Raw genomic sequence first — 256,785 nt, forward strand, 5'->3', positions numbered from 1 at the left:
ATTGCTTCCCTTTATTGAATAGAGCTCCTATGTTTTATCGCCCCCAACGCTTTCAAAGGATCAAGGGACCTATACGGATTGACCATGCCTCCACAACCAAAGTTCTATTGTTTGCATGCCCTGCGAAAGGAATCAGTATGCGAAATAGGTGCTTGGAGTTTGTCTGCACCAGTAATGCTAGCTTGGTGTGCAACGACCGGTGGTGGTGATTATAACCAGAGATATTGGACTATAATGACCTCTCTGGTATAATTTAGCTAACGACATTAGATAATGTTATTGCTGGTTATGTTGGTAGCTATCTTGTGATAAAGCGAGGCAGGCTAGCTAATGTTAACTAGCAAGGCAGCCTAGCTAAAGTTTTAGCTAACATTACCTACTAGCTAGCTAGCTACTTCATTATAACTTAGTTAGGTCATAGCTCATACAAGTTTATTGTGTATTGTCTAGATACTGCTGGTTATGTAACGTAATCATCTGATAATGCTTGCAGGGCAGGCTAGCTGGTTACAGGCTAACTAATGTTAGATAACTAGCTAACGTTAGCCTACAAGTTGGATTTGCAAGTTAGTTCATAGCTCATACAAGTGTATTCTGTATTGTCTATGGCAAAACTAAATAATGAGTCTGAGTTGTATAGTGAACTAAGAGCAACAAACCATAACGGCTTCAACGGCCTGAATCTAATCCAATCTGGAGCTAATGTACAGTCATCTGCAAAGCATAGAATTAGGGTTTCCATTAGTTACCAAAGTCACAAAGTCAAAATTGGCTATATCGTAAACGTTTAAAGTCCCAGTCGAAATTTTGGACACACCTACTCATTCAAGGGTTTTTCTTTATTTTTACTATTTCTACATTGTAGAATAATAGTGAAGACATAAATGATGAAATAACACATATGGAATCATGTGGTAAACAAGTGTTTAACACATCAAAATATATTTGAGATTCTTCAAAGTAGCCACTCTTTTCCATGATGACAGCTTTGCACACTCTTGGCATTCTCTCAACCAGCTTCATGAGGTAGTCATCTGGAATGCATTTCAATTAACAGGTGTACCTTGTTAAAAGTTAATTTGTGGAATTTCTTTCCTTCTTAATGCGTTTGAGCATTTGAGCGTTTGAGCCAAGGTAGGGGTGGTATACAGAAGATAGCCCTATTTGGTAAAAGACCAAGTCCATATTATGGCAAGAACAGCTCAAATAAGACATTTTAAGACATGAAGGTCAGTCAATCTGGAAAATGTAAAAAAAATTGAAAATTTCTTCAAGTGCTGTTGCAAAAAATATCAACATTTACATTTTACATTTACGTCATTTAGCAGACGCTCTTATCCAGAGCGACTTACAGTAGTGAATGCATACATTTCAATTCATTTCATCCCTTTTTATTTTTTTCCTCGTACTGCCCCCCCCGTGGGAATCGAACCCACAACCCTGGCGTTGCAAACACCATGCTCTACCAACTGAGCCACAGGGAGGCCATCAACCATCACACGCTATGATGAAACTAGGACTCATGAGGACCGCCACAGGAAAGGAAGACTCAGAGTTACCTCTGCTGCAGAGGATAAGTTCATTCGAGTTACCAGCCTCAGAAATTGCAGCCCAAATAAATGCTTCACAGAGTTCAAATAACAGACACATCTCAACATCAACTGTTCAGAGGAGATGTCGTGAATCAGGCCTTCATGGTTGAATTTCTGCAAAGAAACCACTACTCAAGGACACCAATAAGAGAGACTTGCTTGGGCCAAGAAACACGAGCAATGAACATTAGACCGGTGGAAATATGTCCTTTTGGTCCAAATTTGAGTTTTTTGGTTCCAACCGCTGGGTTTTTGTGAGACGCAGTGTAGGTGATGATCTCCGCATATGTGGTTCCCACGGTGAAGTATGGAGGAGGAGGTGTGATGGTGTGGGGGTGCTTTGCTGATGACACTGTCTGTAATTTATTTAGAATTCAAGGTACACTTAACCAGCATGGCTACCACAGCATTATGCCATCCCATCTGGTGTGTGCTTAGTGGGACTATCATTTGTTTTTCAACAGGACAATGACGCAACACACCTCCAGGCTGTGTAAGGGCTATTTGACCAAGAAGGAGAGTGATGGAGTGCTGCATCAGATGACCTGGCCTCCACAATCACCCCTCAACCCAATTGAGATGGTTTGGGATGAGTTGGATGGCAGAGTGAAGGAAAAGCATCCAACAAGTGCTCAGCACTCCTTCAAGACTGTTGGAAAAGCATTCCAAGTGAAGCTGGTTGAGAGAATGCCAAGCCTGTGCAAAGCTGTCATCAAGGCAAAGGGTGGCTACTTTGAAGAATCTAAAATATATTTTGTTGTTTAAAACGGTTTGGTTACTACATGATTCCATAAGTGTTATTTCATAGTTTTGATGTCTTCACTATTATTTTACAATGTACAAAATTTACAAAAAAATTAAAAACTACAATGAGTAGCTGTGTCCAAACTTTTGACTGGTACAGTATGAAAACAAAAATTAGCTTTTTGGACCTAATTTAAGGTTAGGCATAAGGTTAGCAGAGTGGTGGTTAAGGTTAGGTTTAAAATAAGATTTTAATAAGATTTTAGAAATAGGCGGGCTTTATGACTTTGTGGCTGTGGTAATTAGTGAGGACCTTGAATTAGCTTGACCCAAGTTACTGCCATGTTATGTGGAAAGTTGTATGAAACAATACCCTGTTTGATAAACTAGTCGGTTAATTACCCAGCCAAGCAGATAGATACAAGTAGTAGTCATTTTGGTTGTGAAGTGCATTATAAAAAAGCTTTGTCCTTTCTTCATAACAAAATGCAATTTACCACTTGGCTGTCTATTGCCCTCGCTGTGAGCATTCGTATAAATGGAAAAGGGAGGGCACTTGAATCAAGATGATGACATTTGACCTGAGCAGTTTCGAGATTAGTCCCAATTCACCTACATAACTAGCCTGATCTATGGGTTTACCATTCTATTTCACTTCACATATCATGATATATGAAGTGAAATAGAAAGGTGAATGCAGCGATCAGGTTGGTTCCACCATGCTAATCATAACCACCATTGATAATGTAATCAGTGCTCTGTGTGTGTGTTTGTGTGACCGACCAGTAACTTTGAGGGGCAAGGAGCTGATCAATGCTGCTATGCCCATCAGTGGGGCTCTGGCAAAGACCTCACCTCCAGTTTCACCTCTTGCCTGCTCACCAACGGTCATCAATGGGGAGACCAGAATTAGGTAGGTTTAGTCTGACCTGTTCAAACTTCAACGTAGTATATGTTTGTTTGTCAAGTATCACCTATCCTAACTGCCATTGGTAATAGAACAGTGACTGTGTAAGTGTTCACAGATGCAACTATGGAGCCAGCACTTGGAGACTTGCAAGATGATGTGATGGAGTCCTGACTGACAGGCAGGCTTGATACTGACGTCTCTGAATGGAGAGAGACCTGGCACTCGGCATAACATTTTTACTAGACACAACTTTTACTTGTATTGTCTTTTTTTACTATTGAATTGAATTAGTATCTGTCAATATGGGGAGAGAGAATCCCTGTTTATTCTGCACTAGGATCAGGGAACTCTTGTTGTATACAGGACACCACACAAGAAAGTACAGAATGACCACTCTGTTTGCCAATGTAGCCCCATTACCAGCAGACAGAATGTTGATAGGCACAGTATCTGTATCGGCTGTGAATGACAATGAAAGGTGAAAGGTGCACATTGTTATATTAGCAGAACACTACTTCTATGGTATTATGTAAAGTTTGGCTTCTGTCATGGCTACCAGCATTTCTGGAGGCGCAAGGCAAAAACCAAGGCCAAGTCAGCGGGTGAGGTTCCTTTTTAAACGCTGGCCTTCATAGGCTGAAGGGAATTTAACATAGAACAACAGGTAAAATAAAAAGTATGTCTATACTCTTTTTTTTGTGAAAAGGACACCTGCAATGATTCAAGTTTATTTTTGCACTTTCTCTTTGTGGTTGAACACTGATGATGAGATGTAACTCCACCTGGCTCCACCTTGGTTAGGCTGCCCTCTGTTGGCACCAATTGGACTGTACATGACATTCACCAGTGCTGAATTCCTAAAAAAAACCTGGCCTAGACCCTTGTTCCTAGTCATTCCTGTAGATTTGAGAGGATTGGATGGGAGTGTACAAAACGGCAACTTTTTCACCCAGCTAATCAAAAGCAAGATGAAGATATTACCATATTGTTTATATGTATCCTATTAATCCAGTCTACAGGAATTCCCACTTAGCAGACACTTATTCAAAGCAAAGCAATTTACAGTACAGGAGCAAGTTCATAATATGTACGTGTACTTGATCCCTGTGAGAATGAAACCATGACCTTGGCATTGTGTTCTTACCAACTGAGCCACACACATCATTTGTGAAACCTTTGCCTTAAAATCATATTTTCTTTATTCAGATGGAGCAGACTGAATAGTAGAAATAAACTGAGGTTATGTTGGTGTGGCAAACTGTAATACTAAATCTGGACCACTACATGTCACCAGAGTCTGAGTTTAGTGTAGTCAGAGTCCTACACATCAGCTACATGTTGTGCAGGGTTCATTTCCAGTCCTTCATTAACACGCCAAATTACACCAACCAGTTTCTCATCAGGACTGTGATGAGTTGCATCAAGTGTGTTAGTGTAGGGCTGGAACAAAAGCGTGCACACTGTAGCTATCTGGGACCAGGCTTGGTCACCTAAATGTAAGTGTATTGTTCTTTTTTTATTATTTTTTTTTTCACCTTTTTTTAACCAGGCAGCAGAGATTTAATATTTGTTTCAGATGGTTTCTCTCACTCCCACTGTCTCCGCTCTTCTCACTCCCTCTCTCTTTCTCCTGTTCTCCTTCCTCTGTCTCTCACCTCTAACCTCCTCTCATGTTGTTGTACTCCTGTCCTCCTGAGCTGCTCTAGTCCTGGATTATAATCTACAGATTCCAACCCGTTTTTTTGTTTGTGTCAGGCCTTAAAAGTAGACTCAGCGATATGAGATATAAATTAGTATTAGCAAAGAGAAACAAACAAAGACAGTGCAACGTGAAGAGAATTTCCTCAGCAGTAGTTGTCATGCAGCAATCACATTAGAGAAGTGTGAATCGAACTGATGTGTATTTGCACAGAGGCTCTGTGTGGGTGCCTCACAATATCTTTGGTTCACACTGTTGCTTGTGGTCACATCCAGTGGTGTGGTGGAGGGTTAACAGATGTAGCCTAAACAGTGTTTACACAAAAAAATGTAGACATCTGTTGGCATACAGAAGATAGCCCTATTTGGTAAAAGACCAAGTTCATATTATGTCAAGAACAGCTCAAATAAGTAAAGAGAAATGTCAGTCCATCATTACTTTAAGAAACAAAGGTCAGTCAATATGGAAAATGTCAAGAACTTTTAAAGTTTCTTCAAGTGCAGTCGCAAAAACCATCAAGCGCTATGATGAAACTAGGACTCATGAGGACCGCCACAGGAAAGGAAGACCCCGAGTTACCTCTGCTGCAGAGGATAAGTTCATTAGAGTTACCAGCCTCAGAAATTGTTTAACTTGGGTCAAACATTTTGGGTAGCCTTCCACAAGCTTCCCACAATAAGTTGGGTGAATTTTGGCCCATTCCTCCTGACAGAGCTGGTGTAACTAAGTCAGTTTTGTAGGCCTCCTTGCTCGCACATGCTTTTTCAGTTCTGCCCACAAATTTTCTATAGGATTGAGGTCAGGGCTTTGTGATGGCCACTCCAATACCTTGACTTTGTTGTCCTTAAGTCATTTTCCCACAACTTTGGAAGTATGTTTGGGGTCATTATCCATTTGGAAGACCCATTTGCGACCAAGCTTTAACTTCCTGACTGATGTCTTGAGATGTTGCTTCAATATATCCAAATAATTTCCCTTCCTCATGATACCATCTATTTTGTGAAGTGCACCAGTCCCTCCTGCAGCAAAGCACCCCCATACATGATGCTGCCACCCCTGTGCTTCACGGTTGGGATGGTGTTCTTCGGCTTGCAAGCATTCCCCTTTTTCCCCCAAACATAACGTTGGTCATTATGGCCAAACAGTTCTATTTTTGTTTCATCAGACCAGAGAACATTTCTCCAAAAAGTATGATCTTTGTCCCCATGTGCAGTTGCAAACCGTAGTCTGGATTTTTTATGGAGGTTTTGGAGCAGTTATGTCGATATAGGACTCGTTTTACTGCGGATATAGACACTTTGTACCTGATTCCTCCAGCATCTTCACAACGTCCTTTGCTGTTGTTCTGGGATTGATTTGCACTTTTCACACCAAAGTACGTTCATCTGTAGGAGACAGAACTCATCTCCTTCCTGAGTGGTATTGTCACGTCCTGGCCAGTATAAGGTCAATTGGTATTGTAGTTTGGTCAGGACGTGGCAGAGGGTATTTGTTTTATGTGGTTCGGGGTGGTGTTTTGGAAAATAGGGTGTTTGATTTAGTATTTCCGGGTTTTTGGGTTATGGTCTGTGTTTATGTATTTCTATGTGTTATCTAGTTAGTTGTATGTCTATGTTTGGTTAATTGGGGTGGACTTCCAATTGAAGGCAGCTGTGTGGTGTTGCCTTTGATTGGAAGTCCTATATTAGTTGGGTGTGTTTGTTTGTCTAATTGTGGGAGATTGTTTTTGCATTGCGTGTTTTGTAGCCTGTCAAACTGTTGCACTATCGTTGTTTATTGTTTTTTGTATCGTGTTCACGTTAGAGATTTATTAAATTCAAAGATGAACACGACCTCTGCTGCGTATTGGTCTACCTTTTCTGACGAGGAATTTTCAATATCGTCAGAAGACGAAGATAAGTGTGACAGAATCTCCCACCACTCCAGGACCAAGCAGCAGAGGAAGGAGCAGAGGGACTTCGAGTTGGACTGGTGGGAGAAGTGGACCTGGGAGGAAGTGCTGGACGGGGCCGGACCTTGGCACCAGGCTGGGGATTATCGCCGCCCGCAGTGGGAAATTGAGGCAGCCAAGGCAGAGAGGCGGAGGTACGAGGCCATGGACGCGCTGAAGGAGAAGCACGAGAGGCACCCCCAATAAAACATTTTTTGGGGGGGCACACGGGTAGTTTGGCTAGGCCTAGGAAGAGCTGGAAGCCAGCTACCCGTGGTTATATGGAGGAGCATATGGGGTGGAGAGCACCATGTTTCGCTGAGGAGCGCACTATCTCACCCATACGCACGCACAGTCCGGTGCGCGCTATTCCAGCCCCTCGCAGGTGCCGTGCTAGAGCGGGCATCCAGCCTGGTAGGAGGATGCCTGCGCAGCGCATCTGGTCGCCGGTACGCCTCCAAGGACCAGGCTACCTAACTCCCGCTCTACGCACGGCTACCATCAGGCCCCTGCACAGCCCAGTCTGCCCTGTACAAGCACCCCGCTCGTACAGGGCTACTAGTTCCATCCAGCCAAGACGGGTTGTGCAGGAGGTAAGATCAAGACAGACTGTGCGCCTCCATAGCCCTGGGTTTCCAGCTCCTGTCTCTCGTGCGGACCCGGAAGTGCGTCAACCCAGTCCGACTCGTCCTGTTCCCGCTCCCCGCACTAGCCTTCAAGTGCGTAAACCCAGCCACGCCAGTCAACAGTCGTCGGAGCTGCCCGCCAGTCAACAGTCGTCGGAGCTGCCCACCAGTCAACAGTCGTCGGAACTGCCGGAGTGGCCAGACTGCCCTGAACTGCCGGAGTGGCCAGACTGCCCTGAACTGCCGGAGTGGCCAGACTGCCCTGAACTGCCGGAGTGGCCAGACTGCCCAGACTGTCCCGAGTTGCCAGACTGCCCAGACTGTCCCGAGTTGCCAGACTGCCCCGAGCTGCCAGACTGCCCAGACTGTCCCGAGCTGCCAGACTGCCCCGACAGCCTGGAACGGCCAGAGCCGGAGCCACCTCCAGAGATAGGTGGGTTGGGGAGGGGGGGTGTAGCACGGCAGCCACCCTCCCTTCCCTCCCTTTAGTAGGGGGGAATTTTTCTTTTTTGGTGTTGCTTGGGTTTATTTTTGTTAAGGTGCTTCCGGGGTTAGCACCTTTAAGGGGGGGGGGGGGGGGTACTGTCACGTCCTGGCCAGTATAAGGTCAATTGGTATTGTAGTTTGGTCAGGACGTGGCAGAGGGTATTTGTTTTATGTGGTTCGGGGTGGTGTTTTGGAAAATAGGGTGTTTGATTTAGTATTTCCGGGTTTTTGGGTTATGGTCTGTGGTTATGTATTTCTATGTGTTATCTAGTTAGTTGTATGTCTATGTTTGGTTAATTGGGGTGGACTTCCAATTGAAGGCAGCTGTGTGGTGTTGCCTTTGATTGGAAGTCCTATATTAGTTGGGTGTGTTTGTTTGTCTAATTGTGGGAGATTGTTTTTGCATTGCGTGTTTTGTAGCCTGTCAAACTGTTGCACTATCGTTGTTTATTGTTTTTTTGTATCGTGTTCACATTAGAAATTTATTAAATTCAAAGATGAACACGACCTCTGCTGCGTATTGGTCTACCTTTTCTGACGAGGACTTTTCAATATCGTCAGAAGCCGAAGATAAGTGTGACAGGTATGACAGCTGCGTGGTCCCATGGTGTTTATACTTGCGTACTATTGTTTGTACAGATGAACGTGGTACCTTCAGGCGTTTGGAAATTGCTCCCAAGGATGAACCAGACTTGTGGGTGTCTACAATTTGTTTTCTGAGGTCTTGGCTGATTTCTTTAGATTTTTCCATGATGTCAAGCAAAGAGGCACTGAGTTTGAAGGTCGGCCTGGAATTACATCCACAGGTACACCTCCAATTGACTCAAATGATGTCAATTAGCCATTTTCTGGAATTGTCCAAGCTGTTTAAAGGCACAATCAACTTAGTGTATGTAAACTTCTGACCCACTGGAATTGTGATACAGTGAATTATAAGTGAAATAATCTGTCTGTAAACAGTTGTTGGAAAAATTACTTGTGTCATGCACAAAGTAGATGTCCTAAACAACTTGTCAACTATAGTTTGTTAGCAAGAAATGTGTGGAGTGATTGAAAAACGAGTTTTAATGACTCCAACCTAAGTGTATGTAAACTTCCAACTTCAACTTAAATATATATATATATATATTGCCTTTGGAAAGTATTCAGACCCTTGAGTTTTTCTACATTTTGTCAGGTTACAGCCATATTCTAAAATTGGTTTGTTTTTAACGTTTCATCAATCTACAGACAATAACCCATAATGACAAAGCAAAAACAGGTTTTTAATTAAAAAATATATATATATTTGAAATGACACATTTACATGTATTCAGACTCTTTACTTAGTACTTTGGTAAAGCACCTTTGAGCCTTGAGTCTTCTTGGATATGACGCTACAAGCTTGGCACACCTATATTTGGGGAGTTTCTCCCATTCTTCTCTGCAGATCCTCTGCAGACTTAGCCCGAAGCCACTCCTGCGTTGTCTTGGCTGTGTGCTTAGGGTCGTTATCCTGTTGGAAGGTGAACCTTTGCCCCAGTCTGAGGTCCTGAGCGCTCTGGAGCAGGCTTTCATCAAGGATCTCTCTGTACTTTGCTCCGTTCATCATTGCCTCAATCCTGACTAGTCTCCCAGTCACTGTTGCTGAAAAACATCCCCACAGCATGATGCTGCCACCACAATGCTTCACCGTAGGGGTGGTGCCAGGTTTCCTCCAAACATGACCCTTGGCATTCGGGGCAAAGAGTTCAATCTTTGTTTCATCAGACCTGAGAATCTTGTTTCTCATGGTCATAGAGTCATTTAGGTGCCTTTTGGCAATCTCCAAGTGGCTTCTGTCTGGCGACTCTACCATAAAGGCCAGATTGGTGAAATGCTACAGAGATGGTTGTCCTTCTGTAAGGTTCTCCCATCTCCACAGAGGAACTCTGGAGCTCTGTCAAAGAGACCATCGGGTTCTTGGTCACCTCCCTGACCAAGGCCCTTCTTTCCCGATTGCTCAGTTCTAGGAAAAGTCTTGGTGGTTCCAAACTTCTTCCATTTAAGAATTATGGAGGCCACTGTGTTCTTGCGGACGTTCAATGCTGCAGAAATGTCTTGGTTTGCTTTCCCAGATCTGTGCCTCGACACAATCCTGTCTCGGAGCTCTGACATGCACTGTCAACTGTGGGACATTATATAAATAGGTGTGTGCCTTTCCAAAGCATGTCCAATCAATTGAATTTACGGCAGGGGAACTCCAATGAAATTGTAGAAACATCTAAATGATGATTAATGGTAAATGGATGCACGTGAAATAAATTGACCTTCATAGCAAAGGTTCTGAATATTTATGTAAATAAGGTATTTATGTTTTTTTATGTTTTATAAATTTGCAAACCATTCTAAAACCCTTTTTTCACTTTGTCATTATGGGGTATTGTGTGAAGATCAATGAGAAAGACAAATATTTAATCAATTTTAGAATAAGGCTGTAACCTAACAAAATGTGGAAAAAGGGAATCAGTCTGAATACTTTCCGAATGCACTGTATGTATATAACCTAGCAAGCAACATTAGATGGATAATTAAACAAAAGCCTTAATTGGAAAATAGTTAGCTAGCTTGCTGGCTGGCTATAGCTTGCTTGAACGTTGTCGCTTGTGTCACTCACTCCATTTCGGGCCGAGCACTCTGTCCCGACTGTAAAACTCATGTTTAGGTTATTCAAACCTGGTCTGTTATTGATCTTAACTAGCTGTCTCATGTCTTTGAATTGCACACATAGTGGTGATGTTGTTTGATCAACAATATACTGTATCTGATTTATGCTGATGAAGAGTCCCACTGCTTCTATCTAGTCTAGAAATAGCTGTTGCTATCTATATGTATGCTGTACATGACATGCATGACACTTGATAAAAGTTCCTCTTTGAAGTTTATTTCAAATAAACTACAGAGATTCAAATGTGCCTCATCAATATTTGCTAATATTTGTACTTAACAGTCAATTCCATGCCTGGCTGGCTATACAAACAACTAATGTCCACATGTTAAACGCCCTGAGGGCTCTGCTTACCTCAGCTACCCATGACAGAGAGACATGACAGATCTGTCTGGGTGTCTCAACCACTTCAACCTCTAGATGGGAGATGGCATCATTCTGTTTTGTGTCCTTTCACTCTGAATTGTGCACTCGATCACTCCCCCTCATAACAGGATACATTGGTAATCAGCCCTGGTTAGCCCTGGCGCTTTTCATCCTTTCAGTTCCTGAACCCTGTCCCTGACCCCTAACCTCTATATGACCCCAGAACTATATGGTGTTTGCGTTCAAGTTAAAGCTTTACTACCAAAGATGAAAGTGTGTGTGGGTGTGTTCGTGTGCCTGTGTGCATGCTTGTCCAACATTAGTCAGCATAGTTCTCTGACACAAGCACTTCCACCTGGTGCCTCCCTCTTTCCATCTCTCTGTTTCTCTCTCTCGCTCCCTCCATCGTTGAAATGAGTGTTGAGTGTGTCATACCAGCTGGTGCTTTTGCATGCCACGTGAATAGGTTGTATGTATGTGTGTGCGTGTCATATCACAGATGTTCTCTGGCTCCTCATCTCATGCACAAAGAGATTTATTCTACTTTCTAAACATATTTGTATTACCTTTTCTGCTCTCTTCCCTTTTCTGTGCATTCAATTCAGTTCTCTTCTGCTCTCTCTTATTCTGTCTTTCTCTTTCTCTCTCTCTGACACTTACCCTCACCCCCTCCTCTCTCTGTTTTCTCTGCCATCAGTGAGTAATCACGCCCTGTGATGAGAAAAGGAATGAATAAACTGTTCAAAGTAGGACATATTTGACTCAGTTTATCAGAAGGGCAGATTGTTTGCATTCGTTTGTGACTGTGTGCTATGGAGACAGACCAGGGTTGGAATTCAAGGAAAAGATGACATTACTAACTCACGATTATAGATGCGGTAAATATATCAAAGGAACTCGACCAAAGCAATGGAAATGCCATGGCAACACCAATCACGCTTTCCCGTCAGGGAAAGATTCAAAATCTCCTCATTGCCCCCCATCAAAATAAGCCTACATTTAGGCTATTGTTTATATGTCTATTTCACACTATTTGGGGGTAAAAAAAAATCAGAGTAGAATGCTTATATGGAAGTTAACCCTAATACTGCACTACGTTTAAAAACAGCTTCAAGTACCACCACCGATTTCTATATGGCTAGATTAACTACCAGCTTGAATGAACGGCAATTAGCATTTACTGTAGCAGACATTTTTTCTAACTGAAAATAGTCATTTTCAGGTTAGAAAAAACAGCAAAATATATCCATAGCCAGATATGAGTAACCACATTGTGGATAATTTAGAACACAAAAATCGTGATGAACGCAAAACGCTACAGAGAGTGGCCCAATACAGTACTTAGGCCGAGCTCCCTGCCATCCAGGACCTCAATATCAGGCGGCTGTCAAAGGAAGGCCCGAAAAATTGCCAAAGACTTCAGCTACCGAAGCCATACACTGTTCACTCTGCTACCGCCCGGCGAATGCTACCGTAACATTGGTTCTCGGACCAACAGGCTCCGAGAAAGCTTCCACCTCCAAGCGATAAGACTGCTAAATAGTCAATGAAATGGTTACCCAGACTATCTGCGTTGACCCTATCTTGCACTGACTCTATCCACACTTACGAGACTATATACAGTGCATTCAGTATTCAGACCCTTTGACTTGAAAAATGTATGTTAATTACAGCCTTATTCTAAAATGGTTAAATAGTTGTTTTTCCCCTCATCAATCTATTCGCAATACCCCATAATGACAAAGCAAACACAGGTTTTTAGGAACTGTTGTACATTTTTGACTAATAAAAGTATGAATTATCACATTTACATAAGTATTCAGACCCTTTACTCAGTACTTTGTTGAAGCACCTTTGTCATTGATTACTGCCTCGAGTCTTCTTGGGTATGGCGCTACAAGCTTGGCACACCTGTATTTGGGGAGTTTCTCCCATTCTTCTCTGCAGATCCTCTCAAGCTCTGTCAGGTGGAATGGGGAGCGTTGCTACCCAGCTATTTTCAGGTCTCCAGAGATGTTCGATCGGGTTCAAGTCCAGGCTCTGGCTGGGCCATCAAGGACATTCAGAGACTTGTCCCGAAGCCACTCCTGCGTTGTCTTGACTGTGTGCTTAAGGTCGTTGTCCTGTTGGAAGGTGAACCTTCATCCCAGTCTGAGGTCCTGAGTGCTCTGGAGCAGGTTTTCATCAAGGATCTCTTTGTACTTTGCTCCATTCATCTTTCCCTCGATCCGGACCAGTGGCGATTTTATCACATAAATCTTGGTGGGGCAAAAAAAATAAAAGTGGGATGCATGCCAGCAAAGTCACTACACAACACAACACTAAACAATACATGAATTGCACTATAACGGTGTCAAACAATGCCGACAAACTATTAGGGCCTGCATAAAGCTGTCCCAACACCCGCTACACCTGGCTATCAGCGGAGCCTTATCTGGCAGCGAAACAGTTCATTCAGCCTCATTTACAGCCTTTTAAAAAAACATAGCTGATATGGCTGACTTGCTTAAACAAATGTGGTTTCTACTGACAATTGAGATGTACAAACTATGGCATAAGGGGACGACAAGCGGATAAGAGGCAATCCGTAATTTCAATTAAGACATTAATGAACGAGCCAGGATGGACGTAGTCAATATAACTATTTGTTCAGCACTTTTGAAATGTACAGCGACAGAATTCAGAGCATGGGCCGTTCTTACAGTGTTTTCCCTGTACACCAAGTCAGAATGGTAGGCTAAATAAAGGGGGCATATAAGCAGACAAGGAAAGTTCTTACAATATTTGATGATTACATTTCTCAAAAACAGGTTATAGGCTGCATGTGCACCACCGAGTCAGAACAGTAACGTTAATCGAAATAACGAGGTAAAAATAGACCAAATTATTAGGGTGAGGCACATGGGATACTAACAACTTACTACACAACATACACTTAGTATTACTTTCTTAGCTACAGTATACATATCTCCCTGGCATATTACATCATTTATGCAGCAGCATACAATACATTTTTTGGACTCACCTTGTTGTGATGTGCTCACTTGAACAGGAAGGTGGTGCGGCGATCCTTCGTGGGCAAATTTTGTCATCAAAGAAAGAGAAAGAGGTCGGATTTACAATTCCGAGTTGGATTTGGATGACCATTCAAAACGTATTTTCCCAGTCTGGGCTCGTTTATGCCTGACTTTCAAGTTGCAATGCTTGCAGTTCGCCACTGTCACCGATTCCTTCCAAACCACTCATTGTTGAATTTGCGATTTCCAACTTGTTGCGTGACATTTATGTCCAGTGGCTGATGAGCATCTATACGTTTTATCTATAATTTCTCTTCATTATTTCTCTTCATAATGACAAGGATTAAAAATGATTTGCCAGTAGATTGTCGAAATGATTTATGATGATGACTGCTAGCTAAGATTTTGAAAGTAAGATGTTTACATGATCAAACCAATCAAAGCTACTGTACATATAACGAGATTTGACGTCATTTTATCTGTGGCCAATGACCTTGAGCTTTCTTGGAAGGGCACTACTAATGTAATTCTATGGCAGGAGCCAAAGGGCTTGAATTTTCGATGTCTACCTTTACTGCTTGGCCGTGACGTAGTGTCCCCATGAGTGACAGAACACTGAGCCAATCACGGCGCAACGCTCCTATTTTCTGCTGACTGAGCTAGGCTGAAACACCTGCATTTTGGAGCTGCCTTACATGTTTGTATGTGGCTTTATTAACTCAATGATATACAGTGAGGGAAAAAAGTATTTGATCCCCTGCTGATTTTGTACGTTTGCCCACTGACAAAGAAATGATCAGTCTATAATTTTAATGGTAGGTTTATTTGAACAGTGAGAGACAGAATAACAACAAATTGATTTGCATTTTAATGAGGGAAATAAGTATTTGACCCCCTCTCAATCAGAAAGATTTCTGTTTCCCAGCTGTCTTTTATACAGGAAACAAACTGAGATTAGGAGCACACTCTTAAAGGGAGTGCTCCTAATCTCAGCTTGTTGCCTGTATAAAAGACACCTGTCCACAGAAGCAATCAATCAATCAGATTCCAAACTCTCCACCATGGCCAAGACCAAGGCGCTCTCCAAGGATGTCAGAGACAAGATTGTAGACCTACACAATGCTGGAATGGGCTACAAGACCATCGCCAAGCAGCTTGGTGAGAAGGTGACAACAGTTGGTGCGATTATTCGCAAATGGAAGAAACACAAAAGAACTGTCAATCTCCCTCGGCCTGGGGCTCCATGCAAGAAATTCTGACATTTGACTGTGAGAGCTTGTTGGTACATAAAGGCAGGGTAAATTGACTGACTAGGCATCAGGATAGATAATCATGAGAGTAAGAATAAAGAACGGAGTAGCAGCAGCATATGATGAGTGTGAAAGTGTGTGTATGTATGTGTGCGTAGTGTCTATATGTGTGTGTTTTGTGTGTGTAGTGTATGGGAATGTGTGTGGGTCTTGTGCGAAAATGCCAGTGTAGTGTGTGTGTGTGTGTGTGTGTGTGTGTGTGTGTGTGAGTAAGTATATAGTGTGTATACAGCGCATTCGGATAGTATTCAGATCCCTTGCCTTTTCCCACATTTTGTTACGGTACAGCTACAGTCGTGGCCAAAAGTTCTGAGATTGACACAAATATTAATTTTCACAAAGTCTGCTGCCTCAGTTTGTATGATGCCAATTTCCATATACTCCAGAATGTTATGAAGAGTGATCAGATGAATTGCAATTAATTGCAAAGTCCCTCTTTGCCATGCAATTGAATGGAATCGCAAAAACACATTTCCACTGTATTTCAGCCCTGCCACAAAAGGACCAGCTGACATCATGTCAGTGATTCTCTCGTTAACACAGGTGTGAGTGTTGATGAGAACAAGGCTGGAGATCGCTCTGTCATGCTGATTGAGTTCGAATAACAGACTGGAAGCTTCAAAAGGAGGGTGGTGCTTGGAATCATTGTTCTTCCTCTGTCAGCCATGGTTACCTGGAAGGAAACACGTGTCGTCATCATTGCTTAGCACAAAAAAGTGCTTCACTGGCAAGGATATTGCTGCCAGTAAGATTGTACCTAAATCAACCATTTATCGGATCATCAAGAACTTCAAGGAGAGCGGTTCAATTGTTCTGAAGAAGGATTCAGGGTGCCCAAGAAAGTCCATCAAGCGCCAGGACCGTCTCCTAAAGTTGATTCAGCTGCGGGATTGGGGCACCACCAGTACAGAGCTTGCTCAGGAATGGCATCAGGCAGGTGTGAGTGCATCTGCACGCACAGTGAGGCGAAGACTTTTGGAGGATGGCCTGGTGTCAAGGAGGGCAGCAAACAAGCCACGTCTCTCCAGGAAAAACATCAGGGACAGACTGATATTCTGCAAAAGGTATGGCTATTTAACAGTTTAACAGCCTTGAGATAGAAGCTTGGCTGGATGATGTCCTTGATTATCTTTTTGGCTTTCTGGTGCCATTGGGTGCAGTAGGTGTCCTGGAGGGCAGGCAGTGTGCCCTCGGTGATGCATTGAGCAGACCGCACCACGCTCTGGAGAGCCCTGTGGTTGCAGGCTGTGCAGTTGCCGTACCAGGGGGTGATACAGCCTGACAGGATGCTCTCAATTGTGCATCTGTAAATGTTTGTGAGGGTCTTAGGGGCCAAGACACATTTTTTCAGCCTTCTGAGGTTGAAGAGGCACTGTTGCGCCTTCTGCAGCACACTGTCTGTGTGTTTGGACCATTTTAGATAGTCAGTGATGTGTACGCCAAGGAACTTGAAGCTTTTCACCTTCTGCACTGCGGTCCCATTGGCATGGATAGGGGCGTGCTCCCTCTGCTGTTTCCTGAAGTCCACGATCACCTCCTTTGTTTTGCTGACTTGAGGAAGAGGTTATTTTCCTGGCACCACTCCGCCAGGGCCCTCACCTCCTCCCTGTAGGCTGTCTCGTCATTGTTGGTAATCAGGCCTACAACTGTTGTGACGTCTGCAAACTTGACGATTAAGTTGGAGGCGTGTCTGGCCACTGACTTGTGTCACCGGTGACCTGCCTCATGTACATATCTACCTCAAATACCTTCTATCTGTTACTGGTACTCCCTGTATATAACTTCATTCTTGTGTATTTATTCCTCTTGTCTTACTATTTTTATGTTTTATGATTTATTTATTTTACTCTCCATCATTGGGAAGGGCTCGTAAGCAAGCATTTCATGGTAAAGTCCACCCCTTGAATTCGGCGCACGTGACAAATACAATTTGATTTCGAAGAGAACTGGAGGAAAGGATAGATTATTACCATGTCTGTTGGTTATGGCCATGTGTTCAGGTTTGTGTGTGTGTGCGCGGGGGGGCGGGGGGTCCCTGGGGGGGTCTGTGAGTTCTTCTTGTTCTCTCTATTTAGGCAAAACCTGTCTCAATATGCCTCTCACCCTGTAAGTCTTTGTGGTGACTCACACACTGCGCAGACTGAGAGCTGGCCGCTGTGTTTTGGCTCGTCTCCTGTACATGTGTCACACAGTTAGAAGAAAAACACCTCCAGGCCCCCCACAAACATACCTCTCGGTCCCCACACACACCACATGTTGGTTCTCACTCCTATCTTCCTGCACAGATTTTGTCAAACCTTTGTCGGTGTGTTTGACTCTGTGTCTATGTCTGTACTGGTGGTTATTAACTAATTGAAAAGCAGTTGAAGCTTCACCTGGGACAATCACTCTCCACTAACCTGAGGTCGGATGTTGGCATTCTGATTCAGTCACTGTCTGTTGTTCTGAGAGAGCGAGAGAGAGAGAGAGAGATGAATGCTGGGTAGTCCTTTCACTCTCTCCTGGATTTGCCTCAGGGCATAGCAGAGTCCATCAAATATTAACTACCTACATTATCATCAGATCATACTCTGACGCTGTATGTGTGCTTGCATACGTGTGTGTTTGCATGCTTGTGTGAATTAAAGTTGTACTAAGATAGAAAGAGTGAGTGCATACATCAGAGTTTTCAATAGTCAGCATTGATCAACATCATCTCAGTCGCTCTTCTAGCAAAAGTTGGCAAAGCTTTTTGGGGGGAAATCTGTGGTTGCCTTGGCAACCATAATCAGCTCTAATTCAGCTGAGAGAGAATGTTTTATGGTCACATACGCCAGATAGGTGCAGTGAAATGTGTTGCTTTACAGGGTCAGCCATAGTACTACAGCGGACCTGGAGCAAATTAGGGTTAAGTGCCTTGCTCAAGGGCACACTTGTCGGCTTGGGTATTCAAACCAGCGACCTTTTGGTTACTGGCCCAACGGAATATCCTCTAGTCTACCTAACTAGATAGACAGAGAGAGATAAAATGAGAGGTGAAAGCAGGGTCTACTAGAATGCGAGGGAGACTTCAACTGAGTTCTGTTTTTTTCCACTGTACTGACTGAGTGATGGGTCAGGGACTGAGAGGACAGGAGCGAAAGAGTAAGAGAGAAAGGAGAAGAGAAGACAGATGTGTGACAGAGAAAGAGAACGGGAGCAAGAGAGATGGCGGTCTTTAGAGGATTAGAACCCTAGTCCTCTCGTCTGACAGACTGATACTAGTATATCTCTCATTATTTTTCTCCATCAACTGGCATTACTATTACAAGTGGAAAAACGTATTCCCCCTCTCCTTCTCCTCCACTCCTCTCTCTACTGGGGTTTCCGCTACTGTACTACTTGTAGAGGGAGAACTCACTCCCCGTCTTCCTCTCCTCCTTTGGCCCTACTGGGCTTTGGACCTATCATTCATCTACCGCTCAATGCATCGGAGAGAAGAAAAAAAATTAAAGAAGGAACTCATTGGCCAGATTCTCCTCCTTCTCCCTCCCTCCCTCATTCTCTTCCCTCTGGTCCATACTAGAGTTTAGGGTACAGATTTAGGATCTTAATTTGATCACTCTTTTGTTGCTGAGAAGGTTCCTGCACAGCAGGAAATGCTAACTTGTACTGTATTCAAGGTTTAAAAAGGCTTCTAAAGTTTGTAATTTCCACTTTAAAATGTCAGACTTGATTTGCCTTAGCAAAAAATTTATCAACCCCTACAAAAATGTAATTTAATTATAATCCACATAATATTGTCCTGTTACTGCGGGATTATTTTCCTGCTGTAGCAAACTGGCTCAAGTTAAGATGATAAATCTGTACACCAGGAGAGAAGAAGAGAAGAGAGGAGATGAATAAGATAGATAGAGAGAGAGAGCAAGAGAGAAATATGCGAGAGGGAGGAAGGAGAGGAGAGTGGTGCGTGGCGCTAATTGCCGTGTTTGCTTTGTTTCTCCCCGTCGCATTACTTACCCTCCCTCTGGCACAAATACACACACACACACAAACACAACAGGCAGGCACACTTACTCTCCTGCTGGCTCGCACCAAAACAAACCTCCCAGGCAGTGTTTGTTTCTTTGAAAGCAGCAAGTAAAGGGAAACAATAGGAGAAAGACGAGAAGGAGAAAATAAAAAGTAACTGGAGGAACAAGAGAAGAGAAGAAAAGAGAAAGAGTAGAGGAGAGAAAATAGGAGAGGAAAACAACCTGTCACTCAAGAGTAGTTGTGTAGTACAAGTCAGTTGGTCCGGAATTTTCTACCACTCTCCTCCCAGCCAATCAGATTGAGTGAGGGGATTCTCAAAGGATAAAGGGGAGGAGACAGAACACTGTTGTTGATTAACAGTCTATAGTCCTACAGGTGGAGCCACGAATAAACGGAGAGAGAGGAGGAGAGAGAGAGCGAGAGAGAGAGCGAGCGAGCGAGAGAGGAGCAGCAAGCAGCTACACTTTACGCCCCCTTTACTTCCTTTCCTCTTTTCACTTGTTTTCTGCCTAGTCGATACCCCCCAACACTCGCGTTTACCCCAACATTTGTGACTATCGTTAGCCACTACAGAGTCAAGATGAGCCATTGCAGGAAGAGATGCAAGCGACAGCTGACCAAAGTCTTTCGATTTTTCTACCGCTTCCTCACAGGGACACTCGAGAAAGGTAGGCAGTCTCTCCACTCTAACCTCCCTTACCTCCAGCTCCTAAACCCCCTATACTTCTAATCTAGACCCCTGCACCGGGCTCACCTCCACAGGTAAGGTGGGAGCAGAGCTCTGGGTCTGGAGCTGCTCCTGGTTCTTGCTTCAATCTACGATTGTTTGGGTCTAGGAGCTGGAGTGATCTAGCCCAATGGTTCTATCTATGTGGTTCCAGCTTTGTCATTCTAGGTCTAGGAGTTGGAGTGTTTTAGCTATGTGGTACTGCTGGTATCTGATATTTTATATCTCTTGGTTCTGTGTGGTTTTCTATATTAGCTGTGTGTGTGTGTGTGTGTGTGTGTGTGTGTGTGTGTGTGTGTGTGTGTGTGTGTGTGTGTGTGTGTGTGTGTGTGTGTGTGTGGTGTGTGTGTGTGTGTGTGTGCGTGTGTGTGAGAGCGTGTGTGCGTGTGTGTGAGAGCGTGTGTGTGTGAGCGTGTGTGTGTGTGAGATAGAGATACTGTGTGAGACATTGTACTCTCCGTAATGTTTTCACATGTGAAATAGCTGTTTTCACATGTTGAGCTTCAATTTCACACTTGAAACCATATTTTTCCATGTATTAAATGTAGACTTCACATATTAACACCACCTTTTCACATGTAAGGAGAATAACATATTTTTACTTCACATGTGAACTTGCAATTCCACATTTGAAAGTGAAAGTCAAATTAGCAGTTTCACAAGTTCACATGTGAAAAACAATCATGTGAAAATCAAATTTGCAGATTCACATGTGGGGTTGAAATAATGTTATTCTCTTCACATGTGAAAAGATGGTTTTGACATGTTGCAGTAGCAATGTTTACACCGGTGAACTTATGGTGACCGCATCTAAAAGCCAAAATGCGGGACATGGGAATGATTTTGTGGGACATTCGTGGAACAGTGGACAGAATATATTTTTGGGGGGCAGGTTATTGAATCACACTCTAGTTCTGCTGCTGTATGAAGGTCACTGCCTGTTAAAGTAGCAATCCTTAGTTGCTACATCTATTTTTGGACTTATAAATTAATGATATGTACCCATTGATTCTTGTAGAATATAACGTATAAATCTCTAACGAGCTTAGTTCAACTGTCGTACCCCATCAGAACCCAAAATATAAGCTTGTTTTACTCCAATGTTTGTAAACAAAGTAAATGTAAACGATGTGTTTTTTTTCACATTTGTTTTGTTTTTGTTTTTTGTAAAGGTCTGACAGGTAGGCTAACACTTTGTTAACAAGCCAGGACTCTATAAGCTGTAATTGAGCTGTGGATGTAGAATGAAAGGAAAATTGGACTGAGTGAACTCTCCATGAATCCCTCTTTCTCTCCCTCTTTCTCTCCTTCTTTTCTCTCTTTCCCTTTCAATAATTTTTAGCTTTTCTCTCTCTTCAGCAGTCAAATGGATTGCTCTCCAGAACCAAAACACATTTGTCCTCTACACTGTAAAAAATATCGTGTTAGTTCTAGTTTGAAAAAATGAGTCAACTATTTACATCAGGTTTCTGAGTATTTCCAACATGGGATATTTTGATGTATAATATACTTAACTTTTGGTGTTTCACAAACACTAAATATATTAAGTCCAACATCTAAAAAATTGCTTAGATCCAACATAATTTTATCAATTCCAAAAAATGTTATAATCCGTTAGATTTACTTCATCTTTTTGATTAGTTACTTTCAGTGATCGTGTCATATTGTTTAATATTTGTAAAAACTATTGGTCACTAAATCCGGAGAAATGACGGGCCCATGTAAAAAACTGTTGGTCACTAAATCCGGCCAGAAGGACCACGTAAAAATGGTTGGCTGGTATGCCCTCACCCGTCTGAGCGTCGGCTGTGAATGCTCTCTCTGTATACTTATAGCGGGTGTTATGCTTTTTGAACATATAAAAATGAAGTAAGGTATTGAAATATTGAAGTAAAAACAGAAACCTGCATTTCTATGTACATTTTTGGGGGGATAATATATACTAAGCCTTGGGTTATTTTTTTTATAGTGTACAAACTGTTGAGCAATGAAATTTTACCAGATGACCTGTTCAGTGGGTTACTGTGTGCAACAAAAGAGTGTTCAAATGAAGATCCTACCTATTTATGCTAAGAGAAGGAGGAGTATCTGGTCAATGAGTTTCTTCCTTAGTTTTTTACACAAGACATACTTGAAGGTCAGGACATACTTGGCCTACTGGGAAGGCAGGAAACTCTAAACCTGACCCTACCAGAAGGAAGGGAACTCTAACCCTACAAAGAAGGAAGGGAACTCTGACCCTACCATGCAGGCAGGATACACTGGACCTACTTGAGTGGCAATAAACTCAAAGCCTGGACACGGTTCACCTGCCAGGTTGGCCCAAAACTGTAACTCTAACCCTACCAGGTGGGAAGGGAACTCAAAACCTACCGGAAAGGAAAGGAATTGTAAACCTACTGGGAAGGAATGGAACTCTGACCCTACCAGGAAGGAAGGGAACTCTGACCTGACCCTACCAGGAAGGAATGGAGCTGGACAACTAGGTCAGGGCAGACATCAGGGGTGATTTCTGGTGGATCACCTGTGGTGATGTCTGGCAGGTCACCTGAAGCAATATCTGGAGGTAGCAAGATCCTCGGGGCTGGAACTACCACGGTGCTAGCAGGTGGGGACAGCAGGGGCTCCAGGCCTGGGATCAGAAGGTCCCACCAGGCTGTGACTGGAGATGCCTCAATGTCTGGCATGTACTTGGCCTCTGCAGTAGCTGCAGGCTGTGGCTCCTTCCAAGGAGCGGGCAACAAATTCAACGTGGGCTTGCACTCTGGGCCAGGAGCTGTGAGGAGCAGGGGTGAGAGCAGGGGTATTTGTGGCTGAAGGTTCCAGGGTTGAAGACAGTCGAACCTCGGGCACCCGAGCGTCTGCCTCTACTAGCAGGGTATTCCCACTGGGAGGAAAGGAAGACTCCGCAACGGCAACCAGAACAGGTCCCATGGCAGCGGCTGGCTGTGGCTCCATGACTGGAGCGGGAGTCTCCAGTCATGTGGCTACTGGAGGAGCTGGCTGAGGAGGGTGCAGACCTTGGTGTCATGGACTGTGCACTCTGGAGTTGTCTTCATCTGCTTGAGAGCTAGGCCACTCTGGAGAGCAGAAATGGACCCTACGCTCCTGTGCCTCTGGCCGGGGGGGGGGGCTTAGAGGGACGTCGGTCGGGAGAGCAACTCGACCGCCTCTGGGGGGAGGTGGCGCTCCCGACACTCGGGCATATACAACGTAGATTCCAGCCGGGGGGGCCTGTAGCGACAAAGATCTGTTGAATAGCTAGGCCACCTCAGGATGTAGTGGGGGTCCCAATGGTTCCGTGGAGGAACCCGGAGGGCCTGGAGTAGTGTCTCTCAGGAGAGTTGCCGGGCCGACTCAGGGAGTACCATCATAGCCGGGAAGGCCTTGAGCAATGGTGGTAAGAGTAGCGGGGGTGGTAAGAGTGCTCCCACAGCGGTGACTCAGGCCGGGTGGTCCAAGAGTACGCTCCCTGATCTCTTGCTGCTCATGATGCAGGTACTCGTAGTCCCTCATCAGCTCCCAACTGGTGAGGGTGTGGTTACTCCCTGACCACTGAGGAGGCCTGGAGCAGGGCTGGTAGGCTCTTAGATGAGAGAGGTGTGTAGGACCTCGTATGGGCTGAGGTGGGTGGTGACAGGCGTCTCATACATCTTAGGGATGCAGGATAACTCGTCTGCATCCTGGGGCATGGAAACAACTCATTTGCTGGGTACTTCATCTCAACTATAGCGGATCAGAATCCAGCTTGAAGGACCATGTAAAAAATATTGGTCGCTAAATCCGGAGAAATGACGGACCATGTGAAAAACTGTTGGTAACTAAATCCGTCTAAAAGGACCACATAAAAACACTTGGCTGGTATGCCCTTACCAGTCTAAGCGGTCAGCTGTGAATGCCCTCACCCGCTATATACATTCAATTGAAGTCGGAAGTTTACATACACTTAGGTTGGAGTCATTAAAACTAGTTTTTTAACCACTCCACAAATTTCTTGTTAACAAACTATAGTTTTGGCAAGTCGGATAGGACATCTACTTTGTGCATGACACAAGTCATTTTCACAACAATTGTTTACAGACAGATTATTTCACTTATAATTCACTGTGTCACAATTCCAGTGGGTCAGAAGTTTACATACACTAAATTGACTGTGCCTTTAAACAGCTTGGAAAATTCCAGAAAATGATGTCATGGCTTTAGAAGCTTCTGATAGGCTAATTGGCGTCATTTGAGTCAATTGGTGGTGTACCTGTGGATGTATTTCCAGGCCTACCTTCAAACTCAGTGCCTCTTTGCTTGACATCATGGGAAAATCAAAAGAAATCAGCCCAGACCTCAGAAAACAAATTGTAGACCTCCACAAGTCTGGTTCATCCTTGGGAGCAATTTCCAAACGGCTGAAGGTACCACGTTCATCTGTACAAACAATAGTACGCAAGCATAAACACCATGGGACCACGAAGCCGTCATACCGCTCAGAAAGGAGACGCGTTCTGTCTCCTAGAGATGAACGTACCTTGGTGTGAAAAGTGCAAATCAATCCCAGAACAACAGCAAAGGACCTTGTGAAGATGCTGGAGGAAACAGGTACAACACTATCTATATCCACAGTAAAACAAGTCCAGTGAAACAAGGCCCCTCTGCAAGGAAGAAGCAACACCTCCAAAACTGCCATAAAAAAGCCAGACTACGGTTTGCAACTGCACATGGGGACAAAGATCATACTTTTTGGAGAAATGTCATCTGGTCTGATGAAACAAAAATAGAACTGTTTGGCCATAATGACCATCGTTATGTTTGGAGGAAAAAGGGGGAAGCTTGCAAGCCGAAGAACACCATCCCAACCGTGAAGCATGGGGGTGGCAGCATCATGTTGTTTTGGTGCTTTGCTGCAGGAGGGACTGGTGCACTTCATAAAATAGATGGCATCATGAGGAGGAAAATGATGTGGATATATTGAAGCAACATCTCAAGACATCAGTCAGGAAGTTAAAGCTTGGTCGCAAATGGGTCTTCCAAATGGACAATGACCCCAAGCATTCTTCCAAAGTTGTGGCAAAATGGCTTAAGGACAACAAAGTCAAGGTATTGGAGTGGCCATCACAAAGCCCTGACCTCAACCCTATAGAACATTTGTGGGCAGAACTGAAAAGGCGTGTGCGAGCAAGGAGGCCTACAAACCTGACTCAGTTACACCAGTTCTGTCAGGAGGAATGGGCCAAATTCACCCAACTTATTGTGGGTAGCTTGTGGAAGGCTACCAGAAACGTTTGACCCAAGTTAAACAATTTAAAGGCAATGCTACCAAATGCTAATTGAGTGTATGTAAATTTCACATTCTTAAAATAAAATGGTGATCCTAACTGACCCAAGACAGAGAATTTTTATGGCAGGAATTGTGAAAAACTGAGTTTATTAAATGTATATGTAAACTTCCGACTTCAACTGTAAAACTGATTAATTTGGTTCTGCCCTCTATAGTGCTGTCCGGTTAGAGCATTACGTTGAGGCCCATCACTGTACTCTTGATAGTCACCACCACACACACACAGACACAGCTGTTTCCATTTGAGGATGTTTATACGGTTTTTGAGAATCTGAATGAATTGGAATCTTATTGTTGTGCTTCTGTAAGACAATGATAGGCACACATTAGTTAAGAGTTATAACTATGCAATATACATTACCGGTCAAAAGTTTTAGAACACTTACTCATTCAAGGATTTTTATGAATTTTACTATTTTCTACATTGTAGAATAATAGTGAAGACATCAACACTATGAAATAACACATATGGAATCATGTAGTAACCAAAAAAAGTTTAACAAATCTAAATATATTTGATATTTTTTAAATAGCCACCCTTTGCCTTGATGACAGCTTTGCAGACTCTTGGCATTCTCTCAGCCAGCTTCAACTGGAATGCTTTTCCAACAGTCTTGAAGGAATTCCCGCATATGCTGACCACTTGTTGGATGCTTTTCCTTCCTTCTGCGGTCCTACTCATCCCAAACCATCTCAATTTGGTTGAGGTCGGGGGATTGTGGAGGCCAGGTCATTTGATGCAGCACTCCATCACTTTCCTTCTTGGTAAAATAGCCAGTACACAGCCTAGAGGTGTGTTGGGTCATTGTCCTGTTGAAAAACAAATGATAGTCCCACTAAGCCCAAACCAGATGGGAAGGCGTATCGCTGCAGAATGCTGTGGTAGCCATACTGGTTAAGTATGCCTTGAATTCTAAATCAATCACAGGCAGTGTCACCAGCAAAGCAAACCCACATATTAACACCTCCTCCTCCATGCTTTACGGTGGGAAATGCACATGCACAGATCATCCGTTCACCCACACCGCATCTCACAAAGACCCGGTGGTTTGAACCAAAAATGTCAATTTTGGACTCCAGACCAAAGGACAAATTTCCACTGGTCTATTGTCCATTGCTCGTTTTTCTTGGCCCAAGCAAGTCTCTCTTCTTATTGGTGTCCTTTAGTTGTGGTTTCTTTGCAGCAATTCGACAATGAAGGCCTGATTCACACAGTCTCCTCTAAACAGTGGATGTTGAGATGTGTATGTTATTTGAATTCTGTGAAGCATTTATTTGGGCTGCAATTTCTGAGGCTGGTAAATCTAATGAACTTATCCTCTGCAGCAGAGGTAACTCTGGGTCTTAAATCCCTGTGGCGGTCCTCATGAAAGACAGTTTCATCGTAGTGCTTGATGGTTTTTGCGACTGCACTTGAAGAAAATGTAAAAGTTCTTGAAATGTTCCATATTGACTGACCTTCATGTCTTAAAGTAATGATGGACTGTCGTTTCTTTGCTAATTTGAGCTGTTCTTGCCATAATATAGACTTAATAGGGCTATCTTCTGTATAACCCCCTACCTTGTGACAACACAACTGATTGGCTCAAATACATTAAGAAGGAATGAAATTCCACAAATTAACTTTTAAGAAGGCACACCTGTTAATTGAAATGCATTCCAGGTGACTAACTCATGAAGCTGGTTTAGATGGGTTGGCAGATAGCCTCGTGGTTAGAGTGTTGGACTAGTAACCTGAAGGTTGCTAGATCAAATCCCCAAGCTGACAAGGTCAGAATCTGTCGTTCTGCCCCTGAACAAGGCAGTTTACCCACTGTTCCTAGGCCGTCATTGAAAATAAGAATTTGTTCTTAACTGACTTGCCTAGTTAAATAAAGGTAAACTAAAAAAAAGATAATGCCAAGAGTGTGCAAAGCTGTCATCAAGGCAAAGGGTGGCTATTTGAAGAATCTCTGTCATAGTCCGTGTATGTAGGTGGCAGGGAAGTCAGGCGCAGGAGAAAACAGAGTGGTTAAAAAATTGAGTATTTATTTCCAAAACCAACGTAGAAAAATCTCCTCCTTCAACCATAGCGCTGGCCCATTCCAGGGCTCTCCCGGTGAGGCACGAGACGAGGGCGAAAATCTTCTCACGGTCTGATGGGACTGGGTGGACCGTGGCCAGAAAAAGTTCTAATTGGAGCAGGAAACCCCGGCAGTTGGTAGTACTTCCGTCGTAACCCCGAGGCATGGCTAGACGGATACCACCCGGTTCAGGTTGACAAGGGGCGTTTTGGATCGACCCCGGTTGGGCTGGTGGAGGCGCTGGCTGAATCTCCCGTCTCTCCAAGCGGTCCATCAGCTGAACAGCGCGATCCATAGCAGCGCATAGATGTGATAGTCTCTCTGCATTCTTCTGGATGCGCTCCTCCACCTCCCTGTCCGGGATATCTTCTCCTGCTGACTTCAAAAAATTGGTCGGTGATTCTGTCATAGTCCCTGTATGTAGGTGGCAGGGAAGTCAGGCACAGGAGAAAACAGAGTGGTTAAAAAATTGAGTATTTATTTCCAAACCAACGTAGAAAAATAATCCGGGTAAAACAATAACCCGTCGCACACCGATACAGAAACAACACGTACATAACAAACAAACAATCACCGACAGAGAAATGAGGGGAAGCAGAGGGTTAAATACACAACATATAATTACTGGGATATGAAACAGGTGTGTAAAGAGACCAGACAAAACCAATGGAAAATCAAAAACTGATCAATGATGGCTAGAAGGCCGGTGACGTCGATCGCCGAACACCACCCGAACAAGGAGGGGCATCAACTTCGGTAGAAGTCGTGACAATCTCAAATATATTTTGATTTGTTTAACACTTTTTTGGTTACTACATGATTCCATATGTGTTATTTCATAGTTTTGATGTCTTCACTATTATTCTACAATGTAGAAAATAGTAAAAAAGAAAGAAAAACCTTTGCAGTAGTAGGTGTTCTAAAACTTTTGACCGGTAGTGTACATGAATAAATGTGAAATGACATTACACTTACAACATGTATATAAAGGGGTATAAACACAGCATCAATATAAACATAAACTTAAACGTTCACCTCTTAGAGAGAGAGAGAGAAACTAATTACTTGGATTGACAAAGGGTCAAGATTTACGGTACCTTCTCTCTCCAGCCTTGTGTGAGAATCTGCCAGGCTGAGACCTTATCAGATCTGCCCTGGCGCCACAGGGCCGTAAATGTCACGCCCTGATCTGTTTCACCTGTCTTTGTGCTTGTCTCCACCCCCCTCCAGGTGTTTTCCCATTATTCCCCATTTCCCCATTTTCCCCATTATCCCCTGGGTACTTATACCTGTGTTCTCTGTTTGTCTGTTGCCAGTTTGTTTTGTTTCGTCAAGCATACCAGCGTTTTCCCCCTCTGTTCCTGTCAAATGATTGTTCCTGTTTTTTCCGATATTGACCTCTGCCTGACCTGACCCTGAGCCTGCCTGCCGTCCTGTACCTTTGCCCCACTACTCTGGATTATCGACCCCTGCCTGACCTGACCCTGAGCCTGCCTGCCGTCCTGTACCTTTGCCCCACTACTCTGGATTATCGACCCCTGCCTGACCTGACCCTGAGCCTGCCTGCCGTCCTGTACCTTTGCCCCACTACTCTGGATTATCGACCCCTGCCTGACCTGACCCTGAGCCTGCCTGCCGTCCTGTACCTTTGCCCCACTACTCTGGATTATCGACCCCTGCCTGACCTGACCCTGAGCCTGCCTGCCGTCCTGTACCTTTGCCCCACTACTCTGGATTATCGACCCCTGCCTGACCTGACCCTGAGCCTGCCTGCCGTCCTGTACCTTTGCCCCACTACTCTGGATTATCGACCCCTGCCTGCCTTGACCTGTTGTTTTCCTGCCCCTGTTGCTGTAATAAACATTGTTATTTCAACATGGTCTGCATTTGGGTCTTACCTGAAACGTTATAGTAAATTAATCTGCACATGAGCAAGCTCCAAGAACTGTCTCGGGTGACTCTAGAAGCTCGCCCATGACAGCACAATAAAGGCCACTATGGAAAATGATGTCGTAGAGTGTGCATGTAAAGACTATGTTTACCAATACAACAATTAAACCACTTCTGCAAAAGTACTTGTGCAACCAATGCAATAATAACGCTTATGGCAGTACGGAATAATACTACATACGATAAACAATACGTAAAGCAGCATTGGCAACTCTAACATTAAATAATACTAACAGAAGTACAGTAGAACATATGGCTGAAACTTATCTAAGTAACATGAAGTAATTAGTGATAATTACCTATTATTGCACAACATGTAAAAACCACAATACCCCCCCCCCCCCCACCCCCCACGCAACTTACATTTCGATGCACGCACAACTTTCAGACATTCGTGTTACTGTCAACAACAAAAATGTCCTGCGACAAATGCGTCTTCTCCCTTCGGACGACGATAACAATCTGACCTGATTGGGCGGGTGCAGTGCCCAGTGGGTAACAATCTGACCTGATTGGGCGGGTGCAGTGCCCAGTGGGCAGTGTGATCTCATCTTTGAACGTCAATATGCTCAACTGTTTTGATATCAGTTCATCATGATCCATTACACCTCATATCACAACAAACTGCTTAATACTGGTATAGAAATAGACATGCATATACTGTAACATTGTGTAAAAGTACCCACAATCCTCTAAAAACTGAGCCACATGGCAAGTTGATTTAAAATATTATAAGCCAATTAAACACAATGTCCATTGTTGTCATTTTAACTCAAAAATAATTGTTCAGATTTTGCAGTATATTGAATTGAATTTACATGTTCAAATGTTATGCTTTTTGAACAAATGAAAATGAAGTAAGGTATTCAAGTATTGAAATAAAACCAGAAACCTGCATTTTTATGTACATTTTTGGGGATGTAATATTTAATAAGCCCCTAATTTATATTTTTTTTATAGTGTACAAACTGTTGAGCAAGGAAATTATACCAGATAACCTGTTCAGTCGGTTACTGTATGCAACAAAAGAGTGATCAAATGAAGATCCTACATATTTATGCTAAGAGAAGGAGGATTATCTGGTCAATGAGTTTCTTCCTTAGTTTTTTACACAAGACATACTTGAGGGTCAGGACATACTTGGCCTACTGGGAAGGCAGGAAACTCTAAACCTGACCCTACCAGAAGGAAGGGAACTCTAACCCTACAAGGAAGGAAGGGAACTCTGACCCTACAAGGAAGGAAGGGAACTCTGACCCTACAAGGAAGGAAGGGAACTCTGACCCAACAAGGAATGAAGGGAACTCTGACCCTACAATGCAGGCAAGATACATCTGTATGCTAAGCTCTTGTATGGACCAGAGGGAAGAGAGGGAGGGAGGGAGGGAGAAGGAGGAGTATCTGGTCAATGAGTTCCTTCCTTAGTTTTTTCTTCTCTCCGATGCGTTGAGCTGTAGATGAATGAAATTTCCAAATCCCCGTAGAGCCAAAGGAGGAAAGGAAGACGTGGGATTGAGTTCTTACTGTGTGTTATTGTAAATATGCACTTTGACCTAAGCTTATGTCAAGGTACATATTTCATCCTCCATTTTCACTCTTTCATTTATCTTGTTCTTCTTTCTCTCGTTAGACTTTGACATTTGCAGAGGAGTGTTTTCATATTCAGAAAGTGCACACACACAAACACACACACTCATGCAGCAGAGCTTCTATCAGAAATACTGTACATCAGTCAGTCCAGTCAGTAAGTCAGTGGTCTTATAATAACCCCCTCAGCAGATCCATTAAGTATTTATTAAATACAGCATGTGTGTGTGTGTGTACTTAAATGTACGTTTACTGAGAGAGCCAGGTTTCTATGACAACCGGGTCTTGTGTGTCTGTTCCAGGAAGAGAGCGAGAAAGAGAGAGGGGGTGGAGATGGAGAGAGAGGGATGGAGAAAATAGAGAGACAGAGGTAAAGAAATTGATAGATAGAGGTGAATGTGGACCTCTGTATGGGAGCTAGCTAATAGTATGTAGGGATTTCATCAATGTCAATTATGGTTTGTATTTCAGCATCATGGTATTTTAGGACAATGTAAAGGGGCCCAGCTAATATATAGTCAATCAACTGTAACAGTAGATAACATTTACTAGATGGATACACATTTTTTGGACTATACATATACACTGAGTGTACAAAACATTAGGAACACTTTCCTAATATTGAGTTGCACCCCCCTTTTGTCCTCAGAACAGCCTCAATTCGTCGGTGCATGTACTATACAAGGTGTCGAAAAGCGTTCCACAGGGATCTTGGCCCATGTTGACTCCAATGCATCCCACAGTTGTGTCAAGTTGGCTGGATGTCCTTTGGGTGGTGAACCATTCTTGATACACACAGGAAACTGTTGAGTGTGAAAAGCCCAGCAGCGTTGCAGTTCTTTACACAAACCGGTGCAGCTGACAACTACTACCATACCTGGTTCAAAGGCACTTAAATATTTTGTCTTGCTCATTCACCCTCTGAAAGATACACATACACAATCCATGTCTCAACTGTCTCAAGGCTTAAAAATCATTCTTTAACCTCTCTCCTCCCCTTCATCTACACTGATTGAGGTGTATTTAATAAGTGACATCAATAGCTTTCACCTGGATTCACCCTATGTCATGGAAAGAGCAGGTGTTCATAATGTTTGGTACACTAAGTCTATACTTTTGACCCCCAGTCCATGATTAGAGGGGAACGATGAAAACCTGTAGGATTTTAATACAATAACAGAATGAGTTTAAATAGGTTCAAAACAATTACTTTGGTAAAAGTTCATTGTAGGGGAAAAACATTATGCCGCACAGTTTGAGCAACCCATAGAAATCTCACATAATTCTTTTAGTAGAGTGAACCAACTTGAGTTTTTCTACCTCCCACTATTTCTGAGGGAGAGAAAGGAGGGAGGTAGAGAGAGAACTGTAACTGTGATAATCAAATCTGTATGGTAAAACTATAATTAAACTGGCTCTCACAGCATAGGCCTGGGTTTTGAGGTGTGTGTGTGTTCTCCTTTCTGCCCTAGGGCTCTGTTATATTATTGTGAAACCATATCTCTACTTAGACTAATTAACAGGCATTAAACACTATTTGGCAAAACTATCCCTCCCTCCCTCTCTCCTTCTCTCCTTGCTCTCTCCACTTTCTCTCAGTCCCTCTAGGCTGTCTGTTTGTTTCTTGTTTTGTGTTGTTTGTCTGAGTCATTTGATTGTCTGTCTGATAAGATATCCATTGGGTTGTGTCATTCTCTGAATGATAAGAAACCAAATATCCAGACAGTCCTAGGCCTATATCCTATATCTGATTCATAACATAGGCATTAGCTCAGGGAGCTGACATGGGTCTTTCAGGTCTCAAGCAAGGTACTCATTACCTGAGCGTATTTCAATGAACCACCTCTGCTATTTGACGTCCATCCATGTGTGAGGACGTCGGGAGATGAGCTCTGTTACCTTTACTGTAGATTTTGGGTTTGCTAGGGCATTGTGGACAGGGATGGCAGATGGGCGTAAGCATCTGCCTCTGATTCTAAAGGTTGCATGTTTGAATCCAGCGATAGAAAGTCGTTTTTTATATTTTTGCTTTAAGTTAATGCATAAACATGATCCTTAAGTTAAGGTTAAGTTTGGAAGAACTTCGAAATTTGACGTTTAAGAAACTGAACATCTAATGAACATCTAATTCTGACATGAGACTGTGAGAGCTTGTAGAATATATGCCAGCGGAGTAAAGTATTGTCTTCTTGTTTTGCCAGATGGCTAATGAGCTATTCTGCGATTGTATGGTATGAGCCTTGTCTTTTGTTGTGTTTTGTCTCTTATGATCAGATTGATATCAGTCGGCCCTATTCTCTAACTCATTTACCGTAGATAAAGGCTTGCACACATGTACGGCTGTGACCGCATGCACACACAGACACGCACACACACACACACACACACACACTTACTGTGGTGATTGAAGGAATAGAGGATAAGGAGAAGTGAAAAAGAGGTAGGCAACACACAGCAGCAAAGGGCGTTTAAAATCACGTTTGTTTCCTTCTTGCGACCAGTAGCAGTAATTAGTCAGAGTGACATGGTGCTAAAGGAAACAAAGTGTTCATTCTTCAGTGTCCTGGGAACGTTAATACAGTACACACACTATTAATTCATGCCCTCTGATTTCACAGTCCCCATGGTGCTATACTTATCTACACACACACGCACACACAAACACACTACATCCATTGTATATCAGTGGTTCACTAACAAGGTAAAATAGGTTTTCACATGCTTTGTAACGGTTTCTTACTTGTTGCACATTACTTAATTGTACAGTAAATACTTGCACAGCTGCAAGGTCAGGTGCATTGTGAATAGATGGTCCAATTATTGATTCCATACAGAACCCAATGTAAACTCACACAGAAAGAAAAACCTGTTTTAGTCATGCCTTTTTGAACCTCTATGCACTTTTGCGAGAGTTTATATGTCTAATGATGTCACCTCTGCTCGTGTGTGGGTGTTAGAGAGATCCTTCTCTGACCCTTAATTCAGAATGAGCCTATATTCTAATGGTATAATATTAATGATGTCACCTTTCCACTCCCCTGTCTTTCTCTTCCTGCCTATCTCTCCTGCTTCTGTCTCTCTATCACGTATTCTCTTCATTATTAAATTGATTTAAACTGTGAACATATAAATGATCATGAATTAACCACATCCTGGCTGACATGACAACTGAAGTGTTGGGAGTACTTGCAGAGGTGTGGTTTGTGTGTGTATGTGTGCACATGCTTACTTGTTGTGTGTGTTTGTGCACACATACATGTGTATTTTGTGTGAAATGACTAACGGACTGCAGCATTTTATCCAAGAGTGTGTCAATAGTAGCCACAGGAGAAGAAATGTTCATTTCCATAAGGACAAATCACTCAAAACAAACCCCATGTCTACACAGTGGGACTCCCTGTGTCTCTGTCTTTGTCGCCAGGAAGAATAGAGGAGACACTCCGCTGTGTGTGTGTGTGTGGTGTGTGTGTGTGTGTGTGTGTGTGTGTGTGTGTGTGTGTGTGTGTGTGTGTGTGTGTGTGTGTGTGTGTGTGTGTGTGTGAGAGAGAGACGCTCTGATAGACACTGTATAATAGATAATATCAGGGCCCAGCAGGAGGCCAGAACGAAGCCTGGGGGTTGGGTAGAGTTGGATCCCAGCCAGGGAGGGGGGCAAATTATGGGGATGGAGACCAGAGTGAGGCCTGCGGGTTGGGTAGAGATGTATTCCAGTTTGGGGTCTTGTGATGGGAGTGGGGGCCAGAGTGAGGATTGGAAGTTGGGTACTGGTGGCTCAAGGGTCCGGTCCGGAAACACCACAGTCGACCAAACAAGTCCTGCAGGCTAAGTGTTGCAACGAAGGACCTTGCAGCTGGCCCAGAACAGAGTAGCACGTCTTGCCCTGCAATGTAAACTGCAGGCTAATGTCAACAGTATGCATGTCAGTCTGTCTTGGCTCAAAGTAGAAGAGATTTATATTATTGTGTTAAAAATTCAAAATTGTCTGTATAAATCAACTTACATATTAGCCTTATGTGGCCCCGAGCTCTTGACACAGTTCCATTCAAACGCGATTGTTTTTGTGTTTCCGTTTCACAACGTCCGTCAACGCTAGCGAATGACCTCAGAACGGGGGCTAGCTAATAATAAAAAAAACGCGCTTCATTATCACATCTTAACAAATAAACAAAAACAGAACATGGCTCACATTCTTCACCAGGAGGAGGGAAAAGGATTGGTATTTTTGAAGGCCGATGTTCAGCCCAGCCAATCAAGCAGCTCTTGCCACTCTGCATGGGTACTGGTATCCAACAACGGATCAGTAGAGACGACTGGATGCACTTGCATCGCTGGCCTTGGAAAGTCATGCAGCCTCAATTTTGTAGACGGTAGGCTAATAAGCAAAGTCCCTTGCATTTCTATGTCTAACATTACTTGACATAAACGTTTACAGCATACAAGCAGCCTACATGTGGTGACAGTTACTATAATCCATAGGCTAACGTTATGATAGAGTTCTCAGATGATATCTATGATCAATCTCTGCGTTACTTGGTCTTCTTGTAATTTATGTTTATAGCCTATTTTCTTCATTCCTTTTATAGATGAAAGTGTGCAATACTACCTTATCTAGACACAGAATGATACAATAGTCAGGCTTAACATAGCAGTTCAAACGTTTTGTTGGATGAAAGCTGAATTGAGAATGTCATGATTTATTGGTGATGTTAACAGGTATTTGTGAATCAACAGAACTGCTGTATGTCAAATGTCATGTTGGTGAAGCAAGGTAGGTTTATGGAGTCCATGTGAGTAGGGTTTTACGTGTTTAAACATGTCAGCATCATATGTATTTCTTTAGTGTTATTGTTTTTCTGGGTGAATAAGGTTTGTATCCTTGTGGTTGGGGGTAATGCCTAAAGTATGGTAAGTACACGTGGTCTCATCTCATTTGGAACAATAGCAAGATAAGTTTATGATGAAACTTGCATGTGTTTTGATTAAGTTGATCACATTGTCCTCAGTCACAATTGTTAATGGGATTTTCTCTGAATGTTTATATTGTAACAAACATTCCATCACAGGTGCAGAATGCAGTGTCCAGTGGGCTAACTGCCATAGACTGCAAAGACGAGCAGCGACAATGGAATGCAGGGACACGGAGGAAACTTGAGCCAAAGAGGTTAAACAGCATTGACTTCACACACCATAAGGCCAGTGACCAATATGCAGAAAAGCATCCAGAATGTCCACTCCTGCCTCCCACTCCTGCATTCCACTCACAGGAGGAATTGAATAGGAGCCTGAGACACCTGAATCTGCTTGTGGGGAGTCTGCTCTTTGAGTGTGTTAATGCTGAACTGACAATAATATCACAGCCAGTAGAATCCCAGGTAAAATTGGACTGAAATGAATATTTATTTGTGGCTGTACCATTTTAATGTATTTGAACTGATGTGTGTCTCTTCTGATCAATGCTTTCTAACTCCATATAATAACTTCATATTGATGATCTACTCTTTCCCAGCCACATGGCGAGCATGTCACAACTGCCAGAAGTGCCTATCCTTCTACAATGAATTTGTGAAACTTGACCCAACCCAGTCGACTGCTTTGGAACAGATCACAAAGGAGCAGAGTGCCTCACACTTGGGGCATGACTCAAGGAAGCTTTGAGTAACTACAAGCTCAGCCAAGAAGGTCCCTGTCAAGAAATCCACCAACCCTGGAAAGTTTCTCCAAGAGCATCTGTATCCCAGGTTCCGAGGGAATGCAGCCACACACAAAGAGAAAGATAATGAGTGGCTGGAAGACTGTGGATACTCTGTGGACCACAGAGGCACTGTTGTCAGTGTTGAAGAGCCATGACTATCAGCAAGCCATGACGGAGTGCTGAACTCCAAAGGAGCTGTTGGAGATCAAGTGTCCTGTCCTGGGGACGGGCTGTGATTCTTTGGATGATGTCTTCAGTGGGAAAGCCTGTGATGTGAAGGAGCTGGAGGGCACACCCCAACTGCAACCACATGGGCCACGTAGCTACTACATGCCGATGCAAATTGATATGTTTTACACAGGACTGGGAGAATGTAAGGTGCTCATCTGGACTCCATCCCAGCAAGTTATGATCCCTGTTCCCTATGATGCACAGTTCTCTGCAGAGCCTCTCCTGAGGTTGAAGGCATTGTACTTTACACACATGCTGCCATTTATTGTTGTGGAGCATCAGGCAGGCAGATTGTCACAAATATATGCAGCTCTGTAGAAGTATGTATTCAGATGTCTCTCCTGTTTGCAGTTACTATTAACACATTGTTTTTCAATTAAAAAGCCTGCCTTAATGCATCAACAGTCACAGTATTGTGGAAATTGTTTTTATGGCCTTGTTTTTTATTAATGATAATGCAAAACAAATAATTAAGTCGAGATGTTATAGAATTAATTGAAATATTTAACGTAACTTTTGACACAACTTTAATTCATATTGGGAAATCGACCCTGTGCATGGCATTTGACTGGTCAGTTCATTCAGCATCTTCATGAATGATATCACCACGCAGGTTACACAGGGCAGCACAGATTCTAAGTATTTTGTTAATTTTAGATGAGAGGTTGATTGGCACTCTCTGTGAGATGATTCTAAACCATTTGAGCCTTTTGAATTACACATTCCACATGAACCCTCACGTTAACTATCTGTCTTGTACATGTGGTGTCCTCCTCTGACAGCTGTGTGCCTCTTTTTGTAAAGCCTGGAATTGTTCATTTGACCTTCCTCTCGTGTAGCAGATCACGGATTGTGAAGCCCCGGTCAGCCATGACCTCATCACCTGGACAGAGGTACTCCAGGAACCCAGAATCCGATGTTATATATACCTCCATATGCTGAGGAGATGAACATCACTAGACCACAAGGTGCAATGGCCACCAGGTACTTGATCGTGTTCTGGGCGTAGCAATGGCTGAATGACTCCCTCCTTGAATCCAGATTCTTGCTCTTCTGTAAAGCAGTTTCTGAGCAGTCAATAATGCAGGTTGTTCCTGGGTAGTGGTCCTTAAAACATTGTGGCATTGTAGCACGGATGGTCTCCCTTGGCAGCCATGGAATGTAATCCCTCAGATTCTCTTCCATCATGTCAATCCAATAACTAATCACTCGACTGACAATACTCTTGGAAACACCAAACTGTTCTGCTAGGTACTGCTGCAGCAAGTTGAGCTTCAGCTTCATCAGTGTCATCAGGAGTTGGTCTGTCAGGTCTAACTGAAAGCTGCCTTTGTAGAGTGGTAGAAGACATTCTGCCAGGGTAGAAAAGGCAGCAAGAGACAAGCCTGTATGAAGTTGACAGAGTGCTTTGTTCCTCAGCAGGGTTTTGTAGAGAGTTGCTGCTGGGTGTCCCTGCCTCACAGGTAGTGGGCTTTACATGATCACCTGAGCTGTAATTGTGATCACTTAGAGATGGGTCTTCCCATTGGGTTTGGGCATCCTTCTCTGAAGGCATATCCATTCCTTCTATCTGTGTTGGCCAATCCCCATTTTCAATTTGGTAAACACGTGAGCCTGTTGTGTCATCTGTTAAGAAACCAGTATGGCTTGTTAAGTCAATGGACAATTAATAGCAAAACCGTACAATAAAACACCATACTGCATGGACGCTCCTAATAAAATTTAATAATCATAATAATTAAGTATATATAAAATGGGATTTTTTTATTGAGTTGTAGAGGAAATGAATTGTGCTATTATGAGATTGTGCTTAGATACAAGAAGAAGGGAGAGGGAGACACAAAAGGGAGAGGGAGACACAAAATGAGAGCAGACCATCTGCTCATGCTTCTTCATGAGTGGAGCATCGTAGGCAAGCCATTTTTCTGGGGAAGGATGCTCCACTGTAGGCTTCTTGTCAAAGAAGTGGTAGGAGCACACAAAGGGACGTTTCTTTAGGTTCAACGCTTTGAGCCAGTGCCGCAAAGACTGCGTCTTTAGGAGGTGGGCGCAGGTCGTACGGGGCTCCACAGGTACATTCAGATAGACGTAGAGGTTGATGTTCAAAACATTGCTGTTGTAAAAACTATTGCGACAACCTCGTACTGAACATATAATGCTTGTCATGTTGATCGATTTTAGGATTTTGTGAGGTTCTGTCAGTGTAAAACTATTTAAGCTCTCAACTAAAAGTACCACTTTTGCATGCGCTAGCGAATGTTGCTGGAAAGAGAAACGCAGTTGCAACTACCTCACCGCGATCACTGTGATGTTCCAGAATAAGGCGAATAGCTCTGACAGACATAGTTACCCCACCAGAAATGCCAACAGGGGTCTCTTCACAGTCCCCAAATCTAGGAGTGAGTTACTTGTGTGCCATTAATATCAAGCAAAACTTCTGAAGCCGAGAACAAAATTCTTAATATTGCAACAAAAAATGTATGATATTGAAAGAAAATCATGAACCCAAAAGTATTGATAGCAAAACAAAATATTGCAAGGAAAAATTTTGAAATGCGAGAACAAATTAATTCTAAATGGATGCAAAAAAAAAAGAGTTTCCTTTTTTTTCTCGAAAACGCGATTAAATAAAACACCTCTGTCGATGCTGCAATTTTCCCTCAGTAACCCTGGCCTTTGCTTTTGTTTCCTTTTTTTCAGTTGAACATTTTGGCACATTCATTCCAGCAACATAGCACCCTGCATCCCACTACTCTTTTGCCTCTGAAGCTAAGCAGGGCCGGTCCTGGTCGGTCCCTGGACGGGAGACCAGATATAGCTGGAAGTGGTGAAAAATACAGGCAGGTCACCTGTGATACAAGTCAGCATTTGACGTCCATCCATGTCTGAGAATGTCGGGAGATGTTTGAATTCAGTGATAGTTAGTTGTTTTTGATATTTTTGTTTTAAGCCTATCTCAAACCTTCACCCTTACCGTAACCATTCAGAGTCAATGCCTAATCTAACCCTAACCCTAACCCTAACCCTAACTTTAAAAAGCTGGTGTTAATGCCTAAACTTAACGTTAAACACTTTGAAATTTGAGGTTTGGAACAATTTCAAAATGTGACGTTTGAGAACATGGATGAACGTCTAATTCTGACATGATACTGTGAGAGCTTGTAGGCTCATGAGCTAGGCCTCTCTGAGCTAGATTTGTCTGCACTGACGTGTGTGTGTGTGTGTGTGTGTGTGTGTGTGTGTGTGTGTGTGTGTGTGTGTGTGTGTGTGTGTGTGGTGTGTGTGTGTGTGTGTGTGTGTGTAAATTATGTAAATATCTTGGTCACACTTTATTTGGATAGTCCATCTGTAGTAACTCTACCAACGGTTATACTACACTGAACAAAAATATAAACGCAACATGTAAAGTGTTGGTCCCATGTTTAAATGTTTCATGAGCTGAAATAAAGATCCCATACATTTTTTATACGCACAAACAACGTATTTCTCGGGAAAAAAATTGCACAAATTTGTTTACATCCCTGTCGGAGAGCATTTCTCCCTTGCCAAGATAATCATCCACCTGACAGGTGCGGCATATGAACAAGCTGATTAAACAGCCTGATCATTACACAGGTGCCCCTTGTGCTGGGGACAATAAAAGGCCACTCTAAAATCTGCAGTTTTGTCATACAACACAATGCCACAGTTGTCTCAAGTTTCGAGGGAGCGTGAAATTGGCCTGCTGATGGCAGGAATGTCCACCAGAGCTGTTGCCAAATAATTGAAGGTTAATTTCTCTACCATTGTTTTCGAAAATTTGCCTCATAACCGCAGACCACGTGTATGGCGTCTTGTGGGGGGTGAGCGGTTTGCTGATGTCAACTTTGTGCACAGAGTGCCCCGTGGTGGCGGTGGGGTTATGGTATGGACAGGCATAAGCTACGGTCAATGAACATAATTGCATTTTATCGATGGCAATTTGAATACACAGAAATACCATGACAAGATCCTTAAGGTATCTGCGACCAACGGATGCATATCTGTATTCCCAGTCATATGAAATCCATAGATTAGGGCCTAATGAATTTTTTTAAATTGACCAATTTTTTCATATGAACTTTATTGTTGCATGCTGCATTTATATTTTTGTTCAGTATATCAACAAACTATCTATTAATAAGCAACTTACTATCTGTTGATAAGCAATTGCTTGCTAAGGTTATGCTTAGGGTTAGGGTAAGGTTCAGAATAAGGGTTAGGCTAAAGGTTAGGGTTTGGATAAGGGTTGTCCATGGTAAGGGCTATCCAAATAAATTGTTACCATCTTGGGTAACATAAGGGAAACTGGGCATCTACCTCCCCACTATCGGTTAGGGGGGGGAATTGTTTGCTTTTAGCAAATTGCACTTATTGTCACTTAGCTAATAACGCCTAATATTGCGCTAGCCATTTTACAAACATTTGAATGCTGAAAGTGACCTGCAGATGTGCCAGATCAAGAATAGGCCTAACTCTCCTTGGTCAGTGCCCAAAGCTGCGCACAGCGTGCAGATTGACTAGGCTACTGATATTGCCTGCGGTTGGGCGGCATGCAAAATGACTTGTAGATCAATGACTGTCAAGACAATTACATGCTTAATTCAACACTGAAGGTAAGGACGCGTCAGTTGTCACAAAAGATGAGAGGCATTTTTGGAAAGTAGAAAGAAAGTACCTTGAGCAAAAAACAATTCTGAACGGCCAATTCTTAACGTTTGAATACATTTTCTGACCGATGCATCCTACATTTGGATTGGTTTGGGGTCCTGCGGACCGATGCACTCATATCTTTAAACATTTCAACCAGGGACAGATGCATATCGGTCAATTATTACATCCCTATGTGAAACATCACCTTCATCCATCAATGACACACACACCTCTCACAAACACACTAAAAAACACACACACTAAAAATACATTCCTATTAACAGCAGTCTGACAGGGAGGAAGAGATGAGAACACGGAAAAGAGACAAAGTGTACATAAGGAGAGGAGAATGGTTAGGGAAGGAGAGGAGAATGGTTAGGAAATGAGAGGAGAATGGTTAGGGAAGGAGAGGAAAATATGAGGAGAGGAGAGGATAGGATAACAGAGAAAGAGATGAGTTGATGAAAAGTAAAGAAGAACAGGGAAAGGGGAAGAGAGGAGAAAGAAGCGAGAAATAAGATTAAGCATGCACATAAGGAGATGAGTGGATAATGGAGGAGAGCGTGAGGAGGTGTGTGTGTCTGGGTTTGTGTGCGCGCGTGCGAGAGAGATCATTTCAAGGTAGGCTTAATGAACATCTGTCCCTGCCTCTCGAGATCTCCCATGGCCTATGCAGCCTTAGATCTGTCATAGACATCACTCACCCCCCCCCCCACTTTCCCATTGAGAATTTATGAGCATGTGCTTGGAAACACACACACATGCATACACCTGTAGTTGTGTGACTGACACTCACTCATTTAGGAGAGAGAGTAGATGCCACCCTCCTCAAGTTCCACCAGCTGTTGGCCCTGTGTGACTGGGAGCTGCTGCGCGTAGTGTGTATGGGCAAACCAACCTCCTGCTGGTTTCATTTACACAAAAGTTTGTCATATACTGTATCACCAGGCTTTTTTTGGGGGAGCTATTCCACAGTGTCTCTATATCCAGTGTACTACACTCTTACATAAAAAGGGTTCTACTATGACCAAAAGGCTTCTACAAAGGGTCCTCCTATGGGGACAGCCGAAGTGTACACCCCTAGAGACTGACAGAGGCTGTACATAGCAATCATTCCCATTCACTTTTCAACATAATGACTAGTTAATGATGTCATGGACATTTTTTGTAGTATAATTGATAAATCATACATTTTCTAATCAGTGAATAAATCTAGTCTAACTATAGCTATTAAACGCAGGAGGGATCTCTCTATTCACATAAAGTACACACAAACACACACACACACACACACACACACATACTTGCCTCGTTCCCTGTCTATCTTTTCCATTAACTTTTTATTAACTTTGGGTTAGTAGCCAAGATTAACCTGTGTATGTGCGTGTGCAGCAGCTTCAGAACAAAGAAACACACATACTTACACAAACACATTCTTTGTGTGTGTGCGTGCCTGCGTCCCTTGTGTGTGTGTGTGTGTGTGTGTGTGTGTGTGTGTGTGTGTGTGTGTGTGTGTGCATATGTGCGCCTGAGTTTATGCATGTGTGTGTGGGCCACTAAATGTGTATGTGACTACCCTCTGGGAATTGCTTGTCTACTCCAGTGAGCTAGTGAGACGAGACGAGACCTTGGGGAGAGATGACCTTGAAACACTCTCACTATGTCCCCTACTGAGTACTGCAGAGAGAGAGCAGGAGGGGGAGTTGAAGTTATATGAGGGAGAGAGGCTGACAGAGAGAGGGAGAGAGAGAGCGAGAGAGTGAACTAAATGGCAGAAAGGGAGATGGAAAGACAGAGAAAGGGGAAGAGAAGCCAATGTAAAATAAACAAACAGTGAGGAGAGAGAGAGCAATGAATCATCAAGTTTCTGAATAAGACACTTGTTAGCTCCTTATCGTTTCTCTCCTCCTACATCAAGTCACTCATGACTTCATTATTTAACTCTCATACATGCATCTGAATATTCAATATATTTGTAATCTCTCTGAAAATTTTCACATTGTTGATTTGAATGCCAGTGAGACCAGGGTTGCAGTCAGAAATGTGTAACATACCAAATCTTGCAGATAGAAATGCCAGGAAAATAACCTGCATGATTCCTCACTCCACATATCTGAGATGTGCAGTACCAATCAAAAGTTTGGTAACACCTACTCATTCCAGAGTTTTTCTTTATTTTTGCTTTTTTCTACATTGTAGAATAATAGTGAAGACATAAACTATGAAATAACAAATATGGAATCAGGTAGTAACCAAAAAAGTGTTAAACAAACCAAAATATATTTTATATTCTTAAAAGTAGCCACCCTTTGCCTTGATGACAGCTTTGCACACTCTTGGCATTCTCTCAACCAGCTTCACCTGGAATGCTTTCCAAAAGTCTTGAAGGAGTTCCCACATATGCTGAGCACTTGTTGGCTGCTTTTTCTTCACTCTGCAGTCCAAACCATCTCAATTGGGTTGAGGTGATTGTGGAGGCCAGGTCATCCGATGCAGCACTCCATCACTCTCCTTCTTGGTCAAATAGCCCTTACACATCCTGGAGTTGTGTTGGGTCATTGTCCTGTTGAAAAACAAATGATAATCCCAATAACCGCAAACCAGATGGGATGGATGGCGTATCACTGCAGAATTTGCAAAAATTTCAAATAAACTGTTTTCGCTTTGTCATTATGGGGTATTGTGTGTAGATTAATGAGGGAAATGTTTTATTTAATCAATTTTAGAATAACAAAAACGTAACAAAACGTGGAAAAAGTCAAGGGGTCTGAATACTTTCCGAAAGCGCAGTATGTCTGTATACAGTATCTTGACAACAAATCATTTTAATAAAGAAACCATCTTTTCTTGTCCAATAAGAAACTCCCATTAAGACTTTCTCCATTGCATGTGATAATGAACAAGTCTGAGTTCTGCCCCTCTTTTCAAACTTCATGTTCATCACCATGTCTGCTGTGGTTCTGTCATTCGTCTGTCATCCGTTACTCTGTCTCTTTCTCTCTGCCCCCCCCCCCCCCCTCCCCCTCCCCCTCTCTCGCTGAATGTATTCTCATGGAGGAGTGTTTTGGAGTGTTGTTTGTCCGTCCTTCTGTCTGTCTGTGTACGTGTAAACAATGTGTTGCTCTCAGGATGGCGTGGCTTTCGAAGACAGTATTATTATTAGATATGGAGCGTTAGAGTCATGTCTCCTGTTGTCTTGTCTCGTCTCTTCTCGTCTCATCTGTGTCTCATTTGGGTCTCACTATGCATCTCACAAGGAGGCAGGGGAGTGAACTGAAGGTGAGAAAACAGCAGGAAGGGAGGGAGATGTGTTCACCTATCCACACACACACACACACACACACACACACACACACACACACACACATTCACTCTTTCCACATGAAATACCTTTCTCTCTATCTAGGGAGGGATGACACAGGGTGTTTTTACTCACAGTAGACCTACCTCGTGACCACTCAGCTCTCTCTCACTCTCTCTCTCTGTTTCTCTCTCTGTCTCTCTGTCTCTCTGTCTCTCTATCAAGATGAAGCACCTTGACAGAGTTGTCAGAAGGTTACACAGCCAATTTTTTACTGTTGGGTAGGTACTGTAGGTAGGAGAGTCAGAATACAGAATAGATCAAGGACATTCTACTGTATGTGACATGTTGCCTGACATGTTATTACAATCTGAATCTATATTGCCATGTAACACATAGTTTTTATTTGTGTTAAACACAAGAGATAAGAACAATGCAGACAAAACACTGACACTCACAAGAAGAAAATGATTCAGAATCTACAACTATGGCTCCGTTATGCCATATCCTGTCCTACTTTACTAAGCCAGATGCTTATACAGTGAGGGGGAAAAGTATTTGATCCACTGCTGATTTTGTACACTTGCCCACTGACAAAGAAATTATCAGTCTATAATTTTAATGGTAGGTTTATTTGAACAGTGAGAGACAGAATAACAACAACAAAAAATTTTTTTAAACGCATGTCAGAAATGTTATAAATTGATTTGCATTTTAATGAGGGAAATAAGTATTTGACCCCCTCTCAATCAGAAAGATTTCTGGCTCCCAGGTGTCTTTTATACAGGTAACGAGCTGAGATTAGGAGCACACTCTTAAAGGGAGTGCTCCTAATCTCAGTTTGTTACCTGTATAAAAGACACCAGTCCATAGAAGCAATCAATCAATCAGATTCCAAACTCTCCACCATGGCCAAGACCAAAGAGCTCTCCAAGGATGTCAGGGACAAGATTGTAGACCTACACAAGGCTGGAATGGGCTACAAGACCATCGCCAAGCAGCTTTGTGAGAAGGTGACAACAGTTGGTGCGATTATTCGCAAATGGAAGAAACACAAAAGAACTGTCAATCTCCCTCGGCCTGGGGCTCCATGCAAGATCTCACCTCGTGGAGTTGCAATGATCATGAGAACGGTGAGGAATCAGCCCAGAACTACACGGGATGATCTTGTCAATGATCTCAAGGCAGCTGGGACCATAGTCACCAAGAAAACAATTGGTAACACACTACGCCGTGAAGGACTGAAATCCTGCAGCGCCCGCAAGGTCCCCCTGCTCAAGAAAGCACATATTCATGCCCGTCTGAAGTTTGCCAATGAACATCTGAATGACTCAGAGGACAACTGGGTGAAAGTGTTGTGGTTAGATGAGACCAAAATGAAGCTCTTTGGCATCAACTCAACTCGCCGTGTTTGGAGGAGGAGGAATGCTGCCTATGACCCCAAAAACACCATCACCACCGTCAAACATGGAGGTGGAAACATTATGCTTTGGGGGTGTTTTTCTGCTAAGGGGACAGGACAACTTCACCGCATCAAAGGGACGATGGACGGGGCCATGTACCGTCAAACCTTCCCTCAGCCAGAGCATTGAAAATGGGTCGTGGATGGGTATTCCAGCATTACAATGACCCAAAACACACAGCCAAGGCAACAAAGGAGTGACTCAAGAAGAAGAACATTAAGGTCCTGGAGTGGCCTAGCCAGTCTCCAGACCTTAATCCCATAGACAATCTGTGGAGGGAGCTGAAGGTTCGAGTTGCCACACGTCAGCCTCGAAACCTTAATGACTTGGAGAAGATCTGCAAAGAGGAGTGGGACAAAATCCCTCCTGAGATGTGTGCAAACCTGGTGGCCAACTACAAGAAACGTCTGACCTCTGTGATTGCCAACAAGGGTTTTGCCACCAAGTACTAAGTCATGTTTTGCAGAGGGGCCAAATACTTATTTCCCTCATTAAAATGCAAATCAATTTCTAACATTTTTGACATGCGTTTTTCTGGATTTTTTTGTTGTTATTCTGTCTCTCACTGTTCAAATAAACCCACCATTAAAATTATAGACTCTTCATTTCTTTGTCAGTTGGCAAATGTACAAAATCAGCAGGGGATCAACTACTACTTTTTTCACTGTATATATTTAGAAGTACAGTTTAAAACGTATTTAAAGTGCACATCAGAATAACATATACAGAACACATTTTCATTCCTATACATATTTGATTCCATAAGAGTTCATTACTTATTTATGTATGGCATCCTTGACTCAACGTGTGGGTTCTGTCAGTTTGGAACATGCATGTTTTATTGAATGGTGTTTATGGGGTTGGGGTTGAGATTAGGGTTGCTATACTGTTGCTATAGTATGGTGTTCAGATTCAATCGTTGTCATTACCATCAATCATCATCACTTTAATTAACTCTACCTACATTGACTCTGTAGCCGGCACCCCCCTGTATATATTGTTATTTTTTACTGCTCCTCCTTAATTACTTGTTACTTTTATCTCTTAATCTTATCAGTATTTTTTTTAACTGCACTGTTGGTTTGGGGCTCTTAAGTAAGCATGTAAGGTCTACACCTGTTGTATTCGGCGCATGTGACTAATAAAATGTGATTTGATTTGATTTGAACTATCATCCCCATTATCATCATTGCTATGGTATTGCCAGGCTTGGGTAGGTTACTTTCTAAATGTAATCCTTAACAGTTACTAGTTACCTGTCCAAAATTGTAATCAGTAACGTAACTTTTGGATAGGGCTCCCGAGTGGCGCAGCGGTCTAAGGCCTCAGGACTTGAGGTGTCACTACAGACACCCTGGTTTGATTCCAGGCTGTATCACAACTGGCCGTGATTGGGAGTCCCATAGGGCGGCGCACAATTGGCCCAGCGTCGTCTGGGTGTGGCCGGTGTAATCCTTCATTGTAAATAAGAATTTGTTCTTAACTGACTTGCCTAGTTAAATGTTAAATAAAACATTTTAAAAAATAATTACCCAAGCTAAGTAACATAATTTGATTACATTCAGTTACTTTTAGAGCCATTAGAAGAAGACAAACATGTATGTTACCAATTGAACGACATTTATTGCAGGATAAATCAATGTTAAAGTTGCTGGCCATATATGGATGTTAAATTTTACTTTATGGGTTGGTTATCTAGGCTTCTTCTAACCCATCTCTTTCTACTACACATAATACGATTAAATGATATCTTTACATTAGAAACAAAAGTCTATCAGATTTCCAGTCATTCCAATAAATATTATAGCCCTTGATCTTCAAGAATAGGACTTGGAAATATGGAAGTATAGGTCAGCCAAAATAGTTTTACCTAAGCATAATCCCAAAACTAAGGATTTATTAGCCAGCCCTACTCTGTTGTTTATGATTTTGATGTCATGGAGGACTGATTGGACTCATTATGTGACAGTTGAACTAAGCTCATGAGGCATTTCTAAGTTATATCCTTCAATAATCAATGGATATATATATATATATATATATATATATATATAATTTATAAGTCCAAAAATGGATATAGCAACTACAGATTGCCCCTCTAAATCTATCAAAAGTGTGCGAGTTTGAGCATGTGTCCATTAGGCCTATGGATTTTTATTTTTAATAAGCATTAATTAAATTGAGCAATAAAAGCCCCACTTTTATTCCATGGGCTGGGATCCGCACTATGCAGCTGTTGCCCAAGCGCATTTTTCACTGGCTGTCCACTGGTTTCAAAAACAATGATTGATATGCAGCTTAAACTTCTTGAATTCAACCATTATTGGATTCCAAAGCACATTTAGATTTGTGAACAGCCATCCACTACAACCACAATCCGTAAGACGCAAATGGCTAAATGAGAGAGCAGCAGTGTGGTTCACATCAATTCGACATGTAGATATCAATAATAAGTGATATCCGTATCACCGTAGACTACACCACTGCTGTCATCCTTACCTCCAAGCGTTTACTCAAATTGGATAATCTTTGGATGCCGGAGCAGTCGCACCATTGGGAGACATAGCTTGGACTGTAGCCTACAAAAGCCTATTCCTGCTCTTTCCCGCGATCCACCAAACACATTTGGTGTGTCATCATAGTGGTCTCTGACTTGTAGTCAGACTCGCTCAGATAGAACAAACTTAAACTCGCGCCTTTTTTCAATGCTGATTTGAATGTCCCTTAGATCCCTTAGATTACATGTAAGCCGTAACTCCTCAACCCTGTGTATTGCAGTAGTGGTAATATCTAATATGGGAGGTTATTTCTGTCTTCTCTGCTTTCTCTGACTGTCTTCTTTCTGATTCTTCTGACTGATCCAGGTGTGTGTGTGTGTGTGTGTGTGTGTGTGTGTGTGTGTGTGTGTGTGTGTGTGTGTGTGTGTGTGTGTGTGTGTGAGTATGGGGGTGTGCTTGGGTGTGTGAATGTATGGGGGTGTGCTTGGGTGTGTGGCCGGTATGCTGTACGCACAACACTCTTAACACTCTTATTGAAACACACACACAAATACACGCGCAAACGTACACACACACACAAACACACACACACTGGACCATACACAGGTGTCTGCAACAGTGAGTGTAGTGTTGTGAGAGATAATTTATCAGTGAAGCACTGCAATCAACTCTTAGGCTAAAGACAATACACCTCCATCAGGGAATGAAAAAGGGAGGGAGGAGAATGATAGAGAGGGTGGAGATTAGAGGAGAAGAATATGTGAAGGACAGACAAGAGGAGACAATTATTCAAGGAGAATAGGTGGGAAAGGAAAGAGAAAAGGGGAAAGGAAAGAGGTGTAGAGGTTAATTTGTCAATAAGAGCACTCTCTCCGGAGCGGAGAGAGTGCTCTCTATTTTTAGACCTTAGCCAGAACCTTCATCAGAAGCTAACTAGCTAATTAGCTACTAGCTATTTAGTCATTGTTAGCCACTGCTAGCGGCCTTTACCTTTAGCTCAGACACCAGCCGCTTTTAGCCTGGATAATACCTGCCAGACTACACAGCGCGATATCAACCCTGAGCATATCGGACTGTTTTTCTCCACTACATCACCGTATTCCTGCCGTAAGCTCTGGACCATTACTCCGGATCACTGCAACAAGCTAGCTGCTACCGAGTGGCCCAGCCCCGAAGCTAGCCTTGAGCCAGGCCCATCTCTCAGCCTGCTCAGTGGACCCTATGATCACTCGGCTACACAGTTGGCGCCTCCCGGACTCTTCACTAACACGACTAGAAGCCACTACATCACCGGATTCCTGCCGTAAGCTCTGTACCTTTGCACCAGAAGCACCGGAGTGGCTATAGTGGCTAATTCCCTTGTCCCAAAGCTAGCACCAGTTAGCCTCGAGCCAGGCGCATCTCCCGGCTAGCAAACAAAATTACTCCAGCTACAATACCTCTTTTGCCAATTTGGCCTGGACCCTTTGTCGACACAGAGCCCCGCCGATCCATCACGACTGGTCTGCCGATGAAATTCCGGCCGATGTGCCCTCAACCGGCCTTTGCCGGACGTCGGTGATGCCCTTGTCCCGAAGCTAGCACCAGTTAGCCTCAAGCCAGGAGCATCTCCCGGCTAGCGTAGTAACAACTACCTAACGCCTTCCCTGTTTCATCTATTGCTGTTCACTGGGCCCTATGATCACTTAGCTACATAGCTGATGCCTACTGGACTGTTCATTATTCACTGTATTCCATTCTGTTTATTTTGTTTATCTGTCGGCTCCAGCCTCAAACTCAGGCCCTGTGTATAGTTAACTGACCCTCTCTGCCCATTCATTGCCATTTTACCTGTTATTGTTGTCTTAGCTGATTAGTGTTGTTGTCTTAGCTAGCTCTCCCAATCAACACCTGTGATTGCTTTATGCCTCGCTTTATGTCTCTTCTAATGTCAATATGCCTTGTATACTGTTGTTTAGGGTAGTTATCATTGTTTCATTTTACTGCGGAGCCCGTTGTCCCACTCGACATGCTTCAGATAGCTCTTTTGTCTCACCTCCCACACATGCGTTGACTTCACCTAGCATAACTAGTGCCTCCAAAGATGCAACCTCTCTTATCGTCACTCAATGCCTAGGTTTACCATCACTGTACCTGCACCCTACCATACCCCTGTCTGTACATTATGCCCTGAATCTATCCTACCACGCCCAGAAATCTGCTCCTTTTATTCTCTGTTCCCAACGCACTAGACGACCAGTTCTGATAGCCTTTAGCCGTACCCTCATCCTACTCCTCTGTTCCTCAGGTGATGTAGAGGTTAACCCAGGCCCTGTTTGTCCCCAGGCGCACTCATTTGTTGACTTCTGTAACCGTAAAAGCTTTGGTTTCACGCATGTTAACATCAGAAACCTCCTCCCTAAGTTTGTTTTACTCACTGCTTTAGCACACTCCGCCAACCCTGATGTCCTTGCTGTGTCTGAATCCTGGCTTAGGAAGGCTACCAAAAATTCTGAAATTTCCATCCCCAACTACAACATTTTCCGTCAAGATAGAACTGCCAAAGGGGGAGGAGTTGCAATCTACTGCAGAGATAGCCTAAAAAGATCTGTCATACTTTCCAGGTCTATGCCCAAACAGTTCGAGCTTCTAATTTTAAAAATAAATCTATCCAGAAATGAGTCTCTCACTGTTGCCACCTGTTATAGACCCCCCTCAGCTCCCAGCTATGCCCTGGACACCATATAGGACTTGATTGCCCCCAATCTTTCTTCAGAATTTGTTCTGTTAGGTGACCTAAACTGGGATATGCTTAATAACACCCCAGCCGTCCTACAATCTAAGCTAGATGCCCTCAATCTAACACAAATTGTCAAGGAACCCACGAGGTACAAACCTAAATCCGTAAACATGGTCAACCTCATATTATGCTTACCAACTTGCCTTCCAAATACACCTCCGCTGTCTTCAACCAGGATCTCAGCACTCATTGCCTGCATCTGTTATGGGTCCACGGTCAAACGACCACCCCTAATCACTGTCAAACGCTCCCTAAAACACTTCTGCGAGCAGGCCTTTCTAATCAACCTGGCCCGGGTATCCTGGAAGGATATTGACCTCATCCCGTCAGTAGAGGATGCCTGGTTGTTCTTTAAATGTAATTTCCTCACCATAAGCATGCCCCTTTCAAAAAATATAACAGATAAAGCCCTTGGTTCACTCCAGACCTGACTGCCCTCGACCAGCACAAAAACATCCTGTGGCGTACTGCACTAGCATCGAATAGCCCCTCGATATGAAACTTTTCAGGGAAGTCAGGAACCAATTCACACAGTCAGTTAGGAAAGCAAAGGCTAGCTTTTTCAAACAGAAATTTGCAACCTGTAGCTCTAACTCCAAAAATGTTTTGGGACACTGTAAAGTCCATGGAGAATAAGAGCACCTCCTCCCAGCTGCCCACTGCACTGAGGCTAGGAAACACTGTTACCACCGATATATCCACGATAATCGAGGCATTTCTCTACGACTGGCCATGCTTTCCTCCTGGCTACCCCAACCCCAGCCAACAGCTCCGCACCCCCGCAGCTACTTGTCCAAGCCTCCCCAGCTTCTCCTTAATCCAGATAGCTGATGTTCTGAAAGAGCTGCAAAACCTGGATCTGTACAAATCAGCTGGGCTAGACAATCTGGACCCTCTCTTTCTAAAATGATCTGCCACCATTGTTGCAACCCCTATTACTAGTCTATGCAACCTCTCTTTCGTATCGTCTGAGATTCCTAAAGATTGGAAAGCTGCCACGGCCATTCCCCTCTTCAAAGGGGGTGACACTCTAGAACCAAACTGTTACAGACTTATATCCATCCTGCCCTGCCTTTCTAAAGTCTTCGAAAGCCAAGTTAACAAACAGATCACTGACCATTTTGAATCCCACCGTACCTTCTCCGCTGTGCAATCCGGTTTCCGAGCTGGTCACGGGTGCACCTCAGCCACGCTCAAGGTACTAAACGATATCATAACCGCCATTGATAAAAGACAGTACTGTGCAGCCGTCTTCATCGACCTGGCCAAGGCTTTCGACTCTGTCAGTCACCGTATTCTTATCGGCAGACTCAACACCCTTAGTTTCTCAAATGACTGCCTCGCCTGGTTCACCAACTACTTCTCAGACAGAGTTCAGTGTGTCAAATTGGAGGGCCTGTTGTCAGGACGTCTGGCAGTCTCTATGGGGGTGCCACAAGGTTCAATTCTCGGGCCAACTCTTTTCTCTGTATGTATCAATGATGTCGCTCTTTCTGCGGGTGATTCCTTGATCCACCTCAATGCAGACAACACCATTCTGTATACATTCGGCCCTTCTTTGGACACTGTGTTAACAAACCTCCAAAAAAGCTTCAATGCCATACAACACTCCTTCCGTGTCCTCCAACTGCTCTTAAATGCTATTAAAACTAAATGACTGCTCTTCAACCGATCGCTGCCCGCACCCGCCCGCCGACTAGCATCACTACTCTGGACGGTTCTGACTTAGAATATGTGGACAACTATAAATACCTAGGTGTCTGGCTAGACTGTAAACTCTCCTTCCAGACTCACATTAAGCATCTCCAATCCAAAATTAAATCTAGAATTGGCTTGCTATTTCGCAACAAAGACTCCTTCACTCACGCTACCAAACATACCCTCATAAAACTGACTATCCTACTGATCCTCGACTTCATCGATGTCATTTACAAAATAGCCTCCAACCCTCTACTCGGCAAACTGGATGCAGTCTATCACAGTGCCATCCGTTTCGTCACCAAAGCCCCACATACCACCTACCACTGCGACCTGTATGGCCTCGTCGGCTGGCCCTCGCTACATATTCGTCGCCAAACCCACTGGCTCCAGGTCATCTATAAGTCTTTTCTAGGTAAAGCTCCACCTTATCTCAACTCACTGGTCACCATAGCAACACCCACCCGTAGCACACGCTCCAGCAGGTATATCTCACTGATCATCCCCAAAGCCAACACCTCCTTTGGCCGCCTTTCCTTCCAGTTTTCTGCTGCCAATGACTGGAACGAATTGCAAAAATCGCTGAAGCTGGAGACTTCTATTTCCCTCACTAGCTTTAAGCATCAGCTATCTAAGCAGCTTACCGATCGCTGCAGCTGTACACACCCCACCTGTAAATAGCCCATCCAACTACCTACCTCATCCCCATATTGTATTCTTTTCTTTTTTCTGCTCTTTTGCACACCAGTATTTCTACTTGCACAACATAATCTGCATCTATCACTCCAGTGTTAATTTGCTAAATTCTAATTACTTCGCCACTATGGCCTATTTATTGCCTTACCTCCTTACTCCATTTGCACAAACTGTATATAGATTTTTCTATTGTGTTATTGACTGGATTTTTGTTTATCCCACGTGTAACTCTGTGTTGTTTTTTGTTGCACTGCTTTGCTTTATCTTGGTCAGGTCGCAGTTCTAAATGAGAACTTGTTCTCAACTGGCCTACCTGGTTAAATAAAGGTGAAATAAAAAAATCGAAAAGGTATCAGGGTGTGAACATGGTGTTTGCATTTTAACACCACTGAACAACAGAATTGGTGAAGGAGAGAGAGGGAGAGAGGCCAGAGAGAGAACAGCCTCTCCTGCCAAGCAGCTTTCAACTCACCACAACCACTTTGAACTATGTCGTATAAAGAAATGAGATTACAGTAAAAATCCCATATGTAAAGATGATTTGAGCGAGATAGCGTATCTCTCATCATACTGAGTGTAGTTTGTCTTTTCTTAAATGTAAATTTGTGGTACTGTGGTCGCTGGGGATCTTTGTTTATGACAGGTACCTTTTGTCTGTTTGTGCATATAGACTGAAGTAAAGTGTATTCTGAATGGGGAAAAAAACTAATTTTAAAGCAGTTGTCATGATGTTCTCTGAAGGGAGGCCCACTGTCTCAGACTTTGAAAATGGCTGATTTAAAGGAAAGACGTGTTGTCTACGGTCTGGGCTAACCTAATTTCTATACAACAAATAGGCCTCATTTACACCTTCCACTAACGTGGGTTTCGTGATCTCACCAATATGATCCAATCACTAACTGATCAAGGTTTGTCCAGCCACTGTGTCTGCATTGTGACCATATTTCCTGGTGCCTCCCTGTATGCACATTTTTTGATAGACATTCTTTCAAGATAATATGAATGTATTTATTTGAAGACAGTTATTGATGCCGTAAGTCAATGGTGCTACCTGTCAAGGATTTTCTTGGCCGGTATAATGATGATTTAAATGGTTTGACCGTCCAGATCTGTTTCCAATTGATTCATATCCAGATACAATTAGTCTGTGACTACTTCCGGAGCTGGTCAGGAAGATCTGATCACAATCAGATCTTTTAATCATCTACACCTGTCGAAAGATTTCACACCTGACGTTTAAAAAAAAAACACTATCAAACACACACATAAATACTGCACTGATGTCTACACTCACGCATGCACGCACACACACGCACACACGCACGCATACACACACACTATTCTCTGTTTCAAATAAGTGCTTGAAGGTGTTTTTAAACCATGGCATGAATACAATTCTACTATGGAATATCATCTCCTTAGCTGACATTTAGAGAGCACCGCAAAGTCATCAGGACAAACACACTCTGATGCTCCCACTGAGAGATCTGTGTTTATCTGCATATTGTTCTACTAGAGACTACACTGCCCCTTAGCGTCTGCATAATGAACATACAGGCATCCCGTATGTGCTGGTAGGAAGTGTGTGACAATCAGTGTGCAAGTTTTGTTATTAGATAAACCTCTTTTGTACATATATTAATGAGTACAATATATATATATATATATATATATATATATATATATATATACACTGCTCAAAAAAATAAAGGGAACACTAAAATAACACATCCTAGATCTGAATGAATGAAATAATCTTATTAAATACTTTTTTCTTTACATAGTTGAATGTGCTGACAACAAAATCACAGAAAAATAATCAATGGAAATCCAATTTATCAACCCATGGAGGTCTGGATTTGGAGTCACACTCAAAATTAAAGTGGAAAACCACACTACAGGCTGATCCAACTTTGATGTAAAGTCCTTAAAATAAGTCAAAATGAGGCTCAGTAGTGTGTGTGGCCTCCACATGCCTGTATGACCTCCCTACAATGCCTGGGCATGCTCCTGATGAGGTGGCGGATGGTCTCCTGAGGGATCTCCTCCCAGACCTGGAATAAAGCATCCGCCAACTCCTGGACAGTCTGTGGTGCAACGTGGCGTTGGTGGATGGAGCGAGACATGATGTCCCAGATGTGCTCAATTGGATTCAGGTCTGGGGAACGGGCGGGCCAGTCCATAGCATCAATGCCTTCCTCTTGCAGGAACTGCTGACACACTCCAGCCACATGAGGTCTAGCATTGTCTTGGATTAGGAGGAACCCAGGGCCAACCGCACCAGCATATGGTCTCACAAGGGGTCTGAGGATCTCATCTCGCTACCTAATGGCAGTCAGGCTACCTCTGGCGAGCACATGGAGGGCTGTGTGGCCCCCCAAAGAAATGCCACCCCACATCATGACTGACCCACCGCCAAACCGGTCATGCTGGAGGATGTTGCAGGCAGCAGAACGTTCTCCACAGCGTCACCGGACTCTGTCACGTCTGTCACATGTGCTCAGTGTGAACCTGCTTTCATCTGTGAAGAGCACAGGGCGCCAGTGGCGAATTTGCCAATCTTGGTGTTCTCTGGCAAATGCCAAACGCCCTGCACGGTGTTGGGCTGTAAGCACAACCCCCACCTGTGGACGTCGGCCCTCATACCACCCTCATGGAGTCTGTTTCTGACCGTTTGAGCAGACACATGCACATTTGTGACCTGCTGGAGGTCATTTTGCAGGGCTCTGGCAGTGCTCCTCCTGCTCCTCCTTGCACAAATGTGGAGGTAGCGCTCCTGCTGCTGGGTTGTTTCCCTCCTACGGCCTCCTCCACGTCTCCTGATGTACTGGCCTGTCTCCTGGTAGCGCCTCCATGCTCTGGACACTATGCTGACAGACACAGCAAACCTTCTTGCCACAGCTCGCATTGATGTGCCATCCTGGATGAGCTGCACTACCTGAGCCACTTGTGTGTGTTGTAGACTCCGTCTCATGCTACCACTAGAGTGAAAGCACTGCCAGCATTCAAAAGTGACCAAAACATCAGCCAGGAAGCATAGGAACTGAGAAGTGGTCTGTGGTCACCACCTGCAGAACCACTCCTTTATTGGGGGTGTCTTGCTAATTGCCTATAATTTCCACCTGTTGTCTATTCCATTTGCACAACAGCATGTGAAATTTATTGTCAATCAGTGTTGCTTCCTAAGTGGACAGTTTGATTTCACAGAAGTGTGATTGACTTGGAGTTACTTTGTGTTGTTTAAGTGTTCCCTTTATTTTTTTGAGCAGTATATATATATATATATAGTTGAAGTCGGAAGTTTACATACACCTTAGCCAAAAACATTTAATCTCAGTTTTTCACAATTCCTGACATTTAATCCTAGTAAAAATTCCCTGTCTTAGGTCCGTTTGGATAACCACTTTATTTTAAGAATGTTAAATGTCAGAATAATAGTAGAGAGAATGATTTATTTCAGCTTTTATTCCTTTCATCACATTCCCAGTGGGTCAGAAGTTTACATACACTCAGTTAGTATTTGGTAGCATTGCCTTTAAATTGTTTAACTTGGGTCAAACGTTTCGGGTATCCTTCCACAAGCATCCCACAATATGTTGGGTGAATTTTGGGACATTCCTCCTGACAGAGCTGGTGTAGCTGAGTCAGGTTTGTAGGCCTCCTTGCTCGCACACGCTTTTTCAGTTCTATAGGATTGAGGTCAGGGCTTTGTGATGGCCACTCCAATACCTTGACTTTGTTGTCCTTAAGCCATTTTGCCACAACGTTGGAAGTATGCTTGGGGTCATTGTCCGTTTGGAAGACCCATTTGCGACCAAGCTTTAACTTCCTGACTGATGACTTGAGATGTTGCTTCAATATATCCACATCATTTTCCTTCTCATGATGCCATCTATTTCATGAAGTGCACCAGTCCCTCCTGCAGCAAAGCACCCCCACAAAATGATGCTGCCACCCCCGCGCTTCACAGTTGGGATGGTGTTCTTCGGCTTGCAAGCCTCCCCCTTTTTCCTCCAAACGTAACGATGGTCATTATTTTTGTTTCATCAGACCAGAGGACGTTTATTCAAAAAGTATGATCTTTGTCCCCATGTGCAGTTGCAAACCGTAGTTTTTTTATGGCCATCGTTTATGGCGGTTTTGGAGCAGTGGCTTCTTCGTTGCTGAGCAGCCTTTCAGGTTATGTCGATATAGAACTCGTTTTACTGTGGATATTGTCACGTCCTGACCAGTATAAGGCGTTATTTGTTATTTTAGTTTGGTTTCCATGGCAGAGCAGCCACACACAAGCCTAAGATCACCTTGCATAATGCCAAACGCCGGCTGGAGTGGTGTAAAGCTCGCCGCCATTTGACTCTGGAGCAGTGGAAACGTGTTCTCTGGAGTGATGAATCGTGCTTCACCATCTAGCCGTCCGACGGACGAATCTGAGTTTGGCGGATGCCAGGAGAACACTACCTGCCCCAATGCATACTGACAACTGTAAAGTTTGGTGGAGGAGGAATAATGGTCTTGGGCTGTTTTTCATGGTTTGGGCTTGGCCCCTTATTTCCAGTGAATGGAAATCTTAACGCCACAGCATACAATGACATTCTACATGATTCTGTGCTTCCAACTTTGTGGCAACAGTTTAGAGAAGGGTCTTTCCTGTTTCAGCATGACAATGCCCCCGTGTACAAAGCGAGGTCCATACAGAAATGGTTTGTTGAGATCGGTGTTGAAGAACTTGACTGGCCTGCACAGAGCCCTGACCTCAACCCCATCAAACACTTATGGGATGAATTGGAATACCGACTGCGAGCCAAGCCTAATTGCCCAACATTAGTGCATCACCAATGCTCTTGTGGCTGAATGGAAGCAAGTCCCCGCAACAATGTTCCAACATATAGTGGAAGGCCTTCCCAGAAGAGTGGAGGCTGTTATAGTAGCAAAGGGGGGACCAACTCCATATTAATGCCCATGATTCTGGAATGAAATGTTTGATGAGCAGGTGTCCACATACTTTTGGTCATGTAGCGTATGTGTCTATGAGAAAGACAGAAATACAGAATAGTGAGCTAGTGAGAGACTTGCAGGCCAGTAGGGAATGTGTACTGAGTAACTGCCAGCTCATAAAGTCAGTTTTGAGTGGCGTGTGTGTGTGTCCTTAGTTTTTATCTCTCTGAGAGTACCAACATCATTAATATAGGTGTCTATGCTCCATGCCCTGACTATAGCTTTCATCTAGCTCTCTACACCTCATATCTCTCTCTCGCTTTTCCTCTCTCTCTGTGGATTGAGTGAACTTTCTTCCTCTGTCTCTCTTTCTCTTTCCCTCTCTATTTTAGTGCTTTTCCCTATGAATCTCTCGCACCCTCTGCTTTCTCCCTCTCTTATCTCTCTCGCTCTATGTCTGTCTCTTCCTGTCTTTCTTTTCTTTTATTATTTTTTCCCCGTTCTGTTTATTCTGTCATTCTGCACTCTCCCTGAGTTTTATACAGAGCTCACATTTCTGCATTGTCTTTTCCACTCAACATTGAATCAATTTGTCTTTCTTCTGTACGTGTTGGTGCGTGTGTGTGCTGGGGGCTGTGTTTTTGTGTGGAAATTTGGAAATGGACATTTTCAGGCAGTGATCCTGTCACACTGTATGAGAGTGTGTTCAATCATATCAGAGAGAGAGAGAGAGAGAGAGAGAGAGAGAGAGAGAGAGAGAGAGAGAGAGAGAGAGAGAGAGAGAGAGAGAGAGAGAGAGAGAGAGAGAGAGAGAGAGAGCATATCCCACTGTGTGTATATATTTGAAGACCCTTATTGATGCCAGAAGTCATGGTACTGATGGTGTCAATGATTTTAGAGGCCAGTATAATGATGATATAAATGACTTGATAATCCGGATCAGTTTACACTTGATTGATATCCAGATACCTCCAGAGGTGGTCTGGAAGATCTAATCACAATCAGATCCCAAAGCGTCTTTTAATTGTCTACACCTGTCCTAAAATGTGGGCACAATCAGAATAGCTAAACAGGGCTAATAACTCACACACATAAATCACATATATTTACCTATAGCTGCAAACACTGGCTAAGTTTCGGTAAACCATTTTTATAACACATTTTGAACACAGGTGATGGTACATGGATGGGTGTGTTTTTGATTGTGTGTTCTTGTTTAGAAAGGAGGGGACACTTGGGTGTGGCAGTAGGTCAGAATATACCTCCTCACGCACACATTCAAATACACACTTGTTCTCTCACACACACATTCTGTGTTGGCTATGCTTGTCGGGTCATTGGCATTTCCAAGCCTCCCCAGAGAAGGGGATGGGAGGTCTCTGCGCTGTCGTCATCATGTCTCTATTCCCTCTATTTTATCTTCTGTTTGGAAAGGGTGAGTTTAGCTCCACTGTGTGTGTGTGTGTGTGTGTGTGTGTGTGTGTGTGTGTGTGTGTGTGTGTGTGTGTGTGTGTGTGTGTGTGTGTGTGTGTGTGTGTTTGTGTGTTTGTGTGTGCGCACGAGTATGTGTGTCTCGTTCTTTCTTTGAATGTTTGCATATTTAAGGATTTGTTTAGACCAACAGTCCCTGAAGGCTCTAAATGCCATAAATGTTATTTTGAAGAATAGTCATATTCTATATTCAACAGTTGTCTTTGGGTCTTGTTTTTAATCTCTCTGCCCACTAGGAGTCCACTAGGAGTCCTATTCTAGCTGACAGACTCATTCTACTGTAGCCCTCATCTGTAGCACTACTACACCATGAGAAAGCCCCAAAGTATAGAGTACAGAGTATAAATAGCTTATTTTAAAAATAGTCTAGCTGTGGAGTGTAGCCCAATAACAAGACATAGCCTATAGTCGGGAACACGTGGCAAATCTGTCAGTGAAAAAACAGCATGCAGACAAAACTAGCCTTTCGCAATATTTCAAATAGTATACAATCGCGGGAAAACACAGGTTGGAAAGCAAATGGCTCCTGCTAAAAAGAGTATTCTCTAATCTGTAAACTGTAGGCCAAAATATTTGATCAACTTGTCTTCCAAATATTGTTTTACAAAGTAAAATGAGAGAGAGAGAGGAGAGAGAGAGAGAGAGAGAGAGAGAGAGAGAGAGAGAGAGAGAGAGAGAGAGAGAGAGAGAGAGAGAGAGAGAGAGAGAGAGAGAGAGAGAGAGAGAGAGAGAGAGAGAGAGAGAGAGAGAGAGAGAGAGAGAGAGAGAGAGAGGCTTTTGGCACGAGTACATATGCCATCCTCAGGGAGTGAGCTGTGCATTATTGAATGAGTCAGTGAAACTGGCAAGCATTTTTAGGACTATAATTTCCTCCTCATATTGTAGCATACAATATGTCTCCACACACCTACAATGGTTCCTCCTTTAACCTGTTAGGGCTAGGGGGCAGTATTTGCACGGCTGGATAAAAAAATGTACCCGATTTAATCTGGTTACTAATCCTACCCAGTAACTAGAATATGCATATACTTATTATATATGGATAGAAAACACCCTAAAGTTTCTAAAACTGTTTGAATGGTGTCTGTGAGTATAACAGAACTCATTTGGCAGGCAAAACCCTGAGACAGATTCTGACAGGAAGTGGATACCTGATGTGTTGTATTACCTTTAAACCTATGCCATTGAAAAACACAGGGGCTGAGGAATATTTTGGCACTTCCTATTGCTTCCACTAGATGTCACCAGCCTTTACAAAGTGTTTTGAGTCTTCTGGAGGGAGATCTGACCGAACAAGAGCCATGGAACGATGATGGCCCATTAGACACCTGGCACGCTAGGTCATGCTGGGTACCCTCGTTCCAATACGTTTTAAAAGATTTTGCATTCGTCCGCCTTGAATTTTATTCATGTTCTGGTTAAAAAAGGCCCTAATGATTTATGCTATACAACGTTTGACATGTTTGAACGAACGTAAATATATTTTTTCCCCTCATTCATGAAGTGAAGTCCGGCGGGCTTAGATCATGTGCTAACAAGATGGAGATTTTTGGACATAAATGAGCTTTTTTGAACAAAACTACATTCGTTATGGACCTGTGATACCTGGAAGTGACATCTGATGAAGAGAATCAAAGGTAGTGGATTATTTACATAGTATTTTCGATTTTAGATCTCCCCAACATGGCGGCTAGTCTGTATCGCAACGCGTATTTTTCTGGGCGCAGTGCTCAGATTATTGCAAAGTGTGATTTCCCAGTAAGGTTATTTTTAAATCTGGCAAGTTGATTGCGTTCAAGAGATGTAAATCTATAATTCTTTAAATGACAATATAATATTTTACCAATGTTTTCTAATTTTAATTATTTAATTTGTGGTGCTGACTTGAATGCCGGTTATTGGAGGGAAACGATTTCCTGAACATCAACGCCACAGTAAAACGCTGTTTTTGGATATAAATATGAACTTGATAGAACTAAAAATGCATGCATTGTCTAACATAATGTCCTAGGAGTGTCATCTGTTGGAGATTGTAAAAGGTTAGTGCATAATTTTAGCTGATTTTATGGTTTTGGTGACGCCTGTCTTTGAATTGACACAACATTACACACAACTCTTGTAAATGTACTGTCCTAACATACTCTAAATTTATGCTTTCGCCGTAAAACCTTTTTGAAATCGGAAAACGTGGTTAGATTAAGGAGATGTTTATCTTTCAAAGGGTGTAAAATAGTTGTATGTTTGAAAAATTTGAATTTTGACATTTATTTGGATTCAAATTTGCCGCTCTTGAAATGCACCTGCTGTTGATGGAGTGCACCACGGGTGGGACGCTTGCGTCCCACTGTCACGGTTGTTGTCAGTGAATGAGGACCAAAACGCAGCAGGTACGTGAATGCTCATCTTGATTTTTAATTACTCTCAAAAATGAACATACAAAATAACGAAAAAAACGAACACTCGACAAATAAACAGTCTGGTAAGGCACAAGGCTATACACAGAATAATCACCCACAAATAACACATACAAACACACCCTAATATATGGGACTCTCAATCAAAGGCAGATAGACAACACCTGCCTTCAACTGAGAGTCCCAACCCCAATCAACCAAACATAGAAACACACACACTAGACTAACCATAGAATTAACTAAACATAAACCAAAACCCGGAAATACTAAATCAAACACCCTTTACACAAACACAACACCCCGAACCACATAAAACAAATACCCTCTGCCACGTCCTGACCAAACTACAAAAACAATTAACCTTATACTGGCCAGGACGTGACAGTACCCCCCCCCTTAAAGGTGACAGTACCCCCCCAGAAGCACCTTAAAAAATAACCCCAAGCAACACCAAAAAAAAAAAAAAAAAATCCCCTTTTCTAAAGGGAGGGAAGGGAGGGTGGCTGCCGTCAACGACGGCACTGTGCTACACCCCCCCTCCCCAACCCACCTATTTCTGGAGGTGGCTCTGGTTCCGGCCGTTCCAGGCTGTCGGGCCACTCTGGCATCGCCGAGGGGCAGTCGGGCCAGTCTGGCATCGCCGGGGGGCAGTCGGGGCAGTCTGGCAATTCGGGACAGTCTGGGCAGTCTGGCAATTTGGGAGAGTCTGGGCAGTCTGGCAATTCGGGACAGTCTGGGCAGTCTGGCAATTCGGGACAGTCTGGGCAGTCTGGCAATTCGGGACAGTCTGGGCAGTCTGGCAATTCGGGACAGTCTGGGCAGTCTGGCCACTCGGGCCACTCCGGCAGTTCAGGGCAGTCTGGCCACTCCGGCAGTTTAGGGCAGTCTGGCCACTCCGGCAGTTCAGGGCAGTCTGGCCACTCCGGCAGTTCAGGGCAGTCTGGCCACTCCGGCAGTTCAGGGCAGTCTGGCCACTCCGGCAGTTCAGGGCAGTCTGGCCACTCCGGCAGTTCAGGGCAGTCTGGCCACTCCGGCAGTTCAGGGCAGTCTGGCCACTCCGGCAGTTCAGGGCAGTCTGGCCACTCCGGCAGTTCAGGGCAGTCTGGCCACTCCGGCAGTTCAGGGCAGTCTGGCCACTCCGGCAGTTCAGCGCAGTCTGGCCACTCCGGCAGTTCAGCGCAGTCTGGCCACTCCGGCAGTTCAGCGCAGTCTGACCTCTCTGGCAACTGTTGACTGGCGGGCAGCTCTGACGATTGTTGACTGGCGGGCAGCTCTGACGACTGTTGACTGGCGGGCAGCTCTGACGACTGTTGACTGGCGGGCAGCTCTGACGATGACTGTTGACTGGCGGGCAGCTCTGATGATGACTGTTGACTGGCGGGCAGCTCTGACGATGACTGTTGACTGGCGGGCAGCTCTGACGATGACTGTTGACTGGCGGGCAGCTCTGACGATGACTGTTGACTGGCGGGCAGCTCTGACGATGACTGTTGACTGGCGGGCAGCTCTGACGATGACTGTTGACTGGCGGGCAGATCTGATGATGACTGTTGACTGGCGGGCAGCTCTGATGATGACTGTTGACTGGCGGGCAGCTCTGATGAAGACTGTTGACTGGCGAGGCTGGGTTGACGCACTTGTAGCCTGGTGCGTGGTGCTGGTACTGGGCTTACCAGATTATGTACACGCACCTCCAGGCTAGTGCGGGGAGCGGGAACAGGACGAGTCGGACTGGGTTGACGCACTTCCGGGTCCGCACGAGAGACAGGAGCTGGAAACCCAGGGCTATGGAGGCGCACAGTCGGTCTCGATCTTACCTCCTGCACAACCCGTCTTGGCTGGATGGAACTAGTAGCCCTGTACGAGCGGGGTGCCCGTACAGGGCAGACTGGGCTGTGCAGGGGCCTGATGGTAGCCGTGCGTAGAGCGGGAGTTGGGTAGCCTGGTCCTCGGAGGCGTACCGGCGACCAGATGCGCTGCGCAGGCATCCTCCTACCAGGCTGGATGCCCGCTCTAGCACGGCACCTGCGAGGGGCTGGAATAACTCGCACCGGACTGTGCGTGCGTATGGGTGAGATAGTGCGCTCCTCAGCGAAACATAGCGCTCTCCACCCCATACGCTCCTCCATATAACCACGGGTAGCTGGCTTCCGGCTCTTCTTACGCCTAGCCAAACTACCCGTGTGCCCCCCCAACATTTTTTCTTGGGGGTGCCTCTCGTGCATCTCCTTCAGCGCGTCCACTCTGGCCTCGTACCACCGCCTCTCTGCCTTGGCTGCCTCAATTTCCCACTGCGGGCGGCGATAATCCCCAGCCTGATGCCAGGGTCCGGCCCCGTCCAGAACTTCCTCCCAAGTCCACTTCTCCCGCCAGTCCAACTCGAACTCCGTCTGCTCCTTCCTCTGCTGCTTGGTCCTTTGGTGGTGGGTGATTCTGTCACGGTTGTTGTCGGTGAATGAGGACCAAAACGCAGCAGGTACGTGAATGCTCATCTTGATTTTTAATTACTCTCAAAAATGAACATACAAAATAACGAAAAAAACGAACACTCGACAAATAAACAGTCTGGTAAGGCACAAGGCTATACACAGAATAATCACCCACAAATAACACATACAAACACACCCTAATATATGGGACTCTCAATCAAAGGCAGATAGACAACACCTGCCTTCAACTGAGAGTCCCAACCCCAATCAACCAAACATAGAAACACACACACTAGACTAACCATAGAATTAACTAAACATAAACCAAAACCCGGAAATACTAAATCAAACACCCTTTACACAAACACAACACCCCGAACCACATAAAACAAATACCCTCTGCCACGTCCTGACCAAACTACAAAAACAATTAACCTTTTACTGGCCAGGACGTGACACCCACCTAGCCCATAGAGGTTAAAAGTTGCGAGCTTTCCCCACTGGACTTAGAGGTACCCAGCATCACCACAAGGGGGAGATAGAGCACTCATTATGCATTTGGGTCCCAAGGTTTTTATATAAACAATCATATCGAGTGGTTCCAATGACGAATTTTGACGAGAGCCACCCTTTCCTTGTGTCGTTCTTCAACAAAGATGGCTGACAAAACATTACGGTGGAACCAGATGTAAGTTGTTATAACGTCATAACGAGTCAAGCAAAACATTTACAATTGAGAGGAATATCGTAGTTAACGTAGAGACAAACGTTTGTGCATATTATTTGGTCAGAAAGTTAATTTACAAAAATCTCTATTTATCAAGTTATCTGACTAGCTACTATTAACCAGCTAGCTAGTGTTAGAAGAATGAATTTGTAATTTGTGTTGTTTAATGTTTTAGGGACTCCTGAGAAAACCAGCAAACCAGGCTGTCGTCTTGTGAAACAGTGGATGTAAAGAATCAAGCTAGCTAAAGCATTTACTGCAAACTCAATGTACAATTGTGTAAGCTTGCCTTGCAATGCAGCTGAAGTAACATAGCTAGCTAACTATTTACTTGCTTATTGTGTAGTGGAGAATAAAAATAACTGTATGCCTATGGATGTGTAGCTAACTACAGTATGTAGCCGATCTCTGTATGGACCCTAAAACGTTAGCTTCTGAACTAATATTCATACCAATCTATGAACCTCAGCTATCATAGTTGTTGTATCAACATCAAGTCTGAATGGCATTAATGAAGCCTATGGATAGAGTAGAATATAATAACTTTATTGTGCCAAGGATGCAAGTCCTATATACACATGTACTGTAGTTATTACCATGCATGAGATCCCCACATTGTAGCATGGACATTGAATATATTCACTGATCATGTACTCTTCCTTGGTAAATGAAGGTGCAGTTCAGGTATGAATCTCTGAGACATTCTTTTTCAGTCATATCAAACTCCATTATTTTAATGATGCTGTGTCTGCATGTATGTATTACAATTATACACTTCAACAGTGTTTACTCCTGGGACATTAATGATTACATATTGTAACTATGCAATAGACTAGAAACATGATTGATTTGTAATTCATATATACAGAAGAAAAAAACCTATGCATTTCTAACTCCCTTCATCTGCATTAATCTGAGGACACAGGATAGTATTTCAATGAGATACTTAATTTCAACCAGTGGAGAATGTCAAAGGCTTTATTGAAAGAACTTCATTATCCAGGTGTTATAAATACATAAATGCATTATAATTATAATAATTGTAATATTATAAATACAAGTTCAATCTGTACTTCAATACATATATGGTGTGCATTATAAAACGGGGCAGAAAGACGAGGTGGGGAGAGAGGTGTAGAAGACAGAAAGGGACCTTGGTCTACTCCTTTGGACGGTCGTTACACCAACTTGGAATTCTGAGTTAGATAACTGTTCAAAATGAATTTTCCCAGTTAGAGCTCGTTCTTCCCCAATTTCCCAGTTGTCTTGAACACACTGAAGTTGGAAATCAGAGATTTCTCAGCCCAGAGTTCCCAGTTGTTTTGAACATGGCATAAAATAGATTTGTCAAAGTCTCCAGTCTCCAGTCATGTAAAATTATGTAGAATTGCATGAAATGCGTTTATAAAAGGCCAGTAATTTCCCGTGCCCTAGACCACAAAAAATGTTTCCCATGTGTGCAACTTCTGTAAGTGGCTCTACTTACTGCACTATGCAACAATGCAAATATAATAGCTTCTATCTCGTGGCCATCTGACTGTTAAACAGCCATCACTAACACAGAGAGGCTGCTGCCTACTCATCTCAAATGTATATACTGTCATTTATACCATCTATTGCATCTTGCCTATGCTGCTCTGTCGTTGCTCATCCATATATACTGCTCAAAAAAATATAGGGAATACTTAAACAACACAATGTAACTCCAAGTCAATCACACTTCTGTGAAATCAAACTGTCCACTTAGGAAGCAACACTGATTGACAATAAATTTCACATGCTGTTGTGCAAATGGAATAGACAACAGGTGGAAATTATAGGCAATAAGCAAGACACCCCCAATAAAGGAGTGGTTCTGCAGGTGGTAACCACAGACCACTTCTCAGTTCCTATGCTTCCTGGCTGATGTTTTGGTCACTTTTGAATGCTGGCGGTGCTTTCACTCTAGTGGTAGCATGAGACGGAGTCTACAACCCACACAAGTGGCTCAGGTAGTGCAGCTCATCCAGGATGGCACATCAATGCGAGATGTTGCAAGAAGGTTTGCTGTGTCTGTCAGCGTAGTGTCCAGAGCATGGAGGCGCTACCAGGAGACAGGCCAGTACATCAGGAGACGTGGAGGAGGCCGTAGGAGGGTAACAACCCAGCAGCAGGACTGCTACCTACGCCTTTGTGCAAGGAGGAGCAGGAGGAGCACTGCCAGAGCCTGGCAAAATGACCTCCAGCAGGCCACAAATGTGCATGTGTCTGCTCAAACGGTCAGAAACAGACTCCATGAGGGTGGTATGAGGTCCCGACGTCCACAGGTGGGGGTTGTGCTTACAGCCCAACACCGTGCAGGACGTTTGGCATTTGCCAGAGAACACCAAGATTGGCAAATTCGCCACTGGCGCCCTGTGCTCTTCACAGATGAAAGCAGGTTCACACTGAGCACATGTGACAGACATGACAGAGTCTGGAGACGCCGTGGAGAACGTTCTGCTGCCTGCAACATCCTCCAGCATGACCGGTTTGGCGGTGGGTCAGTCATGGTGTGGGGTGGCATTTCTTTGGGGGGCCGCACAGCCCTGCATGTGCTCGCCAGAGGTAGCCTGACTGCCATTAGGTAGCGAGATGAGATCCTCAGACCCCTTGTGAGACCATATGCTGGTGCGGTTGGCCTTCGGTTCCTCCTAATGCAAGACAATGCTAGACCTCATGTGGCTGGAGTGTGTCAGTAGTTCCTGCAAGAGGAAGGCATTGATGCTATGGACTGGCCCGCCCGTTCCCCAGACCTGAATCCAATTGAGCACATCTGGGACATCATGTCTCGCTCCATCCACCAACGCCACGTTGCACCACAGACTGTCCAGGAGTTGGCAGATGCTTTAGTCCAGGTCTGGGAGGAGATCCCTCAGGAGACCATCCGCCACCTCATCAGGAGCATGCCCAGGCGTTGTAGGGAGGTCATACAGGCACGTGGAGGCCCACACACTACTGAGCCTCATTTTCACTTTTTTTAAGAACATTACATCAAAGTTGGATCAGCCTGTAGTGTGGTTTTCCACTTTAATTTTGAGTGTGACTCCAAATCCAGACCTCCATGGGTTGATAAATTGGATTTCCATTGATTATTTTTGTGTGATTTTTTTGTCAGCACATTCAGCAATGTAAAGAAAAAAGTATTTAATAAGATTATTTCTTTCATTCAGATCTAGAATGTGTTGTTTAAGCGTTCCCTTTATTTTTTTGAGCAGTGTATTTACATGAATATATAAATATTCCATTCCTTTACTTAGATTTGTTTGTATTAGCTAGTTATTAGGTAGCAAATGTGATGATACACATGCAATGCTTTATTATAAAGGTGATCTTTCTCTCATGCGTTCCGGTACGTCATAGCTCCCCAGGTCACCCCACTCTCGCACTCACTTTTTGTTCCGACACCTCCCCATTTACAAATTAAGCACTGCTGTAGAGAATATAATTTGGCCTGTTTAAAGTGATCAAGAGAGAGAAAGAGAGAAAGAGGTTCAAAATATACGACTAAAAGAATATGGAGTGGAGTGAGTATTGAATGGAGCTCATTAGTTTTAGTTATCCCAGCTCAGTGTGTGAATACAGCAGTCATCCATACGCCTCGGAAATAACAGGAACAGTCAGAGCTGCCTGTCCCCTCTATCTCATTCCTTACCAAGGCTTCAGAGAGCTTTAGAACAAGGCAAGCTGTTCTTCATTTATAATAGGCTGTGTTTGGTTTTGATGGACTGTGTGTGTGTGTGTGTGTGTGCGTGTAAACATCTTTCTGATGGTCTTTATGTGTTTTTTGTGTCTGTGTGTCCCCTCCTCCGCCTCCCACTCCGCTCTGTACCCGGACCTCATCCTGACAGATGAGTGAGTGTATTTGATAACAGCATTATTGTATGGAGGGTTAGAGAGGCAGGCGCTAAGGCTAAATGAAAGCTGTGTGTGTTGTTTAGCGCTAGTTAGATGAACTCTCTGAGGTGATGTTTATTAATTCACTGAGACTGGTGAATTAAATAGCAACACTGTGTGTGTGTGTGTGTGTGTGTGTGTGTGTGTGTGTGTGTGTGTGTGTGTGTGTGTGTGTGTGTGTGTGTGTGTGTGTGTGTGTGTGTGTTTATAGTATTGGCTTTTTTATACTTCATCAATAGCTTTGGCTTTGGCCCTGTGTATAACTGTGTATTGATGACCAGGGATGTTTGGGGAGAAGACGAGAGAGAGAGAGGAGATCAGAGGAGAGAGGACCAGAAGAGGGAGCAGGTGAGAAGAGTAGAGTAGAGTAGAAGAGAGCGGATGGAGGAGAAGAGGGAGGAGAGCTGATTATACAACTAGAGAACACATCTGCGAGGCCAATTTACCATCTGACAGATACAATGAGGTGAAGAATACTGCAGGAGAAAAGAGGTCATGGAGGGTAATAAAGTAGGGATGGTTTTTCTTCTCCTCATTCTGTCGTTCTCTCCCTGACACTTACAATGTGTCAGACCTTACCCAGCTAACAACAAACGTTCTCACAACTTTAGAGAACGTTCCCTTACGAGAATCATTAGGTCATTACATAACGTTTTCATAGGAATGGTCCAATGATGTGCAAGGACTGTTTCCAAGAGACCATTCCCTTAATGTCGAACAGACCATATCCAGAACATGGTTACCATGTTCTCAGACTTTTTAATATTAATGTTCGAGACACGTTTCATGGGAACATTGCAAGAACATTCAGATGTCCAGTTTTCTGAGGGTTAGGAGAATATTCCATCAATGTCACACCAAACATACATAGAATACGATTGCCATGCATGTTCTCAGAATATAAGATATTAATATTCTAGACACATTTCATGGAGACGTTGCAAGAACATTCCTGTGTCCAATAATGGATAAAACATAGGACGTTCTGTCATGGTCCATCGGAGGTTTATGTTTAGTTCCCAGCTTGTTCCGGGGATGTCCCTAAATAAGTTTTTAGGACGTCGCCTGATGTTCCCAAAGAAACTTTCTCTGAAAAAAGTAATGTTTCTTTACACACCACACTGGCTGTTGCCGAGCCCATCAAGCCCTGATTGGTGAACCACTGATCCATTTACAGCTCTTTGTCTGTTGGCAAGGTTAGGGATACCCACACACACAAACAGTGCTTTTAACATACAACGTGTTCAACTTACATATTTGACACACTTTGACACACATACATGATTACATTGTGCATGTTCATTTACACAGTAATTATTATGAAATAATCCCTTGTTCCCTCTCTCTCCTCTCATCCCTGGCTTAGTAGATGACATCTCATCAATACATCCAAGAGTCATCTCTAACAAATGTTCCTCCTGAGCTGTGTGTGTGTGTGTGTGTGTGTGTGTGTGTGTGTGTGTGTGTGTGTGTGTGTGTGTGTGTGTGTGTGTGTGTGTGTGTGTGTGTGTGTGTGTGTGTGTGTGTGTGTGTGTGTGTGTGTGTGTGTCCATGCGTGTGTGAGCATGCATGTGTGCTCATGCATGTACGTGTGTGTGTGCCGACAGGAGGCTAGTATGTTTTTGAAAGTAGCCTGTGCTTAATACAGACATATACATTACTGTCAACATTGATTGGAGCAACAGGTCACAGCATGGTGTTTGCTTTGTTGTCAAACCCCCACAGATATCAGCAGTTATGTCAGATTGTGTTCCCTATCATATTGTATGCCCACCTGTAGTGTGTCAGCCAAGGACAGGCTAAGTCGGCATGTCATGCCGTGGTGTTCCCTGGTGTTGTGTACTGCTGAGAAAGCCATCATATTAATGAGATGTCTAGTGCAGAGACTCTCAAACAACACAGACATGACTCACAAACATATAGAGGGGGAAGTAGAAAGGCATTGAAATGAGAGAGAGAGAGACACATTTTTTGTTGACTTTTTGTCTTTCTTTAATGATATATCCTCATTTAATTTAATTAAAACCTCACCACCCCCCCCACCCCCCTTTAAAAACAAATAGCCCCTGTGCTGCATACTCACCTTGCCCTCTACCCCATGATATAAAACAACGCCACACATCACAATAACCAAAACCTCACCACTTCTACAACCGTATATCTTCCCCAGCTGTACATCTCCACACTCCACACATCATTTTATAGAACTGAAATTCCACCCGAATGCGTGCAGAGACCATCACATTAAATAATAATAAAGGGTCTGTTATCCCTCCACCTTTGACCCTGTTCCTCCTTGTTAGCCAAAAAGCCAACTTCGCCTGAGCAAACAGAAAATTCAACAACACACATTTGGCCTTTTCCTTCTTCGAATACCTGTACCCCATTATAAACATCCCAACAGTAAACTCCACCCCCAACCTCACACACAGACATTCCAACAGAGACAGTAATGGCATTAACCTGGAGCACACAGAAATCACATGACGCACAGTTTCACTCATGGCACAGAAAGGACAACCCTGTCCGAGTCCCGGGTCGACCCGTGCAAACCAGCTGTTAGTGGCCAGGGCTCCATGTAGAACCCTCCACTGGAGGTCCGCTGACCTCTTTGATACTGGGAGTTTATAGAGCCCCCTCTATCTAAAACTCACCATACTCTCCGCCCCACATACCTCCTGACACTGATGTGCCTTCACTCCTGTTAGGCTCCTAATGTTCCTCACCTTAATGCAGAGGTTGTAGAGGGCTTTATCTCCAACCCCCTCAAATTCTAACAAGTCCTTCAGACCCCCTTGCCAGTCCCCAGTCTCTGCCGTGACCTGCAGTGGCAGAAACATTGGAGGCCCCTCCCTCTTGGCTGCTCAAATACCCCCCTTACTGGCTCAGACAGTGCCTCCTGGACCTCCCCCAGGAATCTCTCCAGCAGCCTAAGAGATGTTAGTCCTGTTTGTTGTTCCAGGACTTCTGGGTTTTTCCACCCCTCCTCCCCCAGTAGCCGCAGGTCACCCAGCCTTAGTAAACCTGATGCCATCAGTCACCTCTGTAGGGTGGCCAACTGAACTGATCTCAAAAGGATGGCTGGGTTGTGGAAGATAGGCTCCTCCCACACCCACAGCCCAGGCTCCACACCCTCTTCTAGCAGCTGCCAGGCCCTCAGCACCACAAAGTAAAAGTCAGAGAGACCTGCTGTACTCAGCCTCTCCAGCTTCATGAGGAACCCTAATCCGCCAGCTCTCCTCAGCAGCGCGCATGCTGGTTCCCTCCAGGCGACATAAGTATGGTACAGCAGTCTCTGCGCCGCATTTAGTTGGAAAGCAGCCACCGTCCTCTCCAGTTCCACCAGGCACTGTCCTCCTTCGTGGATGGACTTGTACAACACTGCCGCCCTCAGCCAGTGATGGCCCAATCGGAAAAAAATCCACCAGCTTGCGTTGCAGGTCTACGAGCAGACCAGTGGGGGTGTTGAGGACCGACAATTTATGCCACAGGGAGGATGCCACCAGGTTGTTGATTATCAGCACCCTCCCTCTATATGACACTTGGGACAGAAGCCACCTCCACCTGGCCAGTCTTGACACCACTGCCTGTGACAGCCTCTCCCAGTTCTTCCTGACCCACCTCTCAGAGCCCAGGTACACCCCCAAAATGTTAAGCCCTTCACAACCCAACTGCAAAACCCCTGAAAGACACACCTAACAGAGCTTACCCCAATTCACCTTAGCTGACGAAGCTCCCTCATACACCTTCAGACTAGTCTCTAGTGCCTGCATGTCCTGCCCATCCCTGACCATCACAGAGATGTACGGATTTGTTGTTGTTGAAATGTATGCATTCACTACTGTCAGTCGCTCTGGATAAGAGCGTCTGCTAAATGACAAAAAAAATGTAAAATGTAATGTCATCTGCGTATGCCGACACTGCTATGCCTGTAAACACACCCATGCCTGTCCAGCACACGCCCCGCAGTCTCCAGCGTAGCAGGCCTAAAAAAGGATCTATAGCTAGTGTATATAACTGCGCCGATAGAGGGCATCCTTGTCTAATGCCCCACCTCACCCAGACTGGCCTACTGAGCCCCCCTCCCTCCTTGATCATACATGACACCCCAGCATACAACATCTTCACACAGGACAAAACCTTTCCCCAAACCAAAACGCAGACATCACATTAAACAGACACTCATGGTCCACTCTATCAAAAGCCTTCTCTTGGTCTAAAGAGACCAGTCCAAAGATCACATTAGCAACTCTCGACAAGTCCAACATGTCCCTGATTAAGAACCGGTTGTCCGTGATTGAGCATCCCGGTACACAATATGTCTGGTCCTTGTGTACTGTAGTATAAAGTCCAGATGGGACTTCAGTCTGTTAGCAAGGACCTTGGCAAATATTTTGTAGTCCGCACAGAGCAATGCCACAGGCCTCCAGTTCTTAAATTCACACGAGTCCACTTTCTTGGGCAGGAGTCAGAGCCACCTGGCGACAGCTAATCTGCAACTCTCCTATCCTGACGCGCTCACTCAACACACAAAATAAGTCCTGTCCAATTATTCCCCAGAATAAAACTCCACTAGGAGTCCATCGACCCCCGGTGCATGGCTGGGGACATCTGGAGCACAAGACCTGAGCACACATAGGATCACACAGTTCTGTCCTATACAACTCAGTATAAAACTCCACAGTCCGCTCCTGCATCTCCCCCACCACAGTGGCCACCTGCCCATCCGACAGCTGTAGACAATGCATACCCTTGGGTCCATCGATCGGTTTTCTAAACCAAAGAAGAAGGAGCTGGGAGCGTCCATCTCCTGAAACATGGAGAACCTAGTTCTTAAAAGTGCTCCCATTGCTTTAACCTGGAAAAAACTGCCCAGGTCCCTACCTAATTCAGCTAAGTTAGCCTGGAGGCCTCTGAGGATGAGAGAGCTGTATACTGTTGACAGAAAAGATGAATTTGGACAACACCACCATCCATAGCATGACTGGACCCAGTCTCAGCTACACATCCATAGCATGATTAGACCCAGCCTCAGCTACACCACCATCTACAGCATGACTAGACCCAGCCTAATCTACACCACCATCCATAGCATGACTAGGCCCAGTCTCTGCTGCCTGAGTCTCTTGGCCCCCTGCACGTTGACCTCAATTTCCCCCACTGGCGCCCTCACCTTGTCCACGGCCTATATGTGGGCATGCAAAGCTCTTAACCTGTTAGGGCTAGGGGGCAGTATTTGCACGGCTGGATAAAAAAATGTACCCGATTTAATCTGGTTACTAATCCTACCCAGTAACTAGAATATGCATATACTTATTATATATGGATAGAAAACACTCTAAAGTTTCTAAAACTGTTTGAATGGTGTCTGTGAGTATAACAGAACTCATTTGGCAGGCAAAACCCTGAGACATTTTCTGACAGGAAGTGGATACCTGATGTGTTGTATTACCTTTAAACCTATGCCATTGAAAAACACAGGGGCTGAGGAATATTTTGGCACTTCCTATTGCTTCCACTAGATGTCACCAGCCTTTACAAAGTGTTTTGAGTCTTCTGGAGGGAGATCTGACCGAACAAGAGCCATGGAACGATGATGGCCCATTAGACACCTGGCGCGCGAGTTCATGTTGGGTACCCTCGTTCCAATACGTTATAAAAGAGAATGCATTCGTCCACCTTGAATTTTATTCATGTTCTGGTTAAAAAAGGCCCTAATGATTTATGCTATACAACGTTTGACATGTTTGAACGAACGTAAATATATTTTTTCCCCTCGTTCATGACGAGAAGTCCGGCTGGCTTAGATCATGTGCTAACAAGACGGAGATTTTTGGACATAAATGATGAGCTTTTTTGAACAAAACTACATTCGTTATGGACCTGTGATACCTGGAAGTGACATCTGATGAAGAGAATCAAAGGTAATGGATTATTTACATAGTATTTTCGATTTTAGATCTCCCCAACATGACGTCTAGTCTGTATCGCAACGCGTATTTTTCTGGGCGCAGTGCTCAGATTATTGCAAAGTGTGATTTCCCAGTAAGGTTATGTTTAAATCTGGCAAGTTGATTGCGTTCAAGAGATGTAAATCTATAATTCTTTAAATGACAATATAATATTTTACCAATGTTTTCTAATTTTAATTATTTAATTTGTGGTACTGACTTGACTGCCGGTTATTGGAGGGAAACGATTTCCTCAACATCAATGCCATAGTAAAACGCTGTTTTTGGATATAAATATGAACTTGATAGAACTAAAAATGCATGCATTGTCTAACATAATGTCCTAGGAGTGTCATCTGATGGAGATTGTAAAAGGTTAGTGCATCAAATTTGAGGTGGTTTTATGGTTTTGGTGACCCTGTCTTTGAATTGACAAAACATTACACACAACTCTTGTAAATGTACTGTCCTAACATACTCTAAATTTATGCTTTCGCCGTAAAACCTTTTTGAAATCGTAAAACGTGGTTAGATTAAGGAGATGTTTATCTTTCAAAGGGTGTAAAATAGTTGTATGTTTGAAAAATTAGAATTTTGACATTTATTTGGATTCAAATTTGCCGCTCTTGAAATGCACCTGCTGTTGATGGAGTGCACCACGGGTATAGAGGTTAAGCCCCAAATCCCCACACTCAAAACACCGCAAACTATCTGTGCTGGCAAACCTGCGTAAAGCCCCTCCTCATGCCTCACTTTGAAATGCGCATTTCACTGTTGCTCATTGTTTTTCAGAAACATGAACAGTTGCCTCTGGAACGAAACAATATGTTTAACTGCATCAGCCTGAACACCTGCCGACAGTACACGAAAATTGCTAGCAAACTTACGAAAACAACTCAGCTCTTTCCTGATTTGATCATCCGTAATAAACGGAGGCAGATTCGCAAATACAACCCTTGTCGAAAGAGGAGAAATCGGCACCAAGACATCCCTTGCAAATATTCCACTAACAATCAGCCTGCCCACTAAATGTTCTCTTTTCATGAACACAACCACAGCTTTGTTCATTCTGGATGCAGACTGCATAAATTCAGCTCCTACCTGTTCACAGATCCGTGAGCAGCACCTCCTCCACCTTAACTCCATTCTCAGGAACACACCTGAATACATGCCCTAATGACAGCATCTCCTCCACACTAGGCTGCGAAGCCATCGCGCACAACACACCATTCAAACCCCAGGAAACCAAAACTCTGTCCCCTTCATCCCTAACGTTGAACAAAAACAGTGGGTACCACTAAACTAACAGTGCGTTGGTTTAGTACACCGTATGGCACACCATACAAAAACATTTTTGGAGAAAAAAAGTCAAAATTAAGAAGCAAGAAAGTAAGTAAGAACAGAGCCCTTCTCACTGCTTCTCAACTACAAACACTCCCAGCATGCACTGAGAGGGAGAGAGAGAGAGAGCGAGAGAGAGAGTGTCCATGTACAATTTAAAACACCAAATAATGCATGCAGAGCAGAATTAGGCCGATATCCGCTAATTATAAAAATCCAGTAAAGAGACGTTAAATTCTACAACCACCAAAAAGGAAGCGATTCCCAAACCTTCCATAACAAAGCCATCACCTTCAGAGAAATTAACCTGAAGAAGAGTCCCCTAAGCAAGCTGGTCCTGGGGCTCTGTTCACAAACACAAACAGACTCCACAGAGCCCCAGTACAGCGACACAATTAGACCCAACCAAATCATGAGACAAAATATCTATAATTACTTGCACATTGGAAAGAATTAACAAAAAAACTGAGCAAACTAGAATGCTATTTGGTCCTTAACAGAGAGTACACAGTGGCAGTGTCACGTCCTGGCCAGTATAAGGGTTAATTGGTATTGTAGTTTGGTCAGGACGTGGCAGAGGGTATTCGTTTTATGTGGTTCGGGGTGGTGTGTTTGTTGAAGGGGCATTTGATTTAAGTATTCCGGGGTTTTTGGGCACTGTTTGGTTTTCATGTATTATATGTTTAGTCTAGTGTGTCTGTTTCTATGTTTGGTTAATTGGGGTTGGGACTCTCAGTTGAAGGCAGGTGTTGTCTATTTGCCTTTGATTGAGAGTCCCATATATTAGGGTGTGTTTGTCATTTGTGGGAGATTGTTCCGTGTTAGTGTATGTCAACATTACAGGACTGTCAGTTTATCGTTCGTTCTCTTTTGTTATTTTTGTGTTCATTTGGTACTTATTAAAACGTCGAGATGAGCATTCACATACCTGCTGCGTTTTGGTCCTCTTTAACCGACGACAAGCGTGACAGAATCTCCCACCAACTAAGCACCAAGCAGCAGAGGAAGGAGCAGAGGGACTTCGAGTTGGACTGGCGGGAGAAGTGGACCTGGGAGGAAGTTCTGGACGGGGCCGGACCTTGGCACCAGGCTGGGGATTATCGCCGCCCTCAGTGGGAAATTGAGGCAGCCAAGGCAGAGAGGCGGAGGTACGAGGCCATGGACGCGCTGAGGGAGAAGCACGAGAGGTTTGGCTAGGCCTATGAAGAGCCGGAAGCCAGCTACCCGTGGTTATATGGAGGAGCGTATGGGGTGGAGAGCGCCATGTTTCGCTGAGGAGCGCACTATCTCACCCATACGCACGCACAGTCCGGTGCGCATCATTCCAGCCCCTCGCAGGTGCCGTGCTAGAGCGGACATCCAGCCTGGTAGGAGGATGCCTGCGCAGCGCATCTGGTCGCCGGTACGCCTCCGAGGACCAGGCTACCCAACTCCCGCTCTACACACGGCTACCATCAGGCCCCTGCACAGCCCAGTCTGCCCTGTACAAGCACCCCGCTCGTACAGGGCTACTAGTTCCATCCAGCCAAGACGCGTTGTGCAGGAGGTAAGATCAAGACCGACTGTGCGCCTCCATAGCCCTGGGTTTCCAGCTCCTGTCTCTCGTGCGGACCCGGAAGTGCGTCAACCCAGTCCGACTCGTCCTGTTCCCGCTCCCCGCACTAGCCTTCAAGTGCGTAAACCCAGCCTCGCCAGTCAACAGTCATCAGAGCTGCCCGCCAGTCAACAGTCGTCAGAGCCGCCCGCCAGTCAACAGTCGTCAGAGCCGCCCGCCAGTCAACAGTCGTCAGAGCCGCCCGCCAGTCAACAGTCGTCAGAGCCGCCCGCCAGTCAACAGTCGTCAGAGCCGCCCGCCAGTCAACAGTCGTCAGAGCCGCCCGCCAGTCAACAGTCGTCAGACCGCCCAGACTGTCCCGAGCTGCCAGACCGCCCAGACTGTCCCGAGCTGCCAGACCACCCAGACTGTCCCGAGCTGCCAGACCGCCCAGACTGTCCCGAGCTGCCAGACCGCCCCGACAGCCTGGAACGGCCAGAGCCGGAGCCACCTCCAGAGATAGGTGGGTTGGGGAGGGGGGGGTGTAGCACAGTGCCGTCGTTGACGGCAGCCACCCTCCCTTCCCTCCCTTTAGTAGAGGGGAATTTTTCTTTTTGGTGTTGCTTGGGGTTATTTTTGTTAAGGTGCTTCCGGGGTCTGCACCTTTAAGGGGGGGGGTACTGTCACGTCCTGGCCAGTATAAGGGTTAATTGGTATTGTAGTTTGGTCAGGACGTGGCAGAGGGTATTCGTTTTATGTGGTTCGGGGTGGTGTGTTTGTTGAAGGGGCATTTGATTTAAGTATTCCGGGGTTTTTGGGCACTGTTTGATTTTCACGTATACTATGTTTACTCTAGTGTGTCTGTTTCTATGTTTGGTTAATTGGGGTTGGGACTCTCAGTTGAAGGCAGGTGTTGTCTATTTGCCTTTGATTGAGAGTCCCATATATTAGGGTGTGTTTGTGTTTGTCATTTGTGGGAGATTGTTCCGTGTTAGTGTATGTCAACATTACAGGACTGTCAGTTTATCGTTCGTTCTCTTTTGTTCATTTTGTGTTCGTTTTGGAGTGCATAAATGTTCAAAATGAACAACCGCATGCCTGCTGCGTTTTGGTCCATTTCTACCGACGAGAACCGTGACAGGCAGAATACCTGACCACTGTGACTGACCCAAAATTAAGGAAAGCTTTGACTATGTACAGACTCAGTGAGCATAGCCTTGCTATTCAGAAAGGTCACCGTAGGTAGACTTGGCTCCCAAGAGAAGACAGGCAATGTGCACACTGCCCACAAAATGAAGTGGAAACTGAGCTGTACTTCCTAACCTGATGCCAAATGTATGACCATATTAGAGACACATATTTCCCTCAGATTACACAGACCCACAAAGAATTTGATAACAAATGTAATTTTGATAAACTCCCATATCCTTTGGGTGAAATGCCACAGTGTGCAATTACAGCAGCAAGATGTGTGACCTGTTGCCACAAGAAAAGGTCAACCAGTGAAGAACAAACACCATTGTAAATACAACCCATATTTATGTTTATTTATTTTTCCCTGTTTACTTTAACTATTTTCACATCGTTACAGCACTGTATATAGACAAACTATGACATTTTAAATGTCTTTATTCTTTTGGGACTTTTGTGAGTGTAATGTTTACTGTTACATTTTTATTGTTTATTTCACTTTTGTTTATTATCTATTTCACTTGCTTTGGCAATGTAAACATATGTTTCCAATGCCTATAAAGCCCCTTGCATATATATATATGAGAGAGAGAGAGAGAGAGAGAGAGAGAGAGAGAGAGAGAGAGAGAGAGAGAGAGAGAGAGAGAGAGAGAGAGAGAGAGAGAGAGAGAGAGAGAGAGAGAGAGAGAGAGAGAGAGAGAGAGAGAGAGAGAGAGGAGAGAGAGAGAGAGAGAGAGAGAGAGAGAGAGAGAGAGAGAGAGAGAGAGAGAGAGAGAGAGAGAGAGAGAGAGAGAGAGAGAGAGAGAGAGAGAGAGAGAGAGAGAGAGAGAGAGAGAGAGAGAGAACAGTTCATTCGGAAAGTATTCAGACCCCTAGAGTTTTTCCACATTTTATTACGTTACAGCCTTATTCTGAAATTGATTAAATCATTTTTTCCGCTCATCAATCTACACACAATACCCCATAATGACAAAGGAAAAACAGGTTTTTAGACATTTTTGCACATTTATAAAATAAAATAAACTGAGATATCACATTTACAGTGCATTAGGAAAGTATTCAGACCCATTGACTTTTTCCACATTTTGTTACGTTACAGCCTCATCATTCTTTTTTCCCCTCATCAATCTACAAACAATACCCCATAATGATGAATCAAAAACTGTTTAAAAAAACTGAAATACCACATTTACATAAATATTCAGACCCTTTACTCAGTACTTTGTTGAAGCACCTTTGGCAGTGATTAAAGCCTTGAGTCTTATTCGGTATGAAGCTACAAGCTTGGCACACCTGTATTTCGGGAGTTTCTCCCATTCTTCTCTGCAGATCCTCTCAAGCTCTGTCAGGTTGGATGGGCAGTTTTACTGCACAGGTATGTTCAGGTCTCCAGAGTTGTTCGATCGGGTTCAAGTCCAGGCTATCGCTGGGCCACTCAAAGACATTCAGAGACTTGTCTCGAAGCCACTCCTGCGTTGTCTTGGTTGTGTGCTTAGGGTCGTTGTCCTGTTGGAAGGTGAACCTTCATCCCAGTCTGAGGTCCTGAGTGTTCTGGAGCAGATTTTCATCAAGGATCTCTCTGTACTTTGCTCCGTTCATCTTTTCCTCAATCCTGACTTGTCTCCCAGTCCCTGCCACTGACAAACATCCTCACAGCATGATGCTGCCACCTCCTTTCTTCACTTTAGGGAGGGTGCCAAGTTTGCTCTAGATGTAACATTTGGCATTCCGGCCAAAAAGTTAAATCTGGTTTAATCAGACCAGATAATATTGTTTCTCATGGTCAGAGAGTCTTTAGGTGTCTTTTGGCAAAATTCAAACGGGCTGTCATGTGCCTTTTACTGAGGAGGGGCTTCCAACTGGCCACTCTACCATAAAGGCCTGATTGGTGGAGTGCTGCAGAACTGGTTGTCCTTCTGAAAGGTTCTCCCATCTCCACAGAGGAACTCTGGAGCTCTTTCAGAATGACCATCATTTTTTGGTACCCTTACCCAAATCTGTACCGCAACACAATCCTGTCACGGAGCTCTACGGACAATTCCTTCCACCTCATGTCTTGGTTTTTGCTCTGACATGCAGTGTCAATTTTGGAACCTTATATAGACAGGTGTTTGCCTTTCCAAATCATGTCCAATCAATTGAATTTACTTCACGTGAACTCCAGTCAAGTTGTAGAAACATCTCAATCAATGGAAACAGGATGCACCTGAGCTTAATTGCGAGTCTCATGGCAAAGGGTCTGAATATTTATTTATATCGGGTATTTATAAAAAAAAAATGTAAAGCTTGTTTTTGCTTTGTCATTCTGGGATATTATGTGTAGATTGATGAGGATTTTAATTTTATTTAATACATTTTTGAATAAGGCTGTAACAGCAAAAATTTGAAAAGTCAAGAGGTCTGAATACTTTCCAAAGGCACTGTATATATATATATATATATATTATTTGCATTTTATTTTAGTTGACCACCCATGGATGCTTTCTGTATTCACAAAGCATGGGAGAAGAGCTCTTTGCCCTAAAACTACACAGCTGATTTAAATAACTGACTCATCATCCAGCTTTGATTATTTGAATCAGCAGTGTAGTGCTGGACAAAACCAAAACGTGCACCCATGTTGGGCCCCAGGACCGAGTTTGGGAAACCCTGGTCTAGGAGAGAATACAGAAATGAATAAGCTAGAGTTACACTCACAAGTGGGGAGGAGTGACCCTCTCATCTCTCTCTCTCTTATTTTCTTTCTTTAACCTTTTTCTGCTCTCATGCACTCTCTATTTGTTTCACTCCCTTCTTCTTTCCCCCTGTCACGTAGTGAAATACTACTCTGGTTTTAAATTAATCGGGTTTTGATCTGTCTCTACCTTCTTGTGATTGGGTCCATTTTTGTGATTCATTGTTTTGATTAAACATCAGTCTAAGCCATTCAATTTTACCAGTGTTCTTCCATCTAACTGTTGCCTCCACCCACTCATTGCTAAGATGCATCTGTTGCTGCTTCTCCTAATGCTAATACTGAAGGGAATTTGTGTTGGTGTTTACGTAACCTAGATAATGAAATACTGCATTCATTATTTCGGTAGAGGTTTACTGCATACTGCAAGAGAGTGTATTGAGACTGCCAAAACTTCTAATTAGACATTTATTTAAAAAAGTTAAACAGTTATTTCTGTCATAGTGAAATAGTTATTTCTTTAAAAGCGAGATTAAATGTTGCTTCTGTAGACATGCATGTTGTCGTGTTTGGTTCTTCCAAACATTTTCAGCCAGTTACCTTGGAAACCACATTTGGCAAATCAATGAAAGTAATATCACTGGGCATGCCACCCTCTCCTCCCTTTCTCTCTTACTCTCCCGCCTCCCCTTCACTCTCTCTCCCTCCCGCTGTCTCCCGCATCTACCTCACTCAGTCATCTCTCCTTCACACACACACACAGCCAAAGGACTAGCAGACAGCACTCTTCCCCGGATTATTTTACTCAAACAGGGGGTGGAGGACAGGAAAGAGCAGAAAGGAGAAGAAGAAGGGAAGCGAGTAGAGGAGAAGAGTTTCACTCTTTCCCTGTGATGTTGAAGGGGGAATTTTTACCTGATGGTAGTCCAGGACTGATACATTATTGGGGCTGTATGGACACCTATTTCTAGCTCCGGGGGGGGGGGTGTTGAGGGGCCATCTGATCCCAGGATGGGGAGAACGGGGAGCGAGCGCAGAGGAGAGGACGGGTTCTGGAGGAGGGATCAGAGAAATCCAACTAGCTCTCTCAACTGTTGCTGCAGGAGATTATGGGATAACAGGACTTTTTTGTGGATACTTGGTGACCACTTGGGTGTACCCACCTTGAATCTGGTTGGCCCAGCTTAGTTCTGTTGGTACAGGCAGATGTACTGCTCTTTTTGGGTGAAAAGGCAAAGGATATAGGTGTAATCCGGCACAAGGGACTGGGTTTGGCTGGGCCTGGTTTGATGAGATCGTGTCCCCAGGATGTTGAGTCTGGATGGGCTGGAGATGATAGCTGTCCTGGTGGTGATGGGACTGATCGTCAAAGTCCTGGAGCAGTTTGGACTCTTCGAAGTTGTAGGAGAGGAAGGTAATGGACGGGGGGGGGGGGGGGGTGAGTGTGTTATTAATATTTCTGAAATAATTGTATTTAATCAAATTCTATACAATTTGTATTTATTTCAATTTACTTACACTTTATTATCAGTAGAAAATGTTGCAAAGTCTAGATATTAACCTTGAGTGGCTACTACAGAGAACTTGGCATTTTGGCCTATTTGGCTACCATTTTGGCTTTAGCTTTGGCTTAAGCCCACATGTTGGTTTGAGCCCCCACAAAAAGAATCAGAACAAGTTCAGCTAGAATCAACGTCATTTCTGCAGGTCAGATTTGACAGACTGAAAGAGAAATTGATAGATTAAGAGAGAACATACAGAAAACATGAATTAATTTGTCATGAAGATGAATGGCACACTAATATTTTCTCTTTAATGACCCTATCAAAATAACAGCTATTTTCAGTTTGTTGCTAAATTGCTGCATAAAATATGCTGTAAAATATAATAGAAACAAAGAAAGTACAGTATGAAGATAGGCAGGAACTGCTTCTCCAATAGAAATCCCTGATCACACTTGTAAGCGACGTTGGCTAGCTAAGCTCATGAGCAGAAACACGTCATCGGTATAACGGTCGTCCTTCACTTTTCTAACTGTTATACGCCACTTTCTATTTTTCCCTGTTTATCAAGTGTTGGGAAAACTTGTCAATAATCAACTGATTGGCTTTCTTGATGTCTATAGTATTCTCTCTGCTATGCAAACTGGCTATGCAAATGTGTCACTGCAACCTTCAAGGTCCTCAATGATGTCACCATTGCCCTTGATTCTAAGCAATGTTGTGCTCCTGTTTTTATTGACTTGGCCAAAGCTTTTGATACGGTAGACCATTCCATTCTTGTGGGCCGGCTAAGAAGTATTGGTGTCTCTGAGGAGTCTTTGGCCTGGTTTGCTAACTACCTCTCTCAAAGAGTGCAGTGTATAATGTCAGAACATCTGCTGTCTCAGCCACTGCCTTTCACCAAGGGTGTACCGCAAGGCTCGATCCTAGGCCCCACACTCTTCTCAATTTACATCAACAACATAGCTTAGGCAGTAGGAAGCTCTCTCATCCATTTATATGCAGATGATACAGTCTTATACTCAGTTGGCCCCTTCCCGGATTTGTGTTAGACGCTCTACAACAAAACTTTCTTAGTGTCCAACAAGCTTTCTCTGCCCTTAACCTTGTCCTGAACACCTCCAAAACAAAGGTAGTGTGGTTTGGTAAGAAGAATGCCCCTCTGCCCACAGGTGTGATTACAACCTCTGAGGGTTTAGAGCTTGAGGTAGTCACCTCATGCTAGTACTTGGGAGTACGGCTAGATGGTACACTGTCCTTTTCTCAGCACATATCAAAGCTGCAGGCTAAAGTTAAATCTAGACTTGGTTTCCTCTATCGTAATAGTTCCTCTTTCACCCCAGCTGCCAAACAAACCCTGATTCAGATGACCATCCTACCCATGCTAGATTACGGAGACGTAATTTATAGATCGACAGGTAAGGGTGCTCCCGAGTGGGCTAGATGTTCTTTACCATTCGGGCATTAGATTTGCCACCAATGCTCCTTATAGGACACATCACTGCACTCTATACTCTTCTGTAAACTGGTCACCTCTGTATACCCATCGCAAGACGCACTAGTTGATGCTTATTTATAAAACCCTCTTAGGCCTCACTCCCCTCAATCTGAGATATCTACTGCAGCCCTCATCCTCCACATACAGCACCTGTCCTGCCAGTCACATTCTGTTAAAGGTCCCCAAAGCACACACATCCCTGGGTCCCAAAGCACACACATCCCTAGCGACTGGAACGAGCTGCAACAAACACTCAAACTGGACAGTTTTATCTCAATTTCTTCATTCAAAGACTCAATCATGGACACTCATACTGACAGTTGTGGCTGCATTGCGTGATGTATTGTTGTCTCTACCTTCTTGCCCTTTGTGCTGTTGTCTGTGCCCAATAATGTTTGTACCATGTTTTGTGCTGCTACCATGTTGTTCTGCTGCCATGTTGTGTTGCTACCATTTTGTTGTCATATTGTGTTGCTACCATGTTGTGTTGTTGTCTTAGGTCTCTCTTTATGTAGTGTTGTGTTGTCTCTCTTGTCTTGATCAAATCAAACTTTATTTGTTACATGCGCCAAATACAACAAGTGTAGACCTTACCGTGAAATGCTTACTTACAAGCCCTTAACCAACAGTGCAGTTTAAGAAAAGTTAAGAATATATTTACCAAATAAACTAACGTAAAAAATTAAAATAATAAAAAGTAACACAATAACATAACAATAACGAGGCTATATACAGGGGACACCGGTACAGAGTCAGTGTGCGGGGGTACAGGTTAGTTGAGGTAATAGTCTGGTGGCCAATGTGCGGGGGGTCAATGTAACAGTCCGGTGGCCATATGATTAAATGTTCAGCAGTCTTATGGCTTGGGGGTAGAAGTTGTTAAGGATCCTTTTGGTCCTAGACTTGGCGCTCCAGTACCACTTGTCGTGCGGTAGCAGAGAAAACAGTCTATGACTTGGGTGACTGGAGTCTCTGACAATTTTCTCTGACACCCCCTATTATATAGGTCCTGGATGGCAGGAAGCTTGGAAGTGATGTACTGGGTCGAATGCACTACCCTCTGTAGCGTCTTACATTCAGATGCCGAGCAGTTCCCATACCAAGCGGTGATGCAACCGGTCAGGATGCTCTCAATAGTTAGCTGTAGAACTTTTTGAGGATCTGAAGACCCATGCCAAATCTTTTCAGTCTCCTGAGGAGGAAAAGGTTTTGTCGTGCCCTCTTCACAACTGTCTTGGTGTGTTTGGACTGTGATAGTTCGTTGGTGATGTGGACACCAAGGAACTTGAAACACTCGACCCGCTCAACTACAGCCCCGTTGATGTTAATGAGGGCCTGTTCGGCCCGCCTTTTCCTGTAGTCCACGATCAGCTCCTTAGTCTTGCTCACATTGAGGGAGAGGATGTTGTCCTGGCACCACACTGCCAGTTCTCTGACCTCCTCCCTATAGGCTGTCTCATTGTTGTCGGTGTTCAGGCCTACCATTGTTGTGTCGTCAGCAAACTTAATGATGGTGTTGGAGTCGTGTTTGACCACGCAGTCATGGGTGAACAGGGAGTACAGGAGAGGACTAAGTACACACCCCAAGGGGCCCCAGTGTTGAGGATCAGCGTGGCAGACGTGTTGTTGCCAACCCTTACCACCTGGGGGCGGCCCGTCAGGAAGTTCAGGATCCAGTTGCAGAGGGAGGTGTTTAGTCCCAGGGTTCTTAGCTTAGTGATGAGCTTCGTGGGCACAATGGTGTTGAACGCTGAGCTGTAGTCAATGAATAGCATTCTCACATAGGTGTTCCATTTGTCCAGGTGGGAAAGGGGAGTTTGGAGTGCAATTAAGATTGCGTCATCTGTGGATCTAATGGGACGGTATGCGAATTGGAGTGGGTCTAGGGTATGTGGAAGGATGCTGTTGATGTGAGTCATGACCAGCCTTTCAAAGCACTTCATGGCTACCAACGTGAGTGCTATGGGGCAGTAATAATTTAGGCAGGTTACCTACGCTTCCTTGGCCACAGGGACTATGCTCGTCTGCTAGAAACATGTAGGTATTACAGTCTCAGTCAGGGAGAGGTTGAAAATATCAGTGAAGACACTTGCCAGTTGGTCCTCACATGCTTTGAGTACACGTCCTGGTAATCCATATGTCCCTGCTGCTTTGTGAATGTTGACCTGTTTAAAGTCCCTGGCCATTAGGAGCGTCGCTTCTGGATGAGCCTTTTCTTGTTTGCTTATGGTCTTACAAAGTGTGTTGAGTGCTGTCTTATAGCCATCATCGGTCTGTGGTGGTAAATAGATGGCTATAAATAATATAGATGAGATCTCTCTTGGTAGATATTGTGGTCTACAGCTTATCATAAGGCACTCTACCTCAGGCGAGCAATACCTCGAGATTTCTTTAATATTAGACATCGCGCACCAGCTGTTATTGACAAAAAGACACACACCCCCTCCGCTCGTCTTACTAGACGTAGCGTCTCTGTTCTGCCGGTGCATGGAAAATCCCGCCAGCTCATAAAAGCGAGTCACTGCTTTTATGTTTGCAGAGAACAACAGGGTGTTGTTCAGGGTCACACCAAGGTTCTTTTCACCAGTGGAGGCTGATGGGAGGAGCTATTGGAGGATGGGCTTATTGAAATGGCTGAAATGGAATCAATGGAATGGTATCAAATATTTCAAAACCTCGTTTCAAATTTCAAATCAAATCAAATTTATTTTTATATAGCCCTTCGTACATCAGCTGATATTCTCAAAGTGCTGTACAGAAACCCAGCCTAAAACCCCAAACAGCAAGCAAAGCATGTGAAAGAAGCACGGTGGCTAGGAAAAACTCCCTAGGAAAAACTCCCTAGAAAGGCCAAAAACCTAGGAAGAAACCTAGAGAGGAACCAGGCTATGAGGGGTGGCCAGTCCTCTTCTGGCTGTGCAGGGTGGATATTATAACAGAACATGGTCAAAATGTTAAAATGTTAAAATGTTCATAAATGACCAGCATGGTCAAATAATAATAATCATAGTAGTTGTCGAGGGTGCAACAAGCACGTCCGGTGAACAGGTCAGGGTTCCATAGCCGCAGGCAGAACAGTTGAAACTGGAGCAGCAGCACGGCCAGGTGGACGTCCTAAGACAAGGCTGACTCCGTTCCATCTTTTGCATTCCAGCCATTACAATAAGCCTGTCCTCCTACAGCTTCTCCCACCAGCATCCTCTTCTTTGCACTCTGGGAGGGGGAAACCATGATGGAGAGGTCTTGGAGCAGGCAGGACTTTCCTGGGAAGAAGGTGTTTGTCAAGGTTGCTCTTGGCCGACATCCAAGCTCAGATGTCTGCCAGGCACGCAGAGATGCGTGTCGCCACCTGGGTGTCAGAAGGGGGGAAGGAGAAGAGTAGTTGAGTGTCATCTACATAGCAACGATAGGAGAATCAATGTGAGGATATGACAGAGCCAAGTGACTTGGTGTAAAGAGGAGAGGGCCTAGAACTGTGCCCTGGATGCGTGCTCAGTCCCCTCCTGTACTCCCTGTTCACTCATGACTGCATGGCCAGTCACAACTCCAACACCATCATTAAGTTTGCTGATGACAGAACTGTGGTAGGTCTGATCACCAACAACAACAAGACAGCATTTAGCGAGGAGGTCGGAGACCTGGCTATGTGGTGCCAGGACAACAACCTCTCCCTCAACGCGCTCAAGACTAAGGAGATGATTGTGGACCACAGGAAAAGGAGGACCGACCACTCCCCCATTCTCATCGATGGGTCTGTAGTGGAGCAGGTTGAGAGCTTCAAGTTCCTCAGAAGGTTCTACAGCTGCACAATCGAGAGCATCCTGACTGGTTGCATCACTGCCTGGTATGGCAACTGCTCGGCCTCCGACCGCAAGGCACTACAGAGGGTAGTGCATACGGCACAGTACATCACTGGGGCCAAGCTTGCTGCCATCCAAGACCTCAATACCAGGCGATGTCAGAGGAAGGCCCTAAAAATTGTCAAAGACTCCAGCCACCCTAATCATAGACTGTTCTCTCTGCTACCGCATGGCAAGCGGTACCGGAGCGCCAAGTCTAGGTCCAAGAGGCTTCTAAACAGCTTCTACTCCCAAGCCATAAAACTACTGAACATCTAATCAAACTGCTGCTCTTTAATTATTTGTTACTTTATTTCTTATTTTTTTGGTATTTTTCTTATAACTGCATTGTTGGTTAAGGGCTTGTAAGTAAGCATTTCACTGTGAGGTCTACCTACACCTGTTGTATTCGGCATGTGACAAATAATATTTTATTTTATTTGTGTGGATACCAGTAGTGAGAGCACGTGGTGCAGACACAGATCCTCTCCATGCCACCTAGTAGCATGGTAGGTAGTGCTAGGTATCAACAGCCAATCCAATAGGGGCTGGAATCTATAGTGAGCTTCGGATTGGTAAATCACGCTCAGATATCGCCAAGGAATTGACTGACGTGTGACAGGACGTGTTGACGTGTATTTGGTTCAACATGGGGATTTGTATTTGGCTTTTTAGAAGTTTGACATGGGGGATTATAAATCTGGAGGTTGCATTGAGGATTTCACAAACCTGGGCATTGTCATCAGCAAAGACAACAAAGTATGAACGCTACCTATTGCTATTGTTTTACCTGAGACCAAAGAGCTACAACTTCATAGGTGTCTCTTTAGGGACCACATGTATGAACTTTCAAGTACTCTAGCCTAAAAACCCTAGGGTAGAAAAGGGAATCTGATTCAGAGTCAACTAGTTTGTCACGTCCTGACCAGCAGATGGAGCTGTTGTAGTAGTTTGGGGGTCAGGACGTGGCAGTCTTGTGTGTCTTGTGACTCCTGATCAGGAACAGCTGGGAATCGTTGTTCCTGATTGGGAGTCATATATGTAGGAGTTGTTTGTCACTGGGGTTTGTGGGTGGTTGTACTTGCACTGCGTTTTGTATGCCTGTAAGACTGTCACTGTCGTGTTTATTGTTTATTCAGTGGATGCTTTACTCTTTTTTTTTTTTAATTAAAATATGAGTATCCATATTCCCGCTGCGCCTTGGTCCTTCTCTCTCACATACGACATATTCGCCGAAGAGTACGACATATTCGGTGACATAGTTACATTAAAATCCTTCTTTATATCCCAAAAAGTCAGTTAAGTTGGAGCCATCGATTTGAGTTAACCACTCGTTCAACATACAGAGAAAGGAATCCAAAAATCTACTGCTAAACTTTGTTAATTAACCTGTTTAGGGTAGGGGACAGTATTTTCACGGCCGGATAAAAAAACGTACCCGATTTAATCTGGTTATTACTCCTGCCCAGAAACTAGAATATGCATATAATTATTTGATTTGGATAGAAAACACCCTAAAGTTTCTAAAACTGTTTGAATGGTGTCTGTGAGTATAACAGAACTCATATGGCAGGCCAAAACCTGAGAAGATTCTATATGGGAAGTGCCCTGTCTGACCATTTCTTGGCCTTCTGTAGCCTCTTTATCGAAAATATAGGACCTCTGCTGTAACGTGACATTTTCTAAGGCTCCCATAGGCTCTCAGAAGGCGCCAGAACGTGGAATGAAAACTCTGCAGTCCCTGGGCGAAAAATAGTAGGGGTTTTGGAAAGTGGTCGTTCTGAGAACAATGACACTGGCGTGCGCGTGCATGTGACGACTCCATTTTTCTTCTTTCAGTGTTTGAACGGATACAACCTCTCCCGGTTGGAATATTATCGCTTTTTTACGAGAAAAATCGCATAAAAATCGATTTAAAACAGCGTTTGACATGCTTCGAAGTACGGTAATGGAATATTTTGACATTTCTTGTCACGATATGCACCGGCGCGTCACCCTTCGGATAGTGTCTTGAACGCAAGAACAAAACGCAGCTATTTGGATATAACTATGGATTATTTGGAACCAAAACAACATTGGGTGTTGAAGTAGAAGTCCTGGGAGTGCATTCTGACGAAGAACAGCAAAGGTAATCCAATTCTTCTTCTAGTAAATCTGAGTTTGGTGAGTGCCAAACTTGGTGGGTGTCAAAATAGCTAGCCATGATGGCCGGGCTATCTACTCAGAATAATGCAAAATGTGCTTTCACCGAAAAGCTATTTTAAAATCGGACACCGCGATTGCGTAAAGGAGTTCTGTATCTATAATTCTTAAAATAATTGTTATGTTTTTTGTGAACGTTTATCGTGAGTAATTTAGTAAATTCACCGGAAGTTTTTGGTGGGTATGCTAGTTCTGAACAAAACATGCTAATGTAAAAAGCTGGTTTTTGATATAAATATGAACTTGATTGAACAAAACATGCATGTATTGTATAACATAATGTCCTAGGATATAATGTCTTGTCTTTAAAATGGTGTAAAATAGTCATATGTTAGAAAAATTGCATTTTTTGCATTTATGAGGTATTTGTAATTCGTACCACGCTCTACCATTGGATATTGGTGAGGCGTTCCGCTAGCGGAACATCTAGATGTAAGAGGTTAAAACAAGTCAAAATACATTTTTATTGACTCCTGAGATACCCTAAAATTTTATCAAGCTTTAATATTTCATACAGAAAGAAGTACGTTCAATAGGAAACCGATATTAGCTGGTGCGTCTTGTCTTCATCGCACGCCCAAACACCTGTGTGTGTCCCAGTACTAAAACTCATATTTCTTACTTGTTTTGGAAGAAACAAGCTTGAAACCTTGAACATAGAGTGCTGACACCTATGGAAACCAGAGGAATTGCATACTGGGAGCTAGATTTCATTATTTCCCTATACTTTCCATTGTAAGAGCATAGGCTCTCAAAACAAAAAAGTTTCCGGTTGGTTTTTCTTTGGATTTTCTCCTACCATATCTATTATGTTATAGTCTCCTACAATATTTTAACATTTCTACAAACTTCAAAGTGTTTTCTTTCCAATGGTACCAATTATATGCATATCCTGGCTTCAGGGCCTGAACAACAGGCAGTTAACTTTGGGCACATCAGTCAGGCGGAAATTGAGAAAAAAAGGACTCTAGCCCTAGCATTAAATTTGTAAAAATAACAAAATTGGGGGAGTCTGAGGTACATTTACAGCTGTCTATTCCATAGGGATAGAAAGGGTCTCTTTTGTTTTGTCTCTTTTGCTTTGCATTACATGGGCCTCTGATCTCTTCACAATGCAAAGTATCACTGGTCTTTAGTATATAAAGGTAAACCAGAGAGAGAAGGAAAAATGCTGCTTTTTATACATGTACAGTGCATTCGGAAAGTATTCAGACCCCTTGACTTTTTTCACGTTGTTACGTTACAGCATTATTATCAAATTGATTTAAAAATATATATATTATCAATCTACACACAATACCCCATAATGACAAATCAAAAACAGGTTTTTAATTGTTTTCTGAAAAATAAAAATAAAAACAAAACATCACGTTTACATTCACTACCAGTCAAAAGTTTTAGAACACCTACTCATCAAAGGGTTTTTCTTTATTTTTACTATTTTCTGCATCGTAGATTAATAGTGAAGACATCAAAACTATGAAATAACACATATGGAATCATGTAGTAACCAATTAGCCACCCTTTGCCTTGATGACAGCTTTGCACACTCTTATAATTCTCTCAACCAGCTTCATGAGGTAGTCACCTGGAATGCATTTCAATTAACAGGTGTGCCTTGTTAAACGTTAATTTGTGGAATTTCTTTCCATGGTATAGGAATGGTATACATAAGAGCCCTATTTGGTAAAATACCAAGAACAGCTCAAAATAAGCAAAGAGAAACGACAGTCCATCATTACTTTAAGACATGAAGGTCAGGCAATCCGGAACATTTCAAGAACATTGAAAGTTTCAAGCGCTATGATGAAACTATCTCTCATGAGGACCACCACAGGAAGGGAAGACCCAGTTACCTCTGCTGCAGAGGATACATTCATTAGAGTTACCAGCCTCAGAAATTGTAGCCCAAATAAAGGCTTCACAGAGTTCAAGAAACAGACACATCTCAACATCAGCTGTTCAGAGGAGACTGTGTGAATCAGACCTTCATGGTTGAATTGCTGCAAAGAAACCACCACTAAAGGACACCAATAAGAAAAAGAGACTTGCTTGGGCCAAGAAACACGAGCAATGGACATTAGACCGGTGGACATTTGTCCTTTGGTCTGGAGTCCAAATTGGAGATTTTTGGTTCCAACCGCCGTGTCTTTGTGAGACGCGGTGTGGGTGAACGGATGATCTCAGCATGTGTATTTCCCACCGTGAAGCATGGAGGAGGAGGTGTGATGGTGTGGGGGTGCTTTGCTGGTGACACTGTCTGTGATTTATTTAGAATTCAAGGCACACTTAACCAGCATGGCTACCACAGCATTCTGCAGCGATACGCCATCCCATCTGGTTTGGGCTTAGTGTGATTATCATTTGTTTTATTTATTCTACAATGTAGAAAATAGTCAAAAATAAAGAAAAACCCTTGAATGAGTAGGTGTTCTAAAACTTTTGAACGGTAGTGTAGGTACTCAGACCCTTTACTTAGTACTTTGTTAAAACACCGTTGGCAGCGAAAACAACCTCTGAGTCTTCTTGGGTATGACACTACAAGCTTGGCACACCTGTATTTGGGGAGTTTCTCCCATTCTTCTCTGCACATCCTCCTAAACTCTGTCAGGTTGGATGGGGAGCATCGCTGCACAGCTATTTTCAGGTCACTCCAGAGATGTTCGATCGTGTTCAAGTCTGGTCTCTGGCTGAGCCACTCAAGGACATTCAAAGACTTGTCCCTGTGTTGTCTTAGCTGTGTGCTTAGGGTCATTATCCTATTGGAAAAGGAACTTTCACCCCAGTCTGAGGTCCTGAGTGTGACGCTTGGCATTCAGGTTTCATCAGACCAGAGAATCTTGTTTCTCATGGTCTGAGACTCCCCTCAGTGCCTTTTGGCCAACTCCAAGCGGGCTGTCATATGCCTTTTACTGAGAAGTGTTTTCTGTCTGGCCACTCTACCATACTACAGAGATAGTTGTCCTTCTGGAAGGTTCTCCCATCTCGAAAGAGGAACTCTGAAGCTTTGTCAGTGACCATCGGGTTCTTGGTCACCTCCCTGACCAAGGCCCTTCTCCCCCGACTGCTCAGTTTGGCCGGACGATCAGCTCTAGGAGGAGTCTTGGTGGTTCCAAACTAGTTCCATTTAAGAGTGATGGAAGTGACTGGGTTCTTGGGGACCTTCAATGCTGCAGAAATGTTTTGGTACCCTTCACCAGGTCTGTGCTTCGACACAATCCTGTCTCGGAGCTCTACGGACAATTCCTTTGACCTCGTGGTTTGGTTTTTGCTCTGTCATGCAGTGTCAACTGTGGGACCTTCTACAGACAGGTGTGTGCCTTTTCAAATCATGTCCAATCAATTGAATGTACACAGGTGGACTCCAATCAAGTTGTAGAAACATCTCAAGGATGATCAATGGAACAGAATGCACCTGAGCTCAATTTCGAGTCTCATAGCAAAGGGTCTGAATATTTATGTAAATAAGGTATTTCTGTTGGTTTTTTATACATTTGCAAAACTGTCTAAAAACCTGTTTTCGCTTTGTCATTATTGGGTATTGTGTGTTGATTGATGAGCACATTTATTTTCTTTAATCCATTTTAGAATAAAGCTGTTACTTAACAAAATGTGGAAAAAGTGAAGGGGTCTGAATACTTTCCGAAATGCACTATAGGTACACTGAGTGCACAAAACATTAGGAGCACATGCTCTTTCGATGACCTAACCAGGTGAATCTAGGTGAAAGATGTGATCCCTTATTGATGTCACCTGTTAAATCCATGTCATGCCTTGTAGATGAAGGGGAGGAGACAGGTTAAGGACAGACGTTCCGCTAGCGGAACGCCTCACCAATATCCAATGGTAGAGCGTGGCGCGAAATACAAATACCTCAAATATGCTTTAACTTCAATTTCTCAAACATATGACTATTTTACACCATTTTAAAGACAAGACTCTCGTTAATCTAACCACATTGTCCAATTTCAAAAAGGCTTTACAGTGAAAGCAAAACATTAGATTATGTCAGGAGAGTACCCTGCCAAAAATAATCACACAGCCATTTTCAAAGCAAGCATATATGTCACAAAAACCAAAACCACAGCTAAATGCAGCACTAACCTTTGATGATCTTCATCAGATGACACTCCTAGGACATTATGTTATACAATACATGCATGTTTTGTTCAATCAAGTTCATATTTATATCAAAAACCAGCTTTTTACATTAGCATGTGATGTTCAGAACTAGCATACCCACAGCAAACTTCCGGTGAATTTACTAAATTACTCATGATAAACGTTCACAAAAAACATAACAATTATTTTAAGAATTATAGATACAGAACTCCTTTATGCAATCGCGGTGTCAGATTTTAAAATAGCTTTTCGGCGAAAGCACATTTTGCAATATTCTGAGTAGATAGCTCGGCCATCACAGGCTAGCTAATTTGACACCCACCAAGTTTGGTGCTCACTAAACTCAGAATTACTATTAGAAAAATTGGATTACCTTTGCTGTTCTTCGTCAGAATGCACTCCCAGGACTTCTACTTCAACAACAAATGCTGTTTTGGTTCCAAATAATCCATAGTTATATTCAAATAGCTCCGTTTTGTTCGTGCGTTCAGGTCACTATCCGAAGGGTGACGCGCGAGCGCATTTCGTGACAAAAAATGTCAAAATATTCCATTACCGTACATCAAAGCATGTCAAATGCTGTTTAAAATAAAATTTTATGCTATTTTTCTTTTAAAATAGCGATAATATTCCAACTGGGCGACGTTGTATTCATTCAAAGGCTGAAAGAAAAAAATTGAGAATTCTTGTGAATGCGCCTCTCAGTCTCACTGTTCCCAGGCTGACCACTAACAAATTCTCCTGCTGTTCTTCGCCCAGAGACAGCAGACACGTCATTCCACTTTCTGGCGCCTTCTGAGAGCCAATGAAAGCCTTAGAAAATGCCACGTTACAGCATAGATGCTGTATTTTCGATAGAGATGCTACAGAAGGACAACAAATTGTCAGACAGGGCACTTCCGGTATGGAATCTTCTCAGGTTTTGGCCTGCCATATGAGTTATGTTATACTCACAGACACCATTCAAACAGTTAAAACTTTAGAGTGTTTTCTATCCAAATCTACTAATTATATGCATATTCTAGTTTCTGGGCAGGAGTAGTAACCAGATTAAATTGGGTACGTTTTTTATCCGGCCGTGAAAATACTGCCCCCTAATCCCAAACAGGTTAAATAAGGATTTTTTAGCATTGAGACAATTGAGATGTGTGTATGTGTGCCATTCAGGGATTCAGGGGGTGAATGTGCAAGACAAAAAGTTGAAGGGCCTTTGAACGGGGTGTGGTAGTAGATGCCAGACGCACCGCTTTGAGTGTGTCAGTAACTGCAACGCTGCTGGGCTTTTCACACTCAACAGTTTCCCGTGTGTATCAAGAATGGTCCACCACCCAAAGGACATCCAGCCAACTTGACACAACTGTGGGAAGCATTGGAGTCAACGTGGGCCAGCATCTCTGTGAAACGTTTTCGACACCTTGTAGAATCCATGCCCTGACAAGATTCTGAGGTCAAAGAGGGTGCAACTCAATATTAGGAAGTTGTTCCTAATGTTTGATACACTTAGTGTATATTGGAGAGAAGAGGTACAGGTGTAAGATCTTAATTTGACCAATATTGGCGCAGTAAAAAAATTCTGCCGCAAAAGGATTTTAACGTTTAGTCCATAATGTTGCTTCATCGGTGGTTTGGCTATTAGCTGGCGAAAATTTGGCTGCATGAAAGTGCAATCTTGTTAATCTAACCATGTGTTATTGCGTGTTTTCTGTGAATTCATGTCAATCATAACGCTCATCTACATCTCCTGAGATGCAGGAAAATTCTCAGCAACAAAAGAGGGATCAAATTAAGATCCTACATCTGTATAAAAAAACTGTGTGGTTATACACACAAAAACTTAGGTGCTGTGCTAATATAGTATACATAAAAAGAACAGAAAGGCCAGCACACTGTATATGATCGCAATTACCACCTTTATAGACAAGTTTTCGATCTCAATGATTTTAGTCAGATCGAGCAGAGGTATAATGCATGAATGAAAGGATGCCTTGTGTGATCTCCCTTTCCAAATCAACATTTAGCCCCTAACTACTTCATGCCGATCAGACGGATTTGGACAGAGACTTGTGTGTGTTGCCTGTGTGGCATCCATTACTGTAATTCTGTCAGTGAATAAGAGAACAGGTCGTATTGATGCGCTGTTGCTCTGCTGACTGGGGGCTGGAGGACCATGATAACACATATACACACACACACACACACACACACACACACACACACACACACACACACACACACACACACACACACACTTACACATCACCTACACACTGAGTGAGCTGATCTTTAATCCTTTTGATAACTTATTACTCTGAGAGGATGTTCTATTTGTCTCACTCTCTCCACCTCTCTCCCTCCTTCCTCTTTCTCTCTGTCTCTCCCATTCTCTCTCTCATTTTATTTCTCTCTACTTTTTACCTCATTCCGGGCACACAGCCAAAGGACCTCTCATTCATTACTCCTCCACCCCTCTTCCCTTCCTCCTCTCCCCACTCCTTGAATGTCAGTTGGCAAAAGTGTATGTATTGCTCATTTGTACTTTGAGGAGATTGTGAGCCTGGCAGATTCTATTCAGAGTAGTGTAGGAAGTTGTGAGGCTGGCAGAGTCTGTTCAGAGTGGTGTAGGAAGTTGCCAAGTAACATGATTTAGATATGGAGTATCGTTGGTCCTGTCCAGGGGAGAGGTGTGTGTGTGTGTGTGTGTGTGTGTGTGTGTGTGTGTGTGTGTGTGTGTGTGTGTGTGTGTGTGTGTGTGTGTGTGTGTGTGTGTGTGTGTGTGTGTGTGTGTGTGTGTGTGTGTGCACATCATTCCTGTATGTGCTTGCTTGTACACATTCAGGCCTTTTCCAAAATCACAGGTCTCTTACATGAGCTGCACCATGCATGGTGCTCTTTAGTTGCCTATCGCTTGGGCATTGTGACTGCCTCTATCTTGCACTCTCTCTCCTCGTTAATATCTTAATGATTTAAAAAGTGTCTGTCTCATGACATTGTGATACATTTGGTCTCCAGTCTATGGGCTACAGAAAAACCCACATAGGCTACTACTCATTCCAACGTAGGCAACATAACGTTCAATTAATTTGTTGGAGTGTTGGTGGAGCTAAATATTTTGCGCCCCTGCCTTTGGCAAAGTGGGCACTGCCTATCATGGGATCAGCGCTCACCTAAATAGCCCCTACGCCACTGGGTGAGAGAAGTTCTCATTGTTTTTGGGCAGAATAATGTGAGGTGTTATGTGTTGTTGGAGGTGCGTCTTGGTCAGTTTAGCACAGAAAATGCCGCCCTCATCAAACTCTGAAACAGCATAAATACGGACATTACAGAACACCATTACAGGCACCTACCTGATGCCTATTAATCATTTGATAACAATTTTTACTTTCCATCATAAACACTATGATAATAGATACTTCATACTAATAGGCTATCCAATATCATAGCTTAGGCTACATTTTATTGCATAATATGCCTTTTTATTGCATAATATGCCTTTTTATAGAGTAGGAGTTGAGAGATAAGTATTTTAAGATAGGCCTATGTTTCTTTGTTCTCTGTTGTGGGCAGCCCTGGCATGGTCTGCCAGCAGTTTCCTCCCTGGATCTTGACTGGTGCTTTTGCCTCCGTCTCCCTTGTCACTACCTTTGTGTGGGCAAGGCACTGCGTTTTCTGAGGTGGCAGAGACAGGCAGTTGACACCTGAGGTGGTTGACCTCTTCTTCCACTGGGGTAGCCTCCAATTGGCATTGATGGATAGTTTTTCCAATGTGCAAACTTTAAAGGGGCAATCAGCAGTTGTAACATCAATTTTCTTACTTAATTATATGTATTTATTGATTCTTGAAGAATATACTTGTAAAAGCCTCATGAACTTTAGTTCAACTGTCATACCCGATCAGAACCCAAAGTATAAGCTTGTTTTACTAAACAAGGAAAATGTAAACAAACCCTATATAGCCTCACAACATGGTTAAAACTATAATGTTGATATCATGAATGGTCAGTCCTTGCATCTGTCTATGAATTTGAGAGTGGTATTACATTTCTCCAGGCCCATCCCTCAGCTTTTCACCATACCAGGGGCGGGGAATGATGGAAACATAAATGTCAAATGCTAGACATGACCACAATTCAAAGTTAGCATTTACCATTAGGTCAATTACCTATTACCTTTCATGATACTGGTGCATGCTGTTTTATATGGAAGGACATGCACACTCTATTGGAATTACATTTTACTTTTACATTTAAGTCATTTAGCAGACGCTCTTATCCAGAGTGACTTACAAATTGGTGCATTCACCTTATGATATCCAGTGGAGCAACCACTTTACAATAGTGCATCTAAATCTTTTAAGTTTGGGTAGAAGGATTACTTTATCCTATCCTAGGTATTCCTTAAAGAGGTGGGGTTTCAGGTGTCTCCGGAAGGTGTATAGACATCTTGTAATTTTGTTGACATTCTGGAAGGGATCAGATTAACACATCACAGCCAGATAGATACATTATAGTAGCTAGCTATTGTGAAGGAAAATGTTATGTTTGTGCGTCTCTAATAACCAATTTGACTGGGTTCATGCAAGTGACTGATCGTGCCTGGGAAGAATCCTCCCTATCAGTATCTACAATTTGGCAGTATGCCCAGAACCTTGTTTTGAGAACAAAAAGGATATCTCAGTTTCAAGGTCTCAGGTTGGAGAGAAGAAGCCTTGTGAGGAATTGGTCAGTCGCATGTATGAACCAAACGTTAATGATGAATTCAATATGAATAAGCTAAATCATGCAAAAATAACTTGTCTGTGTAAGCAGTATATAAGAGAACTAACAGGACTGCCCAGGTGGAGCTCACTTCAGACTGGTACTTTATGCATTTAAGTTCGACTGTGACCTCTCCAGCTTGCTGTTAATAAACAGAATGATTAATTTAAGATTGACTTCAGGTGTCCCTGGTGGTAATTTCCGCGACACTACCCCAGTGAGTGGTTTTCTTCACTTTCTTCCAGTAGGCCACTGCTCAGTCTGTCAAAGTCGCCACCAACACGACATACCAATCAATGCAATGGTGCTATTTCTTTTACAATGTCAATGATTCAACTTTAGCTATATTTCTGTATCTGAAAACAAGCAATTCTACTCGTAACCATATCTAATTAGTGTGCTAGCTTGCTTAGTTTACATATAGCGTGGCATTTAGATTGCTATCTGTCAGTTAATCGTACTAGCTGGTTGGCAGCAGGCAGACTGCTTCTCCTCAAACGCGGCAGTGCAAGTGTTGCGGAGACCCAATTGGCTATCAAATGGCCAATAGCGTGAGGCGTGGGTATTGATGGTTTGGGAGCTTCCCTGAATTAATATTTTGGTTTGCTGCGGTCAGGGTGATTCTGATTGGTCAGAGATGGTAATCACATTAAGGAAGTGTGGAAAGCTATACATACACAATTTAGAGTTAAAGGCAGCCTGACAAACAGACACAGACATGCACACAGGCACGCGTACACATACATAAACACACACCCACACACAGGCACACACACTCACTCACACACACACACACATACACAGACACACACAGATGGAAGTGAGAAGAGCAATGCAAGCACAATTTGTGGGGAGTGCTTTACAGACATGATCCGTTGACCGAACTGGAAAAAGCTTTTTCCTTTAACGAGTCCAACAAGAAGGATATACTGCTTTCCCGGGAACAGGCCCAACTCCCCGTCATTTGTGTGAAGAAAAGACGGAGGAAAAGAGGGCGCAGATCGGGCTGCCTTCTGAGAATCCGTAGGCAAGTGAATAAACTCCCACTGCTATCCGTTCTACTTGCTAATATGCAATCATTGGAGAATAAAATGTACAATTATCCTACCAACGGGAAATAAAAAAAATGTAATATCTTATGTTTCACTGAGTCGTGGCTGAACGACGACACGGATAATATAGAGCTGGCGGGATTTTCCATGCACCGGCAGAACAGAGAAGCTACGTCTGGTAAGACGAGGGGTGGGGGTGTGTGTGTTTTTGTCAATAATAGCTGTTGTGCAATGTCTAATATTAAAGAAGTCTCGAGGTATTGCTCGCCTGTGGTAGAGTACCTTATGATAAGCTGTAGACCACACTATCTACCAAGAGAGTTCTCATCTATATTATTCATAGCCGTCTATTTACCACCACAGACCGATGCTGGCACTAAGACCGCACTCAACAAACTCTGTAAGGCCATAAGCAAACAAGAAAAGGCTCATCCAGAAGCGGTGCTCCATGTGGCTGAGGACTTTAATGCAGGCAAACTTAACCTCTATGGGCTAGGTGGGACGCTAGCGTACCACCCGTGGTGCACTCCATCAACAGCAGGTGCATTTCAAGAGCGGCAAATTTGAATCCAAATAAATGTCAAAATTCAAATTTTTCAAACATACAACTATTTTACACCCTTTGAAAGATAAACATCTCCTTAATCTAACCACGTTTTACGATTTCAAAAAGGTTTTACGGCGAAAGCATAAATTTAGAGTATGTTAGGACAGTACATTTACAAGAGTTGTGTGTAATGTTTAGTCAATTCAAAGACAGGGTCACCAAAACCATAAAACCAGCTAAAATGATGCACTAACCTTTTACAATCTCCATCAGATGACACTCCTAGGACATTATGTTAGACAATGCATGCATTTTTAGTTCTATCAAGTTCATATTTATATCCAAAAACAGCGTTTTACTATGGCATTGATGTTGAGGAAATCGTTTCCCTCCAATAACCGGCAGTCAAGTCAGCGTCACAAATTAAATAATTAAAATTAGAAAACATTGGTAAAACATTATATTGTCATTTAAAGAATTATAGATTTACATCTCTTGAACGCAATCAACTTGCCAGATTTAAAAATAACCTTACTGGGAAATCACACTTTGCAATAATCTGAGCACTGCGCCCAGAAAAATACGCGTTGCGATACAGACTAGACGTCATGTTGGGGAGATCTAAAATCGAAAATACTATGTAAATAATCCATTACCTTTGATTCTCTTCATCAGATGTCACTTCCAGGTATCACAGGTCCATAACGAATGTAGTTTTGTTCAAAAAAGCTCATCCTTTATGTCCAAAAATCTCCGTCTTGTTAGCACATGATCTAAGCCAGCCGGACTTCTCGTCATGAACGAGGGGAAAAAATATATTTACGTTCGTTCAAACATGTCAAACGTTGTATAGCATAAATCATTAGGGCCTTTTTTAACCAGAACATGAATAATATTCAAGGTGGACGAATGCATACTCTTTTATAACGTATTGGAACGAGGGTACCCAACATGAACTCGCGCGCCAGGTGTCTAATGGGACATCATCGTTCCATGGCTCTTGTTCGGTCAGATCTCCCTCCAGAAGACTCAAAACACTTTGTAAAGGCTGGTGACATCTAGTGGAAGCAATAGGAAGTGCCAAAATATTCCTCAGCCCCTGTGTTTTTCAATGGGATAGGTTTAAAGGCAATACAACACATCAGGTATCCACTTCCTGTCAGAAAATGTCTCAGGGTTTTGCCTGCCAAATGAGTTCTGTTATACTCACAGACACCATTCAAACAGTTTTAGAAAATTTAGGGTGTTTTCTATCCATATGTAATAAGTATATGCATATTCTAGTTACTGGGTAGGAGTGGTAACCAGATTAAATCGGGTATGTTTTTTTATCCAGCCGTCTCAATACTGCCCCCTAGCCCTAACAGGTTAAATCAGTTTTACCAAATTCTTACCAGCATGTCACGTGCAACCAGAAGGAAAATAACTCTACACCACCTTTACTCCACACACAGAGATGCATACAAAGCTCTCCCCTGCCCTCCATTTGGCAAATCTGACCATAATTCTATCCTCCTGATTCCTGCTTACAAGCAAAAACTAAAGCAGGAAGTACCAGTGACTCACTGAATACGGAAGTGGTCAGATGATGCAGATGCTACACAACAGGAATGTTTTGCTAGCACAGACTGGAATATGTTCCAGGATTCATCCAATGGCATTGAGGAGTATACCACCTCAGTCATTGGCTTCATCAATAAGTGCATCGACAACGTCGTCCCCACAGTGACAGTATGTACATATCCCAACCAGAAGCCATGGATTACAGGCAACATCCCCATCGAACTAAAGGCTAGAGCTGCAGCTTTCAAGGAGCGGGACACTAATCCGGACACTTATTAGAAATCCCGCTATGCCCTCAGATGAACTATCAAACAAGCAAAGCGTCAATACAGGATTACTGGCTCTGAGACTCGTCGGATGTGGCAGGGCTTAAAAACTATTACGGACTACAAAGGGAAACCCAGACGTGAGCTGCCCAGTGACGAGAGCCTACCAGACGAGCTAAATGCCTTTTATGCTCGCTTCAAGGCAAGCAACACTGAAGCATGCATGAGAGAACCAGCTGTTCTGGATGACTGTGTGATAACGTTCTCGGTAGCCGATGTGAGCAAGATCTTTAAACAGGTCAACATTCACAAAGCTGCAGGGCCAGATGGATTACCAGGACGTCTACTCTAAGCATGCGCGGACCAACTGGCAAGTGTCTTCACTGACATTTTCAACCTCTCCCTGAACGAGTCTATAATACCTACATGTTTCAAGCAGACCACCATAGTCCCCGTGGCCTAGGAAGCGAAGGTAACCTGCCTAAATGATTACCGCCCGTAGCACTCACGTCGGTAGCCATGAAGTGCTTTGAAAGGCTGGTCATGGCTCACATCAACAGCATCCCAGGTACCCTAGACCCACTCCAATTCACATAGTGCCCCAACAGATCCACAGATGACGCAATCTCAATCACACTGAACACTGCCCTTTCCCACCTGGACAAAAGGAACACCTATGTGAGAATGCTGTTCATTGACTACAGCTCAGCGTTCAACACCATAGTGCCCACGAAGCTCATCACTAAGCTAAGGACCCTGGGACTAAACACCTACCTCTGCACCTGGATCCTGGACTTCCTGACGGCCGCCCCCAAGTGGTAAGGGTTGGCAACAACACATCTGCCACGCTGATCCTCAACACTGGGGCCCCTCAGGGGTGTGTACTTAGTCCCCTCCTGTACTCTCTGTTCAACCCACGACTGCGTGGTCAAACACGATTTCAACACCATCATTAAGTTTGCTGACGACACAACAGCCTGATCACCGACAACAATGAGACAGCCTATAGGGAGGAGGTGAGAGAACTGGCAGTGTGGTGCCAGGACAACATCCTCTCCCTCAATGTGAGCAAGGCTAAGGAGCTGATCGTGGACGACAGGAAAAGGCAGGCCTAACAGGTTGCCATTAACATCAACGGGGCTGTAGTGAAGCGGGTCGAGAGATAGAAGTTCCTCGGTGTCCACATCACCAGCTAACTATCATGGTTCAAACACACCAGACATGAAGAGTCATCGTGAAGAGGGCACGACAAAACCTTTTCCTCCTCAGGAGACTGAAAAGATTTGGCATGGGTCCCCAGATCCTCAAAAAGTTCTACAGCTGCACCATCGAGAGCATCCTGACCAGTTGCATCACCATCTAGTTTGGCAATTGCTCAGCATCTGACTGGAAGGCACTACAGAGCGTAGTGCATACGGCCCAGTACATCACTGGGGCCAAGCTTCCTGCCATCCAGGACCTATATAATAGGCGGTGTTAGAGGAAAACCCATAAAATTGTCAGAGACTCCAGTCATCCAAGTCATAGACTGTTCTCTCTGCTACCGCACGGCAAGCGGTACCGGAGCGCCAAGTCTAGGATCAAAAGGCTCCTTAACAGCTTCTACCCCCAAGCCATAAGACTGCTGAACATTTAATCAAATGGCCACCAGACTATTACATTGACCCCCCCTTTCATTTGTTTTGTGCACTGCTGGTACTCGCTCTTTATTATCTATGCATAGTCACTTCACCCCTACCTACATGTACAAATTACCTCAACTAACCTCTACCTCCGCATACTGCCTCGGTACCGGTACCCCCTGTATATAGCCTCGTTATTGTTATGTTATTGTGTTACTTTTTATAATTTTTTTGTTTTTACATTAGTTTATTTGGTAAATATTTTCTTAACTCTTCTTAAACTCCACTGTTGGTTAAAGGCTTGTAAGTAAGCATTTCACGGTAAGGTCTACACTTGGCGCATGTGACAAATAAAGTTTGATTTGATTTGATCTTAGTTACTGCTGATTTTTATGTAACACCGCTATACACTGAGTATACAAAACAGTATGAACACCTGCTCTTTCGATGACATAGACTGACCAGGTGAATTACAGGTGAAAGCTATGATCCCTTATTGATGTCACGTGTTAAATCCACTTCAATCAGTGTAGATGAAGGGCAGGCGACAGGTTAAAAAATGTTTTGTTATACCTTGAGAAAATTGACACATGGATTGTGTATGTGTGCCATTCAGATGGTGAATGGGAAAGACAAAATACACTAAGTATGTGGACAACTGCTCGTTGAACATCTCATTCAAAATAATGGGCATTAATATGGAGTTGGTCCACCCTTTGCTGCTAAACAGACTTCACTCTTCTGGGAAGGCATTCCACTAGATGTTGGAACATTGCCACAACAACTTGCTTCCATTCAGTCACAAGAGCATTAGTGAGGTCAGACACTGATGTTGGGCAACTAGGCCTGGCTCACAGTCGGCGTTCCAATTCATCCCAAAGGTGTTCGATGGGGTTCAGGTCAGGGCTCTGTGCAGGCCAGTCAAGTACTTCCGCACCGATCTCGACAAACCATTTCTGTATAGACCTCGCTTTGTGCACGGGGGCATTGACATGCTGAAACAGGAAAGGGCCTTCCCAAAACTGTTGCCACAAAGTTGGAAGCACAGAATCGTGTAGAATGTCATTGTATCCTGTAGCGTGGCCCGAAGGCGGCAGGCTCCCCAGCATTACGCACTCCTGCCACCCTCAGTACGCACACCTGCCTTCCGCCCATCCCGCGCATCAGCGATTATTGGACTCACCTGGATTCAATCACCTGTTTATTACCTCCCCTATATTTGTCTGTTCCCCAGCTCTGTTCCCTGAAGCTGCATTAAATGCCCGAATGTTGTTGTTACCCGTGTGCTGACGCTGTTCCTGTCTTGTTACCGGTCTGTTCCGCATTAAATGTTCAACTCCCTGTACCTGCTTCTCATCACCAGCGTAGGTCTTTTCAATAACAGCACTTACAGTTGACCGATGCAGCTTTAGCAGGGCAGAAATTTGATGAATTGACTTGTTGGAAAGGTGACATCCTATGAAGGTGCCACATTGAAAGTCACTGAGCTCTTCAGTACGGACCATTCTACTGCCAATGCTCATGTTTGGTTTACTCAGTGTTGAGTAGGCCGTCATTGTAAATAAGATTTTTTTCTTAACTGACTTGCCTAGTTAAATAAAAAATGGTTATGATGTTGATGATAATCATAATCATAACCATTAACACCCACAAAATATTTATGTATAAATCGTTTCAGTAAGAACCGGATCCCATACTGTGAAGTTCTGTGCTGTGTTCATGTCTTTTTATAACCAATAATCCTTCATTACCTTCCCACTGTTTGTCTGCGCAGTCACAATCTGAATGAAGGACAATTACAGAAAGGGAGAGGAGACAGGCAGACAGGCAGGCAGGCAGGCAGGCAGGCAGGCAGGCAGGCAGGCAGGCAGGCAGGCAGGCAGGCAGGCAGGCAGGCAGGCAGGCAGGCAGGAAAGGCAGGCAGGCAGACAGGAAGAAATAAAGGAGGTGGAATTTAGACAGACAAATCACTGTTGAATACAAATGTTAATGATAATGCTCTGTTTGATTTATACAACACTGCCCTCGGGAGGAATGTTAGTGAATTTCAATCATGAATTGATTAATGACTGTTATGACTAGTTTATTATGCATTATTAAAATTAGGTACCAATGAGCAAGAATAACATAATTTGAGCAGAATAAGGTAAAGGTAATGCTGTATTTTGGCTTAGAAAGGAGGCTTCAACAAAACGTTGATAATGTGACTAAAAAGACATCCTCAAAGCAGATCCTTCAATGCTGCCAGTTCAGTGCATGTGTGTGTGCGCACATGCTTCTGTTTTGAACACAGTGAAGATTTTTCCTACTTTGTAGTCAGATTTGTCCGTTGGTGTAGTTCATGCCAAAAGGGCTTAGTTATTGTAATTAATCTATTTTTGTTTCAGATCCCTATTTAAAAAAACTCCCCTAAGCTAATGATCTATGCAAATGATCTCCCCTTTCATTTACTTACAGTAATTGGAAACATGTTACCCAATTTTGAGCGCCATTCGTCAATGCCCCCCTCTTTCACTCACCTACAGTATACACACACACACACGCACTCACTCACACACATGCGTGCACACACACACACACACACACACACACACACACCACACACACACACACACACACACGGAAACACACACACAGCTAGATATTTTAATTCGCTTATTATCTTTTCAGAGGGATAATTCCAAAGGTAGAAGTCTACATCTGGAGGTGTTTCAACTGTCTGGTGAGTCTTGCAACCGAGGAGCAATTTTCAGCACTCGGTGCTCCCGTTCTGTGAGCTTGCGTGCCCTACCACTTCGCGGCTGAGCCGTTGTTGCTCCTAGATGTTTCCACTTCACAATAACTGTCACGCCTGCTCCCGCTCCAAAGTATTCATCTTCATAACTAATACACAGTTCGGCTGATTAGAAAAGAAGGTAGAACCATGTAGGGTTCTATGTAGGGTTCTTCATAGAACCCTCTGTAAATGTTGTTTATCTAGAAACCTATATGAAGGGTTATGCCTAGAACCCTCTTTAAACGATTTTACCAAGAACCCTTTCATCTTTGAAGGTTCTTCCCAGAACCCTCTATAAACGGTTTTACCAAGAACCCTTTCATCTTTGAAGGGTTCTTCCCAGAACCCTCTATAAAGAGTTCCACCAGCCTTATTAGCCTTTATTTGTTTATTATTAGTTTTTTTTAATCAGCTTTTGCAGAAGCAGCAGGTACTCTTCCTGGGGTCCACAAAAAAACACAAAACATGAAAAGTAACAAAACACTGATAAACTAATAGACAAGGACAGTCACACAAATTAAAAATACAAGGATATGCACACAATATAAAAAATAAAATAAAAAAGTAAACTCTTTATGACAATACATTACACAGGCCTATATCATAAGACCTTCTTTGAGGGCCTAGCTATATCCTAACACAGTGGTGTTAGGAAACTCCTGGTTTACAGGCCACATCTGTAAACCAGGAGTTGCCTATTGGAATCCAGCCAGAGTGAGGATATCCAACAATTGGAGCTTTTAATCACCTGCATCCTGAATTCAGAATGACTGCCAGAATAGGGAAAATTGAGTAAGGAGATTACCTAAAAAAAATCTAAACTGGAACAACCATCTCAGTAACATGTGCAATAACTCCAACTATGAACAGATTAGATTCGTTTAGAAAATATATTTTATCTTTGTGTAGCATAATATTAATCAACCAAACAATATACATACAAAAACACAGATATTCTGCAATTCTGAAAATCAACCTGCAGTAGAGCATGCTGGGAAATATGTTAATGACGGGTGTGGTTTTGAGTGTTTTACTCTACACAGAGTAAAAATTTGCTAAAAAAGCAACAAATTCCTATGAAAATGACCTATGTGGCATCGATATGAGTCAGAAACAGTTATTCTAGTGTCAAAATTGACTACAAAGTGTAAATAGGATCATTTTGGTCATAAAGTCAGTCTTGTCTAAAATGGAGTTTGGAACATCTGTGCATCACAATGTGTAAATGAAGGTTGGGTTTTGATTTGTCAATGTCCATTTACTCACTTACATGGAGTGAACAGCTGCGGTGATTGCTCTCTACAGCATAGACAGTGAGACAGACCTGCCCATCAGCATTCTAGGGATTTCGAGGAAGTGAAATAGGCCACAGTGTCTCATAGGGGACAAATGTCATTAACCAAATACAGAATCGGTCAGGAAACACACCTCCAAGACTGAAATCGAATTTTTCTAGTGAGCAACAGAAATACACGAGCACATCGGCGTGTTCAGTGGCTCTTTAACACCAACACCAAGGTTCTTTTACACCACTGAGTGTTGCGTTAATTTAACTCCTGAATCAACACTAGGCATGTTACACTGAAAAATCAGCACTAAGTAAAACTGGGCAATTTGCTGTTTACCATACAATACACTGCTGGTTCACTCATTCCCTTCTATTCTCCTACGCTCTGCTCAATAAAATCACAGAAAATACTAATTTGAAAGATAGAAATCATGTCAAAGAGATCAACTATGTCCGTACTGTATACTGTATGTAAAATGATTAAGGGAATGCCAGATACATGCGCAAATATTCCCATATAGGTACATTTTAAAACATTCTCACAAGTATCTTTTTAAACTTAGAAGATTACTCAAACTCCTGATGTTAAAGGATAAACACTGAGGTAAACACTAACACTAACTATTTAAAATAAATAAAAAAAGACAATAAAAAAGCCTATCAGATTCAGAAGGGTTCTACTGTATGTAGAACCCTTCTTGCCTTCCAAAGAATCCTTACTGCCTTCCTTCTTGAGTCATCAAATAACCCTTTCTTCCAAGAAAACGGTTCTTAGGATGTTAAAGGTTTTAGGTAGAACCCTTTGCCTTACAAAGAACCCTCTACTTCCAAAAAGGGTTCTTCAGATGAAAACGGTTCTTGGTAGAACCCTATCCCTTTGCAAAGAACCCTTTCTGAACCCTTTTTTCTGTGTAGGGCTGTGTAAGGCTGTCTGTGTGTGTGTTTGTGTGTGTCCATCCTGCCCTACCTGCTACTCTGCAGGCCAACAGACACCCCTACAGGGACGCAGCAGTCATCAAACCAAGACAGACTGTACAGGATTTAAATAGACAGAGGGATACAGGTCCGTTTCAGACAGGGCGTGGTTAATATGTCAACATTTCTGCTGCCTCAAGCTGTGTTTAGACAGAGATGGAGGACCAGGTATTCACATATCATTATCTTACAGTTACTGTAGGTGTTCATAGTAAGATGTTGGTCTACCTAATGATAGTAGATTTTACCTGGCATCTGAAACTAGCAGCCCTCCAGTTTCCAGTTCAATTCCCCCTTGTTCCATATTTAAACTAACAATCTTCCAGCTTTTCTCTACCTGTCGCCACCTCCTGTAAGGTAGAGAATACAATGATGAATGAATAATTGCTTTTACACAGTGAGGAGCTAGAGCAGAGGAGCCTGTTTGGAATATGAGTTCATTTCAGCAGGATCTTCATCAGACACAATGTTGTATTTGATTAGCCCAGCCATTTGCAATAAGCTCAGAATCTATGAAGGACCTGATCCAGGTCAAGAATGTGTGTTTGTGTGCGTGCATGCATGTGTGTGTGTGTTAGTATGACATGGAATGGGAGCTATTGAACGCATGTCTCTAGAATGTCTGACAGACAGACAGCCCATTTAACTAAGCTAATTGCAGTGAAATGGAGTACATTCTCAGGATATCAGGACACGCACACACACACATACAGATGCAATCAAGATATAGAAAATAATTATCCTATTATCATCTCTTCAGTCTGAGCATAAAAGTTTGCAGTATAAAGACAACTCGGTTTGAAAAGGAAAAGGTTTCTCAGTTTGCTCTACTTCCAAACTGTCATTTGAAACATACACATATCAAACCTGCACCAGTCAGATCCAGAGTACCGCTCAGAACTCGCTCTCGCAGGTAACAGACAAACAAGACGTTCTCTAGCATGGCACCACATGACCTACATATCACAGAACTGTCACTATCACTGAGAATAGATGGAAATTGAATCCATGTAGAAAATTGGTGTTTGGCTTGTCCGTGACATGGTCAACATCACAAGCAAACAACTGGAAAACATCAGCAGCACACTATACAGTGCATTCGCAAAGTATTCAGACCCCTTGACTTTTTCCACATTTTGTTGCGTCACAGGCTTATTCTAAAATGGATTACATAAATGTTTTTCCTCATCAATCTACACACAATACCCCAAAATGAAAACACGTAAAAAAAAATTGAAAATTTATTAAAATTCCAAAATTAAATCTAGAATCGGCTTCCTATTTCGTAACAAAGTGTAACGCCCTGGCCATAGAGAGGGTTTTTTTGTTCTTTATTTTGGTTAGGCCAGGGTGTTACATTGGGTGGGCGTTCTATGTTTCTGTTTCTGTTCGTGTTACTGTGTTTAACGTGACAGGACTGTTTTGGTTGTCTGTTTATTGTTTTGTATTATATAGTGTCCGTTTTCTCAATTAAATATGACAAACACTAACTCCGCTGCGTTTTGGTCCGCTCTCTCTAAAGGCAACCATTACAGAATTACCCACCAAACCAGGACCAAGCAGCGGAGGAGGAAGGAGCAACAGGAGAACAGCTTGATGGACTCGTGGACATGGGAACAGATACTGGACGGAGAGGGACCATGGACTCAGGCTGGGGAGTATCGCCTCCCGCAGTGGGAGATTGAAGTGGCGAGAGCGGAGAGGCGATACTATGAGGAGAGAGAGCGCAACGAGCACGAGAGGCAGCCCCAATAATTTTTTGGGGGGGGCACACGGGACAGTCGGCGGAGCCGAGGTCGGAACCAGAGCCAGTCGGGCTGACATTGGAGGTGAGCGAGGGGTACGAGGCAGAGACTGTGACGGAGTTAATGGGGAAATTAAAGGAGAGAGAGATGAGAGAGCTGCTAGTTTGGTGCATAAGGCACGGCATTCGCCCTACGGAGCGTGTCGTGGAAATGATGTCACCTGAGGCAGCTCTCCATACTCGTCCTGAGGTGCGTGCTGGTTGTCTGGTGAAGACTGTGCCTGCGCCCAGAAACAGGCCTCCTGCATGTCTTCCCAGCCCTGCACGTCCTGTGCCTACGCCCAGAACCAGGCCTCCTGCATGTCTTCCCATCCTGGTCAAGCCTGTGCCTCCTCCACAGACCAGTCCTCCAGTGGGTCTCCCTATCCTGGTCAAGCCCGTGCCTCCTCCACGGACCAGTCCTCCAGTGGGTCTCCCTATCCTGGTTAAGCCCGTGCCTCCTCCACGGACCAGTCCTCCAGTGGGTCTCCTCATCCTGGTCAAGCCCGTGCCTCCTCCTCGGACCAGTCCTCCAGTGGGTCTCCCCATCCTGGTTCGTCCTGTGCCTCCTCCAAGGACCAGTCCTCCGGTGGATCCCTCCACCCTGGTCTCTCCTGTGCCGCCTCCTCAGACCAGGCCTCCAGCGGGTGTCCCCAGCCTGGTGAGTCCAGGGCCTGCGCCCAGAGCCAGGCCTCCCTCATGTCTCCCCAGCCTGGTGAATCCTGGTCCGGATCTGCCAGAGTGGCCCGCCTGTCCGGATCTGCCAGGGTGCCCCGCCTGTCCGGATCAGCTGGAGTGGCCCGCCATGCCGGATCAGCCGGAGTGGCCCGCCATGCCGGATCAGCCAGAGTGGCCCGCCATGCCGGATCAGCCAGAGTTTTGTATTATATAGTGTCCGTTTTCTCAATTAAAAATGACGAACACTAACTCCGCTGCGTTTTGGTCCGCTCTCTCTAAAGGCAACATTACACAAAGCCTCCATCACTTATGCTGCCAAACATACCCTCGTAAAACTGACTATCCTACCGATCCTTGACTTTGGCGATGTCATTTACAAAATAGCCTCCAACACTCTACTCGGCAAATTGGATGCAGTCTATCACAGTTGCCATCTGTTTTGTCACCAAAGCCCCATACACTACCCACCACTGCGACCTGTATGCTCTCGTTGGCTGATCCTCGCTACATATTCGTCGCCAAACCCACTGGCTCCAGGTCATCTATAAGTCTTTGCTAGGTAAAGCTCCGCCTTATCTCAGCTCACTGGTCACCATAGCAACACCCACCCGTAGCACGCGCTCCAGCAGGTATATTTCACTGGTCATCCCCAAAGCCAACATCTACTTTGGCCACCTTTCCTTCCAGTTCTCTGCTGCCAATGACTGGAACGAATTGCAAAAATCACTGAAGCTGGAGACATATCTCCCTCACTAACTTTAAGCATCAGCTGTCAGAACAGCTTACCGATCGCTGCAGCTGTACACAGCCCATCTGTAAATAGCCCATCTAACTACCTACCGCATCCCCATATTTGTTTTTGTTTTTCTGCTCTTTTGCACACCAGTATTTATACTTGCACATCCTCATCTGCACATCTATCACTTCCAGTGTTAATTGCTAAATTGGAATTACTTCGCCACTATGGCCTATTTAATGCCTTACCTCCTTACTTCATTTGCACACACTGTACACAGATTTTTTTATTGTGTTATTGACTGTACGTTTGTTTATCCCATGTGTAACTCTGTGTTGTTGTTTTTGTTCCACGGCTTTGCTTTATCTTGGCCAGGTCGCAGTTGTAAATGAGAACTTGTTCTCAACTGGCCTACCTGATTAAATAAAGGTGAAATAAAAAAAATCAGGTACATCCTGTTTCCATTAATTATCCTTGAGATGTTTCTGCAATTTGATTGGCGTCCAGCTGTGGTAAATACAATTGATTGGACATGATTTGTTAAGGCACAAACATGTCTATATACTGTAAGAGCAGAGCAAAGACCAAGCCATGAGGTCGAAGGAATTGTCCGTAGAGCTCCGAGACAGGATTGTGTCAAAGCACAGAAGGTCCCCAAGAACACACTGGCCTCCAACATTCTTAAATGGAAAAAGTTTGGAACCACTAAGATTATTCCTAGAGATTCTCTGGTCTGATGAAAACAAGATTGAACTCTTTGTCCTGAATGTCAAGCGTAAAGTCTGGAGGAAACCTGGTACCTTCCCTATGGTGAAGCATGGTGGTGGCAGCGCTCAGGACCTCATACTAGGACAAAGGTTCACCTTCCAACAGGACAACGACCCTAAGCACACAGCCAAGACAACGCAGGAGTGGCATCGGACAAGTCTCTGAATGTCCTTGAGTGGCCCAGCCAGAGCCTGGACTTGAACCTGATCGAACATCTCTGGAAAGACCTGAAAATAGCTGTGCTGCGACGTTCCCCATCCAAGATAATCTGCAGAGAAGAATGGGAGAATCTCCCCAAATACAGGTGTGCCAAGCCTGTAGCATCATACCCAAGAAGACTCGGGGCTGTAATCGAAGCCAAAGGTGCTTCGACAAAGTACTGAGTAAAGGGTCTGAATTCTTATGTAAATATGATATTTCCGTTTTTTTTATTTGATAAGTTGCAGAATGTTCTAAAAACCTGTTTTTGCTTTATCATTATGGGGTATTGTGTGGAGATTGATGAGGGAAAAAAACAATTTCATACATTTTACATAAGGCTATAACATAACAACATGTGGAAGAAGTCAAGGGGTCTGAAAACTTTCCGAATGCACTGTATATTAGGGGCATTTCATTTGAACTGTTATGCAATTCAAAGGGTTAAAAGACAGAGACGGCTAGAGACGGAGCAGTATGTGAGTGACTTAGCCCTGGTGGCCATATGGCTGTGATTACCCTGCGTGGGCCAGATCACAAACACACACACTACATCCCATCTCATTTAACATTTACATTTAAGTCATTTAGCAGACGCTCTTATCCAGAGCGACTTACAAATTGGTGCATTCACCTTATAATATCCAGTGGAACAACCACTTTACAATAGTGCATCTAAATCTTTTAAGGGGGGGTAGAAGGATTACTTTATCCTATCCCAGGTATTCCTTACTACTGTGTGTGTGTGTGTGTGTGTGTGTGTGTGTGTGTGTGTGTGTGTGTGTGTGTGTGTGTGTGTGTGTGTGTGTGTGTGTGTGTGTGTTGAGTGAGGTTATTTGATTTAGCAAGGACTGAATCTTGGAGGACTCATTTTGCTCAGTGGTGTGGCTGAGTGTTCCATGGTTCCTTAAGAGCTTTTGCCAAGGAGCTTAGTTCCAATAGTGCCTGTGGAGCATTATTAATCACTGAGCAAACAGACCAGTCCTCCTCACTCTTCTCCCCCCTTTCTCACCCCTCTATTTCCCCCCTCACCCCCCTTTTTCCCCCTTTTGCTTTTTTGAGTGAAAATTCCTTGAGAACACACACACACAGCCTTGATCCTCAACTCACTTTCCATCTCATCCCTTGTTCCTTTTTACTCTTCTTCCACAGTTTTATCAATCTCCTTGAGAGTGGATATATTTCCACTTGTTGAAATGTTCCACTTGATGTCCCACATCTTGTACCTAAAAGGTTGTGACACAATGTCTTTCTCTTTTTGCTATAAAGTGAGATCATTTTTTTTAGGCTTAAGCGTAGTGTTGGTTTAGTGTTGGTTCGGTTTAGTTTTGATCACTTAGTTTCACTGGTTAGTTTAACTGTGGCTATAGTTTGTCAGTCTCTGCTTTGTTTGGCTAGGTAAGTTGAACTATGGTTGGTCTGTTAGTCTAATTGGTTGGTTTACTGTTGGTTTGGTGTCAGTTTTTGGTATGTTGGCATGGTGTTAGTTTGGCAATTGTGGTGTTATTATGACATCCAGTCTAAACATCCTGAGGTCTGGCATCTTACTGGCACAGAGACGTGATACACCCGGAGTCAGATTTCACCCAATTTTACACATTACAGCTCACTGGCACACACCTACCTTCATGTGGGTATGTTAGTGTATATGCAAGCCAAGGGAAGCACTCATGGGAAAGAGAGCCACATCTGTGAGTCTGGCCACAGCTGCCAGCGACGTGTGAATCCTAGCTGCATGTCACTCCCTCTCCTCCCTCACCTCCTCCATTCCACCCCTTTCCTTCCCTCTTCTCTTCTCCCCCGACTCAACCATCCTGTCTCTTCTCTCCACCATCTCCTCCTCTCCTCCTTCTTCTCCCCTCTCACCTCCTTTCATCCCTCTCTCCTCACTCTTTCCTCCCTCTATCCAAACTCATGCTACCTACCCAACTACACACTAGGAGGGACTGAGCAGGAGGGGATGGAGAGATGGAAAAAGGGAGGGAAGAGAAACAAACAGAGTTACAGAAAGAAAAGGGAGTAGGTAGATAGATACACGCTTAGAAATAAAGGTGGTATCTAGAACTTTAAAGGGTTCTTTGGCTGTCACTATAGGAGAACCCTTTGAAGAACCCATTTGGTTCCAGGTAGAACCCTTTTAGGTTCCATGTTGAACCCTTTCGACAGAGGGTGTGGAACCAAAAAGGGTTATCATATGGAGACAGTCGAAGAACCCTTTTGGAACCGTTTATTCTAAGTGTATAGGAGTGAGAGTAAAATCATGAACCTTAGATATAGCTTAGATCTACAGAGAACTATGATCACCTCTTTACTCTGGTTAACTACCTAATGATATTGGAGAGTTCTTCTTAGTCCAGATAACGGTCATTAGAAGTAACGGACGATTGATGAGAGTTGACTAGGCTGGCTGACAGGTCAACCCGTAGGGCTGAGTTACAGAGGACCTTCTCTATACCTTTGACAGACAACCACCTGTGAGCTGTTCTTGACAGGTCTGCTACTATGGACAGAGTCAACTCTGCAATGTCAGTACTACCTACTACAGACAGAGTAGAGGGGACAGAGAGAGTGAAACTCTACATCGTCATCACTTCTGACCTGAGTGCACGTACCATGGCTTTCTACTGGCAGATAGTGGGAGACTGAACAAGAGAGAGAGATCAAGGTGGACAGAGATATAAATGCGACTTTGAGAGACCGGAGGGGGTCTGAGCTAAGGGGGGGCTCTCTTGGATTGACACGGATAGACCGAGAGAAGGAGAAAAAGAAAGAGGGAAGGGAGAGATCTATCTCTCTCTCTCTGGGACAGTGTGTCAAGATGCAGTTGTTGTTTTTCCATGAGGTGTGGGAGATGGAGGGATTGCAAACCGTGGGGATACTCCTGGTGGTCTGTAGCTCCCTCAAACTGATGCACTTCCTGGGGCTCATCGATTTCTCCTCAGAAGGTAAGATACAGGGGGCTGAGGGATGGATATGAGACAGGGGACAGGGGGAGGTAAGGGACAGGCATAGGTAGGGATATGGGTAGGAGAATAGGCAAGGTTATGGGCTGGGGACAGAAGTAGGAGTTTCGGGTTAGGGAGAGGGTTAGGGACATGGATTAGGTTTGGGGACAGGGGTAGGTTGCGATTAGGATGAGGATAACCTCCGGAGAAAGGGAAAGGTAGGAGGCAGAGGGGTAACACTAGAGTTTCGGTAAAAGATAGTCAGGCTTGGGCAGTAGCATGTTCTGGGGCAGAAGTAGGTGTAGAAGGTGGTGATTCAGGCCGGGGTAGGGATAACAGTAGGGGAAGAAGAAGGGAAAGAGAAAATAAAAATATTAAAGGAGGGAAATGTTTCTGGTTGTTATTCAAGACAGGAACGTCTCTGTGCGGCAAGAAGACTAAATCCTTCAGCTGTCCGATAAATGGTGGACTTTATTGGCTATAATTCAGGTTGTTGTATGTCTAAGCAAGTGGTATATGTATGTGTGTGTGTGTGTGTGTGTGTGGTGTGTGTGTGTGTGTGTGTGTGTGTGTGTGTGTGTGTGTGTGTGTGTGTGTGTGTGTGTGTGTGTGTGTGTGTGTGTGTGTGTGTGTGTGAAACCATGCTAGTGTGTGTGTGTGTGTGTGTGTGTGTGTGTGTGTGAAGCCATGCTAATGCACCCTAACCCAAACATACGTAGTAAATTAGCGTGACCTGATTTCTCCCTATCATCAGGTGTGTGTGTGTGTCGATGGTTTGGGAGATGTGGGGCAGAAATAGCTCTGCATGTGTGTCTACTCTCTCTGTCCTCTCGCACTCTTCTCTGTGCCTAATGAGCTGTGGACTGGGACAGTCTAGAGTTTATATTTGTACTGGAAAGATGACATTTTTTGGATAGTGGGTCATGGATTGTGGCAGTTTGAGGTTAATAGTAAACATGTTTTTCCTAAACGTGGTTTGTGTATGGGTACCCTCAAGGGAACACAAGGCAGAGTTTTCCAGACATTCTTTGACTTGAGATGATAGGGTCCATTTCATCAACTGCTTTCCCTCATTACATAGGTAATAATGTCACCCTGTGTGTGCGTGCGCTTTGGCTAGAGACGGAGCAGTATGTGAGTGACTTAGCCCTGGTGGCCATATGGCTGTGATTACCCTGCGTGGGCCAGATCACAAACACACACACTACATCCCATCTCCCTGGGCTACGGGGGGGGGGGGGGGGGTGTGTGTGTGTGTGTGTGTGTGTGTGTGTGTGTGTGGTGTGTGTGTGTGTGTGTGTGTGTGTGTGTGTGTGTGTGTGTGTGTGTGTGTGTGTGTGTGTGTGTGTGTGAAACCATGCTAGTGTGTGTGTGTGTGTGTGTGTCAGTACCTCTAGCTCTAATATCTAACCTTGAGCTACCTATTTTGGCAGCACACCTGTAGGGGGTAGGACAAGGTACCGTAATTTCCAGACTGTTGAGCGCACCTGAATATAAGCCGCACCCACTGAATTTAAAAAAAAAAATTATTTTGAACATAAATAAGCCGCACATGTCTATAAGCCGCAGGTGCCTACCGGTACATTGAAACAAATGAACTTTACAGGCTCTAACGAAACACGGCTTGTAACAAAAATAAATAGGCTTTAACGAAACACGACTTGTAACAAAAAATAAAAAATTTGCAGTAAACAGTAGCCTACCAAGAAAGTCATTGCTCCAGACCAAGCTCCTGTGCAGCAGCTCAATTTCCTTTTCCAACAGCCAGATCAATCGCCTTCAACTTGAAAGCTGCATCATATGCATTTCTCCGTGTCTTTGCCATGATGAGGGTGACAAAATGACTACCGTAATCAGAATGATGGGAAGTTTGAGAGCGCTCGATTTAATCTAAACAGTAAACAAAAAAGTTGTTTGACCTTAACCCGTTTGGCAATTTCATTGGTCTAATGAAAGCTTCATGCCGCCAAAAAACTGAGCACGTCACAGAATGTGTTATTTTTTTACATTTTTTTGAAAGCGGGAAAAATCCATATATTAGCCGCGTCATTGTTTAAGCTGTGAGGTTCAAAGCGTGGGAAAAAAGTAACGGCTTATAGTCCGGAAATTACGGTAAGACAGGTCAACAGCTTGTCGCTGAAACATAGTCATTGTTATGTCAACCTGTGTGTGTGTGTTTGTGTGTATATTAGTGCATGTTGGGGGGGCTGCCGTGGGACATTCAGGTTACCAGATGACAGAGAGCAATATAGAGCTATTGTGTGCAAAGTGAGACATCTGTTATTCACCCCCCCCCCCCCCCCCCCCCCTGGCCTTCACAACTGCATACACAGAGTTCCCACCTGGGTAAAGAGTTTTCATCTCTTTAGCTGATTCAGACTGGAGTAAATAAGAAATTCTGCAGAAAAAATAAGGTAATATATCATACAGATACAGTAGCAGCTGTCATGATTATACGCTGCCCCTACGCTGCCCCTAAAACCACTCTGGTACATCCCTCTGAGCTGTATTCCACTACTTTACTTGTGTAATTCAATCTCTGTAATGGCAAAACACTGCATTGATAAGCACAAATTATAAAGTACATTACTTGCTGGCAGAATCCCATCCACACACACACTCTCTCAAGTGCACACACCACACACCCTGGGGCAGAGGGCTGACTGGAACTGTGCGACGTGGCCAGATGTATTATCTGAGGCCTAATTGGCTGCATGGTCAGCCTTCAAATGACGACAACAGACTCCCAATGACCAGCACAGACCAGGAGAGAGGAAGAGACATGGAGAAAGAGAGAGGTAAAGAGTTAGATAGATAGAGAGAACTGATATACAATACAGAGTACAGAAGTGTATTAATGTATTGGTATAGTTAGGGTTAAGGTTATACAGTGCTGGTCTCTATCATGGCCTTCATCCCTCAGACTGCTGGAGTTCTACTCAAAGGTGTGAAGTTGCTGTTACCATGGAGACGCAAGAGTAAGTCCCTCTCTTCTTCTCTTTGCCTTAACCTTTAGGACACAGAGGGATGCAGTATTGTTATACTTGGGTTGTACTTGTACTGTTTGTGTGATAAGGTGAAGATGGGGTGAGCAGCGCGTAACATGGGCTGATTTCTGGTGGATGAGTTCTGATGGAGACGTTCTGATGGATGAGTTCTAGTGGATGAGTTGTGATGGATTTGTTTTGGAGTTCTGATGGATGAGTTCTGGTGGATGAGTTCTGCTCTGTGAGAATGTGAGGACTGGTGGGGTTTGTGTCGTTCGATTAAGGTCCCTGTGAATCTTGATCGAACAGATAGCTCAAGGTCGTTTCCAAGTAATAGGAGCCATGAGCACCAACATGTGAAGTTCATAGGAGCATGTCAAATTGGGTGTCAAATGAAAACTATTTTTGAGAAAAGAAGGCATATATACATTTTTCAACCATTTTGTATCCTTAAAATTAGGAATAAAAAAGTCTTAAAATGTGTTAGAAATATATAAAAAAAATAACAATGTTGAAGTAAAGACCACTGCCAACTTATAGCAACACATTTTAGTTTAGGATAAATTTTCTGCCTTCTATAAGTTTAAGAAACATTGCCTTGTGCCTTGAAATTCCGTTACCAAAAACCCACATATCTTTAAGATATTTTAGAATAATGAAAGTTCATAGAAGTAACAAGTAAATGTAAAACTATCAATAAGTTAGTGTTTTTACTGATATCAATTTTTTTTATGACCAAGCTCCCATTAAGTGATTCAAACTCAAAATTCCGTTACCAAATCGGTGGCTGAATTTCTGCAATTCAACTGGCTACAATGGCAAATCGTAGTATTAAAAAAACATATTTGGGTTCACAGGTTTAGGTTCACAATACTGTACTGAACTCTACTGTACTGAACTCTACTGTACAGTACTCTACTGTACTGAACTCTACTGTACTGAACTCTACTGTTCTGTGATCTACTGTGCTTTACTTTGACGTCCAAACTTGTAAAACATAGACGTCTATGATTGGTTCAGATTTGGTCCGGACCAACCAAATGTAGTCTTGTTTGGGGGCAAAGTTCATTAAAATAATAGCCAGTGTGTAGAATAATACCCAAATATGCAAAGGAGGACATTGAATATTTATACCTTTCTGTACCTATCACCATGAAAAGAATTACATTCATATCCATAATTATGCATTTCTTTGTAGTACAGATCAGGGAACCATGATGAAATTCCGTTACCGCAATTCCGTTACCGTGTGTAAACCCACTTCACTTACTGTAGTTCAATAACCAAAATAGTTTTTTTCAAAGACAATGTGTCATGTCATAGTCATAAACTGAGGGAGATTTTACTGAAAGTCTGGTACCAAACTTTGCATCTGTTCAATGTAAATTGTTAAAAATAGTCCTTGTGCATTGAGTAGTATGGTTTGTTCAACTTTGAAATCAATGTTTTTTGTGTGTCATACATTTTAACTGACAAATCTGTTATTGTGGAATTGCCCTCAACTGGCTTACCGTATTATGGTAGCCTAGGAATTGTCTAGAAATTGTGCTGCATTAATTCCTTAATCTCTCTGAAAATATTACATAAATGTGATTCCTACCTCATAAGAACCTTTTATCTTGCTCTGTTTGCCATTGACTTCCCTCAGTTCCCTATAATCGGTTCAGACTAAAGATGTAATTATGGCTTCATACTGAGTATTCATGATTTGTTTGTGTTTACCAATGACTCCCCCGTAGAGGTCTGTGTATGGTGGTGTAAACTAATAGCTGAAATGGACGCCCGTCCTAGAAAAGCCAGGTCAGCGAACCAAACCGCAAACCGCTGCCCTTACTATGGGAGACTGCCGCGCATGCTTCAATGCGTGTTGCTTATGCTGTGTGTGCATGCATGCGTGCATGGCTGTGGGTTTGCATGTCATTTTATGTGCATGTGCAGGTCTACGTCTGTGAGATTGTGTTTCTGTGTGTGCTCTGTCTAACCTCTGCTATGGTTGGTGATTACAGGTAACACTCCCACCATCAAAAGTAAAAAGACTATAAAGCAGAGATTCCTCAAGCTGCTCCCCTGCTGCACGCCTTCCGTTGCCGCCTCAGTCAGTCAATGCAAGTGACTCTTCACTCTCTACAAACACACGGGAGCGCAAATGCGCACACACACACCCACGCAAACACACACACACACACAATATACCTGGATATACTGTATCTCAGTATCATTGGACTGTGTGTTTTGGACTCCTGGGAAAATGATGATATTTTTGTCTGATATGGTGTGTGATGGAGTCTGATGTGCAGAGGTGAGATGGGGACAGACAGTCACCCATGCTATACCTGTTGGGATAGGAGAACGAGTGGGGGATGGTTGTCTTTAGCTGACCGTGTGTGTAAGGAGGTTGGGATAGAGGAAGAGAGGGATGAGTGGAGAGAGAAATGGATGAGGAGGGAGAGATGTAATGTGAGGATCATATAATTTTGGTTGAAGATCTGATGTTTTTTGTTGTTACACTGTTGTTTCGATAGGTTACCACTACTTACCACTACTTTCACTGAACGTTATCGTCAATGAGTACATCAGTTTACTATATTAACCACTGCATAGATATTCAGGAAACTGACAGTGTGATGTTGATATTTTCTATTGATGACTTGACAACTACGTGTCTTCCTTTGTGCTCTTCAGTTTAGGAGAATTGTAATATAATGTAAATGTAACGATTACTCATCTAGCTGTATGTTCAGGTAAAGCTACAATAGTTTAATGATATTTCAAAAGTTGATCATTAACATTGATATACACTGAGTGTACAAAACATTAAGAACACCTTCAACATATAGAGTTGCACAGGGATACTGGCCCATGTTGACTCCAGTGCATCCCACAGTTGTGTCAAGTTGGCTGAAAGTCCTTTGGGTGGTGGACCATTCTTGATACACACAGGAAACTGTTGAGCTTGAAAAACCCAGCAGAGTTGCAGTTCTAAGCACAAACTGGTGTACCTGGCACCTACAACCATAAAGGCACTTAAATATTTTGCCTTGCTTTTCACCATCTGAATGGAACATATACACAATCCATGTCTCAATTGTTTCAAGGATTAAAAAAAAACATTTTTTACCCTGTCTCTTCCCTTCATCCACACTGATTTGAAGTGGATTTAACAAGTGACATCAATAAGGCATCATAGCTTTCACCTAGATTCACCTGGCCAGTCGATGTCATGGAAAGAACAGGTGTTCCTAATGTTTTGTACACTCAGTGTACTAGCACCAATTATAAGGTGTGCCAGGCAGGCACCTGTAGGAGTAGCCTATAGGTACGTATATATAACATACAGTACATCTCTCTGTCCCACAGACAGCGTAGAAGATGACTTTGAGTTGTCCACTGTGTGCCATCGACCAGAGGGTCTGGACAAACTACAGGAGCAGACCAAGTTCACCAAGAAGGAACTACAAGTTCTCTACAGGGGCTTCAAGAATGTGAGTCTGGGGATGCGGGAGAGGGTATGGGGATGGAGTTATGGGATGTTAGAAGCCCGCCGCTGAGGATGGGGGTTGGGAAAGGGGAGGAAACTTCAAGTTCTTTACAGAGGTTTCACAAGCTTTTCTTTAAGCAAAGCTGTTTTGATATATACAGTTGAAGTCGGAAAGTTACATACACCTTAGCCAAATACATTTAAACTCAGTTTTTCACCATACCTGACATTTAATCCTAGTAAGAATTCCCTGTCTTAGGTCAGTTAGGATCACCACTTTAGAATAATAGTAGAGAGAATGATTTATTTCAGCTTTTACTTCTTTCATCACATTCCCAGTGGGTCAGAAGTTTACATACCCTCAATTAGTATTTGGTTCACTGCCTTTAAATTGTTTAACCTGGGTCAAACGTCTCGGGTAGCCTTCCACAAGCTTCCCACAATAAATTGGATGAATTTTGGCCCATTCCTCCTGGCAGAGCTGGTGTAACTGAGTCAGGTTTGTAGGCCTCCTTGCTCACACATGCTTTTTCAGTTTTGCCCACACATTTTCTATAGTATGAGGTCAGGGCTTTGTGATGGCCACTCCAATACCTTGACTTTGTTGCCCTTAAGCAATTTTGCCACAACTTTGGAAGTATACTTGGTGTCATTGTCCATTTGGAAGACCCATTTGCGACCAAGCTTTAACTTCCTGACTGATGTCTTGAGATGTTGCTTCAATATATCCACATACTTTTCCTGCCTCATGATGCCATCTATTTCGTGAAGTGCACCAGTCCCTCCTGCAGCAAAGCATCGCCACAGCCGTGCTTCACGGTTGGGATGGTGTTCTTCGGCTTGCAAGCCCCCCCCTTTTTCCTCCAAACATAACAATGGTCATTATGGCCAAACAGTTCTGTTTTTGTTTCATCAGACCAGAGGACATTTCTCCAAAAAGTACGATCTTTATCCCCATGTGCAGTTGCAAACCGTAGTCTGGCTTTTTTATGGCTGTTTTGGAGCAGTGGCTTCTTGTTTGCTGAGCGGCCTTTCAGGGTATGTCAATATAGGACTCGTTTTACTGTGGATATAAATACTTTTGTACCTGTTTCCTCCAGCATCTTCACAAGGTCCTTTGCTATTGTTCTGGAATTGCACTTTTCGCACCAAAGTACGTTCATCTCTAGGAGACAGAATGCGTCTCCTTCCTGAGCTTTATGACGGCTGCATAGTCCCATGGTGTTTGTACTTGCGTACTATTGTTTGTACAGATGAATGTGGTACCTTCAGGTGTTTGGAAATTGCTCCCAAGGATTAACCAGACTTGTGGAGGTCTGCATTTTTTTTCTGAGGTCTTGGCTGATTTCTTTTGATTTTCTCATGATGTCAAGCAAAGAGGCACTGCGTTTGAAGGTAGGCCTTGAAATACATCCACAGGTACACCTCCAATTGACTCAAATGACGTCAATTAGCCTATCAGAAGCTTCTAAAGCCATGACATAATTTTCTGGAATTTTCCAAGCTGTTTAAAGGCACAGTCAACTTAGTGTAGGTAAACTTCTGACCCACTGGAATTGTGATACAGTGAATTATAAGTTAAATAATCTGTCTGTAAACAATTGTTGGAAAAATGACTTGTGTCATGCACAAAGTAGATGTCCTAACCGACTTGCCAAAACTATTGTTTGTTGACAAGAAATTTGTGGAGTGGTTGAAAAATGAGTTTTAATGATTCCAACCTAAGTGAATGTAAACTTCTGACTTCAACTGTAATAGTAGAAGTATATAGATGGTAGCAGACTTGCAAATTGACTCTGATCCTGTTCTTTACTGTGTTGTTGTTTGTAGGAGTGTCCGAGTGGAGTGGTGAATGAGGAAACCTTTAAAACCATCTACTCTAAATTCTTCCCCCAGGGTGGTGAGTTTTTAATTAACATAGTATTTCAAAGATCTGATACTCCCCAAAGTAACTGACAAATTGAACAAGGAGGGCAACATTTAACAACAATGACACTTGTATTTATGTGATGCCCCATTGAATATATTTTTTAAACATTACACGGCTGTGTTTGAAATTATATTTAGGTTGAATTTTTATTCAACTGCTTGTCACAGGTGGATAGTGCCTTGTTTGAAGTGACATTTATGTACTCACAACTTGTTTGATCAAGTTACAGTAGGAAAGGGTCTTTGGGTCTTGTTCTCAGTATATTTTTTTTGTATGAAGTATTCCCAGATATATTTTCTATGATACATTGTGTACATCTCTGTCCTTTCAGATTCGGGTGCGTATGCACATTTCTTGTTTGAAGCCTTTGACACTAACAAGAATGGATCAGTTAGTTTCGAGGTAAGACTATTTTTATTATTGTCTACTTCCTAAGGGAGTGAGGAAAACTCTCCATCTGTAAATATGCAGCTGTAACAGAATACATGCCTTTCCTCTCCTTTTCAACACACACACACACGCACGCGCACGCACGCGCACACACGCACACGCACACGCACACGCGCACACACACACACACACACGCACACGCACACGCGCACACACACACACACACACACACACACACACACACAACCTAAGGGTCGCAACATTGTTGATGAACACACTGGTGAGCATATAATGTATTGCAGTGAGCCACATAATCTTCTTTGCTGATGCTATAGCCCCAGGCAACTCGTATTGTGATATCACAACACAATATATGCCCTTCCTCTCACTCAATGTCAGTGCATAGCTTTAAACAGCTTATATGGATGGTTATTAACTTGTAGTGGTGGAAAAAAGGTAAATGTTGAATGCTGGTGTGACAGGTGGCGAGGAATTTTTTTCTGTCTTTTCACAGGACTTTGTGTTCGGTCTGTCTATCATTCTGAGAGGAACGATAAATGACCGGCTAAACTGGGCCTTCAACCTGTACGACCTGAACAAAGACGGCTGCATCACCAAAGAGGTAACACACACGGATGCACACACATACATATACACACACACGCACACAATATACCTACCATTCTGAATTCTGAAGTTCTAAGTTCTGAGCTTTCTTTGTTCTAAATGTGACCGGTTACAGGAGGCGTTTGACACTATGTCCTCCTTCACAGGCCATTAAAAATCATTATTTACATTTTTTTTGAAAACCTTCTTGAACATGTGAACTTTCATGTGCCTTAATTACAAATGTGTATGAGATCTGTAAATATCAAGAAAAAAATGGCCTAGTTTACCAAAGGAGAAAGCACTGAGCTATTCAGGGAGAAAGACAGGATACTTCCTGGTTAGTTATGATTGGCTGACATAATTGTGTCGTTGGAAATGCAGAGAGATAAGTCCTGATTGGTCTGTCATGTTACAAGCTTCTGTCTATAACATAATGGGGGCTTCCCTGAGGGGTATCCTATGAAGCAGGTTTGAGGAGTTAGCGAGGTAACTTTGGTCAACTCTGAGTTCAACTCGAGTTAACCGGTCATACGAAAGTGGCTCACCTTTTAGCCAGATACATTTCTATGTCAACGAATCCTTCACAACTAACCTGGCTAACAGACTAACTCACGGCTAACTTCACTTACCCTGAATCAAATGACTGAGCCACGAGTTGAGGACCAAGGAAGTCAGATTCCCTCCCTCTTGCAAAGATTGCATCATCATCCCCTTCATTTAAGGAAGACAACTGATTTAATATTTTATTAATCAAATGTTTTAGTTTTTTCTGTAAAATGTTAAAATATATCACATTACACATTTAGTAATGACAGAATGCATTTTAAACTTCACGCAATGTACACTTTTGTTTGACTTGATAAAAATGTTTAAAAAATCATAGATAAGCACACCAAAAACGGCATTAACGATAATTTAGCTGGGTTTAAGTAAAGAGACTACTTTCTGGAGGACAATGCTATGCTGACTCACAAAAATGTGATTTTCCTGTGTTTTATATATATTTCCACACTATGAGGTTGGAATAATACTTTGAAATTGTGAAAATGATGATAATGCCCATTTAGTGTCAGAGCTGTTTGAAAAGACACCCTGGAAATTCAGGCTGTTTTTGCCTTCCATGATGAAATCAACATGTGGTTAATACATTTTCAGTTTTGCCCTCCCCATTAAAACAACTCCTAGAGAGTCCTAGCAAAATTCTTGCTAAGGGAATTTACTCCAAGTTGTCTCCTAAATGGGATAACAAGTTTATCAACTTTTAAAGCAGCATATCTTCCCAGGTTTACTAAACTACACTGTATGATATCTATACTTTTAAAAACGTAAAAAATAAGCAAATCACTTACATTTGACATAAGCCTCAATAGAGAAATCAGACAGAAATCTAAAGTCTATTCTAAAATGGACAGTTCTTAAATTGACCATCAATCTCAAATTGGAGAGTGATTGACAGATCTTGTACTGTGGAAGTATACCCTGTGTCATCTCTCGCTCTCTTTCTCTCTCCCTCTCTCTGTAGGAGATGATGGATATAATGAAGTCTATCTATGATATGATGGGGAAGTACACATATCCCTGTATGCAGGACGAAGCGCCCAGAGAACATGTGGAGAGCTTCTTCCAGGTCAACAGACACTTTGTGTTTATCAAAGCCCTTGAGCAAGGCACTTAACCCCCAAACTGTTCCACAGGCAGGCACTGCTTGACATTTGACCCATTTTTCCTCCCCTTTCTCCCTTCTAGAAAATGGATCGTAATAATGATGGGGTGGTCACTATTGATGAGTTCATTGAGTCATGCCAAAAGGTAGGTTGTGTGTTTTTATTTAAAGTTATTTAAGTGACCAGAGAGGGAGGGAGGGAGGGAGGGAGGGAGGGAGGGAGGGAGGGAGGGAGGGAGGGAGGGAGGGAGGGAGGGAGGGAGACTTTATTTTATACCCAAGTATTAAAACAAATATTGGCACACTGCCTTTTCGGAAATTACACAACAATGTGTCATTCTTAAATAAACATATATATATATATATAAAAAAATATATAATAAAAATGTTAAATAATTTACATTCAACTTATTTCATCAACAAAAAATGGTTTCCCCTCCTCCACAAAACATACCACTCCTTCATAAGTCCACTTCGCATAAGTCCACAATGGGAGATATTTTACAGCCGAGAATAACTAAAAATCCACTTTTATTCTCGCTTTTATTAATCCTTTAAAAACACATCTTACATCCTTACCATGTCTATTTTATTTTTCCTACTCAGAAAAATTGACATCTTAGCTTGTCCCAAAATAAAATTCAACAGTTGACATTTTCTTTTCTGTTGCTTACTGTATTGAAACCCCCAAATAAAAACAGTGTTATTGAAAATCTCTGCTACAGCTGTAAACAAAGGCTCTAGTATTTTTACATTTACATTACATTTATATATAGTATTTCAAAAATAGGTTTTATCCTCACCATAAAACAGTGAAAAATTGTTTCTTATATTACAAAAAGGACATCCATCTCCAACATCTGAATTAATGACAGATACAAAAGCATTAACTGCAATGATGCCATGCATCACCCTCCATTGCATGTCACCAGTGCCCTTTTGTACCGGTGGCTTGTACAGTGCTCTCCATGCTGGCTTTACCTTGTCATCAAGGCCCAGTTTTACCCTCCAAGGAGTGTCTTTTCTATTTTTCAATGTATCTTTATTTTAAACCTTGACACACCCCTTATATAACTCCTTCCCATTCACCTCATCCAAACCCACCTCTTCCAACCCTCTCAAATCCAGTAATTAAACCTTTCTGTCTGACTCTGGGATATTAGGTGTAATCCCAAGTCTTGGAAAATGGGTGTCTTCATCTTGGGGCATTTTCTTGTGACTCTTGCGCATAATCCACTCTTCTGCTGACAGAGCCTTCCTGCAACTTCCAGCAATTGTCCAACAATCCTTTCCGACCTCACCCCCAAATGTTCAGCCACCCGACCTCCATCCATTAATGTGGGCCCAGCCATGTCCATTAACTTCCTTAGGGTGATGATTTTGCCCTTCACCAGCATCTTGGAGAAATGTGGAACAGCTTCAGTTGTACAATCCAGTCTTGCCCCATAATACATCATAGGTTCCTCCAACAGCCAATGCACTGACTCCACCTTAGTGTGTCTGGACACCTTCATTATACTCCAAACCCTAAGAAGGCCTCTGTAAAATGGAGGTACTCCATCCCTAGAAATCTGGCTACTATCAACCAAAAATAAAGCCTTCTTTAAATCTAATCCCCCTACCTTCTGTAATACCAGACCTGCCACCCCCCTCCACACCACATTTTTCGGTCCATAAAGCAACCTTTGAATAAACTGAAACCGGAAAGCAGCAGCCCTACTAGCAAGATGTACAAGACCTTGTACCCCCTCCTCTTTTGACAAATACAAAACACTTTGTTGAACCCAATTATATTTATCCCAAAATAAATCTACAATAATTCCCTGTATCTTAGCCAGAAGGCCAGACCGTGGCTCTAAACATGACAACCGATGCCACAGTGCAGAGGTAACCACATTGTTAACAATAATAGTACACCCCTGTATGACATTCAAGATAACAACCAACGCCATCTCCTCATCCTTCCTTCCACCATTTCAAGCACCCCATTACATTTTTTTCCATTGTCCCCTTATCCCCTAGGTACACTCCAAGATACTTAAAACCTCCCTTACACCATTCCAACCCCCTTGGCAAAGCCATGATCCCTCCAGACCATTTCCCAATCTGTAATTATTATTATTTTATTTAACATTTATTTAACTGCCTTGTTCAGAGGCAGAAGGACAGATTTTTACCTTGTCAGCTCGGGGATTCAAGCCACCAACATTTCGGTTACTGGCCCAATGCTCTAACCACTAGGCTACCTGCCGCCCCAGGTAAAGCACAACTTTTGTAAAGCACAACTTTTTTCCCAATTTACCTTTGCAGAGGATAATCCCTTAAACTGATCAACCATGAGACTCAAACTATCCACCTCTGCTTGATTCTTCACCAAAATAACTACATCATCAGTATAGGCTGAGAGACGAATAGGAGGAATATCCTCTGAAAGGTGCACCCCTTCAATGTGACTTCTAATGCTATTTAGTAGTAGCTCTATAGCGATGGTATATAACATTCTTGACAAAGAACACCCCTGCCTAATTCCTCTACACACTTTAAAAGGGGCACTCAAACCACCGTTAACATTCAATACACTTTCAATGTCACCATATATCACCCTGATAATGGCAATAAAATCAGAGCTAAAACCAAAAGCCTCAAAATGCCTTTTCCTGATCAATTGAAATTAGACCAGCATCTAATCCAATAGCCCTAGAGATGTCCAAAAAATCCTGATTCAGGGAAATGTTATCCCCTGTCTGCCTGCCGGGAAGACAGTAGGACTGGTCCGTGTGTATGATTTGCCCCATCACCTCCCTCAGCCTGTTGGACAAAGCCTTGGACAGGATCTTATAATCAGTGCAAAGTAAGGCCACCGGCCTCTAGTTCTTCACCTCCCTAGGGTCACCCTTTTATGGCAGTAGGGTGAGGACAGCCCTTCTGCAGCTTATCGGTAGTAACCCTCCGGTCAAACTATCGTTAACTACTGCTAGCCAATCCTCTCCAAACTTATCCCAAAAAGACTTAAAAAAGTCATGGAGGATATCTGACGCCCATCAATACCCAGTGTCCTTCCATATTCCATGCCTTTTAATGCAGTGTATAGCTCCTGCAAAGACAATGGTTGCTCTAGTTCAATCTGAGCTTCTGCAGCAACCTGTGGAAGCCCATCATGGAACTCCTGTGTCACTGTTTTATCCTCTTTGTACTCACACTTGTAGAGCTCAGCATAGAACTCTACTGCCCTCTTTCTAATTTCACTAGGTCTAGTGAGCTCCTGTCCAACAGGTGATTTGAGGCAATGAATAATTCTTCTTTGTCCATTCTTCGTCCATCTCTAAACCAACATTTTTTGGGGATGAGGCATCCATTTCAGAGATTCCCTGAAACTTACTTCTCACCAATGCCCCCTGTGCTCTGATACCCAGCAGGTCTGCCAATGCGGCTTATTTCCTCTTGAGTGCCTGAGTATGGCCTCGATCTCCCGTGGTCTCAATTAACGTCAGGAGTTCTACTATTTCAGACTCTAGGGCGTTCATTGATCTGGTGATGTCTCTGGTGACATTCATCGTGTACTGATTACATAATTGTTGAATCTGGATTTTCCCTATGTCCCCCCACTGTTGAAAGGATACAAAACTGTCCTTTTGATACCTTTTTTTTTTCTCCTGAAGTGAGCATCACTCAATAAAGTTATATTAAAATGCCAGTATGCACTTTTAGGTTTTACAGTGTTAATATACACCACCTCAGTTATTATACAATGATCAGAAAATCCCACTGGGGTTATCACACTTGATTTACAGACCTGAGATTGGTGCTCAAAACAATAAAACCTATCTAACCTGGCCAGAGAGATGGTGTTCTCTCTCACATTGGCCCATGTGTACTGTCTCGTGCCTCCATTTTGACTCCGCCAAATATCACATAGTTAATGTGTTACAATAAGGCCTTTTAAAAAAGTCCTTGTGGCTATATGAGGTTCTTTGTGATTTCTATCTAAATCACTGACTGTGCAGTTAAAATCCCCAGCAAGAAATAAATAATCCTAAATACTACATTTCTCAATGGTATTTGATAATGTCTCTAAAAAACATACCCTCTCAACTGCCACTACTGGGGCAAATACATTTATTAAACACATAGTGATGTTTTCATATCTCGCTCTAACTTTTAATAACCTCCCCTCAACTACCAGTGGCGGTTCTAGACCATTTCGACTGGGGGGGCCAAGCTGGGGCCAGTTGTACTGTTAGAGGGGCCAGTTACATTAGACGTTATTGTTGTCATATCGTTTTCTTCACTGGTAGCAGGCAAAATACCATGTTCTGCGTTGCCACTGTCTAATAATGGATGTAAAAAAAGAACGATAGCAAAAATTAGTTATGTAAAAATGATTTCATACTCCACATTTAGGGGGGCCACAAGGGGGTCCAAAATTGTTGTCACATGGGCACTGCCCCCAAAGCCACATGCTCTCCTTTCCTATTTTTCCCACATCTGCCCACCTTCTCCCTTCTCCTGAACCCTTAGCCTGCTCATCCCTTCTCAGTGGTGCTTCAGCTGCACCAGCGCTAGAGCTGCTACCGGGCTCTGCGCGCTCGTTCTCTTGACAATTACGCACCAAATGCCTCATCCACACCCAAAGTATTTCATTGACTCAGTAGAAGCGTAGAACACATAATCAAAGCCATCAACCCTGAAACTAAAACGCTCAATTCAATTCGTCAGTATCCTTCTTTACAATCATGTGCACTTGTTTCCTATGAGATACATGTTTCAGCAAAGGAGATTTGCATCCAAAAATAAGATTCTTTATTGTAGATACAAGTTGTCCATGACGAGAACTCTCGCTCCAACACTTTCATCTCTAACACATTGGGGCACGTTAGAAAGTATAACTTTCTTCGCCGGATTCAACAGAGGGAATACCGAGGTCTGTGTCTACCGCAACACAACACCACTCTCAACTATCGTATTCACCTTTTAAATGGAATCTAAGAATATTACTACAGCGCTATTCATCATTGAGGCTGATTTTATGCTATCATACCCAATGATAGCGCCCACTGCTAAACTACATTCTTCCACCGAACACCCTGCCGCAACTGGAATATTCACCCCATGCCCCTGACGAAGTTTTTCAAACTCTAAACCTCCACGAGTGGCCATTACAACCAGCCTCTCCCACTGGTTGCGCCCTGGAGAGAACCAACCTCAACGATCCCACCACCCCTATACGTTGTCAGTGATAGTGAGACAATATAACCTTAAAACAACTCAACTACCGAATATAGTTAAAATAATTCCAGTTGATACCACATTCGCGCCTGCTTCCTGACTCACTCCCAGCATGCACTCCGACGACAGGGAGAGACTACTCTGAGGGTCACCTCTACTGTCATCTCTGTTTTAGGGATTCAGATTCCCATGAGAAAGAACAAGAAGCTGAAACAAACAGGGTTTCATTGTGCCTCTGGAAACTTGCTGTCTCTCTTTAACTAAGATTTCTATCTCTCCTTCTCTCTCTCTCACTCTCTTCAGGATGAGAACATCATGCAGTCCATGCAGCTGTTTGACAACGTCATCTAGGAGCCTCTGACACAGAAAAGGGGCTGGAGAACAGGGGAGGTGTGGGTGTGAGTGTGCGCCTGTATTTGTGTGTTTGTGCACGTGTGTGCGTGCATTTGTGTGTTGTGGGGGGGCTCCGAGAGGGCCTTGGACATTGACCCTCAGCCCCCCCCCCCCCCCAATCCTAACCCCTCCTTCTAGCTCCTTTCTCTCCGCACCCACTCCAAGCCAAAAGGAGGCACCTCCTCTTATCCAACCCTTCATCTCTTCCAAAGACAAAGAGAAGAGAGGGGCTGGCTCATAGACTCTGATCCACACCCACAACCACACCAAGGACCTGTTCAGGAATGTGCAACATTACAGAATGTTCAGATAGAAATGTGTTGTGCAGAACAGATATGATTTCCTGTCGTTTGTAATAGGGAGTCAATCGTGTCAGCTCTATTTGTCTATCTGCAACGTTCGAGGTGATTTGCCTCATTGAATACACTCGTTTCATTAACCATTTTATTATTAAACACTCCCGTTTCTGAGAAAGCTGCTGTAGCCTGCTGGCTGGACTCAACATAGGATTAAATCCCCCTACTCACTGATCTAAGGTCAGTTTTGCATATCCCCACCTAATTGTTAAGGTTAGGGTCAGGAGTGGTTCAGCGGATCCAACTTCTACCAGAGCAGCTTGACTCCTGAAACTTCTGTCGTTAATACAGAGGTAACTAGCGCCACTTAGTGGACAAAAGGAGGAAAGGACACCTGGAAAAGAGAACAGAACAGAAGGGACTGAGGATCTGAAGGATGAGACTCACTCTTCACGAACAGAAGAGACCTAGTTGTTTTCAATAAGGGACTGATTTTAATATCGCATGATGATGTCTTTAATAATAACCTATATATATTTACAGAAATACTACAGCCTGTCTGTTGTCTGTCTGCTGGTCCTAGAGTCACCCACAGGTGCCTCGCTCCGTGTATGTGTGTGCGAATGTGCATGCGTGTGTACGTATTTGCGTGCATGTGAGAGAGGCTGTACTGGCATTCCCGTCTCCGGTAGGAACCCATTCAGATTTCAACCCCATGAGACCTCCTTCGTACTAACACTAACTTACCCTCTGGCCTTTATACCTGTCACCTTAGCTGTAGGTGTATGCTGACTGTTGTACCTCTTCCAATAACCCTGTGGTCAAGAACTACTAAACAGTCTGTGCCGCTATATTGATGAACATGCTGGTTGGACCATCTAGGCTCCCGAAGACCCCTTTCTGTATTTACAGGTGACTAACTGATGCAGTGAATTATGGGAATTGAAGTTCAATACTGTAATACATGATATGATTATTTTGCATTATACTGATCATACAGTTGAAACTGAAAGCATTTCTGTTTAGATCAACTATGAAAGAGCAGCAACATGTCAAGAACAATTTAATCTCCTTCATAATCCAAATTAAGCCTCTTGTTACATGTCTACGTGTGTGCATGTGGGTGTGTGGGTATGAAGACACCACCAATGTTTCCTGCCTTTCCCCCACACTGACACCAAAGAGTCAGGCACACCAACTGAAGTATTTAAAGCCACCCTCAGTTATATCAGGGTATAAATAGACACATTTGTGAAATGTGAGAGAGAGGGAAGAGAGGAGGAGAGAAAGAGAGATTGGAGTGGAAAGGAGAGTATGAGTGTTTTTGTGTGTACATTGTGAGAGAGTGAAGATTTGTCGATTGAATAGTACAGTTTCCCAATTCTTTGCCAACTTGATGCCGTTTCCTACTGGGTGTTTAAAAAAATGCTGTTTGAAATGGGGTGGAACGCCTGCCTCGTGGTTCTGAATAGAATGCTGATCTTTTGTAAGATAACACTACCTGTATCCATCAACTACTTCCTGTGTCTTTCATTAAATTACATTAATTACTTCACTTTCAACCCCCCAAAAAATTATAATATGCCATCAGGTGGGTCAATAAACAACAACAGTGGCATAAGCAATAATGTCCATATTTTACCCCCTTTTACCTACTCCTGGGAATAGATAAAAGTTGCCCCTAACCCACTGGTCCAGACTCCAATTTTCCTACAGTCACATACTGATTATGATTGCGAAGGATAACTGACCCTAGAACTCTGGTTAAGGCTAACTTCCACCAAGAGTGTATTATTAATCGGTTAACACCCTTGTTGTAATAACCTGCACTTTCTTCCAACACAGTATTTGTAACTTCTGATTTCTTTACATTTCCATTTTATCCAATTGAATGTTTTCACATCTCTTTTTTGGGGAGGCGGGGGGAGTGGTCTGGCTCTGATTGCCCCCTTGCAGGTGCCGTAGGAGATTTCCTGAACTGACCACCAGTGAAACCTGTCTATACTCGCATGTACTGTCATAAAGCAATGATACCTACTAACCCATTGTTACTGACCGTGTCTAGTAAGTTGGCTAGCCTCAACTGTTGCATTGCATATTTAAGATGTGTATATTTTGTACAGAGAATAAAAATCACATTGCTATGCATCTTCTTGTGTGAAGGGTTTTTAGTGATCATTTTGCTTCATTCGCAATTTCACTATGTAACTACAGCCTATTCCTAAACTGTGTCCATTGAGAAGGAAAGTGTGTGGAGTTATGAAGCTCTGAAAATACTGATATGGTCTAACATTGCCTTTATTTAAAGACATCTCGAGTAACAAAACAAACCCAAGATTCCATATGTATTTATCACACAGACACTCACGCCCTAAAGCAATATATAATACATTATTTAACATACAAAGATTGCCCTCCAGCCACTGATCCTGGCTCAGACATGCCGGTATACCTCAATCGTTCAGGTAAGGATTGGGGGGGTTGGGCAACTGATCCGAGATCTGTGGTTACCGCAAGCATTAATATTCACCCCAGTATGAAAATACAGAAAAATCAAGAGGCAGTGCATTGATCAGCAGAAACAGACAGAAGTCAAAGGATGAGAAACAACTCAATAAGTCAAAAGCATTCATGTCCTGTCCGTTTCAGAAGCAAAAGGCACACACACACACACACACACACACACACACACACACTTCCTATGTCCCCGTTAGTATTATGTAATTATTGTATGCAAGCCTTTAAAATGATCAGTTGACTTTTGCGTTCCAGCCTGAATTTACAATGCCCCATAATGACAAAATTAAAACAGGTGCTTCAACAAAGTACTGAGTAAAGGGTCTGAATACTTACGTAAATATGATCGTTTTTTTATATATGTGAGGGGAGAGTGCAAACATTTCTAAACCTGTATTTGCTTTATCATTATGGGGTAGTGTGAAGAGTAAAAAAACGACTGAATCAATTTTAGAATAAGGCTGTAACGTAACAAAATGTGGAAAAGGTGAAGGGGTCTGAATACTTTCAGAATGCACTGTAGATGGATGAGTTTTTTTATTTCTTGAAATTCAGGCTGTAACAACAATGTGGAATAAGTCAAGGGGTATGAATACTTTCTGAAGGCATTAAAAGGTGCCGACATAGGATTTCTTTTTAGAATTTTTGCAATATAATTTCAGAAAATGTCCATAATATGTCTGCCACTAACAGTGGAATCAGTGTTTCACAGTATTACTTACCCGCCAGTGTTGTGATTGGCTGTGATAGTCACCTATTGATTTCTCCCGCCGGAGCAGAATCTGTTTTCAAACTTGGAAAGCTGAACTGAATTTGTGGCCGTTCTGCTCAATTCAATTTCAGTTTATTAATAGTCACTATTTAGTGACATTGAAATTACATCTGTCGTCAGCTACAGTAATGCCTTTCAGTGAGATTTCTGAACTACAGGCGACTCACCTCCTGGCCCAACCACTGCACTGCAGGGGAAAAATGTAGTAAAATAAGCTTGAACATTCTTGCCATTTCATCAATCAAAACAACCTTTATATGACTTAATTTTAATGTTATGATATAACTTAAAACCCTTGGAAGGAGCTTGCAGCTTTGCAACATAGAAGTTCCCCGACATAGTATCAAAAGACCCAAACCATTGTTTTATAGAATGATTCTCTTCTCTCCTCTCTTTTTTCCTGGAACATCTTGTGAATATCTTTTTTTTTTTTTCTTCCTTGGACTGGTTTGTCTCTGGAGGCCTGTTCGAGTCATGGCAAAGTGGGCATCTATTTGGCCACCTTCCTGAGCTCTGCGAGGACCCAGATGGCCAATGAGAGCAGGGCGACAGAGCCTGACTGGTGGGTCGCTGCCAGGGGAGTGGGCACGTAAAGAAGCAGGGTACTGATGCCCAGGGCAACCTGAGGATGAAAACACAGGGACAAATTAACACCCATTGTACATACTGATTTTCAAAAACACTCTCCCCTCACAGACTTAAAAGCATCAGTGTAAAAGAAAGCATTCGTGTATGACGTACTGTGTGTGTGTGTGTACCTGCGCATAGGCCATAGCTGTAAGGCAGGATATGGCTATCTTAGCTCTCCTAGGTAGCATCATCCTCCTGGAGAACATATAGAGACCTGTGATGGCCGTCAGAGACGAGATTGCCTGGAGGGAGAGGCAGGGAGTAACAGTTACTGTTTAGTGGTCATCTGTGGCTCAGGTGGTAGAGCACGGCGCTTGCAACGCCAGGATTATGGATTCGATTGCCGCTGGGTCCATCCATACGAAAATGTATGCATGCATGAGCGTAAGCTGCATTGTTTTGTAAAAGGTATGAAGTGCGAAATCAATAACCTACATAAATAACAGAAATCAGATTAATAAAACGAGGCTGGGTGCGTTATGTACCAGAACCCGATGGTCAAACTGAACAGTGGTGGGGTTCTCAAAGAAGTTCTTGAGTGTTGGAGAAAAGGCCAGAAGGTCGTCAGGGATCCATCTGTCTCCCATCATAGGGAACGAGTTATACACCAACCCAGCATCCAGCCCTGCTACAAACGCACCTGTAACACACAAACACGGACACACACCATAGTCAGTCATGTTAGGGTTATTATGGCTGGGATGATACCAGTATTGTGGCAAGGAAACAAAACTAGGGACGGGACGATACCAGCATGGCGATACGCATTGGTATCGTGGCAAGAAAACAAAATATGAAGCGTATTTAAAGTCTTTAGGAAAACAGCCCTAATGTTGGAAGCATCATTATGTTTACATTTAAATGTTTTGTCATTTAGTAGACGCTCTTATCCAGAGTGACTTACAGAAGCAAGGACACAACAACAGATTTTTCAACTAGTCGGCTCGAGGATTCGAACCAGCGACCTTTCGGTTACTGACCCAACGCTAGGCTACCTGCCGCCCTGTCGTCATCCAGAGTCACATTTATTTATTTTTCCCTTGGGAAAAAGTTGCGATACTGGTCTCATCACAGCCTTACAATACTGGTCTCATCACTGATGTAAGAAGGGCTAAATAAATAAATTTGATTTGATCACAGCCTTGACTCTTTCCATATTTTGTTACGTTACAGCCTTATTCTAAAATGTATTAAACACATAAAAATCCTCAGCAATCTACACACAATACCCCATAATGACAAAGCATCTTGTTTCCATTGATCATCCTTGAGATGTTTCTACATCTTGATTGGAGTCCACCTGTGGTGAATTCAATTGACTGAACATGATTTGGAAAGGCACACACCTGTTTATATAAAGGTCCCACAGTTGACAGTCCATGTCAGAGCAAAAACCAAGCCATGAGATCAAAGGAATTGTCTGTAGAGCTGAGACAGTGGCGTCCATCATTCTTAAATGGAACAAGTTTGGAACCACCAAGACTCTTCCTAGAGCTGGCCGCCCGGTCAAACTGAGCAATCCGGGGAGAAGGTCCTTGGTCAGGAAGGTGACCAAGAACCCGATGGTCACTCTGATAGAGTTCTAGAGGTCCTCTGTGGAAATGGGAGAACCTTCCAGAAGGACAACCATCTCTGCAGCACTCCATAAATCAGGCCTTTATGGTAAATTGGTCTAATGGAATATTGGCCAAACACTATTTACAATGACCATGAGAAACAAGATTCTATGGTCTGACGAAACCAAGATTGAACTCTTTGGTCTGAATGCCAAACGTCACATCTGGAGAAAACCTGGCACCGTCCCTAAGGTGAAGCATGGTGGTGGCAGAATCATGCTGTAGGGATGTTTTTCAGCGGCATGGACTGGGAGACTAGTCAGGATCGAGGCAAAGATGAACAGAGCAAAGTACAGAGAGATCCTTGATGAAAACCTGCTCCAGAGCTCTCAGACTGGGGTGAAGGTTCACCTTCCAACAGGACAACGACCCTAAGCACACAGCCAAGACAACGCAGGAGTGGCTTTGGGATAAGTCTCTGAATGTCCTTGAGTGGCCCAGCCAGAGCCCGGACTTAAACCTGATCGAATATCCCTGGAGACCTGAAAATAGCTGTGCAGCAACACTCCCCATCCAACCTGAGAGCTTGAGAGGATCTGCATAGAAGAATGGGAGAAACTCCCCAAATACAGGTGTGCCAGGCTTGTAGCGTCATACCGAAGAAGACTTGAGGCTGTAATCGCTGCCAAAGGTGCTTCAACAAAGTACTGAGTAAAGGGTCTGAATACTTACATAATGTAATATATTCTTTTTTTTATTAGCGAAAATGTATAAAATCCTGTTTTGCTTTGTCATTATGGGGTATTGTGTGTAGATTGATGAGGGAAAAAATGATTTAATCAATTTTAGAATAAGGCTGTAACCTAACAAAATGTGGAAAAAGTCAAGGGGTCTCAATACTTGCCGAAGGCACTGTATATACACAATGCACATCCAAACCTGCTACAACCGCCACTTTGGCACACACAGCACACACCATTACCTGAGAGTGCAGTGAGGAAGACCAATCCTACAGTGCCCTTAGCAAACCCCCTCAGCTGGTTCAGACGCTTAGTATTAGCCAACTAGGAGTAGAGGAAGGGGACACGGATTCAAAACATGATTAATATGCAAAGTTTGAGCTTTCGCGTGTGTGCGTGTTTCAGTACCTTGTGCGGCTCGACCATCAGTGTGAGTCCAGTCCATAGACTAGCACAGTAGAGCAGCAGAGCTGACCCTAGGTGAGCAGACAAGCGATACTGACTGACTCGGGGGACATCATAGGACTCTGGCTTCTCCTCCAGACCACTCTTCACCATGTACCAGCCCAGGAGGCCCTACAAGAAGGGAATGGAAAGAGATGGGGAAACCATTTTAGACAACTTAAGACTGTAGAAGCCATGTACAAATTAGGTTCTCAGACAGTCCCAGAACATTTGTGTACTGTATCATCTGGAAGAGGCAAATCCAGACCTGCCAATCTTGAATAATTTGTATGAGTACCACTTCAGCATCGTGGCTGGTCCCCACAACTGCGCAAGCGACACTCACACTGCTCAAGTCATAGGCAAATGCACCTTTTTTTGCCTAATAATGATGTTGGCAGAAGACTGCCTCGGTAGGAATGGTAGGCTATAGAGTTATGGGTACTAGGTAATTGGCTGCTCTTCAGTAGCTAACTAGAAATACGTTTAAATGTACAATCAGGGCTCTCCCTAGGATTTTCAGACAAGGTGGTGCTGATGTAAGCCTAAGGTTGGGTAGGGGGGAGGTCCAGAGGTGGTCAGCATTAAATTATAGCAAAAGCCTTGTGTTTGATATTTAATGAAATTAAGGTGGTCTCCATGACACTTTCATAGGTAACATTTAGTGGTAATTATTATTCTAATTAATAGGTGTTTTTATGTGGATAGTCTAGTGAAAATATAAATTGTCTTATTCTTACATTTTGTTGGGGAGAAAATTCGGAATAATTAAATGACTGGATACCATCTTGAAGTCTAGCGTACTGTAGGTTACTTAGAATATGAAGCAACTGAACTAGGTCTATATGAGCTTGTTTCAGAGCTCCATCATCTTCATTTATTCAGTCATTGTCTCCATCCCTGACCTAATCCATCAAGTTAGGTCTGACTACTAGGCTCCCATTCATTCAACATGCCTTGTTGACATTGGTGAACTGACTATTATCACATCATTTGCAGCCTACTGTTGACATACAGCTGTATCAAGAGGACAGATCAAGAACCGATTAACTAACATAAGCCTACTAAATCTTTAACAGTCTAACATAGCTCTCTGAAGGACGGTATCTGCCATGTTTGTTTCCATCCACGCAGCGATGCGCACTGAACTTTGGCAACACCTCACGTTACTCATCAATGGCCTCGCTACCGTTGCAGAGATAAAGCACGTGCGGGCAAGAACGTTTTTCGCTTAGTTGACTAACCGCTGTAGCTAACTACCTTCGTCATAATGTCGCCTTAGCTAAGGAGCAAATTACAAAAGAATTGTGGATATGTGCTTGACTAACACATACAATATGAGATGCCCCCCTGATTGGCTCAGCTCCAACTTCAGACGGTTGAGTCAAAAACCACAACGTGCCAACAATAAGCAATATTTTTTTTGTGCATATTTTATAGTTTTTTGTACCAGCATATTTTTACCTCTAATTGTGTGCATGATACGCAAAATGCCTGCAGGTTGTCAGGTCTGCGAATCCACAGTGCTTCAGTACGCCGCCATTCCCTTCATAGATCGGTTGACCTATCCTTTCCCTCTCACTCTGAGGGGGTTCGATTAATCTCGCCCGGGCGCCCGTGTAGGCATGTTTTGCACCGGCTGAAAGTTGATTGGATTCGATGTGGAACCAGGCTGTGTTGAGTGTGAGTCAGTTGCCATGCTCTGTCTGATGGCGAAGCCGGCTCAAAACAAAGTGGCGGAATTAGGCACATGTTGTAATTAGTAAGATTCTGTGTCTTCCCATGCAAAGTGAACACGTTTTACATGCCTCCCCAATGAAAATGAGTTCAATTCCAGCATTTATTTTATGGAAAAGAGATGTACGTTTCTGGACGATACACCATGCTGCCTTGTTGACATCATGACCGAGTGGCGCAGATTACTTTTCGATTTGAGAAGGGCACTCCTCCCTCCCCGCTTTCGCCCGTTCCAGGTTCAACCCGGGCAAGTATAAAATAACTCCCTCCCTCCCTCACCCTCAATCACATCCTTCTTCACCTGGAAGAAAACAAATCCCAGTATACGTCCCTATCTGTGTTGAACTATCGTGTGCTCGCTCTCACTTTCTTTTTCTCCCTCTCCATCACTTCATCCTCCAACCCTCCTCCATAGGTGGAAGATGACAAAATCTAGAGTCTCAGTGCGCATCCCATCATAAATTTGTTGAACTATACCCCGTCCCCCCCCCCCCCTTACTCGCTTACCTGAAAGAAGACAAATCCACAGAGTCCCAGTGCACGTCCCTTCATAGATCTGTTGAAGTAGCCTTTCTTCCAGAAGTAGATGGTGGGGAGGACATAGGCCAGCCCTACCAGCCTGCCCCACATCCTGTGGCCCCACTCCATGTAAAAGATGAACTTAAACTCTGGTAGAGTCATGTCATGGTTCATTCTGGAGAAAAACAGAGTGGACAGTGAGTCAACAATGAGATGAGTAGTCAAAAGTCGTTTGCAACAAGCTATATTTGACAGAAAGGCTTGCTATTTTAGAGTGATTCCCAGGTGAAATTAAATCTAACCAATGGTTTGAGATAGTTAATTCCTTTAGCATTTTAAGAGGACATTTGGAGGACTTATTTTCTAAGGCAGCTATAAATTGAGCATTTTCACACCACTGTCGAGTATCTTAGAAAGGTCAGAAACAGGTTCTTAAAGGGATACTGCAAGATTCTAAAATCAGATGAACTTGTGGATACCATTTGCATGTCTCTGTGTGCAGTATGAAGGAAGTCAGAGGAAGAATGCTAGCGTACCTGTAGACTTCCAGTCATTGCTCTAACACCACTTAGCATTGGCTCGCAAAACTACTGCTAACTTCCTTCAAATTGCACGCAGAGACAAACAAAAAAATTGTATCCACGAGTTCATCAAACACTAAGTAGAAAAAACAGGAGAATCTCCCAGTATCCCTTTAAAACATAATTATACATGTTCTGTTGATGTAGACTTTGAGGTAGCCTAACTATCAAGACTTATACATACAGGCCAGGCACTCACATTTTGAACTCTGGGAACTGCCGGTACTTGGCAAACTCAGCCTCCCACTCGGCCCGAGTCTGAGGAGGCTTCATCTCTCTCACCAGGTGCCAGTCTACCATTGAGAGCCCTGACTCCGTCAGCCTGGATAGGGAGAACACACACAAACAGGATCTCTCAATACATTACGTAGGAGTCGTCTTCACAACCATTACAGCTAACTAGCTAGGTCTTGCAGCTCCAAGTTTTTCATCTCACATTAAATCAAAGTAGACCCATTCTCAGTTGTAATTCCCTTGAACACTGAAGATCCAACCAATGTGGTTACAACTACAGTACATAATACATCGCTTCACTTCCATGATGTGTTGCATTACCTTGTGACACCACCCAAAACCACTGCCCCGACCACCAGTCCACTGCAGCCCAACAGCCATCGGCCGAGGATCCGATTGGTGGCCGCGTTGGGAACTGTAGCTGGAGCTGTGTTGACTCCTGCCTCTGCTGTGATGGAGTGCTGGCTTCTCTTCGCCAGCCATTGCCGCAAATGAGGAGTCCGCTGTTGTTATGGAAGAGAGGGATGTTAGACCATCAGCTATACACTGAGTGTACAAAACATTAGGAAATTCCTACTCTTTCCATGACAGACGGACGAGGTGAAAGCTATGATCCCTTATTGATGTCACCTGTTAAAATTCACTTTAAAAAAAAAATCAGTGTAGATGAAGGAGAGGAGGCAGGTTAAAGTTTGTGTATGTGCGCCATTCAGAGGGTGAATGGCTAAGACAAAAGTTAAGTGCCTTTGAACGGGGTATGGTAGTTGGTGACAGGCGCACCGGTTTGAGTGTGTCAAGAACTGCAAAACTGCTGGGTTTTTCACGCTCAACAGTTGACCATGTGTATCAAGAATGGTCCACCACCCAGAGGACATCTAGCCAACTTGACAACTGTGGGAAGCATTGGTGTCAACATGGGCCTGTGGAAGGCTTTTGACACCTTACAGAGTCCATGACCCAACAAATTGAGCCTGTTCTGAGGGCAAAAGGGGGTACAACTCAATATTAGGAAGGTGTTCCTAATGTTTGTACACTCAGTACATACCATGGACAATTTTATGAATGTATACCGCCTTTTATTTTTTTACCACCTTTTTCTGCCCAATTTCGTGATATCAAAATGTGATCTTGTCTCATCCCTGCAAGGTCGAGTCATGCCACAAGGAGTCGCTAGAGCACGATGAGCAAAGTAAAGCCCCCCGACCAAACCCTCCCCTAATCGAGACGACGCTGGGCCAATTGTACGCCGCCCTATGGAACTCCAGGTCACGGCCGGCTGTAACACAGCCTGGGATTGAACCCCAGGCTGTAGTGATGCCTCAACACGGCGATGCAGTGCCTTAGACCTCTGCACCACTCGGGAGGCCCTTGTTTCTCATACTAAGATGGACAAGGATGTGTTGTTTTTGCACATATTTGTTCATTGGTTTTGCAACAGTCGGTTGATTGGTCAGTTCATTGGTTTTGAAATATGTTGATGCCATTGATTAAAAGAGTAAGAATCGGATGTAATGTCCAGCTTGTTTTGGTAAACAATATAAGTGTACAAAACAATTATCAGTTGGTTGCATAAATAATAATGACTAAATGTTACATGACCTGAAAATTAGGTCAAAATAAGAATAAAAAACGTTCTTAATATGTATTGGCAATAATTAAGTTAATAGTGAGGCATGGAAAAATGTCTTGTCACGCTGGATGTTTGAAATATGAGTAGGTATGATGATTTGAGTCATGCTTCTTCAACAGTGGAATAAAAACAATTAGCACTTGAATGTTGTAAAAAAATACTGGAGTGATGTATGATTGTTAATAAAATTGTTCATAGAATAATTTTTTATACTGCGTCCATGCGTATAGGTAACAAGTATATTGAAATTAAATTGTTTCAAGTCATTGAAACCACGACCTGAAAATTGTGTCCTTTAACTTTCACTTTCAACCAAAACTGAGCGTAGATTGGATGTCAGGCAGTTGTCTTTACAACATTTTTTCTAGGTGGGATGCCTCTACTGCCATTCATTCCAATTAGACTGGTTTTGGATTTCTCCCTGACCAAGATGGCTCCCATTTTCACCCCATTATGGAACTTTTAGGGTTTATGACATAACCCCTCTAGTATTTAATAGGATCTCTATAGGATGCGGTAAGTTAAAATTCCTTTCGTAGGAAGGCTGGGGGCAATTTCATGAGTTACGACATAGAATCTGTCGGGTGATTAGTTTAGCCCTCTTGGTTGCGTGACGTCTCTCTGAACCCTTACTAAAACATGACTGACAATTTCTGACAATTTGCCGGTGGCACGAGCTTGCTAAACAGAAGGCTTTGTAGAGCATCTGTGTGACGTCACGCACTCAAGAAGGCTCAACCAATCACACGGTGGGTTCTATGTCGAGACTCATGAATATTCATGAAATTGCCCTTTCCAGAGTACCATTATTTTTGAGAGAAGACAGAGTGCCGAGTTGATTAATCCTTTTATACAATGGCTATAATTTAATACATTTTCAGGTAGAAATGTGTTCAACATTCATTGAAGTAGCTAGCACATTGCCATGGTAACAAAACAAACCTGCTAGTTTAGCTAACCAAACCATCGGTCCTGGCTTGCTATTTTGAAAATAGAATTCAACAATGACAACGTTTTCAATTAGACTTATGCTTCTAAGGCAGCGCAAACATAGAACATGCAAGAATGAACTTTATCCATTGAATTCTACTGTGCTGATATACCGGGATTATAAACTGGGTGTTTCAAGCTCTGAATGCTGCGGATTGGCTGACAGCCGTGCTATATCAGACCGTATACCACGGATATGACAAAACATTTATTTTACTGCTCTAATTATGTTGGTAACCAGTTTATAATAGCAATAAGGCACCTCTGGGGTTTGTGGTATATGACCAATATACCACGGCTAAGGGCGTTGTGCCTAAGAACAGCCCTAAGCCGTGGTATAATGACCATATACCACACCCCTCAGGTCTTATTGCTTAATTATACAATGGGTGGGTCTAATCCTGGATGCTGATTGGTTAAAACCGCATTCCAGCCGATGTCTATTCCACAAGATAATGGATGGGCTGGACATGCCGGGAGATGAGTTTGGAGGATTGGTCTGCCATGTAGCCCGCTTCTGTCTATAACGTGAGCTGTTCAGTATGTGTTGATAGTCCTTTCTACCGCGCCGTTTTTCAAAGATATAACGTTAGCCATTGAGAATTACAAAAGGTTTGCTACTTTTCTCACCAACATTGATGCCCCGAATTTAGCAGGCGCTATCGACAGATCAGTAGCAAAAAGTGATGGGCTACTTTCTGCACATGCCATGGTCAGTGTGAACCGGAGTGACTTGACACAACGCTAGCCAAACAAGATGTAGCTACAAACAAAACATAGTTAAATGGTTCCAGTCTGCCGTGAAGCGATCGTCTGTGTATATGGATAAGAGTCAAGCTACATTTTCAGATATTATAATTTCTAATTTAGTTTTCATTGCAAGTTAAAGCATACTGTTAGCTAGCTAGCGAACGTTAGCTTGCTGGCTCGCTAGCTAACGTTACATGTATGATCTGTGTAGTAATATTATTCGACTCAGAAATCCACTTGCATTGCTAGTTATAGCCTAATGTTAGCTAGCTAACATTGAACCTAGTTGGTTAGCTTTACCTACCTGCAGATTCATACTACAGCTATGTTTGTATTGGTAGTAGTATGAGTTGGGATTATGCCGGTCATTGTTTAACTAGCTACATGTCTAAAGAAAAGACTCCACTTCACCAGATGATTACATGATCCATCAAATTAGCCAGGTGTGTCTGGGGGTGATTACAGCCATCTACTATATTTCATGAACATGGGTACATGTCTAGACAATAGTGACCCATCCACTTAGCTAAATGTTGGTGGTTATAGCATTTCCTTCATATGACCCATCAATTAAGACAAGTTCAATAATTATAAAACATTTATAAAATATTTATCTGGACACTTTCTGTTTTTGATATCGCTACTAATGCAAGTAACCATTTCACTGTACCATTTACACCTGTATCCTGTGCAAATACACAGATTTTATTTGACATAGTGTGTTTACCAGAGAGTAATGTGAAGTACAATATACAGTTTGAAGTACAATATATACTGTATATTGTACAGTTGAAGTCTGAAGTTTAGATACACCTTAGCCAAATACATTTAAACTCAGTGTTTCGCAATTCCTGACATTTAATCCTAGTAAATATTCCCTGTCTTAGGTCAGTTTGGATCACCACTTTATTTTAAGAATCTGAAATGTCAGAAGAATAGTAGAGAGAATGATTTATTTCAGCTTTTATTTCTTTCATCACATTCCCAGTGGGTCAGAAGTTTGAATGATACCAAATACTAATTCAGGGTATTGCCTTGGTAGCCTTCCACAAGCTACCCACAATAAGTTGGGTGAATTTGACCATTCCTCCTGACAGAGCTGGTGTAACTGAGTCAGGTTTGTAGGCCTCCTTGTTCCCACACACTTTTCAGTTCTGCCCACAAATGTTCTATGGGATTGAGGTCAGGGCTTTGTGATGGCCACTCCAATACCATGACTTTGTTGTCCTTAACCTGTTTAGGATAGGGGGCAGTATTGACACGGCTGGATAAAAAACATACCCGATTTAATCTGGTTACCACTCCTACCCAGTAACTAGAATATGCATATACTTATTACATATGGATAGAAAACACCCTAAATTTTCTAAAACTGTTTGAATGGTGTCTGTGAGTATAACAGAACTCAAATGGCAGGTCAAAACCTGACAGATTCCTTTACAGGAAGTGGCCTGTCTGACCATTTCTTGAACTTCTTTTCCATCTCTATCATTTACTAAGGAGCTCTGCTCTAACGTGACACTTCCCACGTCGTCCATAGGCGCTCAGAGCCCGGGAAAAAACAGAATGTCGTCATTCCAGCCCCAGGCTGAAACACATTATCGCCTTTCTCAAGTGGCCGATCAAGGGACACTGGGCTTATGCTCGTGACCCCGACCGCCCCCGCCTTTGGGATTTTTTCCTCTGTTTGCCGAAAAGGAGATTCCCTGTCGGAATATTATCGCTTTTCTACGAGAAAAATGTCGTAAAAATTGATTTTAAACAGCGGTTGACATGCTTCGAAGTACGGTAATGGAATACTTAGAATTTTATTGTCACGAATTGCGCCATGCGCGTGACACTTCTTTACTATTTCGGATAGTGTCTGGAACGCACAAACAAAACGCCGCTATTCGGATATAACGATGGATTATTTTGGACCAAACCAACATTTGTTATTGAAGTAGCAGTTCTGGGTGTGCATTCTGACGAAGACAACAAAAGGTAATCAAACTTTTATAATAGTAAATATGATTATGGTGAGTGCTAAACTTGCCGGGTGTCTAAATAGCGAGCCCGTGATGCCTGGGCTATGTACTTAGAATATTGCAAAATGTGCTTTCACCAAAAAGCTATTTTAAAATCGGACATATCGAGTGCATAGAGGAGGTCTTAGGAGGTCTATAATTCTTAAAATAATTGTTATGCTTTTTGTGAACGTTTATCGTGAGTAATTTAGTAAAATGTTAGCGAATTCCCCGGAAGTTTGCGGGGGGTACGCTAGTTCTGAACGTCACATGCTAATGTAAAAAGCTGGTTTTTGGTATAAATATGAACTTGATTGAACAAAACATGCATGTATTGTATAACATAATGTCCTAGGGTTGTCATCTGATGAAGATCATCAAAAGGTGAGTGCTGCATTTAGCTGTCTTCTGGGTTTTGGTGACATTATATGCTGGCTTGAAAAATGGGTGTCTGATTATTTCTGGCTTGGTACTCTGCTGACATAATCTAATGTTTTGCTTTCGTTGTAAAGCCTTTTTGAAATCGGACAGTGTGGTTAGATTAACGAGAGTCTTGTCTTTAAATGGCTGTAAAATAGTCATATGTTTGAGAAATTGAAGTAATAGGATTTTTAACGTTTTGAAAATCGCGCCACAGGCTTGCAGTGGCTGTTACGTAGGTGGGACGAATTCGTCCCGCCTAGCCTAGAGAGGTTTTAAGCCATTTTGCCACAACTTTGGAAGTATGCTTGGGGTCATTGTCCATTTGGAAGACCCATTTGCGACCAAGCTTTAACTTCCTGACTGATGTCTTGAGATGTTGCTTCAATATATCCACATCATTTTGCTGCCTCATGATGCCATCTATTTTGTGAATTGCACCAGTCCCTCCTGCAGCAAAGCACCCCCACAACATGATGCTGCCACCCCCGTGCTTCACGGTTGGGATGGTGTTCTTCGGCTTGCAAGCCTCCCCCTTTTTCCTACAAACATAACGATGGTCATTACGGTGAAACAGTTCTATTTTTTATTATTTTTTTCATCAGACCAGAGGACATTTCTCCAAAAAGTATGATCTTTGTCCCCATGTGCAGTTGCAAACCGTAGTCTGGATTTGTTTATGGCGGTTTTGGAGCAGTGGCTTCTTCCTTGCTTCTTCCTTGCTGATCGACATAGGACTCCTTTTACTGTGGATATACACTGCTCAAAAAAATAAAGGGAACACTTAAACAACACAATGTAACTCCAAGTCAATCACAGTTCTGTGAAATCAAACTGTCCACTTAGGAAGCAACACTGATTGACAATAAATTTCACATGCTGTTGTGCAAATGGAATAGACAACAGGTGGAAATTATAGGCAATTAGCAAGACACCCCCAATAAAGGAGTGGTTCTGCAGGTGGTAACCACAGACCACTTCTCAGTTCCTATGCTTCCTGGCTGATGTTTTGGTCACTTTTGAATACTGGCGGTGCTTTCACTCTAGTGGTAGCATGAGACGGAGTCTACAACCCACACAAGTGGCTCAGGTAGTGCAGCTCATCCAGGATGGCACATCAATGCGAGCTGTGGCAAGAAGGTTTGCTGTGTCTGTCAGCGTAGTGTCCAGAGCATGGAGGCGCTACCAGGAGACAGGCCAGTACATCAGGAGACGTGGAGGAGGCCGTAGGAGGGCAACAACACAGCAGCAGGACCGCTACCTCCACCTTTGTGCAAGGAGGAGCAGGAGGAGCACTGCCAGAGCCCTGCAAAATGACCTCCAGCAGGCCACAAATGTGCATGTGTCTGCTCAAACGGTCAGAAACAGACTCCATGAGGGTGGTATGAGGGCCCGACGTCCACAGGTGAGGGTTGTGCTTACAGCCCAACACCGTGCAGGGCGTTTGGCATTTGCCAGAGAACACCAAGATTGGCAAATTCACCACTGGCGCCCTGTGCGCTTCACAGATGAAAGCAGGTTCACACTGAGCACGTGACAGAGTCTGGAGACGCCGTGGAAAACGTTCTGCTGCCTGCAACATCCTCCAGCATGACCGGTTTGGCGGTGGGTCAGTCATGGTGTGGGGTGGCATTTCTTTGGGGGGCCGCACAGCCCTCCATGTGCTCGCCAGAGGTAGCCTGACTGCCATTAGGTAGCGAGATGAGATCCTCAGACCCCTTGTGAGACCATATGCTGGTGCGGTTGGCCCTGGGTTTCTCCTAATGCAAGACAATGCTAGACCTCATGTGGCTAGAGTGTGTCAGCAGTTCCTGCAAGAGGAAGGCATTGATGCTATGGACTGGCCCACCCGTTCCCCAGACCTGAATCCAATTGAGCACATCTGGGACATCATGTCTCGCTCCATCCACCAACGCCACGTTGCACCACAGACTGTCCAGGAGTTGGCGGATGCTTTAGTCAAGGTCTGGGAGGAGATCCCTCAGGAGACCATCTGCCACCTCATCAGGAGCATGCCCAGGCGTTGTAGGGAGGTCATACAGGCACGTGGAGGCCACACACACTACTGAGCCTCATTTTGACTTGTTTTAAGGACATTACATCAAAGTTGGATCAGCCTGTAGTGTGGTTTTCCACTTTAATTTTGAGTGTAACTCCAAATCCAGACCTCCATGGGTTGATAAATTGGATTTCCATTGATTATTTTTGTGTGATTTTGTTGTCAGCACATTCAACTATGTAAAGAAAAAAGTATTTAATAAGATTATTTCTTTCATTCAGATCTAGGATGTGTTGTTTAAGTGTTCCCTTTATTTTTTTGAGCAGTATAGTTACAAAGTAACATGAAATTGAAGCCACCAAAATAGGAGAAGATATGAGGGATGAAATTCAAAATTGAAGTAGGATTCTTTAAGAAATGTTTAGCCCAATTTATCTTAAAAGCATTATTATGAAAAAAATGAGACCACCATATTCATATGTGTTCATAACGACAGATTTCCTAATATAATGTGAACCATTTTTCCAGATGAAGTTGAAAAACATCTGGACAACCGCTTTACCTATACTTGTAGGGACTGGGCTGCATAAGTAAGGCTTGAAATACCTTCAGCTTTAGAAAGCAATACTCAACCTTTCAAGGATAAATCCCTTCGCAACCTATGGTTCATCTTCTTTTCATTTTTTTCAATAATAGGTATGACATTTAATGAGCATCTTTCCTGTTGATCCTTAGATACGGTAATCCCAAGGTATGTTACTTTTTCCTTGACTGGAACATTGCATATAGAGGGTATCACAGTGTTTAACAGCAAACAATTCACACTTAAGGTTTAGGCAAAGACCAGATGCTTTGGAAAAAATATTTATCACATCGACTGCTCTAGGAATCTGGTCAGCATCTTTCAAAAAGAGGGTGGTGTCATCTGCAAGCTGACTTATGATAATATCTCTGTCAGCAATAGAGATCCCTTTTATATTGCTGGATTTAACAGAACTTGTAAGAAGTTGGGTTGCAAGCAGGAAGAGGTAAGGCGAAATTGGGCAACCTCGCCTAATTCCTCTTTTCAAATCAAATCTAGGAGAAATGCCATGCTTTAATGTAATGGAACTGTTCCCATTCATAGTTAATAGTACAACAAAATAATTCCCCCAAACAAAATTTCAAGGGAGAGAAATAGAAATGCATGTTCCAATGTATCGAAGGCTTTATAAGAGTCTAAGAAGACAAAACTATCTTCGATGATTAGATCAGAATAGTCAATAAGGTAATGCCAATTACACCAGTCGGATCTTATTAGATATATGTCTATTTCTCATGAAGCCAGATTGGGTCTCTTATATAATTGAGTCCAATACTGCCTAATATTTTGTAGTCATTATTGAGCAGACAGACTGGACACCAATTACTGAGGAGAAGCAAGTCTTTCTTGGGCTTAGATATTAATGTAATCAGACCTTGAGTCAAACTGGGTGGGAAAGCATTATTTGCAATGCTTTCAGAAAAGACCTCCAACAGAAATAGGGCTAACTGTTGAGAAGTTTTGTAAAACTCAGCAGATATACCATCAGTCCCAGGAGACTTATTATTTTTAAGGTGTTCAATAGAATAAATTACCTCTTCAACTATAATAGGGTCATCACACCGTTCCTTCTCAGCCTCCCCAATTCATTTCACATTCCCCAGAGTAAAAAAAAAAGAGAGTTGAGGAAACCTCACAAAACTTAGAACTATATAAATTACTGTAGAAGTTGCAACTAAAGTTAGATTAATTTGGGATCATCTGTGATGAGAAAATTAACATTTAATTGTTGAATTGTATTATTTTTAGAGTGGTATTTTTCTAACCTGAAAAAAATATGAATTTTGTTCACCCTCTAGCCATTTCTTCCTAGATCTGACAAAGGCTCCCTCTGCTTTAAGTTAATACATATCCTCCAACTTGTGTTATCCTCCTCTGAGAGACTTTCAACAGGCTTTTGAACAAGACAGGTGATATTTGTAATTACACTTCTTCAGCTCTCCTCTTCTTGGCAAGAATACTCCCATAGTTTCATAAATATTGTCCAACCTCATATTTAAAAATCTCCCAGTTAATACTGTATGAATTGGCATTTACAGCTTTGCTCCAGAAGTGTGTGATTAAATTGTTTATCTCCATCTTGACCAACTCATGTTTTAATAGAGCTATTAAGCTTCCAGTAGGATGCTCTGCCAAGACCATAATCAGAGATTAAAAGTTGAATGTCAATATAAATAGCTCTGATCAGTAAGGGGAGTGGCAAGGATGTTAACAGAACTACCCTGTTAATCAAAATATTTAGACACCAGCCAAAAATGTATGCCTGATTGTCTGAAGTGTGCCTTATTACTCCAGGTAAGACTTGTCATTAGGAAACTTTACTCTCCAAATACCTATAATATCAAACCTTTCCATAAACTGCCTCAAACTTGTATTCGTAGAATTGGACTGTCCCAGAGGCCATCTATAAATTAAATTATTCTGAGAAATATTAAAATCCCCACCTACTATAAGTAAAGCATTAGGGAACTTGGTTAGCCAATGGAGAATACACTTTTCCAAAGATTCAACTAACTGATCATTTTCAAGTATGGAATTGTACCATAAATGTTGGTGATAATAATAATAATGTTGCAGTTAATAACAAGGCAAAGAAAGTGACCAAAAGAGTCACAGTCAGAGTGAAAAAAGCTTCCATTGAAATTATTCTTTAGAGTATTAACTCTAGCAGAGCGTTCAGAACCATGACAGCCATACATAATTTCCCCACTGAGATCTCCAGAAGTTGACATCGGTAGAAACTGAATGAGACTCTTGAAAAAAACATAAATCTGTTTTAAGCTGTTTGGCAAATAAAAATAAGGCTTTCCGCTTTACATTATTTCTTAACCCCCTAGCTTTATTGAGTGAAACTATAGACAACGACAAAGTGGAATACAGAACAGAAAGTACTACAAGCTAAACAACAATCGCAAATCGAGTCAGAATGAAAAGAAACCAGCATTGCACACCATATAGATATAAATGATTGAGTGAGAATAGTTTAGCATAAAAGATTTTTAAAAAGAGCTTGCCTATACTGCAGATAAAAATATCAGAAGTCAGAGAACAAATCAAATAGTAAATATCCATTACTCCAGTAGTCCTGTGCAGTTAGAATGAAAGTTAAATAACCTTAGAGCCGGGAGTGGGATCTGATCACAGAGCTAGCTATCTAGGTAGCCTATGCTGATCACCAGGCACAGTCTGACAGTCCTCATGGAGGAACGTTGATTTCGGATCCGTTGATGAAAGCGCGCCCTCTGATGAAGTAAGCCCCTTTCCCCTTTTTTCGTGATTTTTTCCATAGCTGGCCACAGTTTCTCTCTCCTTTCTCTGTCTGCCTTCGAGAGGTATTCAGCAAACCGCAGGTTGCTGTCACGTAGGAAGGTAGATTTCTTGGCTGCTTTCCAAGTGGCATCCCTGTAGATCCGTGATGTGGACTGGAGAATGACACCTCTGGGCTTGGAGTCACCCTGCCTTCTCGTGTCGAGGCAATGTAGTGTCGACAACATCTGCTAGCTTAGCCTTCTCCTTAGGTAGGATAGCTTGGCAGACTTTGATGGTCTCTTGCCGCACGTTCTCCCCATCTGCCTCGGGAACTCCATAGTCTCAGAATCCACCGTCTGGAGTATCTTTCGAGTTCCGCGATTCTTCTTCAGTACAAGTCCATCTTTCCCTCCTTTTTGACACGCTTTCGATGTGGGTGACCTTAACATTCTTGATTTCCATGCATGCAAAGTCAACTGTTTTTAAGCCCTCTATTTCATTGCGTTGTCACTGACCATTTTCTCTATGGCATCAGCCTTGCATTGATGAGCCTGGAAAGAGTGGCGATAACATCATTATTGCCAGTGGCATCTGGGCCCAGTTCAAACATGCCTTTCTTGGAAGCTGGAGGTTTGCGTGGGATTATATGCAAAGAAGGAAAATCCTCAGTCTGTCAGGCCAGTATAGCTGTGGCAGTTGTCAATCAAAGCACTTACCTCCTGTATAATAACATTGGATGATGCCTGAGCATTGCTAGCCGAGGAGGTAGCCAAGATTTCTCTTTGTCACATTTTGGAAAATATAATCTTAAATCATCAATAACCTGGTATTTTTAGCAAGCAAAGTATTAATTTGATAGTTCAAAATAATACACTTTTCTCACTATGTGTCCAAAAATTTGGTATGCAGAGCTCAGAAGGAAGCATGTGCTCAAGCTGCCATCTTGGAGTCTCCTGAACAGGCTTTTTTTCTATTGCCTACTTAAGTAGACGGTCTGACGTCACCTCGTTTTAGCTAATGTACTTCAAAATTGTCAGTCATGGGTCAATAATGTACGGATATTAGAAGCATGTCTATCCATTACATTTAATGACAAACCATCTAACTACTTGGTTAAACATATGAATTACCTGTTGCACAACGTAACGTTCGGCGCAGGTGTTGGTAACTGGTTTGCCATACACACCTGTACAACAGGTAATTCATATGTTTAACCAAGTCGTTAGATAGTTTGTCATTAAATGTTTTAGATAGACATGCTTCTAATATCCGTACATTACTGACCAGTGACTGACAATTTTGAAATACGTTAGCTAAAAACCCTAAAGAGGTGAAGTCAGACCGTCTACTTAAGTAGGCAATAGAAGAAAAAAGCCTGTCTATCATGTTCATTTGATTGGGTTAAGACGAACCGTCACTCCAAAACTAGCGGACCAATGGAGACTCATTGTCTACGCTTCCCTCTAAACCCCGCCCTTCACGGAAAAATAACGACAAAACTCGCAATCGAAAAGACTGGCAGTGAAAGCAAAGATACGAGTGGCGCAACCAAAAGGTAGTACATGCAGGCAAGGGCGTAGGCAAAATGTATTCAATAGGATTGATTGCTGGGAAAGTTTAACCGAAAACGATTTTGCATTCGTTTTCAAATATTTTTTAATCATGTCACAGAGTTTTGCTCTCGCTTTAAAATGATTTGCTAACAAGTTTTTGCTTCCAACATCATTATTTAACCCGTCCTCGAAAATATGTTTACATTCTCAACTCTATTTTTCATGTTAACAATTAATTTATTTGGAATTCAATACATATGGCGTGAAAATGACCCCATAAATGTAATCGTCACCAATCAACTGCATTGCAGTTAAAAACGACTGCCTACCAGCACCGATTTCTGTATGCTAGCTATGTTACCAGTTTATATGAACTGGACTTAGCATTTAGCAGTCACTTCTAAATGTGAAAAGGAACAACTTCTAAATGTTATGCAGCGAAAAACAGCCACATATCCAAATTGGAGTTTAGTAACCACACTGTGGGCGTGTTACAATACATCAATCATGACGAATATCCAGTTTGTTAGATTAGAGTTGTTTAATGTGCTTCAATCGAGCGTCCTTGTTCTATACCCCACGGTCTGCATTGCCCTCTTTAGTTACCGCATCTACTGTATGCTTCCTTCACCTTGGAGTGAAATTTATGCCGCGTTCAAAAAAAACAGGGAACTCGAAACTCCGATTTCAGTGCGTTCAAGACAACTGGGAACTCCGTGGAAAAACCAGGTCCGCCTGGGAACAATAGTTTTGAACGGTCATTCAACCCAGAATTCCAAGTCGGGAAATCGGGCATCTTTCTAGAGCTCCGACTTTCCGACCTGAAAATCACTGACGTCATGATATGACCATTTTTCCCGACATGATACAGCTTAGTCAGTCATGATAACGTTAGCAACTTGCTAGCTAGCCCATTTCCAAAACTTACATTGCTCTGCTGAAATCCTCTCCCAGCATTTCGACAGCCACACGACACCAACGTCCGTAACGAAGGGAGCAGCATCCTTATTTAAAATGGTCCTCTCACACAACAGCGGTAGGAAGACGGGGCATCGATAAAAAAAAAAAACGTTACACAACCGTAAGTGTTTCCTAACAGAGCCATGCAATTCAACTCTGACCTCTGACGTCACATCGAGGCTACGCAAATAACATTTTACAGTTGTACTATTTAAAACATTTTTAACATCACAAACATACATGTATTGATACTTGTGGATTAAAAACCCATATTCAATCAACTCTTTCTATGATTGACGTTTCACCAGGACGATTAATCGATCACAGATAGGGCAAAACAGATGAGCGTGACCAATGGCCGAATGAAGGGTTGGATCTTGACTACTAGTGAAGGCTGAAACGGTGGAGAGTTGACGCGCACACAGAACAAGGAGCTAGTAATACAAATCTTTGGTTGACGGGTAGGTGAACACGGACGTCAACTTGAAATAGCATAAAAGTTTGGTATTTGTCGACATATGCTGTGTGAATTGATTTTGAGTAACGTTACACCAGTCTGGCATTTCATGGAAACAATATTTCTCTCCGTGTGTGTGTGTGTGTGTGTGTGTGTGTGTGTGTGTGTGTGTGTAGGATGGCAGAGGGCTTTTTGATGGAGGTGTGTGTGGACAGTGTGGAGTCTGCCATCAACGCCGAGAGGGGAGGTAGGCTATGCTGCTGTAATGCTATAGTGTAAACTAACCTCCCCTAAGTGAAGTTGACTTTAGACCAAGACTCTGCCATACTGTTCCGGGAGAGCTACCTTCCTGTAGGTTTTCAATCCAATCCCAGCTGTAACTAACCTGATTCAGCTTATCAACCAGCTAATTATTAGAATCAGGTGCATTAGATTAGATTAGGGTTGGGTGTGTGCTTGCCAAAGAGGAGTAGACTTGTGACGCTGAAAACAGTTTAAATGTTATTTACCTCATCAAAAACATGATAAGGCTGGCCCTTGTTTGAGTGTGAGAAAGGTCTTGACAACACGCTCGGGTTGGAAATGGCAGCCAGTACTGTGGACGACATGGAGGAAAGGTTGGAGAAGCAACAGCTGTGCTGGAATGCGAACAATATTGGTGTCAGTTCTGATTGCTATGGAGCGGGAGGATGAGGGTGAAGGAAGAAGAGCGATCATAAAGAAGGCCAAGGTCAGATGCACAAGTAATAATGTGTTGGAGTGGAAAGTGGTGATGGTGTTTGGTGAGACCACAAGGCCTCATTTACACCACATCCGACTAACCAATGTCGTAGAGAAAGAGCGAGGTGAAGTCAAACTAGCCCGGTTCGTTGAAGGTAGATTGATAATATTTTGTGGTAGTCCGGCTCAGCAAGGGAAGATCCTGCCAATAAAAAAAGAGAAGATTAAAAGCCATGTCCCTGGTGCTTATGCTAGGTTGAGGGAGTCATCGCTGGGGTTCCAATATCTATGTCCATAGAATATATTAATGTGAAGGGAGGCAGTGATTGAGGCCAAAAGGTTGATCAGTAGGAAAAAGGGTCAAAGATGTGAAAGCGTATCAGTGCTGCTGAGGTTTGAGGTTTTGCCTGGACAAGTACAGATAGGATTCCGTAGTTTCAATGTCAGAGAATTTGTCACCATTCCCATTGCTGTGTTTTAAGTGTCAAAGAATGGGACATGTAGCTGTTCAGTGTAAAGGAAAGAAAATATGTGCCAAGTGTGGGGGAACATGATTATGGTGAATATGTGGGAGCAATGTGAAGGTTAAGTGTTGTAATTGTGGAGGGGAACATAGTGCAGCATTCGGTGGATACCAGGTGCAGAGAGGTTGAGATATATAATCAGTCATGATGTATCATATGCAGAGACTAAGACAGATTGGTGGAACTACAGTGCTGTTGTGGAAAGCAGAAATGCCAGGTTGAAGGTTATAGTGGCACTCACTGTCATTGAGGGTACTTGTAGGAGTACAACTAGGTAGTGCTAGCGTGTGCTAGCTAGCATGTACAACGCTAGCTAGCTAGCACACATGTCTGAAGCCAGACCCTATTGAACCCAGCTCTCGCGTGGCTTAACTTGGCGGGCGCGGTATGTAGTTGATCATCACTACACACCGTGGGCCGTCATTGTAAACAAGAATATGTGCTTAACTGACTTGCCGAGTTAAAAAGGTAGACCCTACACCAATCTGCTCCCGAGTGGCGCAGTGGTCTAAGACACTGCATCTCAGTGCAAGAGGCGTCACTGCAGTACCTGGTTCGAATCCAGGCTGCACAACATTTACATTTAAGTCATTTAGCAGACACTCTTATCCAGAGCGACTTACAAATTGGTGCATTCACCTTATAATATCCAGTGGAACAACCACTTTACAATAGTGCATCTAAATCTTTTAAGGGGGGGTTAGAAGGATTACTTTATCCTATCCCAGGTATTCCTTAAAGAGGTGGGGTTTCAGGTGTCTCCGGAAGGTGGTGATTGACTCCGCTGTCCTGGCGTCGTGAGGGAGCTTGTTCCACCATTGGGGTGCCAGAGCAGCGAACAGTTTTGACTGGGCTGAGCGGGAACTGTGCTTCCTCAGAGGTAAGGGGGCCAGCAGGCCAGAGGTGGATGAACGCAGTGCCCTTGTTTGGGTGTAGGGCCTGATCAGAGCCTGAAGGTACGGAGGTGCCGTTCCCCTCACAGCTCCGTAGGCAAGCACCATGGTCTTGTAGCGGATGCGAGCTTCAACTGGAAGCCAGTGGAGAGAGCGGAGGAGCGGGGTGACGTGAGAGAACTTGGGAAGGTTGAACACCAGACGGGCTGCGGCGTTCTGGATGAGTTGTAGGGGTTTAGTGGCACAGGCAGGGAGCCCAGCCAACAGCGAGTTGCAGTAATCCAGACGGGAGATGACAAGTGCCTGGATTAGGACCTGCGCCGCTTCCTGTGTGAGGCAGGGTCGTACTCTGCGAATGTTGTAGAGCATGAACCTACAGGATCGGGTCACCGCCTTGATGTTAGTGGAGAACGACAGGGTGTTGTCCAGGGTCACGCCGAGGCTCTTAGCACTCTGGGAGGAGGACACAAGGGAGTTGTCAACCGTGATGGCGAGATCATGGAACGGGCAGTCCTTCCCCGGGAGGAAGAGCAGCTCCGTCTTGCCGAGGTTCAGCTTGAGGTGGTGATCCGTCATCCACACTGATATGTCTGCCAGACATGCAGAGATGCGATTCGCCACCTGGTTGTCAGAAGGGGGAAAGGAGAAGATTAATTGTGTGTCGTCTGCATAGCAATGATATGAGAGACCATGTGAGGATATGACAGAGCCAAGTGACTTGGTGTATAGCGAGAATAGGAGAGGGCCTAGAACAGAGCCCTGGGGGACACCAGTGGTGAGAGCACGTGGTGCGGAGACAGATTCTCGCCACACCACCTGGTAGGAGCGACCTGTCAGGTAGGACGCAATCCAAGCGTGGGCCGCACCGGAGATGCCCAGCTCGGAGAGGGTGGAGAGGAGGATCTGATGGTTCACAGTATCAAAGGCAGCAGATAGGTCTAGAAGGATGAGAGCAGAGGAGAGAGAGTTAGCTTTAGCAGTGCGGAGAGCCTCCGTGACACAGAGAAGAGCAGTCTCAGTTGAATGCCCAGTATTGAAACCTGACTGATTAGGATCAAGAAGGTCATTCTGAGAGAGATAGCAAGAGAGCTGGCCAAAGACGGCACGTTCAAGAGTTTTGGAGAGAAAAGAAAGAAGGGATACTGGTCTGTAGTTGTTGACATCGGAGGGATCGAGTGTAGGTTTTTTCAGAAGGGGTGCAACTCTCGCTCTCTTGAAGACGGGAGGGACGTAGCCAGCGGTCAAGGATGAGTTGATGAGCGAGGTGAGGTAGGGGAGAAGGACTCCGGAAATGGTCTGGAGAAGAGAGGAGGGGATAGGGTCGAGTGGGCAGGTTGTTGGGCGGCCGGCCGTCACAAGACGCGAGATTTCATCTGGAGAGAGAGGGGAAAAAGGGTAGGGCAGTGTGAGCAGGACCAGCGGTGTCGTTTGACTTAGCAAACGAGGATCGGATGTCGTCAACCTTCTTTTCAAAATGGTTGACGAAGTCATCCACAGAAAGGGAGGAGAGGGGGGGGGAGGAGGATTCAGGAGGGAGGAGAAGGTAGCAAAGAGCTTCCTAGGGTTAGAGGCAGATGCTTGGAATTTAGAGTGGTAGAAAGTGGCTTTAGCAGCAGAGACAGAAGAGGAAAATGTAGAGAGGAGGGAGTGAAAGGATGCCAGGTCCGCAGGGAGGCGAGTTTTCCTCCATTTCCGCTCGGCTGCCCGGAGCCCTGTTCTGTGAGCTCGCAGTGAGTCGTCGAGCCACGGAGCAGGAGGGGAGGACCGAGCCGGCCTGGAGGATAGGGGACAGAGGAAATCAAAGGATGCAGAGAGGGAGGAGAGGAGGGTTGAGGAGGCAGAATCAGGAGATAGGTTGGAGAAGGTTTGAGCAGAGGGAAGAGATGATAGGATGGAAGAGGAGAGTAGCGGGAGAGAGAGAGAGCGAAGGTTGGGACGGCGCAATACCATCCGAGTAGGGGCCGAGTGAGAAGTGTTGGATGAGAGCGAGAGGGAAAAGGATACAAGGTAGTGGTCAGAGACTTGGAGGGGAGTTGCAATGAGATTAGTGGAAGAACAGCATCTAGTAAAGATGAGGTCAAGCGTATTGCCTGCCTTGTGAGTAGGGGGGGAAGGTGAGAGGGTGAGGTCAAAAGAGGAGAGGAGTGGAAAGAAGGAGGCAGAGAGGAATGAGTCAAAGGTAGACGTGGGGAGGTTAAAGTCACCCAGAACTGTGAGAGGTGAGCCATCCTCAGGAAAGGAACTTATCAAGGCGTCAAGCTCATTGATGAACTCTCCAAGGGAACCTGGAGGGCGATAAATGATAAGGATGTTAAGCTTGAAAGGGCTGGTAACTGTGACAGCATGGAATTCAAATGAGGAGATAGACAGATGGGTCAGGGGAGAAAGAGAGAATGTCCACTTGGGAGAGATGAGGATTCCAGTGCCACCATCCCGCTGGCTCGATGCTCTAGGGGTATGCGAGAACACGTGGGCAGACGAGGAGAGAGCAGTAGGAGTAGCAGTGTTATCTGTGGTAATCCATGTTTCCGTCAGCGCCAGGAAGTCTAGGGACTGGAGGGTAGCATAGGCTGAGATGAACTCAGCCTTGTTGGCCGCAGACCGGCAGTTCCAGAGGCTGCCAGAGACCTGGAACTCCACGTGGGTCGTGCGCGCTGGGACCACCAGGTTAGAGTGGCAGCGGCCACGCGGTGTGGAGCGTTTGTATGGCCTGTGCAGAGGGGAGAGAACAGGGATAGACAGACACATAGTTGACAAGCTACAGAAGAGGCTACGCTAATGCAAAGGAGATTGGCATGACAAGTGGACTACACGTCTCGAATGTTCAGAAAGTTAAGCTTACGTTGCAAAAATCTTATTGACTAAAATGACGAAAATGATACAGTACTGCTGGCTGGTGGAGTAGGCTAGCTAGCAGTGGCTGCGTTGTTGACTTTGAACGTGTAGCTGGCTAGGTAACCTCGATAGTTTCAGTACTACACCTTGTCATGATACAAAGCAACTTTGTAGCTAGCTAGCTAACATAACACTAATCAAGACGTTCCTTTGTAATGTATTTAGTTTCTACAATGCTGCTCGTCGGTAATAGTTGGCTGGGTTTGGAAAAATGGCGTCGCGGGGGACGGAAATAGCTGGCTAGCTAACCTCGATAATTACTAAACTACACAATTATCAAGCTATGACAAAGACAACTATGTAGCTAGCTAGCTAACACTGCACTAGTGAAATCGTTCCGTTGTAAAGTATTAGTATCTACAGCGCTGCTAGTCGATAACGGTTGGCTAGCTAGCAGTGGGTTAATGATGACTCGGTGTGTTGACTAAGTCTGGCATCGCGTCGCGGCTGGCTAGCTCACCTCGATAATTACTCTAAACTACACAATTATCTTAGATACAGAGACAGCAAAGACAACTATGTAGCTGGCTAACTAACACTAACACTAATCAAGTCGTTACGTTGTAATGTAATAGTTTCTACAGTGCTGCTAGTCGGTAGAAGTTGGCTAGCTAGCAGTGTTGACTAGCTAGCTAGCAGTGTTGACTACGTTAGGAGGACGAAGATAGCTAGCCTCGATAATTACTCTAATTACTCTAAACTACACAATTATCTTTGATACAAAGACGGCTATGTAGCTAGCTAAGAAGAATTGCTCAGATCAAACAAATCAAACCGTTGTAATGTAGTGAAGTGTAATATTACCTGTGGAGCGAAGCATAGTGCAACTGCTCGCTCCAAACCGGAAGTGCTACAACATGATTGGGAGTCCCATAGGGCAGCGCACAATTGGCCCAGCTTTATCTAGAGTAGGCCGTCATTGTAAATAAGAACTTGTTCTTAACTGACTTCCTAGTTAAATCAAAATAAATACTTGGGGTGTATGTTTATAACCCACAGGTGCTGGTCGGCTGGAGCTGTGTTCTAGTCTGCTAGAAGGAGGAATCACGCCCAGTATAGGTGAGGGTGAGACCCACAGCCTGTATATGGGTAAACCCATACAGATCTCAATTCATGTTTATGGGTGTCTGTCAACGGATGGCAAAAAGATTGCGTGCATGTAGGGCTTTTCACTGTCTGTGCTTTATGTTGTATGAAGGTAGTGTTTTCACATGGTAATGAAAAGGCTGTAGTATTGTCTTCACTTTTCATAACTTAAGTATCAATGCTGTGTTGTAACCTCTCTTTCCCCCTATCTCTCCATCACTTGGTTTGGCCCAGGTCTGCTGCAGGTGGTGAAGCAGTATGTACGTATCCCGGTCTATACCATGATCCGTCCACGCGGGGGGGATTTCCTGTACTCGGACCGTGAGGTAGAGGTGATGAGAAAGGACATTGAGCTGGTGAGGAGTCATGGGGCAGATGGACTGGTGCTGGGAGCTCTGACTGAGGATGGGAGAGTAGACGCTGAACTCTGTATGGAATTGCTAGGTAGGAGTGTGCATGAGTTCATGCAATTTAAGTGGGCACAGAGTCTTGGCCCTGCCATCTGAGGTTCCTGGGATCCTTGAGCGAGTGTTTGAAAATCGACAGAAACTGTCAGTGATGCAGATTATCATTTAATCCAATTTATTCCTTTATTCCCTCTCTCCACCAGCTGTTTCTCGTCCTCTACCTGTTACTTTTCACAGAGGTAAAACAGATTCCTATGGTTTCATGACTGATTGGTTTGGTCTGGTCTTGGTGACATTTATGTTAAGACATAGAAGCAACAGCTGACACATGAAAGAAATTGACCCCAACCCTGACCTTTGATTGCTGTGTTTAGCCTTTGACATGGTGCACGACCCCATGGTTACCTTGGAGACGCTGGTGTCTTTGGGGTTTGAGCGTGTTCTGACCAGCGGATGTGACTGTTCAGCTCTGGAGGGACTGCCTCTCATCAAACGCCTGGTGGAACAGGTGAGAGTCTGGAACAATAGGCAGGGATCCAATCCTAAAACTTTCTCCTACTACCCAGTCCCAAAACAACCCCAAACTCCCTACACACAGGGTGCATCTCAATAGTCTGAAGAGACTTTCTCGCCTAATGTCCTCCCATTTACCTTCGAAGAAATAGGTTTCAAAACTAATTTCACACCTTATTTATCCAACCCATCATGTCAGCTGTCTTGCCCCTCTGTAACCTTACATGTTTTCTGATCTGTCCTTTGCTACTTTTTCACCAATCCTGTCTTTTCATCCAACAGGCTAAAGGGAGAATAACCATTATGCCTGGTAAGTGCCCTACATTTGTATAAGTCAAGTGAATTCCCCCTTTCAGCTGATCATCACTGGATACTGCATACAAGTCTGCAGTAACAATGTACCTAATGTTCTTATCTTTCTAATGTGTGTGTCTGTTCTAGGAGGGGGTATTACAGAGCGGAATCTCCAGAGGATTCTAGAAAGTTCTGGGGTTCTGGAGTTCCATTGTTCTGCTCGCTCCAGTAAGGACTCTGCCATGAAGTTCAGGTCAGTCCTTGCTATAAAGCAAACCCGTTTACCCATAAAGCACTTGTGACAATGCGTTTAGTTAAAAGTGCTACATAAATGAAATTAGTACTTCATTTATTAGTTCTGTCTGTTCTCCGCTGCAGAAACTCCTGTGTGAACATGGGCGCCTCGCTGACAGCTCCTGAGTATGGCCTGAAGGTGGCAGACGTGAGCAAAGTCCGCTCTCTGAACGCTATAGCCAAGAACACCCTGTAGTGAAGACAAGCACATACACACCTGAACTCCCTGTATGGCTGCTGGACAGCTGTCCTCAGCCCCTTTGGGTAGCAGGTCCTCCTGCTCCTATTGAGCCTGACCCAAAAATAGTGTACTATATAGGGACTAGTTCAGAGGCTCTCCTACCCTGTTCCTGGAGAGCTACCATCCTGTAAGTCTTCCCTCCAACCCTAATCTTGCTCACCTGATTCTTATAATGAGCTGGTTTATAAGCTGAATCAGGTAAATTACAACTGGGGTTCGATTGAAAAACTACAGGAGGGTAGCTGTCCAGGAACAGGGTTGGAGTACCCTGGAATAGGTGTAAGTTGGAAGCTAATCAATAGGTTTTTGTAGTCATTTCTAAAAGTGAGGTCATGTTTACACAATGACAAAATAAAAAGGTAAATGGGCTATCATCAAATCCCTTAGGCATTGTAAGATGTGAGGTTTCATACAGCTTTGTATTCACAATAGTTGATTATGCATTGAATTATGCAATCGCAGAATCATGTTTCCTGGAGGTTCAGCTTGATCTCATTACTTGATTGTTATGTGGAGAGTTCCCCTCCATACAATGAAAAGTGCTTTGAATATAGGGAAAAGCGCAATATAAATCCAATTATTATTAGAGTTATTGATAGAAAAGAGAGACCTGCACACTGTTAATGACGAAAAATACATGTTTTTTATTATAAATTAATGCTTAAAATGTTCTTAGGGAGCGGTCGAAATTTACACAATTATCACCATGAGGAAAATGGGGGAGGGTCATGCTTTTTATATTTCAATCGGGGAGTGTTTATTTTTTTAAATTTAGTCCAGGGGAGGGTCATGTAATTTGTAATCGATTAAATGTCATTGCTCAATGTTTGGGAATTAGTTGCTTATTATATCTCGACGTGTGCCCGACGCTGCCCCTCATTCCTGATTCCAATGTTGTAGTACTGGAGTCTGGTCTAGAGACAACGTTTTGAGTGTCTGGGTCTTGTCTCGATATCGGATACATTTGTAATATCTACCCGAGACTTTATTATTTATTTTCTTCACCTTTATTTAACCAGGTAGGCCAGTTGAGAACAAGTTCTCATTTACAACTGCGACCTGGCCAAGATAAAGCAAAGCAGTGTGACACAAACAACAAGAGTTACACATGGGATAAACAAACGTACAGTCAATAACACAATAGAAAAATCTGTATACAGTGTGTGTGCAAATGAGGTAAGGCAATAAATCTGCCAATAGTGGTGAAGTAATTACAATTTAGCAATTTACACTGGAGTGATATGTGCAGATGAGGATGTGCAAGTAGAAATACTGGTGTGCAAAAGAGCAGAAAAACATATGGGGATGAGGTAGGTAGTTGGTTAGATGGGCTGTGTACAGCTGCAGCGATCGGTAAGCTGCTCTGACAGCTGATGCTTAAATTTAGTGAGGGAGATATGTCTCCAACTTCAGTGATTTATTTTTTTCTCCAGTCATTGGCAGCAGAGAACTGGAAGGAAAGGCGGCCAAAGGGGGTGTTGGCTTTGGGGATGACCAGTGAAATATGCCTGCTGGAGCGTGTGCTACGGGTGGGTGTTGCTATGGTGACCAATGAGCTGAGATAAGGCGGAGCTATACCTAGCAAAGACTTTTGATGACCTGGAGCCAGTGGGTTTGGCGACGAATATGAAGTGAGGGTCAGCCAACGAGATCATACAGATCGCAGTGGTTGGTAGTATATGGGGCTTTGCTGAAGAAACGGATGACACTGATAGACTGCATCCAATTTGCTGAGTAGAGTGTTGGAGGCTAATTTGTAAATGCCGAAGTCAAGGATTGGTAGGATAGTCAGTTTTACGAGGGTGAGTTTGGCAGCATGAGTGAAGGAGGCTTTGTTGCGAAATAGGAAGCCGATTCGAGATTTAACTTTAGATTGGAGATGCTTAATGTGAGTCTGGAAGGAGAGTTTACAGTCTAGCCAGACACCTAGGTATTTATAGTTGTCCACATATTGTAAGTCAGAACCGTCCAGAGTAGTGATTCTATTCGGGCGGGCTGGTGCGGGCAGCGATCAGTTGAAGAGCATGCATTTTAGTTTTACTAGCATTTAAGAGCAGTTGGAGGCCACGGAAGGAGTGTTGTATGGTGTTGAAGCTCGTTTGGAGGTTTGTTAAGTGTCCAAAGAAGGGCCAGATGTATACAGAATGGTGTTGTCTGCATAGAGGTGGCTCAAAGAATCACCCGCAGCAAGAGCGACATCATTGATATATACAGAGAAAAGAGTCGCCTGAGAATTGAACCCTGTGGCACCCCCATAGAGACTGCCAGAGGTCCGGACAACCGGCCCTCCGATTTGAAACACTGAACTCTATCTGAGAAGTAGTTAGTGAACCAGGTGAGGCAGTCACTTGAGAAACCAAGGCTGTTGAGTCTGCCGATAAGAATACGGTGATTGACAGAGTTGAAAGCCTTGGCCAGGTCGACGATGACGGCTGCACAGTACTGTCTTTTATCGATGGGGGTTATGATATCGTTTAGGACCTTGAGCGTGGCTGAGGTGCACCCGTGACCAGCTCGGAAACCAGATTGCATAGCGGAGAAGGTATGGTGGGATTCGAAATGGTCTGTGATCTGTTTGTTCAGTTGGCTTTTGAAGACTTTAGAAAGGCAGGGCAGGATGGATATAGGTCTGTAACAGTTTGGGTCTAGAGTGTCTCCCCCTTTTGAAGAGACCAGCAGAGTAAATTCTTAAAACCGCTTCACCAGGCCAAATATATACACTCCTTTCTTGGGACATACGTGAACAGTCTTTATATCTATTATTGACATGTTTACGCAGTGGCGAACCTATTGGACCTTGGTCGTCAGTGTGTGACTGGTTTGTGATGCTGAAAGGACAGCAACAATAAGATGAGCATACTCATGTAGGAGTGCACTTTTTGTAAAACACAAATGGCCAGTGGTGTAGTGGGATGCTATATGCAGTTATAAGCCGTATACACACTTATTTTTCAGTGGGGATTGTGTATACTCCCTCAATCCCCACTGATTTATCAATGATGTAGTACAGTAGAGAAATCATGCACAAAGTAGCCTACACAATCACAAAGCACGTGAAATATATTCACATGCGTGCAGCACACAGCCTGGTTTCAGCGGAATATCATCTGCGCGCAGTTCTCATCTGGTTTTGGCATGGAGCAGCTCACAGAAGAATGACATCGGTGGCCGGTAAGGTAGGTAGGAAAGACGTTTCAACTCTACCAAGTACCAGGTATTGAAAAAGTTTGGTACAAAGTCTGGGTTGGTAGGCTATTTATGATGTGCAATTCGGTAATCATGTGCTGTTTGTATCAGGGATGTAGGCATGGCCCTGCCAGGCCCACCCAATCAGATTGAGCAAAAACAAAATACATTATTATTACAAAAATACTCAGTGTAATATTGGGATGCAAACTTAAAATTGAATACATTTCAACTCTATCTGACATGGTACAGGTGCCAAGGCCATAACCATGTGTGAGGTGCATTCTTTGGTTTCAATGTAGAGTTGTTTAAGACTGCCAAGAATCACCCTGTGATCCTGATTCAGCCCATGGCAGTAAAAGGTTAACTCCTTGTTGAAAGTTATTCTTGAAAAGGGAGACGCTAACAAATGACCAAAAACATGATTTTCAATAAACACCTGCCGCCGCCACTGCAAACTAGCCTACAACAAAAGAAAGCTAGCTAGATCATGGGAGAACTATTGCGCAGTGACCTGTTGGCCTTTGACAAGGCAGAAGTTTCCATACGTTTTTTGTAAAAACAGGCCCACTCATTACAAGTCACATTGTGATTGGTTGATTCCACTGCCACAGTCTACTATCCATAGATTTTGTCAGCCAATTCTTTGTCACCATGCGTTCTTTAAATATCTCAGTATCAGTGAAGGGCTTGGTGTGGTAAGTTAAAACCAGGGCTCAAATTGTGAGGGTATTGTGGCTTTTGTTAAAGAAAATGGCTAAAAGCATAGGCCTAGCCCTTGTTAGCTTTCGATAAAAAATAAAATAAATGTACCTGATTTATATAAAGAGATCTATAACAATGTTTTAGTCCACAATGTTTTACGCTAGAAACAAGTTTTAAAATGCCGGGGAAAGACGCGACTCCGACGCATATGGGATATCTTTGGTTCGTCTTTGACATTCAGAGGCTGCGCAACAACCCTTACAGCCGGGGGGCAAAAATGGACTTGGGAAGTAATGTGTGATTCTCTCACTATCAATTGACGTTCAACATTTCAACAGGCTATTAAACAACATACTAACTCTAAATAAGTCAGGAGCAAGCCAGGTATCCTAAGAACGAAAATTAATTATTTAGGCTATATTATTATTTCAAGGCTATAGCATGCCATTTAATAAATTGTGAAGCATTTGTGACACACGAAAGGCTGGCAGGAGCACTCAGCATTTAAACAACAAAAGCACGTCAACAGCATGCCTATACATTTTGCATTTAGGCTGTATACAATTACAATTAAATGACTTAACTAAACAACAATTAAACAACAAAATAATGAGGCTATACAGTCATTCTACAATGTCATTGAATTCACTTTTAGAAACACGAGTTTGGCCAGTCATTGGTTTGAGGGTCATGCGGTGAGCTTTGCATGCCTAGTTTGTTAATTTAGCCTAGCAGATGCTCTTCTATTCCTATTCCCCAATTTTGAGAATTATAGTCTCCCAAATAAAAAAGTTACCAGTGCATGTACAGTGCCGTCAGAACTTGAGGCACAGCTAAGAGGGCATAATAAAAAAACATGTTTTTACTTCACTGATGGCCTGCATCTGATGGTCAGTCTGAGGGGAGGGAGGGAGCAGCACTGAGGCTGCCTGTCACCCGACTCACCGTCCCGCTGAGAAAAGGGGACAGTCTTCCAGCTGATGGCGAAACTCATGTCGCACAGCATTATTTTGTCTCATGCACCAATTCATGTTGTTACTCCTATGACTAAAGAATGTGAAATGTTCCTCGATATAAAAAACACAAGCCACTAATAATAACAACGCAAGCTAATCGGAACACTTTCCTCTACTCATTCATTGCAGCTGCGGTGCTGGTTGTAGCGTAGGGAGAACGCACATTTTATGGCTTATAAAGGTGTTGAACAAATTGCTGACAGTGCTGAATAAAAACTTAAACATGAACTTACACATAACAGCAGCTTTTTGTTGTATTCGTCTCGCTCTAGTCATGGTTTAAAAGTTTTGAAATCTCACCGTGTCAACTTATCTGTGCGTTCGAGGCTTCTTTTTACAGTATATAGCTTGAGGAAACTTTTTCAGACATGATGATCTGAGATGTCTGAGGAAACTTTTTCAGACATGATGATCTGAGATGTCTGATTGGCCAGCGGTAGAACTATAGGTGCACTTGATTTGATCTCTGGGCCTGCCGGGTAGGCAGAGTTCTACCTTCAAACAAATGAAATTGTTAATAATGGGAACACTTTGCCTTTCCGGGGTGCACCTACCGTCAACAGCGTAAAACGAATAACAAAAATATGAACGCAAGGCTTTATCGTTGGGTTTTTTTACAGAAATGTTTGGTGATCGACATGGAACGTGTTGCAGATACACCAGTCGATAGCGATCAACCGGTGGGTGACCACAGCCCTAGAGAAAGAGAGATATGTTGATGCCATGTTCCCGACAGATAGTCTACTACTGCTATACAGATATAGGCGTAAATGAGGCTAATTTGTAAATGTTCAATCAGAATATTTTTTATAAAGATAAACATTGTTAGATTAACTCTGGTAGGCCTTCAACATTCTTCCTCACCTCAAGTTCAACTGTCTGGTTTCCGTTGTAACGCTGTTGCGCACTGCATTCGTAGGCATGCAGTAGCTAAGCCTAATAATAGCCATACCCCACCAAACCTAAACAAAAGTTTCTTAATTTTGATATTAAACTAATAAAATTAAGTCAAGTCATTGTTTATAGGGAAAATATGAACAAGTTATATTGCGGCATCAAATTAAGTTTCCATCTCGCCCTCTTTAGTTTTGCCTTTTCATGTGTGCGAGTAGCCCTATAGTAGGCCTACCAGTAATTCTATTATATTGCGTCAAACACATTACAGATGGGATTTAATTTGTCCAAAGAAAATGTCTCAAAAGTTTTGAACAGGCTTATATTGCAGCAATTACCAACAAAGGCAAACTACCCAACAAATGACAACAAGGCTAATGTTATTTATTTTAAAACAGGCCTACCTTTAACCTAAATACGGACAACAAAATTAAAAAGACAGTTCAAACTTAATTTAGCCAACGAAAATGTCTCAACAAAATGAAACAAAACACTTTTGCATATTTAAAGAACTGGTTTAAAATTCTTAAATAGGCCTACAATACTAATAATATACCATAATAATAAAACGAATGATAAATATGAAAATAAAAAGTTTAGGCACACGTGAGTTGAGCAGCCAGACCCAGTTTCAGCTGGACATACAGTGCATTCAGAAAGTATTAAGATCCCTTGGCTTTTCCCACATTTTGTTACATTACAACCTTATTCTAAAATTGATTAAATATTTGTTTTCCCTCATCAATCTACACACAATACCCCATAATGACAAAGCGAAAACAGGTTTTTAGAATTTTTGCAAATGTATTACATATGAAAAACAGATTCCTTATTTACTTTAAGTATTCAGACCCTTTGCTATGAGACTTCAAATTGAGCTCAAGTGCATCCTGTTTCCATTGATCATCCTTGATGTTTTTACAACTTGTTTGGAGTCCACCCGTGGTAAATTAAATTGATTGAGCATGATTTGGAAAGACACACACCTGTCTATATAAGTTCCCAAAGCTGACAGTGCATGTCTGAGGAAAAACCAAGCCATGAGGTCGAAGGAATTGTCTGTAGAGCTCCGACACAGGATGGTGTTGAGGTACAGATCTGGGGAAGGGTACCAAAACATTTCTGCAGCATTGAAGGTCCCCAAGAACACAGTGGCCTCCATCATTCTTAAATGGAACAAGTTTGGAACCACCAACACTCTTCCTAGAACAGGCCATCTGGCCAAACTGAGCAATCGGGGGAGAAGGGCCTTGGTCAGGGAGGTAACCAAGAACCCTATAGTCACTCTAACAGAGCTTCAGAGTTCCTCTGTGGAGATGGTAGAACCTCCCAGAAGGACAACCATCTCTGCAGCACTTCACCAATCAGGCCTTTATGGTAGAGCGGCCAGACGGAAGCCACTCCTCAGTAAAAGGCACATGACAGAACACTTGGAGTTTGCCAAAAGGCACCTAAAGGACTCTCAGACCTCGAGAAACAAGATTCTCTGGTCTGACGAAATCAAGATTGAACTCTTTGGCCTGAATGTCAAGTGTCACGGCTGGAGGAAACCTGGCACCATCCCTACGGTGAAGCATGGTGGTAGCAGCATCATGCTGTGGAGGTGTTTTTCAGTGGCAGGGACTGAGAGACAAGTCAGGATCGAGGGAAAGATGAACGGAGCAAAGTACAGAGAGATCCTTGATGAAAACCTGCTCCAGAGTGCTCAGGACCTCAGACTGGGGCAAAGGTTCACCTTCCATCAGGACAATGACCCTAAGCACACAGCCAGGACAATGACGGAGTGGCTTCAGGACAAGTCTCTGAATGCCCTTGAGGGGCCCAGCCAGAGCCCGGACTTGAACCCAATCCAATATCTCTGGAGAGACCTGAAAATAGCTGTGCAGCGAGGCTCCCCATTCAACCTGACAGCTTGAGAGGATCTGCAGAGAAGAATGGGAGAAATCTTGTAGCGTCATACCCAAGAGAACTCGAGGCTATAATCGCTGCCAAAGGTGCTTCAACAAAGTGAATACTTATGTAAATGTGATAATTCAGTTACATTTTTTTCTAAATTTGCAAACATTTCTAAAAACCTGCTTTTGCTTTGTAATTTTAGGGTATTGTGTGTAAATTGATGACGAAAAAAACAATTTAATTAATTTCAGAATAAGGCTGTAGCAAAATGTGGAAAAAGTCAAGGGTACTTTCCGAATGCACTCTAAACTATATGTTTTATTGAGATTCAATTGGCTGACACAGATAACAAGCTCGCACCGTTCTAATCACCTAACACACACACATTAAATGAACAGAGGGCGGGTCCAGTATATAAATCAATTGTAATTTCACATAACCGAGACCCGTGGCAATTATCAGACCCAATGTAGATTCGAGACAATAGTCCGAATTTAGGACCCGGTCCCAGACTACAAAATTACATCGATTATTTCAGCATTACGTGCATTAAAAAAATCCTTTTAAAATCCACCAACTACCGAATTGATATAGTTTGATGGGTTTTTTTGTTGAAGTTTCGGCTTGCAGTGCTGCATTGCTAACATCGGTTCGGCTGTTAACAGTTATAGAATCTGACGATGCTAATGTGACTGTAGCCCTGTGCTTAAATTGTACAGCCGAAGGTGCCGGAACAAAAAGTGAGCGCGAGAGGGGGATGACCTGAGGAGCTCTGAGGTATCAGAACACGTGATTTAAAAAATATCACCTTTCTAATAAAGCATTGCATTCATATCATCACATTTGTGTAGTGGCATAGAGCAGCATTGTAGAGGCACTTACAGAAGTTGCATTCTACCTCATTTTACATGACTGGAGACTTTAGCATAATCTTTTTTTAATGCTGCGTTCAGAAAAACTGTGAACTCGGAGCTGTAAAATCTCCTACTTCCAAGACAACTGGGAAATTGGGGAAAATCTAGCTCTGACTGGGAAAATTTGTTTTGAACGGTCATCCAGCTCGGAATTCCAAGTGGGGGACTCTAAAAAAAAAAAAATATTATAAATCCTTATTATGCTTAAGGACACCGAGCAGCACATTCTCCCACAACAAACAAAAGTCTTCAAGAATATTAACAATTATAAAACTGTGAATATCTTTCCATAATTGTTTTACATGTAGACAATGCCAAAATAAGTTCGAAACTGTTTCTGGATGCTCAACACAAAAAGTACAATCAATGTTAATGTATTTTTTGAGTTTCTTGAGGTAATGATTCGCAGGGTAATACTTATGGATCATTCTGAAAGAGACCACTTTGACCTTGTTAACAAGCAAGTATTTGTGTGGTAATAACCAGACTTTTCCCCAACAGATATTAGTGACCAATGTATTCCAGTAACTTGTGACATAAGGAATGGATACAATATCCCTTTGAAACAAAGCACATATAGATCTGTTGTTCTGAGGGAGCAAAGATAAACATTTTCCCTATTGGAGAGTCAACTAGATTAAGCGAGGGTAGGTCAAGAAGGTGAGGTCTGGTTACACCTCTAAATTACATGAGAGTTCCAGATGGAATAGCATCAAAGACTATGGCGAACTCTCTAGGTGTTACAGGGATATTGTAACGAGATAAAAATTCATCATAATTGAGTAACAATCCTTCTGCATTCAAAACTTGACTCACCAGCAGGATATGATTATTGAACCAGTTCTTAAAAAATAAAAACTTGTTTCTATACAAAATGTTCTTATTGTTCCAAATGAAATATCTATGCGGGAAAAATTGTTTATATATTAACGACCACGCTATGAATACTTGTCTATGAAAATCAAATCAAATGTATTTATATAGCCCTTCTTACATCAGCTGATATCTCAAAGTGCTGTACAGAAACCCAGCCTAAAACCCCAAACAGCAAGCAATGCAGGTGTAGAAGCACCAGATAATTTTGCAGGAAACTTGTTATAGTTACAAAGTAACATAAAATTGAGGCCACCAAAACGGGAGAAGATATGAGGGATGAAATTCCAAATTGAAGTTGGATTCTTTAAAAAATGTTTAGCCCAATTTATCTTAAGTATTATTAAAAGTAGGAAAATCAAAAAAATTGAGACCACCATATTCATAGGAGTTCATAGCGACGAGTTCATCGTAATATAATGTGTACGATTTTTCCAGATGAAGTTGAAAAGCACCTGGTCAACCGCTTTACCTATTTTGTTGTCAAGATATAGGGACTGGGCTGCATAAGAAAGTCTGGAGATACCTTCAGCTTTAGAAAGCAATACTCGACCTTTCAAGGATAAATCCCTCTGCAACCAATGGTTCAACTTTTAGTTTTTTTCAATAATAGGTATACAATTTAATGAGCATCTTTCCTGTTGATCCTTAGATATGGTAATAAGTGGAGGACTCTGGCAACTTCTAGAGCTCTGGCTTTCCGACCTGAAGATCACTGACGTCATGATTCGACCTAGTGTTTCTTCCGAGTTCCCAGTTGTCTTGAAAGCACAAATTATTCCAAATGACAGGCTACGTTGACACGGACAAACTGAGAATATTAAACCAATGAAAACGACCTTGTCTTGAATCCATTAATAGCCTAGGCCTAGGTTTGTGGAGACATTGTATGTTTACAATATGAGGAGGAAATTATAGTCCTAAAAATGCTTTCCAGTTTCACTGACTCACCCAATGATGCGCAGCTCTCTCCCTGGTGATGGCATATGTGCTCGTGCCAAAAGCCTCTCTTCTCTCTCTCATTTTACTTTGTAAAACTATTTTTGGAAGACCAGTTGATCAAATGTTTAGGTAGCCTACAGTTGACAGATTAGTCTTCTTTTTTCAGCAGGCGCCATTTTCTTTCCAAACTGTGTTTTCCCGCTATTGTAGACTATTTGCAATATTGCGAAAGGCCGGTTTTGTCTGCTCACTGACAGATTTGCTTCGCGTTCCCGACTGTAGGCTATACTCCACAGTTAGGCTATTTCTTAAGGAAGCTATTTATACTCTGTAGCTACATTTGAGGCTTTCTCGTGGTGTACTAGGCTATTATTTAATTAATTTCTGAACAGACAGCCGTAACTAACGTTGGCAAATGTATGTCAATTTCAGGCGTGCTGCAGCTCCTCCAGAACCCTTCGGGCGGCTCTATAAGGAAATAAATGAAGTGCAGTGCTGGATAGATGAGAGTTAAAGGTTTATATCTATCAGAATACAGAGAGTGAGGGGGAGAGAAAGTCAATCTGATTCTAGTTCTGAGAGAGATGGGGGGAATCTAACAAATGGGCAACTCGAATTAACTTTAGTTGCGTTTATTCGACTTTTTACATTGTAAAAACGGACAATTATTTTTCATGTTATGAGACGTATCGTATTCGGCCACGAGTAGCGTACAGACATGAAACACATAGTCAATACTACCTGGTGAATGGAGCTAAGGGAGTGACAAATATAGGGGAGGTAATCAGGGAAGTGATGGAGTCCAGCTGTACCTAATGATGAAGCGCAGGTGCGCGTAATGATGAATGTCAGGTCCGGTGGTTAGTTAACCGGCGACGTCGAACACCAGAGAGGAGTAGATGTGACAATTGGTGATATTTACAATGTTTGTGCTCCGCTGGTTGCCGTTTTCTAATGGCAACAGGACACAAACATTGCTGCTGTGATTATACACTGTGGTATTTCGCCTAACATATGGGAGTTTATCAATGTTTGATTTGTTTTCAAATTCTTTGTGGCTCTGTAGGAAATGTGTATTCCTTGTGGTCAAACATTTAGCATGAGGTTAGGAAGTGCAGCTTAGTTTCCACGTAATTGTGTGAGCAGTTGGCACATAGTCTGTCTTCTCAGAGACAGCCAGGTCTGCCTATGGTGACCTCTCTCAATAGCAAGGCTATGCCCACTGTCTGTACATAGTCAAGGATTTTCGTAATTTTGGGTCAGTCACAGTGGTCAGGTATTCTGCCACTGTACTCTCTGTTTTGGGCCAGATAGCGTTCCAATTTGCTCAGGTTTGTAGTTGATTCTTTCCAGTGTGTCAAATAGTTTTTGCTTCCTTTTTGCTTTCTCATCATTTGGTTGGGTCCAATTGTATTGCACTCCTGGGGCTCTGTGGGGTCTGGTTGTGTTTGTGAACACAGCCCCAAAACCAGCTCTATCTCTCTCTGATATGCTCGTGGCACTGCGTCGTGGTCAGCTTCTCCGGCTCAGCAGTGTCCAATGGTTTGACAAACACTGTATAGCCTCATAACATGGTAAATACAATAATGTTGATATCATGGATGGTCAGGCCTTATATTTCTCCAGGCCAATCCCTCAGCTTTTAACCTAAACAGAGGCGGGGTGGCCGTTTTGTTATTGTTTCATCTGTAGATTTGCCCTTTATAAAGCTGCATATTATCAAGATATTAAAGTGTCACCAACAAAAAGGTAAACAATAGGCCTATAGCAAATGCAGCATATGGCATTCATTTTTCACATGTAAATAGCACTTTTCAGTAGTGCTCATGACATGCCATTCCATGAGCACAGCATTTATTTTTCAACTGGAATCAATGAGCCAAATCAGTCCTCCATGACATCAAAATCATAAACAACAGAGTAGGGCTGGCTAATAAGTCCTTAATTTTGGGGTTATACTCAGGTAAAACAATATGGCTAACCTATACTTCCATATTTCCAAGTCCTATTCTTGAAGATCAAGGGGTATACCATTTATTGTATTGACTGGAATTTTGATAGACTTTGGTTTTTAATGTAAAGTTATAATTTAATCGTATTACTATATGTAATAAAAAGCGATGGGTTAGAACAGGTATTCCCCAGGGGTACGAGCAATGCCGTCGGGGGTACGCCAAATAAAAATGTGATTAACATTTTTTTTTTTATAATATATATATTTTTTTATCAAACATTACATAAAAATTTTCCAACATTTGGGTGAGGTTTTTTTCTCACCTGAGTGGCCTCGTTTCACTGCCAAAAATAAAATTAAACCATCTAGTGTTCAAAGAAATAACAACACAATGTCAAAAACAGGTAGCCTAGTCAAATAATTAACATCCAATCACATAACTGTTACTCTCTCATGGGAAACCTTCACTCTTGCGCATACGTTTAGAAACGAAACATGACAATTTGAAAAATAAGCCACGGGAGTTTTTTGAGCGAGAATAGACAATACTGGGGGAAAAGGCCCAAAAACACTATCCAGACAATTAGTGATGCACCGATATCACATTTTTGGCCAATACCATTATCCGATATTTTCCTTCCCAAAAAAAACGATACCGATAACCGATCCTTTTAAGCATTCTAGTACAGTTAAATAGTTAAAACACACACACATGGACGCAGCGGTCTAAGCCACTGCATCTCAGTGCAAGTGGTGTCACGACAGTCCCTGGTTCGAATCCAGGCTGTATCACAACCAGCCGTGATTGGGAGTCCCGTAAGGTGGCACACAATTGGCCCAGCGTCGTCTGGGTTTGGCCGGAGTAGACCATCATTGTAAATAAGAATGTGTTCTTAACTGTCTTGCCTAGTTAAATATAGGTTACACACACACACACACACACACACACACACACACACACACACACACACACACACACACCACAGTGACCAAAAAGTTATTTTGTTGGCATTTACATATGTCCCCATTACCAGTAAAACCTATTTCTTTCACTTACTTGCTGTGCTGTTTCGTTGTTCATTTATTCAGTCATTTCATTCTCAACCAGGATTTCTGTGGAACGCCGTTTGGATCTTTGCATGTCAAAAAAAGATACACGTCAAAACACTAATAAGCTTGTTGACCAATCAGGACCTGAATATGGCTGCACGTCACAACGTAACGCGTTCATAATTTTTTTACGTAGTTGTTACACATTGATTACACTATCGCTCATATTTCATATGTCACAACGATTCATTGATACATATGCTATGATGCTGGTAAAGTTGTCTCGCGCACCTACAGTGCTGGTCAAAAAAAAGCTAGCTAGCTCATGGACGCAAACAATGTTCTTCCCCAAAAACATAGCAAAATGACAATCTGTTTCAGTCGCTATAGTTAGCTAGCTATATAGCTAGGTGTCATCATCTAAAATAACCCTAATTTATATGGCAGTTATTATTTTATTAATGGTGGTCAGACCCATCTATGTGAAGCTAGCCACAATAAGGATTAGGCACAATAGTGGACTTTGTGGTTAGCCTTCAAAATAAAAGTATGACACTGACAGTGATGCAAATGAATACAAATAGTAGAATTATGCCATAATTGAATAGATCATGCTAAACAAGTTTGGAATGTTGTTATATAAAATCAACAAAAGACAATAATTTGTTAATTTGACAAAATTCTGTTGAAATCACACTGGATGTATTATACTTTAGAATTGCATTGGGAGCATACTTATTTCACAGTACAGCCTTACCTATGGATTGTGGATCAATGACATGAGGTATCAGTCTACTCAGTGACACCCAGAGAACATTAGCGTCATAGCTCTTATTGTGGGACTCTGAAACAACTGTGAATTGAGCCACGTTTATTGTCAACCTGTGTGTATTGAACACTATTCCCAAGGAAAAACATTACTGCGTGGATGTTTTGGAGTCTGATAACTCTAAAGAGGACGTTGGGGAAAAAATAGCTTGGGTATTGAGTAGACTGATACCCCATTTCATTGATCCCCAATCCATAGGTAAAGCTGTACAGTGCTATATGAATGTCAATACACACAATAGGCTGACTGGGGAGGTGATTTCACACAGTCACAGTCCTGCGATAAGAGCTACAACGCTAATATTTGCGTAAACTCTTCACAGTTGTGTTCTGTGGGTGTCACCGAGTAAACTGATACCCCATTTCATTGCTTCACATTCCAACCTTATTTAACATTATCTAGTCTAAATATGGCATGGTTCCACCAATTGTAACCTTCTGCATCACTTTTAAAGAGGTTCTTTTATTTTGAAGGCAAACCGCAAATTCCACTATTGTGCCTAATACTTATTGTGGCTAGCTTCACAACACAACCCGCTCCGGTCAAGCCTTACGAGCCAGATGAAGCTAGCAGGCTGCTTATAACGTTAGCTTTCGGCAACAAGGCTAGCTGGCTAACTATTTATTTTCATGAACTGAAGTTCAATTTCAATAGGCGAACAACAAGTGGCTACCTAGCTAATACTTACTCACAAAGATTCCTAAATCATTGCTAATAATAATGAAAATGACTGCAGTTTCTGCTGGTCATTGTTTTCAGGCTTGTTGTATTGGTGCTAGCTAGGTACCCCAGAAGTTGCGGTTGTAAACACATCGTTCGTGGCCGGTATTTGCTTGTTTGCAGACTTTTTTGTACAGCTTTGACAGTGCTACTGATTGTAGTGGTGGCGCTTAGCTTGCATGTGCAAATTCAGAACACCCAACATTCTATATTATAACTGTGTTATTTGACGTGTCAAATTAAAATATTATTTAACGCATCAAATAGTGTTATTTGACGTGTATGTTTTTTGGCACGCAAAGACCCAAACTGTGTTCCATAGTATGTCGTGAAGCTAATGGCAGTGACGCTATTACTGTGTAACTTCGGTAGTGCAACATCTGAAAAATAGCGCACTTGGTAGTGTGTACTGGTGCTGGACCAGTCGCGAAAGCCAACATCGCCCACGACAGAGAACGGTTCATTGTCAAGGGCAATGAATTCAATTATCTTGGCGTTAATGGATTTCGCATGAGTTGTTTAGCTGAAATTTTCTTACTCTCAAATGACTGCTCGACATGTTGAGTGCTCGATCCACACAGCAGACATTGTGAGCTAGGTTAGGAATGTTGTGTTGCACATGTAGAGCAACATTTTACGTGGTATCATTACGTTATGTACCTACGTTATATAGGTATGCACGTCAGCTTTGACATCTGTTTTGCACATCAGCGTTAAACTAGACATCGGGCCAATACCGATGTTGGCATTTTTAGCTAATATCGGCCGATTGTGATATGTTCACCGATATATTGTGCATCCCTACAGACAATGCCTTCATCAAACAACACTGTTTCACGACGCATCAGTGACATGGCAGGAGATGTTTTGAAACAATTACTGCTTCGCATACAAGCCAGTGAATTCTATGTGTTACAGCTGGATGAGTCAACAGATGTGGCGGTCTGGCACAGCTCCTGGTATATGTCCGTTACGTTTATGGGGGTCAATTAAGGAAGACATTCTCTTCTGGAAACCAGGACAACAGGAGAGGATATTTTTAATGTACTGGACAGCTTTGTAACATCAAATGGACTTTGGTGGTCAAGATGTGTTGGTATCTGTACTGATGGCGCAAAAGCCATGACAGGGAGACATAGTGGAGTGGTAACGCGCCTGCAAGCAGTTGCTCCCGACGCCACTTGGGTACACTGCAGCATCCACAAAGAGGCTCTTGCTGCCAAGGGAATTCCTGACATCTTCGAAAGATTGCTTACATGATGATGAGTATCTCACACGCATGGTCTATCTGGGTGATACTTTTTCTCACCTGAATGATCTGAATCTAGGATTACAGGGCCTCTGCAACTATATTCAATGTGCGGGACAAAATTAAGGCTATGATCAAGAAGTTCGAGCTCTTTTCTGTCTGCATTAACAAGGACAACACACAGGTCTTTCCATCATTGTATGATTTTTTGTGTGCAAATGAACTCAAGTTTTTTGCGTGTGTGTGCAAATGAACCTGCGCTTACGGACAATGTCAAATGTGATATAGCGGAGCACCTGAGTGAGCTGGGTGCGCAATTATGCAGGTACTTTCCCGAAACGGACGACACAAACAACTGGATTCGTTATTCCTGTCATGCCCTGCCTCCAGTCCACTTACCGATATCTGAACAAGAGGTTCTGTGAAAATTGAATTGAATCAGAAGCCACTGCCATATTTCTGGATAGGGCTGCGGTCAGAGTTTCTTGCCTTAGCAAATTGCGCTGTTAAGACACTGATGCCCTTTGCAAACATGTGCCTGTGTGAGAGTGGATTCTCGGCCCTCACTAGCATTAAAACTAAATACAGGCACAGACTGTGTGTGGGAAATGATTTAAGACTGAGACACTCCAATACAACCCAACATTGCACAGTTATGCGCATCCTTTCAAGCACACCCTTCTCATTAACCTGTGAGTTAATCACAATTTTCGATTAACAAATAGTTTTATATGTAAGATGGCTAAATGAAGAGTAAAATTATTTATTATTATTAGCGCCCTGGTCCTATAAGAGCTCTTTGTCACTTCCCACGAGCTGGGTTGTGACAATAAATGTATTTGTGTGTGTGTGTGGCAGGCTTCCAATGATGGCAAAAAAGTGCATTGACCCTGGTACTAGAGGGGGTATGCAGCTGGAGGTTGAGTGTTTTGAAGGGGTACGGGACTATAAAAAGTTTTTGGGAGCCACTGGATTGGAGGGACGAATCGACGCAATATGATTCGATGCACTAACATATGTTGCATAAACTCACTGAGCTGGATCTGTCTTAACTGATCTCTCTCGCTCTGATTTTTAAATAAATAGAAATGCAGATAAATAAAATTGGCACTAGCCAATTGTTCTGCAGAAGAGGAAATCCCATTGGGAAATAATGCTTTTTAGCCTATTCATTTATGGAAATACATTTGACTGATGATGCTTATCAGTCTTTTGGTTCATTTGCATAATTGATTAGAATTACATTTGTGTGTAAAGTATATTTGTTCTATCTTTATCACATGCGTACAACGCTGTTAGTGTCTCAAACTGCAAATGCATAGGCAACAGAAGGCAGGCTTCATCAGCACCTCACACAATGAGCTGAAGGCAGTATGCATTTTTGGGAACATGCTTAATTTTTAAAACCTGAATGTTTTACTACATATTGAGGCATAATAAAGTAACCTAGCCAAAATCAGACCATCTGTGGAGGCAATTATTTTATATCAACTCTCTTTCATTGTCCAGTAGCCAAAGGTACAATCCTAGTCATTAGCAACCCAAGCTAGTTGTTGCATAGCCTATTAGATCTCCCAACTTTCTAAATATTTAATGGATATTTTCATCTGTCACATGAAATCGCTTCTGTGTGTGATGGTTAATTTCTTTACTATCAAATGAGGAGAGACAAACTTATCACACAAGTCAGTTATACATAAACTAAATCTTTGATTATTAAGGGAGCAGGTCAATACAACGCACACATATAAAGACAACCAATTGAGTGCTCTTCGATAATGATGGCTGGTCGACGAATCACCCTCAGATGATTCGTTGAGAGCCCAGAAACAAAAGTACAAAGGTCTTTTATAGCCAAGATGCACCCCTTTCAACCTACATGACGAACAACAGATGTATAGAATGGGTCACAAGGTGAAGATTTGTATGAAAGATACTGTCTGCTGTGAATTATAAGTATCTGCTGTAAAAACAGTTATCTTTGTGTAGAGACCACGGTCTGCCCCTGGGGTCATCTCTCCCTGGTACCATATAGAACAGAAACATTAACTCATGCTCTGGAATGCGGTCTCTTTAGGTTTTATCACCCAAAAGACATCGTAAATCTCCTGTCAGTATTATCTCCCAGAGGCCCATCCTCAGTAGAACACACACAGATGAGCGTTCTAACAACCCCTTATTCTGTTGCATAAAACAACCATTTGATGCAATAAAAGTATTATAACATAATCTTGTTATTTCCAACATGCATGTTTTCCTGCTAATTGCATTATGGAATGAACATTTGCGCGTTACCTACTGCCTTGTGCGCATTGTTGTGCAAGAATGTCAAGAAATATTAGTTTATCAATTTAAGTTGAATGTTCTAATTTGTTGAATCAGACTCATAACTTTTGAACTTTTAAATGTAGCCTAGGCATGCCTTCTGGTTGTAAGAATACGGTCCACATTTTCAATCTTCAAAGTGCGCATCAGAATTGGGTAAGAAGGACCGCATATCATTGCATCCTCCACTTGTATGTTCTGTTAACCTGTCTGGGCAACGTGGGACGTTTGCGTCCCACCCTAGTCAACAGCCAGTGGAATCGCGTCGCGCGAAATACAAATACCTCAAATGCTATAACTTCAATTTCTCAAACATATGACTATTTTACACCATTTTATAGATACACCTCTCCTGAATCGAACCACGTTGTCCGATTTCAAAAAGGCTTTACAGCAAAAGCAAAACATTAGATTATGTTAGGAGAGTACCCTGCCAAAAATAATCACACTGCCATTTTCAAAGCAACTAGCATGCATCACAAATACCCAAAACACAGCTAAATGCAGCACTAACCTTTGACAATCTTCATCAGATGACACTCCTAGGACATCATGTTACACAATACATGCATTTTTTGTTCGATAAAGTTCATATTTATATATAAAAACAGCATTTTACATCGGCGCGTGACGTTCAGAAAATATTTTCCCTCAAATGCTTCTGGTGAATCAGCGCTACAATTTACAAAATTACTATTCGAAAACATTGTTAATAACCTCTCTAGGGTCAGCGGGACGAAATCATCCCACCTACTCAACAGCCAGTTGAATCCCGTGGCGCGTTATTCAAATACCTTAGAAATGCTATTACTTCAATTTCTCAAACATATGACTATTTTACACCATTTCAAAGACAAGACTCTCGTTAATCTAACCACACTGTCCCATTTCAAAAAGGCTTTACAACGAAAGCAAAACATTAGATTATGTCAGCAGAGTACCCAGCCAGAAATAATCAGACACCCATTTTTCAAGCTAGCATATAATGTCACATAAACCCAAACCACAGCTAAATGCAGCACTAACCTTTGATGATCTTCATCAGATGACAACCCTAGGACATTATGTTATACAATACATGCATGTTTTGTTCAATCAAGTTCATATTTATATCAAAAACCAGCTTTTTACATTAGCATGTGACGTTCAGAACTAGCATACTAGCAAACTTCCGGTGAATTTACTAAATTACTCACAATAAACGTTCACAAAAAACATAACAATTATTTTAAGAATTATAGATACAGAACTCCTCTATGCACTCGCTATGTCCGATTTTAAAATAGCTTTTCGGTGAAAGCACATTTTGCAATATTCTAAGTAGATAGCCCGGCATCACAGGGCTAGCTATTTAGACACCCACCAAGTTTAGTCCTCACCAAAGTCAGATTTACTATAAGAAAAATGTTAATACCTTTGCTGTTCTTCGTCAGAATGCACTCCCAGGACTTCTACTTCAATAACAAATGTTGGTTTGGTTCAAAATAATCCATAGTTATGTTCAAATATCCTCTGTCTGGTAAATTTCTCAAATGTGACCTGTTTCAGGAAACTAGGCATATGTCGCTCAGGCCATACAAACGCAAAACACCGCGTGGCTGCTGCCACTCTAACCTGGTGGTCCCAGCGCGCACGACCCACGTGGAGTTACAGGTCTCCGGCAGCCTCTGGAACTGCCGGTCTGCGGCCAACAAGGCTGAGTTCATCTCAGCCTATGCTACCCTCCAGTCCCTAGACTTCCTGGCGCTGACGGAAACATGGATTACCACAGATAACACTGCTACTCCTACTGCTCTCTCCTCGTCTGCCTACGTGTTCTCGCATACCCCTAGAGCATCGAGCCAGCGGGGTGGTGGCACTGGAATCCTCATCTCTCCCAAGTGGACATTCTCTCTTTCTCCCCTGACCCATCTGTCTATCTCCTCATTTGAATTCCATGCTGTCACAGTTACCAGCCCTTTCAAGCTTAACATCCTTATCATTTATCGCCCTCCAGGTTCCCTTGGAGAGTTCATCAATGAGCTTGACGCCTTGATAAGTTCCTTTCCTGAGGATGGCTCACCTCTCACAGTTCTGGGTGACTTTAACCTCCCCACGTCTACCTTTGACTCATTCCTCTCTGCCTCCTTCTTTCCACTCCTCTCCTCTTTTGACCTCACCCTCTCACCCTCCCCCCTACTCACAAGGCAGGCAATACGCTTGACCTCATCTTTACTAGATGCTGTTCTTCCACTAATCTCATTGCAACTCCCCTCCAAGTCTCCGACCACTACCTTGTATCCTTTTCCCTCTCGCTCTCGTCCAACACTTCTCACTCTGCCCCTACTCGGATGGTATTGCGCCGTCCCAACCTTCGCTCTCTCTCTCCCGCTACTCTCTCCTCTTCCATCCTATCATCTCTTCCCTCTGCTCAAACCTTCTCCAACCTATCTCCTGATTCTGCCTCCTCAACCCTCCTCTCTTCCCTCTCTGCATCCTTTGATTTCCTCTGTCCCCTATCCTCCAGGCCGGCTCGGTCCTCCCCTCCTGCTCCGTGGCTCGACGACTCACTGGGAGCTCACAGAACAGGGCTCCGGGCAGCCGAGCGGAAATGGAGGAAAACTCGCCTCCCTGCGGACCTGGCATCCTTTCACTCCTTCCTCTCTACATTTTCCTCTTCTGTCTCTGCTGCTAAAGCCACTTTCTACCACTCTAAACTCCAAGCATCTGCCTCTAACCCTAGGAAGCTCTTTGCTACCTTCTCCTCCCTCCTGAATCCTCCTCCCCCTCCCCCCCCTCCTCCCTCTCTGCGGATGACTTCGTCAACCATTTTGAAAAGAAGGTTGACGATATCCGATCCTCGTTTGCTAAGTCAAACGACACAGCTGGTCCTGCTCACACTGCCCTACCCTGTGCTTTGACCTCTTTCTCCCCTCTCTCTCCAGATGAAATCTCACGTCTTGTGACGGCCGGCCGCCCAACAACCTGCCCACTTGACCCTATCCCCTCCTCTCTTCTCCAGACCATTTCCGGAGACCTTCTCCCCTACCTCACCTCGCTCATCAACTCATCCTTGACCGCTGGCTACGTCCCTTCCGTCTTCAAGAGAGCGAGAGTTGCACCCCTTCTGAAAAAACCTACGCTCGATCCCTCCGATGTCAACAACTACAGACCAGTATCCCTTCTTTCCTTTCTCTCCAAAACTCTTGAACGTGCCGTCCTTGGCCAGCTCTCTTGCTATCTCTCTCAGAATGACCTTCTTGATCCTAATCAGTCAGGTTTCAAGACTGGGCATTCAACTGAGACTGCTCTTCTCTGTGTCACGGAGGCTCTCCGCACTACTAAAGCTAACTCTCTCTCCTCTGCTCTCATCCTTCTAGACCTATCTGCTGCATTTGATACTGTGAACCATCAGATCCTCCTCTCCACCCTCTCCGAGCTGGGCATCTCCGGCGCGGCCCACGCCTGGATTGCGTCCTACCTGACAGGTCGCTCCTACCAGGTGGCGTGGCGAGAATCTGTCTCCGCACCATGTGCTCTCACCACTGGTGTCCCCCAGGGCTCTGTTCTAGGCCCTCTCCTATTCTCGCTATACACCAAGTCACTTGGCTCTGTCATATCCTTATATGGTCTCTCATATCATTGCTATGCAGATGACACACAATTAATCTTCTCCTTTCCCCCTTCTGACAACCAGGTGGCGAATCGCATCTCTGCATGGCTGGCAGACATATCAGTGTGGATGGCGGATCACCACCTCAAACTGAACCTCGGCAAGACGGAGCTGCTCTTCCTCCCGGGGAAGGACTGCCTGTTCCATGATCTCGCCATCACGGTTGACAACTCCCTTGTGTCCTCCTCCCAGAGTGCTAAGAGCCTCGGCGTGACCCTGGACAACACCCTGTCGTTCTCCACTAACATCATGGCGGTGACCCGATCCTGTAGGTTCATGCTCTACAACATTCGCAGAGTACGACCCTGCCTCACACAGGAAGCGGCGCAGGTCCTAATCCAGGCACTTGTCATCTCCCGTCTGGATTACTGCAACTCGTTGTTGGCTGGGCTCCCTGCCTGTGCCATTAAACCCCTACAACTCATCCAGAACGCCGCAGCCCGTCTGGTGTTCAACCTTCCCAAGTTCTCTCACGTCACCCCGCTCCTCCGCTCTCTCCACTGGCTTCCAGTCGAAGCTCGCATCCGCTACAAGACCAATGTGCTTGCCTACGGAGCTGTGAGGGGAACGGCACCTCCGTACCTTCAGGCTCTGATCAGGCCCTACACCCAAACAAGGGCACTGCGTTCATCCACCTCTGGCCTGCTCGCCTCCCTACCTCTGAGGAAGCACAGTTCCCGCTCAGCCCAGTCAAAACTGTTCGCTGCTCTGGCACCCCAACGGTGGAACAAGCTCCCTCACGACGCCAGGACAGCGGAGTCAATCACCACGTTCCGGAGACACCTGAAACCCCACCTCTTTAAGGAATACCTAGGATAGGATAAAGTAATCCTTCTAACCCCCCCCCCCCCCCCCCCCTTAAAAGATTTAGATGCACTATTGTAAGTGGTTGTTCCACTGGATATTATAAGGTGAATGCACCAATTTGTAAGTCGCTCTGGATAAGAGCGTCTGCTAAATGACTTAAATGTAAATGTAAATGTCGCTGGTCACTACTTCACAGGAGAGCCGTTTGAATGTAAACTTTTTTTTTATTTTATCAAAAATGTTATCATGTTCCCTTCTGGAACATGTGAACTTTCATGAAACACTTGTATGCCATCTGTAAATACGAATGCAATTGTTAAATTACGAGACAAATTGGTTTAGCCACAGAAAAAGCCAGCTACCTTCCCGCTAGCCATGATTGGCTAAGATAATGAGTCGGCTGGACATGCCGAGAGATGAGCTTGAATTGGTCTGCCATATAGCACGCTTCTGTCTATTTGAACAGGTCAGTATGTCTGAGTAATCCTGTCTAACATGGCTTTAAAAAAAAAATGTATCGCGTAGTAAAACTTAACAAAAGACGCCACTATGCAAGTATCCATTTCAATAGAATGTCACTGCAACAACCGTTTCAGAGCACTCTCGTCTGAGTGTGCCAGAGCACAGAATAACTGATGAATTTACATATGCTCAACACCAGTTGAATATGGCCGGTGTCAGTAAACCTCTGCAATAAAGCATAATTCAATTGTTGCCAGGAGCACAGTTAGTCACCAACGCTCTGGATAACATGAAAACAGCCTAACCAGCTCTGCTAGGGCGAGTAAAATGGTCAGAGCTTGGGTGGGGGCTAAAGCTTAAGATGATTCTTATGGCATTGCACACATTCAGTGTGAACCAGAGTGACTTGACACAACAGGCCAAGCAAGCTGTACAAACAAAACGGAAACGACACAGGACGTCTTATTTAATGAACGGGGTTGCTGTCTGCCGTGAAGCATTCATCCATGTATACGGGTATGAGTCTAGCTACAGTTTCAGATATAGGTTTCTAATTTTGTCAGAAAGTTATTTTCATTGCAAGTTAAAGCTTACTGTTAGCTAGCTGACATTTAGATGGCTGGCTCTCTAGCTAACATTACGTTTATGATCTGTGTGTAGTATCTCAAATGCAATTTGCATTTCTAGTTATTGCCTAATGCTAGCTAGCTAACATTGAAACTATTTGGGTTACTTTAGCTAGCTATGACAACCGGTTTGTATTGCTAGTCCTATGGATTAGGATTATGGCTCATTGTTTAGCTAGCATGTCTAAAAGACTCCACTTCTGACGGTGATTACGGCTATCGTATAAAAATGCAGACATATTTGTATCTGGAATTTGTCTTTCAGCATCAGTAGAACACGCCTGACTCTCCTCCACCAGTCATACAAGGAGAATGGTCTCCCATCATTGCTTCCCATCAAAAAGAGAGCTGGCCCATGCAAGCACAGGTTACACCTGAAGCATGAGGATTTGCAGCGAGTGAACTTCATCAACAACAACTACGCAGAGGATAATGCAATAAATAGTATTACCAGTACGCCATCCAGAACACAAACACTTGGTGGAAAGCTGCTGCCATCCAATGTGACGACAAGCAGCGGTGTGGTGTCTCTACAAGGAATCAATGACAATACTTGGTATGTAAAGCATAAACAACACGTTTTGATTATTTAATTTACCTCCAGCTTGATTGGACCTACTTTTATTGATCTTACAGCCTATTTTTTGTTATTTCCTGTTTTACAGCTTCGATGCTCTGGAGCCTGGTGTTGTCGCCAAGGAGTGTTCGGACTCCGTCGGGACCAGGTTTCAGCTGCTGCGCAACGCTGATATCCTTCCTCCCATAGATGGTCTCCCTGTACAAGCACCACCTGGACTGGGCACAGCTAGTCAAACTTATCTTTTTGGGGAGATCAGGGAGTTTTGCGACGAAGAGGCTATGGACATCACATTTCCTGCTCCAATGTCAAGGGCAGAACAGAAACAGCCTCTCCGAATATAGATTATCTTGTTCATGCGTGGTTCGGATGCGCCAGTTCATCACTGGGGGCGAGTTCCCAGTCATCAGCACTATCTGCAGTGCCTCTATTCAAATGACTCTCGCCTAACACACTGTTGCTGCTTCAATTTTTTTATCCTGCTGCTCAACCACTTTACCCCTGATTGTATGCATATAACTACCTCATCAATCACTGATATCGTTATTGTTCTTGTACATACTCAATATTATTTTCTTTATTGACACAATCTGTTTCTGATATTGCTACTTTGCAAGTAACCATTCCGGTGTACCGTTTACACCTTCTGTACAGACCCATCCACTTAGCAAGATGTTGCTATTACATCTATTAATGTAACGATGGATTGTTGTTTATCTTTGCTTATTTGAGCTATTCTTGCCATAATATGGACCCAGCCCTATTTGGTAAAATACCATCTGAGATTCAGAGCATACACAATTTTCCAATGATATCTAATTTGGTACATATCAAGGTTAAAAATGCTCATCTATAGTCATAATATTGGGTCAAATACATTAATTAGACCTATGATTCATTACAGGTAAATCATTTCACGTATTAAATAGTTTTGGTCCCAAAATGACAACAACACTTTGAAGCTCATATCTGAAGCTTCTATATTGCAATATAGTCTATAAATCGTAGACACAATAGGTTTTACACTCGGAGTCATGGTATGCTGTGTATTTCAACTCCCAGGGTGCAATACTCAACCAAGGGTTGCTGGCTGGCTACCGATAGCAAGCCCAGACAAACATGAAGTCTTCTAAATACACTGAACAAAAGTATACGCACAAGAAGCTTATTAATCTCAAGTGCAAACCTCCCTTGCACTGCTTTGTAACACCTTTTGAGGCTGGGCCTCATCTCCTCTGTTAGCAAAGTATTCCCAACGTTCGCTTCTGGAGCCAGTTTTGTCAACAAGCTGCGGGCGTGGAGGTATGTTTTCATTAGCCATGCTGTCTGCATTTTCTCCTCTCGCTTGCTTCTCAAAAGTGGCTTGTGCTGTGTCCGCTGCAAGCGCAAGTATCCAGCCTACTGCTGCTCTCTTGAAAAGATTCCAACAAATTGCTAGACCGACTCAATCCTCTCAATTTGTGGATGACGTGAGACATTTGACAGAAGTACTGAAAGTAAAAAATTATCTAATACCAAACCGTTTTTTATGTTCGAGTCTCAAAAGTAATTGAAGTTTCTGTATATCGTGCCACACATATACAGGTACAGTCAACTTTGATTCATTCAAGAAAGAGTTCCCGCCATTTCTGTTGAACCAGGAGATGTTGGGGTATACAAGTGCTGCATGTTCACAGATCAAATCCAGATCTGTATTTATTTTTCTTTCCCTTGTATGCAAATTATTAACCTTGTGACTGACTGAGTCTATATCATATAAGGTATTTGTGTGTAAACTCCCTAGCACTCTCTCCCTCCCCCTGTTCTGTCCAGCTCTCCTCTCACCATTCCTCATCCAGCAGCAGGAAAAGCTGGGGCTCGATCCGCCAATGGATGGTAACGCTAGGCCAAGGAGCATGGTCCTCTCTCTACTAGCAGTCTGCTCTGTTGTGGAATTTGGCCTCTATCCCCCTGAACAGTGCCCTTTAACAGAACCTTGCATCACATTACAAATATTGTTTTGCCATATATTTGCTTTGGAGACGCCTTTATCTGTGGGTTTAGAGTTGGCTTTGGCGTCTTACCTTATTTTAGACTTATGCTATTTAATGAGGCAGTTTGGGGCTCATGTTGAATTTCATTGGAATGAGGCAGTTTGATCCTGTTTTCTGTTCTCTAACCCCTATTGAGTGAGCATTGCTGAAACTGGGTGAGTTCCCAAAAACATGAAGATAATTTTGTGCACTAAGATTATTAAGTCCAATGGTAAGCTAAAGATCTTTATGTTTTATGGAAACTTACCCCTGATGGGTTGCATGGGCCCCCAACCAAAACTCGGCCTTGGTTATGCTACTTGGAATGAACTGACTCTAGTATATTGTGATAGTCACATAGTGAAATTACAGGAGTGTTCAATAGTGTATCTAGCTAGTAATCTTTCAAAGGTATTTCTTTGTGGAAACCTGGAGAATGCAAGCCCCTTTCTCCCTTATGTTCTGTCCATTTGTGGTTGAACAGTTCCTGTTGCAGTGTTTCTGATGGATTAATGGAGCTGCACAGCTTGTTGGCAATTTATTTTTTCCAAGAAGATGTTCTGCGTGGTTGTGCCATCGCATGTAGAATATTAGCCTGTTGTATCTTCTTGTGTTTACCTTTACTGTGCTCCTCTTCCTTTCATCTCCCTCATCTTGTTACCAACATTCTCCTCCATTTCCAGGCTGACACAGAAATGGCCGACACTCTGGAGCACTAGTAGATCCAGTAGCCATCATTGCCGGGTTTGTATCCTTTACTTCATATCTCTTTCTCACCTTACGTCCTAACTTGTCCTGTCCTATTTCTGTCCCCCATGTTTCTCCGCAACAGGATGTCATGTTGGTCCACAGCACTGGAAGCTGCAGGGTGTGTACATTACATCTCATTGACGATGTCATGCGATTTATTTTAGTCTATTTAATATGGATGTAGAATTTTATTGGAAAGGCCACACTGACGTTTGAAGCCATTGACCTTGTCGAAATTGCATTGGCTTATGTCTAATTGTTAGACTTTGATCATGTATAACATGGAAATTGGAATACTTCAATGTTCCTTGAGTAATTATGTTGTGATGTGTCTGTTCTGGTTTTGAAGTCGGCCTCATTGCGAAACCTGGGCATCTCATTAAAGCCGGGCCAGCACCTCTTGTTGAAGAGACCTGGTGGTGTATGCTTCAGGGTAAAGATTGGATGGGATGGATGGCATGACTGTTTGTGCAGAAAGGAAGCAGGGATGGGTTTGCTGGCCTATAAAAGACCAGTGTTGAATTCACAGCTGGGTGGCAGAAAGATAGCTGGACTATACTGAACAAAAACATGAGCGCAACATGTAAAGTGTTGGTTCCATGTTTTGAGCTTAAATAAAAGATCCCAGAAATGTCCCATATGCACAAAAAGCTTATTTCTCTCAAATTTTTGTATACAATCCTGTTAGTGAGCATTTCTCCTTTGCCAAGATAATCCATCCACTTGACAGGTGTGGCATATCAAGAAGCTGATTAAACAGCATGATCATTACACAGGTGCACCTTGTACTGGGGACAATAAAAGGCCACTCTAAAATGTGCAGTTTTGTCATACAGCAATGTCACAGATGTCTAAAATAAGCTGCCTCCGTCGTTTTAGAGAATTGGGCGGTACGTCCAAACTGCCTCACAACCGCAGACCACGTGTAACCACGGTAGCTCAGGAACTCCACTACCCGGCTTCTTCACCTGTGGGATTGTCTGAGACGAGACACTCGGACAGCTGATGAAAGGGAGGAGTATTTCTGTCTGTAATAAAGCCCTTTTGTGTGTAAAAACTCAATCGGATTGGCTGGGCCTGCCTCCCTAGTGGATGGGCCTCGCTCGCAAATTATTTAAAAAAATGATTTCACCTTTATTTAACCAGGTAGGCCAGTTGAGAACAAGTTCTCATTTACAACTGCGACCTGGCCAAGACAAAGCAAAGCAGTGTGACACAAACAACAACACAGAGATACACATAGGGATAAACACATTTTGTAAAAATCTATATACAGTGTGTGCAAATGTGGTAAGATTAGGGAGGTAAGGCAATAAATAGGCTATAGTGGTGAAATAATTACAATTTAGCATTAACACTGGAGTGATAGATGTGCAGATGATGATGTGCAAGTAGAGATACTGGGGTGAAAAACAAACAAAAATAAATAACAATTTGGGGAATGAGGTAGTTGGGTGGGCTGTTTACAGATGGGCTATGTGCAGTGATCGGTAAGCTGCTCCGACAGCTGATGCTTAAAGTTAGTGAGGGAGATATGTCTCCAGCTTCAGTGAATTTTGCAATTCGTTCCAGTCATTGGCAGCAGAAAACTGGAAGAAAAGGCAGCCAAAGGAGGAATTGGCTTTGGGGATGACCAGTGACCACCACTATTGCTATGGTGACCAGTGAGCTGAGATAAGGCGGGGCTTTACCTAGCAAAGACTTATAGATGACCTGGAGCCAGTGGGTTTGGTGATGAATATGAAGCGAGGGCCAGCCAACGAGAGCATACAGGTCGCAGTGGTGGGTAGTATATGGGGCTTTGGTGACAAAACGGATGGCACTGTGATAGACTGCATCCAATTTGCTGAGTAGAGCATTGGAGGCTATTTTGTAAATGACTTCGTCGAAGTCAAGGATCGGTAGGATAGTCAGTTTTACGAGGGTATGTTTAGCAGCATGAGTGAAGGAGGCTTTGTTGCGAAATAGGAAGCCAATTCTAGATTTAATTTTGGATTGGAGATGCTTAATGTGAGTCTGGAAGGAGAGTTTACACTATAACCAGACACCTAGGTATTTGTAGTTGTCCATATATCCTAAGTCCAAACCATCCAGAGTAGTGATGCTAGTCAGTCAGGCAGGCGTGTGCGGGCAGCTATCGGTTGAAAAGCATGCATTTAGTTTCACGAGCAATTAAGAGCAGTTGGAGGCAACACAGAGGGAGTGTTGTATGGCATTGAAGCTCGTCTGGAGGTTTGTTAACACAGTGTCCAAAGAAGGGGCAGAATGGTGTCGTCTGCGTAGAGGTGGATCAGAGAATCACCAGCAGCTAAAGCGACATCATTGATATATACAGAGAAAAGAGTCGGCCAGAGAATTGAACCCTGTGGCACCCCCATAGAGACTGCCAGAGGTCCGGACAACAGGCCCTCCGATTTGACACACATTGTCCTGGTGTTCATATTGTCCTGGCGAGTCAGTCATTTGAGAAACCAAGGCTGTTGAGTCTGCCGATAAGAATACAGTGATTGACAGATTCGAAAGCCTTGGCCAGGTCGATGAAGCAACTGCACAGTACTGTCTTTTATCGATGGGGGTTATGATATCGTTTAGGACCTTGAGCATGGCTGAGGTGCACCCATGACCAGCTCGGAAACCAGATTCCATAGCGGAGAAGCTATGGTGGGATTCGAAATGGTCGGTGATCTGTTTATTAACTTGGTTTTTGAAGACTTTAGAAAGGCAGGGCAGGATGGATATAGGTCTGTAACAGTTTGGGTCTAGAGTGTCTCCCCCTTTGAAGAGGGGGATGACCGTGGCAGCTTTCCAATCTTTAGGGACCTCAAGACGATACGAAAGAGGTTGAACATGCTAGTAATGGGGGTTGCAACAATTGTGGCGGATAATTTTAGAAAGAGAGGGTCCAGCTGATTTTTAGGGATCCAGATTTTGTAGTTCTTTCAGAACATCAGCTATCTGGATTTGGGTGAAGGAGAAGGGGGGGGGGGGGGGGGGGGGGGCTTGGGCAAGTTGCTGTGGGGGGTGCAGAGCTATTGGCCGTGGTAGGGGTAGCCAGGTGGTAAGCAAGGCCAGCCGTAGAAAAATGCTTATTGAAATTCTCAATTATCGTGGATTTATTGGTGGTGACAGTATTTCCTAGCCTCAGTGCAGTGGGCAGCTGGGAGGAGGTGCTCTTATTCTCAATGGACTTTACAGTGTCCCAAACTTTTTGGAGTTTGTGCTACAGGATGCAAGTTTCTGTTAGGAAAGGAAAGGCTAGCTTTTTCAAACTGACTGTGTATATTGGTTCCTAACTTCCCTGAAAAGTTGTATATCGCGGGGGCTATTCGATGCTAATGCAATACGCCACAAAATGTTTTTGTGCTGGTCAAGAGCAGTCAAGTCTGGAGTGAACCAAGGGCTATATCTGTTCTTAGTTCTACATTTTTTGAAAGGGGCATGCTTATTTAAGATGGCGAGGAAAGCACTTTTAAAAGAATCACCAGGCATCCTCTACTGACACGATGAGGTCAGTATCCTTCCAGGATACCCGGGCCAGGTGAATTAGAAAGGCCTGCTCGCAGAAGTGTTTAGGGAGCTTTTGACTGTGATGAGGGGTGGTCCGCAGACCCATTACGGACGCAGGCAATTAGGCAGTGATCGCTGAGATCCTGGTTGAAGACAGCAGAGGTGTATTTGGAGGGCAGGTTGGTTAGGATGATATCTGAGGATGTCCGTGTTTACGGATTTGGGGTTGTACCTGGTAGGTTCCTTGATGATTTGTGTGAGATTGAGGGCTGCGCCCCTGCCCATTCATGAAATCCATAGATTAGGGCCTTTATTAATTCATATCAATTGACTGATTTCCTTATATGAACAGTAACGCAGTAAAATCTTTAATTGTTGCATTTATCTTTTGTTCAGTGTATATATTAGGCAGTGCTATATTTTGTTATGGGGTAGGCTAAGATCCTATGGCTATGTGGCTCCTAACAACATTCAAACAGCTGAGATGGCGTTATTAAGTCTAAATATAGACAAATTACTTGGCTACCTCAAATTAATCGGCATGTTAGCAATGGACATTTTAATTGTTTATGAAGCACTATCGTATTTTCCTAACCCCAAAATATATTCAACTTATCATTAACTGTTGAATTACTTCCTCAAAATGTAGCTATGACTTGGTGTGCCATTCGTTTTCACGACTCTTGTAATCTGCATTGTGAACACGCATTCCCATAGCATGTCTGTCAGTCCGATAGGGCTGTCCCCGACCGAGAGTCTTCTGTTCTTTTGACCAATGGATTGCTACATATTTTTTTTAACCTATTTTCCCATATACTGTGTACAAAATATTAGGAACACATGCTTTTTCCATGACATAGACTGACCAGGTGAATCCATGTGAAAGCCATGATCCATTATTGATGTCACTTGTTACATCCACTTCAATCAGTGTAGATGAAGGGGAGGATTTTATACATTATACAATGTAGAAAATAGTAAAAATAATGAAATAGTAAAAATAATGAAAAACCCTTATTATTAAGTGTCCAAATATTTGACTGGTACTCGCAGGTATGCATGTATGCATGTATGCGGGATGTATGTATGTATGGTATGTATGTATGTATGTAGGTAGGTATTTTTGTTCTATTTTCAACTAGGTTAAAATGGTCTACATAAAGCCAACAAATAAAAACATTGCATGTAGGAAATATCCTGATTTTATAAATAAATATCCTATAAGTCACTGGCTATGCTTGGGGGTTTGTTCATGTTCTTCAATCGCATTCATCACTCTACTAAGCCTGTCTGCAAATAACTTGAAACATTGTATCAACTGGGTATAGCCAGCAGCTATCACTAGCAAACTTGCAACATTGTATAAACTATTCTGGGCCCTCAGTCTCCTGTGCCAGTGAGCTCTGGAAAGACACAAGTAATCTGGTATTTTATTATGTTTCTACTGAATCAGAGCATGACATTTTTTTTCTTTTTCATGCCAAAACCCAGTTATTGAAAGGGAAATGGCTGGATACATTGAGGAACTATTGTCATTCTCAATGAATGTGAAAATACTTTGTTTACTTGCTGTTTTTGAGGGGAAGCAAAAAAAAATACTCCACAGCTCATTAGTGGTGGTGAGTTAAGAGGATCAGAAATACTGAGACCTCCCTAAATGGGCACATTTATACATTTGCGCACAGGCCAGGTAGCCTATTTTTACTAATTTGCATAATCAGGTGCGCGTCCTTACTCAATATGACAGGAGTGCTCCAGGCAGGCAGATTCAGACCCTTTACACCGTTTGGCAGTTATTATAGCCTCGAGTATTCTTGGGTATGATGCTACAAGCTTGGCACACCTGTATTTGGGGAGTTTCTCCCATTCTTATCTGCAGATCCTCTCAAGCTCTGTCAGGTGGGATGGGGAGCGTTGCAGCTCAGATATTTTCAGGTCTCCAGAGATGTTAGATCGGGTTGAAGTCCAGGCTCTGGCTGGGTCACTCAAGGAAATTCAGAGACTTGTCCCAAAGCCACTCCTGCGTTGTCTTGGCTGTGTGCTTAGGGTTGTTGTCCTGTTGGAAGGTAAACCTTCGCCGCCATCTGAGGTCATGAGCGCTCTTTTAGAGTAGGGCTGTAACGTAACAATGTGGAAAAAGGGAAGGGATCTGAATACTTTCCGAATGCACTGTACAATGAATAAATGGACATCTCGCAAATATAATGAAATAAACCAAAAATTGGTTTCTTACAAGTGTAGCATAGGTTTTGTGCTCTGCAAACAATGTGTCATTCCGACAATGAGAAAGGTAAACGACTGTAATAACATATTGACATAAATGTCCGTAACCAAACATTGTAGATTAGAAATTATGGGAATTAACGGTAAATTTAGTAGTGATATACAGTGCCATTGGAAAGTATTCAGACCCCTTGACTTGTTCCACATTTTGTTACGTTACAGCCTTATTCTAAAATGGATTAAAAAAGAACAAAGACTCTGCAATCTACACACCATACCCCACAATGACAAAGCGAAAAACATGTTTTCAGAAATGTTTTAAATATATAAGCCAAAAAATAAGTATTCAGGACCTTAGCTATGAAACTCTAAATTGAGCTCTGGTACATCCTGTTTCCATTGATCATTCTTGAGATGTTTCTACAACTTGATTGGAGTCCACTTGTTGTAAATTCAATTGATTGGACATGATTTGGAAAGGCATACACCTGTCTAATATAATGTACCACAGGTGACAGTGCATGCCAAAGCAAAAACCAAGCCATGTTGAAGGAATTGTCCGTAGAGCTCCGAGACAAGATTGTGTCTAGGCACAACTAATTTCTAAAAACCACCTTAGGATTCAGGACCTACTTTAAAAAGGCAAACGCATGCCATTCCGATACACATGTCTGAATCGCCGTGCCTCCAGCTCACCTAGCTACTCACTGGATCCTATGATCACTCGGCTACACATGCCTCTCAATAATGTCAATATGCCTTGTCTATTGCTGTTTTGGTTAGTCATTTTTGCCCTATTTCCCAGTAGAGCCTCCAGCCCTGCTCAATATGCCTTAGCTAGCCCTTATGTTCCACCCCCCACACATGCGGTGACCTCACCTGGCTTAAATGGTGCCTCTTGAGACGACAACCTCTCTCATCGTCACTCAATGCCTAGGTTTACCTCCACTGTACTCACATTCTACCATACCCTTGTCTGTACATTATGCCTTCAAATCAAATGTATTTGTCACATACACATGGTTAGCAGGTGTTAATGCAAGTGTAGCGAAATGCTTGTGCTTCTAGTTCCGACCATGCAGTAATATCTAACAAGTAACATAACCTAACAATTTCACAACAACTACCTTATACACACAAGTGTAAAGGAATGAATACGAATATGTACATAAAGTATATAAATGAGTGATGGCCGAACGGCATAGGCAAGATGCAGTAGATGGTATTGAGTACAGTATATACATATGAGATGAGCAATGCAGGGTATGAAAACATATGAAGTGACATTGTTTAAAATGGCTAGTGATACATTACATCAAGATGGCAAGATGCAGTAGATGGTATAGCGTACAGTATATACATATGAGATGAGCAATGTAGGGTATGAGAACATTATATAAAGTGGCATTGTTTAAAGTGGCTAGTGATACATTTAATTACATCAGATGGCAAGATGCAGTAGATGGTATAGCGTACATTATATACATAAGAGATGGGTAATGTAGGGTAAGTAAACATGATATAATATAAAGTGGCTAGTGATAAATTGATTACATCAATTTTACCAATTATTAAAGTGGGTGGAGTTGAGTCAGTATGTTGGCAGCAGCCACTCAATGTTAGTGATGGCTGTTTAACAGTCTGATGGCCTTGAGATAAAAGCTGTTTTTCAGTCTCTCGGTCCCCGCTTTGATGCACCTGTACTGACCTCGCCTTCTGGATGATAGTGGGGTGAACAGGCAGTGGCTCGGGTGGTTGTTGTCCTTGATGATCTTTTTGGCCTTCTTGTGACATCGGGTGGTGTAGGTGTCCTGGAGGGCAGGTAGTTTGCACCCGGTTATGGGAGGAGCAGCTGCCGTACCAGGTGGTGATACAGCCCGACAGGATGCTCTCGATTGTGCATCTGTAAAAGTTTGAGTGTTTTTGGTGACAAGCCGAATTTCTTCAGCCTCCTGAGGTTGAAGAGGCGCTGCTGCGCCTTCTTCACCACGCTGTCTGTGTGGGTGGACCATTTCAGTTTGTCCATGATGTGTACGCCGAGGAACTTAAAACTCTCCACCCTCTCCACTACTGTCCCGTCAATGTAGATAGGGGGCTGCTCCCTCTGCTGTTTCCTGAAGTCCACGATCATCTCCTTTGTTTTGTTGACATTGAGTGTGAGGTTATTTTCCTGACACCACACTCCGAGGGCCCTCACCTCCTCCCTGTAGGCCGTCTCATCGTTGTTGGTAATCAAGCCTACCACTGTAGTGTCGTCTGCAAACTTGATGATTGAGTTGGAGGCATGCATGGCCACGCAGTCATGGGTGAACAGGGAGTACAGTAGAGGGCTGAGAACGCACCCTTGTGGGGTCCCAGTGTTGAGGATCAGCGGGGTGGAGATGTTGTTACCTACCCTCACCACCTTGGGGCGTCCCGTCAGGAAGTCCAGGACCCAGTTGCACAGGACGGGGTCGAGACCCAGGGTCTTGAGCTTAATGACAAGTTTGGAGGGTACTATGATGTTAAATGCTGAGCTGTAATCGATGAACAGCATTCTTACATAGGTATTCCTCTTGTCCAGATGGGTTAGGGCAGTGTGCAGTGTGATGGCGATTGCGTCGTCTGTGGACCTATTGTGGCGGTAAGCAAATTGGAGTGGGTCTAGGGTGTCAGGTAGGGTGGAGGTGATATGGTCCTTGACTAGTCTCTCAAAGCACTTCATGATGACGGAAGTGAGTGCTACAGGGTGGTAGTCATTTAGCTCAGTTACCTTAGCTTTCTTGGGAACAGGAACAATGGTGGCCCTCTTGAAGCATGTGGGGACAGCAGACTGGGATAAGGATTGATTGAATATGTCTGTAAACACACCAGCCAGCTGGTCTGTGCATGCTCTGAGGATGCGGCCGGGGATGCCGTCTGGGCCTGCAGCCTTGCGAGGGTTAACACGTTTAAATGTTTTACTCACGTTGGCTACAGTGAAGGAGAGCCCGCAGGTTTTGGTAGCGGGCTGTGTCAGTGGCACTGTATTGTCCTCAAAGCGAGCAAAAATGTTGTTCAGTCTGTCTGGGAGCAAGGCATCATGATCCGTGACGAGGCTGGTTTTTCTTTTGTAGTCCGTGATTGACTGTAGACCCTGCCACATACTTCTCGTGTCTGAGCTGTTGAATTGCGACTCCACTTTGTCTCTATACTGACGCTTAGCTTGTTTGATTGCCTTGCGGAGGGAATAGCTACACTGTTTGTATTCGGTCATGGTTCCGGTCACCTTGCCCTGATTAAAAGCAGTGGTTTGCGCGTTCAGTTTTGCGCGAATGCTGCCATCAATCCACGGTTTCTGGTTGGGGAATGTTTTAATAGACGCTGTGGGTACAACATCACCGATGCACTTGTTAATGAACTCGCACACCGAATCAGCGTATTCGTCAATGTTGTTGTTCGACGCAATGCGGAACATATCCCAGTCCACGTGATCGAAGCAAACTTGAAGCGTGGGATCCGATTGGTCGGACCAGCTTTGAACAGACCTGAGGGCGGGAGCTTCCTGTTTTAGTTTCTGTCTATAGGCTGGAAGCAACAAAATGGAGTCGTGGTCAGCTTTTCCGAAGGGAGGGCGGGGGAGGGCCTTATATGTGTCGCGGAAGTTAGAATAACAATGATCCAGGGTTTTGCTACCCCTGGTAGCACAATCGATATGCTGATAGAATTTGGGGAGCCTTGTTTTCAGATTAGCCTTGTTAAAATCCCCGGCTACAATAAATGCAGCCTCAGGATATGTGGTTTCCAGTTTACATAGAGTCCAATTAAGTTCTTTCAGGGCCGTCGATGTGTCTGCTTGGGGGGGATATACATGACTGTGTTTATGATCGAAGAGAATTCTCTTGGTAGATAATGCGGTTGGCATTTGATAGTGAGGAATTCTAAGTCAGGTGAACAAAAGGACTTGAGTTCCTGTATGTTGTTATGATCACACCACGTCTCGTTAATCATAAGGCATACACCCCCGCCCTTCTTCTTACCAGAGAGATGCTTGTTTCTGTCGGCGCGATGCGTGAAGAAACCAGGTGGCGTACCGACTCAGATAGCGTGTCTCGAGTGAGCCATGTTTCCGTGAAACAAAGAACGTTACAGTCTCGGATGTCTCTCTGGAATGCTACCCTTGCTCGGATTTCGTCTACCTTGTTGTCAAGAGACTGGACATTGGCGAGTAGTATGCTCGGGAGCGGTGCACGATGTGCCCGTCTACGGAGCCTGACAAGAAGACCGCTTCGTCTGCCCCTTCTATGGCGTCGTTGTTTTGGGTCGCAGGCTGGGATCCGATCCATTGTCCTGGGTGGTAGGCCAAACAGAGGATCTGCTTCGGGAAAGTCGTATTCCTGGTCGTAATGTTGGTGAGTTGACGTTGCTCTTATATCCAATAGTTCCTCCCGACTGTATGTAATAAAACCTAAGATTACCTGGGGTAACAATGTAAGAAATAATACATAAACAAAACAAAATACTGCAGTTTCCTAGGAACGCGAAGCGAGGCGGCCATCTCTGTCGGCGCCGGAAGTACAATGAATTGAACCATTTCTTCCGCACCCAGAAACCTGCTCCTTTTACTCTCTGTTCCGAAAGCTGTGGACGACCAGTTCTTTTAGCATTTAGCCGTACTCTTATCCTAGTCCTCCTTTGCTCCTCTGGTGATGTAGAGGTTAACCCAGGCCCTGCAGCCCCCAGCATCACTCCCATTCCCCAGGCGCTCTCATTTGTTGACTTCTGTAATCGTTAAAGCCTTGGTTTCATGCATGTTAACATTAGTAGCCTCCTCCTTAATCTGTTAGGGCTAGGGGGCAGTATTTACACGGCCGGATAAAAAAACGTACCCGATTAAATCTGGTTATTAATACTGCCTAGAAACTAGAATATGCATATAATTATTAGCTTTGGATAGAAAACACCCTAAAGTTTCTAAAACTGTTTGAAGATTCTGAGAAGATTCTGTACAGGAAGTGCCCTCTCTGACCATTCCTTGGGCTTCTTGACTCTCTTTATTGAAAATGTAGGATCTTTGCTGTAACGTGACACTTCCTACGGCTCCTATAGGCTCTCAGAACCCGGGAAAAAGCTGAATGATGTCTTTGCAGCCCCTGGCTGAAAAACATTAGCGCCTTTGGTAAGTGGTCTATCAGAGGACAATGAGACTGAGGCGCGTGCACGAGGCGACCCCATGTTTTTATTTTCTCTCTCTTTGAACTAAAACACGGTTTCCCGGTCGGAATATTATCGCTTTTTTACGAGGAAAATGGCATAAAAATGTATTTTAAACAGCGGTTGACATGCTTCGAAGTACGGTAATGGAATATTTAGAATTTTTTTGTCACGAAACGCGTCGGGCGCGTCACCCTTCTTTACCCTTTCAGATAGTGTCTTGAACGCACGAACAAAACGGCGCTATTTGGATATAACTATGGATTATTTTGAACCAAACCAACATTTCTTATTGAAGTAGAAGTCCTGGGAGTGCATTCTGACGAAGAACAGCAAAGGTAATAACATTTTTCTTATAGTAAATCTGACTTTGGTGAGGGCTAAACTTGGTGGGTGTCTAAATAGCTAGCCCTGTGATGCCGGGCTATCTACTCAGAATATTGCAAAATGTGCTTTCACCGAAAAGCTATTTTAAAATCGGACATAGCGAGTGCATAAAGGAGTTCTGTATCTATAATTCTTAAAATAATTGTTATGTTTTTTGTGAACGTTTATCGTGAGTAATTTAGTAAATTCACCGGAAGTTTGCGGGGGGTATGCTAGTTCTGAACGTCACATGCTAATGTAAAAACCTGGTTTTTGATATAAATATGAACTTGATTGAACAAAACATGCATGTATTGTATAACATAATGTCCTAGGATTGTCATCTGATGAAGATCATCAAAGGTTAGTGCTGCATTTAGCTGTGGTTTGGGTTTATGTGACATTATATGCTAGCTTGAAAAATGGGTGTCTGATTATTTCTGGCTGGGTACTCTGCTGACATAATCTAATGTTTTGCTTTCGTTGTAAAGCCTTTTTGAAATCGGACAGTGTGGTTAGATTAACGAGAGTCTTGTCTTTAAAATGGTGTAAAATAGTCATATGTTTGAAAAATGGTAGTTTTCGGATTTTCGAGGACTTTGTATTTCGCGCCACGCCCATCATTTGATATTGGATCAAGTGTTCCGCTAGCGGAACGTCTAGATGCTTTATTTACTGCTTTAGCACACTCCGCCAACCCGGATGTCCTAGCCGTGTCTGAATCCTGGCTTAGGAAGGCCACCAAAAATCCTGAAATTTCCTTCCCTAACTATAACATTTTCCGACAAGATACAACTGCCAAAGGAGGCAGAGTTGCAATCTACTGCAGATATTGACAGAACTCTGCAGGCTTACTATCCAGGTCTGTGTCCAAACAATTCGAGCTTCTACTTTTAAAAATCCACCTCTCCAGAAACAAGTCTCTCACCGTTGCCGCTTGTTATAGACCCCCCTCGGCCCCCAGTTGTGCCCTGGACAACATATGTGAATTGATCGCCTCCCCCCCCCCCATCTAACTTCAGAGTTCTTACTGTTAGGTGACCTAAACTGGGACGTGCTTAACACCCCGGGCCATCCTACAATCTAAGCTAGATGCCCTCAATCTCACACAAATCATCAATGAACCTACCAGGTATAACCCGAAATCTGTAACCATGGCCACCCTCTTAGATATCATCCTGACCAACCTGCCCTCTAAATACACCTCTGCTGTCTTCAACCAGGATCTCAGCGATCACTGCCTCATTGCCTGCGTGCGTACTGGGTCCGTGGTCAAACGATCACCCCTCATCACTTTCAAACGCTTCCTAAAACACTTCAGCGAGCAGGCCTTTCTAATCGAACTGGCCCGGGTATCCTGGAAGGAAGGATACTGACCTCATCCCGTCAGTAGATGATGCCTGGTTGCTCTTCACCCCAGACTTAACAGCCCTTGGTTCACCCCAGACTTGACTGCCCTTGACCAGCACAAAAACATCCTGTGGCGTTCTGCATTAGCATCGAATAGCCCCCGCGATATGCAACTTTTCAGGGAAGTCAGGAGCCAATATACTCAGTCAGTTAGGAAAGCTAAGGCTAGCTTTTTCAAACAGAAATTTGCTTCCTGTAGCACTAATTCCAAAATGTTTTGGGACACTGTAAAGTCCATGGAGAATAAGAGCACCTCCTCCCATTTTCCCACTGCACTGAGGATAGGAAACACTGTCACCACTGAAAAATCTACGATAATCAATAATTTCAATAAGCATTTTTCCACGGCTGGCCATGCTTTCCACCTGGCTACCACTACCCTGGCCAACATCTTAACATCCAACATCCCCTGCAGAAACTTGTATATATCAATGATGTCGCTTTAGCTGCTGGTGATTTTCTGATCCACATCTACACAGACGACACCATTTTGTATACATCTGGCCCTTCTTTGGACACTGTGCTAACAAACCTTGAAATGAGCTTCAACGCCATACAACACTCCTTCCGTGGCCTCCAACTGCTTTTAAATGCTAGTAAAACTAAGTGCATGGTCTTCAACCGATTTCTGCCCGCACCCTCCCGTCCGACTAGCATCACTACTCTGGAAGGTTCTGACCTAGAATATGTGGACAACTACAAATACCTAGGTGTCTGGTTAGATTATCAACTCTCCTTCCAGACTCACATTAAGCATCTCCAATCTAAAATTAAATCTAGAATCGGCTTCCTATTTCGCAACAAAGCCTCCTTCACTCATGCCGCCAAACATACCCTCGTAAAACTGACTATCCTACCGATCCTTGACTTCGGCGATGTCATTTACAAAATAGCCCCCAACACTCTACTCAGCAAACTGGATGTAGTCTATCACAGTGCCATCCATTTTATCACTAAAGCCCCATACACTATCCACCACTGCGACCTGTATGCTCTCGTTGGCTGGCCCTCACTACGTATCCGTCGTCAAACCCACTGGCTCCAGGTCATCTACAAGTCTTTGCTAGGTAAAGCTCTGCCTTATCTCAGCTCATTGGTCACGATAACAACACCCACCCGTAGCACATGCTCCAGCAGGGTATATCTCACTGATCATCCCCAAAGCCAACACCTCCTTTGGCCGCCTTTCCTTCCAATTCTCTGCTGCCAATGACTGGAACGAATTGCAAAAATCGCTGAAGCTGGAGACTTATATTTCCCTCACTAACTTCAAACATCAGCTATCCGAGCAGCTAACCGATCACTGCAGCTGTACATAGCCCATCTGTAAATAGCCCATGCAATCTACCTACCCCATATTGTTTTTATTTACTGTTCTGCTCTTTTGCACACCAGTATTTCTACTTGCACATCATCATCTGCACATCTATCACTCCAGTGTTCATTTTGCTAAATTGTAATTACTTGCTACTATGGCCTATTTATTGCCTTACCACCTCACGCCATTTGCACACACTGTATATAGACTTTCTTTTTTTTCTATTGTGTTATTCACTTTACGCTTTTTTATTCCATGTGTAACTCTGTGTTGTTGTTTGTGTCGCTTTGCTTTATCTTGGCCAGATCGCAGTTGTAAATGAGAACTTGTTCTCAACTAGCCTACCTGGTTAAATAAAGGTGAAATAAAAATCTGGGACTAGTTATGAATAGTATTATGGATATGTTTGTGTCTTAACAGCATGTGTTTGGTACAAATAAAGACAATTAAATAAAGTTATCTGTTCTGAATAACCTGTGTATGTTTTATTGGCTCATAATGAGTGTGTGTGTGTGTTCGATGGTCTATGCCTGGTGTGATCTATGAACATGCAGCAGTACCTTTTACTCATATTCTATCGACTAACTCTTTTTGATTTGCAGGCTATGAACGGATTTGGCATGTCTGTTAATAATAGTTTCCTTATTTTCAGCTGGAGGAAAAATGTGATAAGACCTTCGTAGACTATAGCCGGGTGAGTACGAGCAAGAGAGCTTTCTATTGTTCGTCTTTAGGCCATTTTATTTGTATCATTGATGAATATGACCAATGCAGGCCTAAATCATTCATGGCCCAGTGCAGTCAAAACCATGATTTACCTGTGTTTTAGTTGAGATATCAATTCCATTTTAATCCTAGTAAAAAGTCCGTCTTAGGTCAGTTAGGATCACCAGTAGAGAGAATGATTTATTTCAGCTTTTATTTCTTTCATCACATTCCCAGTGGGTCAGAAGTTTACACACTCAATTAGTATTTGGTTCACTGCCTTTAAATTGTTTAACTTGGGTCAAATTGTTTAACTTGGGTTTAACTTCGGGTAGCCTTTCACAATAAGTTGGGTGAAATTTGGCCCATTCCTCCTGACAGAGCTGGTGTAACTGAGTCAGGTTTGTAGGCCTCCTTGCTTGCACACGCTTTTTCAGTTCTGCCCACACATACTCTATAGGTTTGAGGTCAGGGCTTTGTGATGGCCACTCCAATACCTTGACTTTGTTGTCCTTAAGCCATTTTGCCACAACTTTGGAAGTATGCTTGGGGTCATTGTCCATTTGGAAGACCCATTTGCGACCAGGCTTTAACTTCCTGACTGATGTCTTGAAATGTTACTTCAATATATCCACAATTTTCCTGCCCTATGGTGCCATCTATTTTGTGAATTGCACCAGTCCCTCCTGCAGCAAAGCACCCCCACAACATGATGCTGCCACCCCCATGCTTCAGGGTTGGGATGGTGTTTTTTGGTTTGCAAGCCTCCCCCTTTTTCCTCCAAACATAACGATGGTCATTATGGCCAAATAGTTCTGTTTTTGTTTCATCAGACCAGAGGACATTTCTCCAAAAAGTACGATCTTTCTTCCCATGTGCAGTTGCAAACCGTAATCAGTTTTTTTATGGCAGTTTTGGAGCACTGGCTTCTTTCTTGTTGAGCGGCCTTTCAGGTTATGTCGATATAGGACTCGTTTTATTGTGGATATAGATACTTTTGTACCCGTTTCCTCCAGCGTCTTCACAGGGTCCTTTGCTGTTGTTCTGGGATTGATTTGCACTTTTCGCACCAAAGTACGTTCATCTCTAGTTGACAGAACGCGTCTACTTCCTGAGCGGTATGACAGCTGCGTGGTCCCATGGTATTTATACTTGAATGTGGTAACTTCAGGCATTCGGAAATTGCTCCCAAGGATGAATCACACTTGTGGAGGTCTACATTGTTGGCTGATTTCTTTTGATTTTCCCGTGATGTCAAGCAAAGAGGCACTGAGTTTGAAGGTAGGCCTTGAAATACATCCACAGCTACACCTCCAATTGACTCAAATGATGTCAATTAGCCTATCAGAAGCTTCTAAAGACATGACATAATTTTCTGTTATTTTCCAAGCTGTTTAAAGGCACAGTCAACTTAGTGTATGTAAACTTCTGACCCACTGGAATTGTGATACAGTGAATTATAAGTGAAATAATCTGTCTGTAAACAATTGTTGGAAAAATGACTTGTCATGCACAAAGTAGATGTCCTAACCGACTTACCAAAACTATAGTTTGTTAACAAGAAATTTGTGGAGTGGTTGAAAAACGAGTTTTAATGACTCCAACCTAAGTGGATGTAAACTTAAGACTTCAACTGTACGTGTGGTGGCCTTAATCAACTTTACCTCCTCTTGAGGTAACTCAGCACTGTATATACGTTTCAACATCAATCCCCTCAGAAAATGATATCCCAACTGTTACGGATACAGGTATCCTGTGTGTGTATATCTTTTCTCTCCTTCTCCTCCTCACAGGTGACAATCATCACTCCCCAATCAGAAGACACCTGTTCCTTTCCCCTCAACTAATCACATCCCCTTTCCCTTGGTTTAAAAACCCAGTCAGTTGTTTTCTCCCCAGATCAATCTCTATGTAGTTCTCCCTCTCTATGTAGCTCTCTCTCTATGTAGCTCTCTCTCGCTCTCTCTCGTTTTTCCAACTACATGTCACTTTGTCCATCCCACCTGTGAGTATTGTTTTTGTTAAAGTGTTGACTGTTTGTTTGTTGGGGAAAGGGGGTACCAAGACAAGTCGCCCATGGGCATACATTACCCGTAGGAATACTTTGTCTAAGTACCCTAGTTAGAACTGGGCAGACCACCCACTGTATTTTTGGTTAGTTAGCTAGCTGTTGTTGAAGTAGGCTAATCTAGCTTAAGGGTGTTTTGGATTGTTTCTTTGCTTGGGTCCAGCTCAGCCCCTTTTCTCACACCCCCATTACCGTGTGTTCATAAATAAACCCTAAGAGTTTGACGGTAGAGTTAAGTTGTCTGTGGTTTTTGGTTCTCACTGTTCTTTATCACTATTATAATTTGCATGCGTTATGTTACGGGTCTCGTCTCCATCCCCCTAGACTGCAGGGCCAAAGGGATTCGTAACACCAACAATGCTACTAAAGTAACCCCTGCTACTACTAACACTGCCCATGACTCATACCTTATAATCCCTCATTTGCACCCTAGTCCAATTCCTTCCTGTTACCTTAGTATCCTTCAGTTACTACTATTGCTACTATCCCACCAAACAAAACTCTGAGTCACAGGTTTCTTGAAAGTGGACAATATTGTCTGAAATGACAACACTATCTCTGCTACTCACCATGATCTGGGTATTTGTGACGTTCAATTTAACGTCATAGTAGTCTCTATATTGTGCACAGTTAGCTGTCCTTCCTCTCCTACGAGCTATCCCCTGTAACAATATACATAGGAGTGGTATCGTTCCCCAGAGACTATTACCCACTTCCTTAATTTATGAGCCCAGACTCTATGATTAACAGCCTTATGCAAACATTCTGTCTCAAACACAGGCTGCAAATACATTTGCACATAAATCATTCCATCTAGCCCGTAACACATTAGTCACTACTATGGTTATAGCCATACTAAAACATTCTCAAATCAATTAGTCAATATGGAACAATGATCACTCTTATGTTCCACGACACCTAAAAAAACATATTGACTTGAACAGGGAAGAGAGAAAATACATGTTCAATCATTTCATACCACCCTTGAAGCGACTAAGACTGGGGGAGGGGAAACTCTGTCCGCTCTGTTCTATGACCATGGGTCCACATGCCCATCACCTTCATTTTCATCCTTGGGTCTTAACGCAAGACAGATTATGAGCCTTGTATGTAATTAATTGTACCGTATCATCCAGCAATCCATATGTATTGATGCACCTTAACATTACAATTCCCTTCCTTTACTCAATACATTCCCCCTACAGATAACCATTAACTTCTTGTGTAGCAACTAGACTATGGCACTCAATATTCCAATAGGATACCTGATAACTAACAATATTTCAAGTTTAGAACTCAACTGTATATATTTAACAAAAATATAAATGCAACAATTTCAAAATTTTACTGAGTTTCAGTTCGTTAACGGAAATCTTTCAATTGAAATAAATTCATTACGCCCTAATTTATGGATTTCACATGACTGGGAATACAGATATGGATCTCTTGGTTACAGATACCTTAAAAAAAGGTAGGGGTGTGGATCAGAAAAATCAGTTAGTATCTGGTGTGACCACCATTTGCCTCATGCAGAGCGACACATCTCCTTTGCATGGAGTTGATTGTGGCCTGTGGAATGTTGTCCCACTCCTCTTCAATGGCTTTGCGAAGTTGCTGGACATTGGCAGGAACTGGAACACGCTGTCATACACGTCAATCCAGAGCATCCCAAACATTCTCAATGGGTGACATGTCTGAGCATTTTCAGCATCTGGCAATTGTGTGCAAGATCCTTCAGGGCTCAATGCAAACTTTTTTTCCCTAAATGAAAAAAATGTAGGAACACAGAAAGACATTTAGGAGCACAGTGAAATTTATAAAAAATAAAAATAATAATTAACAAACAATTCATTACATATTTATACTGCGTGTGTGTACGTGTACTAAGGGACACACATCTGTGCAACAGCACAAACCACCAAAATCACACATTGACCCATGCCTACTAGACACAAAGGATATCAGTTGTCCAGCTGCTTTTGTATGTTGGCCGTCGGGCACGCTTAGAGGTCAGCCAGCGGTCCACGGCAGGAGTGGGATTGAACTCCTCGACAGAAGGCCAATCCAGGCCGATCCTCATCAGGTCTTCGGTGGTGGAGGTCCCAAGGCAGCTTCTTGTCAAATTCTTAATCCGGTTCTGCGCAGAGAAGCCTCGCTCACACTGGGCAGCGCCAGCATAAACTCCAGTATGTTCTAGGGAAAAGATTCTTTCAATTGCATTTAAACTCTTACCATTAACTTCTTATGGATGGTGGCAGTATTGAGTAGCTTGGATGACTGACTTGCCCAGAGTAAACTGCCTGATACTCACTCCCAGAAACTAAGGTATGCATATTATTAGTATATTTGGATAGAAAACACTGAAGTTTCTAAAACTGTTTGAATGATGTCTGCGAGTATAACAGAACTCATATGGCAGGCAAAAACCTGACAAAAAATCCAAACAGGAAGTGGTCTGTAGGACTTCAATTAATTCCCTATTCAAACTACAGTGTCTGTGGGATCATGTTGCACTTCCTAAGGCTTCCACTAGATGTCAACAGTCTTTAGAACCTTGTTTGAGGCTTCTACTGTAAAGTGATGATGAATAAGAGCTCCTGCAGTCAGAACACTGCCAGCAGGGCATGAGCCTCAGGAATGCACGCTCACGTGAGAGGTACCTCAGTTCCATTGCATTTCTGAAGACAAAGGATTTCTCCGGTTGAAACTTATTGCGGATTTAAGATAAAAACATCCTAAAGATTGATTGTATACATCGTTTGACATGTTTCTACGAACTGTAATGGAAATGTTTGAGTTTTCGTCTGACATGCGCGTCCTGAATTTGGATTTGTGAACTGAAGGCGCAAACAAAAAGGAGGTATTTGGACATAAAGGATGGACTTTATCGAACAAAACAAACATATATTGTGGACCTGGGATTCCTGGGAGTGCATTCTGATGAAGATCAAAGGTAAGTGAATATTTATAATGCTATTTCTGACTATTGTTGCCTCCAACATGGCGGATATATTGTATGGCATGTTTTTGTGTCTGAGCGCCGTACTCAGATTATTGCTTTTTCGGTAAAGCTTTTTTGAAATCTGACAGTGGTTGCATTAAGGCAGTCCTTATCAAATAGTGGGGCAGCGATGCCAGGGGGGGCACGTGTGACCCCGGGGAACATGCTTTTTTTTGCCTCAGGGAGTAGGGTTTTTTTGCACCAAACAGGAGCACACAGCACAGAGCAGAAGATATGAAGTGCAGATAACAAACCCTTAAGAGACACCATGGAAAAATATTTAACAGGGATGAAAAGAAAGGCGGAGAGAGACGGAGATAATGAGACAAACGTAAGTCTCCCGAAAGCTAAGACGAGGAAATATGACGAAGCGTATGTAGCGCTTGGCTTCACTGTGACTATGGTGGGAGACGAGGAGAGACCGGTATGTTTACTGTGTCTAAAAATGTTGGCAGCGGAAAGCATGAAGCCAAATAAATTAAGGCGTCACTTAAAGACATTACACCCCAATCACGCTGATAAGCCGCTTGAGTTTTCAGTGAAAACGTGCCGAATATTGCCAACAATCGTCCGCTTTGTAAATGCTACTTCAGTAAACCAGCGAGCACTGTTAGCATCATATAAGGTGGCGTACCAAATTGCTCAGTGCAAAAAAACCCACTCCATAGCAGAGGAGCTGATACTGCCTGCAGCATTAGACATAGTCTCTGTCATGCTGGATGACGCAAGTGCTGCAAAAATAAAAACTATCCCTCTGTCCAATGACACTGTCGCCAGACGTATAAATGACATTGCTAACGATCTTAAAGAACAGCTGGTAGATAAAGACAAACGTTTTGCCTTACAGTTCGATGAAGCAACTGACAGCAACAAAGACTGTTTGTTTATCGCTTATGTACGTTTTGACATGACAAACTCCCTGTGTGAGGATCTACTTTTTTGTAAATATGTCAGAGACAGACTCACAGCTGAAGAGCTATTCAAAATGCTGGACTGCTTCCTGACTGAGAATGGGCTAAAGTGGGAGAACTGCATTGGTGTTTGCAGTGATGGTGCACAGACCATGGCAGGGATGAGAAAAGGACTTCGGGCACTCATCAAGAAGGCCTCACCTAATGCTGAGTGGACACACTGTTATACACAGAGAAGCACTGGCATCAAGGCACCTTTCCTCTGAATTAAGTGAGGTTATGACTGACATTGTAGGTGTAGTCAACTTTATAAAGACCAGACCACTAAAAACAAGAGTCTTCTCTGCTATCTGTGAGGAGATGGGAGCTGAACATCAAGCTGTGCTGTTTCACAGTGAAGCAAGGCGGCTGTCACGAGGAAAAGTATTGTCCTGAGTTTGAGCTCAGAGAGCAGATAATGTTTTTGGGGCAGGAGCACAAGTATGACCTCGCAGAAAAATGTTGTGATGAGAACTTCCTGGCAAAACTGGCCTACCTGAGTGACATATTTGGAAAGCTAAATGAACTAAATCTACAGCTTCAAGGGAAAGATAAACACCTCCCTCAGGTCACAGACAAGATCAGCTCTTTCACTCGAAAGCTTGCAATGTGGGGCAGGTGACTTGATGAAGGAAATACTGATTCATTCGAGAACCTGCATGAATTTGTTGACACTACTGACTATGATGCCACCTCAGTGATTCCATATATTAAGGAGCATATTTCATCACTGATGGGATTCTTTAAAAAGTACTTACCTGAAAACAGTTCCCAATATGACTGGGTGATAGATCCTTTCAATGCACCAGCTCCAACTGGTTTCAGCTCTGCAGAGGAGGACCAGTTCATTGATATGACGTCTGACTCCACATTGAGACTGAGGTTCACATCACAGACACTGAGTGAATTCTGGCTGAGTGTAGAGAGGCAGTATCCACTCTTAGGGCAGAGGGCCATGGGCATTCTTCTTCCTTTTGCAACATCTTATCTTTGTGAGACTGGCTTCTCTGCTGTTGCTGCACTGAAGACCAAGTACAGGTCCCAGCTAAACATTGAGCAGGAGCTGACAGTTGCAGTATCATGCTTCAAACCCCGCTTCGAAAAGCTGTGCTTTGCAAAACGTGCTCATTGTAGCCATTAATCCTGACTTCCTCATTTTGATTTAAAAAAAAAATAAAAAATCAGCACATTGTTTTCATTTTTGTTTTATAGGTCAAAGTGTTTCATATATTGTGCTCCGAGTTAATGTTGCTGATCAATTTGAATATATTATTATTTATTTTTAATTTTATTTTTCAGTATCAAAATGGTCAAAAAATGTTTACAGTTTAAATAAGGGTTGAATTTTTTTTTACATTTCAGGCAAATTGATGCACTTTAAGTATTTTCTGTTACAGACTAAAAAGCAATGTTAAAGTTATTCTTTGTAAGTTGATCTATATTTTTCTTTTTTGTTTTCTTTACTGTTAATAAGGACACAATTATGCAGAGGTGTACTTTATAACAATTTTATAGACAAATTATACTATTTACAGTCGCGGCGGAGAGTTGGGGGGCGCGAAATGTTTACTTCTTCCTGGGGGGGGGGGGGGGGGGGTTATCTAAAGTTCAATGTATAACACTTGTATTTTCATGAACATTTATGATGAGTATTTCTGTAAATTGATGTGGCTCTCTGCAAAAATCACCGGATGTTTTTGGAGGCAAAACATTACTGAACATAACGCGCCAATGTAAACTGAGATTTTTGGATATAAATATGAACTTTATCTAACAAAACATACATGTATTGTGTAACATGAAGTCATATGAGTGTCATCTGATGAAGATCAAAGGTTAGTGATTAATTTTTCCTCTTTCTGCTTTTTGTGACTCCTCTCTATGGCTGGAAAATGGCTGTGTTTTTGTGTGTTGGCGCTAACCTAACATAATCATATGGTTTGCTTTCGCCGTAAAGCATTTTTGAAATCAGACACTGTGGCTGGATTAACAAGTAAAGCTTTAAAATGGTGTATAATACTTGTATGTTTGAAGAATTTTTATTATGAGACCACTAACGGGATCAAGCCATAACAGGTTTTAACTTATCAAAACCAACCATAGAAGGATATCATTCATAACCACTCAGGACTGTTAGCCTCCCTTGTAATTGTGCCTGTAGGGGTCCTTTGTCAACATGGTCTCCCACAGGCCACTGTAGGACTTGTCCTTGAAATTGTGGCTGACCAGGATTTTCAGCCCCTGCCACTCATCCTGGATTGCAGCCATGTCACACCCCGATTGAACAGAGCAAGTGAGTTTGCAAATATGCAAACATAACATTCTCATATGGCAATGCAGTGTGAAATAAATTCTTACCTCTCTAGGGCTCCTTGAAATGCCTCATCAGGTCTGCCACACCATCATCGCCATGGGTGAGAAGGCTGGCCTGGTCTTCTGGTCATGTGTCAGGGTTTATCACTCTGAAAGACTCCACTGCGGTCTGGACACCCTCATCCTTCAGCAAACCACCAAACCTGGCTTTGAGATCATCCATGCCGATGTTGATGGCCGGCTCCATATGCTGCTTCAGCTGGGGATTGGCGAGGTCCATGAAGCCTTTCAGATTCCCCTTCAGTGTTATTCCCTTTAACAGAAATAACACACACACACACACACACAATGAAATGTTTGGCCATTTGTCTGTCTCCCATAAAACATTTTTTAAAGACTCCTCCACTGCATTTCCCTCCTTATCCTCAAATCATTCTATTGGGCAACGTACATTGATTCTCACACCGAGAATCTGTCCTCGCGGCTTAAACAATGACGTGGCTAATATATGGATTTTTCCCGCTTTCAATTTTATTTTCAAAAAAAAAACACATTCTGTGATGTGCTCAGTTTTTGGCGGCATGAAGCTTTCATTAGACCAATGAAATTGCCGAACGGGTTAATGTCAAACAACTTTTTTGTTTACTGTTTAGATTAAATTGAGCGCTCTCAAACTTCCCATCATTCTGATTACGGTAGTCATTTTGTCACCCTCATCATGGCAAAGACACGGAGAATTGCAAATGATGCAGTTTAAGTTGAAGGCGATTGATCTGGCTGTTGGAAAAGGAAATAGAGCTGCTGCACGGGAGCTTGGTCTTAATGAGTGGATGATAAGACGTTGGAAACAGCAGTGTGAGGAATTGACTCAGTGCAAAAAGACAACTAAAGCTTACTGCTAATTTTTTATTTTAAGCCGTGTTTCATTAAAGCCTATTTATTGTTGTTACAAGCCGTGTTTCGTTAAAGCCTGTGTAAAGTTCATTTGTTTCAATGTACCGGTAGGCACCTGCGGCTTATAGACATGTGCGGCTTATTTATGTTCAAAATAAAAATAAAAATTAAATTCAGTGGGTGCGGCTTATATTCAGGTGCGCCCAATAGTCCGGAAATTACGGTAATCATCGATTTCTCTTACATCCTAACAAGCTCTCATCCTAACACACTTGGAATCTCCTCATCACCCTGCTGCTGAGCAAGCATGGTCTGGATATTCTCCAGCATGCCTCCTGCCTTTGCCCTAAGCTTTAGTGCTTCCTGTCTGGTCACGGTCTTCCTCAACTCTGATGTGGCTTGGGGGAGGATCAGGTCATTCCTTTGCAGAGTGAGGCTAAGTGAGGATAGCTCCTCAAGCATGTCTGAGAAAATGGCAGAATATACAAGAGTGCATTCTCCATTTCCCGCTTTATCTGTTAAGTAGTGAGTAAATAAACTGTCACCTGTCAATTACTTGATTCTGAAAGTTTGAGTCTTGAACCAATTTTTTAAAACTAGTGTGGTATTACATTTCCTGTGTAAAACTGAACTTCTTTGCCCGCCCTTGAATTTCCGCTGTTGATACTACGGCCAGGTCCTGCAGAACAACGGAGTACTGGCCTTCGTCGGCAAGGTCCTTGCCTTGTCCATGCTGCAAGAACACTGAGTGTTCTGTGGACATGGGGTTCCAGTGAGTTCCCTTGACGGTGTGCAAATATCCACACCGAGCTCTTGCCCGGGAACATAGAGCTCTCATTTGGATCTTCCGCTGAAGTGATACATCTTCCATATCAGATTCAGAAGGTGGTACATGACAGACACCTTTGGCTCTTTCTTCTGAACGGTCAGTATTGGCCAGCTCTAGCCTGTGAAAGTCAGAACAGAATCTTCCAAACAATTCAACGTCTCCTTCCCCCCTGTCTCTTGTGCCAACAGAAAACAATTCTATGGTATTTACCATTCCAGCACTTAGCACAGACAGACACAGTATTGTTTAACATTCTCTGCAAGCAAATAAAACTAAATCATAGAGAATTTATTAGTTACAAACCTGTGGCATATAGTGGATTGAGATTACACTGTGTGCACAATTATTAGGCAAATTGTATTCCTCTGGATTAATTTTATTGTTGAACAAATACAAACACAATCCAAAATGTTATTGAACCTCAAACCTGAATGTTTAACAAAGGAAAAGTGAGTTGTCTTTCTCATGGAAATATAAGTGTGCACAATTATTAGGCAACTAAATTACAAAAACAATCTCAACTCACTTGTTGATTCTCAATTTTTAGAGTAAGTGTAACAGATAAGTAACACAAAATGACAATTATCAAAAAATGTTGGCCTTTCACAAATATTCAGTGACCAATATAGCCACCCTTATTTTCAAGAACTGCCATGAGCCTTCCATGCATGGAGTCTGTCAGTTTATTGATCTGTTCACGATCAATTTTCGCTGAAGCAGCAACCACAGCCTCCCAAATGCTGTTCAAAGAGGTGCATTGTCTTCCCTCACTGTAAATTTCACATTTGAGAAGTTCTCAATAGGATTTAAGTCAGGTGAGGAAGGGGGCCAGGTCGTTATTCAGGCATCTTTGAGGCCCTTGCTGGCTAGCCAAGCAGTGGAGTACTTGGATGCATGTGATGGAGCATTGTCCTGCATAAAGATCATGGCCTTCTAGAATGCTGAGGACTTCTTCCTGTACCACTGTTTGACGAAAGAATCTTCCAGAAACTGGCAGTAGGTTTGGGAGTTGAGTTTCAGTCCATCTTCAACCCGAAAAGGTCCAACTACCTCATCCTCAATGATAGCAGCCCATACCAGTACCCCTCCTTCACCTTGCTGGCACCTGACTCAAAGTGGTGCCCTGTGTCCATTACTGAGCCAGCCACGGGCCCATCCATTTGGTCCATCAAGAGTCACTTTCATTTCATCTGTCCATAAAACCTTTGAAAAATCTGTCTTCAGGTATTTCTTTGCCCAATCTTGACGCTTCAACTTGTGAATCTTATTCAGTGGTGGTCTTGTTTCAGTCTTCTTGACCTTGGCCATGTCTGAGCACTTGACACCTTGTACTTCTGAACACTCCAGGTAGGTTGCAGTTCTGGAATACGGTGGCACTGGAGGATAATGGGTTCCTGGTAGTTTGATGTTTAATTCTTCTCAAGTCTTTTGCAGTTAATTTGCGCCTTTTCTTCCCCATGCGTTTTTTGCGCCCCAGTTGACTATTCGCAACAAAACGTTTGATTGTCCGGTGGTCACACCTCAATAGTTTAGCTATTTAAAGAGTGTCGCATCCGTCTGAAAGGCATTTTACGTTTGGCTTTTCAGTGTCAGTTAAATCTCTTTTTTGGCCTATTTTACCTGAGGTAATGAGGCTGCCTAATAATTATGCACACCTTGGTATAAGGTGATATTCACTTTTGCCACACCCTCCCTCATTACACAAATACATATCACCTGAAAATGATTAAATCCAATAAGAATTCAAGTTTATATGGTTTGGAGTTCGAAAAAGTGAATAGAAATAATGATAAGATCAGAATACTCACTTGCCTAATAATTGTGCAAGCAGTGTATATGCCCCCCTGCCTCTCTCTGCAAGTGGGCAATCACTCCCCCACGTTGGCACCATCTGCCCCGAAGGAGAGGCACTTTATCCATGACCCTCCATCCTTTGGACAAACAGCACAAAATGCAGCCTTGATGGCATCCAAAACATCTTGAATGACAACACAAAAAAACGATTATACAAAAGTATCTCCATTACAAATAATGATTAAACTTGACACAAGAATAAAGCCTATAAAGGAGAAACAATTTACCAATGGCATGGGAGTGCTCAAGGGTCTGTTGTCCGACCAGGAGACTGACTGGCTTCCCATCCTCCAACAAGGCATATAGAAAATCTTGCATTTGGTGTTGGATATATCAGTGTCTATTAGAACGGCAAGATACTTTGCGGCTTTCAGCTTTGCTGACAGGCTCTCTCATTATGTCAGCAATTTGACCGATCATCTCCGCACATTTTACCTCATTGTCGTATGTGGGATTAATGTTAACTCCGTTTTTGTGGTGGAGTCTGATAAGCGGCCCAAATTTGACTGAAGTTTCTTCCTTCACAATGAATATGCGATGTTTATCTTCAATTTCAGCTGCCTACTCTTCAGACAGCAGCACTTGCCTCCTCAATGCTGCTGATACCCCGACTGATGGTTTCTCCTGTCTCAACAGGTACAGATCTCTGCACTGGATATGCCGCCGCGAAATGTTCTCTTTTCAGGTGCGAGTTTCCTGACACGAAGGACGAGCCTGTTTCTGCCCTCTACAATATTTGCAGAACATGACGTTGTTTTCGAACTCTAGCCGTGGGAACATTTTGAGCCAATTCGCATTGAATCTATATGTTCTCCCTCCGCCGGCTACAGTGGACGTTGAAGTGACAGCGGGGGTCACGGTAGCTTCGCTAACATTTTTCTCAGCAGCTTCGCTAAAGTTGTTCTCAGCATCCCTAACGTTATCCACCTCAGGAAAACCTTGTGAAAAGGCTTCATTAGTTGAACCTTGCGAATTCCCCTCGCCGGATTCTTCTTTCTCGTCTCTTTTTCGCTTAAAATAAAATTGTATGGGCTTCATTTTTAGAGATGTCTTGCAAATGAATTTATAGCCTATACCGATACTTTTTTCCAGTGTTGTTCACCTTTCTCACTCTGACTAGACTGCGTCATCACAGAAAACTCTACTGTGATTGGCGCATGCCGCTTGTGGAATGTAGGGACCTGTAGTTTTTAAACAATTAGCAGCGGGGGGGGAATATATCACGGTAGGTTGTAATCTTTACTCCCACACTCTGCTCGCACATTTCTATTTTTAGGGGCAAATGCAAGTGAAATACTCACACTGTAGAACCCTGTCCTTGCAACATGGGGCTGTGCATTATCATGCTGAAACATGAGGTGATGGCGGTGGATGAATGGCACAACAATGGGCCTCAGGAACACGGTATCTCTTTGCATTCAAATTGCCATCGATAAAATGCAGATGATCCCGCAGGCGAAGAAACCAGATGTGGAGGTCCTGGGTTGGTGTGGTTACACTTGGTCTGCGGTTGTGATGTCGGTTGGATGTAATGCCAAATTCTCTAAAACAATGGAGGCTTATGGTAGAGAATTAACATTAAATTACCTGGTAACAACTCTGGTGGACATTCCTAGTCAGCATATCAATTGCACGCTCCCTCAACTTGAGACACCTGTGGCATTGTGTTGTGTGGCAAAAGTGCACATTTTTACAGTGGCCTTTTATTGTCCCCAGCACAAAGTTGCACCTGTGTAATGATCATGCTGTTTAATCAGCTTCTTGATATGCCACACCTGTCAGGTGGATTGATTATCTTGACAAAGTAGAAATGCTTATTAACAGGGAGGTAAAAAAAAAGTGTGCACAATGTGAGAAATTAGCTTTTTGTACATATGGAACATTTCTGAGATTTTTTTTATTTCAGCTCATGAAACATGGGACCAACACTTTACATGTTGCGTTCATATTTTTGTTCATTTTATTTCCGCACTATGAGGTTGGAATAATATTGTGAAAATGATAATGCCCTTTGTGTAAGAGCTGTTTGAAAAGGTTGCCTTAAATTTCAGCCTGTTTTGGTGGGATAGAGTTTTAAATTAGTTAATAGACCAATAGGAAAGAGTTCCAAACCTCTCTGCCAATAACAGCTCATTTTCAGTTTCCTCCTCCCCACTCAGACCACTCCCAGATGGTCCTTGCAAAATTCTTGTTTGAGTTATTACTCTTTGCTAAGAAGTAGAGGCCTTGTAGTCAGACAAAATTAGTATCGTAACAGATATGGGCAATTTTCTGAATATGATTACGATCTAAATATATTTTGTAATTATCTGTGATCAGGGTGAAAAAAATATATTCTGGTGCCAGCATGCATCTTTCTCATGTCGGTCAGTCAAGTGAGGCTCTACATGGTCTAAATAACTCAACTGGCTAGTTTGCCTGTCTGTAAAGAGAAGGGCGGGGTGTACCTTGGTCCTGCTGCTCTGATTGGATAGTGAAGCTGTATTTCTCTGTCCACTCGTGTCATAATTTCACCCGATCACTTTCACTTCTGTTTCAGTCTGATCATTCAGACTGCTGTTGCCTCTTGTTAGCCTGCTACTATGATTAATCAAATGGCAAGGACATTTGCTATCAGTGTGCATAATATCTAAGAAGGGGGGCGAGGGTAAGAAAAAAAGGAGGTATTTCTGTCTGTAAAAAGGCCTTTTGTGGGGAGAAACTCATTCTGATTGGCTGAGCCTGGCCTCCCTGTGGGTGGGCCTGGCTGCCAAGTGGGTGGGCCTGTGCCCTCCACTTGACACATCAATGCAGCCCAAGAAACGTTCTTGAATAAAGCCCTGATCATCCACATTACTGGCTATAACTTACAACTGCGAGTGACAGTTGATGTCTGTGGTTTCAGCCATGCGGGAAAAAAAAGCTTTTACATACTTTTACGGTCACTGACAAGCTAGCTAATTGGCTGTTTAGCTTGCTAGGACACCCACAAACTTGTTTTTAGACATATTAACCAGTAGGGATGTGCATCTTTTCCTTTCAAGACAATTCGATGTGTATCTAGATACATGGGTTACGATACAGGAACAATACGTTTTAGTTTAAAACCATTTGGTTTGATTAGAGGAACGAATCGATGTGATTCGGTTCAATGCTATTTGATTCGATGCACAAACATTTGTTGCATTAACACATTAATTTTCCATTCTAAATGAAAATCTGTTGCTAATGGAGCTTATGAGCTCTCTGAGCTGGATCTCTGTGTGTCTGTGTGTGTGTGTGTGTGTGTGTGTGTGTGTGTGTGTGTGTGTGTGTGTGTGTGTGTGTGTGTGTGTGTGTGTGTGTGTGTGTGTGTAAATCATGTGTATGTAGGCACCTGAGCTGAGCCCCCCCCTCCCATTTGATCTGAAATCACAATCACACACTAATTAATTTGTCAAATGTAAAAGTGTTTGAGCTAGTAATGTATCAATATTTATCTTCAAAAATGTGCACAACTTTGTATTTCACCCTCGTCTCATAATCGAATGGTTTAGACCAGGGGTGTCAAACTCATTCCATGGAGGGCCTAGTGTTTTTTCCTTTCAGTTAAGACTTAGACAACCATGTGACGAGTGTGTAAAGTCTCAAGGCAAAAGGTGGCTACTTTAAAGAATCTCAAATATGAAATATATTTGGATTTGTTTAGCAATTTTTTGGAGTAGGTGTGCCCAAACTTTGGACTGGTACTATGTGTTGCCCAAAAATGCAGTAGTGTCAAAGTCTGTTTCTTCTTACCTTCTCGTTGAGTTGCAGTTTGAATATGCAGACCTTCATCCATTACCTGATTTATGCAGCTTTTTCAATAAAAAGGGTTCTTAAGAAAAAATTAAAATCCACTAAATTGTCATTAGCTAGCCATTCTGGTGGATATAACTGGATTCTGGTAGTTAGTTAGCTGCTTGCTACTACAAATTTGTGCAATTTATAAAAAAAATGTCCTTGCTAACTTGACACGAAAATAAAGTTCTAAAACTAAGAAAACTGTAGATTGAATAAACTAATTTGAATTGAATAATATACAAAAAATGCTTAACTATCTCAATCTATCCAACAATGTCATCATTTCACCAAGCTTCTAAATCACATGCGTAATACTAGGTTCATTCTCTGATCCTCTAATTGGATGGACAACATATCAGTTCATACGGCAAAAGCTTTGATTGGTTAGAGGATGTCCTCCGGAACTCGTCATAGTTTTTTACATTTAAGTCATTTAGCAGACGCTCTTATCCAGAGCGACTTACAAATAGTTACCATGTAGGTCTATGGAAGGGGGCATAGCTTGAGCCCTGAGCTGGAGATAATTTATTTGGTACATCTTAGATAGTTAATTTATAATAAGCAGTGGCCACCAACCCCCCCAAAATAGTTGGTATTTCAGAATACCCCAGTATACAGGGTATATACTGTATACTGCTCAAGCTTAGTGGGAGAATAAGTGAAGCCAAGGCCCGGTGGTGTCAGATGGCAGGGTTGGTGTTGAATGACAGTCCTGGGGTGTGTTGACTGTTTTTATTTGCTATGTTGACTTGAGCTCTAACTAAGGTGCTTTGTTTTATATTGTTTTCCAGCCGTCTTCGCGCTGCACGACTCCCTGTCTCTCTGCGGGCAACTTGGCCTCCCTGGGGGGGACCTCCTTGAGACGGGGCAGTGCAGACACGGGCAGTATTGTCGACCCTGACACCAGTCTGAGTGAATTTAGGGTAAGATGCCTGCGCGCCAACACACACCTCCACTTGCATAACCACCATTAGGTGTCATTACAACCTGTTAGATAAGTGTTACGTGTCAGTACCAGTAACAATACCAATGTTTTCTAATAAACACTAACATTTAAACATCAATCCATTTACTTTTTACAGTGAACCATTTGTGTAGTAGTTTACTCTTCCGCACTACTGTTTTATTTGAGGTCAGAGAATAATATCTGAAACATCCACACTTCTCTCGGCTTTCCGTAGCAACGGTGATCAAAATTGTTCATGTTTTAAACAATTCTAATAAATGCAACAGTTGGACAATGATGAAGATACTCCAAACTGGTATGCATCTGGTATTGACTGAATTATAGCGCATTAAAACGTTTTACTGGCACGGACTAAGAATGGAGTTCAGGGATTCTGGTGGGAATTCAGGTATTCATTTTGTCAAATTTCAGTTTTTTTTTCTTAGAATTCACTCATACATTTTCTAATGGTATCAGGTATTTATTTTGTGTTAAAATAAAGACAATTAGATTTGCCTTATTTGCATAAATATACTGGATGTCCAGTGCCTTCAAAAAGTATTCAAACCCCTTGACTTTTTCCACATTTTGTGTTATAGCCTGAATTTAAAATGCATTAAATTGAAATTTTCACACAATACCCAATAATGTCAAAGTGGAACTGAACTATGTTATAAAAAAATGAAAAGCTAAAATGTTCTGAGTCTAAGTATTCAACCCCTTTGTTATGGCAAGCCTAAATAAGTTCAAGAGTAAAGTCACATAAGTTCCATGGACTCACTCTGTGTGCAATAATAGTGTTTAACATTTAAAAAAAATGTATGACTACCTCATCTCTGTACCCCACACATACAATTATCTGAAAGGTCCCTCAGTTGAGCAGTGAATTTCAAACCACAAAGACCAGGGAGGTTTTCCAATGCCTCGCAAAGAAGGGCACCTATTGGTAGTTGTGTAAAAAAAAAAAGCAGACATTGATTATTCTTTTGAGAATGGCAAAGTTATTAATTGCACTTTGGGTGGTGTGTCAATAGACCCAGTCACTACAAAGATACAGGCGTCCTTCCTAACTCAGTTGCCGGAGAGGAAGGAAACCGCTTTAGGTATTTCCCCATGAGGCCAATGGTGACTTTAAAACAGTTACATGGCTGTGATGGGAGAAAACTGACGAAGGATCAACAACATTGTAGTTACTCCACAATACTAACCTAATTGACAGAGTGAAAAGAAGGAAGCCTGTACAGAATAAAAAATATTACAAAACATGCATCCTGTTTGCAACAGGGCAATAAAGTAATACTGCAAAAAATATGGTAAAGCAATTCACTTTTTGATCTGAATAACAAAGTGTTATGTTTGGAGAAAATTACTGAGTACCACTCTCCATATTTTCAAGCATAGTGGTGGCTGCATCATGTAATGGGTATGCTTGTAATCGTTAAGGATTGTAGAGTTTTTCAGAATAAAATATCTATAGTATGGAGCTAAGCACAGGCAAAGTCCTAGAGGAAAACCTGGTTGTCTGCTTTTCACCCGACACTGGGAGATTAATTCACCTTTCAGCAGGAAACACAAGGCCAAAATCTGCACTTTAGTTGCTTACCAAGAAGGCAGAGAATGTTCCTGAGTGGCCGAGTTAGAGTTTTGACTTAAATCTACTTAAAAATATATGGCAAGAGCGGAAAATGGTTGTCCAGCAATGATCTGCAACCAATTTCACAGAATTTAAAGAATTTTTAAAAGAATAATGGGCAAATGTTGCACTATCCTCTTGTGGAAAGCTCTTAGACTTACCCAGAAAGGCACTCAGTTGTAATCGATGCCAAGGGTGCTTCTACAAAGTATTGACTCGGGTGTGAATACTTATGTATATTAGATATTTCTGTATTTCATTTTCAATCAATTTGTAAATATTCTTAACATGTTTTCACTTTGTCATTATGGGGTATATTGTGTGTAGATTGGTAAAAAAAAATATATATAAATGATACATTTTGAATTCAGGCTGTAACATAACAAAATGTGGAATAAGTCAAGGGGTATGAATACATTAATATAAAGGGGTGGAACAGGGCTGGAACCACAAACTTTCTTTGTCTAGGCCTACCTGCACTATCCTGCACTGTCTAGATTTCCTCATTTAATTACTGTTGTCACGTTCTGTTGCATAATTCAACAAGCGTGTCAATAGCAAGATACCCTCGGATCAAAAATCAACATGCTTGGCTCTAGATTACACCTATCTATACATACTTTACATTGTGAGATCAGACATCACTATTATCCAAGTTTTCACTTTGGTGTTTGACAGGTCATTATAAGCATTTCCGCGTTCGTAACTTTAACGGGGGAAAACAACAGGCACAAGCAAGAGTATGAAAGAGTCGCTGGAGTAAAATGAAAGCAATCAATCCAGCGAGATTTAAGTGACAAGTGGATTTTGCGTCCCTCAAACACAGGAAATAGATTGCTTAAAAAGACAGATCCTCAGGTGGGCGGGGCATGTGCGTTGCTACTCAGCACCTCATTTAACATGTGGGCTTCATGTATGCACGGGAAGATTGTATGTGACATGTTTTTTAAACTTCCTATAAAGCTGTCATCCTGCATGTCTGGGCCTACCGTTGGGTAAATGTTACGGGAATTAAGTTATCAATGTTCTTAAACCGAACTTCAATTTAACTACTCAGTTTGTATACCAGAAGGTGTAAGGTTCTGGTTGAAAGAAACAGACTGAGACCCAGCCTACAATGATCAGAACGTTTATTTACGAGAGCTCTAAAATCCATACAATGCAAACAGCCTTTTATATTACACATTTCGTCATACAAATGTCCCTCCTCTTCTCTAACACTGACGATGCAGTTTACAAACTTTGCTACAACACATACATTGTTTCTCATATCTTGCACCTGGTACCCAATCCACTGTAAGCCTCAAGGTTTCTCCCCTCCCTGGGTGGGGAGACATTCTTCCTGTTATCACTTCCTCCGTGGTCCCAAGTTGTCTGTTAACAATTCCCCTTTTCCTTGAACGTCTCACTTACATTGCTAAATATTAAAGTCTCAGCTTGTCCCATGCACACACATTAGTACATTAACATTATAATCACTCGGTTATACATTTTCAGGGTGAAATCATTTAGTCAAACCTTTAATCATATCATTTCCATTACGTAAATTACTGTCTGGAGATGCCAACAGCATGGGTGCTTTGTTTGAAATCTGTCCTTAATTCTTCCTGGTTTCCCCCTATTCACCCCAACCCATGAACCCTTTCTTCCCATCTGCTCTACAGGACATCTATGATCTAAAGGACCAGATTCAGAATGTAGAGGGGCGGTACATGCAGGGACTTAAAGAGCTGAAGGTAGAGAGACCTGAGCTCAGTGTGCCTTCTCTTGTCCCCTGGTAGCCTTATGGCATCACTAACCCCACTGTACCTACATCTCACCCCCTCTAGGGCCCCACACTGTAACCGCTAACTGTAACACCAAAAACACTCAGTCTGATGGCATGTTCCCTGCATGACCTTTCCTGCTCAGTTTGAAACGCACTGTTTATGGCATGGATTGAAAACCTCGTTTGAACTCTAGCAGTGCTTGGGGAGTAAGAACAAGACCATGAATTGTCTTGTCTTTCAACAATCTTCTGTCTGTTGGATGGGTTTCCAGGTTTGTAGTCCTACGCTAAAATCTATAATTCGCTTTCATTCACACAGCTCTGAGGAACTCCTGGTTTCTTTTCTGTAGTCACTCTAAAAGCTCACTGTTCTCTGAATCTATTTGTGTTCAAAAGGGTAGTTGACTAACACACCTGATTCCTGGCATGTCCTGCACTTTGGTAGAACTGAAACACAATAGCTGAACTCACTCCAGTTTGATATATTTTTGATCTTTGTTCTCAAGATTTTTCTTTTTGAATTATTTAATTTATTTAGTGCTTTGAATCATTCCTCAGACTGAATCAGTGCACCATCGATATCAAGTGGATCTGTTTTTATCACTTGTCCATCTCGGGTTTTGTGAAATTGATTACAATGTAAGCCAATTCCAAGGTGGGCTTCAGAGGGAGCATTGTGATGAAGTTTCAACACCCCATATTTTCAAACACAATCAAACCTGAGTTGGACAACTGATGGAACACTTGAGAAAAGTTACCTTTCCTCTGTTATAGATCGTATTTAAAATATGACTAACGTTCATACCTTTTATGTGTCTTGATATGAGTATTGTTAATTTAATGTAAGAACTCGAGTCACTGTTAAATGTGTCATACTGAATGAGTCATTTGAAGGTTGAGGTTGCATTTAAGACTCGCCAGTGTGTTTCAAACATCCCAAACATGGTTTCCTAGTTGAGAGACTAAATTAACGTACGAATACATTTAGTGTGTTGCTCCTATTATCAGTGTGGTCTAGGGTTGGGAGACATCAACCTTTGTCCTATTGTGATTTATCTACCCATAAAACATTGTGATATGCGATGCTACTGGACGAATCCTGATGAAAAATGATGTTGAAAGCCTGGGCAGAAGCTAAGTGCAGGCAATGCTAATCTTTTCTGATATTCCTTTCTGGTGGAGGAGTTGGACAGGTTTATTTGTGTCTGTGGTGTGCACATGATGGAGCAGTGACTGTCTGATGATGTTATAGGCCTACATCATGGCCTGGATAGAAGCATTCTTCAGAACTGGATAATAGTTGCTTTATTTGCCTCATAAAATGGAGCAAACTATTTGTGTTTAAAAGGGTAATTGACTAACACACCTGATTCCTGGCATGTCCTGCACTTTGGTTGAACTGAAACGCAATAGCTGAACTCACTCCAGTTTGATATATTTTTGTTCTTTGGAATTGAGAGTTCCTTATTTATTAATTTTTTATCAGTGGCTTGAATCATTCCACCGACTGAATCAATGCACCATCGATATCAAGTGGATCAGTTTTATCACTTGTCAATCTCACTAGTGTCCTTTATAATAAAAATAATAATAAATAGGTTTAGGCTATAGCCTAAATGCCCATGAATGGGAGAGAGAGAGAAATAATATTTTCTGAATGGACATTTTGCGCCGCTTTGGTGGAATTCTCCGCTCTGTCTGGCCTACATTCCTCTCTTGCATTCTGTAGGCTATATAGAATATTTATTGAAATAGGCTATAGCAAAAAGAAATAGGCAAATTACTCGGAATGTCACTTGTGTGTTGCCCTGCTGTGCACTGCGAGACTGTTTTCTTTACTGCGCGGCGCCAGTCAAGTTCAAATAAGCTAAACCATCGTTGTCTGTCACATCACGATGTTGTCACCATTGATGATGGCTGTTAATCATCGTCGACAGACGATACTATTGCCCAACCCTAGTGTGGTTGTGCAGAGCTGTACTATTATTACTGTAATTACTATAGTAATAATAGTAATTATTGTTCTGTGGTATCTCCCTCATGGTTCATTCTGTAAAGAGGTGTGTGTGTGTGTGTGTCTGGTAGGAGTCGCTGTCGGAGGTGGAGGAGAAGTATAAGAAAGCCATGGTGTCGAACGCACAGCTGGACAACGACAAAGCCAACCTCATCTATTACGTGGACACACTCAAAGATGTCATCGAGGAGATGGAAGAGCAGATGGCCGAGCTGCGTAGGGAAACTGAGGACAAGTCTAAGGTGAAGTGTTAAACACTCTCTCACACACAGCATAGTAGATAACCGTTATCATCTGCTGTTAACATATGCAGACTCGGACAGAGGTGAGCATATGCAAATTGCAGCAAAGTCTCCAACCGCACTATCAACTTGTTCACATACTTTAACTCATTCATGTGTGCAGGTCTTATAATCAGCAAAGCGGCCAAGTCCAACTGCACCATTGTCTGTCTGACCATGAGATCCACTGCTCTTTGCTGACAATGGGTGTAGCTATATAATTCCAGAGGAAACAAGGCCAAATCAAAATTCTCCCTGATCCAATTACCTGGCTAGAGTGTAAACGTCTATGGTGTAAACGTCAATGGAATCTTGCTCACTGCCCATGACTGCACTCTTTTTTTGGGGTGGTTTTGAGATTTTTAACTTGTGTAATGAAGAATGGTTGCACTTTCTGATTGATTGTGACTCTTACAACGGCCCTCTTTCATTCCAGGAACTAGAAAGACAAAAGCACACATGCACAATCCTGCAGCACAAACAAGTGGAGTTAAAGGAGGGAATCCGCCAAAGAGATGAGCACATTGCGGTATGGCTGCACTAAGAAAACCAACATTTGGTGGCCATCACTTCACACCTACACTTCCATTCTTTACAGTCCTGTAGTCTGTGTACTGCAGTAGCTTGATAAAGATCCATAGTGTGAGACTATACTTCTCTCTCTCATAGTCTCACACTCATCCCAGTGTCTCCTCTCCTGTTTCATTGTTTTCTCTGTCTGGTCTTTGTCACTTTTCTTTGCCTCGTCTCTCTATACTGAAATGATCTCTATTCCAGATCATTTTCTGGCCACATGTCTTTTTTTCTGGTCCCTTACTTTTCATCACTCTATCACTCACTTTTCTATTCAAGGCCATCTACATTTTTTATGTTTCATCCTGTCATTTCTCTTTCCATCCTTGTCATCTATTTTATTCTGTTTTTCATTCTATTTTACCCTGTATCCCGTATCTCACTCTCTGTACGCAATACCACTAAAGGAGAACCAGCAAATCCAGACTAAGTTAGATACCCTCACCAGAGAGGTGTTTTCCTTGCAGGAACCGATAAACTGGAAGGACAAAAACATTGGGGTAGGAGGTCACGCTTGGGGAGGCTCTGAAGGATTGTGAGAGGCAATAGATGTGCACAGACAGCTTGTGTTGTTTTGGTTTGTATGTTTCTCTCTGACCAAATGGAAATTGAAGGTTTGTGTTTAGATTCAATACCCTTCACCCAGAAGTGTACAGTCGTTCACTCCCTTCCCGTGTATTTAAAAGCATTGGGTTGGTGCAAGCATGGCTGGAGGGAGTTTCCACCATATTCCTTACATCAGTCCAATTCCTTTTAAATCCATGAGGGGAAGTCTTATGAGTGTACAATTCAGCAGAAGGCTAAGGAATCGGACCACCCATATAAACCTCTAGAGTTTCCTGAAGGAAACTTGGTGCTGATTCACCGATCAATGAAATCTGTATCAGGTAATCGACTGGTCCTAAACAGTTTATTGCCTCTCATAGTTGCACGACAGGGACTCTGTATAATAGCCAGTAGTTGTTGGACCAATTCTAATTCACAGTTTGGAGTTTCCCTAAATTTGCATGTGATATGATGATTGTGGGCTCACTAATTTCATAAACTTTTGATGCTGTGGTCATTTTAGGTTAAGATGTAGGTTTTGTGTGCACTCTGTAAAGTTTAGTCAGTGCAAGGGAAACTGTGAACCTTCAAGCATTTGATGTGTATCGGGGGAAAAAAAGAGAAATTTCTCCCTTTTTAAAACTCATATTTTATTTACCCTGAAATGACAGCATGAAATCCATTTAAGTTATATAGGCCTAGACTTAAAGCTCTGCCTCTCTAGTGTCAGATTGATATTTTTATTTGGCCTTTAGCTCTCCCTTACATAACTGTTTTGTCATGTGGTGTTTTATCTGTGAGCATGTGGTGGTTGTGTCAACATCTGTCGCTTTGCCTTTCCAACTCAACCTTACCATTCTGGTGTACCGTTTGCATGTCTATACAGACAAATATGCATCTACAAAGGTCATTGTAGTGTGCATGCATATACTGTACGTATATCAGTCTTTCCAACCATTCCTCCACTTCTTTTCTCTCCTTTCTCTTTCCTTTTGTCTTCTCTCCTTTCTCTTTCCTTTTGTCTTCTCTCCCTCCTGCGTGTGGTCACCAAGCCCTAGAAAGACAGAGTTATTTGATTGCATTGGGAATGAGAGGGATGAGCTGGCTGACATCAAGGCGAAGGCCAAAACAGGAGAGGTAGGTCTCACCACCAGAGGGCTGGGATTAGTCTATATCCCCATTGAATAGACGAAGTAGGTTCCAGGAATAAGCTTGCTAGAAACAACATGTGTCAGGGAAAATGTATCGAGTAAAAGGTACATTATTTTCTTTATGAATGTAGTGAAGTAAAAGTAGTCAGAGAATAGTAAAGCACAGATACCCCCAAAAAAACGACTTAAGTAGCACCTTAAAGTCTTTTTTTACTTAAGTACTATACACCACTGATCCAATCTACACGGAGAAAACGAACCCGCAAACAAACAAAAGGTATACCATATTATGAACGGATAAAGATGGAATCTGCTGATGTAGCTTTCCTCTACAAACAAGGGAACATGAAGAGACAGTCAGAATGGCATATATACTGTATAATGAACTAAGCAAACACAAGCAGAGAAATGAAGGACCTAGAGAAAAATCAGACCACAACATATATCCAATCAAGGTAAAAAGTTACAGATTGAATATTTATATGTCCGTGTTGGCTCAATTGGCCTGTGCATTTTACTTCGGGGGACCAGTACGGGGGGAAAAAATGTATGAAATGTCTGAAATGTATGCATTCACTACTGTAAGTCGCTCTGGATAAGAGCGTCTGCTAAATGACTAAAATGTAAATGTAATGTAATGTATGTAGCTATGTATGTCTTCTTGTGTACCTAAGTTTGTTTTGTCTTTTTTCCGACTAGGTTGTTTCTTCCACAAATGTGTTGAACTACACGGAGTATAACAAACATTAGGAACACCTTCGTAATATTGAGTTGCACCCCCCTTTGCCCTCAGAACAGCCTAAATTTGTCAGGGCATGGACTCTACAGGGTGTCAAAAGCTTTACACAGACGCATGTTGACTCCAATGCTTCCCACAGTTGTGTCAAGTTGGCTGGATGTCCTTTGGGTGGTGGACCATTCTTGATACACACGGAAAACTGTTGCGCGTGAAAAACCCAGCAGCGTTGCATTTCATGACACAAACTGGTGTGCCTGGCACCTACTGCCATACCCAGTTCAAAGACACTGAAATATTTTGTCTTGTCCATTCACCCTCTGAATGGCACACATACACAATCCATGTCTCAATTGTCTCAAGGCTTAAAATCCTTATTTAATCTGTCGTCTCCCCTGAATTTACACTGAGTGAAGTGGATTTAACAAGTGACATCAATAAGGAATCATAGCTTTCACCTGTTCAATCTGTCATGGAAAGAGCAGGTGTTCTTAATGTTTTGTATACTAAGTGTATGCTGTGTGTCTGTCAGTCTGTGTACAAGCAATGGAAACCTCAGTAAACCGTTACTTCACACAGCTCTGTGGCTTATTGCATTTCAAACCGTGAAATACAATAAGTTGTAAACCCCTCTATGCTGCCTCACTCTAGCCAAGTTTCAATGACCATACTATCATGGTCCAATTCACACTGAGTGGTATGCTAGTGTTGATATTGGGACATAGCCTCTCTGTGTTGAGATCCTCTTTTAACCCTGTGTCCCTTTGACTCCTTAGAAACACGGCCTGGCCATCATCCCAGAGGGAATGCCTAACGGGGACATCAACCATAATGACCCAGCCACAGGGATCACCGGGGTCGCACAGGAGGCTGCCCAGGTGCTGGAGTCAGCAGGGGAAGGGTCTCTGGGTGAGTGGAGGGGACAGAACAGGTTCTCCTAAAGGGAGCGGTGGGAGAAATAAATGAATTAATATCTGTGATGTACATGTGTTATTCAGTCAATAATACACCAGGGGGCGAACTTCATTGTTATTTTAGCACAATGGTGTTGCGGTCATAGTTGCAAGGCACCTTTTTTATAATTATTATATTTTTTCATCTTTGCAGATGTTAGGATACAAAAGCTTGCGGATGAAAAGGACGAACTCTTAGCCCAGGTACATGTATAATTTTCCTCTTCGATCCCAGTGATGTCTGGCAGGGCTATACTAGTTTCCTCTTGACTATTTTCTCATGGTCTTTTTTAACTGTCTGTTCAGGTATAATAAGTCATGCTGTCCATACTGTGTGGTGTCCGTTAGATCAGGAAGTTGAAAATGTGTCTGGAGGATGAGAGGCAGAAGCACTCCAAGATGGAGAATGCCTTCACAGATGGAGAGAGGATGGAGAATGCCTTCACAGATGGAGAGAGGATGGAGAATGCCTTCACAGATGGAGAGAGGATGGAGAATGGCACTGACCTGCACTTCATTGAGATGCAAAGTAAGTCCCGTTCCTGCCCAAACCTACAAAAGTTCACACTACCATTCACACAAAACATACAAAGGCATAAACGTCACCATTGATACAAAGCCTATGCACACTCACTAAAAGGCTTTCTCTTTACATTAAACACACACTGCCAAAAAGAAACTAACAGCAAGGCTCACATCTTAATTCCCTTGTCCTGTGTAATGTAAATGTACTAACTCAAATGTTCTAATGTTTTACTCTCTGCAGGAGATGCCAACAGACAGATAAGTGAATACAAGTTCAAGCTCTCGAAGGCAGAACAGGAAATGGGCACAATGGAACAAAACGTAAGTCACGGAAACACTGACATACTTTCCATATGTACCCTAGCTGACCAAATGCAAACTGCTGAACCAGACACATTAATATACATACATTTTAGTGTTTGAATGAGAAAATGAAAATAAATGTCAGCGTCAGATGTGAAGGTTGCATTTACTTTGTTTCTGTTTCATTATCCTCATATCTAGATCAACAGACTTGAAGGACAAGTGTCCAGATACAAGGCATCAGCGGATAACTCAGAGAAAATAGAAGATGAACTGAAAATTGAAAAAAGGAAACTTCAAAGAGAGGTAAGGAACAAAACAATAGATAAAAAATGTCAGTGGCCGATGTTTGATTTGACATAAAACATAGTCTAACCTTTCATTTCTAACCATTCCCCTCTTTTTCCCACAGCTGCGGATTGCACTAGATAAGATTGAGGAGATGGAGATGACCAACAACCACCTAGTAAAGCGCCTTGAGAAGATGAAGGCCAATCGGAACGACCTTCTGTCTTAGCAGTGAAGGCCGCTGGATTGCCACAGAAGCCGTTAAACTCGTACCTTTGACTGCCATATTGCGTCTGGAGCACGTTTCCATTCTTCCTCAGTAACACTTGTTGTGTAGCAAAACCAAAAACACTTACAGAAAAAAGCAACACTGGTAGCAGAGAGGCAGAAGTATTTTTTAAATAAAATATAGGCATTGGTTTGTCTTTTTTGTGTGCCAGTGTCTTTCAAAGGGAACCTCAAAAACCTATTAAACCATAGTTATTAGGGGATGATGATGACTCTAATAAATTCGCAACTCATGACTTTATTTTTCAATGCTTTGGACTACATGTTATTCACAAGGTTTTACTTATCTCTGGCTGGGTGCTTGGCTATTTCTTTGTTTTGTATTTTTTGATAAGTTGCATGAATGAGTATTATGATTATTTTGAACTGTTAAACCCTCAAGGCTGCTCTCTCTGGCCTGCACCTATCTATAATCCCTCACACAGTGAAGTGCCTTCTCACACCTAGAGACTGAGGGTTTTACATTATCTTAAGATTTTAAACAAATATAATAACTTGTACAAAATAATGTATTTAAAGGTGCAGTCATGATTTGATGAAATATATAGAACCAATTGTTTTGAGATTTCATAAAGAATTTAAAAATATATATATATTTTAAAAGATTTCTTGAAAATAAATGTGCAAATGACAGAACTGTGTGTATATATAAGGTGGATTTATTTTTTTGCATGGGTTATGGCACAGTGAATTCCCTTTTTTTAAGAGGAGTGATGATTCAGGGTTCTTTGAGCTAAAAAAGAAAGGCAAGTACAGCAACAGAAGACGGCACTACATTCCACTTTGTCCTCAAACCTTGTTCATTGCTCTGAAAGCCAAGCAGTTTCAAGTCTCAGGACCACACAGTGATTGTGACTGGGGCACCTACTGCATTGAAATACTCTATGAATAAACTCTATACCAGATTTATACTGGCCTTTTTTTGTAACATTTTTCCAACAATCATGAACAAATTGTTAGATATTTTTTATTACTGTTATATAATTTTCCTTGTTTTGGGTCAACATCAACAAACTGTACATACAGTATGTACATATATTTGAATTCCAAAACGGTAACATAAAACATAACCAACAAATACTAAAACAATGATTATACATTCCCTTTCAGTGCTCTGCTTTTTATTGTATTTTTTATTTTTACATTTCATTAACACTTTGTTTTTCTTCCTTACATACCTTTATTAATAATTTGACTCGCAACACGTGGCTGTAGTGTGTAAAATACCTACACAACAAGATATTTATTTTATACAAGAAAGTGACCAAGGTCCAGTTGACCCATAAATTAATCAAATTTGTATATTGACACCTCTCAGAGTATCTGCAAGATTAGGGGGAAGAGATGGCAAAAAGGGGTCCCATATTGTATAGAAATCTCCTTTGTTCCTAAATATAGCACTAATTTTCTCCAGTGGTAACACTTTCAAGATCTCACAATACACTGATTTATTGTTGGTGGGTGATCTTTTATCCAGTTAAGGAGAATGCATTTGCAGGCCAGAAATGATACTTTTTTAAGAAGATTGAGCTGTGCTAAAGTAAGTGAGAGCCTGTTCCCGACGACACCCAGTACAAATAGCCATGGGTTCATTCTTATAGGACATATGAACATGCCCTCAAGCTCTGTTTTGACGTTTTCTCAGAAGATTTTACTCAATGGGTAAATCTTAATGAAATGGAGCGGGTTGAGATTTTCAAGTTCCTTGGTGTCCACATCACCAACGAACTATCATGGTCCAAACACACCAAGACAGTTGTGAAGAGGGCACGACAACACCTTTTCACCCTTAAGAGACTGAAAAGATTTGGCATGGGTCCCCAGATCCTCAAAAAGTTCTACAGCTGCACCATCGAGAGCATCCTGACCGGTTGCATCACCGCCTGGTATGGCAAATGCTCGGCATCTGACCGTAAGGCGCTACAGAGGGTAGTGCGTACGGCCCAGTACATCACTGGGGCCAAGCTTCCTGACATCCAGGACCTATATTCTAGGCGGTGTCAGAGGAAGGCACAAATAATTGTCAAAGACTCCAGTCACCCAAATCATAGACTGTTCTCTCTGCTAGGAACAAAAGGCTCCTTAACAGCTTTCACCCCCAAGCCATAAGACTGCTGAACAATTAATGAAATGGCCACCAGGACTATCTACATTGCCCCCCCCCCCCTTTAGTCAATTTACAAATTACCTCGACTAACCTGTACCCCCGCACATTGACTGGATACCGGTAACCCCTGTATAATAGCCTTGTTATTATTATTACTTTTTGATTTTATTCATTTTTTTTAACTTTCATTCATTTAGTAAACATTTTCTTAACTATTTATTGAACTGAGTTGTTGGTTAAGGCCTTGTAAGTAAGCATTTCACGGTAATATACCTGTTGTATGCTAATATACCTGTTGTATGCGGCTTTATTAACTCAATGATTATTTATTTTTTACATTGCAGACTGATATGTGACACGTATTAATGCGAAAATAACATGCAAAACAGGCCCTGAATGATGGGTCGTCACTATGTTGGGTGCACTGATTGGTGTCACCTCGTCAGTCAGTATGTGTTACACCTGTGCTGGTTGCCATGCTGTTAGTGGGAAGGTGTTTCACCTGTATTGACCCAGGTGCTATTTAGGAGTGGCTGGCCCAGTGCTGATGAGAGATGTTGGGGAGAGCTACACTTTACTTCAGCTGTGGTGCGATTTCGAGCACAACCTATTTAAATTTGTCAGAGCACGTTAGCGCTTTTCAATACAGATTACACCACGCCTGTGAGTTTGCCAGTGAGAATCTGGAGAAGGCGCAAACAAAATAAAAGTTTGGTATGATCGAAAGGCCCGAAACCGCACTTTCGATGTGGGTAACCAAGTCCTGGTTTTGTTGCCCGTTCTGGGGTCACTGTTGCAGGTTCGCTTTTCAGGCCCTTACCTCATAATGAGAAAAAAAAATGTAATCTGGATTACATCATTGCCACACCAGAGCACAGGAGAAACTCGGCTGTGTCATGTCAACATGTTGAAACCACACTTCACCCACTACGATTGGCGGCAAAGTTGGTGGAAACCAGTAATCATGTTCTGCCTGTGGCCATTGCTGTCACCGTTGACTATAGTCTTCTCAATAGTATGAGGAAAGCCCAATACACCCTGTGCCAGTTGGACGGTTGAGCAACTGAGATTTTGGAAAACCTTGATGTATTTTTTGCATACTTGTCTGCGGAGGAAAAAGGCGACATTGTTGCACTGCTTTTAGAATACTAGGGTTTATTCTCAGACGTGCCAACCCAAACAAATGTACTCGAGCATGACATTGACATTGGGGACTCTGCCCCGATCCAACAACATGCCTATCGAGTGAACCCTTTAAAGAGAGGAAAGTTACTAAGAATATTGTAGGAGTTTCCCCTTGAAATCAGACAAGTCTGTGGTAAGGAAAACTTGGTTGTTGATTGTCTTTCAAGGGTGGTCAGTTCATAAGTTTTGTGTTGTCTTTAGCCGTGTGTAGCCCTGGCTCACCATTTATTTTGACTGTACGTTTTGCCGTTTTAGATATGAATATTGTTTTGGTTGCACTCGTACCAGGGGGATGAGAGTTATAGAAATGTATGTACGTTTTTCAAAACGTCTACGTTTTCGGCAGCTATATAAAAAAAAATATATATATATATTTTATTTATTTTAAGTGGCTGTTTTTGTCTTGTATTTAATGATTGACAGCCACTTTATTTTGGAGAAGGCGATGCATAAGTAGCAACACATTTAAGTTGATTATGTTGTGCGATGGAAGTTGTTTTCTGTTGGTGGTGAGCAAACTTGTCCAACAAAAATATAGGCTTTGGTTTTTCCATTTATGTTATGAAATTGGACTTTAGCACTTATAGCACGTAGGGTGCATCGATTGGTGTCACTTCGTCAGTTAGTATGTGTAACACCTCTGTTGGTTGCCATCTCGTTAGTGGGAAGGTGTTTCACCTGTGTTGGCCCAGGTGCTATTTAGGAGTGCCTGGCCCAGTGCTCCAGTGGAGCTTGAGAGATGTTGGGGAGAGCTACACTTTAATTCTTTATTGAAATGTTTTTATTTCACCTTCATTTAACCAGGTTGACCAGTTGAGAACAAGTTCTCATTTACAACTGCGACCTGGCCAAGATAAAGCAAAGCAGTGCGACAAAAACAACACAGAGTTACACATGGGATAAACAAACGTACAGTCAATAGAAAAGAAAAATAGAAAAATCTATGTACAGTGTGTGAAAGTGTAGAAGAGTAGGTAGGTATGCAATAAATAGGCCATAGAGGCGAAATAATTACAATTTAGCATTAATACTGGAGTGATAGATGTGCAGATGATGTGCAAGTAGAGATACTGGGGTGCAAAAGAGAAAGAGGGTAAGTAATAATATGGGGATGAGGTAGTTGGCTGTGTACAGGTACAGTGATCGGTAAGCTGCTCTGACAGTTGATGCTTAAAGTTAGAGAGGGAGATATAAGACTCCAGCTTCAGAGATTTTTGCAATTCGTTCCAGTCGTTGACAGCAGAGAACTGGAAGGAAAGGCGGCCAAAGGAAGTGTTTGCTTTGGGGATGACCAGTGCAATATACCTGCTGGAGCGCGTGCTACAGGTGGGTGTTGCTATGGTAACCACTTCAGCTATGGTGTGATTTTGAGCTCTACCTATTTAACTTTGAAAGAAGCCTGAGTGTTTGTGTTTTGCTCCATAGTCTTTTTACTCTCTATCCTAAGTTGTTGTGGGTATTTCTTTTAGTTTGTCTTTGCAGAGGCAAACCTAGTGGGCATCCATGGTGGTTGTCTTTTAGAACCCATTACTAGGGGCTTTGCCAACTTTCAGTGGGTGCTTTTCAGAACCCATTTTGAACCCCTTTCTGTATTGTTTTGTTGTTAAAGTGATTTTCTTTGTCAGTTCCCTTTGCTGTAACCGACATTTTGAGTTTGTCATAACAGTTGAAAGCACAGAATCGTCTCGAATGTCATTGTATGCTGTAGCATTAAGATTTCCCTTCAATGGAACTATGGGGCAGCTCTAAAAGGGCAGACATTTGACAAACTGACCTTTTGGAAAGGTAGCATTCTATGACGGTGACACGTTAAGTCACTGCACTCTAAAGTAAGGCCATTCTACTGCTGAAGTTTGTCTATGGAGATTGCAAGGCTGTGTGAACGATTTTATACACCTGTCAGAAACGGGTGTCCACATACGTTTGTGTATTATTCCATTTCTTAAATTATTTTTTGTTATACAGTGCATTTGGAAAGTATTCAGACCCCTTGGCTTTTTCCACATTTTGTTACATTACAGCCTTATTCTAAAATGCATTACATTTTGTTTATCAATCTACACACAATAACCCATAATGACAAAGCAGGTTTTGAGAAATGTTTGCAAATGTATTAAACATAAAAAACTGAAATACCCTTATTTACATAAGCATTCAGACTCTTTGCTGTGAGACTTGAAATGTAGCGTGGGTACATCCTGTTTCCATTGATCATCCTTGAGATGTTTCTACAACTTGATTGGAGTCCACCTGTGGTAAATTCAATTGATTGGACATGATTTGGGCAGGCAAACGCCTGTCTCTATATAGTCCCACAGTTGACAGTGCATGTCAGAGCAAAAACCAAGCCATGAGGTCGAAGGAATTGTCTGTAGTGCTCCAAGATATATTGTGTCGAGGCACAGATCTGAGGAAGGGTACCAAAACATTTATGCAGTATTGAAGGTCTCTTAAATGGAAGAAGTTTGCAACCACCAAGACTCTTCCTAGAGCTGGCCTCCTGGCCAAACTGAGTAATTGGGGGAGAAGGGCCTCGGTCAGGGAGGTGACCAAGAACCCGAGGGTCACTCTGACAGAGCTCCAAAGTTCCTCTGTGAAGATGGGTGAACCTTCCAGAAGGACAACCGTCTCTGCAGCACTCCACCAATCAGGCCTTTATAGTAGAGTGGCAAGACGGAAGCCACTCCTCAGTAAAAGGCACATGACAGCCCGCTTGGAGTTTGCCAAAAGGCACCTAAAGGACTCTGACCATGAGAAACAAGATTCTCTGGTCTTATTTAACCAACTCTTTCGCTGAATGCCAAGCTTCACATCTGGAGGAAACCTGGCACCATCTGTACGGTGAAGCATGGTAGTGGCAGCATCCTGCTGTGAGGATGTTTTGCAGGGACTGGGAGACTAGTCGGGATCAAGGGAAAGATGAATGGAGCAAAGTACAGAAAGATCCTTGATGAAAACCTGCCCAGGACATCAGACTGCGGGGAATGTTCAACTTCCAACAGAACAACAACTCTAAGCACACAGCCAAGACAACGCAGGAATGGATTAAGGACAAGTCTCAATGTCCTTGATTGGCCCAGCCAGAACCCGGACTTGAACCCGATCACACATCTCTGGAGAGACCTGAAAATAGCTGTGCAGCGACGCTCCTCATCCAACCTGACAGAGCTTGAGAGGATCTGCAGAGAAGAATGGGAGAAACTCTCCAAATACAGGTGAGCCAAGCTTGTAGCGTCATACCCAAGAAAACTTGAGGCTGTAATCGCGGCCAAAGGTGATTCAACAAAGTACTGAGTAAAGGGTCTGAATACTTATGTAAATGTGATATTTCAGTTTTCAAAATCAAAAAAACTGTTTTTGATTACTTATTATAGAGTAAAAAAAATGTTTTTTAGCACGTAGGTTTTTTTTTAATAAGGCTGTAACTGAATGTGGAAAAAGTCAAGGGGTCTGAATACTTTACAAATGCACTGGGACCATCTAAAGGGGATGCAAAAGTCTGGGGTCATTTTAAGAATTCTACCCAACCATGATAATGGCAGGTCCATCCACCTATGTAGGTGTTCCTTAACTGCCGAAGTACAGGTACAAAGTTGCTGTTAGACAGGTTGTGATGTTGTGATTTTTATACCAAGATAAGCAAAAAGAAATTTGTCCAATTGAATGGGAAGTCATTCAAATTGTTGTCGCTCACTCAAGCTCCCTAGGGGCATAGCTTCTGATGTATTGGAATTATTTTGGAGCCAGAAAAAGATCTAAACCTCTTTAGTCAATAAGAAAGGGAACAGAGGTTTATGGTTAAGAAATGAATAGCATAATATTTGCATATAGAGAGATGTGAGTTTGTTTTCTAAATCTCGACACCTGTAAGACCTTCCTGAGTACGTAAAGCCTCTGCCAGAGGCTCTAAAACCTAGGCAAATAACAGAGGTGACATTGGGCAACCCTGGCGTGCCCCTCTACCCAAAAAGAAAGTGGGTGACTGCATTCCATTTGTTATCACAGCGGCCTGGGGCATGTTATATCAACTTTATCCAGTTAACAAAATTCTCTCTTACTTTCCTACTTTAAATAGGTTTGGCCATTCTATTCGGACAAATGCCTTCTCGGCATCCAATGATAGAGACACTGCTCTATTGCTCACAGTGTTGTATTATGCTGAGGAGACGTCTGACAATTGTAAATGAATGCCTTTGCGTTATAAAACCAGTTTGGTCCGGCTTTATTAAAAAGTTGGTAGAAATCTTTCTAGTCTCCTAGCCAGGATCTTAGATAGGAAATTACTGTCCACATTAATAAGGGACACAGGCCTATAGCTAAAGCAGAGTTCGGCTTGCTTATTTTTCTTAAGAATGAGAATATTAGCAAGGTTTGAAGTGGGAGGGAATTCGCCCCTGGCAAATTAGTCTGTATACATTCTGAGAAGCGGTTACATTATGAAATCTTGACAATTCTTATAAAACTCTGGTCCAAACCCATCAGGTCCTGGGGATTTCCTATTTTTAAGGGTTTTAATCGCTTCTTGTATTTCTTCTTTGTAAATCACCTTGCATAATAATTCTGTCTCCCACATGGGAGAGAGTTTGTTCAGAAAGGATTGCATGTCAGCCAGATTATTGCTGGAGTCAGAACAGTAGGGTGACAAGTAGTAGTAGTCCCTCATAATGGTATTCATTTCCCTAGTGGTGAATCGTTCCACCCCTGATTGATCCTTTAATGAGGGTATAGGATCTGGTTCTGTTCTGTTCTTTGCCAGTCTTGAGAGGATTCGACTTGGCTTATTTCCATGTTCATATAATCTGTCTAGCCTGGAAAATAGGTGCTTCTGTGTTGTCTGTAAAATGTTGGTTTAATGCTGATCTTGCAGCTTGTAATTCTTTGAAGAGCTGTTTGGAAGAAGTCAACTTCATCTTCAAGTTGCCTTACTTCTATCTCTAATTCCAACTGTACTTTAAATGTTTTCGTTCTTTTAGCTGTGACATAGGAAATAATATTCCTTCCCATAACTGCTTTGCCTGCTTCACAAATTATTGAAGGAGATATGTCGGGGGTGTCATTATTCTCCATATAGAGATTCCATGGATTCTTTAAAAAGACAGTGAATTCAGGTGTGTTAAATAGCATAGGTTTTAAACGCCACCTTCTTTTAGATGGATCCCTGTAAGGTGGGTAAATTACAATGCTGACATGGGAATGGTCTGACAAACACATGATACCGACATCACAAGACTGTGTTCGGTCTAATACCTGTTGTGAAGTTAGAAAGTAGTCAATTCTAGTCTGGCGGAGTAAAAAATAGAGTCCTTCTCATTTGGATGCATTATCCTCCAGGCATCATGCAGACAGAAATCATCACAAATATGTATACCCTTAGTTATCCTAGATACCTTCTGGTTGGGAGGTTTTTGATCGACCAGTGGGTTCAATGGACAATTCTAGTCTCCTCCTAAAACACAGAATGGTTGTCACGTCCTGACCAGTAAAAGGGGTTATTTGTTATTGTAGTTTGGTCAGGGCGAGGCAGGGTGGTGTTTGTTTTGTGTGTTTCGGGGTTTTTGGTTTATGTTCTATGTTTTCTATTTCTATGTTTGATTTTGTAGTATTTCTATTTCTATGTGGTATTGTTTGGGATTGGTCTCTAATTGGAGGCAGCTGTATCTCGTTGCCTCTGATTAGAGGCCATATTTAAGTAGGGGTTTTTGTCTTGTGTTTTGTGGGTGGTTGTTCCATGTATAGTCAGAGTACCTTACAGGACTGTTTTTCGTCATGCTTTTGTTCAGTGTTCATTTCTTTAATAAATCAAGAAGATGTTTCACACACCCGCTGCAGTTTGGTCCGATCATTACGACGCTTATGACAATGGTGTTGCCAGTGAGGCCACATCATTTACAAGTTTTGCAATAAAGGTATTTTTGTAAACATTAGGTGCATAAATTGATCCCAGCTGAATATGCTTGCCATATAGAAAACCAGTAATAATAAAATATCTACCTACAGAATGTTATCCAGTGTAAAAGGGAGATTTTTGTGAATATGAATTGCAGCACCTCTGCTTTTAGAATTATAGGATGAGTAAAACACTTTGCCAATCTGGTCTCGCTTTAGTTTCTCCTGTTCCAAGTCAGTCAGATGCGTCTCCTGTAGGAGCACAATCTGTACCTTTTCTCTTTTAAGCTGAGTCAAAACTTTTTTTTACTTTTGATAGGCAAATGAATTCCTTTCAAATGAATAGTAGTTGTCTTTAAATCCCTGTGGGTTTGCTGTTACAGAATTCGCAACATGTTTGCAGATATCCATAGACTTCCAGTCATTGTGCTAATGCTAGTTATTATTGGCGCGTGAAACTGGTATCCACGAGTTCATCTGACTCTGGGGAAGTAGACAAAGTGCCCAAAGTATCCCTTTAATCGGACCAAAAGTTTAAACTGAAAACACAAGACTGGGTTCCTATTTGGCATTCTGGAAGTACTTCTTCCATTTCAAAAGATTTGCTCCTGAATCCTTTCTTGGTACCTACTAAATGTAATCTAGATGCCATCAACTGCCCACTTATCTTAGATTGACAAGTGCAAGGCCCATCCTAATCACTCAACAGGGTTGTATTTATTAGGCATGCAAAAGAAAACAAAAATGATAGTTTGTTATTGGCAAAGTCCAGTAGTCCTTCCATGTCAGTCCGTTTTCTTCTGTTTGGTGCCGAATGAACACAACCCAAGATGGTGCATGTGAAATACCAGCCCTCTCCTACCTCCACCTCCAGGACTTACTGTTTCCTGATGGAATAGAACAGGATGCACTCCTTGCTGAAGTCTCTGAAGCAATCCTTGTGATTGTCCCAGTTCAAGTACGCAACATAACACAAACCTTCCAATTAGTCACTCTAGTCTAGAAGAACTTATTGATACATATTGATCAGATATTGATAGGACATGGTCATGGATAAGAATAGTTCACAGTTCACACCCCAGTAGCCAAATGTAGGATGAACATGGGCAGACCCTCCATAGGAGGGGTGTAGTTGTCAAGCAGCAATGGCAAACCAGCAAGATTTCCTTCCTGCAAACAAGACACACTGATCTTATGGCCTGGTCATAGAGTGGTGCAAGCTCCAGCAACAATACAACGTCACAAACTCACTCAGAGCCAAGTATTTGTGCATGTATTTTCAAAGTGTCTGATCTAGAATCAGGTTATTCCTGTCCTTATCTTATTTATTATGATCTGAATTTCTAAACTGATCCTAGATCAGAACTCCCACTCAAACTATTACTGAAAACAGGCCCAGAATCACAGCCTCTGGTTATAAGAAAAGTACCAATCTCTAGTATGGTACCTCAATTAATTTTCCAGGCATTGATGAGCACCATACATATGTAACCGATGTGAAATGGCTAGCTAGTTAGCGGGGCGCGCACTAATAGCGTTTCAATCGGTGATGTCACTCGCTCTGAGACCTTGAAGTAATTGTTACCCTTGCTCTGCAAGGGTCGCGGCTTTTGTGGAGCGATGGGTAACGATGCGTCGAGGGTGGCTGTTGTCTATGTGTGCAGAGGATCTCTGGTTCGAGCCCAGGTAGGGGCGAGGAGAGGGACGGAAGCTATACTGTTACACTTACAGAAAACCACAAGTTGCCGAAGTCGTATAATATTTGGGGGAAGAATAGCTCCTGGCTGAAAAAGAAAAAAAGCTAAATATTCAGAACCTTGAGGAACCTCATATTAATACTTCTAACATGCATTTATATAGCAGAGAAATATCATTATTAAAGCACTTCTACATGCAACTCTGTACAACGAATGTGCCGTGTACATTAAGGTATGTGGTTCTGACCTACATTTGGTGGTGTTGAGCAGAGCACTGGGGGTTGATACAGCCCACAAACGATTGGTTCTGAAGCATCTCTTTGTAGACCTGAGGAAGACCAAACCTATATTTGACAGGCTCTCAAACCAAATGTTCTTTTTAAGTGTTTTTGCCATCCTTAATTTACTAGCTACAATCTCCCTTTTTTTGTAATGAAGTAATTACAACAGTTATGTTCGAGTAATTTTCTTCACCTGGTGGTGTCAGCAAAGACACAATCACTGAGTATAGTGGAATATCTATATGAACGACCGATAATCTTTTCTAGTCTATCGACTACTGTACATAGCAAAACTGCTGCTACGCCAGCCAACACTCACCGCCTGAGCCACGGACACTGGACAATGCCGAGGAATGTCTAGTTGGGAAAATCAGCAGCAAGATAGCTCATTCTCCAACAGCAAGGTGCAGTATTGAGAAACGGATTAATTGACACAGTGACCAAAATCGAACTAATGTTGCAAATAAGGCTTGAGTCGACGTGCACCGGACATGCATGCAATAAGCAAGCTATGTGACCTGTCACCAAATATTACGATAACTAACCCATTCATATGTGGTGTTAGCTTGCTAGCTACATGAACTACTATGCTAGCTAGCCTGCTAGATAAACATGGTGCTATGATATTCGATAGGAGCTATTTAGCCAACGTAGCTAGCTAACATTAGCTGGTTATCATTTTGAACATGCACCATTTTCAGCAACGAGCCATCTGATTTGCGCTGTAACATTAGCTATTTACTGGTGTGCTGATCTGACCAGCCGCAGTCGTACCCGTACATTGATAGTCGGATTAAATGATTGTCGTAATAGGGAAAGAAGTGTTTTAAAATGCCTAAATAAAGGTTGGCAATAGCTTTAGCATAGTAAGAATCTTCCTGCATGTTTATGGACCAAGAACGCTGTAGATCACCGTGTGTGTGTGTGTCCGTTCCCACTTAAACTATTGGAAGATTTGAGTCATCATAATCGCCTTTATTAGCCAAGTACAATACATTTATACATACTCAGAATTGTTCTTGGTGATATGGTGCTGCTACTGATAAACAACATTTAGAGACATACAGACAGCTGAGTTTAAACAAAGTTGACATGCATTACATACTAGGTAGAGTGAGCATAGAGCTATAAGAGAATGAGCAGATATACAAATGTACCGTGGGTATACGGTTGATATACAGTGGATGTACACATTTACAATATCAGTAAGAATACAGTATATCTAAATGCAGCGAGATGGACAGAGTGCAATGCAGTTATTTTGTGTGCAGTTCACAGATGGCTTGATGCAGTGTTCAGCATAAAGTGCATAGTCCTTTAGTCTATATAGGCCGGTTGGTGAGGGCCACAGCCGGGGGAAGATACTTTTCAGGTGGCGGGAGGTTTTGATCATGAGTGACCTGAACCGCCCTGCCAGAGGCAAATTTTTGGAGGAGGTGGTGACCAGGGTGGAATGGGTCTGCGATGATCTTTCCTGAACACTTCCTTGCCCAATTGAGTTGTTTCGAATTTGTCCTGGCAACCAAATTGATTAGAGATGAGTCCTGACAGCAAAAAAAAAAATAAAACATCTCCCAATCACAGAAAATGACAAAAAATACTTGTTTCATAAATTATCACAAATCATGATGTTATGTTGGACCCATTTGCATCGAATATATATATTTTTATTCTCAAACTAACAACAGAGCCTATATGATGTCCTTCCATACAAGTGTGACACGCAAGAGTGATGCTTCTATGCAACAAAAAAAAGTGTTGATCAGTAGGCTAATATAAGTCCCCAAATGGAAGGCAAACAGATTGTTTGTCATCTGTAGCACCATAGACTCCGCTGATCAGCTAAAACAACTCAATAACTGCATTCACCTGTATTGTGAATAGGCCTATGCCATCTTAATTTACCCAGTTTATCAAGAGATTTACCTTTAAAAAAACATTATTACCATTATGTCGTTATGTAGTTAGATTGGTAAAAACAAAGTCAAATGTATCATTTGATTTTAAAATTGCTGCTTTAATTAATGCATACAGGGCCTTCAGAAAGTTTTCACACCCCTTGACTTTTTCCACATTTTGTTGTGTTACAAAGTGGAATTAAAATGGATTTAATTGTATTTTTTTGTCAACTGTCTACACAAAATACTAATGTCAGTGGAAGAAAAAAATGTTTTTATGGAAAATAAAACACTAATAATGTATATATTGGTTAGATGGGTATTAAACCCCCCTGAGTCATTACAGGTTAGAATCACATTTGGTAGCGGTTATCGCTGTGAGTCTTTCTGGGTAAGTCTCTTAGAGCCTTGCACACCTAGATTGTACAATATTTGCCATTTATTTCTTTTAACATTCTTCAAGCTCTGTCAAGTTGATTGTTGGTCATTGTTAGACAGCCATTTACAAGTCTTGCCATAGATTTTCAAGTCAATTTAAGTCAAAACTCTAACTAGGCCACTCAGGAACATTCAATGCCGTCTTGGTAAACAACTCCAGTGTATATTTGGCCTTGTGTTTTAGGTAATTGTCCTATTGTAAGGTGAGTTTGTCTATTCTGTTTCTTTTTATCCCCCCCAAAAAACTCCCTTGCCGATGACAAGGATACCCATAACATGATGCAGCCACCACCATGCTTGAAATTATGAAGTGTGGTATTCAGTAACGTGTTGGATTAGCCCCAAACATAACGCTTTGTATTCAGGACAAAAAGTACATTTCTTTGACCCATTTTTTTTATAGTATTACTTTTGTGCCTTATTGCAAACAGGATGCTTCCTTTTCACTCTGTAATTTATGTTAGTATTGTAGAGTAACTAACATGTTTATGATTCATCCTCAGTTATCCCCCCCATCTACCAATAGGTGCCCTTCTTTGTGAACCAATCGAAAACCTCCCTGATCTTTGTGCTTGAATCTGTGCTTAAAATTCACTGCTCAACTGCGTGACCTTACAGAGAATTGTATGTGGGGTACAGAGATGGGGTAGTCGTTTAAAAAAATCATGTTAAACACTATTATTGCACACAGAGTGAGTCAAAACTGTAACTGTAAATCAAATCAAATCAAATGTATTTATATAGCCCTTCTTACATCAGCTGATATCTCAAAGTGCTGTACAGAAACCCAGCCTAAAACCCCAAACAGCAAGCAATGCAGGTGTAGAAGCACGGTGGCTAGGAAAAACTCCCTAGAAAGGCCAAAACCTAGGAAGAAACCTAGAGAGGAACCAGGCTATGAGGGGTGGCCAGTCCTCTTCTGGCTGTGCCGGGTGGAGATTATAACAGCACATGGCCAAGATGTTCAAATGTTCATAAATGACCAGCATGGTCAAATAATAATAATCATAGTAGTTGTCGAGGGTGCAACAAGTCAGCAACACAAGAGTAAGTGTCAGTTGGCTTTTTCATAGCCGATCTTTGAGAGTATCTCTACCGCTCCTGCTGTCTCTAGAGAGTTGAAAACAGCAGGTCTGGGACAGGTAGCACGTCCGGTGAACAGGTCAGGGTTCCAGCAGGTCTGGGACAGCAGATCTGGGACAGGTAGCACGTCCGGTGAACAGGTCAGAGTTCCAGCAGGTCTGGGACAGCAGGTCTGGGACAGGTAGCACGTCCGGTGAACAGGTTAGGGTTCCATAGCCGCAGGCAGAACAGTTGAAACTGGAGCAGCAGCACGGCCAGGTGGACTGGGGACAGCAAGGAGTCATCATGCCAGGTAGTCCTGAGGCATGGTCCTAGGGCTCAGGTCCTCCAAGAGAGAGAGAAAGAGAGAATTAGAGAGAGCATATTTAAATTCACACAGGACACCGGATAAGACAAGAGAAATACTCCAGATGTGACAGACTGACCCTAGCCCCCCGACACATAAACTACTGCAGCATAAATACTGGAGGCTGAGACAGGAGGGGTCGGGAGACACTGTGGCCCCATTGTAAACATTTCTAAGAACATAATTCCACTTTGACATTATTATTTAATTCAAAAAAAAGAAATGTAACCTTTATTTAACTAGGAATGTCAGTTAAGAAAAATTTATTATTTACAATGACGGCCAAACCCAGACAACGCAGGGCCAATTGTGTGCCACCCTCTGGGACTCCCAATCATGGCCGGTTGTGATACAGCCTGGATTTGAACCAGGGTGTCTGTAGTGACGCCACTAGCACTGAGATGCAGTGCCTTAGACCGCTGCGCTACTCGGGAGACATTATGGGTTATTGTGTGTAGATCAGGTGACACAAAATGTACATTTAATCCATTTTAATTCAGGGTTGTCCTCTGTCATAAGGGACCAACTGGTAGAACGACCTACTTCTCTTCCCCTTTTGTGTTTCTTTTGGATTGTCTTTGCTATATGAGAAGATGGCTACGGGCTGTTGGTGGGAGATGGTTGGGAGGCTTGACCAAATCTGTACATTCAATTGTATTTCTCTTTTGTGATTTATCATGGACTGGAGGTACTTGTATGACATTGTGTGGTGTTGACTGCGCTTGTTATACCTGTTTTGTTTGTTGATTTTTAATCTCAAAACAATACATTAGTCCATCAGTACTGAGAAAATACAACTTCATCAGTGTGCTGAAAGGGTACAGTTGCAAGTTGACTAGCCTGCTCCTCTTTTTATATATTTTTTTATTTAACCGTTATTTAACTAAGCAAGTCAGCTGGCGTCAATACCCTCCTCACACATTTGTCATGTTCTATGATCCTCTAAAGCCTAATTTCCATTGGCACTTTGAAGTCAACCCAGGTTGGGCTGGCCTTAGTGGGCAAGCTCGAATTGGGTTTCTACTTTCTAACATTATCTAGCTAGCTAAATGGTTAGTGTCGTTGCTAGCGTAACAAGTTATCTAGCTAGCTTAATTCCTACCTTGCTTGCCCTTGCATTGGATATTAGCTGTAAAAGTAAAGAGATTCGCACACTCATATATATATATATAAATAAACTCCCAGTAATTTATTGGGTAAATCACCAACTTCTTGGCATCGCTGTGCCTTCTTCAGGGTAATGTCATGAATACTTGAACCAGGTTATGTAGACAATTAGTGCAACCAATGACAATAGTGAGGGGTGTGTCATAATTAAAGTTAATTAGAATGAATTGAGTGAAACTGTTAAACAATAGTTTATAGCATATTGAATATATTATGCTATTGTTATCATATGGAAACATAAATATTGTACATAATATTAGCATCAACATACATTATTGTTTAATTCAATTTAACATATATATGTAATTGTTACCTATTTCATTACATTGTTTTGTTCCATGTAATCTTTTGGTTCAACCATAATGCATAATAAGCCTCATCAACAGGGGGGAACATATTGGGTGTATCCATTTATTATTTATGTTCATAAAATGACCAGTACGAAAAGAAAAAAAAAGGAAAAAAAATGTATGAAATGTATTCACTACTGTAAGTTGCTCTGGATATGAGAAAAAAAAAGAAAAAAAAAGAGAGAATTGTTCATAAGAAGGGCCTGAGGTCAAAGTCAATATTCAGACCACTAGGGGTCAATGTTTTTAGATATGATATCCAGTAAGCCTCCCTTTGTAGTAGTAGGATCTCGGTGTTAACTCCTCTCCTTGGTAGAGCAACATGCTCAATGCCTGTGTATTTGAGAGAAGAGATGGGATGGTCAGCTTCAACAAAGTGAGCTGCTACTGGATAGTCAATGTTCTTACACCTGATTGAGCTGCTGTGTTCAGCTATGCGTTGTTTTAATTGTCTTTTTGTTTGTCCTACATAGGCTTTCCCACATGAACAGGTGATGGAATAGATTACTCCCTTGGTCTTGCATGAGATGATACCCCTAACAGGGATTTTCGACTGGCTATTAGCTAGCCATCTAACCAAGCATACCAGACGACAGGTTTGATATGATGTAGCTAGCTAGCGAGCTAGCTTTCAATAAGACCTGGCCAGCTAAAATTCCTGCTAGCTAACATTAGCTAGCCAGCTTTTTTCAACTCTGATTTGCTAGCTAACGTTAGGTAGCTAGCATTCTACGACTGACTGTTCTCATAAAAGTTTATTTAGTGCAAAAATGAATGAAGGATCCAGCTATGGTGGTAATTGGTATCATGTCTGACTACTGCAGTACTGCTTGTCCATGTACTAGCTAACAGCAACAGGCCCAGACGAGCTAGCTAAACATGGTGTCAGCATCCAGCAGTGAACAGCTGGTGGTTGCATTCTAATCAAGCTAGCACAAGTTTTGAAAATGGGCTGCGCTGGCCTGTGTTTACCCCTGACTGAGCTCGATTTTGAGAATTCCATTCCAGTCAGCTCGAATTTGGCCCTAATTTTAAGTGCCAGTGGAAACGGGGCTTTATTCAGCTCAACTAAGGCCTTCTGCTGCTATATAAACACACACAGAGAAAATGTTTCCTGTTAATCTTTGAACTATTGATTCCAGATGTGTCTTACCTCTCACTGGCATCGCTCATGCCCTTTCTGGAGCTGCTCTACCTCCACATTCAGGCTGAGGGAAAACCAGGGGCGCAACTTTGGTTTTAGAAGTGGGGGGGGGGGCAATTCATTTAAAAAAAGTGTCCAGTTGGATAAACACTCCAAACAGCCTACCCGACCGCTCGGAGGCATCTGCATGGTCCTAAAGCACACCGTTGTGTTGTTTTGTATCACATTCCAATGATAAAACTGGGGGAGACAAAAATGTAATTTCAGAATGTGGGGGTGACATGTCTCCCCCCCCCCCCCCCCGCCATCCCCAGTGAAAGTTGCGTAATGTTATGTTTGCACTGTTTCCCCACTATCAGTGAACAATGTGTGGGGAAATCATGGATATGTGACTTAACAGGATCAACAAGCTGCTTTGTGAGCTCGAGAGTTTGGTTAAGGGGGAGGGGAAGTAGATATTACAAATAGTTAACACATTGCATCATACTGGGTGCATACGACATCTGATTTCTGGATAAGCTATTCAGTTTCTCTTAGTGTTCTGGATAGATTTTGTATCCTACTCTGTTCTTTATGCTGTACACATGAAACATGACCTAATTAGAATGTTTGGGAGCATGTACAGTGGCTTCGGAAAGTATTCAGACCACTTGACTTTTTCCACATTTTGTTACGTTACAGCCTAATTTGGAAATTGATTCAATTGTTTTTCCCCCTCAACAATCTACACACAATACCCCATAATGACAAAGCAAAAACATTTTTGCAAATTTATTACAAATAAAAAAAATAGGGATGGTGCAAGGATTTTTGAAATTTAATCAACTTTAGAATAAGGCTGTAATGTACAAAATGTGGAAAAAGTGAACGGGTTGGAATACTTTCTGAATGCACTGTATGTTTTGAGTGTCTAACTCTATGAAATGTCTCTTGAGTGGGTGGGGCTGAACAGTTTGGCGTTACCGGTCAGTTTCAGCCTCTTTCTGCTTTAGCTCCTCCTCTGTCCTACTCTGTTGCTCCGCCTTCATCTTCCTCAGCATGGATTCAATGGCACTCAGATCCCAGTTCCGTAAAGTGGCAATCACAGCCATCCCAAGAAGCCGCCTGGAACATGCCAACAAACACATAAGCCCAAACAAGGCTTGTAAAACACAAATACACAGACACCCTCTGTCTCTCTCTCTTTCTCAAACACACACACACACACACACACACACACACACACACACACACACACACACACACACACACACACACACACATATATATATATAACCCTGATTATTGCATGCTTGCTCTGGAGTGCTGCCATCATCCGCGTGGGTCCTCGGGTCTGCCCCCAGCTGAACTGCTCCAAGATGGCCCCCAAAAAGGAGCTCTGTAGATTGGCGGCCATCCAAACACACCCTAATAAAAAAACACACTACCTGACATACTTATGCAATTGCTAAGGCCTTAGGCATGGACACCTAACTCCAATACTCAGAAGTTGTTTCCCTGCTGGAGGAAGTTTGTGTATGACCTAAGCTCCCCAAAGAAAGGGATTAAGTCAAGTCATGCTTGTTTGCCTATCAATAGTTTGTATATGTCAATGGGAATTGGTGGGGGAACACTCAATCTCACCTAACCAAGAGCTAATATTTCTGTTAGTGCTGTATTATCTCACCAGTGTGTTCTCTCCACCAATAGGGTGGTAACCTCCAGCTGACCCCACCTTCTGCTTCTGACACCGATGTGTTGCTGATGGCATCTGTGATGTTGATCATGCGAAGTTGGTTTAGCAGCCACTGGCGTGTTTTGTGTCTCTGTCATAGACCTAGATAAGTACCAAAGCACAATTATGTTAGAAATGTCCTGTAAATGTACATAACATTAAGAACACTTGCTCTTTCCATGAAAGATGAAAGATATGATCCCTTATTGATGTCACCTGTTAAATCCACTTCAATCAGTGTAGATGAAGGGGAGGAGACAGGTTAAAGAAGGATGTTTAAGCCTTCAGAAAATTGAGACATTGAATGGCACACTTACACAAGAGGGTGAATGGGCACGAACAGGGTATGGTAGTACAGTAGGTGTCACGTATACTCCCTCTCTGACCTCTAGGTCATCATGCTGCTGATTATACTCCCTCTCCTTCCTCTAGGTCATCAGGCTGCTGATTATACTCCCTCTCTGACCTCTAGGTCATCAGGCTGCTGATTATACTCCCTCTCTGACCTCTAGGTCATCATGCTGCTGATTATACTCCCTCTCCTTCCTCTAGGTCATCAGGCTGCTGATTATACTCCCTCTCTGACCTCTAGGTCATCAGGCTGCTGATTATACTCCCTCTCTGACCTCTAGGTCATCAGGCTGCTGATTATACTCCCTCTCTGACCTCTAGGTCATCAGGCTGCTGATTATACTCCCTCTCCTTCCTCTAGGTCATCAGGCTGCTGATTATACTCCCTCTCTGACCTCTAGGTCATCAGGCTGCTGATTATCCTCCCTCTCTGACCTCTAGGTCATCAGGCTGCTGATTATACTCCCTCTCTGACCTCTAGGTCATCAGGCTGCTGATTATACTCCCTCTCTGACCTCTAGGTCATCAGGCTGCTGATTATACTCCCTCTCTGACCTCTAGGTCATCAGGCTGCTGATTATACTCCCTCTCCTGCCTCTAGGTCATCAGGCTGCTAATTATACTCCCTCTCCTTCCTCTAGGTCATCAGGCTGCTGATTATACTCCCTCTCTGACCTCTAGGTCATCAGGCTGCTGATTATACTCCCTCTCCTACCTCTAGGTCATCAGGCTGCTGATTATACTCCCTCTCCTTCCTCTAGGTCATCAGGCTGCTGATTATACTCCCTCTCCTTCCTCTAGGTCATCAGGCTGCTGATTATACTCCCTCTCCTTCCTCTAGGTCATCAGGCTGCTGAT

General features: G+C 42.9%; 4 protein-coding genes and 1 non-coding gene across 9 annotated transcripts; 3 read left to right on the forward strand and 2 right to left on the reverse strand.

Moving 5' to 3' along the window:
* Positions 1–1,409: 1,409 nt before the first annotated feature.
* On the reverse strand, positions 1,410–1,486 carry trnaa-ugc (transfer RNA alanine (anticodon UGC)). Its single transcript has one exon. It is a non-coding gene; the product is annotated as a tRNA-Ala (tRNA).
* A 17,618-nt stretch (positions 1,487–19,104) lies between these two features.
* LOC106604421 (A-type potassium channel modulatory protein KCNIP2) lies at positions 19,105–136,880 on the forward strand. Of its 3 annotated transcripts, none has more exons than XM_014199048.3 (8): positions 19,105–20,027; positions 124,105–124,229; positions 126,056–126,125; positions 126,487–126,557; positions 127,060–127,167; positions 128,677–128,781; positions 128,901–128,963; positions 134,347–136,880. In XM_014199048.3, the coding sequence occupies exons 1-8, from the start codon at positions 19,940–19,942 to the stop codon at positions 134,392–134,394; spliced, it is 678 nt and encodes a 225-aa protein (XP_014054523.1). In that variant the 5' UTR covers positions 19,105–19,939; the 3' UTR covers positions 134,395–136,880. The 3 variants fall into 3 exon arrangements, with proteins under 3 accessions (XP_014054523.1, XP_014054514.1, XP_045574978.2); XM_014199039.3 differs by lacking the exon at positions 19,105–20,027 and adding an exon at positions 83,100–84,060; XM_045719022.2 differs by lacking the exon at positions 19,105–20,027 and adding an exon at positions 117,587–117,760.
* Positions 136,881–137,012: 132 nt separating this feature from the next.
* cox15 (cytochrome c oxidase assembly factor COX15) lies at positions 137,013–158,258 on the reverse strand. Its single transcript, XM_014199095.3, has 9 exons — positions 158,070–158,258; positions 144,784–144,965; positions 144,428–144,550; positions 143,636–143,822; positions 141,356–141,523; positions 141,190–141,271; positions 139,137–139,291; positions 138,780–138,893; positions 137,013–138,643 (listed from the first exon to the last, which is right to left on the reverse strand). The coding sequence occupies exons 1-9, from the start codon at positions 158,142–158,144 to the stop codon at positions 138,512–138,514; spliced, it is 1,218 nt and encodes a 405-aa protein (XP_014054570.1). The 5' UTR covers positions 158,145–158,258; the 3' UTR covers positions 137,013–138,511.
* cutc (cutC copper transporter homolog (E. coli)) lies at positions 157,054–167,249 on the forward strand. Of its 3 annotated transcripts, none has more exons than XM_014199125.3 (10): positions 157,054–157,143; positions 158,410–158,562; positions 158,735–158,805; positions 164,590–164,649; positions 164,911–165,120; positions 165,287–165,322; positions 165,458–165,591; positions 165,879–165,906; positions 166,038–166,143; positions 166,269–167,249. In XM_014199125.3, exons 3-10 carry the CDS (start codon positions 158,736–158,738, stop codon positions 166,378–166,380), a joined length of 756 nt encoding a protein of 251 aa, XP_014054600.1. In that variant the 5' UTR covers positions 157,054–157,143; positions 158,410–158,562; position 158,735; the 3' UTR covers positions 166,381–167,249. The 3 variants fall into 3 exon arrangements, with proteins under 3 accessions (XP_014054600.1, XP_014054582.1, XP_014054591.1); XM_014199116.3 differs by lacking the exon at positions 157,054–157,143 and adding an exon at positions 158,097–158,222; XM_014199107.3 differs by lacking the exon at positions 158,410–158,562 and having other exon boundaries at positions 157,058–157,143.
* A 54,611-nt stretch (positions 167,250–221,860) lies between these two features.
* Positions 221,861–236,916, forward strand: LOC106604156 (leucine-rich repeat flightless-interacting protein 2-like). The gene is made up of 13 exons (XM_082961430.1): positions 221,861–221,878; positions 225,067–225,198; positions 228,519–228,590; positions 230,708–230,878; positions 231,354–231,446; positions 231,898–231,990; positions 233,054–233,173; positions 234,700–234,832; positions 235,031–235,080; positions 235,225–235,405; positions 235,643–235,722; positions 235,906–236,010; positions 236,117–236,916. The coding sequence occupies exons 1-13, from the start codon at positions 221,861–221,863 to the stop codon at positions 236,219–236,221; spliced, it is 1,353 nt and encodes a 450-aa protein (XP_082817556.1). The 3' UTR covers positions 236,222–236,916.
* The last annotated feature ends 19,869 nt before the right edge of the window (positions 236,917–256,785 follow it).

The sequence above is a fragment of the Salmo salar genome, chromosome 01 (assembly GCF_965601325.2).
Source record: "Salmo salar chromosome 01, fSalSal1, whole genome shotgun sequence".
NCBI classification, from domain to species: Eukaryota; Metazoa; Chordata; class Actinopteri; order Salmoniformes; family Salmonidae; genus Salmo; species Salmo salar.

Excerpts from the sequence above, each read along its gene's own strand:
- LOC106604421 (XM_045719022.2), top strand. The coding sequence starts at position 117,634 with ATGCAGTTGTTGTTTTTCCATGAGGTGTGGGAGATGGAGGGATTGCAA. Across the intron at positions 126,126-126,486 it reads TAAATTCTTCCCCCAGGGTG|ATTCGGGTGCGTATGCACAT; the intron begins GTGAGTTTTTAA and ends CTGTCCTTTCAG. Across the intron at positions 127,168-128,676 it reads ACGGCTGCATCACCAAAGAG|GAGATGATGGATATAATGAA; the intron begins GTAACACACACG and ends CTCTCTCTGTAG.
- cox15 (XM_014199095.3), bottom strand. The coding sequence starts at position 158,144 with ATGCTGCTCCCTTCGTTACGGACGTTGGTGTCGTGTGGCTGTCGAAAT. Across the intron at positions 144,966-158,069 it reads GAGGATTTCAGCAGAGCAAT|CGGACTCCTCATTTGCGGCA; the intron begins GTAAGTTTTGGA and ends CCATAACAACAG. Across the intron at positions 138,894-139,136 it reads AGTTTGACCATCGGGTTCTG|GCAATCTCGTCTCTGACGGC; the intron begins GTACATAACGCA and ends CTCTCCCTCCAG.
- cutc (XM_014199125.3), top strand. The coding sequence starts at position 158,736 with ATGGCAGAGGGCTTTTTGATGGAGGTGTGTGTGGACAGTGTGGAGTCT. Across the intron at positions 164,650-164,910 it reads AGGAATCACGCCCAGTATAG|GTCTGCTGCAGGTGGTGAAG; the intron begins GTGAGGGTGAGA and ends GGTTTGGCCCAG. Across the intron at positions 165,323-165,457 it reads ACCTGTTACTTTTCACAGAG|CCTTTGACATGGTGCACGAC; the intron begins GTAAAACAGATT and ends TGCTGTGTTTAG.
- LOC106604156 (XM_082961430.1), top strand. Across the intron at positions 234,833-235,030 it reads AGCAGGGGAAGGGTCTCTGG|ATGTTAGGATACAAAAGCTT; the intron begins GTGAGTGGAGGG and ends TCATCTTTGCAG. Across the intron at positions 235,081-235,224 it reads AGGACGAACTCTTAGCCCAG|ATCAGGAAGTTGAAAATGTG; the intron begins GTACATGTATAA and ends GGTGTCCGTTAG.